The 288358-nt window shown below is 46.4% G+C and overlaps 1 protein-coding gene and 1 long non-coding RNA gene across 2 annotated transcripts; one reads left to right on the top strand and one right to left on the bottom strand.

Moving 5' to 3' along the window:
* Positions 1–48652: 48652 nt before the first annotated feature.
* On the bottom strand, positions 48653–258939 carry LOC141055625 (V-type proton ATPase catalytic subunit A-like). The gene is made up of 15 exons (XM_073552273.1): positions 258866–258939; positions 188774–188865; positions 144481–144609; positions 142884–143098; positions 140835–140972; positions 140602–140753; positions 139599–139761; positions 129172–129280; positions 117310–117432; positions 98537–98651; positions 92799–92862; positions 90343–90546; positions 89261–89355; positions 56536–56707; positions 48653–49014 (listed from the first exon to the last, which is right to left on the bottom strand). The coding sequence occupies exons 2-15, from the start codon at positions 188853–188855 to the stop codon at positions 48922–48924; spliced, it is 1854 nt and encodes a 617-aa protein (XP_073408374.1). The 5' UTR covers positions 188856–188865; positions 258866–258939; the 3' UTR covers positions 48653–48921.
* LOC141055626 (uncharacterized) lies at positions 57250–59874 on the top strand. The gene is made up of 2 exons (XR_012221502.1): positions 57250–57369; positions 59584–59874. It is a non-coding gene; the product is annotated as an uncharacterized lncRNA (long non-coding RNA).
* Positions 258940–288358: the final 29419 nt, after the last annotated feature.

The raw sequence follows: 288358 nt of genomic DNA, 5'->3' as shown, positions 1-288358 counted from the left end.
TCGCTAAGGGGTTAACTTTATTCTTTCATGAGTTATTTACAAGTTTATGACCACATAAAATGTATTCAAAGTGCTGCCCATTGTGTTGGATTGTCAATGCCACACTCTTCTCCCACTCTTGACACACTGATAGCAACACCACAGAAGAAATGCTAGTGTAAGGGGGTCAGATTCCTTGTAGGAATGCTCGGACCTGACACCTATAATGTGGTAGTGCACCATCTTGCTGGAAAATCTCAGGGAATGTGCCATCTAAAGTGCATAAAGAGGGAAACACATCATCATGTAGCAATTTCAGATATCCAGTGGCATTGAGGTTTCCATTCCTGAAGAATGACCCCACTATCTTTGTACCCCATATACCACACCATACCATCAATTATGGGTGTCAGGTCCGAGCATTTCTACATGAACAGTTTCCTAGAAAGTGGATTGGTCGTCGTGAGCCAGTTTAATGGCCACCAAGGTCTCCCGATCTGACCCCCTTAGACTTTTATCTTTGGGGTCATCTGAAGGCAATTGCCTATGCTGTGAAGATGCGAGATGTGCAGCATCTGAAACAACGGATACTGGAACCCTGTGCTAGCATTTCTTCTGCGGTGTTGCTATCAGTGTGTCAAGAGTGGGAGAAGAGGGTAGCATTGACAATCCATCACAATGGGCAGCACTTGGAGCACATTTTATAAATGGTCATAAACTTGTAAATAACTCTTGAAATAACAAAGTTACGTTAAAACCAAGCACATCATTGTTTTTCTTGTGAAATTCTCAATAAGTTTGATGTGTTACATGACCCTCTTCCCATTGAAAAAAATAAAGTTGGATCCAAAATGGCTAACTCCAAAATGGCTGCCATGGTCACCACCCATTTTGAAAAGTTTCCCCCCTCCAATATACTAATGTGCCACAAGCAGGAAGTTGATATCTTGGCAAAAAATTTAAAAAATACACACCACATATTGAACAGTCTGGTATCTCTGTCAGACGTCTGATCTATGTGTGGACTACAAATTGTGGCATTTCAGGCCTCCATTCTACTGTATTTGCTGTCTGTTACCCTATGTTTATACACTATTTTTGGGTAAAAAATAATTAGATACAGGCCACATATTGAACAGTGTGGTATCTCCCTCAGACGCCTGATCTATCTGTGGGCTACAAATTGTGGCATTTCAGGCCTCCATTCTCCTTGTTTGGCTTTGTCTTACCGTAATTTTATACAGTATTTTTCTGTAAAAAATAAACATACAGGCCACATATTGAACAGTGTGGTATCTCCATCAGATGCCTGATCAATCTGTGGGCAACAAATTGTGGCATTTCAGGCCTACATTTTACTGTTTTTACTGTGCCATACCCTAGTTATTGACACCAGCTTGATAGCCAAAAATACATTTTTACCTACAGTCCAGATGTTTTAAAGTGTGGTTTTCCCCCCACACAGATCACATACAAGTTTGCTACCAATTCAGCCATTTGTAGTGAATGTGGAAAGTATTGTAGTCCATTTAAAATGGGCAAGGTGCGTGGGAAGGGACGGGGAAATGGACGTGATGGTGATTGTGCATGCAGACGCCGACGCAGTGGGCAAGCTGTAATTGTGCCAAAACAAACACCCACATCTTCTCGCCCGACCTTCATGACCCAATTATTAGGGTCCTGCATCAGGACATCACTATTTAAACCAAAGCAGTGTGAAACGTTTGTTTGTTGGTTAGCAGATAATGCTTCCGGTCAGTTTGTCGCTACCACCACTACCACCCTGTCTTCCACACGGTCAAGTCTGAGTAGCTGTTGTGGCGCCCCTGAGGCTCAGTCGCCACAGGGGTACTGCACCTTATCCTTAATTGTGGTGCCCCACCATCCAGGTAAGTTGGAGGCTCCTGACCATGCTCCAACTCTCGCATCCCACACAATAGAGTAGTTCAGCAAAACCACATTGCGGCTCCTTGCTTAGAGAGAAGCGGAGCACCTTTGGTGGTTCCCTGCTTGGAACACTAAATGTGCTGGGAGGTGGGTGGAGTTGAGAATACATATAAAAGAGCGGGAAGGTTTTAGGATTGAGGTTCAGTCAGACGGGGAGTCTGAGAGAGGAAGCCACTCGGAGAGGAGTGGGGATCCCTGGAAGAGGGATGGAGGAAGGAGTGCTGCAGCTGCCTCAGTAATCTGAGCCAGCTGGCATGGGAAAGGAAAGAAGGAGAAAGACATTGAACTGAAGCCTGAGCTTCCATAGAAGGGAAAGACAAGTACGGAACGTAGGAGTGAAAGAGGACACAGAGAACGTGGGTTAGAGGAAGAACCCTGCCTAGAAGTTCTAAGCACAAGGCCGGGGCCCGGTCCCCGAGGTTGTATGGACACTAATGGATCTGCAGCAGACACCGGTGGAGTAGTGGGCTGTAAATGCACTACTCCCATCTAAGACTTGGTGGCACAACAGCAACACGGATAGAGAGCCAGGACTCAGGAGTAGAGAGTCCCCGAAGCAGGCTACAGCTGTCTGCCGTAAAGTAGAGTTCTTGGGAACATCCGTCAGGGACAACAGCCCTGCCTGTGGAGGGCTATAACATCATTGCTGCACCACACCATCTGTCCTGGAGGATCTGTCTGCAGCGTCGGCTTAACACCTCCCTTGCTGAACACCACAGGTGGCGTCACGAACTATTCCATTAACTACATTCCACCATTCACATCTTCCTATTACTTGGGCGCCCAGGGCACGGACCGGGTCACCGCCGCTGTGACACATCCCCCTGACACCGGCCCGGTACCGAGTACCCCACGGCCCTGGGAGGGTGACCCACTGTGAGTCTGGACCGCACATTCCTTACCCTGATTCTCCTTTCTCCCAGCATGCCAAGTGCCCAGAGATAACAGCAGCACACAGTGGGAGGGAGGCGTAGCACCTCAACAGGCAGGAAGGAGCAGTATGGAGGTCGCAGACAGAAGGCGGGCAACTGTTCCTCGTAACATCAGCACAACAGAAGTTGGCAGTGCAACTGTTAGGTCTTCCCAAGTCTGGTTGTTTTTTAAAGACTTTGTCGATAACCCCAAACAGGCGATTTGCACTACCTGCCATGCCCACATTTGCAGGAGTAGCCAAACTAACAGCCTGACCACCACCAGCATGATCAGGCACATGGCAGTAAAGCACCAGACTTTGTGGGCCGAACCCCAGGCTCCAGGAACAGTTTCTGTGGGTGAAAACACTGATTTTTCTACCACTGTTGTGCATGTAAGCGAATCCCCTGTCCACAGTGCATGTGAAGATGCCTCCTTCCCTGCACCTGTGATTGTCCACACTCAACTACCACCATCGTTAAGCACGTCCAAGTCCTTATCCCAGCGCAGCCTTCAGTTGTCCATACCCCAGTCAATGGAACGCAAGTGTAAATACGCAGCCAATGCCCCAGTACTAAATTCACACATTTCTCATCTGCTTGCGGTCAAAATGTTTCCTTTTAGGCTTGTGGAGATGGAAGCTTTCCGCAACCTGATGGCGGTGGCCATCCCAGGGTTCTTGGTCCCCAGCCGCCACTATTTCTCCCAGTGTGCCGTCCCAGCATTACACAAGTACGTGTCCCTCAACATTACCCGTGCCCTGAACAATGCTATTACTGGGAAAGTCCACCTAACCACAGACACATGGACAAGTGCTTGTGGGCAGGAACGCTACATCTCACTGATGGCACACAGGGTTATCATAGTCCAGGACATCTATTCCAAGGGTTATTGGGGGCGTGTAACTTTGGAGCAAAGCAGGCCTTGCATTCAATGCATAGGCAAACACTATGGGAGACCCACTTTCTTATAATGGAACATTTTTTCAGGAGACCCTCCTGTACGTCTCGTGAAAGGGGTATTGGGGGCGACGTAATTTTTGGCAGCCCAGCCACTCACTGCATAGGCAGTAACAGTATAGGAGACCCACTGTTTAATAATAGCCCTTTAAGAATATGAATGCCACCTGATGGCCCTATAAAAATACGCTTTGTGACTTAAAGTCCCTCCTTCATAAATGAAACAAGATGTGTCTAATGATGTGTCACACACCACATGGCCAGTTAAAGTTGTTAAATGTTACAATGATATTTCCCAGTGAATGTGTGGCGCCCCCAGGAGTATGGTCGCCACAGTGGCATTACCTTCCTCCAGGGAGGGTGATGTCATGCTTGGAAGCAATGAAGGGTCTCTCTAGCAGTTAATCATTTTCATGCAACACAGTTCCCAAAATAAATAGTCAGTTAGTGTGAGGAGGGCCACGTGTGTAGATGTGTGGAGAGCTGGAGGTTGAGATGAGGAAAGAGAGCTCCCTCTCAGTGAGAGCGCATGATCTGGAGCCTGGTCTCCACGGTTGTATGGATACTGAAGGTCCTGCAACAGAAACCAGAGGAATAGGAAGCTGTAAATGCTCTGTTCCCAACTAAGACTCGGAGGCACAACAGCAATGGGTGAGCCAAGAGAGATAGAGGGCTACAGCTGTCTGCCATACGAGGTAGTTCTAAGAGAAGATAAGAAGGAGGAACTTCAGTGTAACACTGTACTGCATGTACCTCAAGCCAACACTAGGAAGGAGACTACACAACCCATCTGATAGAGAGATTCCTGAGTTGCTTCCAGACTAGCCTGCTCCTGTGCCATCTGTAATCAGGACCCTGGACTGCGTTTGCCAAGTAAAGGTAAAGAAACTGCACCCTGTTGTGTCCTTGCCTCCTTCCTGCAAGATCCTCAGCACTGCTACATCTCTGTGCCAACCACTGCACCCTCTTCCTAAACATTCAGCTACACTGCCCTGGGACCAACAGCCCTACCTGTGGAGGGCCACAACATCATTGCTGCACTACACCATCTGTCCCAGAGGATCTGTCTGCAGCGTCGGCTTAACACCTCCCTTGCCGAACACCACAGGTGGCGTCACGAATCACTTATAAACTTTATTCCAACTCATCCCTTTTACATGGACGCCCAGGGACACGGACCGGGTCACCGCTGCTGTGACAATCCCCTCTGAGAGACCGGCCCGGTACCGAGTACCCCATAGCCCTGGGAGGACGATCCAAATGCATTTGTATTGGTTCAAAGCAATGCTAAAGTTGAAAAATGCATCAAAAGCGCTATGTGTGAACATAACCCAAGTGATGGAGGAACATTTTTGTTTTGTGTTAACTATTTTGCCTTATATAAAAGTCATTACCCTGGAAAGGATGTTCCTTGATATATTTCCCAGGAAAATCCATTTTGGTTTAGTTTTTATATGTTTTTGGTGCACCTGTAAAAATGGTGTAAGACTTTGACAACATTGTTCACAGCTGTGACCTGGGAGTCAGAAATGCTTCCAGATGCATTCCACATGATGTTCCCATGGCATTTAAGCACTGTATCCATCATTTTCAGATGTTTTTAGTCCCTAAAAGGACCCCCGGGGGAAGTCGCGTAGAAATGCTCTTGTTTCCCATAGACTTACAGTACATTGGACACGTTGTTCTGGTTGAGTACCCGAGTATTCCAATTTGCTCGACCCGAGCTACGAGCACCTGAGCATTTTAGTGCTCGCTCATCAATAGTTGTGTCTGTCAATGGAGAGTGTCAGTGGCCATCGTACTGCGTGTGTGTATTTGTTTCTGTGTGGAGGGTACTATGTTGTATGTGTGCATGGAGAGTGTCAGTGGCCTTCGTACTGCGTGTGTGTATTTGTTTCTATGTCAGGGGTATTACATTGTGTGTGTGTGTGTATGGAGAGTGTCAGTGGCCATCGTACTGCATGTGTGTATTTGTTTCTATGTGGAGGGCATTACATTGTGTGTATGCATAGAGTGTCAGTGGCCATTGTTTTGCGTGTGTGTATTTGTTTCTATGTGGAGGGCATTACATTGTGCGTATGTGTGATTGCATGGAAAGTGCCAGTGGCCATTGTACTGCATGTGCAATGAGAGTGTCAGTGGTCGTCGTACAGTATTAGGCTGGAGTCACACACAACCATTAAAAAATCGGTCCGATTTTAACGGTACGAAATCGTCCAAAGAATTCTTGTCCAGGGATCCGTCTGTCATCCCATTTTCCGGCGATGAACCGATTTTATTCGCATCTAAGCATCAAATTGACATCCAATGCCATTGCCTGATGCTCTTTCCTGTTGACCTGGAGAAGTCTTGCGATTTAATCGCAAGTCACACGTGTGGTGCGTTTTCAATGCGATTTTTAATCGCATCCATAGACTTGCATTGTCGAATCCGATCCGAAAATCGGTGACAATCACAGCATGCTGCGATTGTCTCGGTCCAAGGAACGGATCCGATAAAAAAACGCATGATGGGAGCAGCACCATAGAATACCATTGGGACAAATGCAATGCGATTTTTTATCGCATTGCATTCGTCCAATTTAATCGCTAGTGTGACCCCGGCCTTATGTTCTGTGTGGGACACTAAAGGGCTTCACGAGGGTTAGGATTGGATTATTTCCATGTTTGGGGTGCATAAAGCAGATTAAAGTAGTGACAGCCTAAAGTATACATTGCTGTGGCACGCTGCACGCTTGCCTCTTTTCCCTTTCTTTCAAAGTTGTGAAGTGTGCACTGTCCACATACAAATTCCTGAATAATGTCCCCACTTTAAGACCATAATGACAACATACTGACCCCGCACTGACCATACACTTGTATGCTGACCCCCAGAATGACCACACAACTACTTCTTACTGACTTTCGTGCATTATATATGTCACTGGCCATGGATGATTAACATATATTGTAGTGCTGTCCATGCTGTGTTCTTACCTCACTGTCCGGCTGACATCTTTGGCTCTGCTCCGATATACGACAATGCCTCTATATTACACAGTGGAGCTGTAGGACTTGTTTTATATAGGCCTTTCCCTATGACAATGCTGACAGTCAGTGGAAGCTTCTGGACAGCCCTCGTCCACGGACAGCCTGCTCTCTGTTGATCTCCAGCTCAGGAGACATTGTTCTGGGGATTTCTCTTTTGTTGATTGGTATTGTCCTCTTAGCTGCTGAGTCCATGTGTGCACAGGCTGTGGCATAGTGTCATCCACCCAAAGAAGAGCCATGGTCTCATGGCTGCAAGCAGAGCAGCACCTGGGGACTGTTAGTATCCCAGGGAATGGGAGAAGAAAGGGCAATAAGGCACTGGAGGTCATGTAGGAAAAGCTGTCTTTGGAAACCAAGGACGGGAAGGATGGGGATTGTCCCTTGCCATAATTTAGGTTTGCCATATGAGATGTAAAACAATGCTGCATAAGTTTCTCCTTTTCAACATGCAGTATGGATGACATGGAGCACACATCCTATATGTCATGTATGATAGAAGTACTGCTGTGCCAAGGACAGATAGAGCAGACCCAAGAAGTGAGCCCCATCTACAACTGGTCAGGCAGTGAGAGCACCTTTAGCCTGATCCAGTGTTGGTACCAAAAGTAACATGTAAATTTCTAACAAAAAGTGTGAAAACTACAATATCAAGTAAAGCGGGGCAGTACGAGAAAGCTGGGACAATAGTACTATGTCAAATTTACTGAAACCATTGGAAGTACTCTTGTTGGTGACCTCCCCTTGGTGTTATCCTAGAGGTGTTATTATTGTAGATGAGCTCTCTCAGGTGATCCTCCAGATGTGCACGTTGTCTGCTGTGAGCTTCTTGGAAATGTTACCCCAGTGTCAGTGGTGAGCTTCCTGGTAATGTTACCATAGAGATATGATTGTTGGCAGTGAGTTCCTTGATAATGTTACCCCAACGGTGTTGGCGGTGAGCTAACTGGTAATGATACCACAAATGTGCCAGTGCTGATGGTGAGCTTACCGGTAACATTACACCAAATGTGGCAGGCTTGACATTGAGCTTCCTGGTAATGTTACTCCAGAGGTACCACTGTCAACGGTGAGCTTCCTTCTAATGTTACCTCAGAGGTACGATTGCTGGCAGTCAGCTCCTTGATAATATAACTCCAAAGATGTTGGCGGTGAGCTTGTTGGTAATGTAACCCCACAGGTGCCAGTGTTGGTGGTGAGCTTTCTGGTAATGTTACCCAAGTAGTGCAAATGTCGGCGGTGAGCTCCCTGGTAATGTTACCCCAGAGTTTCCAGTATTGACGGTGAGCTCTTTATTTATTTTATCCCAAAGATACCAGTGATGGTGGTGAGCTCCCTGATAAACTATTTTCAGCTCTTCGGCTATGATAATGGTGGTGTATGGTGAGCGTGGGGCACATGTTTGAGGGTATGGGGTTTGCAGAGCTCAGAGGAGTGGCGTGCTTGTAAACTGTAATTTTTTTTTCTTCCAACTTTATGTATGCACAGTTCAGAAACATCCACAATGTCCTGACACAACGGCTTGTGTCAATGGCTGCTGAACTCACATGTCCGTTTCCATATAAATAGCGGACATCTTGTTTTATCACCATTTTGACTCTGTAAGGCTGGTTTCACATTTGCGTTTTTTAGCGCTGGAAAAAAACGCATATGTGCGCATGCGTTTTTTCCCCTATATTTAACATGGGTGCGCATACCTGCGCGCTTGTAAGCGCATGTATGCGATTTTCATGCGCTGCGTTTTTTTGGGGTGTGCGTTTGTATTTTCCAGACGCAGCATGTTGCATTTTTTGGCCCTGCAAAAAAGCGCATGCGCACATATGCGCACGTTTTGCGCTAAAAATGGCCATTATAGCCTATGGATGCGCATATGTGCGCACTGGCATGCTCATGTATGTGTTTTTTTGCATATGCGTTTTTTTTTTTAACCATGGAATTTAGGGGTTTGGGTTAGAGTTAGGGTTAGTTAAGGGGTTTTAGGGTTAGGGTCAGGGTCAGGGTTAGGGTTGGGGTTTGGGTCAGGGTTAGGGTTAAGTATGGTTTGGTTAAGGGTTAGGGTCAGGGTTAGGGTCAGGATTAGGGTTAAGTATGGTTTGGTTAAGGGTTAGGGTCAGGGTTAGGGTTAGGGTCAGGGTTAGGGTTAGGGTTAGGGTTAGGGTTAGGGTCAGGGTTAGGGTTAAGTATGGTTTTGTTAAGGGTTAGGGTCAGGGTTAGGGTCAGGATTAGGGTTAAGTATGGTTTGGTTAAGGGTTAGGGTCAGGGTTAGGGTTAGGGTTAGGGTTAGGGTCAGGGTTAGGGTTAGGGTTAGGGTCAGGGTTAGGGTTAAGTATGGTTTTGTTAAGGGTTAGGGTCAGGGTTAGGGTCAGGATTAGGGTTAAGTATGGTTTGGTTAAGGGTTAGGGTCAGGGTTAGGGTTAGGGTTAAGTATGATTTGGTTAAGGGTTAGGGTCAGGGTTAGGGTTAGGGTTAGGGTCAGGGTTAGGGTTAGGGTCAGGGTTAGGGTTAGTAAAGTCATGGTTTGGGTTAGTGTGAGGGGCCACCTAATGTTGGAAAAAAACGCAAACGCGGTAAAAACGCACTAAAAACGCATACAAACGCATAAAAACGCTGCGTTTTTTTCATGCATGCTCATAAAAATGCTTGAAAAAAACGCAGCAGTTGTATGCTTTTGTATGCGTTTTTTCAATGCGTTTTTTTGCGGGAAAAACGCGCTGCAAAAAAAGCAAGTGTGAAACTAGCCTAACAGGGCAGAAAGGCTGCTCCTGATGCTGGAACTATTTGCTGCTAGATTTTAGGTAGTTAGCTAGGAGGTCGTTTATTAGTCAGATAGTTTAGCTACCTAGTGTCCTGTGTGGCTGTTAAATTGACCTTCCAGAAGATTTTTCTTTTTTTTTGTGTCATGAGGTCCACAGACAAAGCCAGCAGAGCACATTTCATACTAGTGTGTTGTATTGTGCTCTATTGTGCTCCATGCGAGTAGACCGTTCTGAATCTTACTTTGCTAAATGTGAAACAGCATGCCATATCCTACCTTGTCATTTAGTAGTGTGGTGACATTGTTCTGCAATTTGAGCTGTTCTGCATGGAAATTTTTTTTAGGGCAGTTGATACCATGATTCACCATACCAAATCTCACCTTGTTAGTTAGTGGCGGTGAAATTCCAGTCTGCATAGCTCATGCACATTAAAAACCCCAGAAGTGCCACTTTTTCCGGACTCAAATTGAGTATCTAGGTCATGTCGTCTCAGAGGATGGAGTGGCGCCATCCTGGGAAAAGATCAGAGTGATTCAGGACTGGCCAACACCTGAGACTGTAAAAGACGTCCGAGCATTCCTAGGATTGACGGGTACAATCGAAGGTTTGTAAAGAACTTTGACCGTGTGGCGCAGCCCTTGCTGGAGCTCTTGAAAGGGCTGCCCCCAAATGCAAACGGCCGGCCCATCCACTAGGAAGAGAAACAAGAAAAAGCTTTTTCGGGACCTGAAGAGGGCACTGACTGAGGCACCTTTGCTGGCCTACGCTGACTTTTCTGTGCCGTTCATTCTCCACACTGACAGAAGCTTACAGGGCTTGGGGGCCGTGTTGTCACAGGTTCAGGACGGGAAAGAGAGGGTGATCGCTTATGCTAGTTGGTCCCTTCATGATTTCCAATGCAACACGGACAACTACAGTTCCTTCAAGCTGCAACTGCTGGCGTTAGTGTGGGCTATGACGGAGAGGTTCGCAGAATATCTGTCCGGGTCGGAAGTGTTGGTACGCACCGATAACAATCCGCTGGCGCATCTGGAGAACACTAAGTTAAGGGCCCTCGAACAATGCTGGGTAGCCCGGATGGCGAAGTTCCGGTATAAGATCGCGTACAGGAGGGGGGCCGAAAACACCCACACTGACACCTTGTCCAGGGCTAGGCATGCAACACCTGGACAGAATCCTGAAGAGATGCTAGAGGACGAGGAAGTCCCCCAGTTCCAAAAGACTGCTGGGATAGTGGCAGCTACGATGGACCAAATTCGGAACTCCTCGCACAAGGGAGTGTTGGGAAGGTCCAGGGATGAGTAGGTCCGCTTACAGCAGGAGGACAGTGAACATGTGCTGTTCCGACAATGGGTGACGGTGAAACATTTGCCCAGGCAGGATCAAAGAGAACACTCTGACTCCCGAGGCCCTGAGAATACTTCGACAGTGGGAGCGACTCCAAATGAGAAATGGTCTGTTGTACCGTAAAGTCCAGCTACAGAAAGAATTAGGAGCCTCTTGGCAGGTGGTCATCCCCAAGACGGTGCTGTACAAACTCGCTGCGGAAGCTCACGAGAAAGGAGCCCATTTTGGCGCTGAGAAAACTTTCCAATGGTTATAACGTTTTGTCTACCACCCTCGTTTGAAAGCAGAGGTTGAGGAAGCTTGTAAACTCTGCCGGGCATGTGAGTTGGCCAAATCTCCAGAACAAAGAGCTCCGACACAGACTGTTGTGACATCAGCACCCTGGAACTATTGACCGTTGACTACTTGACCATCGGACCGACGCACCAGGAATATGACCACTGTCTGGTAATGATTGATCATTTCTAAAAGTTTGCTGTGGTAACCCCCACTGGAGATCAAATGGCAGAATCAGCGGCCCACACCATCTGCAGGGGATTCACTCTAATCAGGGAGCCTGCTTCTTAGGGAGAGTCATGGATGAACTACAACAGATCTATCAGTTCGACCGGTCTCGCACCACACCGTATCATCCCCAAGGAAATGGAGACTGCGAATGATTCAACCGGACCCTTATACAAATGCTGAGAACCTTGGAGGAAGATCGGAAGGCCCAGTGGCCCAAGTATGTATCCGAGCTGGTATGGATTTATAACAATTGAGTACATCAGACCACCGGTTTTACGCAATACTTTGTGTTGTTCGGCCGTGAGGGGAAAGAAGTCACGGAGCTGGAATTGGACCCAGGGGAAGACTACCCATGGACGGGGGGTCTACCTGGGTTCAAGAACATCGCCATTGCCTGCAGACTCTACATCAGCTGCTTCAAACTCGCCTCCAAAAGCTAGAACACCCTGAGAGACTCCCTCTGCGAGGGACATATATTTCGGTCGGGGACCGGGTGTTGGTAAGGGACAAACGCCCATGGGACAAACGAGAACCGATGGGAGAGGTGGTCGTACCGAGTGAAGCGTCGGGTCAGCGAAAAAGGACCTGTCTATGAAATTCAACCAGAAGGAGAGGGGGATGCCCCCACTCGGGTAGTATACAGAATTATGATCCAGCCATGCTTCTCCAAGGACCCCATGTTAGAGGAAGAAACGCCAAAGGTTACTGAGTTGGTCTCTCCCGCAGTGGAGGAGGATGAAGAGGAGGAAGACACAGAACAACAGCCTGAAAATGTGTCCAAAAGTCAGGGCCCTGGGGTCTCAGAAGAGGATGTCACGGCGGGCACTGATCTGGCTTCCCCAACATCGGAACACCGAGCACAACTACACTTGAGGACTCCACTACTTCTTCCAATCTACGTCGCTCCATAAGTGCAATGGCTGGACAGCCCCCCAACTGATATAGCCAGGACCAATTCATTTGGCAACAGGTTGCTGAAAAAGGCCCACACAAACATAATAAGCTCCCGGATGTCTCGCCCGTGGCATGGCGAGTGAAAAGAAAAGGGGGAGTGTAAGGGGGTGAACAGGAATAGCATTATCGGACAGAAATACACTCTGGAGCCGGAACTATCGGGGCCGTCACCGCTGTTTCAGGGGGATGACTTGTCTGACATGCCTGACTTGACTGGGTGGGGAGAGCTCAAGCACCTGACTGAAGGAGGCGTGGGAGATTTAACACTAGAACTACAGCATGTTTCATAATAGCTATAACTACTCAAGTTGAGCGAAACGGGTTGAACAAATTCAAAAGTCGCCGACTTTCGCCAAAGTCGGGTTTCATGAAACGAAACCCGACCTTAGCATGATGTCGGCCACTAGGTCGGCGACTTTATCGCCAAAGTCGCGTTTCAAAAGATGCTTTAGTGCCCTTTTTCAGCCAATCTGGAAGAATGGACACTGTGGGCAATGTGATGACATAGGCAGCGGTCACCACCATCTTGGAGAAGGGCATGCAAGTGATTGGCTTGCTTTGTGGGGCGTCACAGGGGGTATAAAAGGGCGTGCACGCCGACCACCATGTTACTCATGCTGATCTCAGAATAGGGAGAGCTGCTGATGATGATGATTCTGTAGGGAGAGCGTTAGGGAGGCAAAAAGAAAAAAAAACTGCTTCTGCTGATAGCGCTTTTCACTGTAGTTACTGTGCAGTGAAAGGTGAAGATTTTTGCTTTTGTACAGCAGCGCTGTTGGTGATTAGCCTGCCTTTTAAGGCTAGCTGCATTGCTGTGTGCACACTGGTGTTCAATCTGCTTTTTTAAAAGCAATCCAAATTGTATTGTTTTGTCCTGGTGAGGTAGTGAGCATTCATTTTTTCACACACCGTACAGCGGTGTACGCTCCTCACACAGTACAGTGTAATGGCTGTTATCACGGCCAAATTGAAGCTATATACGTGTGTGACTCTGTAAGGAAAAGTCAAGGAGTTTGTCCATTCTTACAGACCTACACCTTATAGTTTTGTCCATTTTTCAAACAGTTTAGTATATTTGCTGTTTGATTACATTCAAAACTAGAGAGAGACAGGGTGCGTCAGTCCGTATACAAAAACACGGAGCTTGACAATTTTACATACACCGTACTGCGGTGCACGTGTACGCTCCTCTCTCAGTACCGTGTAACGGCTGTTATCACGGCCAAATTGAAGCTATATACGTGTGTGACTCTGTAAGGAAAAGTCAAGGAGTTTGTCCGTTCTTACAGACCTACACCTTATAGTTTTGTTCGTTTTTCAAACAGTTTAGTATATTTGCTGTTTGATTACATTCAAAACTAGAAAGAGACAGCGTGCGTCAGTCCGTATACAAAAACATGGAGCTTCACAATTTTACATACACCGTACAGCGGTGCACGTGTACGCTCCTCTCTCAGTACCGTGTAACAGCTGTTATCATGGCCAAATTGAAGCTATATACGTGTGTGACTCTGTAAGGAAAAGTCGAGGAGTTTGTCCATTCTTACAGACCTACACCTTATAGTTTTGTCCGTTTTTCAAACAGTTTAGTATATTTGCTGTTTGATTACATTCAAAACTAGAGAGAGACAGCGTACGTCAGTCCGTATACAAAAACACGGAGCTTGACAATTTTACATACACCGTACAGTGGTGTACGTGTACGCTCCTCTCTCAGTACCGTGTAATGGCTGTTATCACGGCCAAATTGAAGCTATATACGTGTGTGACTCTGTAAGGAAAAGCCGAGGAGTTTGTCCGTTCTTACAGACCTACACTCTAGGGAGATTCCAATTCTGCCCAATTCTATATACACCTTGTAGTTTGTCATACACTAGGCAATTTCTGCCTGTCACATTGCGGTGTAATATACACAGGGCCTGACAGAATCCAACTGTGTCCTGAAGTCTAGAGAGACTCCAATTCTCACCTGTCCTCTATACACCTTTCTTACACCTTTCAGAATCTGCCTGTCACATTGCGGTGTAATATAAACAGGGCCTGACAGTATCCAACTGTGTCCTGAAGTCTAGAGAGATTCCAATTCTCACCAGTCCTCTATACACCTTTCTAAGACCATCCAGAATCTGCCTGTCACATTGCAGTGTAATATAAACAGGGCCTGACAGTATCCAACTGTGTCCTGAAGTCTAGAGAGATTCCAATTCTCAACAGTCCTCTATACACTTTTCTAAGACCATCCAGAATCTGACTGTCACTTGCGGTGTAATATAAACAGGGCCTGACAGTATCCAACTGTGTCCTGAAGTCTAGAGATTCCAATTCTCACCTGTCCTCTATACACCTTTCTAAGACCAGCCAGAATCTGACTGTCACATTGCGGTGTAATATAAACAGGACCTGACAGTATCCAACTGTGTCCTGAAGTCTAGAGAGATTCCAATTCTCAACAGTCCTCTATACACTTTTCGAAGACCAGCCAGAATCTGACTGTCACATTGCGGTGTAATATAAACAGGGCCTGACAGTATCCAACTGTGTCCTGAAGTCTAGAGAGATTCCAGTTCTCACCTGTCCTCTATACACCTTTCTAAGACCATCCAAAATCTGCCAGTCACATTGCGGTGTAATATAAACAGGGCCTGACAGTATCCAACTGTGTCCTGAAGTCTAGAGAGATTCCAATTCTCACCTGTCCTCTATACACCTTTCTAAGACCATCCAGAATCTGCCTGTCACATTGCGGTGTAATATAAACAGGGCCTGACAGTATCCAACTGTATCCTGAAGTCTAGAGAGAGTCCAATTGTCAACAGTCCTCTATACACCTTTCTTAGACCATCCAGAATCTGCCTGTCACATTTCGGTGTAATATAAACAGGCCCTGACAGTATCCAACTATGTCCTGAAGTCTACAGAGATTCCAATTCTCCCCACTACTATATACACCTTGTACCTTGCTTTACAGGACCATAGAGTTGTTGGTTTTTTGGGGACATTTTCCCCAAAAATGAGGAAGTGTGGTGGAAGAGTCTGTGGAAGTGGGTGGGGGTTGGCAGCTGGTAATGATGGTGTTGGTGGTGGATCTGCTGGTAGTGGAAAAGCAAAATAGCACCTAATGCAGGAGGTGTTGAGCCTGCGTCATCGTCTGCCTCCACAAGGCCTCGAAGGCTCCCTTTTCTGGGAGTAGGTAAACCGCTTGTAAAGCCGGAGCTTCAAGAACAAGTTTTGGCTTACATTGCTGACTCAGCCTCCAGCTCTATTGCCTCCTCTTCTGAAATTTTAAAAAATAAAAGCAAAGAGAAGGCTGGTAGTGCAATAAGAGACATGCCCTGATGAAGTGAGCTGGGACTGGCTCAGGAAACGCGTTGGCAATAAAGATATCTTGAATTCTACCACAGCAGCGCAGTCTCTTATTGCACTACCAGCCTTCTCTTTGTACCAAGTCCTTGGAGCTCGTGCAGACTGCTGCAGCTGTTTTATGCGATTATAGGTGTTGTGACTCTCACAACCCTATCAGGTGAGCCTAACATTTGCTGTGCACTCATCTACTTTCCATACAGACCTACGCATTGGAAGCGCCCTGTCTCCCCCTTTTTCTTTCCACAAAAAATAAAAGCACTGAGTTGTCATTGGAGGCTCATGGTCATGAACCACATCTTTCCTTGTGTCCTTCACCCCAACCAAAATCGAAGAATGCGGCAGGCCACACTACAGATTACTCCATGGAGCTGTTTTCACATACCATGTCTGGGTTATCAAGTCAAATCGTGAATTACCCAGGCCAAGATGAATCTGACATGGAGTGCACTGATGCACAGCCACTGATAGATGATTCTGCTGGTACATTCACTCAGAGTACTACATTGTCCTCGCAGTGTACTGAGCCAGAATCTGACCCTGATGAAACTCAGGTGCCCCTTCCCGCATACTATACCACTGTACACGGTGACAGAGGAAGGTGCGCATGACATTGAAGAGGAGGTGATGGATGACCCAGTTGTTGACCCAAATTGGCATCCATTGGGGGAAGAGGGTGCCGCTGCCAATAGCTCAGAAGAGGAGGAGGAGCATCCGCAGCGGGCATCGACATCGCAACAGCTGTTATCTGGCAGGCCCGGAGCAGTCCAAAAACAGGTTACAATAGCCAAAAGACTTGCAGGACAGCTTGGCCAGACGGTCAAAATAGCACAGCGTGCAAGGCCTCAAAATGTCTTCCCTAGTAGGAAGAGTGCAGTGTGGCACTTTTTTGAACAAAATCCTAATGATCAGGCAAAGGTTATCTGTAAGAAGTGCGCAAAGACCTTTAGCCGAGGGAAACATCTGAGAAATTTGAATACCAGTTGCATGCTAAGACATTTAACCACCATGCACTTGCAAGTGTGGACGGACTACCAAAACTCACGTACCACATGTGCAACTGCTTCCAAAGAAGGTAGTCAGCAACACTACATTGTTTCCCCCACTGTAAGCCCACCGGTTAGCACACCCCAAGCAGCAAATGTTGAGTTGTTGTCGCAAGGGCAAATCAGTCAGGGAATCACACTGTTATTGCAATGAAAGACTGAATCTAGGCCATCAGAAAGAACACCAACTCCATCACCATCATCAACCCTCTCTCCGTCCACCATGTCCACTGCTAGTTCCACCATATGCAGCTCTCAAGTCCAGCTCACCCTACCAGAGACTATGAGTAGGACAAGAAATTACTCATCCTCTCATCCGCGTACACTGGGTTTGAACACCCACATTGACAAACTAATCTCGTTAGAGATGATGCCCTATTGCTTGGTTGAAAGCGCAGCTTTCCGCGAACTCATGGCATACGCAGTACCACGCTATGACCTACCCAGTCGCCACTTCATTTCTCGCAAAGCCATCCCAGCCCTCCACCTTCATGTGAAAGACCGCATTGTCCATGCACTCAAGCAATCAGTGAGTGGAAAGATGCACCTCACAACTGATGCATGGTCCAGTAGGCATGGCCAGGGCCGTTACGTGTCCATCACTGCGCACTGGGTTAATGTGGTGGATGCAGGGTCCACAGGGGACAGCGGTGATGGGACAGTGCTGCCTAGCCTATGGTATAGGAAACAGTTGGCTGTAGGCGTTCGACTCTCCTCCTCCTCCAGAAGCGAAAGCTCGTCCACAGAGCGCAGTCGCACGAGCACTCCATCCGCAGCTGCTAGTGTTGCACACGAGGTGTCCCCTATGGATCAGCTAGTGGAAAGCGTCAGCAGGCTGTGTTGAAGATAATGAGTTTGGGCGACAGTCACTCCGCGGAGGTACTGGCCAACTACTTTCAGCGACAAACTGAGTCATGGCTGGGCAGTCTACATCTTGAGGCAGGCAAGGTAGTTAGTGATAACGGCCGGAATTTTGTGGCAGCCATAGCCCTTTCAAAACTCAAACACATACCTTGCTTGGCTCACACCTTGAACCTGGTGGTGCAGTGCTTCCTCAATAATTATCCGGAGTTAACAGGCCTGCTCCAGAAGGTCCGAAGACTGTGCTCGCACATCCGCCGGTCGCCGGTACACTCCAGTCGTATGCAGAAGCTGCAGCGATTGCTCCACCTTCCCAAGCACCGCCTAATTATCGACTTTGCAACAAGGTGGAACTCCACCTTGCACATGGTTGAGCGAACAGAGGCAGGCCGTAATGCATTTGTGGGAGGATAAACGGGCAGGCACTTTGAGGGCAGACATGGAGTTGACAGGTGTGCAGTGGTCGAAGCTGAAAGACCTCTGTAAAGTCCTTCAGTGTTTTGAGGAATGCACACGGCTGGTAAGCGCAGACGACGCCATCCTAAGCATGAGCATCCCACTTATGTGTCTGCTCATGCAAACTTTGACGCACATTAAGGAGCAGGCGTCTGCAGCCGAGGTTGATGAAGAGGAAGAGGAGGAGGGAAGCCTTGATGACAGTCAGCCATTGTCTGCTCCGGGACCTCTCCTGGATGAGGTGGAGGAAGAAGAGGAAGAGGAGGATGATGATGGGGATGATTATTTAGGGGAGGAGGATGCTTCTCGTGGGGCAAGAGAAAATTTTGGCGTGGCAAGGTCTGGTACAGGCTTTGTGCGTGACTGGAGGGATGTGGATTTGCCAGAAAGTGCTCCTCCACCCAGCACTCGCAGTGCATCATTGACAGCGGGAACATTAGCCCACATGTCAGATTATGCCTTGCAGATCCTAAAAAGGGACCCCCGCATTGCCAAAATGATGAACGATGACGACTACTGGTTGGCCAGCATCCTGGATCCACGCTATAAAGGCAAATTCCAAAACATCATGCCACAGGAGAACCTTGACCTAATATTGGCTAACAAACAAGCAACTCTGGTAAACCGGTTGGTTGAGTCATTCCCAGCACACAGCAGCGGTGATGGTTCTCACACGAGCCGTAGGGGCCGGGGCCAACTTGGAAGAGGTGTTGGTGGTGCACACATCAGAAGTGGCATTGGAGACAGGGGTTTCATGACCATGTTGTGGACTGATTTTTCAAGTCCCTCTCACACGACTGGTAATAATGCATCGATTGAAAGTGACAGGAGACAGCACTTGTCAACTATGGTTACAAACTACTTCTCGTCCCATATCGATGTTCTCCCTCACAGGTCATTCCCATTTGACTATTGGGTCGCTAAACTGGAAGCCTGGCCTGAATTGGCACAATATGCCTTACAGGAGCTCGCTTTCTCAGCTGCAAGTGTGCTATCGGAAAGAGTCTTCAGTGCTGCTGGATCAATCCTCACAGAAAAAAGGACCTGTCTCTCCACCCAAAATGTGGATGATCTAACCTTCATTAAAATGAACCATGCATGGGTTTCCAAGGATTTTGTCACACCTTACCCTGATGACACATAGGTTGCCAGGAAAATGGCTTTCTTTGGTACTCCTCTTCCTGGGACTTGACCAATTTCGCCTTTAGCAGCAGGTGAATGTCCCACATCAACATATGCCATTTTGTAAACCTCCCTAAATGGGCTGCCTCCTCCCCTCATGGTCGGGGTCACCACCTAGCGCACGAAACCGTGCGAGTGCCGTTGCCCTAGATAGGTGGGTGGGCCGACTCTTGGGCGCGGGCACTGGCACAGGGTCCCTCATAGTGCAATCAAGTGTGTCTGATGGTGGGGGTGCACACCCGCTGTCAGACACACCGCCATACTATGAGGGGCCCAGTGCCAGTACCGACACCCACGAGTGTGCCCCCCTTGCTTGGGCAGGGCCCCAGCATTTGCAATGTTTACCTCTCCCTGCTCCTCCACTGTGTAGTCTGGGCTGTCAAATCCTTCACTGGGACTGCCACTACAAATTTGGTGAACTGATAGAAGATGATGGTTAAGACGTAGCTATGCCCTGTCCCACTGGACGGGATCTAGCTTCAGATGATCAACGGCTTCCATTTCTTATGGACGTCGACTCGCAATGAGATACAGTGGTGGTTTGTCATCAGCTTTCACAGTTTTTCTACCCACAGACGTGTGACATTCCAGCGCACATTTTTAAATGTGCCCTCTCATGCCAATCCAATTGAATCGCCTACGGCCTGTGGCTTCTGTGTTTTGCACTCCAAAGTTACGTGACAGATCATGATAGACAGTGAGCACCATGTTTACATCTCTCCCTGTGATCAAAATTGGATGGATATGAGTAACGGTGATGGGATCAACGGTACTGCGATACAGCAACATTTTCTTCACAAAGAAAGGTTTTTGCTGTCTCCACACACTAATTAATTGAGGGTCAGCATCGCCTCTGAGAATTGTGACGGAAGTTTTTCCCGTCAACAGTAATTCCTAGATTTCTGCAATCACTAGACTTTATGTCAGTAATTGTATGCATCTCATTTCCTATTGCGGAGAGTCTGGACTGTCTTACTGAGACAGAAATATAAATGAAGATTAAATAATACCACCAAAAGTGTATACTGGTCTACGCTTCAAATACATTTCCTTTTTCGACTTTTTAGATTGTTGTCTAATCCATACTGAGAACACGGAGATTTTAAATGTTTAAACTATGCTATATATACCTGGTATCCAGTGATAATGTACCCTTTCTCAACTTTGTGCAATCTGGTCAAATCCATACTGGGCCTGAGAACGTCTGAGCCTGCCTCCTGATCTATACACATAGGTTTTTAATGTGTAAACTATGCTATACATACCTGTTATCCAGTGATACGGTACCCTTTCTCACCTTTGTCCAATCACGTCTAATCCATACTGGGCCTGAGGCCGTCTGAGCCTGCCTCCTGATCTATACACATAGGTTTTTAATGTGCAAACTATGCTACATATATACGTGTTATCCGGTGAAACTGTACCCTTTATCAACTTTCTAGAATCTTGTCGAATCCATACTGGGCCTGAGAACGGCTGCCGAGCTGTTAAGCAAGCTACAGCACCTGTGGTTTGGACACGTAATGTTTTGCTTTTTTCTGCAATGCCGGTTAGGCCTAATTCAGGAATTGCTGTTGACCTGCACTTACTGGGAAATCATCGTTCGCGGGGAATAATTGGAATCACAGATCCCCATCACTAACGGTGTTCAGCGGGTTATCAGCACCTGTAAGCGACAAAAGCTGGTCCTTTCAGTGTAGCACGCATGCAGCCCCGGACATGTAAGGCCATGATAGACCTGATATTGCTCGATCTCGCATGCCAGAGCCTCGCGTATCAATCTAGTAAGCTTGACGCATACCGCGGGGGCATGCCGGAGTCTCGTTCGTTAACGGAATAAACCTGACAAATCGCTAGCACAACTACAAACGGACATACCACACCACACACAGAATCGACAAAGCTTTCAATGTGTGCATCTTTTCTTGAGGTGGCATGGTAGTGGTTTCCTGGGTGGAGTCCAATGAAACTGCAGTCTCCACTCCTGGTGGTGCCCTTTTGGACATTTCTTTAAGGTTCAGCTTTGCAATAATACTGCCCCCAGAAAGCAAACACTTTGCCTTCATGGACGCTGTTTGGATGTTCGTGGGAATAACGCCGCCCGATCACCAGTTGGCATAATTTATTGGTGGGAAGTCCGACGATATATGATCGTGTTCGATTTCATTTTATTTTTTTGGTTTGTTTTTTACATTTTTACTCCAGCCTTTCTTAACTTCATAAGGGCATGACAAGCCTATATCTGTGTCTCCTCCACCTCCTCCTTTTTTTCCTCCACCTCTTTTCTAAATGTAGTTGCCCTTTTCCATATGTTATTTTTGTCTTCTGAGCATTTTGTAGGCTTTGGGACACCGTTTAAGGTGTTTTGTAATTGTTTTCTATGTGTTTGTATGTGTTTGTGTTTCCCTGCCATTGTTTTCAATGTGGTTCGACGAACATTCGACGAACTTGCCTCCTGTGCGACGAACCAAAACACTAGTGGCGTGGCTCAACACTACTCCTGATATATAGACATACATTGTTAAGGTTTAAATTATGCTATATATACCTGCTATCTGCTGATACTGTACACTTTGTCTACTTTTTATATTCTTGTGTAATCCATACTGAGCCTGTGAGCGTCTCTGTGTGACTGATGGAATATATATGGAGATTGACAATTATCCTTTGACTTCATAGAGCTGTACGCTTCTGATACAGTGCCATATATCTGATGTTATTTTGTGTCTATTTTGTGCTAAATTTGGACGTTTGATGGAAGAGGCCGCGAACGTGGGCGTGGGGGGGCCAGCTGGTGCTGATGGTGGTGGTGCATCTGCTGGTAGTGGCAAAAGCACAATAGCAGCTAAGGCAGGAGGTGTTGAGCCTGCATCATGGTCTGGCTCCGGAACGCCTGCAAGGCTACCTTTTCTGGGAGTAGGTTAACCGCTTTTAAAGTCGGAGCATGAGGAACTGGTTTGGGCTTACATTGCCGAAACAGATTCCAGCAAATATGCCCTCCTCTTCTGAAGTTTCAAAAAATGCAAGCACTGAATCGTCAAGTGATGGCTCCTGGTCAGGAAGAACCCCTTTCCTTTCGTCCTGCACCCCCACCCAAAGTGAATGATGCAGCACGCCACACTTCACATTAGTCCATGTAGCTCTTTCTATCATACCATGCCTGGATTATCAAGTCAAATCGTGAATTCCCCAGTCCAAGATGAATCTGACATGGAGTGTGGGTGGCCAGCCAGGGCAGTGGGGTTAATCGGTACCGGGCCGATGTTTCACAGGGATGTGTCACGGTAGTGGTGACCCGTTCCGTGGCCCTGGGCGTCCATGCAAAGGGGTGAATTACGTTTATAGGTGAATGATACGTGACGCCACCTGTGGTTTTTGATTAGATTGACCAGCGCTGCAGTGGCGCTTCTCTGGGACAGATGTTGTGGTGCAGGTAAGATGTAGAAGCCCTGCACAGGTAGGGCCGTTGTCGCAGGGCAGATGAAAGAGTTGGTAGATGTGTGCAGTGCAGGACGTAGCAGAGCTGTGCGCCAGGCGCAGGAGAAAGAGGACAGACACAGTCGTGCAGTTCCTTTACCTGGACTTGGTAAATGCCGTCCAGGACCCAGAGTAGAGATGGAGAAGGAATTGGTCAGCCTGGAAGCCAATTTGGAATTCTCTCTCTGCAGATAGGTAGTGTTGCCTATGTTCTAGCGCTTATCTGAGGTACTCACAGTGCTGAGTTCAATGAAGTTCCCCCTGTTGACTCTCTCTTGGAACTTTCTCGTATGGCAGGCAGCCGCAGCCTTTTCCTTCTGGCTCCCACACGTCGCTGCTGTGGCCTCCGAGCCTTAGTTGGGTACAGAGCATTTACAGCTGCTACTTCCTCCGGTTTCTGCTGCAGGAACGTCAGTGTCCCTACAAACTCGGAGACCGGAATCCGGACCATGCGCTCCAGCTAGGAGTGAGCCTTAACTCTGCTCATCCTCCGGCTCCCCTTCTCACATCCACACACTTTCCCTTCCCTTCACAGACTGCCCTAACTTACCTCCTCCCGACCACAGAGAGCTGCTCCTCAGCAGTCAGGTTCAGAGGTCTCCCTGCTGGCCTGGAGTGGGAAATGTGTTGTGTGTTGGTTTAACTGCTAGAGAGATCCTTCGTTGCTCCCAAGCATGACATCACACTCCCTAGGAGGAAGGTAATGCCACTGTGGCGACCATACTCCTGGGGGCGCCACAAGTACACTGATGCCCAGCCACTGCTAGATGATTCTGCTGGTAAATTGACCCAGACCACTACATTCCCCTCGCACTCTACACAGCCAGAATCTGACCCTGATGAAACTCAGGTTACCCTTCCCATATACTGTACCACCTTACACGGTGACAAAGAGGAAGGTGCAGATGAAAGTGCAGGTTCGGCCCACCCACCGTCAGACACACCGCCGTACTATGAGGGGCCCTGTGCCAGTGCCGTCGCCAACGAGTGGGCCCCCTCTGCTTGCTCAGGATCACAGCACTTGCAAAGTTGAAATACTTACCTCTCCCTGCTCCACCACCATGAAGTCTTCCGCGATTCCTGACAGTGGTATTCTGATCAGAGAGCGCAATGACATCACGTCTGTACGCCCAGACTAGTACAGGGATTCCCTAGCGAGGAGACTTATTTGAGGAGACTTATTTAATTGTTTTCAATGTTGGGACAGCAATTTTTGGGGAGCACTATACTCTGGAGAATGATATATGGGGCCCACCATACACTGGAGCATTCCAAAGGTGGACATCAGACACTGGAGCAGCATTTACAGGGCCCATTATACACTAGAGCATTAGAAATGGGGCCCATTATATATGGAGCATTATTTGGGCCCATAAGACAGTGGAGCTTCATCCATGGTGACCAACATATACTGTAGCATTGTGTGGAGCTCATCATATACTGTTTCAAACATTATATGGGACCAATGATTCTGTATGGATAAATATATGGGCCTCATTACTCTGTATAGCGCACTATGCGGTGGCCATAATACTGCATGGAGTAATATACTGTCCGTTTTTGGAGCTATTGGAGAATTTAAAATGGATATCAGTCATGAGATGTAAAAAGTGAAGTATTTTTCATTGTACTATACCGCTATTTCTCTACCGTATCGGAGCATCATGAGTTGTGCTATGTGTTAAAGGGGCGCTCTTTGGCCCAGGGCACATGAAAACCTGGAGCCAGCCCTACCCCCCCACAAATTTAGCCAAATAACCACCATTTTTCAGTGCGTAACAAGTATTATGAAGTAAATTAAGGATGAAATGCTTCAGTAATAAGAATTGATGTTTTTGGCATTCAAAAGGGCACTATAGGTGTGTTTCCTGTCCTCCACTCCCTGCCGACTTTGCTTCCCCATTGACTTGCATTGGGTTTCGTGTTTCAGTCGGCCTTCGACTTTTCACAATAATCGGCCGATTTCGTTCGACCCGACTTTTGCGAAAGTCGGGTTTCATGAAACCCGACTCGACCCGAAGAAAGGCAAAGTCGCTCATCTCTAATAGCTACCATTAGGGGTCATTTTGACCCCCATTCAAAAGTACTGACTCTGGAGTAAAAATAACTTTTTTGTTGCCAACAAATTAAAGAACATTTATTTTAACTTAGTAGGAACAGTGCTAAGATCAAGTACAGCACGCATTTTCCTTTTACATCGTCATAGCATGCGGTGTCCAACAGTTAACACAAACAGTACTTTCTTCCACTTTCCCAGTGCATTTTCCAAAAACTGGTTTATTACAGCTTGTGCAATGTTTTTGTTGTTTTGTTTTCGTTGCATCTTCCAACTCCACATTTTCGACGCTTGCGGATTTCTTGTCCTTTTGTTTGTGGTTCAGACATTGCGGATGATGGGCCACTTCTTCTGACTCATTTTCAGATAAATTCTGAAGACATTTCAAAATTTCATCACTTGTCAGACCCCTCTGCTTACTCATGCTTCAAATATACGTCGCAAAAAGGGATTTGTAAGATCGCAGAAGTAATAAAACGACACTGCACAAACATGCAGAGTTGTAGCTTCAACTGTAATGTTTGCTACTGAGGTGCAGACAGAAATCGCTACAAGAGACATGGATCAAACATGTTCAGACAAGTTTATACAAAACAAAATGCTGAATCATCCCTGATATGCAAAGATACAATTACACTCTACAACTAGGGAGAAACACTGTGATTTTCTGTACTCTGTATTATTAGGTAACTTGCCTACTACTACTTTTATGTATGGGGTCAAATTGACCCCTTCAGTACTTATAGGTATGAATTGTAAAATCTGGGCCCCTGAAAAAGTTACAATTCATTTTTGTGTCCTAAAATATACACTACCATGAATAAATAAAAGTCACTAAAAATTCAGAACTCATTTGTTAAAATTTTAGAAATTATAGGAAAAAGAAATAGCAAAAGGGATAAAATGACCCCTCTGGTAGTTCTAGTGTTAAAAGAAGCAGAGCACGGGAAGGGGAGAGACTTGGCGGGAAGGAGACTACAGAGCAGGACGAAGGTTGACTCCCGCTCCTTTTTTTCATGCTTATGCATGATTTGAGAGACCCCACCCCTCTCTTGTGTGACATGCACATAAGGAGCTGTCTTGCATCACGTGCCCATACCAGAAAGCGCCTGTCTTAATCCTGCTCATTTAGACACAGTTCATATGTTCAGGTATTAAATACATTAGATAGGGACTGCTTCAATACGGGTTACCTTGACGTTGGTGAGGCAGCTTGGTATACATTTTTTTTGCAAAAAAACGTATAGACTAAATACCCTGTGTTTGTTATTACCTTTTATCAGCACTTGCTGACTACTGTTATGTGTCTTATTGCAAGGTATTTTTGCACATTTGTCATTCTGTGCTTTTTGTTTGTGTTTCAGTCAGGGTGGAGTGAACATGGTCCAACAGACTTGTTCACATTGTGCATGTCACATGTGTGTTTTTAATCCAGTTTTTTTCATGCTTATGCATGATTTGAGAGACCCCACCCCTCTCTTGTGTGACATGCACATAAGGAGCTGTCTTGCATCACGTGCCCATACCAGAAAGTGCCTGTCTTAATCCTGCTCATTTAGACACAGTTCATATGTTCAGGTATTAAATACATTAGATAGGGACTGCTTCAATACGGGTTACCTTGACGTTGGTGAGGCAGCTTGGTATACATTTTTTTTGCAAAAAAACGTATAGACTAAATACCCTGTGTTTGTTATTACCTTTTATCAGCACTTGCTGACTACTGTTATGTGTCTTATTGCAAGGTATTTTTGCACATTTGTCATTCTGTGCTTTTTGTTTGTGTTTCAGTCAGGGTGGAGTGAACATGGTCCAACAGACTTGTTCACATTGTGCATGTCACATGTGTGTTTTTAATCCAGTTTTTTTCATGCTTATGCATGATTTGAGAGACCCCACCCCTCTCTTGTGTGACATGCACATAAGGAGCTGTCTTGCATCACGTGCCCATACCAGAAAGCGCCTGTCTTAATCCTGCTCATTTAGACACAGTTCATATGTTCAGGTATTAAATACATTAGATAGGGACTGCTTCAATACGGGTTACCTTGACGTTGGTGAGGCAGCTTGGTATACATTTTTTTTGCAAAAAAACGTATAGACTAAATACCCTGTGTTTGTTATTACCTTTTATCAGCACTTGCTGACTACTGTTATGTGTCTTATTGCAAGGTATTTTTGCACATTTGTCATTCTGTGCTTTTTGTTTGTGTTTCAGTCAGGGTGGAGTGAACATGGTCCAACAGACTTGTTCACATTGTGCATGTCACATGTGTGTTTTTAATCCAGTTTTTTTCATGCTTATGCATGATTTGAGAGACCCCACCCCTCTCTTGTGTGACATGCACATAAGGAGCTGTCTTGCATCACGTGCCCATACCAGAAAGCGCCTGTCTTAATCCTGCTCATTTAGACACAGTTCATATGTTCAGGTATTAAATACATTAGATAGGGACTGCTTCAATACGGGTTACCTTGACGTTGGTGAGGCAGCTTGGTATACATTTTTTTTGCAAAAAAACGTATAGACTAAATACCCTGTGTTTGTTATTACCTTTTATCAGCACTTGCTGACTACTGTTATGTGTCTTATTGCAAGGTATTTTTGCACATTTGTCATTCTGTGCTTTTTGTTTGTGTTTCAGTCAGGGTGGAGTGAACATGGTCCAACAGACTTGTTCACATTGTGCATGTCACATGTGTGTTTTTAATCCAGTTTTTTTCATGCTTATGCATGATTTGAGAGACCCCACCCCTCTCTTGTGTGACATGCACATAAGGAGCTGTCTTGCATCACGTGCCCATACCAGAAAGCGCCTGTCTTAATCCTGCTCATTTAGACACAGTTCATATGTTCAGGTATTAAATACATTAGATAGGGACTGCTTCAATACGGGTTACCTTGACGTTGGTGAGGCAGCTTGGTATACATTTTTTTTGCAAAAAAACGTATAGACTAAATACCCTGTGTTTGTTATTACCTTTTATCAGCACTTGCTGACTACTGTTATGTGTCTTATTGCAAGGTATTTTTGCACATTTGTCATTCTGTGCTTTTTGTTTGTGTTTCAGTCAGGGTGGAGTGAACATGGTCCAACAGACTTGTTCACATTGTGCATGTCACATGTGTGTTTTTAATCCAGTTTTTTTCATGCTTATGCATGATTTGAGAGACCCCACCCCTCTCTTGTGTGACATGCACATAAGGAGCTGTCTTGCATCACGTGCCCATACCAGAAAGCGCCTGTCTTAATCCTGCTCATTTAGACACAGTTCATATGTTCAGGTATTAAATACATTAGATAGGGACTGCTTCAATACGGGTTACCTTGACGTTGGTGAGGCAGCTTGGTATACATTTTTTTTGCAAAAAAACGTATAGACTAAATACCCTGTGTTTGTTATTACCTTTTATCAGCACTTGCTGACTACTGTTATGTGTCTTATTGCAAGGTATTTTTGCACATTTGTCATTCTGTGCTTTTTGTTTGTGTTTCAGTCAGGGTGGAGTGAACATGGTCCAACAGACTTGTTCACATTGTGCATGTCACATGTGTGTTTTTAAACATGCAGAGTTGTAGCTTCAACTGTAATGTTTGCTACTGAGGTGCAGACAGAAATCGCTACAAGAGACATGGATCAAACATGTTCAGACAAGTTTATACAAAACAAAATGCTGAATCATCCCTGATATGCAAAGATACAATTACACTCTACAACTAGGGAGAAACACTGTGATTTTCTGTACTCTGTATTATTAGGTAACTTGCCTACTACTACTTTTATGTATGGGGTCAAATTGACCCCTTCAGTACTTATAGGTATGAATTGTAAAATCTGGGCCCCTGAAAAAGTTACAATTCATTTTTGTGTCCTAAAATATACACTACCATGAATAAATAAAAGTCACTAAAAATTCAGAACTCATTTGTTAAAATTTTAGAAATTATAGGAAAAAGAAATAGCAAAAGGGACAAAATGACCCCTCTGGTAGTTCTAGTGTTAAAAGAAGCAGAGCACGGGAAGGGGAGAGACTTGGCGGGAAGGAGACTACAGAGCAGGACGAAGGTTGACTCCCGCTCCTCAACTACCGCCACTGACCCCAGCCTTTTTCAGACTGTTCTCCCCACGAGCACTCTATCCAGTGCCTCCTCACGTATAAAATCCATAACGGGTAGTGCAGCAGACTCTGTGACTCTGCAGGAGGCCTTGTCATACCTGCTGCCTGTACGACATTGTGGCTCAGCGAGTCGCATCACGCTTCAACAACCCACAGCAGGAACTTTATTCCAAGTTCAACGGACCCAAGTTCAATGGACTCAAGTTCAACAGACTCAAGTTCAACGGACCCAAGCTCAGCGACCCCAGGACCAACGGATCGGGATACTTTGGCACAGTCAGGAGACAGTGCATCTTGTTCTTACGCTACAGAGCCAAGGACTTTGTTCACGGACTGCGACGCCGTCGGGAACAGTTCCAACCGTTCTCCAATGAGATCTTCAATCGATAAGTCCTTATCTTCATTTTTTACTTCTTGTGTTTTCTTGTATATTTCACTGCCTGTCTCAACACCTCCCTGCGCGAAAGGTTTCCTTGAATACATATTCAATAATTGTTTTAGTAAACTCTTTCTCTGCCTCCTGCTGTTCATTGCATCTGACGAACCTTTACACTAGTATCTGTCGTGCCCGTCTGTACTTGTCCACTCTTCACTTAGTGTTCTGTCCCCAGTGGGATCAGCAGCCACAGCCATACACTGCCCTGGAGTGGCACCTGGCAGTTACCTGCCGCACAAGCCTGACCTCACCATCAGAGGCTCCAGTGAACACCAAGGTAGCTGCTTAGTCATGCCCCTTCCAGGGTAGTCTGGTTTGTGGCACAGTGGGGCCACACTCCCCATGCTCGCGCCAACCAGTCTGTGTGTGAGCATTACAGGCACACAGCTGAGTAGATCATCTGAGGAGGAGGAAGACGAAAAAGTTACGTTGTACTGTACATTGCAGACACATGGTGATGCAGCCACAACGAGCAATGCATCCTCAGCCACAACTGTGGCCAGCAGCTTTCATGGGTCTTCAGCTTGGAGGGGTGGCACTGGCAACTGTTGACTAGCCGGGTCCTTTTTGACAACTCACATAGTCTGCCAATTTTGCAAAAAGAATGATGGAAAAAGTGCAATAATTTGACTACTACATGTATGAACCTTCACATGTGCAATCAACATGTTACTCTGGGAAACCCACTACGCTAAAATGCGTACCAGCGGACCTCAACAACCATTAGCCACCCCATCAATCAAATCTGCTGCTTCTTCCTCCTCCTCTGCTACCATGCTAAATATTGTGACGCAAGTCTCTGACCGCAGAACCTCGGGTTCTTTACCTGCTCCAGTCACTGACTGTGAACCTGCTGTCAGCTGTAATGGAAGCAGACGTGCCTGCTGTTTTTGACCGATGTCAGAGAATGAACACACGACAACTTTCTCAATCCACCATAACATCTCCGCCTGCACCTTCCTCACGGTCCAGCAGTTTGTCCAGTTCACTGTATTCTGCCCTTTCTCAGCACTGCAGCCATCCCATTGTCCCGTAGTTGTGGTCACGTAAAAGATTGATTCCTCCTACACATGACAAAGCTAAGAGGTTGAAGCCCACCATCTCCAATTGGTTGGCCACGGAAATGCTGCCTTTCTGCCTGGTAGATACCGATGGTTTCCGAAAGCTGATGGCCATCACTGTCTTCCAGTACCAGTTGCCCAGCCACTAATACTTTACTAAGAAAGCTGTGCCTGCGCTACACCAGCATGTCACAGACAATATCACCCATTCCTTGACTGGGTTCACACGTAGCGGAACTCTCACGGAAATTACCATGAGAGTTCCGGAATTCCATTCCGCGGGAAAATTGCATTTTAAATTCCTGCAATTTTCCGCGGAAAAACTAGCATTTTGCAAGCGTAATTAGCTTGCAGAATTGCTAGCGTTTTCCATGCGATCTGTAGCATCACTTGGAGAATTGATTGTCAGGTTGGTCACACTCGTCAAACATAGTGTTTGACGAGTGTGACCAACTTTTTACTATTGAGGCCGCCTATGCGGCATCAATAGTAAAAGATAGAATGTAAATAATAGTAATAAAAAAAAATATTGTTATTCTCACCATCCGACGTCCCGCGCAGCCTTCCCACCTCTCTCCACGCTCTCGGTCCCAGTAATCCTTTGCGACAATTACCGCGATGACGTCCGTTCTCTTTGGATTGTGACGTCTCGCCGTCATTCGCGATGACGTCGCGCGAATGACCGCGAGATGTCGCGATCCCGTGAGAACGGACGTCATCACTCGCAAGGGCTTACTGGGACCAGGAGCGTGGAGAGAGGCGGGAAGGCTGCGCAGGACGTCGGAAGGTGAGAATAACAATATTTTTCATTTTAAATTCTATTTTTTACAGGGATATGGTACCCAAAGCCCGGAGGACAGTCTCCTCTCCTCCGGACCGTGGGTACCATCCACAAATGTTCTGCTTACTTTTCGCATGGTGTGCACAGCCACATGCGGAAAGTAAGCAGAACAATGCATCCCTATGGGTGCGGGATCGCCACGATTCCGCAAAATTAATGAGCATGCTTCATTTTTTACCGTGAAGCAATTCCGCCGCGGTAAAAATCACAGCATTAGCACAGCATTGCAGAATCCCATAGGAATGCATGGTATGCTTATTTTTCGCGTTTTCGCGGCAAAATCGCGCGGTAAAAACCGCCGCGGAAACGCGAAAAAAACACGTGTGAACCCAGCCTAAATCTATGTCGGCCAGGGTGCATTTCACCACAGACACTTGGACGAGTAACCATGACCAGAGGCGTTACATCTCGCTGACTGGGCACTGAGTGACTCTAGTAGCTGTGATGGCAGGTGCTGCTCCACAAGTCATGGAATCCCCAAGGCTTGCAGGACAAACCTCTATATTTCACACTTCCTCCACGTTCACTAGGACCTCCACCTTCACTAGGACCTCCACCTTCACTAGGACCTCCACCTGCGCCCTCAACCTCTGCCTTAATGAGACATGCGTTCCAACAATGCAGAGCAAATCCACACCAACTCTGTGCTGTGCAGCCAGGGATCACCACAATCAGGCAGTGTTAAAATTGATATGTATTGGAGATGGTAGTCATGAAGCTGAAGAGTTGTGGACAGCTGTCCAGGCCGAGTTTGAGCAATGGCTGTCTCCGCTGAACTTGCATTCAGGGAAGGCCGTGTCCGATAGCAGTGCAAACTTGGTGGGGATCCTATGGTGAGGCAAGCTCACACACGTGCCTTGCATGCTTCACGTCCTCAACCTGATGGTACAGCGTTTTCTTTGCCACTATCCTGGCCTGGGTGAGCTGCTGCAGAAAGCACGGAAGCTGTGTGCTCACTTTCGCTGTTCGCACCTCTCAGGTCATCTACTTGCATCGATACAGAGGTCTTTTTCCATGCCATTTAACAGGTTGATATGCGATGTGCCGACACGGTGGAATTCCACATTGCACATGTTGCAGTGACTGTGGTAGCAGCAACGAGCCCTGATGCAGTATGTCATGTCGTATAGTCTGAGCCAATGCAGTACGGACGTGGCGCATATCACGTTCATGGAGTGGGTACAGATTAAGGACCACTGCACTCTTTTGCACAGTTTCAAAATGGCTATTAAGATGGCTAGCGCTGATGATGCTGTCATCAGCATCACTATTCCGGTCATCTATATGCTCGAGCAAATAGGCTGCGGGAGGAGATGGTGGTCCCAGTGTATTAATGGCCTGGATTGTGGGGTGGTCCACTGCTTACCGTGAGCAGAAGACACAGACACCAGACGGAGGCAGATTTTGGTTGCAACAGGTCCGAGTTTATTGGCTGTCCTCCTGACGACCGTAGCCATACACCGCAGCACCTTTACAGCTCTCCGTATTCAGGCCCGGGTACCTTCACCTTCCTTCAGTTGTAGTGACGTTCCTCGCGGATCTTTCGCTGGGGCTGCCCTAGGCCTATCTACCGCCAGCGCTTCACCAGTCCGAGGTCATCGTCCAATCGGTACCCCCGGGGCCTCGTCTGTCCTGCGGTTCTTTGTGTCAGGGCCACCCCCCTGACTGTCTCTTCCTATCAGTCCCCTGGTCGAGCTCTCCACCGTCGTCAGCCCTCTGTACTGAGTCTTCTCCTCCTGAGCTCCTCCCAGGACTGGAACCCTCTGGAATCCTCTCCTGTCCTATTTATCCCCTTCCTTGGGAATTTCCCTCCTGGGTTCCTATCTCCCCGTCCCCCATGACTAAGCGGTTTCGTAGCCCTAAGCTACTGTCAAGTCCTGTTCTACGTTCCCCCCTGCCATCTTGTGGTCAAATCTAGGTACTGCACTCCTTTTCCACCTACCCCAGCTGTTTCCCTTCTGTCATTACCAATATCCGTCTATAGTGCACAAACAGTCCCTTCTTCCTTCAGTCAAGTCTGTCCGTCAAGTCACCTTCCCCACACTTCCCCTTTCTTTGTCTATTGTCGTCCGTGACAATCGTACTCCCTACCTACGTCGTCCTGAAGTTTGTCCACCGTCTGTTGTCAGACCGGTTGTTGGGCCAAACCCGCCACATGCGGGGGGCCGAACCAAACCAGGAGCACCATGCTCCGAGCAGCCTACTGCTACCCGCCGGCGCGCATGCCACGTGACAACTTCTTTCAGGTTGGCAAGGTCCACCCGGACTACTCTACGTCGTGTACCTCCCACTGCTCTCCCCTTCTGTCACCCTTTACTGTCCGGAACGCCATGACCGAGGCCTTTCGCCTACCAGGTCATCGCTAGCGCCCGCCCATCTTTTTGGGGTGTCCGTGGTGTCGGGGACCTGACTGACGGACCACTGTCTGGCTCAATATCTTCTCTTTGTCCACCTAATAAGAAAGTCATGGTCAGCATTTTTATCATACCCTGTTGCATATTCTTATACATACTACACATTAAATCAACTTTTGGTATACTGCATATATGGTTACCTCTGCTTTAATAACACTAAGGGTAACTCAAAAGAAGTAACCCCCTTTTCCTTTTTTTTTTCTTTTTCCTTTTTTCTTTAACTCCTTCTTTTAGCACAATATTCCAAACACAACATGATAGTACTCCCCCTTCCTTTAACATGAGCACTTCCTCCCCTGTATCCCCGCTGTGTCAGGAGAAAAACAATAAACAACAAAAAACATTTTTCTTAACTTGGACGTGAAACTGTCCTTTAGGCTGCCCAATGGTGCAATGAAATCCCGGTAGTCCGGGCCATCTCCTGACAGCCGATGTTGCGCCAGTCCAGCAGGGGAACCCCACAGCCGTGAGATCCCCGGGGTGCTTGAAGTGTCTCTGGGAGTCCTACTACGGGGGCTCGGGGTCTTCGGGCTCGACAATCACGGCTACTGCGTAGTAGCCGCGTAGACAGTACTGCTTATAGTATGAAACCAAGTTCCCTTCCTGCAAAGCCCGGCCGTGACGGATGGATGTCACGTTAATGTATACCTTTTGGCCGGTTGCGAGGTCCCGAATGAACCCGTATCCCTTCTCCTGGTTAGTGTATACGAGCCGCCCGGTGGACCGTGGAGCCGCCATACCAGCCTCTCCTTTCTCGTGGAGCAGGCCCCAGATCTTCCGCTCTCTGGCCTTCTTCTTCTCTATGACCTCCGCAACCCAAATGGAGGATCCGGTGTAGGCCGCAGAGTCTGGTGGGCGGGACGCGGCCGGGGTCGAGAGCAGGGCAGAGGCGGCCACAGATTCCGGCGGCCCAGCAGCCGCTGGGGCCAGGCGAGGGGCAGGGGCAGCCACGATTCCCGGTGGGTAGGCTGCAGCCGGCTCCAGGAGTGAAGCAGACGCGGCCATGGGGCAGGCCGCAACCGGAGTCGCAGATGGGGCCGGAGCAGCCGCGGGTTCCGGCAAACAGGCCGCAGCCGAAGATGGAGCAGCGGTGGCCGCGGCTGCCGATGAATAGGCCGTGGGGCTGGTGGCCTGGCCTCCCCGAGGACCTGGAGTGGGGTCGGAGTGGCGGTAGGCTTCGGTGGGTAGGCCGCCCCTCAAGGTGGAGCGTGGCAGGGACGGCCACGGGTGGGTTCCGCACCGGCGACCCAGGATGCCGCAAAGCCCTCCGCAGCCAGGCCCATAGGAAAGCAGGAGGCCACGCGGGAAGGCAGCGTGGCGGGGGCCGATTGCAGAGCCGCCGACTGGGCCGGGGGACCTCTCACCTTCCCCAGCGCCACGGCCTCCGGCAGGCCACCCCACAGCTCCTCCCGCAGCCTCCAATCTTCACCCCGCCATCCGGCAGGGCTAGCCTCCAGGCTCATTAGTCCCGCAGGGAGGCTCCCAGGAGATTTCTTCGGCAGCTGCTCCAGCAGGGCCCGCAGTCGCTCCTCTTCTTCAACCGATGTCTGGGGTGCTGTCAGTGGCTCCCAGGGGCGGATTTGAGACGGCCCCAGATCGTCCAGTACAGCTGCAAACGCCTGTGCTTCTCCCCGACGCTGGAATATCACAGCCATTTTGTCCGGTTTTTGTACCGCCCTGGATCCTCTGATGACAGCCAATGATCCGGAACAAAGTCTCAACTTTGTAATCCACAGGTAAAGCAATCCAAGTCCTTTTGATCTCTTCTGTCGCAGGCTTGCCGCTGAAGTTGTAGTATTGGCGACGGCGATCCTGCCGACTACGCCAAATGTAGTAATGGCCCGGATTGGGGGGTGGTCCACTGCTTACCGCGACCTGAAGACACAGACAACAGACGGAGGCAGATTTTGGTTGCAACAGGTCCGAGTTTATTGGCCGTCCTCCTGACAACCTTAGCCATACACCGCAGCACCTTTACAGCTCTCCGTATTCAGGCCCGGGTACCTTCACCTTCCTTCAGTCGCAGTGACATTCCTCGCTGATCTTTCGCTGGGGCTGCCCTATGTCACACCACCCGCTGCCACGCGCCCCGCTGCTTCTGTCGCGCCGCCCGCAGCTGCGTCCTCTGCCCCTCCTCCCGAGCACCGGCACGCTCACCTCACCCGGCGCGCTCCCGAGGTGCGCACGCGCCGTCCTGCTCCTTCTCTGCCGCCGCTGCAGCCGGCCTTCCATGCCCGTCGGGTGCGCCTGCGCACTGCACGTCAGTGATCCTGCCACTCATCTCCCCTGTTGCTGCTGCTGCTCCACCTCCTGGCCGACCCTGACCCGGAAGCGCTGCCTGCAGTCCTATATAAGGTAGCCTCGCCTCCTGCCCAGTGCCTGACTATCAATTGTGTCTAGCACTGCTGATTCAGGTCCACGCGTCCCTGCGCTTTCCCAGCCTAGCACTCTGTCCTGCGATCTGTGTCCCTGTGTCTGCTTGTAATCTCTCCCTGTGTTCTCTCCTAGTGCCTGCCTCGCCCGTCCCCGGCCTCAAGTCCTCTCCTGCAGTATCTTCCTTCGTCAGCCTAATCCGTTCCTGTCTACAAACCCTCCCCTGCTGGTCTTTCCGCAACCCTTGTGGTCACCTCTGGTTTTCCTCCTGCTGTTGTCCCCGGGTATCAGCTTCCGCGGCGATAGTCTCCCCGAGGCTTGCCCCAGACGCTCCCTGTATAGGGGGTGGTCCACTTGGCCAGCTCGCCCCGAGGAGGTTCGTCGTCGCGGTCCTGCGGGTTCACTTCTGGTTTTCCTTAGCCCTACAGTATAGTCAGGCCATGGACCCCGCTGGTACCCCGACCCCAACCCAAAAGGAGCTCCTATTCCTACGGGAGACTCAAGCAAGGATAATGTCCTTCCTTAAGTCCATGGAGTCCCGCTTGTCGACTCTACAGGCCTCTGATCCTGGGACTGCCTCCCAGCTGGGCAGCCTCCAACAGGAGCTGGCTCAGCAGCGAGACACCCAGGCCCATATATTGAACTATATGGCATCTATAGATAACCGTCTCCTTGCCCTGCAATCTGTGGCCTCGACCCCGGTCCAGGCTGCTGTATCCCACCCGTCGCCCCGTTTGGCAAAACCCCCGCGTTATGGTGGCGACCCTAAGTCATGCAGGGGTTTTTTAAATCAGTGCCAGCTCCATTTTGAGCTATTGCCTCAACAGTACCCCACCGACAGAGCCAAGGTGGCCTTTGTCGTTTCCCATTTGGAGGGTGAGGCTTTGGCCTGGGTAAACCCTCTCTGGGAGCGTGATGACCCCTTGGTCTCCCAACTCTCCATCTTCCTTGACTCCTTCCGTAAAGTGTTTGACGAGCCGGGTCGCGTATCCTCTGCCACCGAGTCACTTTTTAACCTGCAACAGGGCACGCTCTCCGTGGGTCAGTACGCCATTCGCTTCCGTACCCTGGCCTCCGAGGTAGGATGGAACAATGAGGCCTTGGTAGGAGCTTTTTGGAGGGAACTCTCAGGCCGAATTAAGGACAAGCTGGCGGGACGGGATACTCCAACCTCTTTGGAGGATCTAATTTCCCTGGCTACCCGCATCGACTTGCGCTTCCAGGAGCATTCTCGAGAGGCCGCCAGGGATAGGAGGTTTCCTCGCGTCCCATCCGTTGCCCGCAGCCCACCTCGCTCATGCCCTGCTCTGGCGTCGGCACCTTCCGCACCTGAGCCCATGCAAGTAGATCGCCTCAAGCCGGTGGAGCAACGCCGAAAGGAGAGGTTCACTCAGGGTCTTTGTTTGTATTGTGGGAGTGCTTCACACTTTCTGCGTTCCTGCCCTGAACGCCCGGGAAACGCCTCCACCTAGGACAGGTAAGAGAGGCCTCCCTAGGTACCTATGACTCCTTTCTACCCTTGACTCTTTCTGTTCTCTTGCATCTGGGTCCCAAGCGTTCCTCCGAGTGGGCTTACATAGATTCTGGTGCGGCTGGAAATTTTATTCAGCTTGAGGCAGTCAGGAGGCTTCGTATTCCGGTCAGGTCCCTGGAGACTCTTCGGCAGATTGTGTCGGTCGACGGCCAACCCCTGCGGCTGTTCGTTACGCAGGTCACCGAAGAGTTGGACCTTCAGGTCGGAGCCTTGCATCTGGAGAAGATAGCCTTCTATGTGCTGCCGACCTTATCACACACTATCCTGTTGGGCCTTCCTTGGCTAAGAAAACACGAGCCTACCTTAGACTGGCGGTCTGGTGACATCGTGCAGTGGGGACAGTTCTGTCAGAGGGGGTGTTTGCTTTCCGTCCAGCCAAGAAACTCTCCTCATCCAACATCGGTATCCCCAGATTTACCTTCAGCCTATTGGGCCTATGTGGATGTCTTCAGCAAGAAAGAAGCAGAGAGTCTGCCTCCTCACCGTCCCTACGATTGCCCAATCTAGCTCGTTCCCGGCTCCACTCCACCCCGAGGTCGGATTTACCCGCTGTCGCCTTCAGAGACCCAAGCCATGTCCGAATATGTTCAAGAAAACTTGGCCAAAGGCTTTATTCGTAAGTCTTCTTCGCCCGCGGGTGCGGGTTTCTTTTTCGTCAAGAAGAAGGACGGGACCCTTCGTCCCTGCATTGACTATCGGGGCCTCAACGATATTACAATTAAAAATAAATATCCGCTTCCTCTCATCCCGGAGTTATTCGACCGCCTCCGAGGGGCGCAAATCTTTACCAAATTGGATCTGCGTGGAGCCTACAACCTAATCCGCATTCGCCCTGGAGATGAGTGGAAGACGGCTTTCAACACTCACGATGGCCACTATGAATATCTGGTTATGCCCTTCGGCTTGTGCAACGCACCTGCCGTGTTTCAAGAATTTGTCAATGATGTCTTCCGAGACCGTCTCTATTCTTGCGTGGTGGTGTACCTGGATGATATTCTGGTGTTTTCCCCGGACCTGTCTACTCACAGAAAGGACGTCCGTCAAGTGTTGTTGCGCCTGAGAGAGCATCGTCTCTATGCCAAACTCGAGAAATGCGTCTTTGAACAGTCTTCTCTACCGTTTTTGGGCTACATCATTTCTAATACTGGTCTACGAATGGACCCGGGAAAACTGTCGGCCGTACTCAACTGGCCGCGTCCCCAGGGAGTGAAAGCTATCCAACGATTCCTAGGGTTCGCCAATTATTACCGGCAGTTTATCCCACACTTTTCCACCCTGACCAGCCCTATCTCCGCTCTGATCCGTAAGGGGGCCAATCCCCACTTCTGGTCACCTGAGGCCGAAGACGCGTTCCGCTCAGTGAAACAAGCCTTTGCTGCGGCTCCCATACTCCATCGCCCAGAGGCCAATAAACCCTTCACTTTGGAAGTAGACACCTCTGCCATCGGAGCTGGTGCAGTACTTTCCCAGACGTCACCCTCTGGTCGACTGGTCACCTGTGGCTTCTTCTCGAAGTTATTCTCCACCCAGGATAGAAACTATACCATTGGTGACAGAGAGCTGCTCGCTATCAAGTTGGCCTTGGAGGAATGGCGGTACCTCCTCAAGGGAGCGGTGCATCCCGTCAGGATCTACACTGACCACAAGAACCTGGCATACATCCGGACAGCGCAAAGACTTAATCCTCGACAAGCCAGGTGGTCTCTGTTCTTCGCCCGGTTCGATTTCGAACTCCATTTCCGCCCCGGCGATAAGAACCTCAAGGCGGATGCTCTATCCAGATCCTTTTTGGTTACCGACTGTGAGGAAGAGCCTTCACACATCGTGGATCCTAACAAGGTCATTGTGGTTGCTCCTGTAAACCTGACTTCCTTGCCCCCGGGTAAGACGTTTGTTCAAGAGGACAATAGGAAGCGAGTCTTACATTGGGGTCATGCCTCCAAGCTGGCAGGTCACGTCGGCCTCAAGAAAACTCTCTCCTTCATCTCTCGTTACTATTGGTGGCCCTCACTTGCTCGAGATGTTCAAAGTTTTGTCGCCTCTTGTCCGTCTTGTGCCAAAAATAAAGTTCCCCGACACCTACCCGCTGGTCTTCTCCACCCGCTCCCAGTTCCTTCTGCTCCCTGGCAACACATTGCTTTGGACTTTATTACCGATTTTCCTCGGTCTTCGGGTCACACAGTCATCCTCGTGGTCGTAGATCGATTTTCCAAGATGGCCCATTTCATCTCCCTGCCTGGATTACCCTCCGCTCCTGAACTAGCAAGAATATTCATTACCCATGTTTTCCGGATTCACGGCTTTCCTCAGCATATCGTTTCGGATAGAGGAGTTCAGTTTACCTCACACTTCTGGCGAGCTCTGTGTAAACTGATGGATGTCACTTTGGACTTCTCCTCTGCCTACCACCCCCAAACTAATGGTCAGGCTGAGCGCACGAATCAAATTTTGATAACCTATCTTCGCCACTTCTCCAACGTTCACCACAACGACTGGTCCCACCTGCTCCCGTGGGCTGAATTTGCCTACAACAACCACACCAACGAGTCTTCGTCTAAATCACCTTTCTTCATCGTCTACGGGCAACATCCTAGTGTAACTCTGCCGGTACCCCCTGTCTCTGGTGTGCCGGCGGCTGACCTTCTGACCGAGGAGTTCTCCAGGGTCTGGCAGGAGACCAAGTCCGCGCTTGATCTAGCACGGCACAGAATAAAAAGACACGCAGACAAAAGGCGCCTGGATTCTCCGTTGTACCATCCCGGGGATAAAGTGTGGCTGTCCTCCAAGTTTGTTCGTCTTAAAGTCCCCTCGTATAAGCTAGGCCCTCGGTATATCGGACCTTTTGAGGTCTTAGCCCGCATCAATGACGTTGCCTACAAGTTAAAACTCCCCGCCTCGCTACGAATTCCCAATTCTTTTCACGTGTCCCTCCTGAAACCTGTCATATTCAACCAGTTCCATGCCCCTGTGGGTCACTCTCCCCAGCCAGTTTCTGCCCAAGATGTCTTTGAGGTCCAAGACATTCTTGCCGTAAAAAGATCTAGAGGAAAGACCCTCTTCTTAGTTGATTGTAAGGGTTTTGGTCCCGAAGAAAGGTCTTGGGAACCCCGGCAGAACATCCAGGCCCCCCGGATTCTAGCTAGGTTCCTTGCCAGTCTCAAGAAGAGGGGGCGTAAGGAGGGGGGTACTGTCACGCCACCCGCTGCCACGCGACCCGCTACTTCTGTCGCGCCTCCCGCAGCTGCGTCCTCTGCCCCTCCTCCCGAGCACCGGCACGCTCACCTCACCTGGCGCGCTCCCGAGGTGCGCACGCGCCGTCCTGCTCCTTCTCTGCCGCCGCTGCAGCCGGCCTTCCATGCCCGTCGGGTGCGCCTGCGCACTGCACGCCAGTGATCCTGCCACTCATCTCCCCTGTTGCTGCTGCTGCTCCACCTCCTGGCCGACCCTGACCCGGAAGCGCTGCCTGCAGTCCATATAAGGTAGCCTCGCCTCCTGCCCAGTGCCTGACTATCAATTGTGTCTAGCACTGCTGATTCAGGTCCACGCATCCCTGCGCTTTCCCAGCCTAGCACTCTGTCCTGCGCTCTGTGTCCCTGTGTCTGCTTGTAATCTCTCCCTGTGTTCTCTCCTAGTGCCTGCCTCGCCCGTCCCCGGCCTCAAGTCCTCTCCTGCAGTATCTTCCTTCGTCAGCCTAATCCGTTCCTGTCTACAAACCCTCCCCTGCTGGTCTTTCTGCAACCCTTGTGGTCACCTCTGGTTTTCCTCCTGCTGTTGTCCCCGGGTATCAGCTTCCGCGGCGATAGTCTCCCCGAGGCTTGCCCCAGACGCTCCCTGTATAGGGGGTGGTCCACTTGGCCAGCTCGCCCCGAGGAGGTTTGTCGTCGTGGTCCTGCGGGTTCACTTATGGTTTTCCTTAGCCCTACACCCTAGGCCTATCTACCGCCAGCGCTTCACCAGTCCGAGGTCGTCGTCCAATCGGTACCCCCGGGGCCTCGTCTGTCCTGCGGTTCTTTGTGTCAGGGCCACCCCCCTGACTGTCTCTTCCTATCAGTCCCCTGGTCGAGCTCTCCACCGTTGTCAGTCCTCTGTACTGAGTCTTCTCTTCCTGAGCTCCTCCCAGGACTAGAACCCTCTGGAACACTCTCCTGTCCTATTTATCCCCTTCCTCGGGAATTTCCCTCCTGGGTTCCTATCTCCCCGCCCCCCATGACTAAGCGGTTTCGTAGCCCTAAGCTACTGTCAAGTCCTGTTCTACGTTCCCCCCTGCCATCATGTGGTCAAATCTAGGTACTGCACTCCTTTTCCACCTACCCCAGCTGTTTCCCTTCTGTCATTGCCAATATCCGTCTATAGTGCACAAACCGTCCCTTCTACCTTCAGTCAAGTCTGTCCGTCAAGTCACCTTCCCCACACCAGAAGAAAAGGATGTGGAAGGGATAGCATTGTCTCAATGTTCAAAACTGTTGTCACACAGGTGGGTGCAAAGGGAGGGTGGATTACTGCGATCGAGGGGGGCTGGTGATAACAGACAAGCTGTTAGTGAAAGTGCGAGTTCAGAGGAACAAATGGAGGAGGAAGAGGTGATGAGCGAGCAACTGTCAGGAGATGAAGAGGATAATCATCCCCTCTCTGTTGTTCATGGATGGCGGGAGAGGATAGAAGAAACAAGCATCAGTGTTACCCAGCCACCAACACAGCATGGGCTTGGATCTCATGGAAGAGCCCGACATAAGAGTGCCTTCTTGCTGCCCTATCTGCAACACGATCCCTGTATAGTTATGATTTGAAATAGTGCTGACTACTGGGTTGACACTCTGTTAGATCAACATTATAAGACCAAATTTTGCCAGATGCATCACGCCCCGGAAAGGGACACAAGTCTGACATGTTGTGAATGACTGGAGAGGATGATGCAGGAGTATCTAGTGCTCAATAACATTACCGTCAGGGAGGGTTTGGACTCTTTTACATTTTGGTCTTCAAAAATGGATGAGTGGCCTGAGCTCTCTGTCATGCCTTGGAGGTTTTATCATTCCCGGCAGCCAGCTTTCTCTCGGAATGTGTCATCAGCACTGCTTGTGGTGACCTGACAGACAAGTGCAGCCAGCTGTCCCCTGAAAGTGTAGACCACCGAAGTTTCATCAAGATGAACAAGTCATGGATCTCCAAGGACATATGCACCCCAGTCGCAGACAGTACAGGCGATATTGCATTTTTTTAGTGCGCTGCTTTAATATTGCGTAATTGGATTTTGTGGTATCTTTAATGTTCCTGCTGTTGCTGGTGCTACAGATGTTAATACAAATTTGTGGAAATGTGAACAGTCATGGTTGGTCTCCATCTGCTGGGTAGGCTGTAGTGGAATGCTTGTCGGTCCCTATTATACTATTTCTACTCTTGTGAAATTGATGCCACTCCAGTGGTGTTAGGCGCTAATTTTTGGAAATGTGAACCCTTCTGGTTGGGTGTCCATCTGCTGGGTTTGCTGTAGGGAAAGAGATATTGTTCTCGACTATACAATTTCTACTCTGGTGAAATTTGATGCCACTTCAGTGGTGTCAGGATCTAGTTTTTGGAAATGTGAACACTCCTGGTTGGGTGTCCATATGATTGGTTGGCTGTAGTGGAAGAAGTGTCAATCCCTATTATACTATTTCTACTCTTGTGAAATTGATGCCACTTTGGTCGTGTCTGCCAATATTTTTTTGAAATGTGGAGAGTCCTGATTGGGTCTCACTATCTGCTGGGTTGGCTATAGTGAAAGAGATATCATTCTCCATTATACTGTTTCTACTCTGGTGAAATTCATGCCACTTCAGTGGTGTCAGGCCATAATTTTTGGAAATGTCAACACTCCTGGTTGGGTGTCCATCTGTTGGGTTTGCTGTAGGGAAAGAGATATTGTTCTTGACTATACAGTTTCTACTCTGGTGAAATTTGATGCCACTTCAGTGGTGTCAGGATCTAGTTTTTCGAAATGTGAACACTCCTGGTTGGACATCCATATGATGGGTTAGCTTCAGTGGAAGACATGTCGATCCCTATTATACTATTTCTACTCTTGTGAAATTGATGCCACTTTGGTGGTGTCTGCCAATAATTTTTGGAAATGTGGAAAGTCCAAATTGGGTTTCTCCATCTGCTGGGTTGGCTGTAGTGAAAGAGATACCGTTCTCCTTTACACTATTTTTACTCTGCTGAAATTGATGCCGCTTCAGTGGTGTCAGTCCCTAATTTTTGGAAATGTGAACAGTCTTGGTTGGGCGTCCTTGTCCATGTGATGGCATGGCTGTAGTAAAAGACATGTCGATCCCTATTATACTATTTCTAGTCATGTGAAATTGATGCCATTTTGGTGATGTATACCAATAATTTTTGGAAATGTGAACACTCCTGGTTGGATGTCCACGTGATGGTTTGGCTGTAGTGAAAGACATGTTGATCCCTAGTATACCATTTCTACTCTTGTAAAATTGATGGCACTTTGTTGGTGTCTGCCATTAATTTTTGTGAACACTCCTGGTTGGGTCTCCACCGTCGGGCCTCCACTTCCTTGGAGTAAACTACTCATTTTACTACTATCCTTGGATTTTTCTGACAATAGTGGTCTACAAAACTGATATTTGTGCCACCTGAGTGTGGCTCAGCATGGAAGCAGGTTGAGCTGTTGCATGTGGTATCAAGGCTCCCAGCACAACAGGACTACACCAATCTCTCACCCACTTTGCTTTACTTACAATTCAAAACTGTAAATGCTGGCATAGTCCCTGATACCTCATGCATCGCTGATTACTGACGTTCTATGCTCCAATTTGTACTGTGGATGAATTGATGCCATTTTCCTGGTTGTCTCTCATTTGATGTGTTTTGGCAGCTTTTAGGCCTGTTTGAAGGTGTTGTGCATGTGCTTGTTTTTGCATTCCATTGACTTGAATGACGTTCGACTATGTTTGGCAAACATTCGACAAATAAATCAGTGAATACTGAAAATTCGGCAATCCTAATCCAAACTGAAGATTAAAATATTTGCTCATCTCTAGTAATGTTACCCCCAAAGGTGCCAGTGTCGGTGGTGAGTTCCCTGGTGATGTTACCCTAGAGGTGTCAGTGTTGGCAGTGAGCTTTATGGTATTGTTACTCCAGATGTTCCAGTTCCGGTGGTGAGCTTACTGAAAATGTTACCCCAGGAGAGCCAGTGTTGGCAATGAGCTTCCTGATAATACTATCCAGAGGTACCAGTGTCTTCGGTGAGCTTTCTGGTAATGTTACCCCAGAAGTGCCAATGTTGGCAATGAGCTCTCTGGTGATGTTACCCCAGAGATGCCAGTGTCAGCGGTGACCTTTCTTGTGATGTTCTTACAGTAGTTCCATGAGCTCCCTGTTAATGTTATCCCGTTATTCCAGAGGTGCCGGTGCCAAAGTTCAGCTCCCTGATAATGTTACCCCAGAGGTGCCAGTGATGGTTGTGAACTCCCTGGTTATGTTACTCCAGAGATACCAGTGTCAAAGATGAGCTTGATGGTAATATAATCCAAGAGGTGCCAATGTTGATAGAAACCTGTCTGGTAATGCTACTCCAGATATGACAGTGTCGGCTGTGAGCTTTCTGGTAATATTACCCACAGAGGTGCCAGTGTCGACGGTGAGCTCCCTGGAAATGTTACCCTAGAGGTGCCAGTATCGTTGCTGAGTTCCCTGGTTATATCAGAAATACCAGTGTCGGTGGTGAGCTCCCTGGTAGTGTTACCCCAGAGGTGCCAGTGTTGGCGATGAGCTTCCTGGTTATGGTACTTCAGAGATACCAGTGTCAGCAGTGATCTTCTTGGTAACGTTAACCCAAAGGTGCCAGTGTCGGCGGTGACCTTTCTTGTAATGTTATCACAGTAGTGTGGTGAGCTCCCTTTTAATGTATTTCCACTATTCCAGAAGTGCCAGTGCCGAAGTTCAGCTCTCTGGTAAACCCTAGAGGTTTCATTGTCATTGGTGAGTTCCCTGGTGATATTACCCCAGAGGTACCAGTGTTGGCGGAGATCTTTCTGGTAATGTTACCCTAGAGGTGCCTTTGTCGGCAGTGAGCTTTTTGGTGTTGTTACTGCAGAAGTGTCAGTGTCTGAGGTGAACTTCATGGTGATGTTAACCCAGAGGTGCCAGTGTTGGTGGTGAGCTTTTTGGTAATGTTACCCCAGAGGTGCCATTGCTTATGTTACTGCCAGAGGTTCCATTGTTGATGATGAGCTTTCTAGCAATGCTACTCAAGATGTGCCAGTATCGGTAGTGAGTTTCTAGAAATGTTACCACAGAGGTGCTGCTGATGGCAGTGAGTTACCTGGTAATGTTATCCATCCAGCGGTGCCATTGTCTGCTGCGAGGTTTTTGGTAATTTTACCCCAAAAGTGTCAATGTTGGCAGTGAAATCCCTGGTAATGTTACCCCAGACATACAAGTGTCGGCAGTGACCTTTCTGGTAATGTTACCCTAGAGGTGCGAGTGTCAGTGGCGAGCTTTCTGGTAATGATACTGCAGAAGTGCCAGTATCTGTGTTGAGCGTCCTGGTGATGTTAGCCCAGAGGTGCAAGTGTCGGCGTTGAGCTTTCTGGTAATGTACCCCAGAGGTGCCATTGTTGGTAGTGAGCTCCCTGGTTATGTTACTCTCAGAGATATCACTGTTGGCTATGAGCTTCCTAGTAATGTTACCACCAGAGGTACCAGTGTCGGCGGTGACCTTTCTAGTAAGGTTACTTCGAATGTGCCAGAGTCTGTGGTGAGTTTCCTGGAAATGTTACCCCAGAGATGCCAGTGTTGGTGATGGGCTTCATGGTAATGTTACCCCAGAACTGCCAATTTCGGCAATAAGTTTACTGCTAATGTTAGCCCAGAGTTGTCAGTGTCGGCGGTAACCTTCCTAGTAATGTTACTCCAGATGTGCCAGTGTCGGCCGTGAGCTTCCTGGTAATGTTACCCTAGAGGTGTGAGTGTCGGCAGTGAGCTTTCTGGCAAAGTTACCCCAGAGATGCCAGTTCCAGTAGTGACCTTTCTTGTAATGTTACTGCAGATGTGCCAGTGTCAGATGTGAGATTCCTGGTAATATTATCTTACAGGTACCAGTGTTGGCGGGGAGCTCCCTGATAATTTTACCAAAGAGGTGCTAGTTTTGGTGATGAACTCCATGGTTATGTTACCTAGAGATACCAGTGTCTGCGGTGAGGTTGCTGGTAATGTTAACCGACAGGTGCCAATGTCGGTGGTAACCTTAATGGTAATGTTACTCCATTTGTCCCAGTGTCGGCGGTGAGCGTTCTGATAATGTTATCCCGTAGGTGCCAGTGTTGGCTTTTACCTTTCTTTTAATGTTACCCTAGTAGTGCCAGTGTTGGAGGTGAGCCCCCTTGTAATGTTACCCCCAGAGGTGTCAGTGTGGACGGTGAGCTCCCTGGTAATATTACCACAGAGTTGCCTGTGTCGGCAGTGAGCTCCCCGGTAATGTTACCACAAGAGATGCCAGTGTCGGCTGTGAACTTTCAGGTATTACCCCAGAGGTGCCAGTGTTGGCGGTGAGCTCCCTGGTAACGTTACCCCAGAGGTGCCATTGTCGGTGAGGATCTACCAGTTAATACTACCTTAGAGGCGCTTATAGCGAAGAACCTGTCCACAGTTCAGTTCCCATCATAGATATAATTTTGCCCAGATGAGCAAAATGTAGTGACGACTGGAAAGGTCTTCTGCCAAAAGTGCAAGGGGCACCAAATTTCCTCAGGGTGGCAGGGTAACTGCATACCTTAAATAGAGTAGTTTGGGGCTTGGGTAAAAGAGTTATCCCATCTCTTGCTATTACATAACTTAGATCATAACTCCAGTGGATAAGTTGGAGACCATCACAAAAGTGAGCAATTTTAGGAATAGTTGGTTAATATCTCAGGTTTATACCAAATTTTTCACTCATAGCTGTGCCCTTGGAAGACTTTACTAAGGGAAATAAAATGTCATGGTGCTGAGGGCTGCAGAGTCTGTCCTCACTGCCAACCCATCTTGCTTATACCTGATTTCATGAAGGGGATACTGGTCTAGGCTGACACTTTTGATATGGGATTGGATGGAGTCCTTCCGCAGAATGTTGGGGGAGAATGCTCTCTCCTGCATTTCAGCAGGAAACGTACTAATGATATCATCATGGCAATCAGGTGTTCCTAGAATCAGTTGGGAAAATTTGTTGGCAACATCTCAGGGGCGCTAAAGCCCATTCCCAAGGAGATGTGTGCAGGGGTCCTGATTTTTCTCTAAGTGGCCTGTGGACATGACTTCTGCTCAATTGAACACTTGGTTAAAGTTTGCCATTCAAATGTCCATTTTTCATGTGCTTATTTTATCTGTGTTTTTCACAGAACATGTAGTCATTATCATACAGCTCTGGTAAAAATGAAGAGACCACCACATCAAAACCCTGTCATAAGCAGCCCATTCTCCAGACCTGAACCCCATTGAAATCCTCTGGAATGTAATCAAGAGGATGATGGATAGTCACAAGCCATCAAACAAAGAAGAACTGCTTACATTTTTGCGTCAGAAGCAGTGTGAAAGGCTGGTGGCAAGCATGCCAAGACGTATGAAAGCTATTTTTAAAAATCATGGTTATTCCACAATATATTGATTTCAGAACTCTTCCTGAGTTAAAACATTAGTATTGTTGTTTCTAAATGATTATAAACTTGTTTTCTTAGCATTATTTTAGGTCTGAAAGCACTGGGTTTTTTTTTAATTTTGACCATTTTTCTTTGTCAGAAAAAGAATACAAAATGTATTGCTTGGAAATTCAGAGACATGTTGCCAGAAGTTTATAGATTAAAAGAACAATTTACATTTTACTCAAACATATATCTATAAATTCAGACAAACTGAACATTTGAAAGTGGTCTCTTAATTTTTTGCCAGAGCTGTATATGTGGCTGTTCACATTTCATAGTCTCCGATTGTGTTTCATCCCATTTTGCCTACCGGTACGCTGCTAATATCCCAGTGTATACATGTGTGATATATATGTGCACATAGGGAACTCAAAGGATATCTGCTATTTTTATTTTGCTAGTAATTTCCATGACTCAGTCCTTTTTTTGCTGTAGGGGGACATGGTGTTCCTCGGATATTACCATATTGGTAGGGATGTCCTGGATTGGGCCCATAAATGCCTTCCTGTGGTCACAGCTGCTTCTTTAGAGTTAGTGTCCTCCGGTGGTCTCTACTGTTGTGTGTTTCCTGTATGTACGGAATAGACTTGTTTTAATGTCACTTGGAATCAGTTGTTAAGTTTTCAGCAGTGCCAAGCTCAGTCCTCTAGGCTGCGGAACGCTGTCTGCATCTCTTCGTACAGCTGGGCATAGTCGGCTTTGATCTTGGTCTCTCCATCTTTCACTGGATCCTAAGAAGATATAACGAAGATACTGATTAGGAAGGCATTAGACAAAAGTTCACACCCCAGGGGCCACCTCCTAGTGGTGCTACCATGCCCTCCACACATTGTAATTAGAGATGAGCAAACCTTCCATGGTTCGGTTAGGATTCAGCGTGCAGTTCGTTGAACGTATCCGAACCTCATTGAATTCAATGGGAGGCAAAATCAAACGCATATACAACACATTCAGGGTGGCAAAAAGCTGCCCAAAAAGCTCAAATTAGGAGCAGACACCAAGAAAAGTAGCATCTAATGACCCACAGTAAAAATTTTATAATAGTGCAGCAGTCAGGCATGGGCCATGCATGAGACAGGCTCTGAGCTAGCATTTACAGCTTGGAATTGACCTGTTACCTCATGCAACACATCCAATTTTTTTCTTTTTTATTCCAGCCACACTCAGACGGCAGAAACATCAATTTCATACAGTAATAGTGGCCGAAAATGTAAGGAAAGTAACACAGTTAGTTGACAGAAAGTGAGTGCAGGCCTGCCTGTCTGGGAGCCCTACTTACACAGACAACCAACCAGATGGAAACCCATCTTGTAGTCTCCAAATTTCAAAAAATAATGGTCACACATCACTAAAGTGTTATCAATTTCCACAGAGTAGAAACAGTATAATAGGCCTCTGACACACCTTCCACTACAGGCAACCCACCAAATGGAGACCCAACTTGGAGTCTCTGCAATTAAAAAAAAAAATTGTTTGTAACATCAGCAGCAGTAGCAACAGCAGGCAAAGAGATGGCACTAAAAAGATGGCACAGACTGCAATAACGCGACTGGAGTGAAAAAATATTTGGAGATCCATGACTTGTTTATTTTGATGAAAGTTAGGAGGTCTACACTTTCAGAGGACAGCCGGATGCGCTCATCTGTCAGGACACCACTAGCAAACCTGATGACACGTTCTGAGAGAACGCTGGCTCCCAGGAAAGAGAACACCTCAAAGGTGTGACAAGTGAGCTCAGGCCACACTTCTATTTTTGAAGACGAAAATGCAAAAGGGTCCAACCCCCCTGATGGCATTGATATTGAGCTCCAGACACTCCTGCACCATCCTCTCCAGTCTTTCAGAATGTGTCAGACTTGTACTCTGTTTTGCTGATGCACGGTTTAAAAAATGTGTTAAATGACTCACACAAATTGCTTACGCCAGTTACACTGCTGCTGCTGCTAATTTTTTGCGATGATGCCTTGACGCTCCCAGGGTTGGACTTCTAGAACTGGGATGCACACTGTGTGCCTCAATGCTGTCTTGAGGAAACCCACTCTTAAGATTGTCTACAAGCGTGGTTGGATACTCCATGCATGCATCCCTTTTAAGGGGGAGAAGCATCTGGCTAAATTTAGTCTTGTACCATGGGTCTAACAGAGTGGTAACCCAGTAGTCAGCACTATTTCTAACCCTAAAGATACGGGCATCGTGTTGAACGTAGTGCAGCAAGAAGGCGCTCAAGTGTCGGGCGCTTTCATAAGGTCCACGTCCATGCTGTGTTGGTGGCGGGGTAACATTTAAGGTTCCTTCTTCAGTCCTTCCAACCATGGACAACAGAGAATGGAATCATTATCCTCTTCATCTCCTGACTGTTGTGAATCCATCACCTCATCCTCCTGCATTTGTTCCTCGGCTCCTACTTCTTCACTAACAGTTTATATGGTACCAGAAGCTCCAATTGATCATTGTAAGCCACCCTCCCATGGCATCCTTCTTCAGTCCGGAAATTTGAGATATTGTTATTAATGATGGGTGAGCACTAAAATGATCGGGTGCTCGTTGCTCGGGTCGAGCGAATTGGAATGCTCAGCTGCTCGACACGAGCAACGAGCCCAATATAAGTCTATGGGAAAACCGAGCATTTTTGCCGCAATCCCCCCGGGGGTCCTTTTAGGGTCTAAAAACGTCTGAAATTGATGGGAACAGTGCTCAAATGCCATGGGAACCCCATGGGGAATACCACTGGAAGCATTTCTAACTTCCAGGGCAACAATGTTGTCAGAGCATTACACCACTTTAACAGGTGCACACTAAAACATACAAAAACGAAACCAAAATTGATTTTTCTGTGAAATATGTTAAGGAACGTCCTTTCCAGGGTAATGACTTGTATGTAAGGCAAAATAAATAACCCAATACAAAAATGTTCCTTCACCACTTGGGCTATGTTCACATGTAGCACTTTTGATGCGTTTTTCCACCGTAACATTGCTTTCTACCAATACAAATGAATTCACTGGGAAATGTCATTTTAACATTATCAACCTTAGCTGGCTATGTGGAGTGTGACCCGAGCGCCAAAGTCGGATTTCCCAGAATGCTTGCCCGTGACTTTTTTCAGCCACTGAGCAAGGACGTACACTGTGGGCAACGAGATGACATGTGCAGCGTCGAGAGAGAGTTTTCGCGCACTTACTTTTAAGAAAGTCGGGTTTCATGAAACCCGACTCGACCCTAAAAAAGGCAAAGTCGCTCATCTCTACTAAACACCTTTTTAAGTGGACTAATGTGGACAGCAGAAGCCAGGCTCTGACCCCAAAAACAGTGGGAAAAATAGACCGGTGCTTTAAAAAAAAAAAGGCAGCACACAATGCTAGTACTCGTTGTGCTGGAAAAATATAGCTTTGCCTCTAACAAGAGCTGTTTTAAGATGGACACTGGAAGAACACGTTAACCTCTCCCTACCTAATACACAATCTCTCCCTCTGTGTACTCTGAATTACTCTATAAAGAGCTATTTTGTTGGTGGTATTATGGAGCTAGTGACCAGCTCTTTAAAACTGTCCATGCTCGAGTATCTCTCGCTCCCTGCTCTACACTGACCTAGTAAACACTGCAGGTAGCCCTGAAAAGGGCTTTTGTGTTATCAAGAGGCCTAAAGATTCTCCCTAGCAGTTGAGAGATCTCTCCCTATATTTGTAGGCTCTGGATGCAATGTGCGCAAAATGGCGGCGGCAGGGCTTAAATAGACCCTATGATGCTGGGCAGCCAGCCAATCACAGTAATGCCACAACCAAGATGTCTGTGGCATTACTGTGATTGGTTAAGAAGCCCAGCATACTTAATTGCTGCAAAGGATGTGCAAAAACTGCAGGGGGGGACATCCGAACATAGCGAGGCAAGTACACCAATACCCACAATGCAACAAGTAAACCGAATACCGTACTATCCGTGCAAATAGCGAATAGTAATGTGGCGCCCCTGAGGGTCCAGTCACAACAGAGATGCTACACCTCACCCAGAGGTGTGGTATCCCACAACCAGGCAAAGGTGGAGACACCTGACCACATTACATCCCACACACACAAGAAGTGTAGCAGAGAACCCTTTATGGCCCCTGCTTGGAACACGAAGAGTGCTTGGAGGTGGGCGGAGCATAGATGGAGATAGGGAAGATTGTAGGAAGTAAGAAGAGATTCCCTCAGAGGGAGGGAAGGAGAAGGACGTGTCTGAAGCAGCTCTTATGATTAGAGGCTGCTGGATGGATTGGATTATAAAGAAAGCTCCCAAAAGGAAATAAGGTTCTTCTGGGACACGGCTGGAGCATACTCCCTGTGGGTCCCTTATCCATGCTGACTGATGTCAGGTGGAGGAAGAAACTGATCGCAAAGGGTCACAGCCCCTAGCCTAGTGAGCGTACTTCAGGGCGCTACTAGCAAGCCGATAGCTTTGGTTACTTTATGGACCAGAGCCCCTACCACATTTATTCCGACTGGAAAGGCAGCTACATAGGATCACAGAAATGGCAGGGCGTTGTCTGACAGGATTCGCAGCTACTGGCCTGGAACGATAATTGTGAAGTGCTAGGAAGGAAGGAGTAAAGCAGCATATTGTGTGGAGATGGCCAAGAAAGATACATACTGACAGGGAAGGCTGGAAGGGTGTACTTCATCTTATCTGGAAGTTGTCTGGACTTCTCACCTGGAGAACACAGCACTGAAGTGGGCCTCTGTGCGCACCAGAATTTTAAGTAAAGTATTGGAACTGCACTCCACAGTGTCTCTGCCTGTTTCCTGCGACTTCAGCCTAGCACTGCTACATCCTTCACTCCACACTATCTCACCATCTATAAACTCATCTCTACTGCCCTGGGACTGCAGCTCTGCCTGTGGGGAACTTCACCAACTCTGCTGCATCATAACATCTGTCCCAGAGAAGCAACACTGCAGTGCTGGTCACTCTGACCAGAATACCACAGGTGGCGTCACAAATTTCTACTTTCAACCTCTATTCCTTTTTAACTTCACCCACTTTTACATGACCACCTGGGGCCACGGACCGGGTCACTGCCACTGTGACACATCCCTTTAAGACGACCGGCCCAGTACCGAGTATCCCACGGCCCCTGGGGTGCGTCAGTAACGAATACACTTGCTCATCACTAATCTCTAATTTTATGTCATCTTTTCCATCTACACATCAACTGTTCCAAATGCCCTAAAAATATTTGCAGAGAAGTGGCTACAAATAATTGTCCCTATCATCTGTGGATTGTGCCTTAAGGAGAGAATAGACCTCTAGTGTCACCTACGGGAAGTAGTAATCCTAAAAGTCAGTGCTTAATGAGTATTTCCATATGATTCAGGATAAATGCCAAACCAGAATCTCAATTTGCTGACATATGTTTCGGAGTGTTGCCAATCCTCAGTGCAAAGCAGGAGGTCTGAGTTGGCTGTATGAGAGCCTTCTGACTGGGGTCTAAGTGGTAAGAGTTCAAGTCCTCTTCCTCCATGAAGAGGCAATTTGCATATTTAATTTCCAAGAAGAGCATTGCATGGCTATTTACATGGCCCGTTTAGGCATGTCACTCAACAAGGAGAAGCAGTACTGCTGAACTGTGTGGAAGATTGAGACCTCCAGTAGTGAATGGTCTGCACTTTTGTCTTCTTTCATTTTATAGTGATTTTTATCTCTTCAGAGGTTTCCTAGCAGGACGTGCAATTGTCAATCAACAGTGGATCATGGACCTTGCTAAGTCATTGTCCAACCTTCAAGGACTTCCTTAGCTGCTGACTATTTGTCCAGTAAAAGAAATCCAGAGTAGGTGACTTCAAGTGCACTGCTGATTCATAGAATAAATTAATTAAAAGTGGTTTATTTGTCAAAGCGTTTCAGAGTCAAATCTGACTCCTTTGGATCGCCCTCACCCAGGGCCGTTGGGTACTCGGAGCCAGGCCCGGTGGATTTCAATGGGAGATGTCACGGTAGCTGTGACCCGGTCCGTGGCCCTGGGCGTCCATTGTAAAAGGGGGGTTAAGTGAGGTCGGAATAAAGTTTATGAGTGAATGATTTGTGACGCCACCTGTGGTGTTCGGCAATGAAGATGTTAAGCCGACGCTGCAGACAGATCCTCTGGGACAGATGGTGTGGTGCAGCAATGATGGTATAACCCTCCACAGGTAGGGCTGTAGTCCCAGGGCAGAGTAGTTGAAATAGATAGGTGTTAAGGGAGAAAGTGTAGTGTCCGGCACTGAGATGTAGCAGTGCTGAGTGGGTTGGCGCAGTAATAAGCGGAGGACACCAGGGCATGTAGTTCCAAAGCTTTACTCACAGTCTGAGCATACAGGTGCCCGCATCGGTGCCGTGTCCTCCAGGTCCGGGGCTCAGCCAACTTCCAGGCAAGATAAAGTACTCCCTTCCAACACTCCGCCAACATACAGTCATATGTAAAAGTTTGGGCACCCCTATTAATGTTAACCTTTTTTCTTTATAACAATTTTGATTTTTGCAACAGCTATCATCTTGCTGCAGATGGTGTCACTGTGCATCGGTCAACAATACAGCGCATGCATAACGCCTTTTTGTATGACCAAACAACTCAATCTTTGTTTCATCAGTCCACAGGACCTTCTTCCAAAATGTAACTGGCTTGTCCAAATGTGCTTTTGCATACCTCAGGCGACTCTGTTTGTGGCGTGCTTGCAGAAACGGCTTCTTTCGCATCACTCTCCCATACAGCTTCTCCTTGTGCAAAGTGCGCTGTATTGTTGACCGATGCACAGTGACACCATCTGCAGCAAGATGATGCTGCAGGTCTTTGGAGGTGGTCTGTGGATTGTCCTTGACTGTTCTCACCATTCTTCTTCTCTGCCTTTCTGATATTTTTCTTGGCCTGCCACTTCTGGGCTTAACAAGAACTGTACCTGTGTTCTTCCATTTCCTTACTATGTTCCTCACAGTGGAAACTGACAGGTTAAATCTCTGAGACAACTTTTTGTATCCTTCCCCTGAAAAGCTATGTTGAATAATCTTTGGTTTCAGATCATTTGAGAGTTGTTTTGAGGAGCCCATGATGCCACTCTTCATAGGAGAATCAAATAGGAGAACTACTTGCAAGTGGCCACCTTAAATACCTTTTCTCATGATTTGATACACCTGGCTATGAAGTTCAAAGCTCAATGAGGTTACAAAAGCAATTTAGTGCTTCAGGAAGTCAGTAAAAAGTAGTTAGGAGTGTTCAAATCAAGAAAATGATAAGGGTGCCCATACTTTTGCACCGGTCAAATTTTGTTTAAATGCAGATTGCACATTTTCTGTTAGTACAATAAAGCTCATTTGAATCCAGAAATATAACTGAGTCCATCAGTTATTAGATATATGAAACTGAAATAGCTGTTGCAAAAACCAAAATTGTTATAAAGAAAAAAGGTTAACATTAATAGGGGTGCCCAAACTTTTACATATGACTGTATGTGCCTTTTCTGAACGTCTCCCTTTTGCGCCTATAGTGAAGTACTCTCAGTACTGAGTTACACTGGAGTTCCTCCTGTCAGATGTTCCTATGAACTCTACTTGTACGGCAGACAGCTGTAGCCTGCTTCGGGGACTCCTTGCTACCAAGTCCCGGCTCACTATCGCTGCTGTTGTGCCCCCAAGTCTTGTGTGGGAATAAAGTGGTGACAACTTCTATTCCTCCGGTGTCTGCTGCAGGACCATTAGTATCCATACAACCTCGGGGACCGGACCCTGGCCTTGCGCTGTGAACTTGGGAAGGGTTCTGCTCTAACCCTAATCCTTAGTCCTCCTCTCCTTATGTTCCGTACTAATCCTTCCTTCTTAGGGAGAGAGTCAGGCTTTCCATCAATGTCTCTTTCCTGTGCCAGCGGAACCAGGTCACTGAGGTCGGCTGCAGCACTTCCTTCATCCATCCCACTCAGGGGATCTTCACTCCTCCACTGACTCTGTCAGACTGACTAAATCCTAAACTCTTCCCGCTCTTTTGGTGCCAACTAACTCCACCCACCTCCCAGCACGCTTCGTGTTCCAAGCAGGGAGCCACCAAAGGGTGCTTTGCTACACTACTATGTTGTGTGGGATGCAGGTGTTGGAGTGTGGTCAGGTGTCTCCACCTTACCTGAATGGTGGGGCACCACACCTCAGGAGGAGGTGCAGTACCTCTGTGGCGACTGAACCCTCAGGGGTGCCACACCTTCCTCAGGACAACCAGATGTAAAAACTATTGGACTATTTGTCCAGCACTTACATACCTTGAACTTCATGGAGCTGAGCTTGTACAGAATATCTCCTAGGTTCTCTCGAATTAGGGCCCACGTGATTTTATTTTCCGCCTGGGCTGTGGCTTCTACAGCATGTCGGGCCATGTCATAGAAGGCAATCATATTCTGTAACATTCCTACCGTCTTGTAGAAGGGGCAAAACCTGCGGAAAACGGACATTTCAAACATTATTAAATGGATAGCTTGCTTGGGTTTCTACAGCTGGTCCCCAACATTGCTAAGGTTCTAACTCCATAGCCCTTTCCCTAAAGCAGGAGATGCATGCATTCTTGGTCTCCACTCAATTCATCATCCATAGGACTGCCGAGAACTGTACTCAACGAATTCCAGCAGTCCCAAAGACAATGGAGCGTGACCTGATAATGCACCCTCTGCTGTATTCAGGATCACTGGGAGTACCAGCAGTCAGATTGCCCTGTGATCAGAATGTTACCTCCTATCTGGGGCAAGGTACACATTTAATTGTTGGGGAATACTTCCTTAACATTGTGTTGAGGCACTATTACCACCATGCTGGGGGGCATAGAGGTGTAAGATTACTGTGTGGAGGCACAGGGGGCTCTACAGTGTGGTGCTTCAGGATGGGGGGGAAGAGCGGCTGCATTTTTCTGCCTTGGCAATTTGCATGGGTGTAGCTCTATGTGGTGTGTTCTGGAAAAGCAATAAACAGGTTTGTGTGATCTACAGACATGGGGTGAAGATTGAAGATGTAGTCATGGCGGTCTGGCTCGCATGAAGAAGGAAAGGAAAAGGAATAACCGCAATATGAGAGAATGTCACCAATGGATTTATCTGGGACTGCAGGTAAAATCTACATTATAATAATGCAAACAATCAGTGGCGCTCAAGTATACACACAGACTCCAGCAGCATATGTAAACTACACCAGTCACCGTCGGTGTCGGAATAAAATCAATAGAAGCAAAAAATATTACTATTGCGCTTGGAGTAACAGTAACATAAATAAAATGGAAAAACAAATATATGAGCCAGTAATGAATAACCAAATTAGGACAAACAGTATAGTTAGCACAAAACTAGTCATATAAATCACTTTGGATCTTGTCTCTTATTGCAGTAGTGGTTAAACTACCACACACAAAAAAAAAAAGAAAAAAAAAAGGAATGAACTCAGTCTGGAATCAAGGTGCCCAGTAAGGGCAGTTTCACACGTCCAGAGCTATCTGTGTCCGTGTGCATCCGTATGCCATCCGTGTGCTATCCGTATGTCCGTGTGTACCATCCGTGTTTTGTCCGTGTGCTGTCCGTGTTTTTGAAAAATTATTTTCAATGTTAACCCTTTGACTTTTAAAAACGCACACGGATGGCACACGGACAGCATCTGTGTGCGGTACGTGTTTTACACGGACCCATTGACTTGTATGGGTCCGTGTGATCCGTGCTGTTGCACAAAAACGGACATGTCAGCGTGTTTTGCACACGGACACACGGTCCGTGAAAACACGCTGACATCTGCATAGACACATTCATTAGAATGTGTCTACGTGTGTCAGTGCCTCCGGTACGTGAGAAAATTGTCACTACACGTACCGGAGACACTGACGTGTGAAACTGGCCTAACAGATATTGCACATAGATCCTGTCTCCTATTGCAGTAGGGGTTAAACTACCACAAAAAAAAGGAATGAACTCAGCCTGAAATCAAGGTGCCTAGGATAGCTTTTTTGGTCTATACCGTGATACATAGCGGCTGCAGCCCAGCACATCACGTGCCTCTGACGTCACGCAGGTCCTGTGCTGATGAGCACAGCGTGACGGTCGGGCACAGCGTTCAGCACGCACAACTTTTTTTCAGCCTGCATATAGCGCTTGCTGTCGCCGGCCGGGGCAGCACCGCTACCGTGACTATTGCAAGCGATAAGGAGAAAAGAATCATTTGGTCATTTAATAGAGGAGCGATATCGATTCTAAAAGGACCTGTGGAACTTGTAACTTGGAATCAGGGGCGGCTTCATTCAAGTCTATAGCCGCCTACTTCACTTGTGGCAGCCTCAACCCTTACTACTGGAGGAGGTAACTTTGATCCATGTGCAATATCTGTTACTGGGCACCTTTATTTCTGACTGAGTTCATTCCTTTTTTTTGTGGTAGTTTAACCCCTACTGCAATAGGAGACAGGATCTATGTGCAATATCGGTTACTGGGCACCTTGATTCCAGACTGAGTTCATTCCTTTTTTTCTTTTTTTTTTTTGTGTGTGGTAGTTTAACCCCTACTGCAATAGGAGACAAGATCCAAAGGGATTTATATGACTAGTTTTGTGCTAACAATACTGTTTGTCCTAATTTGGTTATTCATTACTGGCTCGTATTTGTTTTTGCATTTTATTTATGTTACGGTGACTCCAAGCGCAATAGTAATATTTTTTAGTTCTATTAACATCTACATTATTTGTACTCAGTTATTACTTTATTAACTGTGTGTCAGAATCACCGGGATCCATGGAAGCGTTCCAGAGTTATGAACTCATAAAGGGACAGTGGTCAGAATTGTAAAAATTGACCCGGTCATTAACGTGCAAACCACCCTTGGAGGTAAAGGGATTAAAAAGCATTAAAAACTTTGCTTCATATGTGCACCAAAATTGCATCAAATAAGGGGGAAAATGCATAAAAGAAACACTGCAACCCCGTAATAATCAGAGGAGATTGTTATTGCGTCATCTGGTGCGGACACATGCAGAACAAAAACAGTAGAATAAAATGCAACATTTACTCTACGTGTGAACACAGCCTCAGCATTACATTTTTTTATATGTTTAGTAGAGAAATATCAATCCTCCATTTTTTTACAGAATTTATTGATCCACATAAATAATCTGATCTCTGTGTTGTGCGGGTTGTCACGATTACACGGACAATAAATATGTCCTTGTTATTTACTGATTTATGATGATCATTATATTTTTAAAACCCATTAATAATGACTTTAAGAGTTTTTCATTACATTTTAGTAATTTTATTGGAAGAAAAATAATCTCTTTTATTCTCCATCTAGAATCAAGGGACACCGAAATACTACAATCTGCCTGTGGAGTCAGAGCCTGCAGTACAGATCAAGTACACACAATTCTCCCCACAACATCATGAGAGCCTGTGGCTCAGTAGCTTTAGCTCCTTCCTGTGTTGCTGAAGGTTGTGAGTTTGAGACATGGGGAGACTCACAAAAAAATCTGAAAAAAATGTTTTTATAATCAATTGACATTTATATTACTTTTATAGGAATGAAAAATCTTACTTTATATTTACCTCACTATATAATTACAAAGAAATACACTGCTGTATACAATGTACATGTATAATCTGCTTCTGGGTTCACTGCCTGCAGTACAGGTCATGATTACCAAAATCTCCTATGCTTATCATTATGAGTTGTAGCTCATAGATAAAGCTGCCACCTGCAAACATAGAAAAGTGAGTTGGAGTCCTGATGACAGGAGAAGTGAATAAATAAAATTAAGAGAGAAGTGGCCCCACCCCAGAGGAGGAGCAATGGAGACGTTAGTATAGAAGTCGGGATAAAGCAATGATGTGGTGGGACAGTCCCACTGAATCGTGGAAGAAAGGCGATTCCGACAGCTAAATGGGAAAGGTTTCTTTACAGTTAGAGTAGTCAGACTGCAGAATGCCCTACCACAAGAGGTAGTAATGGAAGACACTATAACAGCTTTTATACAAGGGCTGGATGATTTCCTCAATATACAGAACATTGCGGGTTAGGCCACATGCACACATTGAGTATTTGGTGAGTTTTTCACCCCAGTATTTGTAAGCCAGGAGTGGAAAGGTCAGAGGGAAAGCATAATAGAAACATTTGCACCACTTCTGCATTTTTCACCCACTCCTGGTTTTGGCTTACAAATACTGGGGTAAAACACTTACCACATACTGGATGTGAGCATGTGGCCTAATAGATAATTTAGTGACAAAATGTGTATAATTGGTGGTGAAAGGAGTCTTTATTTCAACCTATGGAAGATTTTAGGATGTAAATAAGAGATAAAATCCTGAGATCACAATGTATTATTGCCTCCACTGAAAGGAGGCCTCTCCTATCGTCAGGAACTGGGGGTGTGAGGTAGCCCCACTTGTCAGGGATTTATTATATCCCACCAATTGTCACAAATTTACAATTTATTAGTGGTCGTGGGTCATATAACCACCCACAACTTTTGTTTCCACCTTCAGTTCCAGTTTTGGGACTTGCAGCTCTCTGGCGCCCCCTTAGGTCAGTCAGGGAACAACACCTAGGATACAGTCATGGCCAAAAGTATTGACACCCCTGCAATTCTGTCAGATAATACTCAGTTTCTTCCTGAAAATGATTGCAAACACAAATTCTTTGGTATTATTATCTTCATTTAATTTGTCTTAAATGAAAAAACACAAAAAGAATTGTCCTAAAGCCAAATTGGATATAATTCCACACCAAATATAACAAAGAGGGTGGACAAAAGTATTGGCACTGTTCGAAAAATCATGTGATGCTTCTCTAATTTGTGTAATTAACAGCACCTATAACTTACCTGTGGCACCTAACAGGTGTTGGCAATAACTAAATCACACTTGCAGCCAGTTAACATGGATTAAAGTTGACTCAACCTCTGTCCTGTGTCCTTGTGTGTACCACATTGAGCATGGAGAAAAGAAAGAAGACCAAAGAACTGTCTGAGGACTTGAGAAACCAAATTGTGAGGAAGCATGAGCAATCTCAAGGCTACAAGTCCATCTACAAAGACCTGAATGTTCCTGTGTCTACCGTGCGCAGTGTCATCAAGAAGTTTAAAGCCCATGGCACTGAGGCTAACCTCCCTAGATGTGGCCGGAAAAGAAAAATTGACAAGAGATTTCAACGCAAGATTGTGTGGATGTTGGATAAAGAACCTCCACTAACATCCAAACAAGTTCAAGCTGCCCTGCAGTCCGAGGGTACAACGGTGTCAACCCGTACTATCCGTCGGCATCTGAATGAAAAGGGACTGTATGGTAGGAGACCCAGGAAGACTCCACTTCTTACCCCGAGACATAAAAAAGCCAGGCTGGAGTTTGCCAAAACTTACCTGAAAAAGCCTAAAACATTTTGGAAGAATGTTCTCTGGTCAGATGAGACAAAAGTAGAGCTTTTAGGGCAAAAGCATCAACATAGAGTTTACAGGAGAAAAAAAGAGGCATTCAAAGAAAAGAACACGGTCCCTACAGTCAAACATGGCGGAGGTTCCCTGATGTTTTGGGGTTGCTTTGCTGCCTCTGGCACTGGACTGCTTGACCGTGTGAATGGCATTATGAAGTCAGAAGACTACCAACAAATTTTGCAGCATAATTTAGAGCCCAGTGTGAGAAAGCTGGGTCTACCTCAGAGGTCATTGGTCTTCCAGCAGGACAATAACCCAAAACACACTTCAAAAAGCACTAGAAAATGGTTTGAGAGAAAGCACTGGATACTTCTAAGGTGGCCAGCAATGAGTCCAGACCTGAATCCCATAGAACACCTGTGGAGAGATCTAAAAATGGCAGTTTGGAGAAGGCACCCTTCAAATATCAGGGACCTGGAGTAGTTTGCCAAAGAAGAATGGTCTAAAATTCCAGCAGAGCATTGTAAGAAACTCATTGATGGTTACCGGAAGCGGTTGGTCGCAGTTATTTTGGCTAAAGGTTGCGCAATCAAGTATTAGGCTGAGGGTGCCAATACTTTTGTCCGGCCCATTTTTGGAGTTTTGTGTGAAATGATCAATGTTTTGCTTTTTGCTTCATTCTCTTTTGTGTTTTTTCATTTAAGACAAATTAAATGAAGATAATAATACCAAAGAATTTGTGTTTACAATCATTTTCAGGAAGAAACTGAATATTATCTGACAGAATTGCAGGGGTGTCAATACTTTTGGCCATGACTGTAAGTAGTTGTCAGAAAGGCTGCCTTGCCGTGTACTGGCTATTGGGCACTCTGCAGTCAGGGCAGGAATGTCTGTTCCCAGACCCAGGGGGGTAATACACACATAAAACCTCCGTTCCATCACTGCCAGAGTCTCCCAAATCAGCAGAACACTGTGCTGCCACCAGTTCCTCGTTTTACATTAAAATCAATATCGGGTCAGGAGCCAGCCCCCCCTTAGCCTCTCCTATATTACAATGGATAGAAATCTCTCCTATATTGCAGCGGATAGAGGCATCTCCTATATTACATGGGATGGAGACCTCTCTTATATTACACAGTATGGAGACTTCTATATTACATAGGATGGAGGCCTCTTCTTGGCAGGCATGGTACTGTATAAGGAACGTGCATCTGACTGCAGAGCCCCCATGTAATCAAGTTAGTAAAGAACTCTTTGCAGTGCCTCCCCTCCCACTACTCCCCCCAGGTGAAGCCATAATTAGGACGCCCAACTGACCAACAGGAAGAGAGAGGAAGGGGCGTCCGGCCACGCCCTCAGGGGTTAAATTCAGGTGCTAGGGTCGGGGACTTCCTTTCTCTCCTCGGCTGACCCTTAGAAGCTTTTGTTCCTGAGGACCCCGGAGTCCCCTGCAGCCATGTCAGATGCCACCTTCGAGGCCCTCCAGAGAGCAGCACAGGGAGGTGAGCCATGGCTACAAGCCCTTATGTCTGGCCTTGGTGCTCGCCTCCCTGTGCCCTCTTAAGACCCCTGGCTTCTTCCTAACCCCTTAGGCCACCGTCCTTTGCCTCCACCTTCGCTGGCCTCTGGCATGGCATCCTCCAGGTCGCCTACTGCTACCCCCTCCTTTGCCGGCGCTCCAGATCCCGGACATCGTGCTGTTCCCCTTCCTCCGGTGGCTCTTCCGGTGCTGCGGAGCGGACGGGGATGCACTCCGCTCGGTTCACCCGCCCGAATGGCTCCATATTGGCGGGCACTGGCCGCCGCACCCGCGCCTCTGCCCCATCGGGTCCCGGGCTGAATTTCAAATTTAGTCATCATCGGAAAATAATATAAAATCTGTACACGGCAAATAATCTAAAATCGGAACACGAATTCACCAAGATTTAACATCAAGCAGAACACGCGAATTCCCCGAAATTTTACATTAAAAAAAAAAATCATAAGAGGTAGAACTGGGCAGGATGGCGGGCCCATTTAAATCATTGCCATTCAAAAATTTCAGAGTCTCACCTTTAGGTATTGTTCCCAAAAAAGAACCCAGAAAATATCGGTTAATACATCACCTTTCCTACCCAAAAGGCGATTCGGTTAACGACGCAATAACCGATGCCCTGCTGGAAAAATCCGACATACAGTCAGCTTTCCGTCTGTTACCAGTGCACCCTGAATGCTTCCATTTGTTGGTCTGTAGGGTGGACCAGCTGTTTTATTTTGACATGTGCCTACCAATGGGCTGCTCCATTTCATGTCACTATTACAAGCTTTTCAGTACCTTCCTAGACTGGATAGTACGATACGAAACAGGCAGCAATTCAACAATTCACTACTTCGATGAGTTTTTGTTCGTCGAATCTAGTGAATCTAAACTCTGTTCCTTCCTTCTCCAAAAGTTTAAGTTTATATCTTGGCGTTTCGGTGTTCCACCATCGCTGGAAAAAATTATCGGGCCATGTAACGTTTTCCCTTCCTCGGCATTGAAATTGATACCAATGTATTGATTTTTTGTTTACCAGCGGATAAATTACAAAAAACACTGCAAATGGTTAAAAAAGTTTCCTCGATGCAAAAAAAGTAATCCTCCAGCAAATGCAGTCCTTGCTAGGTTTGCTTAACTTTACTTGTCGAGTTATGCCAGTGGGCAGGGTTTTTTGGCGCCGATGGTCATTGGCAGCAAAGGGCATCGCCCAGCCGGGCCACAGAATTAGACTTAACCGCTCCCTGAAGGCGGATTTGCTGGTCTGGAAGACATTCTTGGAATCCTACAATGGCCATACATGTGTCATGTCACAGGAAACCCTAAGCAAGGATATAGGTCTAGCAGTGGGTGGAGATTTCACAAGTGGTTTTGTCGCAATCTACAAGGACCAATAGTGGAAAAGCAGCTGGCCGGACCTATGGACCTCATCCACCTAGGGCCGCAACCGTTTTGTTGGAGATTTTTTCTATAGTAACATCAGTTGAACTTTGGGGCAAAAAAATTAAGAAATACAAACATCATATTTTTAACCAAGAACACTGGCACCGCAAAAGGTTTGAACAGCATGTCCTCTTCTTTCCCACCGGTTCTCACACCGTTGCACCGCCTTGCACTATTATGCCTTAGACACAACATCTGGTGCCACGCCAGAGTTACATCTATTGTGGATGATAAGATGGTTAACTTTGTTGCCTTCCGATTGGCAGGCCTTCAAAGTCTACCTTCCCAGCACACAGCCATCGGGCCTATTGTGTCCTCCCTCCCTTTGGGACATGGTGGTCAATCACTGATGCCCTTGATCCGCACCTCAGTAACACCGGCTACCTGGCAGGTTTATGGTAAGGCATGGGAAGAATGGTGCTCGTTAATTAAGGGGAGACCAGTTGATACATGTGATTGGGCTAGATGCTACGTGGTAATAGAACTCTTGAATCAGCTCACGTGTAGAGTCACTTCAGGTACATTAGTTCAATGGCATTTATCAGGAATAGCCTTTTTCTTTCAGCTAATTGGATGGGCAGACGTAACTAAGTATTTTTTCATCAAGCAAGCCGTAAGAGGTTTTAAAAGGCTTCAACCTAGTCAGGAATGTCGTCGCCCCGCTTCTTTAAATCTGTTGCATGATATCACAATCTCTAAAATGGTATGCAGGTCAGAATACGAGTCAATCCTAATATCTACTGCATTTGCTATAGCATTATTCGGGGCACTACACATTAGCGAACTAGTGCCGAAGTAAAAAACAGCATCAGTAGGTGGGTTAATCAATGATGATCTCATAATATGTAGTGACACTTTGCGTATTAGGGTGCGTAAATCCAAATGTGACCCTACCGGTAGAGGGTCGTGGGCTCTGGTCAAAGCTTTAGACGGCCCCATATGCCCTGTTAAAATAGTCAGACGCTATACGGTTATAAGACACGAAAGTAGATTCTCTCTCACACACACACCAATGGGTCCCCGCTTACCAAATATCAATTTCAAGCAATTTTTAAACAATGTCTAGAAGCTGTCGGCGTTACCCCAAAAGAATACGGAACGCATTAGTTCAGAATAGGTGCGGCCACTGAAGCAGCAATGGCCGGTGTAGCAGATGTTGAAGTACAGAGATTGGGCCATTGGAAATCCGCATGCTTTGCAAGATACATAAGACCAGACCTGCTCTAACACATCTTGTCTCTTACAGGCGGCTGTAAGCCCACAGTTTGGGTATTGGGACATTCTTTTATCTATCAGGCGTGCAAACTAGCCGAATTACACCCCGGTGGAAGAAGTTTTTACTTTCCACAACTAGAGGTCAACTGGAGAGGCATCAGAGGGCTCCAGTGGCGTCAGATCTTCCTGGAGGTGGTAAAAATTGCTAAGATGGCCAAAGGGCCACTGATATTGGTGTTACATGCGGGTGGTAACGATTTGTGCAAGAAAAAGGTGCCGAGCGCTACACAATAATGTCAACGGACATAGAGCACTTTGTTTGTTTTATACCGGATATGGTGGTGGTGTGGTCGGACATAATACCACGAGTGGTCTGATATGGAGCTAAAGATCCTAAAGCCATCGACAAATCAAGGAGAAAGACCAACTCGAAGATGACCAAATTCGTCAAAGAGAACTACGGCATCGTAGTTCACAACCACAATCTGGAAAAAGACATCTCATTCTTCCTGAGACCGGACAGAGTTCATCTCACGGATATCGGGCTAGATGTATTTTTATCTAATTTGCAGGATGGCATTGAACAGGCCTTAATGTTGTTGTGTGGGGGTCGGTGTCCTGTGTAGGTTATACACATGATCCTCCGTGGTGGTAGTGTAGAGGGGAGCAAGGTTCATAACCTCTCATCAGCTTCCTTGGGGATAGTAACGGGGCTTCCAGCTATGAGTCCATTGCGAATTGTACTTGCCTCTCTCTGCTTATTAATAAACTGTGACCGACCTGTTCAACCCATCTATGCTTGTCGGTGTTTTGTTATTACGGGATTTGTGGGAGGCGGGAAGGCACTGTGTTGTGAATTCACTTTCTGGTCTACCTCTGGTTGCTGGTGAGGGTGGTGGAGCTGGTTGTATTGACAGAGGAGTCGTGAGTTCTCTTTCCGGGCTCCCTCTGGTGGTTGCAGGAGGTAATGAAGCTGATCTAATTAACAGAGACCTGCCACCAGATGATGAGGACAACAATTGGACATCTGGAGTCTCTGACTGGATTTAAGACAGCCGACTCCCTCTATCCCTGCTGGTGATTTTTCCTGCCTCCTGAGGTCTTAGTTTCCAGTTCAGTCCCTGCATTCTCAAGCTAAGGGTTCTTAGCTATTGTTCACATTTGATTTGGTTTTGTATATTCAGTTTTGTGTGCTCAGCCAGCCCCGGCTGGGGCTGTGCTGAATTTCCATCCTTATGTTACTGTTTGTGCCAGTTTGCTTTTTGTCCCTTATTAGATTGGCCTCTTTTTGCTCTGTTTTCAGAATATGCCAGAGTGCTGATATAGTGGGTGAAGTCTAGTGACTTCAGGGTTTTTTTTGCTATCAGAAGTGTTGGACATTTTTGCAGGGTTTTTTGGCGTGATTGCAGACAGTATCTTTCCTTTCCTGTCCTTTCTAGTTAGTGTGGGCCCCATCATTTGCTCAGCCTATTTTCCTGCCTGTGTTTGTGTTTTCATCTTGTCTCACCGACAATATATGTTTGGGGGCTGTCTATTTATTTGGGGTCTGCTCTGGGGCAGTTTTGATTTCCCATTTTCTTGCTTTAGGCTTATTTAGTCCTCCGGCTGTGTCAAGGCGTCTAGAATCATCATAGGTACGCTCCACGGCTACTGCTAGTTGTGTGGATAAGATCAGGGGTCTGCAATCTGCTTAGTTACCAACCTCTCTGGTTTTCTGTGGCTTAGCTTGGTCTTGTTTTCCTCCTCGGTGACCCAATCATAACAGCACTGCTTACGACACACAGGTCTCTGCAGTCTGGCAGGCATAGTACTGTATAAGGAACGTGCATCTGACTGCAGAGCTCCCATGTAATCAAGTTAGTAAGGAACTCTTTGCAGTGCTGCCTCCCCCTCCCACTACTCCCCCCGGGTGATGCCATAATTAGGACGCCCAACTGACCAACGGGAAGAAAGAGGAAGTGGCATCCGGCCACACCTTCAGGGGTTAAATTTAGGTGCTAGGGTCGGGGACTTCCTCTTTCTCCTCAGCTGACCCTTGGAAGTTTTTGTCCCACCCTCCCTTCCATATAGAATTTTGGATATGCGGGCGCATCTATTGTTTAAAGTTTAAATGTAAAAAAACCTTTTTTGTTTTATGCAAAGTTTTATTCGCGTTGTCATGTTATTATGTCACAGCGGTAGTATAGAGGGGGGCAAGGTTCGTAACCTCTCATCAGCTTCCTTGCCCAGCGGTCAGTTACGGGGCTTCCAGCTATGAGTTCGTTGCGAATTGTACTTGCCTCTCTCTGCTTATTAATAAACTGTGACCGACCTGTTCAATCCATCCATGCTTGTCGGTGTTTCGTTATTACGGGATTGGTGGGAGGCGGGAAGGCACTGCTTATGACACACAGGACTGCAGTCATATTACACAGTATGGAGCCTTCTATATTACACAGGATGGAGACTTCTATATTATATAGTATGGGGACTTCTCCTATATTACACAGGATGGAGACTTCTATATTACACAGGATGGAAGCTTCTCCTATATTACACAGGATGGAAGCTTCTCCTATATTACACAGGATGGAAGCTTCTCCTATATTACACATGATGAAGACCTCTCCTATATTGCATGGGATGGAGGCTTCTCCTATATTACTTGGGATGGAGGCCTTGCATATATTAAACAGGATGGAGATCTCTAGCATATTATAATGGATGGAGGCTTCTCCTATATTACATGGAGATGGGCTTCTCTGCAAAGTCCCTTAATGTTTCTAGACTGGCATCTGGCCGCAGAGCCACCTGGAACCCCTGGCTCAAGGGAGCCAGAAGCTATAATAAATCTCCAACCTCACTGGAACCGTCTGAGACCTGCTCTGTGTCTGCATCCGGTTCTGTTATCCCGCTGGATGATGAGGGCCTAGAAGGAAGCAGGTCACCCGTGTTCTGGGCACTCAGATTGGCGGGTGACAGCAGCTATGTAGACTGTCTCCCCTGGGTGTAATAACCCTTCCCCATCAGCCTGACCGACTGTGGGTACCACTTTCCCATCCTCCCCCAATACCTTAGGAGCTGTGTTAGTCATGGGGCATCTTCAAGATCTCCGTGCCTGTTCCTATCTCCCTTAGCATTTATGCTGGCTCCTTTCAAGGGATCCTCAGCAACATCACCCCGCAGCGTTACGTGGCTGAGTTCTCCTTTATCACAAGACATATTACCACTAGAGATGAGCAAATATTTCAATGTTCGGTTCGGATTACGATCGCCGAGTTTGCAATATTCGCCGATTGATTCGGCGAATATTCGCCGAACATCATTCACGTCAATGGGAAGCAAAAACAAACGCATGCACGACACCTTATATTGGCCCCCAATGCTGCCAAAACACATCAAATGAGGGACAGACACCAGGAAAGTGGCCTCAATTCACCCACAGTACAGATTTTAGCATGGCACTGCAGCAATCAGCCAGGCATGAGGTATCGGGGTCTGGGACAGTATTTACAGCTTTCAATTGAACGTCACAGTAAGACGAGGTGGGTGAGGGATCGGTGTAGGGCCCCATTGCTGGGAGCCCTGATAACACACCTCTACCTGCTTTCATGCTGAGTGTCAGGAAATATGACGAATTGTTATCTGCGCTGGTCACACATATCGAGCTCTGCTACATCTCCTTTTGTGAATGACATGCCCAGCCATGATCTCCCCTTGCAGCTTCCCCCCTGCAAACCAAGGCTTCTTTGTTCTTGCCAACTTAAATATCATAGCACCAATTAATGATAGAGTGGGAAGCTTACAGTTTTGGCATCTACATTGGTACTGTGATGAATCCTGGAGTGGACCCTCTGGGTCGTGGCACCAACCCTCCCAGGGCGAGCTGACCTAGTGAAGACCACCCCCTATACAGGGAGTGTCAGGGGCAAGCCCCAGGGGGTGAGGCACCAAGACTGCTGGCACCAGGCGGCCGGCTCACAGGAGACGAGTGAGTGAGTGTGTCTGCAAGAACGTGTAAAGCGTGGACACGGGAACACGTGGTATACAGAGACTTCGTACGTCCGGGTGTGAGTGAAGCAGGATGCGTGCAAGGAGCACGTCAGAGCACTGAGTCAGGCAGCAGGTGTGCCAGGAGATGTCAAAATAGAGAAGGAAGCCAGCTCTCCAGTAACAAGTAGCAGATTCACGGAGCTCCGTGCAGTCCAACGTCAGGAAAATCAGAAAAAAGGGGGTTTTGCTCCAGCTGCATAAAATTCTTCTTTATTTGATAGAGTTAAAATTAACACATCATTGGACTCTCCATATAACTGCACCAGGACAGGACAAAGTGAGGGCTACGCGTTTCGACCTACTGGATCTTTATCAAAGCCCTACTCAGTCTCAAACTCGGACTAGCTATATATGTGAGACTAGCCAATAAAATTACATGCAAAAATCACATGACACTTTAAACAAATCCTTTGTACAAAAAAGACATAACACGTAACAATACATATGACAATGTTAAAATCATTAACAGTAGTGCAACATCAAATCATGTCTCTTGTTGAGGCCACTTGGGTGTCTAGTGTTTAAATGATAGATCCAAAATGCCTCTCGGGTGAGAAGACACATTCTGGTGTCTCCCCCCCCCCCCGAGATGACAGGTTTACACGTTCAATCCCCTGTATTTTAAAATGAGACGTACTTCTAGCATGACATTCAATGAAATGCCTAGAAGCCGCTGAAATATTTCTTTCAAAATTATTGGTATTGGTTATGTCATGCAGATGTTCCCTAATTCGTATTTTTTAATTGTCTGGATGTACATCCAACGTAAGATAAATTGCACTCATCACAATTCATTTTGTACACTATATTTTTGGAATTGCAATTAATATAATTTTTAATTTTAAACCTTAGAGTGTGGTCACTATTATTAAACTCTTTTGATACCTGCGCGTGCTTACATGTTTTGCAACTATTAGCACCGCATTTGTAAAAACCTTTAGTCAATTTTCTTTGGGTTTTTTGCAATTTGACGAAAACATGCTTGGTGATAGTATATTCCCCAGGGAAGGAGCTCTCCTAGATACTACATTTACACCAGACATTAAAATCCGCACTAGTTTATTATCCTCATATAAAATGGGTAAATATTTATGGACAATTTTTTTAAAGCACGAAAATTGTGGGCTATATTGAAAACAAATGTATGGTTTATGTCACGTGCGCCGTCCTGAGTGACACGGCCAGCAGGCCGGTAACTGATACAACAAGACAAAGGGAATAGGGAAAACCTGGGTAACAATAACAATGGTGGCCCTGCGATAGGGAATGGGGACATGGAGACCTCCTGCACTCCCCTGAGCCAGTGTCTCTACACTCCTAACATTCCCTAGGCCGGTTCCGCACCAGGCGCCGATCAGTAACCTCAAAACCCTGACTCGCCCTGCACCTAAACCCTCACTAGGGAATTGGCCGGTGCGGAAACTAATCCCACCACTGCACTAAACACACATAAGGAAAAATGACAAAACAGGGGAACACCAATTAGCTTTGCTCTGTTGCTTACGCTCCCAGCAACAGAGCCCACCACCTGCGTGCATCTTTTCCTCCACCGTGTCCATCATCTGGGTGCACTGTCCAGAAACGGATCTTCTCAGCACCATAGTGCAGCCTTGGAGCAAACTGAGTCCTGCTAATGAGTCCAGCTTTTCTGCCAAAGAGTCCAGCATGCTTGAGTCCAGCTCTCAGCAACAACGTCCAGCATTTTGAGTGCAGCTCTACACCATAGCTGCCACTCCACCAATCCATGCACGAACTCCTTGCTGACACCATAACTGCGACTCCACCATGCCATGCCGGCCCTCCTTGCAGACACCATAGCTGACACTCCCGGACTCTCACTGAGCTGCCCGTGTGTTATGAGTGGGTCACCGAGGAGAAAAAAACAAAACAAGCTAAGTCATAGAAAACCAGAGAGGTTGGTAACTATGCAGATTGCAGATCCCTGATCCTAACCACAACAACTAGCAGCAGCCGAGGAGTGTACCTACGATGATCCTAGATGCTTCGTCACAGCCGGAGAACTACACAAGCCTGAAGCAAGAAAAGGGGAAAACTAACTGCCCCAGAGCAGACCCCAAAGGAAAGAAAGCCCCCACACATGTATTGATGGTGAAACAAGATGAAAGCACAAACACAGGCAGGAAAATAGACTGAGCAAACTGCATTTAACCCCCATGCCTGAAAGGAAAAAAGTTTTAATGTGAGAAGCCAGATCTGCCACAGATCCAAAAATGGATCGTGACAGACGTTAATAACAGAAGCATTTTTCGTGGCCTATGGATCAGGCCTCTATAACACACTAGATGCTACAAACTATTTTTAAACCCAAACAGACGGAAGGTATCAGACAAAAATAAAATATAGTTTATCAAAATTTATTTAAAATTACACCAAAAATAGGCAAAATTGTGCAGAACAAGGCAGAGTGAGCTCCAAGCAACAATAAATAAAATCAAGTGAGCCAGGTATATATATTGCAGTATATAGTTAGGAGACCAGAAACAGATACCACGCTCTTAAATTATAATACCCATGTGGCTTGTAAGGCTAATAAGGGTGAGAGACTGGACCGAAAACCAAACAACAATAGCAGCAGTATAGCAAAATGACAAGATAGTACATAGGGAAAAGTGCAATGTGCCAAAGTGATATATATATATATATACACACACACACACACACACACACACACACACAACCCCTGTAGCTGAAGTAATGTCCAGAAGCTGAATCAAGTACAAAAAGTGCAAAGTGCTGCAGTCTGCTGGCAGAAGAATTAATCTCAATGGGCTGTGCAAACCCCTTGGAAGAAGCAGTTTAAGCGAAACGTGCGTTGGGGTTTCCCTCCCTGCAACAACACCAGGTATTATTTATTATTTAGCAGAATTTTGTACAGCCCATTGAGACTAATTCTTCTGACAGCAGACTGCAGCACTTTGCACTTTTTGTACTTGATTAAGCTTGTGGACATTACTTCAGCTACAGGGGTTATATATATATATATATATATATATATATATACACATATATATATATATATATATATATATTATATACACACACACACACACACAACACTTTGGCACATTGCACTTTTCCCCCTCCCTGCACCCCAGTTCTAGGAAAACCCGGGCCATTGGTAAAGGTTGATGAACACCCCCAATCCTGGTGACAGTCAGGGTTTTCCTAGGGATAAAGTCTTCAGGGGACACAAACTCAGGGCGGATAAGGGTTTGTTCGGCTCTGGTGTCCTTGAGCCCCATAGTGATGGTACCACCCACCACATATAGCAGCCACAACACCTTATCCCTATTTAATATACCTTATTGCCAATCAACTGATTATACAATAACTATTGTCTAGTAAGGTATTGAGCATATTGCATATAAACTTATCCAAGGGGCAAAAGTGTGCCATATAGATATATTACCTTTGCGTCTAGTTCAAAAATGTGAGGTGCCTCTGTCAAGAAACGCGCAAGGAAGTTGCGGCTGCTATATGTATAATGTGAGATATTAAATTACATTTTGCCCAGTTGCTCACCAGTGAATTTCACTTTTGGATGCTTTAATCTATTTGTGGAGTAATACTGCCATCTTGTGGCCGAATAGCAAAATGTTGAAATATTGATTTAAAATAATGTCTTTTAGAATCTCTTTTCGGTGAGATATTTAGCACTAGGCACTTTATTTTGATTAATTTTGAGATATTGTTTTACTAATATTCACAGCACATTTGGACTTTGTAGGTTATATTTGGCTATTTCCCAATATGATTGTAAAAGAAATCTATTGTGTGATTCTAATAGGTCAGTTGAGAATTCCTAATAACTTCTATTTTTTCAGTACCTTTTCCTGCAAAAAAATCTTTTTAAAAAATAATTTGTTTTAATGATTGATTAATAAACTTATTATTTTTATGAATCTTTTGTGTCACTTGTTTCTCAGTTAATGAAATATTTCTACAAAAAACATAGGTGGTAAAACTGTTATAAGAAGTAAGTGCAGCCTGTGATTTATAGGCATCTGTGATAACAAAGGACCCTGTATGTATATCCAATATAAATATATAGTATATACACACACATACATATTATATATAATATATATAATATATCTAAGCGGATTTTATATATATATATATATATATATATTATGTTGATATATATATTATCTATACATATAATATATTATACGCCATTTTGTTCCTTGAAATAATCATTTATTAACACTCTACTAATTGTATTTGTCACTAACATTATATATATATATATATAATAAATACATATATAATATTTTCATTATATTTATATGATATGTATATGTTTATAATATATATAATGTATTGTATGTATGTATGTGTATATATATATATATATATATATATATATATACACAATATATAATCGTCTAATTCTGTCTGCCTGTCTGTAATGGAAATCCTGCGTCGCTGGTTGGTCACCCCCGGCCGGCCACGACCAATCAGCGACAGGCGCAGTCCGGCCGCGGCATTCGAACGACGCACGCCACTGCCACGGGTCATCTCCTGCCGTACGGAGGTCAGCGGCGACGCAGGCGGGAGATGACCGACGCAGCGCTCAGTGTGCGGATGGTACCTAGGGTCCGGAGGGAGGAGACTCTCCTCCAGGCCCTGGATACCATAAACCTGTAAAAAATAGAATTAAAATAAAAAATAGTGATATACTCACCCTCCGACGGCCCCCCGGACTCTTTCCGGCAGCATCAATAGTAGAAAGTTGATTACAATTGTCTAACACTATGCTTGACAAGTGTGACCAACCTGCCAATCACATTCCAAGCGATGCTTCAAATCGCTTGGAATGCTCTTGAATTCCGCATGCGAAAATCGCGTGAAAAACGCATGTGTTTTTCTCGCGGCGGGAGTTCTGCAACGTGGGTACTTAGCCTCAGTGTGACACGCAGCAGCGACCAGGCCCCCGCTGTGAGATCGCCGATCGTCGTGGATCATCCTGGACCATCTTTTGAACGTCCGTCTCCTGCTGGCCATATTCTAGAATACCCAATGCGTTAGAATCGGGCCACCATCTAGTATATATATATATATATATATATATATATATATACACAGTATATATATATATATTAGATGTATATTACATATATATCATGTATATATAATATATATTACATATATATATAATATAATATATTAGATATAGATATATGTTGTGTGTGTGTCACTGACGTATATATATATATGTATTCTATGTGTATATATATATATATATATAATGTTTTGTGAGCTGTCAGTGTGATTTTACAGTAGTCAGACATGAATTGCCGGCTTTTCTAAGGACACTGGTGAGTATAAATCGGACAGAACTTGCATGGTGGGAGTGCTGTGCGATTTTTTTTTCTCGCACCCATTGACTTGCATTGGAGAGTCTCGTCTGAGATAGGCAGCAATACGCAGCATGCTGTGATTTTTTTTCTCAGTCCTTTTTTGCCTGAGAAAAAAATTGCAAATGAGATGTCACCCATTGAATAACATTGGTCAGAGTGCAATCCGATTTTTTTATCGGATTGCACTCGTCTGTATTTGTCACAAGTGAGTATGAGTCCTTAGGGCAACAAACGTTCCCAGCTGCTGGAGAAGAAGGGAGGGGAGAGTGGACATTGCAACATGGAGAGAGAGGGAAAGAAGAGGGGGGCTGCAGCTTCATCAGGGGGATGTCAGTGAGCTGTGCCTGCACAGGGGACTTCGCGTGTACACTGCCAAACCTAATGGGGAAGGGCAACATGTCATTCAAAAACCAAGGAGCTGCAGCCGATGGCACTGTATGTGTAAGTAGAACAATAAGAAATATTCATATTTCCTGACACTGGTCTTTCACCATCAGGTCCTTCAGGTCCTTGAAGGTGGTGACTGACAGTCCTTGGACCCACTGTTCAAAGTTAGTTCGTAGCCCGCTGGAGGACCCGGAACATATTGCGGTGCACCTCTGGAGTCAGCTGGTACTTTTTTTTTTATCAAGTCCTGTTTGATGGCCTCATAGTTTCCATCTTAGTATTGAAAGAGCAGCAAACACCTCCAGAGCTTTTCCTCTGAGCCCCCTGGGGTTAAATAGCAGACCCACCGGTCATAAAGCAACTGGTACTGCCTGCAGGCTTTTTTAAACCCTCGCAGAAAGATGCCCAAGTCCTGACAATCAGTTTGAGCCTGTCACTCTCACTTAGCTCGTTCTCTGAATTTCAGAATCAGCTGCAGTCGTGATCATCTGAGTGGAGTTGTTGCAGGTTAGGGTCCACAATACCCTGGTTGCGGGTATGGCTGGCAATCACAAGTGTGACCTCTGCAGCAGCACCACCTACACCTTGGCTAGCCTGCCATTCATCAGGGTTTGGGTTACTGACTGGATCTGCATCACCTTGCAACAGTTCAGCAATCATTTGGTGCTTGGTTTTGTCCACAGGGTCAATGTGTCTCATTGTATCCATTATTGCCAAACAAAAGATTGGACAGAAAAACAAGAGAAGTGGATGGGTGTCACTGCCACACTGAGTCTGATTCTTAAAAATCTGCACGGAATTCTTGCAGGAAAAGTACAAGTTTTCAGTGCAGTGAGAGGAATGATTTCTCAATCCAGATCACTGATGTTCTGTAAGATCTCATCGCTGCCACCAATTTGTCAAAGATCGCAGCCTGAGAGGTCACACAGATACACCAGCTGTTATGTTTGGAGCCAACAGCTCTCTGCTGCCCCCTATTGTCCAGACAGAGACCTCTCCTATATTACACAGGATGGAGGCCTCTCCTAAATTACATGGGAATGGAGGCCTCTTTTATATTACACGGTATGCAAGCCTTTTCTATATTACATGGTGTCAAAAATCGCAACCTGGGAGGTCATGCAGATCCTCCCACTGTTATCTTTGAAGCGAACAGTTCTCTGCTGCCCCCTATCAGCTGTACAATATTGCAATTGGGTGACGCTTATCAGCTGTTTCCACTAACAGACCGGTTATCTAACAGTGAGCGCATGGTACATATAAATCTGATTCCAACACTGCCACCATCACTCGTGTTTTATTACAGGCTGGATAGAGGAGTGGTTCTGGTAGCGTATGGCTTCAGGGTATGGGTTACAGAACATATGGAACTGAACTATTACAATTTATATTTAATCCAAAACGATAGGCAGGGTTTATAAAAAAAAAAAACAAAAAACAAAATACATAAAATAAAATAGGATTAATAAAAGAACTTACTAGGCCGCATACAGAGTTGATTTAGTTTAGAGATGGAAGCAATCCGATTGAAGACCTTCTGGTAAACGGGATCAAGCCTACACTGGTATGTATCTTCCTCATCTTTGAACACAGATCGTAATTTGTCTTGACCTTTTGTCAGCACCTGAGTTACACCCACACACCTCCCCATGATGACCTCATGTGGGCCAGGTTCTAGGATGTCCTCAGCCGCCATGATTTTCTGAAATTCCAAACTTAAGCAATATATTCACTCCTGATGATCGCAAAAGTCCGACATCTCGCCACATTTTTTATTGAGATTTTACCTTCCGCAGAGACCCAACATGACATGGCTGTTGTCAGTCATCTGCCCACTATTGATTTGTGGCTTATAGGCAGGAGTTACAGTTATGACAAAAAATGCATCTTCTTCCCTGAATCTGAAAATGTATGTCCCATCACAATCTATACAATCCCCAACATTCATAATTTTCTTTTGGAGACCCCGAGTCTGGGCAGGCTATTGTAGATATAACATTTCCCCTGATCGACAAACCTTTGCAGGATGTACATTCTGGAGAGACACTAAATATCCTGCCTTAATTACCTGTCCAATCATCATTGGCAGTGCCGGAGTCTGTTTCTTCAAAAAGAAGGTGACTGCATTTTATTTAGGATTGTCACTATCCAACTATACTCAATTTCCTTCTATTTTATGTCCACTGTACCAGCCTATTTCTTGGAAACTCAAACTGTCAGCTATTTTTTTCCACTTACTGGAAATCTATGTGAGAGGGGAGGCGGGTCAATGCCTCCCTCACGATTGGCTTCAGAGATCTTAGTATTTTCTATGATATACAGGATGAAGGCCTCTCCTATATATTATAGAAGATGGAGGCCTCTCTTATATTAGACGGGACGGAGGCATCTCCTACATTACACGGGACCGAGACCTCTCCTATATTACACACAATGGAGGCCTCTCCTATATTACACAGGATGGCATTCTCTCCTATATTAGACTGGTCTGAGGCCTTTCCTATATTACACAGGATGGAGGCTTCTCCTATTTTAGTCATCATTGAATCGTCTCCTATATTAAATGGAATGGAGGCCTCTCCTATATTACATGGGATGGAGGCCTCTCCTTTATTACACAGGATGGAGACCTCTCCTATATTACACAGGATGGGGTCTCTGCTACATTACATGAGTTGGATGCCTTTCCTACATTACACGGGGTGGAGTCCTCCCTTGAGGGGATAGAGGCCTCTCCTATATTAGACGGGATGGAGGCCTCTCACATGTTACTTATGTATATATTACATGGGTTGGAGACCTCTCCTATATTACGGAAGATGGAGGCCTCCCCTATATTACACGGGATTATGGCCTCTACTATTTTACAGGGGATTGAGACCTCTCCTATATTACACAGAATGGCGACCTCTCTTATATTACACTAGCTAGTAACCCGTTCTACGCCCGGGTGGCGAGCATTTTTATTGGTATATGGTCTCATATCCTGCTATGTGCTGCCAACCTCCTATCCTGGTACGCATGGCACCCCTCATTCCTATCCTGGTATGCAAGGTACACTCCCCTCCCAATCTTGGTATGCATGTGGGTCGCCCTCCCAGGGCCGTGGGGTACTCGGCACCGGGCCGGTGTCGGCGGGATGTGTCACAGCAGCGGCGACCCGGTCCGTGGCCCTCGGCGCCCAATTAATAGGGGAAGTTTGAATGGTGGAATGTAGTTAATGGAATAGTTCGTGACGCCACCTGTGGTATTTGGCAAGTGAGATGTTAAGCCGACGCTGCATGCAGATCCTCTGGGACTGGTGGTGTGTTGCAGCCAAGATGGTGAAGCTCCCCACAGGTGGAGCTGTAGTCCCAGGGCAGTGTAGATGTAGGGGTAGAGGAGAAGCACAGGCGGTGTAGAAGCTGGTGCCCTGATGTAGTGGCACCGGGTGTGTTAGCGCAGGAATAACTGGAGGACACCAGGGCATGTAGTTCCAAAGCTTTACTCACAGTCTGTAGTACACACAGGTGCCTGCCTCTGTGCTGTGTCCTCCGGGTCAGGGACTCAGTCAACCTCCAGGTCAGATGGAATGCTCCCTTCCAACACTCCGCCAACATGTGCCTTTCTGAACGTCTCCTCTTTGGTGTGAAGTACTCCTAGTACCGAGTTACACTGGAGTTCCTCCTGACAGATGTTCCCAAGAATCATACTTGTACGGCAGACAGCTGTAGCCTGCTTCGGGGACTCCTTACTCCTGAGTCCCGGCTCACTATCCAAGTTGCTGTTGTGCCCCCCAAGACTTAGATGGGAGTAGTGCATTTACAGCTCACTACTCCACCGGTGTCTGCTGTAGGACCATTAGTATCCATACAACCTCGGGGACCGGGCCCCGGCCTTGCGCTTAGAACTTCTAGGCAGGGTTCTCTCCTAACCCACGTCTTCTGTTCCCTTTTACTACTTCGTTCCATACTAATCTCTCCTTCTTATGGAAGATCAGGTTTCTGTTCAATGTCTTTCTCCTTCTTTCCTTTCCCGTGCCAGCAGACCCAGGTCTGCTGCAGCACCTCCTTCCTCCATCCCTCTCTCAGATATCTTCTCTCCTCACTCTCTTTTACTGACTGACCGACTGACCTGAAATCCTAAACCTTCCTGCTCTTTTATGTATTCTAACTCCACCCGCCTCCCAGCACGTTTCGTGATCCAAGAAGGTGTAGGGTCGGACAGGTATCAGGATGCAGTGACGAGACACTAAACAAATGGTGGTTTTCGAAATTACTTTTATATAACTCTAGCCGATGGGCTAGGCTGAACAAAACAAGGATAAAGAACAACACCAACAGTCCACGCAGGGACTCAACAATCTTAGCCAAATATTGTTTCACTTAGCCTTCCAGGGACTGCTGGGTTCGGTAGCGTGGCCGCGTTGAGGTCGCTGAGGCGACTGTCCTGGGGAAAGTGATGTCGATGGGGGCAACAGGCCCTGAAGAAAATGATAACGTTGGGGCGCAACAAGCCCAGAAGAAAACTAGGACGTTGGGGCGCAACAGGCCCTGAAGGAAACGAGGACGTTGGGGCGCAACAGGCCCTGAAGGTAACGCTGCCGCTGGGGCGCAACAGGCCCTGAAGGTAACGCTGCCGCTGGGGCGCAACAGGCCCTGAAGGAAACGCTGCCGCTGGGGCGCAACAGGCCCTGAAGGAAACGAGGACGATGGGGCGCAACAGGCCCTGAAGGTAACGCTGCCACTGGGGCGCAACAGGCCCTGAAGGAAATGCTGCCGCTGGGGCGCAACAGGCCCTGAAGAAAACAATGCCGTTGGGGCGCAACAGGCCCTGAGAAAGCAATGCCGTTGGGGCTCAACAGGCCCTGAAGTAAATGATGGAGGTGGCGCGCGGTGATGACGCAGTTCCCCAGAAAGGCCTGTAGCCGTCCTTTACCAAGGAGTCTCTTCCTAAGCCAGGGTAGCAAGCCTTTAATCCCGCCTGTGACAAGGTGGCGTATCTTGAGGCCGATGATGGCCGGGTCGGCGTGATGGGGGAAGGCTGGGGGGAAGGGCCCAGGTCTCTGAGGCCTGGTTACCGGTACTCACGGCCACAACCGGAGGTATAGTTCCTCTCTCTCCAAGGCGGGGGTTAGCGGGGATAATTCTCTCAGAATGGGAGCGGGGAGCAGTCTCTGGGCACAGTCTCTCACGTCTCTCTTGTCGGCAAATCGGCTGCTTTCTCCTCGCACGCTCCTCTCGGTGCCCCTGCAAGTCACCCTGCGTCCTGCCTTCACTCCCTCTCTTCCCCCAACTGCCACTTCAGCGCGTCCCCTGCTCCTTTTACCCTAGCCCCTCCCCCTGTTGCCCTGACAACCTCAGTCGCATGTCTCCCTTTGTAATTCCCCTGTTGTGCTTCCTTCAATAACTCTGATGGCGGTCCCCTTGGTTCCGGCCCAAACACTATATGGAGGTCCTCCTCCCCACATTCCCCCACCCTGTAAGCTCGCCAGTCCTCAGGCGAGGGAGTTAGTCTATTAAGATTGGCCTGTAAAGGTGTTAATATTCGTTGCCATACGAACTGATCTTGTTCATACCGTTCGGGGGGTTTGCCGGCTGTTGACCGCTCGGAGCGTCTAAGTTCGACTGGGGTGGAATCTTCTGGGGTGGTGAACGTCGGTGGGCTGCATGGTGCTGGTGGGTTAATTGTGTCAACTGGCTCATTATTGGGTGGAGGGCCCTTGGGAACTGGAGGGAAATCCTCTTCTTCCGAGTCCCAGCATATGGACTCCGGTTCGGATGTCTTCGGGACAGGTTCCAGTTGCTTTCGGTCGGTGGAAATACACGGGCGTAACATATTACGATGCACAATGCGGGTGGGCAGTGTTTCATCCTGCTCCGGCCGTATTTCATACACAGGTCCTTCTGGATGGATACGGCGTAGTACCCGATAAGGACTCTCTTCCCAACGTGACTCCAGTTTATTCTGGGGGCGTTGATCTAGTACAAGCACACGGTCCCCGCTTTGGAGATGGGGAGGGGAGGTTGTATTCTTCCCTGGGTGTTCCCAGTCTTGAAGTTTAGTATGTACAATTCGGTGAAGAGTTTGCAGCCTGTTGCGATGATTTCGGACCCAAGATGACACTCCGGTCCAGGGCCGAGGCTCTTCGGGGTCCAACTCTACCTCCGTGATCCCTTTACCCTCTCGTCCGAACAGCAGGAAATAAGGAGTATAGCCCGTAACTCGATGTACCCGATTATTATAAACCCATACTAATTCAGAAACATATTCAGGCCAACGAGCTTTCTTGTCACTCTCCAAAGTGCGTAGCATTTGAATCAATGTCCGATTAAATCGCTCACAAGCCCCATTCCCTTGCGGGTGATATGGTGTGGTCCGGGATTTATCAATCCCATAAAGATGATGTAGTTCCTCCATAACTTTCCCCAAAAAACATGCTCCCTGGTCGGAATGTATACGTTGAGGACAGCCGTACACTTGAATAAAGTTTCTGCAAATTGCGGAGGCGGCTGACTCCGCGGTCTGGTCTCGAGTAGGGGTGACTACAGCGAACTTGGTGAAATGATCCACCATGACGAGGCAGTGTTCGTATCCCTGGAATGCGGGACCAATGTGCAGATAATCCACCGTCAGGAGCTCAAAGGGTGCTGAAGTCACAATCGTCTGTGTTGCGGCCCTCTGAGCAGGCGGTTTGGCCAATTCACATAAGCAGCAGGTATGGCAAACTTCTTCCACAACAGCCGACAAGCGTGGGTGATAAACTTTCTGTTGTAACCATTGCAAAGTCTTTTTGACTCTAAAGTGGGCCCCTTTTTCGTGAGCCTCTTGAGCCAGCTCGTGTAGTTGAGCTCCGGGTGTAACCACCTGCCAAACAGTCGTTGAGGTTGTTTGCGAAGTGATTTTACGGTACAGTAGTCCCTTTCGGATAATCAGTCTCTCCCATTGTCGCAGCATCAGCGACAGGTCTTGGGTCAAAGTTTGTCGTTGAGTATCAGTGGGTAATTGACCAGCGGCGACCCATGTCCGGAGAAGTCCAACTTCTTCATCTTCTTGTTGCTGTTGTATCCACTTATCCCGAGATTGTTCCAGGATGCCCCTGTGGGCCTCTGGGGAAGATACTTTTGCATCAACATTGGTGAGCACGGCAGCGGTAAGAGCGAACGGTATTTCCTCTCCTTCTAATTCTTCATCTCGATTCTGTCCGGGAGTTGTATGTCGAATCCTGGAGAACATCTGCATGAACATTCTCGGCCCCTCTTTTGTAAATAATCTTGTAATTGTACTTCGCCATTCGGGCCACCCATCGCTGCTCCAAAGCCCCCAACTTGGCGTTTTCCAAATGAGCCAGTGGGTTGTTGTCAGTTCGCACTACCACCTCGGAGCCCGCTAGGTACTCTGCGAATCGCTCCGTCATAGCCCACACCACTGCGAGGAGCTCGAGCTTAAAAGAGCTGTAATTGTCAGGGTTACGCTCGGAGTCATGGAGTGAACGGCTTCCATAAGCGATCACCCTCTCCCGGCCATCCTGAACCTGTGACAACACAGCCCCTAGCCCGTGAAGCCTCCCGTCAGTGTGCAAGATGAATGGCTGAGAGAAATCCGCATAAGCCAACACTGGGGCATCCGAGAGTGCAGCCTTAAGATCTCGGAAGGCCTCTTCCTGAGGGTGTTGCCACTGGATTTTTCGCCCATTGGCCCCAGCGGGAGCACCCTTCAGCAGGTCATGCAGGGCTCGAGCTTGACATGCAAAATTCTTTACGAAACGACGGTAATATCCAGCTAACCCCAGAAAAGCCCGCACGTCTTTCACCGTCTCGGGGGTAGGCCATTCCTGGATAGCAGCAACCTTCTCTCGGGACGGCCTCACACCCTCTGCCGAAACAACATGACCCAGATACTCAATCTGAGAGCGAAATAGGTGGCATTTCTGAGGCTTCACCTTCAACCCGTACTTTTGCAGCCGGCTGAGTACCTGTCCCAACCGCTTCAGGTGGTCCTCGAAGGAGGCAGCATAGACAATGATGTCGTCCAGGTAGATCAACGTGGCCTCAAAATTGAGATCTCCTAAACATCGCTCCATCAATCGCTGAAATGTCCCGGGGGCGTTGGCCAGCCCGAATGGCATTCGATTAAACTCAAACAGTCCCATGGGCATTATGAACGCCGTCTTAGCTCTGTCCTCTTCTGACATGGGCACCTGCCAGCACCCACTGGCCAAGTCCAGGGTCGAAAAATATGTTGCTTTGCCCAATGCAGACAGAGATTCTTCTATGCGGGGCAGTGGGTATGAGTCTTTAATAGTGCAAGCATTCAATTTACGATAATCCACACAGAATCGTAGTGTACCATCTTTCTTCTGGACCAACACGATGGGGGCCGCCCAAGGGCTTTGACTTTCCCGTATCACCCATTTTTGCAGCATCTGAGCCAGCAAAGTTTTCACCTCTTGATAGAGTTGTGGCGGGATCTGTCGATATCGTTCTCTGATAGGGGCGGCTCCTGCTGTGGGGATCTCATGAGTGATGGCGGTGGTACACCCAAAGTCGTCCTCATGGCTAGCAAATACTTCGTGGTACTGTCCCAGCAATGCTTTTACTTGTGAAAGTTGGGCCGCAGTTAGTCCAGAAAGCTCGGCCCGCATCTGCTCCAAAATATTTCGGCCCTTCTCTTGTGTCGAGACTTCGTGGGCCTGTAAAGTTCGTATTGTTACCTCCCAAGGATCCTCGGGGTGTACTCGTAATTGAACCGCAGGAGCGGGCAGCACTTCTTCTAAAGGCTTTACTAGTTTGGCCAGTACAGTCCGTGCTTTCAGAATGGTATCTCGGTCTTCAAGGTTAACGCAGCGGACCAGGACGGTTCCTTTTCGCACCGTAGCGAGGGAACGAGCCACCAGTATGCCAGGAGGTAAGTGCTCTGAGTGACACGGCTCCACCTGCACCTCTACGCCCTCCAAAGGTATCGGGGCCCGAATTGGCAGGGCCACCACTGTCTGTCCAGGAGGCAGCACAAGCAGGGGTGCCGCTGACGCGATGACCTTACCCAGAGCCTCACCCTCCTGGCAGTCCCGATGCACCCGCGCACCTCGCACCGCTGCTGGAATACCTGTCCCTGAGCTGTGCGAGAACCCCACTGCTTCAGTGTCCTTTGTGTGGGATCATTAAGCAACAGGTTACCAAACTCTTTTAAAATATTCATGCCTAGGGTGACGGGGTGTCGTTGATCAGCTTCTCCTTGAGTCAGCACCACCCCTCTACGGCCGAGGGGTTTACCGCACAACGTCATCTGCACCCACACTACCCCAGCAACCGGGACCGGCAGTTGGTTAGCGGCTACTAGTCTAATCATGGGTCCCCACTGGGGCCTTGCTGCCTCTTGAAAGTTTCGTTGAAAGTACGCTGCGGGCATAGTGGTTACTTGGGACCCTGTGTCCACCAGACACCGGACGGCCCGGCCCTCTACTTCTGCCCAAACTACCGGACACTTTGCTATCAAATCTTCGGGACTTCCACCACCCCAAGTTGTGGTTTTCGGCTCCGAGCGGCGTCCCCCCAGCCCGGAGCCCTTTAGTTTAATGGCCGCCGGGGTGGGTATCTCCCACGCCGCGGACACTCTCGGGCGAAGTGGCCTGGTTCTCCACACTCATAACACCGGGCCGGTATAAGTTGACCACCCCGCGGAGAACGTGACCCCCAGGGACCGGGATTAACACTGGGTCGTCCAGTCTCTGGTTCGGTTCTTCTCTTTACTTCAGCCAACTCGCTCTTAATATTTTTCAATTCTCGCTTCATCTCCTCCACCCACTGGGGTTCCTCAACTGTGTTCGAGGAGGCCTCCACACCTCGGACCTTCCCCACGGGGACCGCCATCCCCTGCTCTTGCTCCCGAACCCGTGCCTGACTTCCCACTTCTGAAAAGTCTATTTGGGGATTCATTCTGATCTGTTCTCGTAATGCCTGTTTTATCAGTGGATCTCGCAGTCCAGTCACCAGTAGGTCACGTAGGGTAATGTCAACAGGTCCCACCCCTACCCCGTCTTTTCTTTCAATAGCCGTATGCAATTCTTGGAGCACATTCATATACTGAGTAATCGTCTCCCCCTCTGCCTGCATCCGACTAAACAGACGGGTCCTTAACTCTCCCACATCAGTGGGATCTCTGTGGGTCTGTTCCACTATCTGCAACAACTTTTCAAAAGTGTTGCGGTGCCCCGGAGGTTTCAACATCACTGACCTCCGCACCTCCCCGTCTAGGGCCATGAGTGCCACTTCAGCTTCCAGGTCAGGGGTCATTGGGTGCATCCGAAAGAGCCCCCGCATTCGCTCTGTCCAGCTCCATAGCATAGTATTGGAGCCGGAAAATCTAGGCAGGTTGTTCAGCATGGTCCCCAATGAAATGCTAGTACGGGGACCCTCATTATTTACAGATTCTACAGCTTTCCCCTGACCTGCGCCACCACCGTCTATGCTCGGAGACTGCATCCTGCCGACTACGCCAAGTGTAGGGTCGGACAGGTATCAGGATGCAGTGATGAGACACTAAACGAATGGTGGTTTTCAAAATTACTTTTATATAACTCTAGCCGATGGGCTAGGCTGAACAAAACAAGGATAAAGAACAACACCAACAGTCCACGCAGGGACTCAACAATCTTAGCCAAATATTGTTTCACTTAGCCTTCCAGGGACTGCTGGGTTCGGTAGCGTGGCCGCGTTGAGGTTGCTGAGGCGGCTGTCCTGGGGAAAGTGATGTCGATGGGGGCAACAGGCCCTGAAGAAAATGATAACGTTGGGGCGCAACAAGCCCAGAAGAAAACTAGGACGTTGGGGTGCAACAGGCCCTGAAGGAAACGAGGACGTTGGGGCGCAACAGGCCCTGAAGGTAACGCTGCCGCTGGGGCGCAACAGGCCCTGAAGGAAACGCTGCCGCTGGGGCGCAACAGGCCCTGAAGGAAACGAGGACGATGGGGCGCAACAGGCCCTGAAGGTAACGCTGCCGCTGGGGCGCAACAGGCCCTGAAGGAAACGCTGCCGCTGGGGCGCAACAGGCCCTGAAGAAAACAATGCCGTTGGGGTGCAACATGCCCTGAAGAAAGCAATGCCGTTGGGGCTCAACAGGCCCTGAAGTAAATGATGGAGGTGGCGCGCGGTGATGACCCAGTTCCCCAGAAAGGCCTGTAGCCGTCCTTTACCAAGGAGTCTCTTCCTAAGCCAGGGTAGCAAGCCTTTAATCCTGCCTGTGACAAGGTGGCATATCTTGAGGCCGATGATGGCCGAGTCGGCGTGATGGGGGAAGGCTGGGGGGAAGGGCCCAGGTCTCTGAGGCCTGGTTACCGGTACTCACGGCCACAACCGGAGGTATAGTTCCTCTCTCTCCAAGGCGGGGGTTAGCGGGGATAATTCTCTCAGAACGGGAGCGGGGAGCAGTCTCTGGGCACAGTCTCTCACGTCTCTCTTGTCTCTCTTGTCGGTATATCGGCTGCTTTCTCCTCGCACGCTCCTCTCGGTGCCCCTGCAAGTCACCCTGCGTCCTGCCTTCACTCCCTCTCTTCCCCAACTGCCACTTCAGCTCGTCCCCTGCTCCTTTTACCCTAGCCCCTCCCCCTGTTGCCCTGACAACCTCAGTCGCATGTCTCCCTTTGTAATTCCCCTGTTGTGCTTCCTTCAATAACTCTGATGGCGGTCCCCTTGGTTCTGGCTCAAACACTATATGGTGGTCCTCCTCCCCACACAGGGAGCCACCAAAGTTGCTCTGCTACACTCCAAGCAGGGAGCCGCAATGTGGCTTTGCTGAACTACTGTGTTGTGTGGGATACAGGTGTTGGAGCGTGGTCAGGAGCCTCCAACCTACCTGGATGGTGGGGTACCACACCTCAGGAGGAGGTGCAGTAACTCTGTGGCAACTGAATCCTCAGGGGCACCACACATGGCACCCTATTCTTCATCCTGGTATGCATGGTCCCCTCACCCCCCCTATCCTGGTATGCATGGTCCCCTCACTCCTATTAAAAGTAAAAAAAAAAAAAACAAAACATTTATACTCACCCTTCTTTCCTGTGCTCCAGCGCTGTTCTGCTGGAGGCCGGGGCAGGAGTGCGGCCGGAATCGCGCATGCCCATAGCGCTGTCCGGTGCCATATTGCTGAAGACACACTGCAAGTGTGTCTTCAGTAAAATGGCGCCGGATCGCGCATGCACAGCACGATTCCGGCCGCACTCCAGCCCCGGTCTCCAGGCGAAGAGAAGCACCGCGGCAACGCTCCTCCCGGACAGGTAAGTATGTATGTATGGCGTCGGACATGGCAGTATGTAGTGTGTACGGTACCGCCATCTCCGGCGCCATACACACTCCTCACCGCTGCCTGCCTCACTCTGTCTGGAGCCAGACTGCGCAGGCGCGTCGCGCTTGCGCAGTCTATAGAGGCTTCACACAGAGGGATGCTCCCCCGGTTATATTATAGATAGGATGGGGTCCTCTGCTTCACTACATGGGTTGGAGGTCTTTCCTACCATTACATGGGGTGCAGGACTCTCCTATACTACAGGGGATGGAGGCCTCTCTTATATTATACAGAATGGAAACCTCTCCTATATCACAGAGAATGGATGCCTCCCCTATATTAAACAGGTTGGAGGCCTTTCCTACATTACATGGGATGGATGGAGACCTCTCCTATATTTCACGGGAAGGAGACCTGTCCTATATTACACACAGAATATTAAGATGTTCTATTGTATTGAATAGCTATTTCATGCAATAAAATGTAATTTAATTATGTAAAAAACTAGCTTGGTCCGTGTGAAATTTTCGCACATTGGTCGTCGGGGGCACAGGCAATTTCAGAAAAAGCAAGCTGGTCAAATGTAAATGTATTTCATGAGCTGATGAACACAGACAGGTATTTATATATGTAGACTGGTAATACAATAAATCGTTTTGATAAGTAGAGGCCAAAAAATGTCTTCAGGGTGAGGTGCCACCTGCAGGTCATTGTGTCTTTCTGCAGGTTTATGAAAATGAATGTTTAAACTGTATTTAGTGACAAAATCGTGAATGTGTGGTTTGTTTGGCTCTTTTCTTGCTGAAGGTAGCAAGTTTACCTTTCAAATGGTGTATCGTGTGTGTGGGGCAAAGTAATCAGCGAAAAACCAGTGCATGTATAGAAATGTGTTAGTAGTGTGCTTTGTGGTACTGTGGTGCCACCTGCAGGTCATTTTTCCTTACTGCAGATCTATGAAAATTAATGTTTAAACTGTATTTTGTGTTCAAATCATGGATATGTGGTTTGTTTTGCTCTTTTCTTGCTGAAGGGGGCAAGTTTACCTTTCAAATGGTGTATCATTTGTGTGTGTGGGTGCAGTATGAACGGGGATACAAAGGAATCACCGAAAAACAGTGTTTAGAAATAATAGAATAGATCATACATTGTGACTATCTGGATTTTATGTTTAGATTATGCCTCTGACAGGTGAAGTGTATCTATGATAAAAATTACAGATCTCTTTATTCTCTGTAGGTGAAAAAACTTGCACAATCGGCAGTGTATCAAATACTTATTTTCCCCACTGTATGTAACTCTGGTACCATAATCAGACAGAAAATGACTAGCAGAAGGTGGTGAATCAGAAATCAAGGACACATTCATTACCTGTCGTAGGCAGAGTATCCATTCTGCTGGAGAAAGTCGTCCTTTATCAATTTGGCAACTTCCAATGTGATTTTATCGGCTTCTGCCAGGGAACCCTATGGGTGGGAATGAGGACAGACGACATCAGTGACTTATCACATTGTACAGCCTTCACATTTATGGGGGAGGGTTAGAGTGAGCTGCTGGGTCTCTGTCACTTGTGGTAGTGGCAGCACTAAATCTTATCATGTGTCATAGTCATGTTTTACTCCAGATCATAGATGCGTTCTAAGAAATGACACCCTGAAATCAAGACATTGGGCCTTATCCTAAAACCCCTGAGATTCAACAACAGAAAAATCTGGATTCAGATAAATGCAAAACAATTAAAGCATAGAAAAAGTCCAATATCTAGAAGTATCTGCCATGAGCAACAACCTGCAAGACCAATATATTTCTATATTGAGGTCCATTATCAGGCCAGTCTGAACTTGAACACAATGTATGGCTTAGGACAATGTCTATACGGCCTTCATATGGCCGTCATGAAAGGGTCATACAGCAATCACATGATAGCATACCCCTTTATATAATAGCTAAATATCTGTGGAGAACTTGGGCTCCATCTATAACTAACCCACCACAATCCTGTAGTCTGCTCACCTTTCCCTTTACTGGTTTGAAGACCTCAATTGGGCTTCAGCCGCCACTAAGATGCCATGAATCAGTGGTCTGCTCACTTTTTTCACCAGTGGTGTGTACATCTCACCTGGGTTCAATCCATCACTAACCCACCACGAATCAGTGGCCTGATCACCTTTCCCACCAGTGGTGTATAGACATCACCTAAGCTAAATCCAAAATCAACCTACTACAAAAAAGCAGTCTTCTCACCTTTCCCACCAGTGGTATATAGACCTCACCTGGGCCCCATCCATCACTAACCCACCACAAACCAGTAGTCTGCTCAATTTTCCCACCAGTGTTGTGTAGATCTCAAATGGGCTACATATGCATCACTAATGTAAAACGAGCCAGTTATCTGCTTACCTTTACCATCAGTGATGTGTAGACCTCACCTGGGGGGTTCATCCATCACTAACCTTTCCCACCAGCTGGACAATCTCTGCCAGGTCCTCTTCTTCTTGAAGAATTTCCTTGGCCTTTGTCCTGAGAGGTACAAGTTCAGCAAAGTTCCTCTCGTAGTATTCGTCCAGTGCCCTCATGTATTTGCTGTAACTGATGAGCCAGTTCACCGAGGGAAAATGCTTCCGCTGTGCCAGCTTTTTGTCTAAACCCCAGAAAACCTATGAGAATACAAAACTAAATGAGACTGACATTACCTGAAATCTCCTGTGCCTGCCATGTACTCTTCCTAAGAAGTTTACAATAAACCATATTCATCACAGTGACCAGTGAATACCCCAAGAGACATGAGGGCCACACAGGAGATGGCAGTCTCCTGATACCCACTGGTTATCATTCTGATGTAACACCGTTGTCTAGGGATTCTGATGATGCCATTGGTTTTGCCTGGTGAACTTCCATTACCCTGAGTAATAAAAAAAATTCTGGAGTGCTTTAACCCCTTCATGACCGGAGCGTTTCCCGATTTTGCATTTTCTTTTTCCGCTCCCCTTCTTTTCAGAGCCACAACTTTTTTTTCTGTCAATATGGCCATATGAGGGCTTATTTTTTACAGGACGAGTTGTACTTTTGAATGACATCATTGGTTTTAGCATGTCGTGTACTCAAAAGCGGGAAAAAATTCCAAGTGCATTGAAATTGCAAAAAAAGTTTTTTGTTTGGCTTTTTTGCTAGGTTCACTAAATGCTATAACTGACCTGCCATTTTGATTCTCCAGGTCATTATGAGTTCATAGACATCAAACATGCCTAGGTTCTTTTTTATCTAAGTGGTAAAAAAAAATTCCAAAGTTTACTAAAAAAAAAGAAAAAAAATGCACAATTTTCCGACACCCGTAGCGTCTCCATTTTTCGTGATCTCAGGTTGGGTGAGGGCGCCGATCTGACGTTTTTAATGATACCACTTTTATGCAGATATGTTCTTTTGATTGCCCATTATTGCACTAAAGTTGCAATAATTGCAATGTTGTGGCGACCAAAAAAAAGTAATTCTGACGTTTCGTTTTTTTCTCGCTACGCGTTTATCAATCAGGTTAATCCTTTTTTTATCAATAGATCGGGCAATTCTGAACGCGGCGATACCAAATATGTGTATGTTTGATTTTTTTTTTATTGTTTTATCTTGAATGGGGCGAAAGGGGGGTGATTTAAACTTTTATATATTTTTTTTATTTATATTTAAAACTATTTTTCATTAACTTTTGGCATGCATCAATAGCCTCCATGGGAGGCTAGAAGCTGCCACAACTTGATTGGCTTTGCTACATAGAGACGATGCTCAGATCGCCTCTATGTAGCAGAATTACTACATTGCTATGAGCGTCGACCACAGGGTGGCGCTCATAGCAATCCGGCATCAACAACCCTAGAGGTCTCAAGAAGACCTCTGGTTGTTATACCGACGAACCCATGACCCCCGATCACGTGACATGTCCCAGCTTTGATGCGGGCTCACCACCAGAGCCCACATCTAAGAGGGGGTACTGCCATTGGACGTACTATCCTGTCCGATGGCAGTAAGGGTTTAAGTTGATTAGGGACTTCTGAAGAAGATTGTTAGGGTCAAGGTTTTGTACAATTTGGATTTCTATCGCCTTGGATTACACATATACAGTTCTGGGGTTTGGTTTAGCAGGATTAGTTACTCATGATTTGGAGGTGAAGTGATGACTGTAAACCAGGGAACACGACCATGTAGAAGTATTGAGGAACACACCGCATATAGAATGGAGTTTAGCTGGTGGTTCCCATCAGAGGTCTAAAAGTAGTCATCTCTAGGCCACTTTGAGGGGTTCAGCAAGACCCCTTGCTATGACCTCGGATCACTGTGCAGCTTCTATCTGCCACCCCAATTTCTTGATTTTTTTTTGGCCAATTTATTCTACTGTCAGATATTGGTGGTCATATCTGTCTTGGCAGTCCTGTGACATGATGGTCACTGTTGACTTTCACTCCAGAGACCATACCCAAACTTGCTTTCATTGACTAAGGCTATGTGCACACGCTGCGGATTCACCTGCGGGTTTTTCCGCGCGGATCCGCAGGTAAAACCGCAGGTAAAGTGACCTGCGGTTTTCCTGCGGATTAGCCTGAGGTTTTGCCCTGCGGTTTCACACCTCTACTATGTTAAAGGTGTGAAACCGCTGCGGAATTCGCACAAACAATTGACATGCTGCGGTTTGTAAACCGCAGCAAAACCGTGCGGAAAAAAACGCAGCGTGAGCACAGTGGATTTGAAATGCCATAGGCTAACATGGTACTGTACCATGTCTGCGGAACTGCTGCGTTTCCGCAGGGCCAAAAATGCTGCGGAAATGCAGCAGAATACGCAACATGTGCACATAGCCTAAGGGCCTCTCTCTTAGCTGCAAAATACAGTTACAATGACTGACAGAGCGATGCACGATCCTCACCTGTACTATTCCCAGAGTGGCCGATGTGACAGGGTCAGAGAAGTCACCTCCAGGTGGAGATACTCTGAAACAGCAGACATAAGAGTAAAACACTGACCATTGTAATAAAAAAAATCTCTAATTTGATAAAAGACAGGAGTGGACAAACATGATACACAGGCAGAAGTGACTCTTATGATGCTTAATATGGAGCTCTTTCTGTTGTTTTACAGTTTAATATTGTAACTTTTTGCTTTTTTTATATTACATAGCACTATAGCAGAGCCTAAATGTCTGAGTTTGGTTAGGGTTAGTTTAGTTTGTCATTGTGGTGTTCCTGATGAAGAAGTCATGTACTTTGAATCGCATTGAATAAATCCACAACTGAATGGCTACATTTTTTGGACCTTGAATCATTCAGCAGCACAGATTAACTCCACAATCTTCCCATTGTAATAAGGTGGCACGGGCAAGTCCACCAGGTCACAGTCAGTGAACAAATCACATACCATAGAAGAGAAAAACCAGGACAAAGGCACAGCTGCATGACCTCGGGTTAATGAAGCTGCACACACATCAGGGAACACGGGTGCCACTTCAAAATGAAAATAGTCTGTATATCCACAGAGAAGAAAGTTCATAGGCACATACCATCCCGTCCCTTGACCTGTTGAAGCGCAATGTATGTGCAAAATGATCGTCGTCTGTACTTGCTCCATGGTTTTATCTGCCTGCTGTTGGTAACTTGATGCCACAATAAAGGATTATTTTGCACGGGACGGTATGTGCCTATCCACTTTATTCTCTATGGATACACAGTCAGTGAACACCCCGGCCCTTTGTACATGAAAGGGCAGGTCTAGTCCCAGCCCCAGGTCACAGTGGGTTACCTCAGAATCATGGCTGCTCTCCACATTGGAATGGTATGCTTTGGATGCACAACACGTCACACTCTTTAGGGCCCATCAATGACAACTTGTTTAATGAAGATGAAGAATAGAAGAGGGCAACAATTCATCAACTGTCCCTATTCACAGCAACAGCTTCAGCAACAGAGGTAATGACTTCCAGTCAGCTTCCAGGGGCAAAAAGTCTCTTGAGGGGCACACACAGTCCCTGTGCCTATTGCCTGATAGTCCAGTGGCAGCTCTTTTCTCTTCCAGTGGTATGGCCAGCTTCCAGCAGGGGAGCACACCCTGCCACTGGCCAGCCTGCTCCTGCACTGAACTGCAGACAGGGACTTCCTGTCTGCTTGGAGGCTGCTGACCCAGCCCCCTAAATTAACCCTCTGCTATCCCTAAACTACAGGGTTATTTTCACTAGAAGGTTGAAACAAAAGCGCAATAGGGTCTTATCCGGGTAAAATGTTCAATTACTGAATGTATTAAACTCACCTTCTCAAAGATAAAATAAAGCTTGTATAGTAAGTCAGCCTGCTGCACGTCCAACGGTCCACAGCGGAACCGTACCACAGTTCAATAAGGAATAAATTCTTGGACTTTGAGTGCGCTGCCAGACGGATTCAATAACCACACAAGGTTAAAAAAGTTAACCCTTTAATCCCTACGCGTTTCAAAGCATAACGCTTCTTCTTCAGGGGTTGATACATGACTACAGAGAGCTGTCATCACATTTATACATACAGGATTCAAATTTGGCGCCCTCAGAGACACGAGGAGCGCCGCAAAGGTCAAAGATCAAAGTGATTCAAGCGTCAAGAGTTCATAAAGGTTAAACAATCCCTAATTAAAAATAAATCTTTATTATGTTTTACAGATAAAAGAAAAAGAAGAAAAGAAAAAGGATGATAAAAAATAAATAAAGAAAAACGAGAAAAAAATATATATATATGTAAAATGAACCCACGACGTGATGAAAAAGAAAAAAAGGGATCAAAGTCCAGCGAACACACCGCTACACCAGGGAGAGTGTTTGAATTTAAAAGAGAATTTATAATCCGACCATTGGTATGAGTCTCCAAAATAGATATTTATAAAAGTGATAATTAAATACTGAATGTGTATGTATGATTAAAAATACGCTAATGAAATTGATGTGAAAAAAATGAATAAAGATAAAAATAAAAAATATATATAAAAATAAAATGTGTCACTAGTTATTTTATTTCAAATTCCATGAGGAATCCGTGGCGTGAGTTGGTAGACAAAAGGAAAAAAGGAAAAAAGAAAAAAGAAAAAACCACAAATGGAAGAAACCAAGATCGCATACCGCTGAAGAAATGTTAAAAAAATATTATATATATTAAAAAAAGTCACCCAAAACAAGAACTGATTATTATAAAAAAACTGTATGCATGAAAAAAATTTTTTTGAACAGAAAAACGCATAATTAATTTCATTTCAGCAGTCTATTCGAGATGCGAGGTTCCAATAACACGAACCAGACAAACAGAAAAAAATTGTAGGAAACGAAAAAATGCAAAATAATGACCAAAAAACCAAGGGAAAATTAACACCTTAGTTTCCAGAACAATGTCACATTATATGGAATATGAACGAAAACAATACATAAAAAGTAAAAATTACGTCAAAACGCATGCATGAATGGATAAAAATATTATTAGATAAAAATATTATTATTATTAATATGAAAAAACGTGTAATAGATAAAATTATTTGAAGGATATATACACCCGTATTAGCCATGATAAATGAAAGACTATAGTATGTATAGGTAAGATTAACCCACTAAGTGGGTGTAAAAAATGTGCAAGAAAAAAAAAAATATATATATATATATACATAATATATATATATACATAAAAAAGAGAAATTATTTATTATTATAAACATATGAAAAAAACATATCATTTTTCTTTTCCCCTTTTTTTCATTTGGGGGTGAAGGGTTAATTTCCGTTGTTTTTTCTTTCTTCACATAGATTTTTTTCATATGTTTATAATAATAAATAATTTCTCTTTTTTATGTATATATATATATTATATATATATATATATTTTTTTTTTTCTTGCACATTTTTTACACCCACTTAGTGGGTTAATCTTACCTATACATACTATAGTCTTTCATTTATCATGGCTAATACGGGTGTATATATCCTTCAAATAATTTTATCTATTACACGTTTTTTCATATTAATAATAATAATATTTTTATCTAATAATATTTTTATCCATTCATGCATGCGTTTTGACGTAATTTTTACTTTTTATGTATTGTTTTCGTTCATATTTCATATAATGTGACATTGTTCTGGAAACTAAGGTGTTAATTTTCCCTTGGTTTTTTGGTCATTATTTTGCATTTTTTCGTTTCCTACAATTTTTTTCTGTTTGTCTGGTTCGTGTTATTGGAACCTCGCATCTCGAATAGACTGCTGAAATGAAATTAATTATGCGTTTTTCTGTTCAAAAAAATTTTTTTCATGCATACAGTTTTTTTATAATAATCAGTTCTTGTTTTGGGTGACTTTTTTTAATATATATAATATTTTTTTAACATTTCTTCAGCGGTATGCGATCTTGGTTTCTTCCATTTGTGGTTTTTTCTTTTTTCTTTTTTCCTTTTTTCCTTTTGTCTACCAACTCACGCCACGGATTCCTCATGGAATTTGAAATAAAATAACTAGTGACACATTTTATTTTTATATATATTTTTTATTTTTATCTTTATTCATTTTTTTCACATCAATTTCATTAGCGTATTTTTAATCATACATACACATTCAGTATTTAATTATCACTTTTATAAATATCTATTTTGGAGACTCATACCAATGGTCGGATTATAAATTCTCTTTTAAATTCAAACACTCTCCCTGGTGTAGCGGTGTGTTCACTGGACTTTGATCCCTTTTTTTCTTTTTCATCACGTCGTGGGTTCATTTTACATATATATATATTTTTTTCTCGTTTTTCTTTATTTATTTTTTATCATCCTTTTTCTATTCTTCTTTTTATTTTATCTGTAAAACATAATAAAGATTTATTTTTAATTAGGGATTGTTTAACCTTTATGAACTCTTGACGCTTGAATCACTTTGATCTTTGACCTTTGCGGCGCTCCTCGTGTCTCTGAGGGCGCCAAATTTGAATCCTGTATGTATAAATGTGATGACAGCTCTCTGTAGTCATGTATCAACCCCTGAAGAAGAAGAGTTATGCTTCGAAACGCGTAGGGATTAAAGGGTTAACTTTTTTAACCTTGTGTGGTTATTGAATCCGTCTGGCAGCGCACTCAAAGTCCAAGAATTTATTCCTTATCCCTAAACTACATACATTGCAATAGACAATGGTGATACAGTAAGACAAGGCAAACACAGCACATACCTTAATACATACAGTAAACATTACAGGACAATACACATTAATGATCAAATACAGGGAAGGAGAGAGGGAGCAGCCGAGGGTCTCCGCCACCTCCTTTACTATATATCGGTGTATGATCCAGTGGCCTAGATTTTCATAGGTGGAGACAGTAAGGTGTGAGGTGTTACATGTTACAGAACCACTCAGCACCCAGAATATGTTGTGCAGTTATATGTATGTATAATAGGTTCTATGTGAGATGCATGTCCCTAATGCATCAGCCCACAGGCTGCGCCCCTGGGCAGAGGGGACACGATATTCTCCTTTTGTCTGCCCTCCCCCCACCTTTGTAATTCCCACAGTAAACATCGGCAGGCTCCGGCCACCTGCGGCTTTTGTAATGCATGTCTGGCCTGCCGCTTTTCTATTGGCCTGCCCTCTGTATCTGTGTGATATATTCTGAGTCCTGTGAGTAAAGTGTTGTCAGACTGGAAATACGTGGAGAAGCAGTGATCTTTTATATGCGCCCATGTAACCAAGGAATTCCAGCCAGCGTCATTCATTCAGACTCCAGCCAACGCAGAGCGGACCTCCGGAAACACGGGGTGGTACTGAAAGAGGTACTCCAGCTTGTGAGACCCTGTTACATGAGGCATGTAAGGGGTCTGTGTTGTACATCGGTGTATGACACACTGGTCCAGATCTCCATAGGTGGAGGCTGTAAGGTGTGAAGGCATGTAGATGGTCTGTGTTATACATCAATGTATGACCCACTGGTCCAGATGCCCATAGCTAGAGGCAGTGAGATGTGGGGGGTATTTAGGGGATCTGTGCTGTATAACAGTGTATGACCCACTAATCCAGATCATCATAATTGGGGGCAGTGAGGTGTGAGGCATGTACGGGGTCTGTGTTGAACATTGGTGTGTGACCCATTGGTCCAGATGTCCATAGGTGGAGGCAGTGAGGTGTGAGGCATGTAGGCGGTCTGTGTTGTACATCGATGTATGACCCACTAGTCCAGATTTTCATAGGTGGAGGCAGTGAATTGTGGGGGAAATTAGGGGATCTGTGCTGTATATCAGTGCATCACATTGGTCTAGATCTCCATAGGTGGAGGAAGTGAGGTGTGTGGCATTTAGGGGGTCTGTGTTGAACATCGGTGTATGACCCACTGGTCCAGATATCTATAGGTAGAGACAGTGAGGTGTCAGGCATGTAGGGAGTCTGTGTTGTACATGGGTGTATGACTCCCTGGTCCAGTTGTCCATAGGTGGTGGTAGTGAGGTGTGGGGGCAGATCTCCATAGGTGGAGGAAGTGGGACCTGTGGTGGTTTACTATTGACATGATGTCTTCTGGATTATCACTTTAAAATGAAAAGAGATGGTGTTTGTGTATCGATAGCGGGTGATGAACACAACCAATATCTAGTCATAGAAAATAGGCATTCGATAAAACAGCAGAACTCACGCTCCAACAATGCTGACACTTCCTTCTCTGTCAGGGCTCCCAAGACATCGTACTCTTCCAGCACGCTCATAGAAGGATGCCAGACGAGCACCAAGGTAGGCAGGATAGCCGCTGTCTGTAGAACATAAACAAGTCAGAATCATGCCTGTTGTAGGGGGTCAGCCACTTCTAAGAGCTGAATTACGCTGTGACTTTAAGAGACAATGCTCCTATCTGATTTGTGTGCACTTTGACTAGTCCTTTATCCCCTGCAGCTTGCTGTGTATTGGTTTTGAGCAAGGAGCAGAAAGTGTCAGTTCAGGAAGTGGAGAGGGAGCCTTGTGTCTGTGAGAGACAGGCAGGACTATAAATGCGTCCTAACAATGAGAGACTGGTAAGTGAACTAACTGCTTCAAGCGAGAAGATAGCGCCCAGTTACCGAAGGATTGATCACCAGGACCGTGTCAGAAGGAAAGAGGCTCTTAGCACAGCCAAGTAGTTCTCCCTGAGCAACTGTAACCTTAGAGAGGAAACAACGCTGTGGTACCAGTAACCTCTCAACATTAGAAGTGGGAACGAGACTTGCCAGGATCCAGAAGAAGACGGATCAGTTAACCTGAAGGAAAAGCTCAACCAAATCAACAAACTTGGCTCCACTACATCAGGACCAGGCAGCAGCTAACAAGCTTTCTCCTAAGCTCTACAAAACTGTGAATGAGACACCGGTGTTCAACTATGTAGGCTTCTTTAGGTAGGATGCTGCAGCAGCATGGCCTGATTATTGAAAGCCAGCTGGGAAGTTAGAAGAGAATATTCTGAAAGTACTAGAAATTGTTTATACTGTTTATATTGAACTTTGCATTGCCATAGCTGGAGTGCAGCTTGTGTGACACGCTCCAGCTATCTCTGCTTGTATATATTATTAAAGTTGTCATTACAAAACATGTTATTCTTAATTTCTGGCATATAATCCTCCATCTTTCAATAAAGCCAATGTCTTGTTTCTGCCTCTTCATCTACTGTACCATATTTGAGTCCTGCCAGTGGTGTCATTCAGGCACTGCTACACCATCACAGTGTAGATTGCAGCTCAGTCTTCTAGACATGGACAATAGAGTAAGACTCACTAGATTCACTATCGTCCATACAAGTCCATAATGAAATGTCCTATGGGGCCTTAGGAAGCAGCAACCATACATCAAGGGTCATCAGAGGACATCAAAGGACCTAGCTTTGCAGGGGCCATGTCCATTATCTTTGGGCAATCAGTTCTGGGCTTCACAGCCTCATTGCAAAACGGTCTGATGGGTCGATTACAGCTGGAGTCATCTGTGTAGTAGTCATCCACATTAATAGGAATTTAGACACTGCTTGATGTCTGTAATGCTCAGGTACTTTGGATTAAATTTGGCATTGCACTCTCTTCCTTATGAGATTATTGAGCTACTAGCCTCTAGTCAAGCTTCCTTTCACCTGCTGCTTATCCTCAAGATTCTACTGAAGCTCCGTGGACCGATCCCTAGCTAGCCCTGACTACGCTACCTGCAGCTACTGCCCCTAGTCGGTGCTATTCCAGCCCAGGTCAGTCCATAACACTTATTGCGGAGCTTCGAAACTTGCCTGCGGTCACTTATTGCGGACTGTTGGCTCTTGCCTGCAGTCACTTATTGCGGTGCTTCAGCTCTTGCTTGAGGTCATTTATTGCGGACTGTCAGCTAATAAGGGTCATTACTACCTCTATTTTGCACAGTATTGTGATAGATTAATATTATACACAATATTCAAGAAATGCAGCAGCGTGGTAATAAACTGTGACAGACATGGATGTCACGCAGTGTGGTGGCACTGTCACAAACACAGATATCAAAAGACTGACCATCACTTTCAAAAAGAAAGACTAATGTGAACAGGTGCAAGCTTTGAGAGCCACTCTATATGTAACTAAGCAAATTGTCTCTTCAGAGAGGAAGAGTACTAGAACTCTAGAACTACTTATTTGAAGTAGTAATCCTAAAAGTCAATATCTACCCTCAAACGAGCCTTGTCACATGACTTAGGATAAAAGCCAAAACCAAAATCTCCATTTGCAGACATTGTATTTCAGGGTTCTGCCCCTAGTCAGTGCAAAGTGTGAGATCTGGTTTGGCCTGCTGAGAGGCGCCTGACCGGGATCCAAGGGGTAAATTTTCTCCTTCAAAATTGATATTTTGGTTCTGGCTTTTGTCATGTGCAAGGCTCGTTAGATTGTTGATGGTTGATATTGACTTTTAGAATTGCTACTTCCAATAGTCGGAACAAAAGTTTTAGTCCTCTTTCTCTCTGAAGAGACAATTTGCGTATTTGTCTTGGCATGTCAGGCTTGACATGTCACTCACCGCAAGGAGAAATGATAGCCCTTGGATATATGTAAGTAACAAATTAAAGCTGCACACTGAAACACTATAGTCTGCAGATGTAGAACATATGGAATGGGAACTGCATTACTATTAAAATAAATAAAAAAAAAAGGGAAGGTAATTGGTGCATAAACTGGCCAATTCATGTGAGCAGAGCAGCCAGTGACAAGAAGACATCTTTGTTGGGACATTGCTCTAACAAGGCATACCCATCTGTTGGGACCCTAACCTAACAAGGCACACCCCTCTGTTGGGACCCTGACCTGACAAGGTAACCCCTTATATAGTGATTACCCCCTCCCCTTCTCGTATTTTTTCTGTCTTATCTTTTATTTGGTAATTATGGCTGCCAGGGGAGAATCCTGGTACACTCAGCAGAAAAAGGATGCTCTTGCTGGAATATGCATGTATAAAGGCATCGATCCCCAGGGCAAAACCAAAGGCCAAATGTGTCATGATTCAGATTGGGTTTTGAGTCCTGTCTGCCCCTTTTCCCAGTCTGGTCATGCAGGGGTTAACTTTGCCTTGCCTCGTTTTGGTTTCAGGTCAGCTATTTCTCCCCGCTGCATAATGCAGGCGATGTGTAACAACAACCCTTAAACCAAAAAAGAAAAAAGCCTCTAGACCAAAGACATGAAACCGAAAAAAACTAGAAAAATCAGGGACTGCAATAGAATTTGTTTCAATGGGACTGGAAATAGTGAACATAAAATAAAAAGTGACTCATATATCAAATATCCAAAGGTCAAATGGTCAGTCACCAAGATATAATCGACAATATACTGTAGGTCAGTACCCAGAGTAGTCCCTGAAAAAATAGAGGTTCAAAAAAATATCATAAATATAGTAATATTTTATTGATGATAATACACACATAAAGTGACAATATGCAAAGCATAATCCAAAGTATAGCAAGAGGCGGCAGTTAAAATATATAGGGTGTCACATGGTACATAATAGAGCATAAGGAGATATACCAGTCCTCATAAGGAATCAATAATTATGTGTTGAGGGATCCACAACTACAAATTGATTAATGCGTACTGTTGGCAGAGTTATATATGAAAGTAGTGCGGCCCAATATAAATGACATACGAGGCATGTATCTTCCTAGTATGAAGCAAGGTAAATGTGTACACCATACAGAGAGCGGGTAGTCTCACTGAATGCAGTTGCACATGTCCAGCTGCTCAGAAGCAAATGAAAAAGATCCCATCTCAGTCCAGCATACAGTTATTCGCTTCTATAATATGTCAACAAGATAATGGCCATAAGATCGCTGAACAGAAAGTAGCGGTAAGTTAGATATGGAGGGAGCTCAAAGCTGGTTACCTTCAGTCATGGTGCCGCTGGATCTCAGTGCAAGCAGCATCGGTGGGACACAAGGAGGCTCCTTGTTTTATACTCCTTTTTTCCACCTGACCATGTGGATTTTTTCTTTTTTGGTTTAGGGGTTGACACACATCGCCTGCATTATGCAGCATATTGTCACTTTATGGATGTATAACAACCCTGCTGGCATCACTGCATGGCCTCCCATCCTCCGCACACCAACTTACTCAATGCTCTGGGTCATGCTGTGAATTCTGTTTGCTGCCTGTCCTATGTTCTATGCTCTGTTCCTCTGCTCTCCTGCATGCTTCTTGGCTGTGTGTGTATAGGGGGGCGGCGCCAGAACTCTCTGGTTCTTATGCAGCCAGGGTGCACCCGTCTAATCTGTCCCTGACCAATTACCTAGAGCCCTCGACTATTTAGGTCCACCACACCCACTGGAACATTGCCTGTGCAATGTCTAAACTCAGTATCTTGCTGCTGAGGAAGCCAGGCCCTGTCCTGTGTATCTCCTTCTCTGTAGAAATACTCTTAGCCTTGCTTTGTGTTCTTTTTCTGCCCTCCAGGAGGCTGCATATCCTGGTCTCTGTGTCTTGGTCCTAGCTTTGTGTTTACTTGTCCTTCCGCCTGCCAGGAGGCAGAATATCCTGGTCCTTGAGTCTTTGTCCCTGTACCTTGTCTGAACTCTGTCCTTCCTCTGCCTCCTTGTCTTTTGCTACCTTCCCTGCTGTGCCTTTCCCTGTGTCCTCCCCGTCCTTGCTCTGCACCCTTGCAGCTTTGCCTGCTCTGCACCCTTGCAGCTCTGCCTGCTCTGCACCCTTGCAGCTCTGCTCCTGCTGCTGCTGCAGAACCTCTTGCTGCAGCTTCTTTCCACATACCTTGTGGTTCAGTTTGCTCTGCTGCTGCAGAACCTCTTGCTGTAGCTTCTTTCCACAGACCTTGTGGTAAAGCTTTGCTCTGTGTCATGATCCATGCTGGATCATGACAGATAAAATGCACTAGTAACCTTTTTTTTTTCCTTAAGCTGTGGTGATTAAGTTTGGTTTTGCCCCCGGTGGCCATTAGGATTATTACACATTGGTGTCTTTTGTTCTAGTTTGCCCCCGGTGGTGGTGAGCGTTATTGCACATGATTATAAAGCAGGTGTGATTGCTCTGGCTCTGCTATAAAAGAGTGTCAGGTGTTGCATCATGGTTGGTGATAGTGTTCATTTCAACCATCCTTGTTGGAGGAAGGATCTAGAGAGAGGTCCTGGCAGCTCAGTCAGAGCCCTGTTGTGGAAGGAGTCAGAGGGGATTTCCTTGCAGCTCTGTCAGAGCTTGGTGGCTGCTATTCAGGAGGAAAGCTGCATTCTGGTGGTGGACTCTGTTGCTGGGAGCAAGAGCAACAGAGCAAAGCTAAGTGGTGTTTCCCTGTTTGTATTTTTCCATGGTGTGTATTAGTACAGCGGTGGGGCCAGTGCCTGCATCACCCAGCTCCCTAGCAAGGGATAGGTGTAGGGTGTGCTAGAGTGACAGGTATCCTGATCGGCGCTCGGTGCGGAACCGACCTAGGGAACGTTAGGAGTGTGCAGAAGGTCTCCACGTCCCCGTTCCCTATCACAGGGCCCACCGTTGTAACTGTTTCCCCTTCCCCCCGTGTCTTGTTGTTTTAGTTACCGGCCAGTGGGCTGTTTCACACAGGACAGTTTCACGTGCCGTGTCTTGTTGTTTCAGTTACCGGCCTGCTGGTCGCGTCACACAGGACGGGTCCACGTGACACTCTGCTGCTGCAGAACCTCTTGCTGCAGCTTCTTTCCACAGACCATGTGGTTCAGCTTTGCTCCACTCCTGCTGCCGCTGCAGAACCTCTTGCTGCAGCTTCTCTCCGCAGACCTTGTGGTTCAGCTTTACTCTGCAGTCCTGTGGCTCCGCCTACTCTGCGCTCCTGCGGCTCTGCCTACTCCACACTCCTACGGCTCTGCCTACTCCACACTCCTATGGCTCTGCCTACTCTGCACTCCTACGGCTCTGCCTACTCTGCACTCCTGCGGCTCCACCTACTCCACACTCCTGCCTGTATCCATACCTACACCTCCTGTGTCCTGTCCCTGAGTGGGATCAGCAGTCACAGCCAGACACCACCCTGGAGTGGCACCTGGCAGCTGTCTGCTGCACAACCCTGACCTCACCATTGGAGGCTCCAGAGAAGACCAAGGCAGCTGTCTTAGTCAAGCCCCTTTCAGGGTAGTCTGGTCTGTGGCACAGTGGGGCCACAACCCCCCAGCTCGCACCAACCAGCTAAGGTGCGAGCGTGACACGATGTCAGTTATATTTTCTGTCTACGGCGTGAGTATATGACTCTGGTAGTACCCTGATTTGCCCTGCTGCGCTTACTGACTTTGCCCGTGTCTGTTCCTTCCTCTCTTCCTGTCCCATCTTAGTGTTTCCCTTTATTTTGGGATTTCCCAGTGTTTGATTCGGTTTTGGCTCTGACCTGACTTTGTCTCTTGCTTCGGGTACTTCTGCTTTGGACTGGTACTGACCCTCTGGCGCTCTGCTGACTCTGTGCTTGGTTTTTCCCTTTATACTGTGTGACGTTCTAGGTTTTGACTTGACTTATTTGACTTCTCTGCTGCCACCTGGTGGTAGCCTAACTGCAGGTCTGCTATTGCAGATGTGCTGTCCTCCTTCCACTTTATTGCCATCTAGTGGAGCTTGCAGCTACCTTGCATAGCTGCAGCGTGACAAAATGGTCGCAGAACTGGTGCAACTTGAAGCAGATCAAGACCATGCCCAGAGCCCAGCGGAGGCAGGGGTCAGCCAAATTATGGACGTTACCGAACTAGAGGTCCAACCAGTGGAGGCCGGCCCTATTCGCAGCCAGGGTAGCATGGACCGGTATCTGCAAATGGCCCTACAACAATGCCCCGCAGAGGATTTTGCGAGATGCCTGCAGCTGGTCCAGCAATACCAAGAGAGAGCCGAGCAAGAGGGCCAATCCGAGCGGGCGGCCCATGTGAAGGTAGCCCGAATCCAGGGGCAGAGGTCTTCCCAGCCCAGAAGTGAGTCCAGAATGGACAGCCAGCCAGAGCATTTTCCTGTGATGTAAAAGGATGGGAACTTGGACACTTTAGGGGATTGGAAAAAACCTGTAGACAGTACCGGTTGCCTGTGACCGAATGGGCCCGATATTTTACCCCAGAGCTCAAAGGAAAAGCTCTGGAGGCATTTGTTTCTCTCCCTCCAGACCAAGATGGAGACTATGAGGCCATCAAGCAGTCCCTGATAAAGAAGTACCAACTGACTCCTGAGGTTTACAGTAAAAAGGTTTACCAGTTCCTACATATTTGTCCAGCTAAGGTGCGACAGTTCGTGATAGACCTTATAAAGCAGCGCAGGTCGTCCACACCTACGAGGCTGACTGTAAACCGGACGTGTGGAAGCCAGCTGGAAAGGGGGTAAGCCAACAACCTACCCTAGTACCCCTGCCAGCTGACTCAATGGAGGCCCTGTCCCCTTTGCGAACACCAGGCCTACACCCTACACTGGAAATCTCAGCTTCGCCTGTCCTAAGAAGCAGAAGAGGAACCCCCCCAGCCAAGGCCTCAGGGCATAATACAGCAGTTCTTTTTGTGGGTAGGGCAGTGGGGAGGGTATGTGACAATTTGCAGCACGTCACCGTGGGGAGCAAGGGCGCTATAGGCCTCAAGGACACCAGTGCCGAACGAACCCTCATCCAACCCAGACTGTCGGCTCCTGAAGAGTTTATTCCGTTGAAAACCCTGACTGTCACCTGGATTGGGGTCGTCCGCTGTCCCTTGCCGATTGCCTGGGTTTTTATAGATTGGGGTGTCGGGAGAGGGGTGAAGGAAGTGGGGGTGTCTGAATACTTGCCCACCGATGTTTTGTTGGTGACTTGATTTGGGGAGGATGTTTGTGTATGATTTCCCTGACCCCCCTCCCCAATCTGATACTGAGGGTAATGATAATGATGTGAACATGTATGCTACCTGACAGTGATTTACCTGATAATTCTTTATCTGACAATGATTTATCTGATAATGATTATGTATCTGAAGGTACGGGAACACTCAGACACGTCACGCTGAGGGGTGAGATGGCTGAGGAATCACTAACAGGAGCAAACAACAGTGCTAAGGGTAATGGGGATAGGAATGGGAACCATGAGGAAGGTGATGCTGTGCAACTGACCAGTGCCACAGAGGAAGGTAACTGCTCCATATATAGCACTGCTCCTGAGGTAATGGGGGTGGATGGGGAGGTAGTACCCATAGCAGCGCCAGCTGATGGGTCTGTGGAAATCCCCAGGGAGAAGGCCTAAGTGGCTGTTGTCACCCGCAGTCAGAGTGCCCAGATTGCAGATAACGCCCTGCCTTCTGGAGAGGGATGACTGAACCCGAGATGGACCCAGAGCAGGTCCCAGAGGGTTCTCATTAGGAAGGGACCTTGATGTCACTTCTAGCTGCCTCCAGCCAGAAGTTCCAGGCTGCTCTGCACTCAGATGCGAGCCTGGAGACCTTGAGACACGTTGCTGAGATGCCCACCTCCGAGACTGATAAGGAGAGGATGTTCTGGGAATGAGGGAGGGTGTAATGGGAGACAGTTGTCAGTAAATCCCAAAAGGACTGGTTGAGGGAAAGACAGCTGGTCATCCCCTACCAATTTAGGGGTGAGTTGTTAAGGATTTCCTACAAGATTCCACTCGCTGAACACTTGGGGATCAGCAAAATTAGGGCCCGGCTGTCTCAACACTTCTATTGGCCCAAATTGGGGACAGATGTGACAAACTACTGTCATTCCTGTATCACCTGTCAAAGAGTGGGGAAGTCAGGGCCTGCTCTTAAGGCTCCCCTGATCTCTTTGCCAGTGATAGAGGAGCCTTTCCACAGGATCGCTGTGGACATTCTGGGACCTCTGGCCATACTCAGCAGCTCTGGAAAGCAGTACATCCTTATTTGTGGTAGACTATGTTACCTGGTACCTGGAGGCAGTGGCTCTGTCCTCAACTAGGGCAGATAAGGTGGCGGATGTCCTCTTGGCCATCTTTTCACGAGTAGGATTTCCCAGGGAGATTCTTACCGACCAAGGGACTCAATTCATGTCTCCCCTTATGGAGGCTCTCTGCAAAAAAGTGAAGTGTCTGGTATCGAGCACGTATCACCCCCAAACCAAAGGTTTGTGTGAGCGCTTCAACTGTACCCTCAAACAGATGTTAAGAATGCTAGCTGAGACCCAAAGATGCGACTGGGAGCGGTATCTCCTACATCTGCTATTTGCTTACCGAAAGGTTCCGCAGGCCTTGACTGGGTTTCCCCCCCTTCGAGCTTCTGTACGGCAGGCGAGTCCAGGGACCCCTTGGGTTAGTAAGGGAATCCTGAGAAGATGAGTTGAGCCCTTTGGAAGTGTCCATCATGGAGTATGTCATGCGTTTCCATGACAAGATGCAGACCTTAGCGCAGTTTGGTGCATGACAACACGGTGCAGGTTCAAGATGACCAGAAGCACTGGTACGATCAGAACGCTCGGGAGCGGACCTACCAGGTGGGTCAGAAGGTGTGGGTGCTGGTCCCCATACCAAGGATATGCTTCAGGCGGCTAGGGAAGGCTCATACGTCGTACACCAACAGCTCACCCCAGTCACCTCCGTGTTCACACTTGAACACGCTCGGGGTACGCGCAAGGTTTTTCACGTCAATATGTTGAAAGCTCATCAAACGTGAGCATGCGTGCTACCAGTCTGCAACCAGACCGAGTACGGGAAGGAAGATCCCCTCCTGGACATGCTGGCCCAAGCTAAGGCAAAAAGAGTTTAGGAGTGATAAGGTTAGAATTTTTTTGTTTATCATTTAAACTCATTGATGGTGATGTGTGTCAGGGCTCTTTATATCACAGAAAGCAATTGCAGATACCTGTGCAAATTAGTTTGACAGGTGTGTCCAAATAAAGGCAAGACTACTTAAGAAGGCTGTTCCACATTATTAAGCAGCCTACATTTTTTGCCAAAATGGGAAAGAAAAAGGATGTGTCGGCTGCTGAGAAGCAGCAAATTGTGGAGTATTTAGGTCAAGGCATGACTACAATCAACATTGCCAAGACACTTCATCGTGATCATCGCACAATCAAGAAGTATGTAGCTGATTCCCAGCACACACGTGTGCGTGCTGATAAGGAAAAATTGAGGACACTTTCCAACAGGCAATTGCGTCAGGTTAAAAGAGCAGCTGCAAAAATGCCTTGTCATAGCAGCAGACAAGTTTTTGAAGCTGCTGGTGCCTCCAACGTCCCCCGAACAACAAGGTGCAGGGTCCTTCAGAGGTTTGCAGCTGTGCGTAAGCCATCCTGTCGACCATCTCTATCCACTGCACACAAGCAGAAACGGCTCCAGTGGGCCAAACGAGACATGAAGACTGACTTCCAAACTGTTTTGTTCACCGATGAGTGCCGTGCAACGCTCGATGGTCCAGATGGATGGAGTGGAGGATGGCTGGTTGATGGACACCCCATGAAAACACGGCTAAGGCGCCAACAAGGAGGAGGTGGAGTAATGTTTTTGGCTGGAATCATGGGGAGAGAGATTGACGGCCCCTATAGGATCCCTGAAGGGGTAAAGATGAACTCCATAATCTATGTGGAGTTTCTAAAACAGCACTTCCTGCCATGGTTCAAGAGGAAGAACCGTGCTTTCCGCAGCAAGATCATTGTCATGCATGATAATGCACCGTCTCATGCAGCAAATAACACATCTGCATCTCTGGCTGCTATGGGCATAAAAGAGGACAAACTTATGGTGTGGCCACCAACTTACCCTGACCTCAATCCCATTGAGAACCTCTGGAGCATCATCAAAAGGAGTGTCTATGATGGCGGGAGGCAGTTCACATCTAAGCAACAGCTCTGGGAGGGTATTCTGTCCACATGCAAAACAATTGAAGCACAAACCATCCAAAAACTGACAAATTCAATGGACGAGAGAGTTCAGAAGCTTCTTTCGAACAAGGGGTCCTATGCGCAATTGTAACATCACCTAGAATAAAGTTTTGACTTGAAAACTGTTTGATTTCATTTTCTAAAAAGCTGATAATGCTTATAATTTCACAATTGATCATTTTTTTGTTCAAAATAAAAATAAAAAGGTTGAAAACTCTGCTGTGCATAATAATTTGGAACATGCATTTTGAGTGCTTCTTATTTTTAAAAATACACTGTTTTCATAGGCAGTTTGTTCAAAAACATTGCAATTATACTAGAATATTAGATGACTGGAAAACAACAATGACTGCAATTCATATAGGTAATTTAGAGAAAATATGAGGAAATATTTTTTGCATAATAATTTGGAACACAGTGTATAGAGGATGTGGAGGCAAGTGCCTTGCTATCCGCACACCAGCGGTCGCAGCTGCGAGCCACATTGGCATCCTTCCGGGCCGTGTTTACCAACTGACCCGGAAGGACTGAGGTAGTTGTCCATGAAGTGGACACCGGGAATCATGCCCCCTATGCCGGACACTCTATTGGATCTCTCACGAGGTGCAGCACATCATGCGCCAGTAGATCGATGAGATTTTGCAGCTGGGGATGATTCAACAGTCCAAGAGCATGTGGGCTCAACGCCATCACAGCCTCCGATGCGCACCCAATGCCACGCATTGAGGAGCTGCTTGAGCGGTTAGCTGATGCGCACTATCCATTATGGATCTGAGTCGGGGATATTGGCAGATCCCCCTGAGCCCCAAGGCACAGGAGAAGTCCACCTTTATCACACCCTTTGGACTACATGAGTCTATGGTCATTCCTTTTGGCATGAAGAATGCCCCTTCCACATTCCAGCGGATGGTCGACCACCTGCTTCAGGGACTGGAGATGTGCGCGGTGGTGTACAAGGATGACAATGCCGTCTTCAATTCCACCTGAGAGGAACACCTTCAGCATCTCCAGGAGGTGCTCGGGTGCATCCACCAAGCAGGCCTGACCATCAAGCTAGGAAAGTGCCAGATGGGCATGAGAGAGGTCCACTACCTGGGGCAGTGCTGAGATCTCATCTCCCGATATTTTGGTGCTGAGATCTCCGTCTGCGCATGCGCCGCCCCCGGCGGCCATTTTCTCGGAGTCCACTGCATAGGAAACCATAGAACTGCGGGGGGCTCTGGCCTTTCAAAAAATGTCAGCAGAGTCCTCGCAGCACTGGAGACCCCCACAGCAGCACCGGACACCCCCAAAGCACCACCGGACACCTGCAGCAGCACTGGACACCTGAAGCGGCGCGCCGCACATCGGAACACCCCCTCAGCCCAGCCTATGGCCTGCAGCCTCACCCCACTCCTGCCTCCTCCAGCAGTGATCCTGGGACCCTGCTTCACTGCTGCCACCACCCCCGGCAAGCAATAAGACGCATAGATTATAAGAAGCACCACCATTTTATTAAAGAAAAAAATTAAGTGATTTAGATGAAGGAATTGAGGGTAAACTGATTAAATTTGCTGATGATGCAAATCTAGTAGGGATAGCTAATACTAGAGAAGAGAGAGAAAGGATTCAAAAAGATATAAATAAACTGGAGCAGTGGGCAGCAACTAACAGAATGGTTTTTAACAGGGAAAAATGCAAAGTACTACATCTGGGCAAAAAAAAATACAGAATGGGAGGAATACAGCTAAGAAACAGCACATGTGAAAAAGACTTGGGTATACTAATAGATCACAGACTGAACGTGAGTCAACAGTGTGACAGTCATTATTGCCCTCTACTCCTCTTTGGTCAGACTCATCTGGAATACTGTGTCCAGTTTGGAGCACCACATTTTAAAAAAGACATCAACAAACTGGAGCAAATTCAGAGAAGAGCGACCAGAATAATGACCGGTTTGCAAACCATGTCCTATGAGGAACGGTCACAGGATTTGGAAATGTTTAGCTTGCAAAAAAGAAGACTGAGAGGAGACTTAACCCCTTCCTGACATGAGACGTACTATCCCGTCCATGGGACCCGGGCCCCTATGCCCATGGACGGGATAGTACGTCTACCGCGATCAGCGGCGCCCACGTGGTGAGCACCGCTGATCGCGGCCGGGTGTCAGCTGATTATCACAGCTGACACCCGGCACAATGTGTCAGGGGCGGTCACGGACCGCCCCCGACACGTTAACCCCTTGCACACCGCGATCAAACATGATCGCGGTGTACCGGGGGTTATAGGGAAGCATCGGCAGGGAGGGGGCTCCCTAAGTGCTTCCCTGAGCCCCCCACGGCAGCGCAATGTGCAGTGCTGCTGCCGGGGGCTCCTTTCCTGCAGGCCCCCGAATCCAAGATGGCGACGGGGGCCTTCGGGGGCCTGCAGGAAGCTGGCTTCCTCAGTGCCTGCAAAGCGCAGGCATGAGGAAGCCTGTGCAGTGCCTGTGACAGATCGCTGATGTGACAGATCAGCGATCTGTCACAGGACAGTGATGTCCCACCTGGGACTATTTAATAAAGTAAAAATAAAAATAAAAAAAGTGTTAAAATAAATTTAAAAAAATCGCCAAATAAATTAGAAAAAAAAATAAATATTCCCCCCAAAAAATCCATTTTTTAGAAATAAAAAAAAAAAAACAATAAAAGTACACATATTAGGTATCGCCGCGTCCGTAACGACCCGCCCTATAAAACTGTCCCATTAGTTAACCCCTTTTTAGCGAACCCCTTAAAAAATAAAAATAAAAAACGAAGCAAAAAATAATGATTTATTATCATATCGCCAAACAAAAAGTGTAATAACGCGCGATCAAAAAGACGCATATAAATATCCATGGTACCGCTGAAAACGTCATCTTGTCCTGCAAAAAACAAGCTGCCATACAGCATCATCCGCAAAAAATTAAAAAAGTTATAGCTCGCAGAATAAAGCGATGCAAAAATAATTATTTTTTATATAAAATAGTTTTCATTGCATAAAAGCGCCAAAACATAAAAAAAGACCTAAATGAGGTATCGCTGTAACCGTACTGACCCGAAGAATAAAACCGCTTTATCAATTTTATCGCACGCGGAACGGTGTAAACGCACCCCCCCAAAAGAAATTCATGAAACGCTGGTTTTTGTTCATTCTGCGTCCCAAAAATCGGAATAAAAAGCGATCAAAAAAGTCACGTGCCAGAAAATGGTACCAATAAAAACGTCAAATCGTCCCGCAAAAAATAAGACCTCACATGACTCGGTGGGTCAAAATACAGAAAAATTAGAGCTCTCAATATGTGGTGATGCAAAAACTATTTTTACAATAAAAAGCGTCTTTTAGCGTGTGACAGCCGCCAAACATAAAAACTGCCATAAATAGTAAATCAAACCCCCCGTTATCACCCCCTTAGTTAGGGAAAAATAATAAAATAAAAAAAATGTATTTATTTCCATTTTTCCGTTAGGGTTAGGGTTAGGGATAGGGTTAGGGTTAGGGTAGGGTTAGGGCTAGGGTTAGGGTTAGGGATAGGGTTAGGGCTAGGGTTAGGGCTAGGGTTAGGGTTAGGGCTGAGATTAGGGTTAGGGGTGTGTTGGGGTTCGGGTTAGAATTGGGGGTTTCCACTGTTTGGGCACATCAGGGGCTTTCCAAATGCAACATGGCGTCTGATCTCAATTCCAGCCAATTCTGAGTTGAAAAAGTCAAATGGTGCTCCTTCCCTTCCAAGCTCTGCCATGCGCCCAAACAGTGTTTTACCCCCACATGTAGGGTATCAGCCTACTCAGGTCAAATTGCAAAACAATTTTTGGGGTCCAATTTATCCTGTTACCCTTAGGAAAATAAAAAATTGGGGGCAAAAATATCATTTTTGTGGAAAAAAATGATTTTTTTATTTTCACGCCCGAGCGTTATAAACTTCTGTGAAGCACTTGGGGGTTCAAAGTGCTCACCACACATCTAGATAAGTTCCATGGGGGGCCTAGTGTCGAAAACGGGGTCACTTGTGGGGAGTTTCAATAGTTTAGGTACATCAGGGGCTCTCCAAACGCACATGACACCCGTAGACCATTCCATCAAAGTCTGCATTCCAAAATGTCACTGCTTCCCTTCCAAGCCCCGACGTGTGTCCATACAGTAGTTTTCTCCCACATATGGGGTGTCAGCGTACTCATGACAAATTGGACAACAACTTTTGGGGTCCAATTTCTCCTGTTACCCTTGGGAAAATAAAAAAATTGGGGACTAATTGATCATGTTTGTGGAAAAAATACAATTTTTTTATTTTCATGCCCGGGCATTATAAACTTCTTTGAAGCCCTTGGGGGTTCAAAGTGCTCACCACACATCTAGATAAGTTCCTTAGGGGGTCTCTTTTCCAAAATGGGGTCATTTGTGGGGGTTTCCACTGTTTAGGTACATTAGGGGCTCTCCAAAGGCAACATGACACCCGCAGACCATTCCATCAAAGTCTGCATTCCAAAACGTCACTACTTCCCTTCCGAGCCCTGACGTGTGTCCATACAGTAGTTTTCTCCCACATATGGGGTGTCAGCGTACTCATGACAAATTGGACAACAACTTTTGGGGTCCAATTTCTCCTGTTACCCTTGGGAAAATGAAAAAATTGGGGACTAATTGATCATGTTTGCGGAAAAAATACAATTTTTTTATTTTCATGCCCGGGCATTATAAACTTCTGTGAAGCCCTTGGGGGTTGAAAGTGCTCACCACACATCTAGATAAGTTCCTTAGGGGGTCTCGTTTCCAAAATGGGGTCATTTGTGGGGGTTTCCACTGTTTAGGTACATTAGGGGCTCTCCAAAGGCAACATGACACCCGCAGACCATTCCATCAAAGTCTGCATTCCAAAACGTCACTACTTCCCTTCCGAGCCCTGACGTGTGTCCATACAGTAGTTTTCTCCCACATATGGGGTGTCAGCGTACTCAGGACAAATTGGACAACAACTTTTGGGGTCCAATTTCTCCTGTTACCCTTGGGAAAATGAAAAAATTGGGGACTAATTGATCATGTTTGTGGAAAAAATACGATTTTTTTATTTTCATGCCCGGGCATTATAAACTTCTGTGAAGCCCTTGGGGGTTCAAAGTGCTCACCACACATCTAGATAAGTTCCTTAGGGGGTCTTGTTTCCAAAATGGGGTCATTTGTGGGGGGTTTCCACTGTTTAGGTACATTAGGGGCTCTCCAAAGGCAACATGACACCCGCAGAACATTCCCTCAAAGTCTGCATTCCAAAACGTCACTACTTCCCTTCCGAGCCCCGACGTGTGCCCATACAGTAGTTTTCTCCCACATATGGGGTGTCAGCGTACTCAGGACAAATTGGACAACAACTTTTGGGGTTCAATTTCTCCTGTTACCCTTGGGAAAATAAAAAAATTGGCGACTAATTGATCATGTTTGTGGAAAAAATACGATTTTTTTATTTTCATGCCATGGCATTATAAACTTCTGTGAAGCCTTTGAGGGTTCAAAGTGCTCACCTCACATCTAGATAAGTTCCTTAGGGGGTCTAGTTTTCAAAATGGGGTCATTTGTGGGGGGTTTCCACTGTTTAGGTACATTAGGGGCTCTCCAAAGGCAACATGACACCCGCAGACCATTCCATCAAAGTCTGCATTCCAAAACGTCCCTACTTCCCTTCCGAGCCCCGACGTGTGCCCATACAGTAGTTTTCTCCCACATATGGGGTATCAGCATACTCAGGACAAATTGGACAACAACTTTTGGGGTCCAATTTCTCCTGGTACCCTTGGGAAAATAAAAAAATGGTGACTAAAAGATCATGTTTGTGGAAAAAATACAAATTTTTTATTTTCACGCCCGGGCGTTATAAACTTCTGTGAAGCACTGGGGGGTTCAAAGTGCTCACCACACATCTAGATAAGTTCCTTGGGGGGTCTAGTTTACAAAATGGTGTCATTTGTGGGGGGTTTCCACTGTTTAGGTACATCAGGGGTTTTCCAATCGTGACATGGTGTCCGATCTCAATTCCAGCCAAAAACGTCAAATGGTGCTGCTTCCCTTCCGAGCTCTGCCATGCGCCCAAATAGTGGTTTACCCCCACATGTGGGGTATCAGCGTACTCAGGACAAATTGCACAATAACTTTTAGGGTCCTGTTACCCTTGGAAAAATAAGAATTGAGGGTGAAAAGATCATTTTCGTGGAAAAAAAATATGATTTTTTAATTGTACAGCTTTATGTTATAAACTTCTGTGAAGCCCTTGGGGGTTCAACGTTCTCACCACACATCTAGATAAGTTCCTTAGGGGGTCTAGTTTCCAAAATGGTGTCATTTGTGGGGGGTTTCCACTGTTTTGGTACATCAGGGGTTTTCCAATCGCGACATGATGTCCGATCTCAATTCCAGCCAAAAACGTCAAATGGCGCTGCTTCCCTTCCAAGCTCTGCCATGCGCCCAAATAGTGGTTTACCCCCACATGTGGGGCATCAGCGTACTCAGGACAAATTGCACAATAACTTTTAGGGTCCTGTTACCCTTGAGAAAATAAAAATTGGGGTGAAAAGATCATTTTTGTGGAAAAAATATGATTTTTTAATTGTACTGCTGTACGTTATAAACTTCTGTAAAGCCCTTGTGGGTTCAAAGTTCTCACCACATATCTAGATAAGTTCCTTGGGGGGCCTAGTTTCCAAAATGGGGTCACTTTTAGGGGGTTTCCACTGTTTAGGTACATCAGGGACTCTCCAAACGTGACATGGTGTCCGATCTGAATTCCAGCCAATTTTGCATTGAAAAAGTCAAACGGCGCTCCTTCCATTCTGAGCTCTGCCATGCGCCGAAACAGTCGTTCCCCCCACATAACAGGTATCAGCGTACTCAGGACAAATTGCACAATAACTTTTGCAGTCCAATTTCTCCTGTTACCCTTGGTAAAATAAAAAAAATTGAACCTGAAGTATTTTTTTTGTGAAAAAAAGTTAGATGTTCATTTTTTTTTTTAAATATTCAAAAAAATTCCTGTGACGCACCTAAAGGGTTAATAAACTTCTTGAATGTGGTTTTGAGCACCTTAAGGGGTGCAGTTTTTAGAATGGTGTCACTTTTGGGTATTTTCTATCATATAGACCCCTCAAAGTGACCTCAAATGTGATGTGGTCCTAAAAATAAAATGGTGTTGTAAAAATGAGAAATCGCTAGTCAACTTTTAACCCTTATAACTTCCTAACAAAAAAAAATTTTGGTTCCAAAATTGTGCTGATGTAAAGTAAACATGTGGGAAATGTTAGTTATCAAGTTTTTTTTGTGCTGTATCTCTGTGATTTAAGGGCATAAAAATTCAAAGTTGGAAAATTGCAAAATTTTCAAAATTTTCGCCAAATTTCCGTTTTTCTCACAAATAAACGCAAGTTATTTGAATGAAATTTTACCACTAACATGAAGTACAATATGTCATGAGAAAACAATGTCAGAATCACCGGGATCCATGGAAGCGTTCCAGAGTTATGACCTCATAAAGGTACAGTTTGATTTTGGCGCGCACGGCGCACCGTCAAAAGTGCGCAGCGCAGGTCAAAGCGCAACTAGCGCACGGCCTGCGCACGATCTGCGCACCCTATGCTAAAGATAGGGTGCGCCGATCGCAGGCGCCGCTGTGCGCTAGGAGGCGGCGCTACAAGCAAGGGGCGGGCACGCCGGCCAGAGAGCCGGCTCGGGGGCGGAGCTACCCCCGGCCGTGCGTGCGCTTAAAAAGAGCTAATGTGAAACCGGCCTTAATGTTAAAATTTTCCTACCCTTAAAATTATAGACTGTTCATGTCTTTGTCAGTGGGCAAACTTACAAAATCAGCAAGGGATCAAATACTTATTACCCCCACTGAATCTTGACCTAATGAAAAACACATCTAGCATAATTAAGAATAAATGCTGAATCTTCAGAGATGCCTCTCCTGGGATGAAAGCCTACAGTTATATAGGCACAAACATGGGTGCCAGAACATGGCAACAGACCATCATGGGCCACCAACTTTCTGTTCCTTGTCTCTACTGCTACTTTAGTTGATACAAGTGTGAAAGACCAATGAGCATCATAGAAGTGTAATCATCTTTGTGCAAAGTCTGGATCTTCTGCAATGAAAGAATCTTACCAGCGGGCATTTCTGCCAGACGACCCGATATTTCCCTTAAAGCTTCAGCCCACCGAGATGTGGAGTCGGCCATCATACTGACATTGTACCCCATGTCTCGAAAGTACTCGGAAAGGGTGATACCTAAGGACAAAAAAAGCTGTGGAGCTTGAATTTAAAAGCAATGCATGCAAGCCTTCACGGACATCATGGTGTGGAGTCACATCCTGGTATATTTTCTGTATTACTCTTTTGTATGAAAAAACATGAACAAATCATGGCTGACCACGTTTATAATCCTGCTGAAATGGAAAGAAGCTGGTCCTGAATGTGGAGCGCCCTGTAACTTGCAGATCATCAGTTGTATTCGTTGACAAAGTAGAGAAAACTGGACTTCCCAATTCCTTGTATAAAAACATCCAAATTATATTCCATCTTGATTTTTTAGAAAAGCATGTCATAGTATTGTGCATATTCCATAGAAAACATAGAAAATAATAAAAAAGCAAAACTAAACACAATTTAAACCCTTAGTAGCCAATAAACGACGAGTAAATCATAACATGCTGTTTTTTTTACAATCAAGATGGAATATAATCTGGATATGTCGCTGACGAGCTACATTACAGGAGGCAATGTTTCAGCCAAAATTTTAATTTTTCAAGCCCCCCCCCCCCAAATTCTTAAAATCGGGCTTCAAAAAGACCAATTTTGGGGAAAACGTTGCCTGCTGTGTCTTCCTGTGATGATGACGTGGAATAAAAAACACATCTTTTTTAACCAAGAACCTCCTGGTTGGTGCCTCTATTTCTATATTGCCTTTCAACCTGGTGGGAGGCCTCGCCGAGTTTATCACAAATTGGCCAATGCTGCATATGAATTTACTATTGAATTACGTCTGTGGTTTGGGTCAGATTTTTGTTTTCTGTTTGTGTGCTGAGGCCGTGAATGTCTCCAGGACACAAAGCACTCTATCTCTGTGGGTTTCACTCCTGGTTCTGACATGCAAACACTGATCCAGATTGCTGGTCGGTTGCTGATGTGTCAATGAGGCCTTAGGCTATGTGCACATGGTGCGTTTTTTCTGAGCGGAATTGGGCCAAAAATGTTAGAGAATCATTATGCCAGCTAATTCACTAAGAATCCTGAAGTGCTGTGCACACGATTAGTAATTTTCCGTTAAGTATTTGAATTTGTAGTATGTTATATTCTGCAGCATGTCAATTCTTTGTGTGAATTTTTAGCATTTTTCAACCATTGACTTCAATTGAGTTAGTCAAATCCACAGTAAAAATGCAGGTATAAAAATGTTTGCAAATTTGCTGAGGATCTGCTTGTGTTTTTACGAACTTCCTAAGGTGTTTCCTATGCTCGTCAATTAGCTAATGAACTCGTGTGCCCTCTATCACGGCAGCTCAGCACTATAGACTGCGGGACTGATGACGCTCCTGTCACTGTTTAGCCGGCGGCTGGTTAGAGCAATCACATCTCCCGTTATGAATGTCCTTCAACTGAGGTCGCCGTGGGACACTCTGGATTATGTGGTTATTTTTGATTGTTTAGAGGGGACATGGGCATTGAGGATTAGGCATTCGGTGAGAACGGTAGATTTAGATTTAACCCTCTCTGATATTAGACATACTATTCTGTCTATGTGACCTGGACTTTACTTCCCATGGACGAACACGATCGCAGCATACCGGGAGCAGGTAGAGGGCTGCCTTTGGATCGCTTCCTTGGTAACCCAATGTCGTCATGACGACATCCGGGTTGCCAAAGCTGAGAAACTTCCTGTCATGTGCAGTGCATGTCAGGAAGTCTCTCAGGTCAGTGTGCACAGAATGCAGTGCTGACAACTTCTGTAGCATGCAGATGCTGCTTCATCTGCACGCTATAGAAGCGATCAGACAGCAAAAACTGAGTGTCCCATAGTGGAACTAAGGCCGGAGTCACACCAGCTAGAAAAACGGACGAGTGCTATGCGATGAAAAATCGCATTGCACTCGTCCCAAATGTTAATATATGGGGCAGCTCCCATCATCCGGTTTTGCTGCGATTGTCACCGATTCTCTGCCGAGACTCGCCAAAGCAAGTCTATGGGTGCGAGAGAAAAATGGATTACACACGAACCACAAGTGTGACTTGCGAGAAATACGCACCCCTGTCCTTTGACACCTCTCCGTTATTAACTCAGCTTAATGTCACCCTTCAATAGCAAGGTGACATTAACCCATTATTAACCCATGAGCCTCTGCTAAAGGCAATGGGAATAGAGAGTCTAAGTGACTGGGGGCAGATTTTTTTAGCTGGGGAGGGGGCAAAAACAATGGCCCCTCTCTAGGCTATTAAAATCTGCCCTCGCTCACTGGCTTTCCCTCTCTGGTGGAGAAATTACCGCAGGAGCCCACGCAATTTAACACCTACATGTCCAAAATTTTACACACATACACTAATTTAATTATTAGTCAAAGACATATAAAATACTAAATGAAATGGTTTACTGTATGTAAACCATGTGTCATTTCATGTCGAGTTTTGTAATGATTTTACAGAAGCCGGCAATTGATTTAGCGGCTATTGTGTTATGTAGAACTCTATGAACTATAAATATATATATATATATATATATATGTGTGTGTCTCAATGACATGTGTATATATATATATACAGTATATATATGTATTCTATGTGTATATATCTATTCTTTCATTTGTGTTTTAATCTGTCATTGGGCTCCATTATATGAACTACTAGTTAACCCCTTTAGTGAACACCATAAAGTAAAAACAAGGCAAAAAACAATGCTTTATCATCTGTGGTGCAGTGACCGCTGTGTCCGCTAGGGGGCGCTGTGTGGGTGTCCCAGGACAACCGTATAAGCATTTCCATTACCCTGATAGGTGTAGGATACTGAAAGATCATAATGATCAGCAGAGGTACTGCTGAGTAGTACGTTCCGTTACAATGTGTCAGGAAAGCCTGTGTGTGGCTGTGTGCAATAGGACCTTGGGTGAGGTCATAGTCATGTGATCACCTGTGGGTGTGGTTATGGACCATATAAGGTACCTGAGGTCTGGTCACATGGGGTGAATGTCCCGTGAGGAGAAGGATTTCCTCACTAACAGCACGTGTGGACGCTGTGACTAATGGCGATGTGTGCCTGACCGTTCCCAGGGAGAAGGAAGGAACGTTAGCAGTGTAAAGCAGCATGCAAGGTAACCCGGAGACGGGACTGCTACTGAGAGACTGTATAGCCTGCTGGCTAGATGAAGCACAGCCTGTGTGACTAGGAGGGCTATAGGGGAGCAGAGCTCCAGTGTGAAGATACCCTGCTGTCTGCTATAAGACTGATGCATATTACTGCTGGAGGTTTATGAAGGATGAATAAACCTCTTGGACTATGATTTGTTGAAAATCCGGTGCCGGATGTGTTTTTTTGATCGCTGCAAGCGAGAACCCCCTACTTACATGACAGCGCTACCTCACAAATGGTGGAGAGTTGCTAAGGGCAATATAGTAGCCTTGTTGCTGGGGGCAACAGAAAAGGACTGCCAAGAAAAAAAAAAAAACGTTGTTGCTAAGGGCTGCGGTTCCAACAGCACATGTTGCAGTGCTGGCAACGCTGAGCCAGGAGGACTGACTGTTGTGGAAGCCGTATACTGACAGCAGCTCAGTGAAAGAGACTGGTGATTGCTAGGGTGCCTCTGCGGATAAGAGGTACCCGACGACCTGTGTGGCCGACACAGGTAACGGACAGGTGTTCGTTGTTGTACTGACCTGGGTCAGTGAGCAAGGTCCTGGAGGGTCAGTGTTGGGAGGTTCTGGGAGAGGAATCGGATCCCTGGAACACGTGATACGACCTTGGACCTGGTGAAGCCGGTGTGTTGGGAGACCCTGGGAGGAGGGTCGGCTCCCTGAATAGCACCCGGTGTGCCCTGTGTGTTGGACGGTCTCAGGCGGAGACGGTACATCCTGAATAGCGCACAGACAGTATACGTGAGTTTTTTGGAGTTTTTTCGTGCATGTGTTTTTTCTTTTTCCTCTGCAAAAAAACCTGAAGGTGCTTGCTGTGGCTCAGTGGGGTCACGAACGTCTCACAGCACAGGGACCTGGTGTTTTTCCTTTTTTGGGATCTCCTCTTTGACCATTGGTAGCAGACGCTGTCTGTCTACACCATCTTGCTGCAGCTTTATTGCATGTGACTAAGCGGATACAGTAGTTGTGGCTTTACACAACTATTAAGGGTGAGTACCCTGTATTATTTCTTTATACCCATTATACCTGCGCACTGGAAAGGCCCTATGGGCGAGCTTTTGTGGTTTCTTTTATCTTCGAGGTTGACAAGCGGCTTCCGGTAACCCGGCGGGGTTACGAAGGAGACAAGCGGCTTCGGGTGGATCGGCGCGTCCACGAAGACGGCGCAGCAGGAGCTGCAGTGACACCAGCCGCTGTGTGTGCGTGAACAGCAGCCGGTGATCGGTGACAGCAGGAGCTGTGGTGGTGCCAACAAAGACTTGTGTGGTATCGTAAAAAAAAAAAATACATAAACTGTAGTGTGTGAACTGTGGCATAAGAAGTTCTGCAGAACGGACATGGGGAAATCCAGAAAGGGGGCGGTGACCCAAATTGGGGTGGTAGCCCAAAAGCGGGTGGAGTCCCAAAAGGGCGCGGTAACCCAAAAAGGGGTGGAGTCCTGGGAGGGGCCGGCAACCCATAGTGGGGTGGTGGTCCAGAAAGGGGCCAAGTTTGAAGAAATGACAGCACTGGATGGCTCAGTGGGTATGTCTGGAGTACCGCAGTGTGTGTGTATGACTTGGTCAGAATGTGGGATATCCTTTCCGGATAGTGATGATGGGCCGCAGGTGTGTACTGTGATGCTGCATCGGGAAGGAGTCCCTGGTTGGCTGGACTCAAAGAGTCAGGTGACTCTGACAGGAACTCCGCTCGGTTTAGCTCTGACCGAGAAAAACGTCAGAGTTCGCTGCCTCCACAGGGTCATCGTGAATTATAAGGTGGACAGAGTCCTAAATGAGAAGACGAAGGGGGAGTGCCAAGGTGGTAGTACGCCACCAAACCTAGTGCATACCTTTGAGAGGCGCCGTGTCATATTTAAAGATGTGGGGCAGGACGATAGAGACGTTTCTACGGTAGTGCTAGCAGACACTGAGACGCTGACACCTCCTAACGTGGACAGGCTAGACGTAAGGGTGACCGGAGAAAGAATTGCGTCAGACGAATTTACTGACCTGACGTCACCTGAAGGGTACCACAGTGTGAATGAGAATGGTGTGGTAAACGAAAAGAGCGGAGCTGTCACACGGATAGAGAGTGTCTTGGGGGTTCACCGTACGATGTGGTGTGACTGTGATGTGTTGTTGCCAGTAGCCACCACAAGGACAGAATCTAATGCTGTGCTGACTGAAACTCGTGACAGGACTGGTGGTAACCTGATCGAGAGGATAACGGGAATAGAAGCACAGTCAGAGGGTAATCGGGGGTTCACTCGACTGATAGGACTGACTCAGTGGTACCCTTTGACGATATAGTTAAAGAATTAGTGGTGCGACATGTGCTGGCCAAAAGAGAACAAGATCAGGAGATACAACTAATAAAAGAGACAGTGGAAGAACATGTCAAACAAGAGAGAATCTTGAGACAATTGGCCGAGCACAAGGTGGAGGGGCTCAAGAAAGATGTCTTGGAGCTCAGAGGTCACCTGTCCACCTGGCAAAGTGTGAACAAGAGCCTTAAGGAAGAGATGGAGGAACTCAGAGGAGTAGTAGAAGGTCTTCTGCGGGAGAAGATCTTGGACGGAGATGTGCAGCAGCTGGGTCCGAGTGATAACAAGACGGACCTGCCGGTACCTATCTTGGCAAAGGCTCGCGAAGAGATAAAATCTCCTGAAGTTGGTGAGCAAAGAGCCGAAGAAGACAGTCACCCAGTCGGGTCAACTGTAGTGAGGGAAGTGTCCGTGGTAAAGCCAGAGTCTTCTGTCCAGGAAGAGAGCAAGACCACGACCTTCAAATCTGTGATCGAGGTACCCCAAGACATGCAAGAAGCCTGCGCGGATGAAGGGGTACATGAGGCTTTCAAAGAGGCGGTCAAAGCGTGTGAGGTGCACTGGGCACCTGAGACTCGGCAGTTGGTGATAGTATCAGCCAGGGAAGATACATCAAACAGAGTAGCTGTCCTGAAGGAGATGCATTTGCAGTGTCTACGTGTCAAACAATTGGTTAGGCAGAGTAATATGAAGGCTGCTCGACGCCTAGAGATAGCAAGAGAGGCTATGGATCGGTTGGGTTTGAGGAAAGATGTGGTTCTGGTACCCAAAACTCTGATTGGGAGAATCATTGGAAGGTCCGGGAAGGTAATGCAAGACCTTGTGAATATCTCCGGTGTGGTGAGGGTGAGGATCCCTCCTGATGATGAAGACCATGTATCCAGGGAAGTGGATAGGATTTCCATCATGGTGGTTGGCTCCGTGGAAAGCCTGAGAGACTTTCGGATGCTCGTGGAGTATCGAGTGGAGTACCTGCAAGAAATTGAGCAGTTGAGGCTGGACCGTCGGCGAATTAATAAAGAAATGCAGAATACCAGGTGGCGGCCGCCTCCAACCCAAAATGTAAGGACCCGAACGGTTCCTCCAAGAAGTGACATGGCAGGTGGCAGAAGAGTGTCAGCAAGGGGTAGTTCGACTGGCAGGATGACGTTGAAAGACCATAGTTCCTGTGAGTCGCTGACTGAGTCAGACTCAGACCAGACAGCAGGCTCTACTAAGACTTATGACCGCACCAACCGAGAGAGACGGTCAGTGAGAGAAAGATCAGGTGACGAAGCGTACTGCAGACAGGTGGAGACTAGAGAGTGTCTGATGACGCAGACAAACCGTGACTGGAGGGTCAAAGACAATGACCGGTATTATGACCGCTGGGAGCGGGGGAGGCCTAACGTAGAGATGAGGCCGTTTGACAAATGGAGACGGTTCTCTCGACCTGGTGGGCAAGGTGTAGTGAGTGCCCAGTCTCGAGAGCTGGGGGTTATGCTGTGTGTTCAACCCCACAGGTTTGAACATAGGGGGGAGGTATGTGGTGCAGTGATCGCTGTGTCCGCTAGGGGGCGCTGTGTGGGTGTCCCAGGACAACCGTATAAGCATTTCCATTACCCTGATAGGTGTAGGATACTGAACGATCATAATGATCAGCAGAGGTACTGCTGAGTAGTACGTTCCGTTACAATGTGTCAGGGAAGCCTGTGTGCAATAGGACCTTGGGTGAGGTCATAGTCATGTGATCACTTGTGGGTGTGGTTATAGACCATAAAAGGTACCTGAGGTCTGGTCACATGGGGGTGAATGCTGGGACCTGATTGGTCCAGTTTGGAAGGTCCCGTGAGGAGAAGGATCTCCTCACTAACAGCACGTGTGGACGCTGTGACTAATGGCGATGTGTGCCTGACCGTTCCCAGGGAGAGGGAAGGAACGTTAGCAGTGTAAAGCAGCATGCAAGGTAACCCGGAGACAGGACTACAACTGAGAGACTGTATAGCCTGCTGGCTAGATGAAGCACAGCCTGTGTGACTAGAGGGCTATAGGGGAGCAAAGCTCCAGTGTGAAGATACCCTGCTGTCTGCTATAAGACTGTTGCATATTACTGCTGGAGGTTTATGAAGGATGAATAAACCTCTTGGACTATGATTTGTTGAAAATCCGGTGCCGGATGTGTTTTTTTGATCGCTGCAAGCGAGAACCCCCTACTTACATGACAGCGCTACCTCACACATCATACCACCAAACAAAAAGTGGAATAACACCCGGTAAAAAATACGGATATAAATAAACATGGTACCGCTGATAACATCTTGTCCCGCAAAAAAACGATCCGTCATTCAGCATCATCAGCGAAAAAATATAAAAGCTATAGCTGTCAGAGTAAATTGATGCAAAAACAATTATTTTTTCTATAAAATAGTTTTTATTATACAAAAGCGCCAAAACATTAAAAAAATATATAAATGAGGTATCGCTGTAATCGAACTGATGCGAAGAATAAAACTGCCTTATCAATTTTACCACACGTGGAACGGTGTAAACGCCCCCCCCAAAATATAAGAAATTCATCAATTGTTGGTTTTTGCTCATTTTGTCTCCCAAAAATTGGAATAGAAAGCGATCAAAAAATGTCATGTGCCTGAAAATTATACCAATAAAAATGTCAGCTCGTCCCACAAGAAACAAGACCTCACATGACTCTGTGGGCCAAAATATGGAAAAATTATAGCTCTCAAAATATGGTGATGCAAAAACTATTTTTTGCAATAAAAAGCATCTTTTAGCATCTGACAGCTGCCAAACATAAAAACCCGCTGTAATGCCTCTTTCACATGTCCTGATATATATTTCTGGTATCGGAGATGTCAGTGTCCGTGTGTGTAATGCTTGTGGCACACATGTGGCATGTGTGTGCCGCATCATGTACGGCACCAGTGAAGAAGCGTTGCAGTAAGCACTGTTCCCCAGCGCCAGGTGCTGAACACGGCTCTCGTCATTCTCCTCTGCTCTGCCGGCGATTGGCGCGAGCAGGGGAGAATGATGAGAGTTACATTTTAACCTCTTTATGACCGTCGATATGCCTTTTAGCAGTGGCAATTAAGGGTACTTAAACCACAGCGCTGCTTTTTAATGGCGCTGAGGTTTAAGGTTATAGCGCCCCCCAGCGTCGGAATTTCTCCAGGGTCTCGGTTGCCAGGCATAGCCGAGACCCCAGAGAACATGATTCAAGTTGGTTTTTACCAACCCCGTTGTTGCGATCGCCATTGTTAATGGTATAACAGTGACCACAAAAAAAAAGTCTGATTTTCCATTTAATTTCTCTCTCCTCTGATGTGATTGCACATCAGGGGAGAGAGAAATAGGGTCCTCCGATCACCCCCCCCAGTACCTCCGTTGTCCCTGCAAGCCCCCCTGAAGTCCCCTGGGTCGCTGGGATAAAATGGCGGGCGCCCGCCGAGATCTGCCAGCCGGCACCCAGCAACAATAGATTTTTTCCGATTGGTTTACTTTGGTCACTGTGATAGGCCCTATCACAGTGATCAAAATAAAAAAATAATAAATCAAAACCCCTTTATCACCCCATTAGTTAGGGAAAAATAAAAAAATGTATTTATTTCCATTTTCCCATTAGGGTTAGATTGGGCTAAAGTTAGGGTTAGGGTTGGGGCTAAAATTAGGGTTAGGATTGGGGCTAAAGTTAGGGTTAGGGTTGGGACTAAAGTTAGCGTTAGGGTTGGGACTAGAGTTGGTTAGGGGTGTGTTAGGATTAGGTTTGTGGTTAGGGTTGGGATTAGGGTTAGGGGTGTGTTGGAGTTAGGGTTGGAGTTAGAATTGGGGGGTATGCAATGTTTAGGCACATGGCGTCTGATCTCAATTCCAGCCAATTCTGCATTGAAAAAGTCAAATGTGCTCCTTGGGGGCGAAAAGATCATTTTTGTGAAAAAAATATGATTTTTTATTTTTACGGCTCAACGTTATAAACTTCTGTGAATCACTTTGGGGTTCAAAGTGGTCACCACACATTTAGATAAGTTCCTTAGGGGGTCTAGTTTCCAACAGTGGGTCAATTGTGGGGGGTGTCCACTGTTTAGGCACATCAGGGGCTCTCCAAATGCGACATTGCATCTGATCTCAATTCCAGCCAATTTTGGTTTAAAAAAGTCATACGGTGCTCCTTCCCTTCCGAGCTCTTCCGTGTGCCCAAACAGTGGTTATCTCCCACATATAGGGTATTGGCGTACTCAGGACAAATTGGGCAAAAACTTTTGGCATCCAATTTCCCCTATTACCCTTGGGAAAATAAAATATTGGGGACTAAAAATCATGTTTGTGGAAAAAATATGATTTTTTATTTTCACACCCAGGCGTTATAAACTTTAGTGAAAAACCTAGGGGTTCAAAGTGCTCACCACACATCTATACAAGTTCCTTAGGGGGTCTAGTTTCCAAAATGGTGTCACTTGTGGGGGGTTTCCACTGTTTAGGCACATCGGGGGGCTCTCTAAATGCGACATGGTGTCCAATCTCAATTTCAGCCAATTTTGCATTGAAAAGGCGCTCCTTCCCTTCCGAGCTCTGCCATGCCCCCAAACAGTGGTTTACCTGCATATATGGGGTATCAGCATACTCAGAACAAATTGTATAACAACTTTTGGGGTCCAATTTCTCCTGTTACCCTTGGTAAAATAAAAAAAATTGGATCTGAATTAAATTTTTTGTGAAAAAAGTTAAATGTTCATTTTTTCTAAAACATTCCAAAAATTCCTGTGAAGCACCTAAAGGGTTAATAAACTTTTTTAATGTGGTTTTAAGTGCATTCAGGGGTTCAGTTTTTAGACTGGTGTCACTTTTGGGTGTTTTCTATCATATAGACTCCTCAAAGTGACTTCAAATGTGATGTAGTCCCAAAATAAAAATGGTGTTGTAAAAATGAGAAATCGCTGTTTAAATTTTAACCCTTATATCTTTCTAACGAAAAAAAATTTTGGTTCCAAAATTGTGCTGATGTAAATTAACCATGTGGGAAATGTTAATTATTAAGTATTTTTTGTGACATATCTCTGTGATTTAAGGGCACGAAAATTCAAAGTTGGAAAATTGCAAAATTTTCAACATTTTCTCCAAATTTCCATTTTTTTCACAAATAAACACAAGTCATATCAAAGAAATTTTACCACTATCATGAAGTACAATATGTAGTAAGAAAACATTTTCAGAATCACCGGGATCCATGGAAGCATTCCAGAGTTATTAATTCATAAAGGGACAGTGGTCAGAATTGTAAATTGGCCTGATCATTAAAGGGGTTATCCACTACTTTAAATTAACCCCCCAATGTATCCCCCGGGGCCCCTAATGAAGTTTGTAAATACCTTATATCGCCTATAGTGCCGCTCACAGGCAGTATCTATGGCCACTCACAGGCAGCACGTGACCCAGCACTGATGTCACGACAAGTGAGGCGTGACTCAGTGCTGGGTCCCCGCGGTGGCTGCTGGGTTGTGGGCGGGGTTACCCCCACATCACACCCAGCATCCACCGTGCGCTTTCTCAATGAATGGGCACACGGTGGATGCTGGGTGTGACATGGGGGGATAACCCCACCTACAGCCTGGTAGAACGCGCAGAAGGAGGAAGAGGGACCTCCGGCTGCTGCCAGCACTTGACGGTACGTCAGCGGAAGCAAGAGCCGGCTGCAGCCGGGGGTCACGTGCTGCCTGTGAGCGGCCAGTGATAGGCAACATGAGGTATTTACAAAATTCATTAGGGGCCCCGGGGGTATACATTGGGGGGTATTTAAAGTAGTGGACAACCCCTTTAACATGCAAACCACGCTTTGGGTTAAAGGGGTTAATAAAAGAGTCTGTGTCACTTTTTTCAAATAAAGGACTCTGCTCTGGAAGTGTATTTTTGTATACAATATCACTATGGGGTTAGTAGTGGGGGTGTCTTATAGACGTCTAACCATTACTAACCTGGGCTTCGTATCAGCTGCCAATACAAGTCTGACAAGATCTCCAATACTGTCAACCCACTTGCCAACGCAACAGAGCAAGTGGGAAGTGTGAAGCTAAGTGCCAGATTTGGAGCATCTTATTGATGCGCCTTTTCTGGAGTAGCTGAGAGATGATGTTTTTAGTCTGGGAGGAGGCCAATATCCATGACCCCTTCCTAGGCTATTAATATCAACCCACAGCTGTCTGTCTAGCAAAATGGAATAAAGTTTGGAAGTTCTTATACAAGGAATTTGGGATGTGAAGTTTTCTCTACTTTTTTCACAGATCACTTTTCTCATGAAAGAAGCCAAAGTTGCACTAATAGACACAAAAACTCACCTGTGTAAATCGATGCCTCACGTGCGGCCACTGGCATGTTTGATGTATTAGCCACTAGTGTTGTCCTCTTCATAATTGATTCCGTTTTTCCATCTACCTCCATGGTAAGCTGAAGCAAAGATGCAGACAATAACTTCATCACTTCAGTGCATACATTATTCGGAAGTCCTGTCTTCTGAGCTTTGTATCTAAATGAAGATACACAACTGCCAAGCTCTGTGGTTCTGCCCTGATGTGCAACTGCCAAACTCTGTGCCTTACCCCTCATGTGTAACTGCCTAGTTCTGTGCCTCACCACTGATTTGTAACTGCACTTCACCCCTGATGTGTAACTGCTGAGCTCTGCACCTCACCCCTGATGTGTAACTGCTGAGCTCTGTACCTCACCCTTGATGTGTAACTGCTGAGCTATGCACCTCACCCCTGATGTGTAACTGCTGAGCTCTCCATATTTTGTCGGCATCACCTATGGCCCATGTTATGGAGGGTGCTGGACCCCCAGCCTTGTTTCCGCGCCTTCATGGGCGCAGTAACCGCACTGAAGGGTCCTCATCTCCATCCTCATCTTAAAGTCCTGATCGGCGCCGTCGCTCTGCACGCTCTCATAGCAGGCGAAGCAGGCATTTGTCATACCGCTAAAAATCTTCTAGACATAGTCGCTGATCCAGATCATCTTGCTGGCGATCACCTTCCTTGTCTGACGGATCGAGAGGGAATTTGCATCATAGTTCGTCGCTCCCCTGGAATCTCTATGGTTCCTGATCATTCTCAGGACGTGGCTATTCCTGCTCAGGTTGCTCAGGCTCCTCCCATTCAGTCATTTCAGCAACATAGTAACACAGTAACATAGTTTTGAAGGCTGAAGGAAGACCTTATGTCCATCTAGTTCAGCCTATTTTTAGTGCAGCTGTTCTGCATTGTTGATCCTAGGGAAGGCAAAAAACCCACAGAGTAGATGCCAATTTTCTCCATAGGGAAAAAAATTCCTTTCCCTAAGCTGGGTCAAACATCTACTATCTATCTATATTATGTTATACGTAACCTTCTATACTGTTACTCACAAGAAAAGCATCCATTCCTTTCTTAAATTCAATCGGTGAGTACCAGTATGCAGGGGCTAGGGGGGAGGGTTCAGGTTTGCTTCCAGCCTTAAAAGCGATATTGAATCAATTTCCCACCGGGTCCAAAGATCCTAGTTAACCCCCGTGCGTTAGACAAAACTCCTAGAATAGATTCCCCTGCTCGGTCCAGCGTACATAAAGATGCGTTTTTCTGCGGCATATGCCCCCTTGGGACTCAATTAGACGATTAGATTTGGGCTAATGATTATGTTGCTATTTGGACCCTTGTGTCCCCTGACACGCAATCAATAAAGAACGGTGCCCCGCGGAAAGCCCATTTGAACGTAAACCAATAGTCGCAAAAATGATTAATAATTGGTTACAGGTGATGTTCATTATGGGCTGTGTCATGAGCCAGAAACACCCAGAGCACTGCTCTGAGATGTTCATATATATGGACACCATTTATAATTCATAAAAGGCCCACGCGGTAGCGCTACGTTGAAGAATTCAGGAGGAGTTTAGCCCTACAACCTTATCTGCATTGGGGAGAAAGAGCGACGAATACATGGATTCGACTTATGTTGGCCCCAAAAGTTTCACCCCCCTTTCACATGGTAGCATCTGCCCATACTTCTGGAGCAGGGTCAGTGGCCATCCACAGACCCGGCTCCTGTTGGTTGTTCAATGAAGGGCACTGTCATTTTTTCGGATTATGCAAATACAAACATGAGTGTTTGACTTCTGGAGGCCTCCATGTGTCAATCAAATGCCCTCGTCCCTCCTTGAAATTGCCCACAAAATCCAACAACCATTCAGATCCTAAGGACCCCAGTGAGCATAACCACGATGGGGCCTTAGCTCGACATCTACCCCAATAAGGAAGTGGGAGCTCAGTTGTGCTTCGGTTTCAGTTAGGGTTTTTTTGTAAGGAGGTCGACGAGATCATAGTACCTGCGTGCCAGGTCTGGAACTAAAAGGGCTGCATCCACTTTTTCCGGGGGGAAGCTTGAGAGAGCTGGACCTTCTCCTGCAGCCTGGGGGAAGCCCTAGTGAGACCGAGCTTCCTGCTGTCCCAGGAGGGCGGGAGAACCTGAAAAGGGTATGCAGCATCGGAGGCATAAAAAGAGAAAGCGCACGAAGCAGTGGAGTCTGGCACTGGCAGAGAACAGTGCAGAGGGCAGCACAGAGAGCAGCATGCAGAGCGGTGAGCGGCACGCCCTGCTTCTCCCACCAGAAGGTACCGATGTGGCGACGGGCCATATAGAAGGAGCCCCGGTCGCCTGCAGAGAGAGTCGTGCAGAGCAGAGCTGTGCCAGTGGAGCAGAGCCGTGCCAGCAGAGTGAGCCATGCAGAGGAAAGCCGTGCCAGTGGAGTGGAGCCGTGCCAGCAGAGAGAGTCGTGCAGAGCCGTGCCAGTGGAGCAGAGCCGTGCCAGCAGAGAGCGCCGATCCAGCAGAGCAGAGCTGTGCCAGTGGTGCAGAGCCATGCCAGCAGAGAGAGCCATGCAAAGCAGAGTCATGCCCATGTAGCAGAGCCGAGCCAGCAGAGCTGTGCCAGCAGAGCAGAGCCGTGCAGAGCCAACAAAGCAGAGCCGAGCCGAGTTTTGTAGCAGCCAAAGAGAGGAGTGCTCTGTCCCGAGAGTACCAGCGGCACGCATTCGAATGTCCACCGTCGCCCACCGTCAACAACGGAGACCATGGAGAGCGGGACGTGCAGTGTGGGTCCGGTGTCTGCCATAGAATCAGGTACCGTATACTACTTTACTGTGAGTACCGCACACACGCTGCCTAAGAGGGACCGCATACGAGACTGACAATTGCACCCTGACATTGCCAGCTGTTAGTTGCCCTGACCTTTGTGACCTGACTTCACCAGCTAAGATAGTTAAGGAGCCACGTTGGACTCATACAGGACTTTGGCCCTCACCGTTGTTTAGCCACTACAGTATATGGACTAGGGACAGTGGAAGATACCGGAGACCGACCACTGTCACCGGAAGACAGGGTATTGTCATTTGCCGGACCCCACTAGAAAAGATACCGCACCCGCCGTTGCTGGCGCTATTGAGTATGTAGCAGGAGCTGCAGTGTTGGGACTTCTTGATATGCTTGTTACCGAATTATCGTTATTTCAACTGTTGTACTTCACTTTGCCCTTTATACGGTTTAACCCTTCACCTCCCCATGAGGAGTATTCCCCTCTAAATAAACCTTAATTCTTACAGATAAGGTTCAGAAAGAGGTCTCCCTAGGCAAAATAAATGTCCATTCTCCACCCCATCATTTTACAATTTGCACATTTCGCCGTTAGAAGTTGTTCCTAAAAAAGAGCCTGGCAAGTTTCAGCTCGTTCAACCCCCTTTTTACCCGAAAGGATTGTCGGTAAACGTCGATATTACAGAAAGCAATGCGCCGGTCACATACGTTTCCTTTGATCGGGCTGTCATGTTGATCAAGGATGCTGGCCCAGGGGCTTTAATGTCGGAATCAGATATTGAGTCTTCTTTCAGTCTTTTGCCAACTCATCTGGATTGTCATCACCTGCTGGGTTACTTTTGTAGACGGTTCTTACTATTACGACACATGCTTGTCTATGGGTTGCTCTATTTCTTGCTTTTATTTCAAATAATTTGGTACTTTCCTAGAGTGGGTACTCAAATATGAGACTGTTCCCAAGCGATTACCCATTATCTCAATGATTTTTTGTTTGTAGATCCAAAGGACTCCGGTTCCTGCCAGATTTTGTTGGACACTTTCAGTAGTTTTATGTCACGCTTCGATGTTCCTGTATCCGAAGAAAAAACTTTTGGTTGTTCCACCATACTATCTTTTTTAGAGATTGAGATCGATTCCACGGCAATGGTTTTTCATCTTCCATCTGAAAAAAATTCAAAACTGCTGCCATTGATTGAAGGTTTTTGCTCTGTCTGAAAAGTTACTCTACGACAGATGCAGTCATTGTTGAGGCTTCTCACATTTGCATGTCGTGTAATGCCCATGGGAAACCTTTTTTTATATGGCTGTCTCTGTCAATCAGAGGTATCAAGCTTCCCCATCACAAAATTCATATAAAACCACGTTTGCAAGCTGATTTGCTGGTCTGGAAAGAGTTTCTCTTGTCCTACAAAGGTCACACATGTTTTCAGTCCCCGGAAGTCACTAATGAGGATCTCTCTCTTTTTCTCATCCAGCAGGGTCCTCAGGTTTTGGTGTTATTTTGGGAATCATTGGTGTACAGAACGTTGGCTGGAGTCCTGGATCTCCTCAGGCTGGGTAAAAAATCTCACTTTGTTAAGAGTTCTTCCCCATTGTCATGGCTATTGCCATCTGGGGATAGGCAAATTTGTTTTTGGGCAGATAATATGAGCATGGTACACTGCATAAATCACCTGGCATCGTATTCCCCCATGTCATCAAACTGCTTAGGTTTTTGATTTTACAATGTTTGAATTTTAACATCTGGTTCAGAACTCAACATATCCCAGGTACTAACAATGTAATCGCTGACTCTCTTTCTCACTTTGATTGGCAGAAATTTGAGGACTGTCTGCTCACAGTCAATCTGGAGGGGCACCCATGCCCGTCCCTCTTGTGGCAAGTGGTGGAGGACATTTAATAGACCTGGTGAGATCCTCTACATGGCATTCTTACGGTAAGGCGTGGAGGGAATGGTATGATTTAGTTGGGGACAGACCGATTTTTTTCCTCCCAGGACATTCATTTGGAAGTCAGTATTGATTACCTACTTCATCTTCAATCCATGGGGGCATCTGGGCCTGTTGCTCAGAACATCATATCTGGTTTGGTTTTTTATTTCCGCCTTTTTGGTTGGATGGATGTTACCAACTTTTGTGTCATTTGTCAGGCTACCATAGGTCAGAAGAGAGGGTAGATTCATCAGGAGAACAGATGGCCGACTTCTTTCAATTTGCTTACCTGTTTGGGTAACGTCACCTCCGTCATCTGTTCCTCTAATTTTGTCTCTGCTTTTTTATCTGCCACTTTTGGTAATGCATTTTCCAGTGCTTTACGTATCAGTGAGTTAATTCCTGCGTCAAAGCATACTTTGGGTGTATTCGTCATGATGGCATCTCCGACTGCGATGGGGATCTTCGTATTCGTATTCGTAAATCCAAGACTGACCTATCAGGTCTGGGCTCCTGGGTGTCTCTTTTTGCATTTTCTGGTCCTATGTGTCCTTTAAATTTAGTTCACAATCATTTAGCAGTTTGCCGTTCTGGTGATGCTTTTTCTCCCATGAGGATGGTTCCCCCTGATGGTATTTCAGTTTCAATCTCTCTTTTGTAAATCCTTATGTGGCACCCCTGAGGGTCCAGTCGCCACAGAGGTATTGCACCTCAACCAGAGGTGTGGTATCCCACCTTGCAGGTAAGATGGAGACACCTAACCAGGCTCTTACACAACACTGCATCCACCACAGACTAAAGCAGCAGGTGCTCCTTTATCCCTGCTGGCTAGGAAAGAGTGTTAGAAGGTGGGTGGAGCTTGGGTTCAGAGCAGGAGAATAGAGGGAAGTGAGGACTGTCTCCCCTTTGGGATGGAAGTAAGAGGATGTGTGAAGCAGCTCTCTGTCAGTAGGGGCTGCTGGAAGAAGTTCTGGTACAGACTGAAAGACTGAAGGAAGCTCCTTGGAGTGGGAAAGGGATTCCCAGAGGCACGAGTGGAGAGTGCACCCCGTGGGGCTCGTTCCACACTGACGGACGTCGCAGAAGGGTCTCGGCCCCTTAGCCTTGTGGAGTGTACAACAGGGCTCAGCTAGCAAGCTGACAGCTGTGGCAACTTTAGGGGCCACAGCCAACTACCACAGTTATCTTTTCTGGAAAGGCAGCCAGAAAGGATCAAGGAAACGATTTGGGCACGTTATCCGACAGGATCCGCAGCTGCTGGCCGGGGACAATGACTGTGAGGTGCTGGGAAGGAAGAGGAATGGAAATCAGCACAGTGAGATAGCCAGGGAAGACATATACTGACAGGGAGTTCTGGAAAGGTGTTCTCTATGTGCCTGGAAGTTGGCTGGATCCCTCACCTGGAGGACGTAGTACCAAGTGGGCATCGCCGGCTCTTGAGAACTGTGAGTAAAGCTTTGGAATTGCATTCATCTGTGTCTTCTGTCTTCTTCCTGTGTCACCTACTCAGCACTGCTACATCTCTTGCTTCTCATTACTTCACCATCTCTCAAAATCTCTCATCTGCCCTTGGACTCAGCTCTGCCTGTGGAGAGCTATTCGAACTCTGCTGCATCACACCATCGGTCCCAGAGGATCTGCACTGCAGCGCTGGTCGCTTCTGGTCAGATACAACAGGTGGCGTCACAGACACTTAATACAAAACTCTTTATTTTTCATCCCTTGTAAATATACCCCGTTTATTGGACGCCCAGGGCCACGGACCGGGTCACCGCCGCTGTGACACTGACCCTTTAAGAAGCGGCCCAATATCGAGTATTCCCCACTGCCCTGGTGGGCGCTCCACTTACTTCACCTGGGCCTCCCCATAGTGAGTTTGGTACCCACTCTTTCAGTATTGGAGTGGTGACAGAGGCGGCCCAGTTGGTTTGTCTGACCCTGAAATTCAGTGTATTGGTAGAGGGCGTTCCTCTTGTTTTTCAAGGTATATCAAACTGGATTTATTCTCCATTAACTTCAGTGTTTGTTTTTGAGGAGGTGCGAAACCCGTTGTGTGGATTCTTGGGCATTCATACATTTTATGGCAATCACAAAGGGCAGAGTGTCGGCCAGGTGGAAGAGGCCTTGATTTCCACGGCATTGATGTCTTTTGGAGATGAACCAGGGGATTGACCTGGTCTCAGGTTCCCCCGAAGTTGTTCGCAAAGCTTGCGCCGCTTCATCTCCCATAATTTTGGTTGTCCATGCGGCCAGAAATGATCTTTCCACTGTAAGGGGGTGAAGCACAAGAGAACTCAGAAGGGGGGTTACCTTCTCTGCTCCTGATCTGGAACCACTTGGCCAGACAGCAGGCTTACTAGGGGGAAGACTTTCTGCCCTGGACGTGCTGGGTCATGTGACTGCTGGGAGGAGATAGGAACAGGAAGGAGGGCAGCCTGAGAGCGCATGAAGCTCAGAACAGCGTGTACAGGGGACAGGGCAGGTTGCAGCTGCACACAGGGGAGAAGAGAGAACTCCCGTTCAGAGGACAAATCCAGGGTGACTGTGCAGAGAGACTGCATCTTGTGAGTACATGAGACCAGAGCCTGTAGTGACTGGAGAGGTGTGCTTTGACCCCATGCAGAGACAATGACCCCCGTGGGTAGCCCTGGTACCTGTGTTGTTGGTGCAGAGCCCCTGACTCCTGTTGAGAGACTTATAGAGACACAGAGCACCATACCTGCGGAGAGACTGCTAGTTTTGAAGCATAGACTCATAGCAGGGGGACCCGGAATGCCTTGTGTTCCCCCTGCTTTCTTTATTAACCCCCGAGACCCCTGTTGTGGGTCCTTAGAGACTGCAGAGCCTACAGCGACTAGAGAGACGACAAGTGCCGCTGCTGACGGCACCGACGCGGGAGAAGACGACCCTACAAGCAAGTACTCAGCAGACTGATAAGTTCCAAGAACACCCGTTTCTAACTGTTATTCTTTTTGAGTATTTGATATACTGGTTTAAAACCAGTTTAACCCCGACTGCGCTCTCCCTGCGAGGAGTATCATATCCCTGAAAACAAAACCCTTTAACTTTTGATCTGTCTCGGTTCTGTGGTGACATACCCACCACCTAGCCAAACTACTCACTATGATGCATTCGGATGTTGATAAATTTCATGGCTTCTTCCCAGAACTAACTTTAGTCTGGTTGGAGGTTATTTCCCATGTTGCATGGCAAAGTGTGAGAGATGTGGTGGCTGTAGAGTGCTCGAGGCACACGCTAGACGCGCGCATGTCCTGCTTTAAACACTTTAAAGCCAGAGTGGTTATCAAGCATCATCAGCTGGAGGGAGGCAATTCTAGTCTGATTTTGCCTGATGGTGTTCATATCACAGAAATAGGATTGGATATTTTTCTCCCTGGTCTACAGGACAGTATTGAACAGGCCTTGTACCAAATGGATGGGGGTCGGAGCGCAGTATAAATACTTTGTTCCTCCTTGGTGGTCAAATTGTTGCACCATAAGATTTTTGTATGTACGAAGTCAGACTTGGGCTGGGAGTCCAGCTGGGCATATCGATTCGTACCTGTTCTTATGGCCAATTGTGCCTTATCGGTGATTTTGATACTTACGTGCTGTGCACGCCCCATTCGCTGTAACTGACCATTAAAAGAAAAAAGTATTTGGCTAATTATGTTTGTTGTCTTTTATTACATGGGACACTCCAGGGGGAAAAAAACATGGTTTTGTGGGTCTCACCAGTCTCAGTATTTCTCTGCAACTGTTACCAAAGTTCTTCACAATCACTTCATCTCTTCATTGCACACATTATTTGGAAGTTATATCTTCCCATCTCTGTGCATCAATGCTGATGCCTAATCTATTAAACTCTGTGCTTCAGTTTAATCTGTCATTTCAAAGGTTTGACCTCAGTCCTGAAGTGTAGCAGCTAAGCTCTGAGCATTAGTTTTGATGTGTAACGTTGCAGAACTGGCCTCAGTTTTGAAACGTAACTACTAAGCCCTGTGTCTCGAATTTAATGTACAACTACATGATACCTCAGTTTTGATTTGTTTTCAAATAATTTTATTGGTTTTTTAGAAATAAACAGGGTAGGGAAAGGAAGGTAGGAAGGGAGGGAAGGGAGTGGGGAATAAACAACCTTGTACAGGTACGGAAAAATTTTTTAAAAACTAGAGAACCCACAAATAGGCATAGAATAACATATATCGAACAACATAAAAGAAAAAAAAAATCGACAATCCTTATTATGGGGTAACATTCTTGGAAGGAGATACAGCATCCCTGTACTAAAGCGCCCAGGTTTAAACTTCAAAATATAGTGCCTCTTGTTAAGTCTATTTGATATGAAATTTGTTGTTCCAGGTCTTCCATTTTTTTGAGTATTTGTGAATGTGATTGTTGTTAATCGCAAATCTGCGTTCTAAATCACTGTGTTGGCCTATCTTGTCAAGTATGACCGAAAACTTGGGAACCTCTGCTTTCTTCCACCATTGTGCTAACATGGTCTTGGTCACTAAGAGGATGTGTATGATAATGTGTCTTACCGAATCATCAAATTGTTCCATGTCTAATGAAAGAAGTGCTCTTTCGGGTGTAATTGTGAAGTCCTTAGCAATGAGGTTAATGTGCTGTGTGACTTGAAGCCAGAGGTTTTTGATTTTTGAACAACCCCAGAAAATATGGTAGAGGTTCCCTTGGTGTCCACAATCTCTCCAGCACAAGGAAGATAGCTCTGTGTTAAAATGCGATAACCTCGTCGGGGTATAGTACCATCTATTTAATAATTTGAAATAACTCTCATGAAGACCCATTGATATGTTGGAATTGTAAGTGTTTTTGATGGCATCGTTCCAGTTCTAGAGACGGATATCAGCACCAAAATCGGACTCCCATCTCTTCATGTATATGTTTTTGTGGCTCGTTAGGTCTTTGACGACAGATCTATACAAATTACGCAGACTCCAGAGGTTTTTATTTTTAAGGTTGCACAATAGTGAAGATAGCATTTCATAATTCAAAGTCTTCCCTTTTATGAATTTCCAAATTCTATCTTTCAACATGGTGTAAAAGACTAGCTCAGATGACGGTAAATTATATTTAACCCTGATCTCACCGAATTTCAGGAACTCCACTCCACTAAAAACATCCCCCACCCTTTTAATTCCAGATTTCCCCCAAACCTCCGGTATCGGGAGATCCTTTTGATTTGTAACCTCCTAGATCTGGCCTTAATTTTGAGTAAATACTAAGCTCTGTGCCTCAGTTTTGATGTTTATCCTCCTTGTTAAGGTCTGAGTCCCAATTCATAACTGCAAAGCTCTGTGCCTCAGTTTTGATGTGTAACCTCCTTGTTCAGGCCTCAGTAGTAATGCGTAACTGCTAAGCTCTGCCCCTCAGTTTTAATGTGTAACCTCCTAGCTCAAGTCTCATTTAAAGATGGCAACTGATACATATCACATTAAAGGGAATCTGTCACCCCATTTTTCGTGTATCAGCTGACGGCATCGCCATCGGGGGCTTATCTACAGCATTCTGTAATGCTGTAGATAAGCCCCTGATGGCGGTGCCGGCAGCTTATAGGCAAAACAATTGGTGACAGATTCCCTTTAAGTAAAAGCTGTTTGTGGCCAGGTGCCACACACAAGTGACCCTCTTACAGATTGATGGCAGGCATTTGTGGTCTTTCAGTATACTCAGATGGGTTATTTATGGCCTTACCTCAGGGAAATCTCTCAGCACCTCAGACATTTCATTGCCACGCTCTCCACAGCCCACATAGACAATCACATCACTATTTGAGTATTTGGAGAGGGCTTGAGAGATGACTGTTTTCCCACAACCAAAAGCTCCAGGAATTGCTGTTGTTCCACCTAAGACACATCTGGAAAATACAAATATGATCTGTATTATAGTGAAAAGTGCCATCAATGCCTCAATTGTTTCACAAAATGCTCTGGAATAAATCCGCCTATACTTGCAGATCTATAGATTAACGCCCTCTGTTTGCAGGTGTCCTCACCTTAGACACAGGTGACTGTGCTTGGAAAAGGAGCAGATACTGCAGCCCAGCTTAAAATATGGTTCTCCTCTAGAGCCATAGCTCTAGCAAGCAGTTCCCTGTGTAACACTACTCCCAGATACTAAAGAAAGGATTTGGAGTCAATGAGATGGCACAAGAGGTGCCCACGGTCATCAATATGGTCACCATCTATAGCTCTAGGAGACTACTGTAGGTTAATAGGTTAAAGGAAGTCTGTCAGCAGAAACTGACTGGTCAAACTAAGCACAGCACCTTGAAGGGGAATTAAGCCTAATAAAACCGTAATGCCTAAATCGTTGCTGTCAGAATTTTATCTTCATTCAGTTGTGCTAATTAAGTGCTCAATGCACCTTTGGCAAGGGCGGACAATTCACGTCCCTTCCCAGCTTCTCGTTTGGCATGCTTGATGGTTCTAGATCAACAGGAGATGGAGGAAGGGGGAGAAAGAAGAAAAATCAGTAGCTGAAAAGTTGTTCTGAAAAGCTTGGCCAAACCCAGGTTGTACCCAGCAGGTTTATCAATAAAGAAGAAAGTCTGGCAAATGGATCAGTGGCTGGGCATGAAGGCACAATTTATAGTCAGACAATGTTCCTCATACAAAGTGCTGTGCTTGGTTTGAAGTGAACAGTGATTTTTTTTCCTGACAGACCCTGAAATACAAATAAAGCATGAAAGACATACGGAAAGAGGGCATCCAGGACTCTCTGCCCAGTCAGCAGGGGGTTGTTTGCTGGGAGTTTTTCTGTGGTTGGACGAATCTGTCGGACGGGCCATACTTGGATCATGGTCAGCTTCTCCTTGATGCCTTCAAAGTCTAATTCCATGACCACATCCTGACAAGAGAATTACAGGGTTTGCTTGGCCATTGTGTGTATGTCTACTCATCACGCTACTGAATGGCTTGGGTATCATACCGACACATCGTAGTTCCCCGGCGGTGCAATGTATGTGACTGTGCCGCAGCTGCGTGGAGGAACCATGATCTTCTGTTTGATGAGTGAGTTTTCATTGACTATTCCATAAATATCTCCTCCAGTGACGTGACTCCCGGCCTGCGAGAGAAGACAAACTGTAGGATTAGGGCTTCTACCTGGAAAGTCTTGCTCTAAATTACTAAAATTCAGACGAGAGTCAATAATAAAACTTTCCCCTCTGGGAATTCCTATAAAGCATGAAGTGATATGTGGTCATGACTAGCCAAAGTCTGGCTCCTAGAGTATGCTTATTTTTTACAGTTTGATATACAGTTGTGTGAAAAAGTATTTGCTCCTTCCTGATCTATTCTTTTGCATGTTTGTCACATTTAAATGTTTCAGATCACCAAACAAAGGTAAATATTTGACAGAGAAAACACAAATAATCACAAAATTTAGTTTATAAATGAAGGTCTTTATTATTAAAGGAAAAAGAAATCCAAACCTACAGGGCCCTATGTGAAAAAGTGATCACCCCCTAAACATGATAACTGGTTGGGCCACCTTTGGCAGCAACAACTTCAATCAAGCGTTAGTGATAACTGGCAATGAGACTTTTACAGCGCTCTGTAGAATTTTGGTCACTCATCTCTGCAGAATTGCTGTAATTCTGCCACATTGGGGGTTTCCAAGCATGAACCGTCTTTTTAAGGTCATGCCACAGCATCTCAAGGGTAGGACTTTAACTAAGTCACTCCAAAGTCATAATTTTTTTAAGCCATTCAGTGGTGGACTTACTTGGACTTACTGTTGTGTTTTGGATCATTGTCCTGCTGCATAACCCAAGTGTGCTTCAGCTTGAAGTCATGAACAGATGACCAGACATTCTCCTTCAGGATTTTTTGGCAGACAGCAAGTCTTTCAGGTCCTGAAGCAGCAAAACAGCCCCAAACCATCACATTACCACCACCATATTTTACTGTTAGTTTGATGTTCCTTTTCTGAAATGCTCTGTTACGTCTACACCAGATGTAATGGGACATACACCTTTCAAAAAGTTTAAGTTTTGTCTCATCAGTCCACAGAGTATTCTCCCAAAAGTCTTGGGGATTATCAAGATGTTTTCTGGCAAAACTGAGACGAGCCTTTATGTTCTTATTGCTCAGCAGTGGTTTTAGTCTTGGAACTCTAACATGCAGGCCATTTTTTGCCCAGTCTCTTTCTTAAGGTGGAGTCATGAACACTGACCTTAACTGAGGCAAGTGAGGCCTGTAGTTCTTTGGATGTTGTTGTGAGGTTTTATTGTTCCTTTTTAGATGCGTAGTCGCTGTGCTCTAGAGGTAATTTTGGTCAGCTGACCAATCCTGGGAAGATTCAACACTGTTCCGTGTCTTCAACATTTGTGGACAATGGCTTTCATTGTGGTTCGCTAGAGTCCCAAAGCTTTAGAAATGGCTTTATAACCTTTCCCAGACTGATAGATCTCTATTATTTTGTTTCTCATTTGTTCCATAATTTCTTTGGATCGCTGCATGATGCCTAGCTTTTGAGGATCTTTTGGTCTACTTCACTTTGTCAGGCAGGTCCTATTTAAGCGTTTTCTTGATTGAGAACAGGTGTGGCAGTAATCAGACCTGGGTGTGGTTAGGGAATTTGATCTCAGCTTCGTAAAGATGTGATAAACGACAGTTTACTTTATGATTTAAGGGATGGGGCAATCACTTTTTCACACAGGGCCCTGTAGGTTTGGATTCTTTTTCCCTTAATAATAAAGACCTTCATTTATAAACTGCATTTTGTGATTACTTGTGTTATCTTTGTCTAAGATTAAAGTTTGTTTGGTGATCAAAACATTTAAGTGTGACAAACATGCAAAATAATAGGAAATCAGGAAGGGGGCAATCACTTTTTCACACAACTGTAATTTATGAAGAGTGTAAAAAATGAAATAATGACCGTGTCTCTGCTGGTGGATATTACCAAAGGAGTAATCATTCTTTTGAAGATGTAAGTAAATGTACGCTCATCGCCTATTATGCGGTTACTTACCCTGATGTTCTTATCTGGAATAAATTCCCATTTAATATCGCGTGATAAAGCAGTCACATTGATTCCGCGAGGGATGTAGATGCTTTTCGTCAGTTCTGCAATATCTTTCAATGGTCGTTGGATCCCATCAAAGATGTTCCCCATAATTCCAGGGCCGAGCTCTACGGACAGAGGCTTTCCAGTCCTCAGGACTGGGTCACCAACAGACACTCCAGCTGAAGGACTCAGATTAAGGAAAGATTTTGGTATGCATGGGGAATTTGATAGGCAAGTCAAATAAATTGGCATTGAGTAGAGATGGGCCAACCCAAACAGTAAAGTTTGGCGTCCATACTAAACAACTACTGTTCAGGCACGGACAACAAACACGGACTTCTCCAGGAAGTCCGTGTTACTGTTCAGGTTCGGCCCCCCGAACACCGGGTGCTTGTCGCGCTGTCATGCACATGACAGCGCGACAAACACTGCTTCTGATCAGTGGTAAAACCATCACCGCCAGTTAGACAGCCGCAGATCCCATGCTGTCAAATGACAGTGTGAGCCCGCAGCAGTGATCAGAGGTATAAAGTTTAACTCCAGTGTGGGTTCCTCTGTTTTTTTGACAACCAGCCAGTCAAAACTCTCAGCTGGAGGCAGCAACCCTCAGTTGTCAGTTTCAGCAAGGCTGGTTATCAAAAATAGTGGGGTCCCCATGCCATATTTTTTAATTATTTAAATAAATAATTTTAAAAACCGGCATGGGGTCCCCACCATTTTTGACAACCAGCCAGGCTAAAACAGACAGCTGGGGGCTGGAATTCTCAGGATGGATAAGGGCCATGGATATTGCCCCCAGCTTAAAAATAGCAGCCTGCAGTCACCCAGCTTAAGGTTGCAGCCTGCAGCTGTCAGATTTGCCTGGCTGGTTATTAAAAACACAGGGGAATAAATGCCATTTTTTAAAATTATTTATTTACAGTGCAAGAGTAGGCTTATGAATATTTCCATCAGCCACCACCTACTCTCGCTGTTATTAGCGGCAGCAGGCGTAGTGTGATGGGTGCAGTAGTCCCATCAGCTGACACCAGTGACCAGAGGTAAACTTTATACCTTCGATTACAGCTGCACACTCACTCTCTTTGACAGCATGGGAACCGCGGCTGTCTTGCCGGCGGTGATAATTTTATCGCCGTCAAAAGTGGTGTTTGCCACGCTTTCATGCACATGACAGCATGGCAAACACTGGATTTTTGGGCCCCCCATTAAAGTGAATGAGGTCCAGGATTGGATCTGGGTACACTTCTGGGTAAACTTTTTGTAACTGTTCGTCCGAACCGGCCGTACCCGAACATCCAGGTGTCCGCCCATCTCTACCATTGAGATTTCAGGAAATCCATGGATCCACATTTTATACCTGAAGATTTTTATTATCTTCAGAAATTTCCATAGAATAAGACAATGTCCCCATAAATTGCCCCTTTCTCTTCCTTGCAATAAAGGAAACACAATTTATCAGCCCTGGAAGCTTTCTTGTCTGCAGCGCAGCAGGGCAGGTTTCTTCATTGGCTTGAGAGGGGAGAACAGCACCACCCTAAAGACTGCATTTTGGAAAGGATACAGGTCTCCTCATAAACCTGAATTGTAGCCAAGTCGCCTTCTAGTCGGATGATCTCACCCACCAGCTCAGAGTGACCCACACGCACCAGCTCGTACATAGCTGCCCCTGCCATCTGCGCTGCTGTCACCACTGTGGGAGATGGAACACAAGGTGTGAGACAGACCATGGAGACCATGGAGATAGCACAGTAAATACCACTCTGGAAAAAAATGGCAGCCAAAGGAAGGTGTCACAATAATCAGGCAGATGGTGGAGTTAGGAGGAGAAACTGAGGGGTCTGGAGGTGACAAGGGCTATGGGTATGTACACACGATCAGTAAATTCTGCGAGTTGACCGCTGAATACCTGTACAGCATCCAGCCAGCAGCGTCCAGCTGTTACAGCATATTGGGTGGGATTTCAAGAAATCTCATGTCCACTATGCGTCCAGAGACGCCCGCGGCTCCCCCGCACAGACGGATATGAGGCGTGTCTCCCAAGACAGCAGGGTGTCTATTTATCTTGTGGAGACACGAGTCTGTGCTACAGAAATTTCACCCATAGAATGTGTTGGATGCAGTGAATCTGCAAAGTTCAGTGATCACAGAGGAGTAACCTGCATTCATTAGCCAGCAGCGGACATGCACTGTGTCCAAAACGCTGCTAGTCCCAGATCGTGGGCACCCAGCCGACAGAAAGGTCAGAAAATTCTGTAGGTGATAGTGAAGTGTGGAGGTGACAAAGGGTCTACATTTATCTGGAAAGAACAGACTTAAGGTGAAGGTGTAGGGGAAATGGGCCAACTTATGGACCGGTCTGCAGTGGGAAGGTTAATGTGCAGTGTGCAGTGCCGAACATAGACTGCTGGATATGAAGGTGGGAGACAGCTAGGCAGAGGTGAAATACTGGGTTTTGCCACTATGGGGAGACCAAGGACAGCAGAAACAGCAGAAGGTGTAGTACTGCAGTTTGGCCACAAGATGGGAGCAGGGAGCAGTGAGGACAGGGCTTAACAGCAGCTTAAGGCTATGAAACCACAAAGTCATGGGGGGCGGGGTTACAGGTGCTCTAGAGGGGGAATTCCCAGGGAGGGGTTATATACTGTAGTTGGGGAGAGTTCCAGAAGTAGTCAGTCCAGGGAGAGGAGCTTAGGAGTGAAGAAGACGGGAGGGAGAGGCAGGACAAGAAGAAGCTCCGGGAAGGACTGGTGAGGGAGACGGTCAGGGGGGTGGCCCTGACAGGAGAGTCGCAGGACAGAGAGAGCCCGGGGGTACCAGAGACGGATGGACTTGGACAGGTGAAGCGCTGTGGTGGTAGGCCTAGGGCACCCACAGTGAAAGAGCAGCCAGGGACGTCATTCAGGAAGACAGAAGAAAGGGAAAGGTACCCGGGCCTGTGTGTGGAGCTCGTTGTGCAGCAGCTGTGTGGTGCTGCGGGCGTTGAGAGGACGGCCAATAAAGGAGGACCTGTTGGACGCACATCAGTCTCTGTCTCAGTCTGTTCGCGGTGAAGAAAGGGGCCACCCCCGGTCGGCACACGTATCTACATTGGTATGGGCATGGAGAAAGCAAAGTATTGGAGAAGACAGACGTCTGTCAGTTGTGAATATGTCTGGAAGGATCAGAAAGGTATAGAGATATCAAAAATGGCAGGAGCGGTGTAGAAGGTGACCAATGTTTCTTAAGGAGACAGAGTTCTGCAATAATGGGTTTGAAGGGCACAATGTTCTGCATGGTACACTTTGAAGGAAGCGAAAAGGTCTGGAGTAGGGATGAGCAAACCTGAACTGGAAACACAGAGCATGGACATTTTACTATATGCTCAGTTTCCTGTTTGGGTTCACCAGTCTAATAAAGCTTGTTGAAAGACTAGCGCAGCCAATCAACATGCCCTCAGAGTGTGCAAACTTCCAGAGCTATCACATCCATGACAAGTGTTGGCCAGCACAGCATGTGACCAGCCTCCATTATGCTCCCATTAGTGTAGGGATAGGATGCAGCTGGAGTGAGGGACAGAGTCTGACTGTGCACTCTGCAAAAGAAATGCTGTGTGTACCCTGAAACCTCTATATGTGGTAGTAATGTGCTAGTGCTGTGTTGAAAGTGATTCTGTGTGTTCTGAATCCCCCAATCTGTGGGAGTACTGTCCTTTAAGATGCTGTGTGCACTCTGCACCCCCCGCCTGTGGAAGTACTGTCCTTTAAGCCACTCTGTGTACTCTGCATCCCCCGTCTGTGGGAGTACTGTACTTTAAGCATTTGTGAGTGCTCTGCACCCCCCTCACCTGTGGAAGTACTGTCCTTTAAGATGCTGTGTGTACTCTGCACCCCCCGCCTGTACTGTCCTTTAAGCTGCTGTATGTACTTTGCACCACCACCTGTGGGAGTACTGCTCTTTAACCCCTTACCTACAATTGATGTAATATTCCGTCCATGTGACCATGGACCTAATTACCATGGACGGAATATTACGTCATCGCGATCAGCGGCGCCCACGTGGTGAGCGCCGCTGATCGCGGCCGAGTGTCAGCTAATTATCATAGCTGACACCCGGCACAATGTGTCAGGGGCGGTCACGGACCGCCCCCGACACGTTAACCCCTTGCACACCGCGATCAAACGCGATCGCGGTGTACCGGGGGTTAAAGGGAAGCATCGGCAGGGAGGGGGCTCCCTCCGTGCTTCCCTGAGCCCCCCACGGCAGCGCAATGTGCAGCGCTGCTGCGGGGGGCTCTTTCCCTACAGGCCCCCGGATCCAAGATGGCGACGGGGGCCTTCGGGGGCCTGAGGAAGCTGGCTTCCTCAGTGCCTGCAAAGCGCAGGCATGAGGAAGTCTGCAGCAGTGCCTGTGACAGATCGCTGATCTGTCACAGTGATCTGTGATGTGACAGATCAGCGATCTGTCACAGGACAGCGATGTCCCACCTGGGACAAGGTAATAAAGTAAAAAAAAAAAAAAAAAGTGTTAAAAATAATTTAAAAAAAATCGCTAAATAAATCAGTAAAAAAAAAAAAATATTCCCCAATAAATCCATTTTTTCAAAATAAAAAAAAAACAAAAACAATAAAAGTACACATATTTGGTATCGCCGCGTCCGTAATGACCTGCCCTATAAAACTGTCCCATTAGTTAACCCCTTTGGCGAACCCCTTAAAAAATAAAAATAAAAAACGAAGCAAAAAATAATGATTTATTATCATACCACCGAACAAAAAGTGCAATAACGTGCGATCAAAAAGACGCATATAAATATGCATGGTACCGCTGAAAATGTCATCTTGTCCCGCAAAAAACGATCCACCATACAGCATCATCCGCAAAAAAATAAAAAAGTTATAGCTCGCAGAATAAAGCGATACAAAAATAATTATTTTTTATATAAAATAGTTTTCATTGCAAAAAACCGACAAAACATAAAAAAACGACATAAATGAGGCATCGCTGTAATCGTACTGACCCGAAGAATAAAACTGCTTTATCAATTTTACCGCACGCGGAACGGTGTAAACGCACCCCCCCAAAAGAAATTCATGAAACGCTGGTTTTTGTTCATTCTGCGTCCCAAAAATCGGAATAAAAAGCGATCAAAAAATGTCACGTGCCCGAAAATGGTACCAATAAAAACGTCAACTCGTCCCGCAAAAAATAAGACCTCACATGACTCGGTGGGTCAAAATACGGAAAAATTATAGCTCACAATATGTGGTGATGCAAAAACTATTTTTACAATAAAAAGCGTCTTTTAGCGTGCGACAGCCGCCAAACATAAAAACCGCCATAAATCGTAAATCAAACCCCCCGTTATCACCCCCTTAGTTAGGGAAAAATAATAAAACTAAAAGAAAATGTATTTATTTCCATTTTCCCGCTAGGGTTAGGGTTAGGGTAGGGTTAGGGCTAGGGTTAGGGTTAGGGCTAGGGTTAGGGCTAGGGTTAGGGTTAGGGTTAGGGCTAGGGTTAGGGCTAGGGTTAGGGCTAGGGCTCAGATTAGGGTTAGCGGTGTGTTGAGGTTCGGGTTGGAGTTATAATTGGGGGTTTCCACTGTTTGGGCACATCAGGTGCTCTCCAAAGGCAACATGGCGTCTGATCTCAATTCCAGCCAATTCTGCGTTGAAAAAGTCAAATGGTGCTCCTTCCCTTCCAAGCTCTGCCATGTGCCCAAACAGTGTTTTACCCCCACATGTAGGGTATCCGCCTACTCAGGACAAATTACAAAACAACTTTTGGGGTCCAATTTCTCCTGTTACCCTTAGGAAAATAAAAAATTGGGGGCAAAAATATAATTTTGCGGAAAAAAATGTTTTTTTTATTTTCACGCCCAGGCGTTATAAACTTCTGTGAAGCACTTGGGGGTTCAAAGTGCTCTCCACACATCTAGATAAGCTCGGTGGGGGGTCTAGTTTCCAAAATGGGGTCACTTGTGGGGAGTTTCAATAGTTTAGGTACATTAGGGGCTCTCCAAACGCATATGACACCCGCATACCAATCCATCAAAGTCTGCATTCCAAAACGTCACTACTTCCCTTCCGAGCCCCGACGTGTGCCCATACAGTAGTTTTCTCCCACATATGAGGTATCAGCGTACTCAGGACAAATTGGACAACAACTTTTGGGGTCCAATTTCTCCTGTTACCCTTGGGAAAATAAAAAAAATGGGGACTAAAAGATGATGTTTGTTGAAAAAATACGATATTTTTATTTTCACGCCCGGTCGTTATAAACTTCTGTGAAGCACTGGGGGGTTCAAAGTGCTCACCACACATCTAGATAAGTTCATTAGGGGGTCTAGTTTCCAAAATGGGGTCACTTGTGGGGGGTTTCCACTATTTAGGTACATCAGGGGCTCTCCAAACGCAACATGACACCCGCAGACCATTCCATCAAAGTCTGCATTCCAAAACGTCACTACTTCCCTTCCGAGCCCCGACGTGTGCCCATACAGTAGTTTTCTCCCACATATGAGGTAACAGCGTACTCAGGACAAATTGGACAACAACTTTTGGGGTCCAATTTCTCCTGTTACCCTTGGGAAAATAAAAAAATGGGGACTAAAAGATCATGTTTGTGGAAAAAATACGATTTTTTTATTTTCACGCCCGGACGTTATAAACTTCAGTGAAGCACTGGGGGGTTCAAAGTGCTCACCACACATCTAGATAAGTTCCTTGGGGGGTCTAGTTTCCAAAATGGTGTCATATGTGGGGGGTTTCTACTGTTTTGGTACATCAGGGGCTTTCCTAACGCGACATGGTGTCTGATCTCAATTCCAGCCAAAAACGTCAAATGGCGCTGCTTCCCTTCCGAGCTCTGCCATACGCCCAAATAGTGGTTTACCCCCACATGTGGGGTATCAGCGTACTCAGGATAAATTGCACAATATCTTTTAGGGTCCTGTTACTTTTGGAAAAATAAGAATTGAGGGTGAAAAGATCATTTTTGTGGAAAAAATATGATTTTTTAATTGTACTGCTGTACGTTATAAACTTCTGTGAAGCCCTTGGGGGTTCAAAGTTCTCACCACACATCTAGATAAGTTCCTTGGGGGGTCTAGATTCCAAAATGGTGTCATTTGTGGGGGGTTTCCACTGTTTTGGTACATCAGGGGTTTTCCAATCGCGACATGGTGTCCGATCTCAATTCTAGCCAAAAACGTCAAATGGCGCTGCTTCCCTTCCGAGCTCTGCTATGCGCCCAAATAGTCATTTACACCCACATATGGGGTATCAGCGTACGCAGGACAAATTGCACAATAACTTTTAGGGTCCTGTTACCCTTGGAAAAATAAAAATTGGGGGTGAAAAGATCATTTTTGTGGAAAAAATATGATTTTTTAATTGTACCGCTGTACGTTATAAACTTCTGTGAAGCCCTTGTGGGTTCAAAGTTCTCACCACATATCTAGATAAGTTCCTTGGGGGGTCTAGTTTCCAAAATGGGGTCACTTGGGGGGGTTTCCACTGTTTAGGTACATCAGGGGCTCGCCAAACGTGACATGGCGTCCGATCTGAATTCCAGCCAATTTTGCATTGAAAAAGTCAAACGGCGCTCCTTCCATTCTGAGCTTTGCCATGCGCCGAAACAGTGGTTCCCCCCCAAATATCAGGTATCAGCGTACTCAGGACAAATTGCACAATAAGTCTTGCAGTCCAATTTCTCCTGTTACCCTTGGTAAAATAAAGAAAATTGAACCTGAAGTATTTTTTTTGTGAAAAAAAGTTAAATGTTCATTTTTTTTAATATTCAAAAAATTCCTGTGACGCACCTAAAGGGTTAATAAACTTCTTGAATGTGGTTTTAAGCACCTTAAGGGGTGCAGTTTTTAGAATGGTGTCACTTTTGGGTATTTTCTATCATATAGACCCCTCAAAGTGGCTTCAAATGTGAAGTGGTCCCTAAAAATAAAATGGTGTTGCAAAAATGAGAAATCGCTGGTCAATTTTTAACCCTTATAACTTCCTAACAAAAAAAAATTTTGGTTCCAAAACTGTGCTGATGTAAAGTAAACATGTGGGAAATGTTATGTATTAAGTTTTTTGTGTGCCGTATCGCTGTGATTTAAGGGCATAAAAATTCAAAGTTGGAAAATTGCGAAATTTTCAAAATTTTCGCCAAATTTCCGTTTTTTTCACAAATAAACGCAAGTTATTTGAATGCAATTTTACCACTAACATGAAGTACAATATGTCACGAGAAAACAATGTCAGAATCACCGGGATCCATAGAAGCGTTCCAGAGTTATGACCTCATAAAGGTACAGTGGTCAGAATTGTAAAAATTGGCCCGGTAGTTAACGTGCAAACCACCCTTGGTAGTGAAGGGGTTAAGCCGCTGTGTACTCTGCCTCCCCACCTGTGGGAGCACTGTGCCTTTAAGCTGCTGTGTGTACTCTGTGTGGCGCCCCTGAGAGTTCAGTAGCCATAGAGGTACTGCACCTCAACCAGAGGTGTGATACCCTACTCTCAGGTAAGGAGGGAGCACCTCACAGGACTCTAATACCTGCACCCAACACACACCCTATAGCAGCAGGGCATCTGGATGTACCCTATAGGAGGATCTCAACCCTTCCTGGGTGGTAAAGGGTGTTGAGAGGTGAGTGGAGCTAGTGGGATGAGAGCGAGAAAAGAGTTTAGTCAGGAGTCTGTCAGTAGGGGAGGAAGTGGAAACATGTGTGTGAAGCAGCTCCCTGTCAGGAGGCGCTCTAAGGAAGGAAGCTCCCTGAAGAGGGAAGGGATCCTAGAGGCACAGGCAGATGTCTAAGGGGCTGTTCCACACCAGCTAACGTCTGGTGGAGGGATCAAGTCGCAGTATAGGGACTGGTCCTAAAACTAGTGGAGTGAACAAAGGACTCAGCTAGATCAACCAGAGGCTACGAGCATTGCAAGTGCTGCAGTCAAATCCACAATTATTCACTGAAAAGGCAGACACATAGGATCCAGGGTCCTAGAGGTTATTCCCGACAAGAACATGTAAAAATAATCCCAAAATATTCTTTATCTACATAAATAGTAAGAAGCTAAAAAATGATAGTGTTTGTCCCCTTAAAAATAGTCTGGGTGAAATGGTGGATGAGGATGAGGAAAAAGCCAATATGCTAAATTACTTTTTTTCAACAGCATTTACACAATAAAATCCCATTAAATGTCACCTGCCTAACCCAGCAGGAAGTACGGCGGCGTCTAAAAATCACTAAAATTGACAAATACCCGGGCCCGGATGGGATACACCCACGAGTACTGCAGGAATTAAGTACAGTCATAGATAGACCTGTCATGAACTCATTTTCTGCTTCACCAGTTGAGAGTTCCCCTTTCATTCTCCCTCTGGTGGTGACAGGAGGTAGTGCGGTTGGTTTAAGTGGTAGTGATCTGCCACCTGATGAGGAAGATAATGATTGGATCTCTGGAGTATCAGACTGGATATAAGACAGCCGACGCCCTATCCTGTTGCTGGTGATTCAGTCTGCTTCTCAGGTCCTGGGCTTCAGCTCTCTTCCAGTTTTCTCAAGTTAAGTTTGTTTTTTGCTAATGTTCACACTTGCGCTTGTTGGTCAATTCAGTTTTTTGTGTAATCAGTCTGCCCCTGCTGGGGTTATGCTGAATTTCCACTCCTATTAATCAGTATTTGCCATTCTGCTTTTTGTTCCTTATTAGATTGGCCTATTTTTTGCTCTGTCTCAGAATATTTCAGAGTGCTGATATAGGTTCAGAAGTCTAGTGACTTCAGGGATAATTTTGCTATCTGAAGTGTTGGACAATATTTTTGTAGGTTTCTTTTTGGCAGATGGCAGACAGTGTTTTTCCTTTCCTGTCCTTTTTAGTTAGCCAGGCCCCATCGTTTGCTCAGCCTATTTTCCTGCCTTTGTTTGTATTTTCATCTTTTTTCACCGTCAATACATGTGGGGGGCTGTCTTTCCTTTGGGGTCTGCTCTGGGGCAGTTAGTTTTCCTTTTTTCCTGCTTTAGGCTTATGTAGTTCTCCGGTTGTGATGAGACATCTAGAACCATCATAGGAATGCTCCACGACTGCTGCTAGTTGTGCGGTTAAGATCAGGGATCTGCAATCTGCTTAGTTACCAACTTCTCTGGTTTTCTGAGACTTAGCTTGTTGTGTTTTTTTACTCCTCGGTTACACATTCATAACATAGACCATTATTTTTAATCTTTAAAGATTCCATAATAACAGGTTCTGTACCACAGGACTGGCGTATAGCAAATGTGGTGCCAATATTCAAAAAGGGGACAAAAACTGAACTTTGAAATTATAGGCCAGTAAGTTTAACCTCAACTGTGGGTAAAATCCTGGAGGGTTTTCTAAGAGATACTATACTGGAGTATCTGGAGAAGAATAACCTCATGACCCAATATCAACATGGGTTTACAACGGACCGTTCCTGTCAGACTAGTCTGATAAGCTTTTATGAAGAGGTAACTTCTGGACTGGACAAAGGGAATGCAGTGACGTGGTGTACATGGACTTTTCAAAAGCTTTTGATACGGTGCCACACAAAAGGTTGATACATAAAATGAGAACAATGGGGATAGGGGAAAATATGTGTAAGTGGGTTAAGAGCTGGTTCAGGGATAGGAAACAAAGGGTGGTAATTAATGGAGCACACTCGGACTGGGTCACGGCTAGCAGTGGGGTACCACAGTGGTCAGTTTTGGGCCCGCTTCTTTTTAACATATTTATTATTGACCTTGTAGGGGGCATAGAGAGTAGAATTTCAATATTTGCAGATGACACTAAACTCTGCAGGCTAATCAATACAGAGGAAGACAATTTTATATTGCAGGAGGATTTATGTAAACTAGAAGCTTGGGCTGATAAATGGCAAATGAGCTTTAATGGGGATAAATGTAAGGTCATGCACTTGGGTAGAGCGAACAAGATGTATAATTATGTGCTTAATTGTAAAACACTGGGCAAAACTGTCACTGAAAAAGACCTGGGTGTATGGGTGGACGACAAACTCACATTTAGTGGCCAGTGTCAGGCAGCTGCTGCAAAGGCAAATAAAATAATGGGATGCATTAAAAGAGGCATAGATGCTCATGAGGAGAACATAATTTTACCTCTATATAAGTCACTAGTGCGACCACACTTAGAATACTGTGTACAGTTCTGGTCTCCGGTGTATAAGAAAGACATAGCTGAATTGGAGCGGGTGCAGAGAAGAGCGACCAAGGTTATTAGGGAACTGGGGGGTCTGCAATACCAAGACAGGTTATTACACTTGGGGTTATTTAGTTTGGAAAATCAAAGGCTTAGGGGTGATCTTATTACAATGTATAAATATATGCGGGGACAGTACAAAGACCTTTCTAATGATCTTTTTACTCTTAGACCTGTGACGGGGACAAGGGGGCATCCTCTACGTCTGGAGGAAAGAAGGTTTAAGCATTCTCACAGACGCGGATTCTTTACTGTAAGAGCAGTGAGACTATGGAACTCTCTGCCATATGATGTTGTAATGAGTGATTCCCTACTAAAATTTAAGAAGGGACTGGATGCCTTTCTTGAAAAGTATAATATTACAGGGTATATACACTAGTTTCCTTAATATTGCGTTGATCCAGGGAGCTAGTCTGATTGCCGTATGTGGAGTCGGGAAGGAATTTTTTTCCCCAATGTGAATCTTACTGTTTGCCACATGGGTTTTTTTTGCCTTCCTCTGGATCAACATGTTAGGGCAAGTTAGGATAGGATATGGGTTGAACTAGATGGACTTAAAGTCTTCCTTCAACCTTAATAACTATGTTACTATGTGCACAGATTACAAACTGAATTTTGTGGGTTGTACCATGAGAAAGTTAAAAATAAGAATTTCTGATTACATAACTGACATAATTTCTCTTGGCAGCTCCATTCGGAATATATCTGTTGCCTCCAAACATTTTATTTTCCAACATCAAAGAAATATATCTTTGTTTCAAGTGATGGGAATTGAGAAAGTATGTGTTCCGTTGAGAGGCCGTGATCTTAAAAGACGCCTTATGATGAGAGAAGCTTTCTGGATGTTTCAGCTTAAAACCTGTGTCCCAAATGGATTGAATGCACGCAAAGAGATTATGTTTCACTATTGAATGTACATATATTTTTTTTTCTCTGTTGCACATTGGAATTGTTCATGTATATATTTTCCATACCTGGTAATACATCTTATATTAGATTGTTTTTAGCTATTGCTTTTTTTTTTGGTATGTAATTTTATTGTGATTATACACCATGCGTGTTGTAACTTGATTGGTGGGTGGTAGTATATATCTCCCATTATGTTCACCCCAAAGCAGCTTGAAAAAGAACATATTGTTCGATACGCGTTGCTTTGTCTTTCCGCTATGATGGGGCATGTCTGTTTATCCTTGTTCTTATGTCTTGAATAAATTTTTGTATGTTTTTGGAAGCTGGAAACTTTTTCATTACTGAATAAATCTTTGGAACTGCACCCAGCTGTGTCCTCTAATTCTTCCTGGGTCACCTACCAAACTCTGCTACATCTACCACCATCAAACACAACATCTTGACTACACCGCTGCCCTGAGACAAAGCTCTGCCTGTGGAGAGCTATACCAACTCTGCTGCATTACCATCAATCCCAGAGGATCTGCTCTGCAGCACTGGTCACCTCTGATCAGAAACCACAGGTGGCGTCACGAACACTTTATTACAAACTCTTATTTCCTTTGTAAATATTTCCCTTCCATTGGACGCCCAGGGCCACGGACAGGGTCACTGCTGCCGTGACACATCCATTTAAGTCACCGGCCCGGTACCGAGTAACCCGCGACCCTAGGGGCGCTCCATCTGCACCCCTCACCTGTGGGAGTACTGTGCCTATAAGCTGTTGTGTGTACACTGCACCCCTCTACTCGTGGGAGTACTGTCCTTTAAGCTGCTGTGTGTACACTGCGCCACCCCGTCTGTGGGAGTATTGTCCTTTAAGCCGCTATGTGTACTCTGCACCCCTCGCCTGTGGGAGAACTGTATTTTAAGCCGCTATGTGTACTCTTCACCTGTAATGACCAGAGGTCCGAATAAGATGGAGTAGGTTACAAACCGAGACTGAGGCAGAAATCCCAAAAGAGTTTTTACTCAAACAGCAGATAAAGTAGAACTTAGTATATGGAAGAAACAAATTGAATACCCTTATGCAGTACACTCACTCAGCCAGAGCTGAAATTACTATGCCAATCCAAGGTTCCCTGAAAAGTGTATTACACAGGGATTTGAAATAAATCAGAAAGGTCAGTTCAAGTACTTAGAGAACAGGTGTAAATTGAATGTAGTGATATCAAGGGACCCCCTGGAATGGCACACTGAGTATAACCTACACATACAGTACCTATAATAACAATACATATAAGTACAATACAAAGGTCCTCAAGCGCTTCAACTAGGGATACCTGGGTATCTATGACTATGGTACCTTTAACCTGAGGTGAATCTCCTCTCAGGCATATAGATTGCATTAGCCAGTCTCAAATCTTCGGCACCAATCAGTTGCAGCAACACAAAGTTCCTTGTCTTGTCAGCCGTTGTCGAGCCCAAACGCCGGGAACTTATAGTTCTGTAGCCTCAAGATGCGCTCTCTCCTCCTTTAGTCCTCACCAATTCTCCTAGAAGCAATATGCCTGTTTCTGTATAAAATGTCTGTCCAATATTGCTTCTCAGCTCATCACAACAGGGAATCCACAGAGCTCCCCAGTCACACAGCTCTCAGGAGCGCTCAGTATTTGTTCCACAGCAAGGTCTCAAGCTCCCAAGATGAAGTGGTTGCAGTAAATAGTCTCTTACAGCGTTCAATCTCTTTGCTTCTCACAAGCTGCTCCATACACAGTGTCTCTCAGGGCGGTCTCTCTTCTTCTGGAAGCTTCCCTTACAGCTCTAGACAGCTGACACTAGGCCCTACTCCCAGCACACACAGATCCCCAGGCACTTGCAGCACCTGCTCTTAGCTGCAGCAGGCAAACACCACAGGGTCCGAGTGCTCTCCTGGTGTAATCACAGTTCACGCTCTTACATGCCACCCCACTAGAGGATGGCGTCCCCAACATACCTCCCCACATAAAGTCATCCTGAGCATATCGCTGGGGCGGTATTTCTGCCATAGATCGGGTAGTTCACCTGAGGCCTACTCCAACAGGCGCAGCCCCAGAGGGAGCGGAAGCCTCTTCCGTGGAGTTGTCAGAGGGCGCAAGTGAGGTTGCCTCCTCCTGTGGTACGGCGTCCTGTGACACAGCATCAGGACCAAGCAGCTGACTTGATGCTCTCTCCTCAGCAGGATCAACCACATTCTCAACACTCTCATCACAAGGGGACAGATTGGTCAAAGGGGGCAAATAAGCAGGCACAGGAGAAGGCACACCATCATATCAAAGATCACTAAGAGTATCCATTCTTTGGGATGCAGCCTCTGACTCCATGGGAATGGGAATCGCATCTTCAAACCAGCACCGTTGTAGCATGTTACGGTGCAAATTACTGGTTGGCCACAGCTACAGCATACTTGGTAAAGTGATCTTTCATTACCAGGCAATAGGAGTATCCCGACGTAGAGTACTCTATCAGAACGTAGTCAATCATGAGTAGCTCTAGCAGAGCGGAAGTCTTAATAGACTGTGTGGGAGCCCGCTGCTCAGGGCTTTTGCTGAGCCCGCAGACCTGACACTGCTGACACGCGTCTGCCACCATCCCTCCCAACTCAGGGCATTAGAGGACTTTCTGCAACCACTGAAGTGTCTTTTCACTTCCAAAGTGATCGCCCTTCTAATGCGCCTTGCGAGTAACCACTGGACCCATCGACACAGGGATTATCAGTTGGTACTGGTGCTGCAGCTCAGAGGTTAGGTACACCTTACGATACAAAAGGCCCCATTCCACACACAACTTATCCAATTGTCGCAATAATTTCATTCCTTGTGTGGACAGTTGAACCTTGTCCTCTGCACTGGGCCAGACCTCATTTTGTACCCAACGACGCACAAGTGCAATGTCTGGGCACTCATCCTGGACCTTTGCCCAGTCTGAGGTCGTTTTATCCCGGATGCCACCATACTTGAGTGTACCACACTTCGGAAGATAGGCATCTGCCCCAAGGCTGGAATTTCAGTGTCCCCAAGGGGTACCCTTGACAACACATCTGCATTTCCGTTTTCTTGGCCAGAGCGGAATTTAATGCGATAATTGAACTTGGCAAGGCAGGCGACCCACCGCTGCTCCAACATTCCCAGTTTTGTATTCTCTAAGTGAGCCAGCGGGTTGTTATCTGTCATGATTAGCACCTCAGCTCCTGTTAGATACTCGGCAAAGCCTTCTGTCATTGCCCACACCAGAGCCAGCAATTCCAGCTGGAAGGAGCTGTAGTTATCCGAATTTTGCTCGGAGTCTCTTAAAGACCTGCTGCCATAGGCAATCACTCGCTTTCAGCCATCGTGAACCTGTGCTAGTACTTTCCCCAATCCATGAAGAATACCTTCTGTGTACAACAGAAAAGGGGTGTCAAACCGGGTATATGCCAACAACGGGGTACTCGCTTGGGCGGTTTTCACTTCATCAAACGCAATTTCCTGCTGGGGCCCTCATTGAATGGGGCAGTTTCAAGAACCCAGCACTGTCCCTCTTAAAAGTTCTTTTAGGGGATGCACCACTTGTGAGAATTGAGGCACAAACCGTCGATAGTATCCTGCTACACCCAGGAAGGCCTGCACTTCTTGCAGGTCATGGAGGCAGCCACTCTTGCACCGCCTTAACCTTACTGGCCACAGGTAGCACCCCGTCTGGGGTCACCAGGTGCCCCAAATACTCAATCTGATTATGGAACAGTTGACTTTTTTGGGCTTTATTTTCAGGCCGCAGCTACTGAGTCGCCAGAGAGCATGATGCAGCTTTTCAAGATGATTTTCAAATTAGGCAACGAACACCATGATGTCATCTGGATATATCAGGACTGATTCAAAATTTAGATCGCCTAAGCAATGTTTCTGTTGCTTCATCACCATCAAATAAAATAAAAAGTTCACTTTAAGCATATTCCACATGTGCAGTTATTCTATATTGAACTTAAGCAATGTTCCGTCAGACATTGGAAGGTTCCCGGGGGCGGTAGTGAGGCCGAAGGGCATCCGGTTGAACTCATAGAGCCCCATTGGCAAGACAAATACTGTCTTGGCCCGATCTTTTTCGGCCATTGGGACCTGCCAGTAACCACTTACCAAATCCAACGTCGAGAAATACTTGGCCCGACCCAATGCCGACAGGAATTCTTCAATACGAGGAAAAGGATATGCATCCCATACCGTGTGGGCATTCAATTTTTGACTTTTTTTGCACACAAAATCGAAGGGTCCCATCCTTCTTCCGGACCAAGACTACAGGAGCCGACCAGGGACTCTGGCACTCTCGGATCACTTGATTGTCCAGCATACTGGCCACCACGATCTTCACCTCTTGATAGAGCGCCGGCGGGATTTGACGATATCTTTCCCTAATGGGAGGAGTATGCCCCATGGGGATCTCATGCTCAATCGCCTGGGCACATCCAAAGTCCTCCCCATGTCGTGAAAAGGTCTCTTGATGCTCCCACAAAACACTTTCCAACTGCTCTAACTCCAAGGAGGTCAGTATTTCCCGATCCACTCCCGTCTGTTCTTCGGTAGGGGTTCAGTCCGGCCTACCTCAACCACCAATGTCCAGGATGACTGTTGGTATTGGCAGAGTTCGAATCCTACCTTGTCAGGCACCTTCTCCGCTGGCACCCTCACCCCGCCTGTGGGAGTACTGTCCTTTAAGCTACTGTATGTACTCTGCACCCCCCTCCTGTGGGAGTAGTATCCTTGAAGCCGCTGTGTGTACTGTGCACCCCCCACCTGTGGAAGTACTGTCCTTGAAGCCGCTGTGTGTACTTTGCACACCCACCTGTGGGAGTAGTGTCTTGGAAGCTGCTATGTGTACTGTGCACCCTTCACCTGTAGGAGTACTGTCCTGGGAGCTGCTGTGTGTATGTAAGGTTCTAGCAGGAAAGCAGGATGCAGTGACGAGCAGGAAGCAGAACAAGAGTTAACGGGTATTTTATGCAGAGATAATTCGGCAATCAGTACTCCATGCAGGGAGAACACAAAAGCAAATTAGTAAAATTACAGGAAAGATGAGCAGTGTAGGTCTAACGCTAACAACAATTGGTAAAGGAATGGATCAAACTTATCAGCCTGTAGCTCCCGGCCGGTCAGGGTTACATGATTCCACTGTGTCGGCGCAGGTGACAGGAGAAGTCTCGGAAGTGATCCTGGATGACGTGGAAGCAATGTCTCTTGACTAAACGAAGGTTCTTGGCTTTACCTGATGCGGGGTTCGGGTGTAAGATAGAAGAACACATGGGCAACAAAGGAGGCCGAAGTGGAGACCTGGTTATCAGCGCGTTGTGCGTGGTCCGTTTGATAATGACTGTCCGGCACTGTGAGGGGTGCAGTCCAATCAGAGCTCACAAGTGTGGAAGTCTGTTGTGAGCTCAGCTCTGGTCGCAGGCTGAGTGCATAGAGGGAGGTAAGCCATGGCGTCGACCTGCTGATTGGCGAGGAACAGTGGAGACGGAGTCAAACTTCTTGCGTGTTCTCAGTCTTCCCGCCAGAAGTTCCCCTTTCGCGTGCTCAGCCCTTTTTATCCCAAACCCGCCCCCTGCAGTCAGGTGCAAAGGTCTGCTCTGGTCAGAAAGTACTTCCCCCCCCCGCAACAATGGTGACAGCTCTGATGGTTCCAGTCCAGACGCACAAGAAGCTTCCCTAGCCCAGTCTATCTCTGTACATGTACTCTGCACCCCCCACCTGTGGGAGTACTGTTCTGGAAGCCGCTGTGTGCACTATGCACACCCCACCTTTGGGAGTAGTGTCTTGGAATCCGCTGTGTGTAAACTGCCCCCCCCACCTGTGAGAATAGTGTCGTGGAAGAATCTGTGTGTACAGGGCCGCCATCAGGGCATGACAGCCCTTACTGCTGGATGGGGCCCGGTGAACAGTACAGAAGGGGGCCCACAGATCAGGGGCCCCACTCCTGTGCTGCCAGTCGTCAGGCCCCAAGTGCTGTGCGTCATAGGGGCGTCGGGCGGGCCCCAAGTGTGCGCTGCGGCCGGGCCTGCAGTGCACACATCAGCAGAGCCGCCATAGCGCCTGACATACGAAAGTTAGAAAAGTGCTGAAGGACCTGTGGTGACGTCATCATTATCACAGGCCTTCAGGATTGATAAGCTCCGCCCCCTGATCACATGACAGTGACGTCACCACAGGTCCTTTCAACTCACACAGCAGCAGCTCCATCTTCAGCGCAGGAGCGAGGTCAGGTAAGAAGAAAGTTTTTATTTTATTTTATTATTCAAAAGGGCAATATGTTTCCCTGGCAGAATGGAGACATGGGGGCAGGATTTGAGACACACAAGGGCAAATATGGAGATAGGGCACAAGATTGGAGACACACAGGGGCAGATATGGAGACAGGGGGCAGGATTGGAGACACATAGGGGCAAATATGTAGACACGGGGGCAAAATGCAAGACATGGGGTAGAATGCAAGACATGGGACAGAATGCAGACATGGGGGCAGAATACAAGACATGGTGGCAGAATACAAGACATGGAGGCAGATTGCAAGACATGAGGCAGAATGCGATACATGGGGGCAGAATGCGAGACATGGGGGCAGAATGCAGACATGGGGCAGAATACGAATCATGGGGGCAGAATGCGAGACATGGGGGCAGAATGCAGACATGATGGGGGCAGAATGCGAGACATGGGGGCAGAATGCAAGACATGGGGGCATAATGCAGACATGATGTTGATGGCAGACTGCAAGACATGGGGGCAGAATACAAGACATGGGGGCAGAATGCAAGACATGGGGGCAAAATGCAAGACATGGGGCTGAATGCAGGACATGGAGGCAGAATGCAAGATATGGGGGCAGAATGTGACAGTGATACACAGGAAGGGGCAGAATGTGAGACATGGGGGCATAATGCAAGACATGGGGCATAATGTGAGACATGAGGGCAGAATGCAGGACGTGGGGGCAGAATGCAAGACATGGGGGCAGAATGTGACAGTAAAACAGGAGGGGGCAAAATGTGACACTGAGACAAAGGAGGGGGCAGAATGTGAGACATGGGGGCAGAATGTGACCGTGAGACAGAGGAGGGGGCAGAATGTGACAATGAGACACAGGAGGGGGCAGAATGTGAGACATGGGGCAGAATGTGACAGTGAGACACAGGAGGGGGCAGAATGTGACAGTGAGACACAGGAGGGGGAAGAATGTGACAGTGAGACACAGGAGGGGCCAAATGCGAGACACGGGGGCAGAATGACCATGGGGGCAGAATGTGAGAAATGGGGTCAGAATGGACATTGGGGCATAATGTGACAGTAAGACACAAGAGGGGGCAGAATGTGACAGTGAGACACAGGAGGGTGCAGAATTTGACAGTGAGACACAGGACAGAATGTGACAGTGAAACACAGGAGGGGGCAGAATGTGAGGCACGGGGCAGAATGTGACAGTGAGACACAGGAGGGGGCAGAATGTGACAGTGAGACACAGCAGGGGGCAGAATTTGAGACACAGGGGGCAGGATGGGAGACACATGGTGCAGGATCATGGGGCAGGATGGATACGATGTAGACAGATGGGGCAGGATCTGGAGATCATGTGGGGGAAAAATGGATACTCATGAGGGCAGGATGAGAGAAAATATGGCTGGAGCCAGGATGGGGGATATTATTACCATAGGGGCTAATTAAGGGATATTATTACTGCAGTGATGTATTTATTTTATTTTTTTGAGGATACTGTTTTAAATGTGGGAGGTTCTGTTACTGTGCAGAGTGACACTATGTCACCTTTTTTCTTCATCTGGTGTAGTGTAGAAGTTGGGAAAAAAATTAAGTAATGTGTTCTGCAAGTGGAGCTCTAGATAACTGTGTTATTTCCTGCAGAGACGAGCCCTGGCTGGAAGACGTGATGGCGATCTGTGCTGGATGAAAGATGAAAATCAAAGATGAAGGACTTTACCTAGAGACGTCACTGGTGAGTCAGTGTGTTACCTGTACAATGACACTATACACTATATACAGAGTGAATTTGAACAATGTCACCAGTGATCACTGTATTACCTGTACACTGGCACTATATACAGAGGTCCTGTACATAATGTCACCGGTGATCACTGTATTACCTGTACACTGGCACTATATACAGAGGTCCTGTACATAATGTCACCAGTGATCACTGTATTACATGTACACTGACACTATATACAGTGCTTCTGTGTATAATGTCACTGGTGATCACTGTATTACCTGTACACTGACACTATATACAGAGTTCCTGTGTATAATGTCACCGGTGATCACTGTATTACCTGTATACTGACACTATATACAGAGTTCCTGTGTATAATGTCACTGGTGATCACTGTATTACCGGTACACTATACACTATATACAGAGCTCCTGTGTATAATGTCACTGGTGATCAGTGTATTACCTGTACACAGACACTACATACTAAGTGCAGATCTCCTGTGTATAATGGTACTTATGGTGATAGTAATATGTTTTTCTAATGGTCATGGTGCGGTGGGAATTGCCCCTTGTATGTGCTATTATTCTGTCACTGGTGGTAATATGTGGTCTGGTCATGGTGTGGCTGTATTTGTTCCTTGTATGTGGTATTATTGGTCACCATGTGGTGGTAATATGGTGTCTGGACATGGTGTGGTGGTATTTGTCCCTTTGGATGTGATATTATTGGTCATTTAAAAAATTGAAAAATAAATAAAAAATATACCTAAATTGTACTGGATATTTTAGCAAATGTTTAATAGGTTAGAGTAGAGTAGGGCCCAGCCAAAAGGGTCTACCTTGTGGTGGCAGATTTAAAAAATCTTTTGGCCATAACAAGAGCTGCTGGCTATGTGTGTGATCTGGAGATGGGAACTGTTAATGTGTGATTGGTGAGAAGTGGAGTTTTTCCAAGAGAGAGCAGTGGGGCTGTGGACAGTTTGAGGGGTGGAGGGCGGGTCTGGGGGGAGCCAGGGCAGAGTCTCAAGGGGGCCCTGAAAATTTTGCCAGTATGGGGCCCTGAAATTCCTAGTGGCAGCCCTGTGTGTGTACTCTGCACCCCCACCTGTGGGAGTACTGTCTTTTAAGCTGCTATGTGTACTCTACACCCCCACCTGTGGGAGAACTGTCATTGAAGCCACTGTGTATACTCTGCACCACCGGCCTGTGGGAGTAGTGTCCTGCAAGCCGCAGTGTGCACTGTGCACACCCCACCTGTGGGAGTAGTGTCTTGGAAGCTGCTGTGTGTCCTCTACACCCTGTGCCTGTGGAAGTACTGTCCTGGAAGCTGCTGTGTGTATTCTGCACATCCCACCCTGAGAGTACTGTCCTTGAAGCAGCTGTGTGTACTCTGCATCCCCCCCGTTCCAGGGAGTAGTCTCCTTGGAACCGTTGTGTGTCTTCTTCACCCTTCGCCTGTGGGAGTACTGTGCTTTAAGCAGCTGTACGTACTTTTTATCCTCAGCCTGTGGGAGTACTGTGCTTTAAGCAGCTGTACGTACTTTTTTTCCTCAGCCCGTGGGAGTACTGTGCTTTAAGCAGCAGTGTGTACTCTGCATCCCCCTTGCCTGTGGGAGTACTGTCCTTGAAGCTGCTGTGTGTACTCTGCACCCCCGCCTGTGGGAGTACTGTCCTGAAGCTGCTGTGTGTATTCTGCACACTCCGACTGCGGGAGTGCTGTCCTTGAAGCAGCTGTGTATACTCTACATCCCCTCGTTTGTGGGAGTTCTGTCCTTTTATCTGCTGTGTGTACTCTACCCCCCCCATCTGTGGGAGTACTGTCCTTGAAGCCGCTGTGTGTTTTCCATTAGACTTTTTAACCCCTGAAAATCTTCTTAAAATAAGGGGTCATCTTATACGCCGAGTGCATATGGTGGGGAAGTGGTCCCGATGAAGAAGGGAGGGTGTAGGTGGTGTTATCATCCCCCTTTTACCTCATTGGTGGCAGCGGTGCGCAGCTCCTCCTTCAGCAGTGTGGCGGCAGCTCCTCTTTGTCCAGATGCTCAGATTCAGATCTCATCCTGAGATCTCGGGAGACGAGATCTGAATCTGAGCTCGCGCTGGCTCCAGTGTCCATTTTCCCGGAGGCCACCGCATCGCAGCAATAAAGCTGCCTGGGCCTCCGGGCTATGGGGAAATGCCGGAGGAGCCCCGACGCTGGACAGAGAGCCGCCGAAGCCGCCCCCAGCACAGAGCCTCCACGCTGCACAAAGCAGAGCCGCCGTCGACCCCCAGCGCAGAGCTGCCACACTGCAGATGGAGGAGCTGCCGATCCCCAGCACAGAGACCCGCAGATAGCACCGCTGCCACCAATGAGGTAAAAGGAGGATGATAACTCCACTTACACCCTCCCTTCTTCATCAGGACCCCTCCCCCGCCATATGCAGATTGCTCCACACCCGGCATATAAGATGACACATGGCATATAAGAAGACCCCCCCAGACTTTTAAGAAGATTCTCTATTTTAACTGGAAAAGTTGGGGGGTCGTCTTATACGCCCGGTCGTCTTATACAGGGGCTGGCTGGCAAATTTTAGCCTGGGGGGCAAGCACACAGCAGTGGCCTACGAGTAGTTGCCCATCCTTAAAGGGGTTGTCGGATCTTAAGCTACATGTCTACATTCATCATGTGTGAATCCTCACATCAAGCGCACCATGTGCTGTGATGATGGTCTGGTGCCGGCGACGGGAACAGGTGGTCTTGTGACCACAAGCATGCAATATATACAGTGGGTATGGAAAGTATTCAGACCCCTTTACATTTTTCACTCTTTGTTTCATTGCCGCCATTTGGTAAAGTCAAAAAAGTTCATTTTTTTCTCATTAATGTACACTCTGCACCACATCTTCACTGAAAAAAAAACAGAAATGTAGAAATTTTTGCAAATTTAAAAAGAAAAAATGAAATATCACATGATCATAAGTATTCAGACCCTTTGCTCAGACTCTCATATGTAAGTCCCATGCTGTGCATTTCCTTGTGATCCTCCTTGAGATGGTTCTACTCCTTCATTGGAGTCTAGCTGTGTGTAATTAAACTGATAGGACTTGATTTGTAAAGGCATACACCTGTCTATATAAGAGCTCCCAGCTCACAGTGCATGTCAGACCAAATGAGAATCATGAGGTCAAAGGAACAGGCCAAGGAGCTCAGAGACAGAATTGTGGCAAGGTACAGATCTGGCCAAGGTTGCAAAATAATTTCTACTGTACTCAAGGTTTCTAAGTGCAAATTGGCCTCCATAATCCTTAAATGGAAGAAGTTTGGGACCACCAGAAGTCTTCCTAGACCTGGTCGTCCAACCAAACTGAGCAATCGTTGGAGAAGAGCCTTGGTGAGAGAGGTACAGAGGAACCCCAAGATCACTGTGGCTGAGCTCCGCAGATGCAGTCGGGAGATGGGAGAAAGTTCCACAAAGTCAACTAACACTGCTGCCCTCCACCAGTCTGGCCTTTATTTACAGAGTGGCCTGACGGAAGCCTCTCCTCAGTGCCAGACATATGAATGCCCGCATAGAGTTTGCTAAGAAACACATGAAGGACTCCCAGACTATGAGAAATAAGATTCTCTGGTCTGATGAGACAAAGATAGAACTTTTCGGTGATAATTCTAAGCGGTATGTGTGGAGAAAACCAGGCACTGCTCATCACCTGCCCAATACAATCCCAACAGTGAAACATGGTGGTGGCATCATCATGCTTTGCGGTGTTTTTCAGCTGCAGGGGCAGGATGACTGGTTGCAATTGAATGAAACATGAATGCTGCTAAGTACAGAGATATCCTAGATGAAAACCTCTTCCAGAGTGCTCTGGTCCTCAGACTTAGGCCGTCAAACTTGCAACTGGAATGCGAGAAACTTGCGCGAGTCTCTCACCTCAATACCTAGCACTGCCGCCGGCACTCCGGACAGGTGTGTGCAGCTGCAAGTATTCCTATGCAGTGTTCTGTCCCCACATGAGGCGAATGGAGGTGTAGTTGATTGGGGCTGAGAGAGATTCCTACATTCCGTTTCCTCAATGCAGAGCAGACAGGACCATTGTTGCTGTTTTGCTGTTCATGCGTCCGGAGAGATGATACACACCAGATATTGTGAAGTCCAGACTTGTTCATAGGAAATCTGGACATACAGCATATGATTGGTAATGCAGTACTTCTCCAGAAATGTATGTGTAACGACAGAGGTGGTACAGCAATGTGTGTGCAGCAAGGTGTGCAGCACGATGATTCAGCAAATTGTGAGTGATCAAAAAACTGATGCCTTTCACAGCCTGGTAAGCTTGTCTTTCCCAGGTGAAGATGAAACTAGTAATGGCCACCGGCAGGAAGAGAAGGAGTCACTGACCAGGAGGTGAAGGCATGTACTAAAAATAATTAGCTGCAGTCTGCTATACAGAAAAAAGACAGCACGTGGCAGCAGACCAAATGCAAAACTGAACACAAAGAAAGGTAACATAACACAACTATATAAGCATATAATCATAACCTTAGATGGAACAGCACACTCCCTGTCTGAAATTCCGTAAGGGATTTCACTATATTAATGTTTTTTGTTTAAGTAAAGTTCAATAACCTAGAAAGGAAATACAAATATGCATGCAATAATAACAACTTCAAAACGAGGTAGATGACAGTCAGTTCCTGAGACAATCCAATGGTACTCATCTTCGGATCGGAGAAGCCGCACTAAGCCAAATTGTCTCCGACCCAACGGTAATCCAATAGACGAAGCACTAGGGCAGTGTTCTGTTCATGGTTCATCCTACCGGAACATCCTGGGTAGAGAGTGGTTTGTGGCAGACGTGCCAACCGTGACAGTCTTTGTCTCCATGTGAGTTGTGATAAGATCTCACAATGTGGACTAACCTTGCTACAGTCTTAAGAAGTTTCATCCCATTGGAGAAGTATTTGAAGTGCTGGCAACCGAGGCTGGAGGTTGGTTTAGTGTTCGTCGCCAAAGCGCTGACCTCGGAGCGGACTTCTGGATCACCATCCGTATCCTGGATGCTGTAGACTTCCTGGACACGTTCACTTCCCTTCTGTTCCAACAGAAACTTAGGACCTGAAAGCCAAGAAGAGTTAGCAAAGGACCTTATAGACATAGGTCTAGTGGCATGGTCAGCTGGATTAAGTTCAGATGGGATACAGTGCCATTGTTCAGGCTTGGAAGACCTCCTTATTCTCTCGATGTGGTTACTGACGTACACGTAGAAGTGCCTTGTTTGGTTGTAGATGTAACCTAAGACAACCTTACTGTCACTGTAGTATTGCACGTCATCTATGTTGGTGTCCAGCTCGTGCTGTATAAAGTCTGCGAGTTCTACTGCAAGCACGGTTGCACAGAGTTCAAGCCTGGGAATAGTGTGATCGGACTTGGGAGCCAACTTAGCCTTGCCGAAGGCGAATCCAACGTGATCTTGATTGTCGGGTCCCGTCACCTTCAGGTAGGCAACTGCTGCAATGGCCTCCGTGGATGCATCTGAGAACACATGGAGTTCTGTCCTAGTGCTGGCAGCAAGTGAGGTTCTGGCGTAGCATCTTGGTATATGGATTTCATCCAAGGCACACAAAGACTACTTCCAGGTTTCCCATTTTGGTTCCTTATCAGGAGGTAGTGGGGCATCCCAGTCCTTGACGATTTCGGAAAGCTGTCTCAGAAGGGATTTACCTTGTATGGTAACTGGTGCTACGAACCCCAGCGGGTCGTATAAGCTATTCACCACTGACAGGACACCACGTTTAGTGAATGGTTTTTCTGCACAGTTTATTTGGAAACTGAAGGTGTCCTTTCATCTCCGGTTTGTTGCTAAGTGTGCGCTGGAGAGAGTTGAATCTGGACAAGGCTTGGTCACGATTGTTCGGGAGTCTTACCCTGGTAGCTCGGAAGGGTAGGGGAAAAACCCAGTGATTGGTCTCGTCCTTAAGGAACTCATTGTCCATTATCCTGACAAATTCCTTGTCTTCCATTGACGGGGCTACATTGTTGTCATCCTTAGTTGTATGAAACACCGATCTTCCCAAGTCATCTGCATAGGGAGAAGGAATGACATCAGGCAACTGTACTGGATCTGGAGGCTTCTCTTTCACCTCGTAGTGATGAGGTCATGGTTTGCAGAGAGTAGCTCGTCCGTCTCTGCGTACATAGGTCTTAAAGGAATCGACTCTTGTTCGGTCCAAGCACACATTTCCTATGATTACCCACCCCAAGTCGAGTCTCTGTGCGTAGGGGGCGTAGTCAGGACCATTGCACTGTTGGCAGATCTTATGCATCCTTAAATTGTCTCTGCCGAGCAGAAGTAGGATTTCAGCACCTGAGTCCATAGGTGGGATAACGCTGACTAGGTGCCTTAGGTGTGGTTGGTGGAACGCAGCTTCCGGGGTAGGGATCTCATCCCTTTGGCTGGGTATTTGATCGCATTCGATTAGCGTAGGTAGGGGTATTTCTATGCCTCCGTTGACAGGAGAAGCAATGAAACCTTATGCCCTTCTGCCGCTAGTCTCTATGCGGCCTTAGCAAGTGTTCAGAGTATATGGCGTTGCTGGTCCCTTGATTCCAAAGGTTTCAAAGAACTTAGGTCCAGCTAGGGATCGATTGCTCTGATCGTCAATGATGGCATACATTTTTACTGCCTTCTCTGGTTGCCCTTCTGGATAAACTCTGATTAGGCATATCCTGGCACAGCATTTATCACTTTGGCTCTCCCCACATACTTCTGAGCATGAGCAGGAGACAGCCGTGGTAGAATTGGCGTTATTCTGTGGCCCCCGCCATGGAATGTAGCCGGACTAGAGATAACTGCAACTGCTGGATCGCTGGTGGCTGAGGTTGGATGCAAAGCTGAAGGGTGTTTGTCACTATGAGACTCTTCACACTTAATGGCAGATTTACGGTCCTTGGCCATGTGTTCTAATGAGGCACAGCACTTGAAACATACCCCAAGTTCGCTGAGGATTTTCTTGCGCTCCTGCATGGTTTTGGACCTGAAGCCTCTACATTTGTTAAATGAGTGTGTTTTTTTGTGAATGGGACACTCACGATTGAAAGACTTATCTCTCGATGGAATAGTGTACTGTTTATCGGCAGTTATTGCAGGTGGTGGCAGGTTAGTCTTTCTGACACTTATACTGCTCCTCAAGTCTATGTGAGATGCTTTCATACCTTGATGACGGTGTTGCTGGACCTGTAGTGTTAGACTCCAGGAAGTCTAGGCTAGGGTCATTCCTCATTTGGGCCTGTTCATCGACAAACTTGCAGAACTGATTGAACGGAGGAAAGGTGACATCATGTGACTTTTTGTACCTGGAAACGCATACTGCCCACTTCTCTTGCAGACTATGCGGCAGCTTTGAGACGATTGGGTTCACCCAATGGGCGGTGTCCAGGTAGCATAATCCAGACAGACAAGGGTCTTTTTTTGCAAGTTCCAGCTCCATAAGCAGATCACTTAAGTCCGGAAGCTGGTGGGCATTCTTAAGGTTGATCCTTGGAACCTTCTGCAGTCTCTTGAATAGGGACTTTTCTATGGCTTCAGCACTGCCATAGGTTTTTTCGAGTCTCAGCCAGGCAGCAGCGAGACCTGCTTCAGCTGGCCCCACGTAGACGGTCCGAAGACTCTTGATATGATTTGTGGAGTCAGGACCCAACCATTTTACCATGAGGTCGAGCTCGCGTTCTGCAGATAGGTTGAGGTCAGTAGAGTTGAGCGACTTTTGGTTTTTTAGGGTCGCGTTTCGTTTCGTGAAACCCGACTTTTCCAAAAGTCGGGTCGCGCAAGATCGTCCGATTATAGGGAAAAGTCGGGGTCGTCCCGAAACACGAAACCCAATGTAAGTCAATGGGGAATAAAAGTCGGCAGTGAGAGGAGGACAGGAAACACACCAACAGTGCCCATTTGAATGCCAAAAGCATCAATTCTTCTTACTTAAGCTTGTCAACCTTAATTAACTTCATAATACAAGTTACGCACTGAAAAATGGGGGTTATTTGGCTACAGTTGTGGGGGGGGAGGGCTGGCTCCAGGTTTTCATGTGCCCTGGGCGAAAGAGTGCCCCTTTAACACATACCACAACTCATCATGCTCCGATACGGCAGAGAAATAGCGGTATAGTACAATGAAAAATACTTCACTTTTTACATCTCATGACGAGGCCCATCTATTTCTCCATACAGAATCATTGGTCCCATATAATGTTTGAAACAGTATATGATGAGCTCCACTTAATGCTACAGTATATGTTGGTCCCCATGGATGAAGCTCCACTGTCTTATGGGCCCAAATAATGCTCCAAACATAATGGGCCCCATTTCTAATGCTCTAGTGTATAATGGGCCCTGTAAATGCTGCTCCAGTGTATGATGTCCACCTTTGGAATGTTCCAGTGTATGGTGGGCCCCATCTATCATTCTCCAGAGTATAATGCTCCCCAAAAATTGCTGTCCCAACATTGAAAACAATCAAATAAGTCTCCTCGCTAGGGAATCCCTGTACTTGTCTGGACTCCTCGTCGTCCCCATCTTCCATCTCACTGCACAGTACACAGTATTTCAACTTTGCAAGTGCTGTGATCCTGAGCAAGCAGGGGGGGCCCACTCGTTGGTGACGGCACTGGCACAGGGCCCCTGATAGTACGGTGGTGTGTCTGATGGCGGGTGGGCCGAACCTGCACTTTCATTTGCAGCTTCCTCTTTGTCACCGTGTAAGATGGAACTGTATATGGGAAGGGTAACCTGAGTTTCATCAGGGTCAGATTCAGGCCGGGTAGCGTGCGAGGGGAATGTAGTGGTCTGGGTCAATGTACCAGCAGATTCATCGAGCAGTGGCTGGGCATCAGTGCACTTGTGTCGCCCCCAGGAGTACGGTCGCCACAGTGGCATTACCTTCTTCCTAGGGAGTGTGATGTCATGCTTGGGAGCAAAGAACGATCTCTCTAGCAGGTTAACTGATTGGGCGGCGTTATTCCCACGAGTCATGACCCTCCAAACAGCGTTCATGATGGCAAAGTGTTTGTTTTACGTGGGCAGTATGGTTGCAAAGCTGAACCTTAAAGGAATGTCCAGAATGGCACCACCAGGAGTGGAGCCTACGGTTAAATTCGACTCCACCTGGGAAACCTCAACCATGCCAGCTACAGAACAGATGCACACATTGCAAGCTTAATTCCGTTAACGAACGAGACTCCGTCATGCCCCGCGGTCCGAGTCCGGCTTACTAGAGGGACACGTGAGGCTCTGGCACATGAGATTGGCCAATAACTGGTGTGTCATGCCCTTACATGTCCGTGGCTGCATGTGCGCTACACTGAAAAGGCCAGCGTTTGTCGCTTACAGGTGCAGATAACCCGCTGAACAACGTTAGTGATGGGGATCACTGATTACAATTATTACCCGCGAACAATGATTTCCCAGTAAGTGCAGGTCAACCGCAGTTCTGGAATTAGGCCTAACCGTCATTCCTGAAAAAATGAAAAACTTACGTGTGCAAACCACAGGTGCTGTAACTTGCTTAACAGCTCGCCAGCCATTCTCACGCCCAGTATGGATTACACGTGATTGCACAAAGGTGAGAAAGGGTACCGTATCCCCAGATAACATGTATGGATAGCGTACACATTCAAAATATATGTCTATACATCAGGAGGCAGGCTCAGACGGTGTTAGGCCCAGTATGGATTGCACGTGATTGCACAAAGGTTAGAAAGGGTACCGTATGCCCAGATAACATGTATGGATAGCGTACACATTCAAAATATATGTCTATACATCAGGAGGCAGGCTCAGATGGTGTTAGGCCCAGTATGGATTGCACGTGACTGCACAAAGGTTAGAAAGGGTACCGTATCCCCAGATAACATGTATGGATAGCGTACACATTCAAAATATATGTCTATACATCAGGAGGCAGGCTCAGACGGTGTTAGGCCCAGTATGGATTGCACGTGATTGCACAAAGGTTAGAAAGGGTACGTATCCCCAGATAACATGTATGGATAGCGTACACATTCAAAATATATGTCTATACATCAGGAGGCAGGCTCAGACGGTGTTAGGCCCAGTATGGATTGCACGTGATTGCACAAAGGTTAGAAAGGGTACCGTATCCCCAGATAACATGTATGGATAGCGTACACATTCAAAATATATGTCTATACATCAGGAGGCAGGCTCAGACGGTGTTAGGCCCAGTATGGATTGCACGTGATTGCACAAAGGTTAGAAAGGGTACCGTATTCCCAGATAACATGTATGGATAGCGTACACATTCAAAATATATGTCTATACATCAGGAGGCAGGCTCAGACGGTGTTAGGCCCAGTATGGATTGCACGTGATTGCACAAAGGTGAGAAAGGGTACCGTATCCCCAGATAACATGTATGGATAGTGTACACATTCAAAATATATGTCTATACATCAGGAGGCAGGCTCAGACGGTGTTAGGCCCAGTATGGATTGCACGTGATTGCACAAAGGTGAGAAAGGGTACCGTATCCCCAGATAACATGTATGGATAGCGTACACATTCAAAATATATGTCTATACATCAGGAGGCAGGCTCAAACGGTGTCAGGCACAGTATGGATTTGACGGCCCAGACTACACAGCGGAGGAGCAAGGAGAGGTAAAGATTGCAAATGCTGGGGCCCTGCCCAAGCAAGGGGGGCCCACTCGTGGGCGTCGGTACTGGCACTGGGCCCCTCATAGTACGGCGGTGTGTCTGACGGCGGGTGTGCACCACCACCGTCAGAGACACTTGATTGCACGACCAGCTCTACCCTCGCCTACTGTATTATCACCCATCCCTTGAAGATTGTGAGCCCTCGCGGGCAGGGTCCTCTCTCCTCCTGTACCAGTTATGACTTGTATTGTTTAAGATTATTGTACTTGTTTTTATGTATACCCCCCTCACATGTAAAGCGCCATGGAATAAATGGCGCTATAACAATAAATAATAATAATAATAATAATAATTGCACTATGAGGGACCCTGTGCCAGTGCCCGCGCCCAAGAGTCGGCCTACCCACCTGTCCAGGGCAACGGCACTCGCACGGTGTCGTGCGCTAGGTGGTGACCCCGGCCATGGGGGGGGAGGCAGCACAGTTAGGGAGTTTTAGAAAGTGGCATATGTTGATGTTGGACATTCAGCTGATGCAAAAGGTGAAATAGGTCAAGTCCCAGGAAGAGGTGGACCAAAGCAAGCCATTTTTCTGTCACCCTATGTGTCATCAGGGGAAGGTGGGACAAAATCCTTGGAAACCCATGCGTGGTTCATTTTAATGAAGGTTAGATCATCCACATTTTGGGTTGACAGACGGGTCCTTTTTTCTGTCAGGATTGATCCAGCTGCACTGAAGACTCTTTCCGATAGCACACTTGCAGCTGGGCAAGCGAGCTCCTGTAAGGCATATTGTGCCAATTCAGGCCAGGTATCCAGTTTAGCGGCCCAATAGTCAAAGGGGAATGACCTGTGTGGGAGAACATCGATATGGGAGGAAAAGTAGTTTGTAACCATAGTTGACAACTGCTGTCTCCTGTCACTTTCCATCGATGCAGTATTACCAGTTGTGTGAGCGGTACTTGAAAAATCAGTCCACAACATTGTAATGAAACCCCTGTCTCCAACGCCACTTCTGCTGTGTGCACCACGAACACCTCTGCCAAGCTGACCCCGGCCCGTACGGCTCGTGTGAGAACCATCACCGCTGCTGTGTGCTGGGCTATACCGTGGGCTAGGCAGCACTGTCCCACCACCGCTGTCCCCTGTGGACCCTGCATCCACCACATTAACCCAGTGCGCAGTGATGGACACGTAACGGCCCTGGCCATGCCGACTGGACCATGAATCAGTTGTGAGGTGCACCTTTCCACTCACTGACTGCTTGAGTGCATGGACAATGCGGTCTTTTACATGATGGTGGAGGGCTGGGATGGCTTTGCGAGAGAAGAAGTGGCGACTGGGTAGGTCATAGCGTGGTACTGCATAGGCCATGAGTTCGCAGAAAGCTGCGCTTTCCACCAACCGATAGGGCATCATCTCAAACGAGATTAGTTTGGCAATGTGGGCGTTCAAACCCAGTGTACGCGGATGAGAGACTGAGTACTTTCTTGACCTACTCATAGTGTCTGGGAGGGTGAGCTGGACTTGAGAGCAGCATATGGTGGAAGTAGCGGTGGACAGGGCGGACTGAGAGAGGGTTGATGATGGTGATGGAGTTGGTGTTCTTTCTGATGGCCTAGATTCAGTATTTCGTTGATATAACAGTGGGATTCCCTGACTGCTGTGGCCTTGCAACGACACCTCAACATTTGCTGCTGTGCTAACCGGTGGGCTTACAGTGGGGGAAACAATGTAGCGTTGCTGACTACCTTCTTTGTGATCAGTTGCACATGTGGTTTGGTGTTGTGTCCACGCTTGCAAGTGCATGCTGGTTAAATGTCTAAGCATGCAACTGGTATTCAAATTTTTCAGATTTTTCCCTCGGCTAAAGGTCTTTGCGCACTTCTTACAGATAACCTTGGCCTGATCATGAGGATTTTGTTCAAAAAAGTGCCACACTGCACTCTTCCTACTTTGGCAGACATTTTGCGGCTTAGCACGCTGTGATCTTTTGACCGTCTGGACAAGCTGTCCAGCAACTCTTTTGATTTTTGGAACCTGTCTTTGGAGTGCTCCGGGCCTGCCAGATAACAGCTGTTGCGATGTCGATGTCTGCTGTGGATGCTCCTCCTCATCTGAGCTATTGGAAGCAGCACCCTCTTCCCCCAATGGATGCCAATCTGGGTCAACAACTGGGTCATCCATCACCTCCTCTTCAATGTCATGTGCACCTTCCTCTGTGTCACCGTGTATGGTGGTATAGTGTGCGGGAAGGGGCACCTGAGTCTCATCAGGGTCAGAATCTGGCTCTGTACACTGCGAGGACAATGTAGTGCTCTGAGTGAATGTACCAGCAGAATCATCCATCAGCGGCTGTGCATCAGTGCACTCAATGTCAGATTCATCTTGGCCTGGGTAATTCACCATTTCACTTGATAATCCAGGCATGGTATGTGAAAACAGCTCCATGGAGTAATCAGTAGTATGGCCTGCGTCATCCTTCAATCTTGGTTGGGGTGAAGGACACAAGGAAAGGTGTGGTTCATGAACATGAGCCTCCAATGACGACTCAGTGCTTTTACTTTTTACAACTTCAGAAGAGGAGGCGATAGAGCTGGAGGCTGAGTCAGCAATGTAAGACAAAACTTTTTCCTGATGCTCTGGCTTTAAAAGCGGTTTGCCAACTCCTTGAAAACTAAGCCTTCGAGGCCTTATGGAGCCAGACGATGACGCAGGCTCAACACCTCCTGCATTCGGTCCTATTTTGCTCTTGCCACTACCATCAGATCCACCACCAACACCATCATTACCAGCTGCCAACCCCCGCCCAATTCCATGGCCTCTTCCACCAGCCTTCCTCATTTTTTGTAGAAATGTAGGCAAAATCCAACAAACTATATAGTAATGTAAAACAAGGTACAAGGTGTCTATAGGACAGGGGAGATTTTGAATTTCTGCACACACTTGTGGACACTGGACACTTATGGATTGTGTGAGGCCCACTGAATATCAGAGCGCTATGTCACAGGCTCGATGGCACAGGTGTGAAAAAAGTGACTACAGGATAAGGGAGATTTTGAATTTCTGCAGACACTAGTGGACACTGGACACTTTTGGATTGTGTGAGGCCCACTGAATATCAGAGCGCTATGTCACAGGCTCGATGGCACAGGTGTGAAAAAAGTGACTACAGGATAAGGGAGATTTTGAATTTCTGCAGACACTAGTGGACACTGGACACTTTTGGATTGTGTGAGGCCCACTGAATATCAGAGCGCTATGTCACAGGCTCGATGGCACAGGTGTGAAAAAAGTGACTACAGGATAAGGGAGATTTTGAATTTCTGCAGACACTAGTGGACACTGGACACTTTTGGATTGTGTGAGGCCCACTGAATATCAGAGCGCTATGTCACAGGCTCGATGGCACAGGTGTGAAAAAAGTGACTACAGGATAAGGGAGATTTTGAATTTCTGCAGACACTAGTGGACACTGGACACTTTTGGATTGTGTGAGGCCCACTGAATATCAGAGCGCTATGTCACAGGCTCGATGGCACAGGTGTGAAAAAAGTGACTACAGGATAAGGGAGATTTTGAATTTCTGCAGACACTAGTGGACACTGGACACTTTTGGATTGTGTGAGGCCCACTGAATATCAGAGCGCTATGTCACAGGCTCGATGGCACAGTTGTGAAAAAAGTGACTACAGGATAAGGGAGATTTTGAATTTCTGCAGACACTAGTGGACACTGGACACTTTTGGATTGTGTGAGGCCCACTGAATATCAGAGCGCTATGTCACAGGCTCGATGGCACAGGTGTGAAAAAAGTGACTACAGGATAAGGGAGATTTTGAATTTCTGCAGACACTAGTGGACACTGGACACTTTTGGATTGTGTGAGGCCCACTGAATATCAGAGCGCTATGTCACAGGCTCGATGGCACAGGTGTGAAAAAAGTGACTACAGGATAAGGGAGATTTTGAATTTCTGCAGACACTAGTGGACACTGGACACTTTTGGATTGTGTGAGGCCCACTTGATATCAGAGCGCTATGTCACAGGCTCGATGGCACAGGTGTGAAAAAAGTGACTACAGGATAAGGGAGATTTTGAATTTCTGCAGACACTAGTGGACACTGGACACTTTTGGATTGTGTGAGGCCCACTGACGCTGTATGGTGTGAAAAAATGCACGCTCAGTACCTCAGCAGGACAAAAAAAAAAATTGGGATTGCTTTTAAAAAAGCAGTTTGCAGAGCAGTGGGTAAACAGCAATGCAGCTGTCAGGAAGCCTTAGAAGGCAGCCTAACAACCAACACCGCTGATCCACCACAATATAGCCTCCCCTTGCACTGCACACACAGTGACTGGTGTGTTGTACAGGCAAAATCGCTAGCAGCAGAAGCAGTTTTTTGTTCTTCTTCCCTGCCTAACGCTCTCCCTACAGAATCAGCAACCTCTCCCTATGCTAAGATCGGCAGAAGTAAGATGGCGGTCGGCGTGCACGCCCTTTTATAACCCCTGTGACGCCCACCAAAGCAAGCCAATCACTTGTATGCCCTTCTGAAAGATGGTGGTGACCCCTGCCTATGTCATCACGTTGCCCACAGTGTCCGTGGATCCTGATTGGCTGAAAAAGAGCGCAAAACAAACTTTTGAAACGCGACTTTGGCGCGTAAGTCGCCGACCTCGTGGCCGACCTCATCCTAGGGTCGGGTTTTGTTTCATGAAACCCGACTTTGCCAAAAGTCGGCGACTTTTGAAATTTTTCGACCCATTTCGCTCAACTCTAGTAGCGACACGCGTAGGGATGGTACTGGCAGCATTTTACTAAGCACCTGGTGAGTATTGTTCATCTTGACAATATCTATTACTTATTCATATCTCACTCACCATGTGGGACAGCACTAGGTGCACTTACAAGCCTTATGGATAGGCAGGGATTCACAGTTTTCATACTGGGTCATTTATTTATTAAAATCATGCTGGCATTGACACTAGCAGGAATGTAAATATGGTCTATTTCAGTGAGCCTTAGAACATATTTCATAATCGTTGTTTATTATATGACATATATATTATATTCCTATTTATCTGACTTATTTATGTTAATTTTTATTCTGACCTGCTTGGGATTATTCAATGCCAGACAATTTTCTGTATTATTGACTATTGTGTCATATAAGCTTATTATATAAATCCCTGTAATCCATGTGTTTTTCTTGGTGTTTTTAATGTTTTTAACTTTGCTTGTGCACTGGTTTGTTATGAATAAAGTATTTTTCTATATTAATATTTTCCAGATGAGTGCACCATTATTTGCGCCTTCTTTTCTTTTCTCTATTTATGTGTCCCCTCTGCTTGTGGTATCTCCAACATATACTAGAGTCAGCTAGCCGTAGATGATAGCCACCTCTTTTCTGATCTGGCCAAGGTTACAAAATGATTTCTGCAGTACTCAAGGTTCCTAAGAGCACAGTGGCCTCCATAATCCTTAAATGGCAGAAGTTTGGGCCCACCAGAAGTCTTCCTAGATCTGGCTGTCCAGCCAAACTGAACAATCATGGGAGAAGAGCCTTGGTGATGAGAGAAGTAAAGAAGAACCCCAAGATCACTGTGGCTGAGCTCCACAGATGCAGTAGGGAGATGCAAGAAAGTTCCACAAAGTCAACTATCACTGCAGCCCTTCACCAGTCAGGACTTTATGGCAGAGTGGCCCGACGGAAGACTCTCCTCAGTGCCAGACATATGAAAGCCCGCAGAGAGTTTGCTAAAAAACACATGAATCACTCCCAGACTATGAGAAATGTGATTTTCTGGTCTGATGAGACAAAGATAAAACTTTTTAATTCTAAGCGGTATGTTTAGAGAAAACTAGGCACTGCTCATCACCTGCCCAATACAAACCAACAGTGAAACATGGTGGTGGCAGCATCATGCTGTGGGGGTGTTTATTAGCTGTAGGAAGAGCATGACTGGTTGCAATTGAAGGAAACCTGAATGCGGCCAAGTTCAGAGATATCCTGGATGAAAACCTCTTCCAGAGTGCTCTGGAATTCAGACTTGGCCATCGGTTCACCTTCCAACAAGACAATGACCCTAAGCCCACAGCTAAAATAACAAAGGAATATGGCTTCAGAACAACTCTGTGACCATTCTTGACTGGCCCAGCCAGAGCTCTGACTTAAAGGGAATCTGTCACCTCATTTTGGCGTTCTATGTAAATGATTTCCGTCCGGTCCGATGGGCAGTGTTTTTCCGGTGTCCTATGTCCCGGAACACAGCGAAATGCTTCTGGGACATAGTTCACCAGCATACTGCGTGTGCACGAGTCAAGATTGCAATGCGCATGCACGTAATATGGAGGACAACTACAGAAATTCCCAGAAATATTGCGGACAGCGGCCAAAGAGGGGTGGAGGAAAGGAACTAAAACACCGCCCATCTGACTGGACTGAAATCATTTACATAGACTGCCAAAATGAGGTGACAGATTTCATTTAAACCCAATTGAGCATCTCTGGAGACACCTGAAAATGGCTGTTCACCAACGTTCACCATCCAACCTGATGGAACTGGAGAGGATCTGCAAGGAAGAATGGCAGAAGATCCCCAAATCCAGGTGTGAAAAACTTGTTGCATCATTCCCAAGAAGACTCATGGCTGTACTAGCTTAAAAGGGTGGTTCTACTGAATACTGAGCAAAGAGTCTGAATACTTATGACGTGTGATATTTCAGGATTACTTTTTTAATAAATTTGCAAAAATGTCTACATTTCTGTTTTTTTTGTGTCAAGATGGGGTGCAGAGTGTACATTAATGAGAAAAAAAGGAACTTTTTTGAATTTACCAAATGGCTCTAATGAAACAAAGAGTGAAAATTTTAAAGGGTTCTGAATACTTTCTGTACCCACTGTATATTTGCTTTGATGGACATTGGAGGCCCATTTGAAGCAGGAGACGAAAGAAAAGATCTGGAAGGATAGAAAAGATCTGGAAGGATGAGTATGTAGAGGCTTTTTCGCTATTGCCTTTTGGAGAAGTTTAATTTAGAGTAAGAAGTATGAGGAGGAACGGTGGAAGTATAATATGATCCCTCGGACGTTCACCAATTGGTTGCAAGCTTAAATTATGCTGGCCAGTGTAATAGAGGAGAAGGCGCCAGAGAATTGCTCGGGCCTGTTCTGTTACCTGGATGGGATTGGTGAAGCTTATCGTATGTACAGATGTTTAGGTTGGTTATGATATGATGAGCAATTTAGACAGAGAAAGGCGATCAGACCTTCTCTGTGATGGGAGTATATGCAAGTCAGTGTCACGACACAGCTGTTCGGTGACCCGGAACCAGGGTCTCCTTCCTCGTCCCTAACACTAGGGGGCGCCCTAGCTCGCCCCACTCCCTGGGATACTTCTGAAGGTGAAGATGCCGAGGCCTCCGCCCTTGCCTTATCTCCTGAGTTAGCCCTCTGTCTGATCTCTTCCCCCACCAAGGGTAGAGGGGGTGCTACTGTGCACTGCAGTACACCAACCCGACAAACAAGGCAGCATGGATAAGGATTAACAGAAAACTCCTGGCATACAAAATATTCACTCACATATAACAGAGGAATGTACCATGGTGTGAAGGTAGGGGAATAAACCAAAACAGAGAAGGATAAGGAATGACCAGGCATACAAACCAAGCAACAGCCACTAATAACTCCTCTAACTCTCATTCTCATATGAACTCCTCTCCCATCAATAGCCATGCAGCAAATGCTAATTCTGACAAGGATTAGTAACAGAGCTCAGATTATAAAGGGAAATGAAGTGGCTAACTGAGCACAGCTGTGAGCACAGGTATTTCCAACATGGCCAATTAACCCCTGTTCTGCCAGAAGAAATAAACACATTTAAAATGAAGGAGAAGTGCTCCTTCTCAACGCCGCAGTAAAGCAATCAGAGGCTGCGGTCATATGACTCCATATTGTCGCGGTAACCCTGTGACAATCAGTTTACGAATGCGGTTGATGACGGGTCTGAGAGTTGGGTTACAGTCCTTTCCTGGGGATGTCGGAGGTGTCGCTAACAGAGGGATCTTTGACAAATACCCAAAAGGGGATATGTTGGCGTTTTAATGATGAAAGTGTAGTTTTACAATGCTATGTCGGTTTAAGCACAAGTGTTCAGGATGTGGGTGATCCCAGAGTCATGCCAAATGCTTCTAAAAAGGAAGAAACTGCAAGTAAGAGGGACGACGCTCGTGAAAGTAGAGCGGATGGAACCATATCTAAATAGGTATTCGTTACGGTTTCAAGATTCCATCGGTTGTTCAATATGTTTCCACCCTGGCCCGTAATTTAAAATCTGCGTTAGTGCGTCCGGATGTGGTTCGGGAGAAGGTGGCGAAGAAAATAGAATTAGGAAGGGTGGCAGGGCCATTCCCAGATTGCCCATTGTGCAATTTGTGGATTTCTCCATTAGGTCTAGTGCCAAAAAAGGAGTCCAATATGTTCAGCTAAATCCATTGAATTTTTTCTAGAAGATTAGCATGGGCAACCGCTTCAGTTACCCGTCCAATGCATTTTAACTGCTTGAATGTGGGCCAAAAAGATGATTTGCGCAAGTGGGAGCAATTTTTGGCAAATTACAATGGTCGTTAGGTGTATTTGGATGAGGTGCTCTCCAATGTGGACTTGGAATTGGTAACAGATTCGGCGGGATCACATTGTTTTGGAGCACATTTTGGAGGAAAATGGTGCACGGCAGAATGACCTGAGGCTTGTAGACTGAATAGGTTACCTAGAAACGTCACTGTGTTGGAATTGTTTCCGATAGTGGTGGCTGTTGAGATTTGGGAACAATGTCTGAGAAACAAGAAGGTGAGGTTTCTATGTGATAACATGGCGATTGTGCACTGCAGAGTATTAAAAATCAATCAGCTCAATCTCCCCTGTGGTGAGCCTGATGCAGCCTTTGGTGTTGCGCTGCCTGGAGTTGAATCTGTGGTTTGCTTGTGGTTCATGTGCCTGGGGTCACTAATTCCTTTGAACAAAATATGAAGAATGGAGGGCACCACTGAACAATACTAAAGAAAGGAGTTCTCCAGGGGCACGCTGGCAAACACAGTCAGAGAAACAAACTTTTGTTTTGTGCACTTTTGTCACTAATTCCATTGCGGATGCTCTCTCTTGTTTTTCAGTGGGGGTGGTTACGGGAGCTGGCACATGGCATGCAGCAGCATGGAGCCTCCTGGCCTTGGGAATTATTGTATCTGGTCTTGGATCAGCACTGAAATTAGCCACGGAGTCAGTGGCTCTGGGCACATGGGCTAAGTATTCGACAGTGTAGGGATTTTGGCAGCATTTTGAGGCAGAGAATGGTGTATGTTGGTCAGATGAAGTGAAAGTGGCCTTGTTGTTACATATGATAGGTCAGGTGCATGAGGATGGAATAGGTAGTGATGATTGAGTATACTCGTTACTCGAGATTTCCCGAATATGCTCATGCTCAGGTGATCTCCTAGTATTTGGATGTGCTCGGAGATTTAGTTTCTGTCGTCGTAGCTGCATGATTTGCGGCTGCTAGCCAGCCTGCATACATGTGGGGATTGCCTGTTTGATAGGAAATCCTCACATTTATTCAGGCTGTCAGGGGACAGAAACTAAATCTCCGAGCACATCCAAATACTCGGAGATCACCAGAGCATGCTCGGGAAATCTCGAGTAAAGAGTATACTCGCTCATCACGCCCGCCTGATCTAATAGTATAGGCGTCACTAATAGGCTGTAAGGCTGGTTTCACATTTGCGTTTTTTAGCGCTGGAAAAAAACGCTAACCTGCGCATGCGTTTTTTCCCCTATATTTAACATGGGTGCGCATACCTGCGCGCTTGTAAGCGCATGTATGCGATTTTCATGCGCTGCGTTTTTTTGGGGTGTGCGATTGGATTTTCCAGACGCATCATGTTGCATTTTTTGGCCCTGCAAAAAAGCGCATGCGCACATATGCGCACGTTTTGCGCTAAAAATGGCCATTATAGCCTATGGATGCGCATATGTGCGCACTGGCATGCTCATGTAAGCGTTTTTTTGCATATGCGTTTTTTTTTTTTAACCATGGAATTTAGGGGTTTGAGTTAGAGTTAGGGTTAGTTAAGGGGGTTTAGGGTTAGGGTTAGGGTCAGGGTCAGGGTTAGGGTTGGGTTTTGGGTCAGGGTTAGGGTTTAGTATGGTTTGGTTAAGGGTTAGGGTCAGGGTTAGGGTCAGGATTAGGGTTAAGTATGGTTTTGTTAAGGGTTAGGGTCAGGGTTAGGGTTAGGGTTAGGGTCAGGGTTAGGGTTAGGGTTAGGGTCAGGGTTAGGGTTAGGGTCAGGGTTAGGGTTAAGTATGGTTTTGTTAAGGATTAGGGTCAGGGTTAGGGTCAGGATTAGGGTTAAGTATGGTTTGGTTAAGGGTTAGGGTCAGGGTTAGGGTTAGGGTTAGGGTCAGGGTTAGGGTTAGGGTTAGGGTCAGGGTTAGGGTTAGGGTCAGGGTTAGGGTTAAGTATGGTTTTGTTAAGGATTAGGGTCAGGGTTAGGGTCAGGATTAGGGTTAAGTATGGTTTGGTTAAGGGTTAGGGTCAGGGTTAGGGTTAGGGTTAGGGTCAGGGTTAGGGTTAGGGTTAGGGTCAGGGTTAGGGTTAGGGTCAGGGTTAGGGTTAAGTATGGTTTTGTTAAGGATTAGGGTCAGGGTTAGGGTCAGGATTAGGGTTAAGTATGGTTTGGTTAAGGGTTAGGGTCAGGGTTAGGGTTAGGGTTAGGGTTAGGGTCAGGGTTAGGGTTAGGGTTAGGGTCAGGGTTAGGGTTAGTAAAGTCATGGTTTGGGTAGTGTGAGGGGCCACCTAAAAATGTTGGAAAAAAACGCAAACGCGGTAAAAACGCGCTAAAAACGCATACAAACGCATAAAAACGCTGCGTTTTTTTCATGCATGCTCATAAAAATGCTTGAAAAAAACGCAGCAGTTGTATGCTTATGTATGCGTTTTTTCAATGCGTTTTTTTGCGGGAAAAACGCGCTGCAAAAAAAAGCAAGTGTGAAACTAGCCTAAGCCAGATGAACTGCATTACCTGTACGTGAACAGTGCCGCATACACATTTATAATTTTTGTGCAATAATATGCCAAACAACCACCCCCTCCATGGATTGGTAGGCTGAGAGTGGTAGTATTATCTGTATTGCTGCACCTGTGTTGCCGCCATCTTTAATTGGGTCCACTGCACCCTGATTGTGCATTTGTTTGGAGGTCTTGTCAGGTAAGCATCTCTGCCTTTTTTCAGTTTTTTTTTTAAAGTTTTGGAGGATTTCTAAGTCCTCTTTTTGTGGTTTTGCTGTTTAGTGATATGATGCTGTTTAGTGATAGGACTCGCAAATGTGGGGACCCTTAATGTGGGTTGCGAACTTCCATATTTTGGCCATAATATCAAATAATACCTCACATATATTTATATGTGTTTTATCTTTCAGGGTGCAGTTGGGCCCAGATGGTTCTGTAAACTGGGGTGCCTGTTCACACAGGATGCATTTTGTTTAGCACTGGGCAGCCCGCCTGATCTAATAGTATGGGCGTCACTAATAGGCTATAAGCCAGATGCTCTGCATTACCTGTATGTGAACAGCGCTGCATACAGATTAATATTGTTTGTGCACTAATATACCAAACAATCACCCCCTCCATGGATATTTAGGCTGAGAATGGTAGTATCATCGGTATTGCTGCCCCTGTGTTGCCGCCATCTTTAATTGGGTCCACTGCACCCTGATAGTGCATTTGTTTAGAGGCCTTGGCAAGTAAGCATCTCTGCCATTTTTCTGATGTTTTTTTCCAGGAAATACACTACATTTCAAAAGTTTAGGGTCACTTAGAAATGTCCTTATTATTGAAAGAAAATCACATTTTTTTCCAATGAAGCTAACATTAAATGATTCAGAAATACACTCTATAGATTGTTAATGTGGTAAATGACTATTCTAACTGCAAACGTCTGGTTTGTAATGCAATATCTTCATAGGTGTATAGAGGCCCATTTCCAATAACCATCACTCCAGTGTTTTTATGGTACTTTGTGTTTGGATGGTTAGAATAACCTTGAAAACCCTTGTGCAAGTTTGTTAGCACAGCTGAAAATGGTTTGGCTGATTAGAGAAGCAATAAATCTGACCTTCCTTTGAGCTAGTTGAGAATCTGGAGCATTACATTTGTTGGTTCTATTAAACTCTCAAAATGGCCAGAAAAAAGAACTCAACAGTCTATTCTTGTTCCTAGAAATTAAGGCTATTCCATGCGAGAAATTGCCAAGAAAATGAAGATTTCCTACAACGATGTGTACTACTCCCTTCAGAGGAGAGCACAAACAAGCTCTAACCAGAGTAGAAAGAAAAGTGGGAGTGTTGTGAGTTCATTCTCTGTTTCACCAGTTGTGAGTTCTCCTTCCAGACTCCCACTGGTGGTAACAGGAGGTAGTGAGGCTGATTTGATCGGTGGAGATCTGCCACCTGAGAATGAGGATGACGATTGGACCTCAGGAGTCTCAGATTGGATTTAAGACAGCCGACGCCCTATTCAGTTGCTGGTGATTCCTTCTGCTTGTCTGCTCTTGGTTTTCAGCTCTGTTCCAGTCATCTAAAGCTAAGTTTTTCTGCTAATGTTCACACTTGATTTTGTTGGTCTATTCAGTTTTTTGTGTGGTCAGCCAGCCCCGGCTGGGGGCTGTGCTGAATTTCCACTCTTATTTATCAGTATTTTGCCAATTTGCTTTTTGTCCCTTACTAGTTTGGTCTCTTTCTGCTCTTTCTCAGAATATTTCAGAGTGCTGATATAGTGGGAGAAGTCTAGTGACTTCAGAGTTAATTTTGCTATCAGAAGTGTTGGACATTAATTTTTTAGGGTTTTTTGCAGGTTGCAGACAGTGTCTTTCCTTTCCTTTCTAGTTAGTTTGAGCCCCATCGTTTGCTCAGCCTATTTTCCTTCCTGTGTTTGTGCCTTCATCTTGTTTCACTGCCAATACATGTGTGGGGGCTATCTATTCCTTTGGGGTCTGCTCTGGGGCAGTTAGTTTTCCCCTTTTCATGCTTCAGGCTTACTTAGTCCTCCGGCTGTGAAGAAGCGTCTAGGAACATTGTAGGTATGCTCCACGGCTGATGCTAGTTGTGTGGTAGGATCAGGGATCTGCAATCTGCATAGTTACCAACCTCTCTGGTTTTCTGTGACTTAGCTTGTTTTGCTTTTTTCTCCTCGGTAATCCATTCATAACATGGGAGGCCCCGCTGCACAACGGAGCAACAAGACAAGTACATTAGAGTCTGTAGTTTGAGAAATCGACGCCTCACAGGTCCTCAACTGGCAGCTTCATTAAATAGTACACGCAAAACGCCAGTGTCAACGTCTACAGTGAAGAGGCTACTCCGGGATGCTGGCCTTCAGGGCAGAGTGGCAAAGAAAAAGCCATATCTGAGACTGACTAATAAAAGGCTATCACTCCATTTTGCAATGGAGTGGACAGCGCTTGATTGGAGCCAGTTTCATCCTACAACAGGACAATGACACAAAGCACACCTCTATATTATGCAAGAACTATTTACGGAAGAAGTAGGCAGCTCGTATTCTATCTGTAGTGGAGTGGCCAGTGCAGTCACCAGATCTCAACCCCATTGAGCTGCTGTGGGAGCAGCTTGACCATATGGTACTCAAAAAGTGCCCATCAAGCCAAACAAATTTGTGGGAGGGGCTTCTGGAAGAATGGGGTGAAATTTCTCCAGATTTCCTCAGCAAATTAACTGCTAGAATGCCAAAGGTCTGCAATGCTGGAAGTGCTGCAAAGGGAGCATTCTTTGACGAAAGCAAAGTTTGAAGGAGAAAATTATTATTTCAAATAAAAATCTTTTTTTCAAACCTTGTCAATGTCTGGACTAGATTTTAAATTAAGTTGGCAACTCATTGGATTAATAAAAGTATGAGTTTTCATGGAAAACACAAAATTGTCTGTGTGACCCCAAACTTTTGAATGATAGTGTATAGGCAGTGTTTACAAATGTACAAAAGATATTACAAAAGGAGACAAAATACAGCATATACAGACAGCTATAAAATAAAAGGGATTAAAATATGAAACTTTCTACATCTCATTCACTGGTATGACGTGTCGACGAGGGGAGTTCCCAAAAAAAAGATTCAGTCCACAGCATGGATGTTCGCTGTCGTCACCATGTCTGAACAGAAAACTCTACAAAATGGCTGTTTCTGTTTTATAGTTTGCCCATAAACTTAGGGACTCCTCCTTTGGTGACCTCAATTGGTGAGCTGTGTTAGAGGATGTACACCCCTTTTGGAAAGTTATTAAAAACTACTTGCCATATCTCTGGCTGGGGGGGCTCATAGAGTGACAACAAGGGCATTATATTTTCTCTTACAAAATTATCTTTATTTTGAGACCAAATATGCCATGTCTGCGGACTACTGGGGCGCAGAAACTATGTCTCCGGTTTCTGGGAACTCTGAAAGCCACATAACGCTGCCGTGTGTAGCGTTAATTATATTCATTCTGGAAATATATTTTTCCTGTCTCTATCATTATTGTGTGCTATAAATTTGACCTGGAATAAACAAAAGGAATCTAAATCTTGGAGGGAGAAACTGCTCTAGACTGGTCTGGGTAATTAAAAGTGACCATGCTGCTGAAGGGAGAGAAAAGAGGGGATAGAATTTCACAGAAGCAGAGAGAGGTGGGGGATGCTGCTGCTGGGGAGGCTCGCTTGTGAGCTGTGAGAAGTTCAGTGTTACACTGCAGAAACCAAACGGGCGTGGGACAGCAGGATCTCTGTATGTGTACCTTAGGGCAATAGGAAATACTTCATATTTTCCTGACAGAGGTTATAGAGGTGGGGTATTCTGGTCCAGAAGGCAGAGGTCAGCTATTCTTCAGTCATGATAATTTACACTCAGGATGACTATTTTCCTCCTGCGTAGTAAAAGTGCCATCGCTTCATGTCCCACCAAATAAACCACACTGAACCTGGCCAAGTTAATGAATCCCCCCACAGCGCTCATCTTTTCCACTGAAAACTCCAGTGCAAGACAAAAAATGAGCTTCATTACCTGGTCCAGAGACGCCATGGACAAATCCCAGCATGCTCTCCTGTTCCAAGTCACTGAGCTTCGGTAGCTTTGAAAAGTCCATTGTTGTGGAGCTGTAATAGAAATATCAGTTAAATTCACCACAAAGCGCCCATATACATATGACAAGAGCTCAGTATTTGGATACATCTACCCAGTGCACAGTACTGATACCTCTACCCAGTGCACAGTACTGATACCTCTACACAGTGCACAGTACTGATATCTCTACATAGTGTTCAGTACTGATACCTTTACACAGTGCACAGTACTGATATCTCTGCACAGTACTGATACCTCTACACAGACCAAAGTACTGATACCTCTACACAGTGCACAGTACTTTTATCTCTACACAGTGCACAGTACTGATACCTCTACACAGTGACCAGTACTGATACTTCTACACAAAGAACAGTACTGATACCTCTACACAGTGACCAGTACTGATACTTCTACACAAAGAACAGTACTGATACCTCTACCCAGTGCACAGTACTGATACCTCTACACAGTGCACAGTACTGATATCTCTACATAGTGTTCAGTACTGATACCTTTACACAGTGCACAGTACTGATATCTCTGCACAGTACTGATACCTTTACACAGTGCACAGTACTGATATCTCTGCACAGTACTGATACCTCTACACAGACCAAAGTACTGATACCTCTACACAGTGCACAGTACTTTTATCTCTACACAGTGCACAGTACTGATACCTCTACCCAGTGACCAGTACTGATACTTCTACACAAAGAACAGTACTGATACCTCTACACAGTGCATAATACTGATACCTCTACACAGTGCACAGTACTGATACCTCTACACATAGCACAGTATTGATACCTCTACACAGTGCACAGTACTGTTCCTCTACACAGTGCACAGTACTGATACCTCTACACAGTGCATAGTACTGCTATTTGTACACAGAGCACAGTACCGATACCTCTACACAGTGCACAGTACTGATAACTCTACACAGTGCACAGCACTGTTATCTCTACACAGTGCACAGTACTGATACCTTTACACAGTGAACAGTACTGTAGTACTGTTATCTCTACACAGTGTACAGAACTGACACCTCTACACAGAGTATAGTACTGATACCTCTACACAGTGCACAGTACTGATATTTTTACACAGTGCACAGTACTGCTACCTCTACACATTGCACAATACTAATACCTTTACACAGTGCATGATACTGATACCTCTACACAGTGCACAGTACTGATCCCCCTACACAGTGCACAGTACTGATACCTCTACACATTGCAGAATACTGATACCTTTACACAGTGCACAATACTGATACCTTTACACAGTGCACAATACTGATAACTCTACATAGTGCACAGTACTGATACCTCTACACAGAGAACACCACTGATTCCTGTTTTTTCATGTAAAAATCTATCATTTCAGAACTCCTTACATCTTTAACACTAGGACTACTGGACTCGTGACCCCGCCTAGAACTACTGAAAGGAGTCATTTTGACTCCTTGCTTGTTTTCGTTTATTTTTAGAGTTTCATTTGTGGTTATTTATTAATAATTATAGTTTTTGTAATGTATTATTATTGTGAGATCCAACAGTAATGCTTTTGATTGTTTTTTTTCTGCTTTTCTTATTTTTCTACAGAAAATAACAATAATTATAATAGACGTTTTTCTAACTTTTTTTTTATTCAAGTGCACACATATAAACAACAACTGAAGAACAAAAAGCAGAGAAAATGTAGGTGGAGGAGCATAAAAATGAAAATATGGCGCAGAATTCACCTTCTAAACATTTGGTGTTTCGCATTTTAGGCATTGCCTTTGATTTATGGCAGTACATTGCCCACACAAAGACTTACCACAAGTCTTACAATTGCCGACAGATCTATTTTTCTTGCACTTTTCTTTGATCTGGCAAAATTTTGTTTGAACCATCACTTCTGAGCATGTAGAAACTTGGGACGTGGAACCCTTTTCCCTATCTGTGACATAAGGACCACTCAACTCTCTCACAAGCGTTTGCAAAAATGCCTTGCGTGACATTTTTTGGTGGGTAATCTCCTTGAATATTATCCATGCATTTATACCCGCAAAGTCTAAGGCATTTTCAAATGCATGAACAGGCCATCTCCTTGTGCATGTTCGTGTGGTATATTTTCGTGCCATCTGATCCACTACATCTACTCCATATTTTGTTTCATTGTAAAACTTTACCGTTTCTGGAGTTTTTTTAGCGGAATCAGACGCAACAACAACATCTGGATGGACGGAACTCAAAATGACAACATTTTTGTTGGGCTTTCCTTGATATACTGTAAGTGTAAAATTGTCTTCATTTCTAAACACTTTAGTGTTGTACAATTCCTCTTTCATGGATTTTATTTCTTTAGGCACTTCTCGCCTTATCTTGTTCAGTGTTCCCACGATGGTTGTTCCTTTGCTTTTTAGCTGTTTAGCTAATTTTACTGAAGTAAAATAATTATCGGTTGTAACATTGCGACCTTTTTTCAAAAACGGGTCCAATAACTTCATTACCACATGGTCAGCTAAACGGTCCTCAGCACGGCGTGTGTCATCTTTTGCCTAGATAAGGGAAGCCATTTGCCAGATATTTGCTCTCCTTATCAACAGCTAGCCAATATTTGTGGCCATATTTATCTGGTTTGGAAGGCATGTACTGCGTGAATGGACACCTAGTTTTGCTTGGGAAAAGTTGCTCATCCACCGTTATGTATGGGCCAGGTTTGTAACACGCAATACAATTTTCAATAAACCTGTCCCACACAGTAGAAAATAGAGCAAACTTGTCCGTTTGCAGTCTCTCCGATCGAGTAGATTTCTCATCAAATCTGATAAGATAAGAGCCTAGAGTAAACAAGCTATTTTGTTCAGTATTACACAGTAATACAAGCAGGTAAAACACAAGGAAAATGTGAAAAGTTGACATGTAAATTGAACTACATCTATTTGAACATCAGGGTAAATAGGACAGAGTGAAAAAAATTATGCACAAAACTTTATAGCAACATTTAGTGACAAAAGGACCTCAAAATATAGTAGGGAGTCAAAATGACTCCCTTCAGTAGATCTTGGTAAATTTTGAAAAAAACGTGCAAATTTTTCACCAAAATTATTTATTCTCACAAAATCTTTTTTCACATCATATTTGAGGAAAAGTCACCGAGTTTCAAGCCGGAATTCTGAAAAATGTAGTCACAGAAGAGAAATAAAAAACGAAAGGAGTCAAAATGACTCCATCAGTAGTTCTAGTGTTAATGTTACCCATAATCTGTAACAAATCCATTGAGAGACAAACTGAAATCTTTTTGAGGACAGAATAAAAATTACAAAAGTAAAATAATGTTGTTGTATAAATGTGAGCACTAGTGTTGAGCATTCCGATACCGCAAGTATCGGGTATCGGCCGATACTTGCTGTATCGGAATTCCGATACCGACTTCCGATATTTTTTCAATATCGGAATTCGGCATCGGAATCGGAAGTTCAGTTGATTGACGGCCTGACGTCATCATGATGCGCGGTGTGTGCGCATCATGATGCGCCGTCATTTCGGGCCTTCCGGGGGTCTCTGCCGGCCTGCCGGGGGGCTGTGCCGGCCTGCCGGGGGGCTGTGTGGACTGCCCGGGGTCTCTGCCGGCCTGCCGGGGGGCTGTGCCGGCCTGCCGGGGGGCTGTGCACCCTGTGGGGGTCTGTACCGGCCTGCCGGGGGGCTGTGCCGGCCTGCCGGGGGGCTGTGCTGATGTCCGGGGGTCTGTGCAAGCATCGTCCGATGGGACTACAAGTCCCATCGGGCGATGCCTGCTACCATGACAGTGATTGACACATTAGCCAATGATGGGACAGTAGTAGTCCCATCATCCGGCTAATGTGTTAAATGTTAAAAAAAAAAAAAAAAAAAAAAAAAAATACTACATACATACTACATGCTACATACATACTACATATATACTACATACATACTACATACATACTACATACATACTACATGCATGCTACATACATACTACATATATACTACATACATACTACATACATACTGCATGCTACATACATACTACATACATACTACATACATACTACATGCATGCTACATACATACTACATATATACTACATACATACTACATACATACTGCATGCTACATACATACTACATACATACTACATACATACTACATGCATGCTACATACATACTACATATATACTACATACATACTACATACATACTGCATGCTACATACATACTACATACATACTACATGCATGCTACATACATACTACATATATACTACATACATACTACATACATACTGCATGCTACATACATACTACATACATACTACATACATACTACATGCATGCTACATATATACTACATGCTACATACATACCACATACATACTACATGCATGCTACATATATACTACATGCATGCTACATACATACTACATATATACTACATGCATGCTACATACATACTACATGCTACATGCATGCTACATACATACTACATACATGCTACATATATACTACATACATACTACATATATACTACATGCATGCTACATATATACTACATACATACTACATATATACTACATGCATGCTACATATATACTACATACATACTACATATATACTACATACATGCTACATATATACTACATACATACTACATATATACTACATACATGCTACATACATACTACATACATACTACATATATACTACATGCATGCTACATATATACTACATGCTACATACATACCACATACATACTACATACATGCTACATATATACTACATGCATGCTACATACATACTACATATATACTACATGCATGCTACATACATACTACATGCTACATGCATGCTACATACATACTACATACATACTACATGCTACATACATACCACATATATACTACATACATACAATACATTCATACAATACATACATAGACATACAGTACATATAACATAGAGTAACATACTTACCAATACTTGTCACATTGTTCCCCGAAGCCATTGTCTTTCCGGAATAAATATTAACATAACAAACCACAAAAATACTCACCCACGATCCGAAGCAGTCCACGAGTGTGTCCCACGACGATCTTGGGTAGAGAACTGCAGCATCAGATGATGCTGCCGTTCTCTACGGGCTGCAGGAATCCAATGACGGAAGGTAGGTATCCTTCCGCACTGTATTCCTCCGCCACTTAAAAAAAAAAAAGTCCCTAGTCTCACTTTATGCCATTGCTGTGTGGGAAATTCCCACACAGCAATGGCATAAAGTGAGACTAGGGACTTTTTTTTTTTTTAAGTGGCGGAGGAATACAGTGCGGAAGGATACTACCTTCCGTCATTGGATTCCTGCAGCCCGTAGAGAACGGCAGCATCAGCTGATGCTGCAGTTCTCTACCCAAGATCGTCGTGGGACACACTCGTGGACTGCTTCGGATCGTGGGTGAGTATTTTTGTGGTTTGTTATGTTAATATTTATTCCGTAGACGACAATGGCTTCGGGGAACAATGTGACAAGTATTGGTAAGTATGTTACTCTATGTTATATGTACTGTATGTCTATGTATGTATTGTATGAATGTATTGTATGTATGTAGTATATATGTGGTATGTATGTAGCATGTAGTATGTATGTAGCATGCATGTAGCATGTAGTATGTATGTAGCATGCATGTAGTATATATGTAGTATGTATGTAGCATGCATGTAGTATATATGTAGTATGTATGTAGTATATATGTAGCATGTATGTAGTATATATGTAGCATGCATGTAGCATGTAGTATGTATGTAGCATGCATGTAGTATATATGTAGTATGTATGTAGCATGCATGTAGTATATATGTAGCATGCATGTAGTATATATGTAGTATGTATGTAGTATATATGTAGCATGTATGTAGTATGTATGTAGCATGCATGTAGCATGTAGTATGTATGTAGCATGCATGTAGTATATATGTAGTATGTATGTAGCATGCATGTAGTATATATGTAGTATGTATGTAGCATGCATGTAGTATATATGTAGTATGTATGTAGCATGCATGTAGTATATATGTAGTATGTATCATGTAGTATGTATGTAGCATGCATGTAGTATATATGTAGCATGCATGTAGTATATATGTAGTATGTATGTTGCATGTAGTATGAATGTAGCATGTATGTAGTATGTAGTATGAATGTAGCATGTATGTAGTATGTAGTATGAATGTAGCATGTAATTTTTTTTTTTTTTTTTTTTTACATTTAACACATTAGCCGGATGATGGGACTACTACTGTCCCATCATTGGCTAATGTGTCAATCACTGTCATGGTAGCAGGCATCGCCAGATGGGACTTGTAGTCCCATCGGACGATGCCTGCACAGACCCCCGGAGCCTGCACAGACCACCGGCAGGCCGGCACAGCCCCCCGGCAGGCCGGCACAGCCCCCCGGCAGGCCGGCACAGCCCCCCGGCAGGCCGGCACAGCCCCCCGGAGCCTGCACAGACCACCGGCAGGCCGGCACAGACCACCGGAGCCTGCACAGACCCCCTGGCAGGCCGGCACAGCCCCCCGGCAGGCCGGCACAGCCCCCCGGCAGGCCGGCACAGCCCCCCGGAGCCTGCACAGACCACCGGCAGGCCGGCACAGACCACCGGAGCCTGCACAGACCCCCTGGCAGGCCGGCACAGCCCCCCGAAAGGCCCGTACAGACCCCAGAGAGGCTGTACAAGGGCAGGAAAGGGTTTTTCTTATTCCGATACCGGAAGTCCCATAGACTTGAATGGGACTTCCGGTATCGGAATCGGCGATACCGATACTTTTTTTAAAGATCGGCCGATACCATCCGATACGATACTTTGAAGTATCGGATGGTATCGCTCAACTCTAGTGAGCACCCTTTTATAATTGATGGTGTGGTTATGCTTAGCATCAGCCGATCATGTTTCCCCTCATGCTACATAGCAGTCTGTCATTTACAGCGATTCTGATTGACCACAGAGAAAGTTTCACCTTTCTATCAGGATTATCCTGACATTATTTTTTTGCATTTAATAGCTAAATGGTCTGTAAACAGCTGACAACACAGAAAAGGGATCTCATTGGTACAAGTTATCAGTTAGAAGGAAGTATATACACATTTCCAATGCATTAGTTATACTATGGAGCACTGTGAAGACCTTCAACAATTGGTGACAAGAAGGATGTTGGTTCTGCAGGCTGCCAAGAGGCTGACAGCAACATTAAAGGACCTGCAGACAATTCTGGCAAGTACTGGTTGTGTACTGTATGTGACAACAATCTCTCATATTCTTCATATATCCAGCCAATAGACTAAGTTGATATGATGGAAGCATTTTCTTATAAATAAGAACATCTAAGCCTGGATATGATTTACCAAAAGAATGTGGGAAAACGTGCTATGTAGTGATGAGCGAGCATACTCGGTAATGCTCACTACTCGCCCGAAAATCGCTGTACTCGGCAAGTGCCGAGCATTTCCGGGTTTGCTCGGCAGAAGTTTGAGTCCTCGCCCTGCATTTTTGGTGCTCTTTAGAGCACCAATCAACATGCAGGGATTTTCTGCCACGCACTGTAATGCCACAGCCATCTTGGTTGTGGCATTAAAGTGATTTGCTGGCCGCACAGCGTCATCAGGTCTATATGAGACCTGCCGCCGCCCTGCTCGTCACAATCCGCTCCGGAATCAGACTGTGTAGGGAGAGCTGCTGCCGAGATAGGGTCAGATTTGGGGGTTTATAAGTTAGTGTGGGTATACCATAATATACTGCACAAATCCAGCTTAATCAACAGTCCTTCTAAGGACTAATTACAGGGTATATAGAGTAGATAGCAGTGCTAGGTAGGCAGGGAGTGTCTTTGGGTATTTAGATATCAGTAGCAGGCAGGCATTGTGTGTGGCATACTTCACTGCATACATCAAGAGGGTCCATTCCATTGCTGTCTGCTGCTGCTGCCTATTACATATATTGACCATATATACATAGCCCCAGGTATCAGTGGGCAGGAATATTGTTTTTTTGCATCTTAACCCTGATTATTTTATTCCAAAGCAATGCAGAGCCCCTATTTTTTCTCCATTTGCATGTTGACCCTGCAGAATACAGCCATATCCTTTTCATGGTACAGCGTAAAAATCTAGCTATTATAAATGGGTTTCCCCATCCCAGCCATCACATCTGAGTACGCAGAAAATTCTGCCATTTTTGTGATACTGTAAAAAATTTTTGCAGTGTAGTGTCTTATATAATTTCTTGACACCATTTTGCTGCCAACAAATATTTACCTGTCAAAAAAATATTTAGCTACAGGGCAGATACTTTATACTGGGTTTTGTCCGCCACACGGATCGCATATCATTGCGCTCAAAATTGTGCCATTTCAGACCTCCATGGAATTTTTTTGTTGTGTCATAGACTACTTATTGACACAATTTAGCTGGGCAAAAAGAAATAAAAAATACCGGCCAGATATTTGAAAGTGGGCTATCTCCATCAGACGCCTCATCTATCTGTGGGCTAGAGATTGTGGCATTTGAGACCTCCATTTAACTGTTTTTACTGTCTTGACCCTAGTTCTATACACTATTTTGTGGTAAAAAACAAAAAATACAGGCCACATATTGAACAGTGTAGTACCTCCCTAAGACGCTTCATCTATCTGTGGGCCACAAATTGTGGCATTTCAGGCCTCCATTCAACTGTTTTTGCTGTGTTTTACCCTAGTTATTGACACCAGTTTGCTAAAGAAATTTTTTTTAGCTACAGTCCAGATATTTTAAACTGTAGTTTTCCGCACACGGATCACATATAAGTTCACGCCCAATTCAGCCATTTGTAGTGAATGTGGAAAATATTGTAGTCCATTTAAAGGACAGGGAAGTGGACGTGATGGTGATGGTGCATGAAGAGGCCGAGGTCGTGGGCAAGCCAAAATTGTGCCACAACAAACACTCACATGTTCTCGCCCGACCTTGCTGTCCGAATTACTAGGGGACCACAGAACACCACTATTGAACCCAGAGCAGTGTCAAAAGGTTGTTGGTTGGATAGCAGTTAATGTTTCCAGTCATTTTGCCGCCACCACCACCAGCACCATGTCTTCCATACGGTCAAGTCTGAGCAGCCGTGAGTCTGGACCGCATATTCCTCACCGTGATCCTCCTTCCTCCCGCCATGCTGAGTGCCCGGAGACAACTGATCCCACACTTGGACACTCCAAAGAGCTATTCACTTTTACATTTATAGATTCGGGCCTCTAGCCCGGTCCACTTGAAGTGGGGCAAGATGAGATCGCATGTAGCGATGCCCAAATATTTGAGCAGCCATGGTCACATGAAGACGATGGTGGGAACGTGTCACAAGACCTAGGCGAAGATAAGACTGTCATGGTTTACTGGGTTCTTGGATTAGGTAGTTGCATGGTTATCTCTGTGTCATGGTTTACTGGGTTCTTGTATTAGGTAGTTGCAAGGTTAACTCTGATGGCCTCTTTCTGGGTCCTGAGAGTCTTTTTATAGCCTCACTGTGAGACCATTCTTTGTCGTTTATACTCTGACCCTTGGCTGAGTGTGTCTGACCCTGCTGTGCTTTTTGCCTGTGCTATTGTCTGTTTGTCTGGTTTTAATCTGGTTCCGTCCCCGTTGTGATTCCTGCCTGCTGTGCTTGCATCGTTTATTTCCCGTCCTGGTTAACTGATCTCTTGCTACGTTCTGACTATCCTTCTGACTGCTCCTGTATACTACGCCGCTCTCTCTGTGTTTGGACCTTGGCTTGTGTGACTACGTCATCTCTGCTTCCCCTTTAACATCCCTGGGACCTCCGTTCCTTCCTCCAAGTGCCCCCCGGAGCCACAGCAACCCCTCGCTGTCAACTCTTACAGCGGTGCTAGGCTCCGCCCACCTCCTCTGACTCTTTGTCACATGACCGCAGGTCCTGTCTGCCTTCTCCTGTGAGCAACTAGCTGCCTCAGCACTGCTAGTACCGCTCACGTTTGCTGCTCCCCGAAGTCACAGGCTTACCCCCGGCACCAGACGTCCAGGTCAGCCTCCTGCACTGCCGCTAGTGAGTTCCCGTCGAGCAGCGGGTCCTGACAGAGACACAATTGACAGAAAGTCAGGAGGAGGAGCAGGGTGCAGAAGTGGAATACGAGGTGGTGGATGATATAGTAACTGACCCATCCTGGCAGGAGAACATGCAGAGCGAGGACAGCAGCATACAGGGGGAGGGATGTGTAGCACCCCAATAGGCAGTAAAAAGCAGTGTGGTGGGCACAGACAGAAGGCGGGCAAACATTCCTCGTAACACCAACACGACAGAAGTTGGCAGTACAACTGTTAGGTCTTCCCTAGTCTGGTTGTTTTTTAAAGACTCTCCCGATACCCCCAAACAGGCCATTTGCACCACCTGCCATGCCCGTGTAGGAAGAAGGACTGTGCCGCAGGTGCCTGTTCTGTGCCGGTTCCGGAACTGTCAGGGCTGTCTCCTCTGTTGTCCAGGGAAAAGCTTAAGGGACCAGACCAATCCTTGCATACGGAAGCAGGGGGCGTGATTAAGGGGGAACAGCTTCAGCACGCGTGGAAACAGGCAGATTTGGCAGGAACAGACAGTGCGCAGCAGGGACCATTGAGTGCTCCGGCCGTGGAGCATCCGTACAGCGCAGGCCCACACTCGAGCACCATCGCCCCTGTCATGAATGGGTCACCGAGGAGGAGAGCGCAATAGGCTATGCCACCAGAACACCAGAGAGGTTGGTCGCTCAGCGGATTGCAGACCCCTGATCTTAACAACACAACTAGCAGTAGCCGTGGAGCGTTCCTACGTTGCCCTAGACGCCTTGTCACAGCCGGAGGACTAACTAAGCCTAAAGACAGAAAGGTGAAATCTAATCTGCCCCGGAGCAGATCCCAAAGGGAATAGACAGCCTCCAAATATATATTGTCGGTGAGACACAGACAGAAAATACACTGAGCAAATGATGGGACCAACACTGACTAGGTAAGACAGGACAGAAAAGGCACTGTCTGCAATCACGCAAAAACTCTAACAATTCCAACATGACTGATGTACAAAAATACTCAGGTTTGCACAAACCTCGCCCCCACTATATCAGCACTCAGGTGTGAACTGGCGGCTAGCATCAGGCTAATACAGCAGGGGACTGAGCAAACAAACACAAGATACAAAAATACAGGGCAGGAGCCAGCAGCCTCTGGGGGAGCAAGCTAACCCCTGAGAGCAAGGAAAAATCAGATGCAAACGGTTTAGCAAATGACACTTAGCTGAAAAATGCAGGATCAGGCAGGAGACAGAAATCCTCAATAAGGCTGGTTTCACACTAGCGTTTGTTTGCGCTGCGTTTTTGCGCATACATGCGCATGCGTCCTTTTCCCCTATCTTTAACATGGGTGCGCATGGTCTAGCGTTTGCACGCGTTCGTACGCGTTTTACGTGCGCATGCATTTTTTTGTAGTGTGCGCCCAAGCGCGCCGGACGCTACCTGTTGCATTTTTGGTCCGTCCAACCTGTCTCAAAAAAATGCATGCGCATTGCACGGAATGCGCAAAAAAACACATTACAGTCTATGGGAACGCAGATGTGCTCATGGATATGCGCACGTCTGCGTTTAAAAACGCATGCGTTTTAAGAGTAAAAATGGCTAAAAAATGGTTAAAACACATGCGCAAAAAAGCAGCAAACGCATACAAAACGCATGATGCGTTTTTTGTATGCGTTTGCACTGCGCAAAAACGCAGCGCAAAAAAACGCTAGTGTGAAACTAGCCTAAGCAAAGAAAGGAGTATCACCGGCAGCACTGAGAGAAGTCTGCTTGCTTATGTAGTCCCAGTCAATACCCCCACTCCTCCAATTTTCTTCTGCAGCTGTTGGGTTAACATCATGTTGACCAGCTCCACTACCAGCAGTATCCATCAGAGGGAGCCTTGCCGCAAAAGTCGGATTAAGAGAGTTCACAACAGCCGCCACTGGCAGAGACTGTGAGGAGAAACGTGCAGTGTGCCTGTTGGTCGCCATGAAACGAGGTGCCAGATGATCTGGGCCTGTGAGTACTGTGCGCGTGCCACCTAAGAGAGATTGGGTGCAGGACCGTCATTTGCACCTTGATTCCTCAGTGTTTATCCGCCGGACCACGGTGGATGCAGATAGTGTGGTGACTTGCACCCTTCCAGCTACATCAGTATATGGACTAGGGGCAGTGGGAGGTACTGGAGACCAACCGCTGTTGCCAGAAGACGGATCCGCGTCATCTTTAGGACCACCCACCGGACAAGTGCCACGCCAGCCATTGTGGACATCATCTCTTGCTCCGTGATTCTTCCCATCCTGGGGAATATTATTTTGTATTGTACATCCCATCCTGGGGAATGTCTGACAGGATAAGTGACCCAACAAGCACTGTGATACCCTTTCTGCAGTTCTTTAACTCTGCATACCTTTTATACTTTGTACTGCTTACGCCCCTGTTAACTATTTACCTCGCTGCGTGGAGTATTCCCTGTTCAAGTAACGTTATTAACCCTTGCTCTGCCTTCTGTCTGTCACTAAATCCCGCAACCTACTCACACCTGCATCAGCAGGGGTAGCAAAACTACCAGCCTGACCACCACCAGCATGATCAGGCACATGGCAGCAAAGCACCCGACTTTGTGGGCCGCACCCCAGGGTCCAGGAATGTTGTCTGCGACTGACACCACTGCTTCTTCCACTGTTGAGCGTGGAAGCCTGTCCATGGTGCCTGCGAAGATGCCTCCTTCCCTGCACCTGTTGAACACACTCAACTACCACCATCATCAAGCATGTCCATGATCTTGTCCCAGCACAGCCTTCAGTTGTCCATACCCCAGTCATTGGAAAACAAACGGAAATACGCAACCAATGCCCCACAGGCCACAGTACTAAAGTCACACATTTCTCGTCTGCTTGCGCTCAAAATGTTGCCTTTTAGGCTCATGGAGACGGAAGCTTTCCACAACCTGATGGCAGTGGCCATCCCAAGGACCCTGTCCCCAGCCGCCTCTATTTCTCCTGGTGTGAGGTTCCGGTATAACAGGCCAGACTAACCCCACGCCCAGGATATACCCGGGGTTAAAGTGGCCTTGGCCAGAATATACCCCAGCTGATGTAGATCAGGCAGTACATGGGGCCCCAGGCAGCACACGGGGGCAGAGACAGCGAAAGGGTCCTAGGCAGCACACGGGGGCCCCAGGTAGCGCACAGGGCCCCAGGCAGCACACAGGGGCAGAGATAGCAAACGAGTCTCCAGGCAGCACACGGGGGCCCCAGGCAGCACACAGGGGCCTCTGGCAGCACACAGGGGCCCCAGACAGCATACAGGGGCCCCTGGCAGTGAACAGGCGATTCAGGCAGCGCACAGGGGGCAGAGGCAGCGCACAAGGGGGGAACTGTCTCTGCCCACCTGTGCGCTATTTCTGCCCCCCTGTGTGATGTCTTGGGCCCGGTGCGCTGCCTGGGAACCCGTTCGCAGTCTCTGCTCTTGTGTGCTGCCTGGGGCCCCGTGTGCTGCTTGGGGCCCCGTGTGTTGCCTGGGACCCCCGTGTGCTGCCTGGGACCCTGTGTGCTTCCAGTGGCCTCTGTGCTCTGCCTCAGGCCCCGTGTGCTGCTGGGGACCCTGTGCGCTTCCTGGGGCCCCCCGTGTGCTGCTTGGTGCCCCTGTGCTCTGCCTGGGGTCCAGTGTTCTGCTTGGGGCTCCTGTGTGCTGCCTGGGGCCCTGTGTGCTGCCTGTGACCCCTGTGCTGCGCCTGGGGCCCTGTGTGCTGCCAGGGGCCCTGGACACTGCCTGGGGCCCCGTGTGCTGCCTGTGGTCCCTGTGCTGACTGGGACCCCTTTCGTCGTCTCTGCCCCCCGTGTGCTGGCTGTGGCCCATGTGCTCTGTCTGAGACCCCGTGTTCTGCCTGGCACCCCTGTGCATTGCCTGGGGCCCCCCGTGTGCTTCCTGTAGCCCCTGTGCTGTGCCTGGGGCCCCGTGTGCTGCCTAGGACCCCATTCGCTGTCTCTTCTCCGTTTGCTGCCTGGGGCCCCGTGTACTGCCTGATCTAAAGCAGCTGGGGTATATTCTGAACCAGAGGGGTATAATCTGGCCTAGGCTAATTTATACTCCAGGGTATAGTTTGGCCTAGACCAGAATATAACCGAGGTATATTCTGGCCCAGAGGAGTGTAAACTGGCCTAGGCCAATTTATACGCTGGGGTATAGTTTGACCTAAGCCAGAATATACCCGGGATATAATCTGGCCTAGGCCACTTTAACCCTGGATTTATTCTGGGCGGGGGGTTAATCTGGCCTGTTACTCCAGCATAACACAAGCACGTGTCCCTCAATGTTACCCGTGCCCTCAACAATGCTGTTACTAGTCCACCTAACCACAGACACATGGACAAGTGCTTGTGGGCAGGGATGGTACATCTCGCTGACGGCACACTGGGTTAACATAGTGGAAGCTGGGAACCAGTTGGACCTTGGGACGGAACACATCCTCCCAACAGCAAGGATTGTGGGCCCTACGTCAATCAGGGTTGCCCCCACAGTCTACAGCTCCTGCACGTCCTCCTCTTCCTCCTCCTCCTTCTCCTCTTCAGCCTCAATCTCTGAAATGAGCACATCAGTCACAAGCTGGAAGCGCTGCAGCACTGCCTCAGCCAAGCGGCAACAGGCCATGCTGAAGCTAATATGCTTAGGTGACAAACCGCACAATGCCAAGAGTTGTGGACATCTCTGAAAGAGCAGGCAGATCTGTAGCTGACACTGCTGAACCTACAGCCAGGCATGGTCATGTGTGTCAATGGTTGGAACCTGGTGGCAGCTCTGAGGTGAGGAGAGCTCACACACATACTATGCCTGGCCCATGTGCTTAACCTCTTGTTTCAGCTGTTTCTCAAAACCTACCCGAAGCTGCCGGATCTGCTTGTCAAAGTACACCACCTGTGTGCCCATTTTAGAAAGTCAGTTACAGCTTCGGCCGCCCTTGCCGTGCTTCAGCAGCGTTTGCAGCTTCCAGCTCACTGACTGGTGTGTGATGTCCCCATGCGTTGGAACTCTACACTGCATATGTTGGAAAGGATTTGTGAGCAGAAGAGGACAGTTGTTGACTACCAGCATCAACAAGGCCGTCGATATTCAGTTCAGACTCCACACATAAGACCTCAGGAGAGGACATGGATGTCAGACATATGTACCATCCTACAAAACTTTGAGTCCTCCACCAAGATGTTGAGCGGCGATGAAGCCATAATTAGCTTCACCTTCCTGCTTCTCTGCATTCTGAAAAGCTCTCTGTTCACAATGAAAGAGGATGCATTGCAGGCTTAGCACGATGAGATGGAGCAAATAACCATATAGGGTGATTACATACAGCCAGCCTCATGTCATCCCAACGTGGATTGGTTGACAGTGAGGAAGAGGAGATGGAAGAAGAACAGGAGCTACGTTCATGCTCTATAGACGGTACTACAAGCACAACTGTCATACCGTCTGTTCAGCATGGATGGCCTGAGGACAGGGAGGAGGAGGACAGCATGGTCAGTTGTCCTTTTGGTGAGGACATGGAAGTCTTGCCTGTTAGCAGTCTGGCACGCATGGCAGACTTTATGTTGTGCTGTCTTTCCCGTGATTCTCACAATATGAAAATTTTTGGTGACACTCATTACTGGTTGGGGACACTACCAGAGGGCCATTTTTGTGGAATTATTAAAAAACTTCCCATCTGAAAACACTGGCGGCAGAGGTCACAGTTCGTTGGACAACCAAGGAGTACAGGCGAGAGAGACACAACTCCAATCCAGGAGAAGCAGAGGAACACTGGCAAAGTTCTGGGAGAGTTTTCTCAGACCCTCCCATCGTCCTGTCCCAGAGGGGTGGGGTACTCTCACAAGGAGTGCAAAGTTTGGGAAGATGCTGAAGGAGTACCTTGCTGACTGTAACAACGTCCTCTGTGATTCCTCTTTGCCTTTTAATTATTGGGTATCCATGTTGGACAAGTGGCATGAACTGGCTCTCTACACCTTGGAGGTCCTGGCCTGCCCTGCCGCTAGCGTTTTGTCAGAGCGAGTTTTTAGTGCTGCTGGTGGAATTATAACTGATAAGCGCATCTGCCTGTCAACTGAAAATGCTAACAGGCTGACTCTTATAAAAATGAACAAGGGCTGGATTGGGCCTGACTTCTCTACACCACCGAATGATAACAGCAAAACATAAGTTCCAATACAGTGTCTGTGTTTGGGAGGTGTATTTCAATGCACCTCTTCACACCCACACATGGGTATAAGCTTCCTGATTTTGGCTATTTGGTATTATCTTCCTCCTTCTCCCCATCCTCATCACCCACCACCAGTAGATCACCATGGTGATCATGGTCAGTGAGCAACTGCCAAAAGTTTGTTTTTGATGCCCTTTAAAAAAATGTTTACACAGTATGTTGATGTGTACCCCCCAGAAGGAAAAGGTTTTTCAGCCCATACACTTAGTGTATGGGCATTACAAGTATAGGAGGCCTGCTCATTTAAACTGGGAAAAAAAATTTCGGAGGCCATTCTCCACATTTCTTCCTTGGGGGATTGGAGTGCGAGAAAAATTTTGGGCAGGCCTTGTATTCACTTCATGGGCAATCTTTAGGTGACTTAAAAATATCAGAATAATGGGAACTTTGGTGCAGGGCAGGCCTTGCATTCAATGCTTAAGCAAACAGTATGGGAGTACCAAATGAATACTTTGAACTTTGGTTGCATGTGGTCATCCATGACATCTGCTTAATGAGTTGTTGGGGTGCATCCAAATTTTGGACAGCCCTGCCACTCACTGGTTATGCAATAACAGCATAAGGGACCCACTGTTTAATAATGGGAACAACAATGCATAGCCGGCTTATGGCTCTCTAAGAAAAGTGAGGGCGGACTGCTGGCCCTATAAAAATAGACTTTGTGACTTTCAGAGTCCCTCCTTCATAAATGAAACAGGATGCGTCTGATGATGTGTCACACACCACATGGCCAAATAAGGTTGTGAAATGTTAAAATGACATTTCGCATTGAATGCATTTGTCTTGGTTGAAAGCAATGGTAAAGTTGAAAAACGCATCAAAAACGCTACGTAAACATAGCCTAAGTGGTGGAGGAACATTTTTGTTTTGGGTTATTTATTTTGCCTTACAAACAAATCATTATCCTGGAAAGGATATTCCTTAACATATTTCCCAGGAAAATCCATTTTGGTTTCGTTTTTGTATGTTTTTTTGTGCGCCTGTAAAAGTGGCGTAAGACTCTGACAACATTGTTCACAGCTGTGACTTGGGAGTCAGAAATACTTCCAGGGGTCTTCCCCATGATGTTCCCATGTCATTTGAGCACTGTTTTCCTCAATTTTAGATGTTTTTAGACCCTAAAAGGGACCCCCGGGGCGGGGGGGTCGCTGCAAAAAATGCTCAGTTTTCCCATAGACTTACACTGGGCTCGTTGCTCAGGTCGAGCACCCGAGCATTTTTGTGCTCAGTCATCTCTAGTGCTATGGCCTGATGAGATGAGGTAGAACTTTTTAGTTATAATGCTAAAGGTACATAAAGGTATGTTTGGTGCAAAGCCAACACTCAGCATCACCAAAATAACACTATAACCACGGTTAAATATGCTATTGGCAGCATTGTGCTTTTGGGCTTTTATTCAACAACTAGAATAGGGGATTTAGTCAAAGGGGACAGAATTATGAATAGTTCCTAATTTCAGATAATTTTGAAACAAGCCCTTTCGGTCTCTGCTCAAAAGCTGAAGATGAGGAGAAATTTCCCCTTTCAGCAGACAATAGGTGACCTCCAAGTCACCAAAGGAACGGCTTCACCAGAAGAAGATGGAAGTTATAGAACGACCAAATCCAAACCCAAGCCTGAACCCAAGGTAAAATCTGTGGTAACCTGAAGAGGGCGCTGTACACAGGAGATGGTCCCCCAATCTGACAGATGTGGACTTGCTGCAAGGAGGAGAAAAGACTGCAAATTCTAGATGAGTCGCGCTGTGAGACCCCGACCTAAAACACTTGAACGTTGCCAGAAATTCACAGGGAGCCTCACCAAAGTATTAGTGGAACATGTGAACATTTATTCAACCACATTATGTTACTACTTTGAAATCTTTTCTGGTGGAAAAAGAAACATTTTTTTTCAATATATTTGTACAGCAGAAAAAGCTCTAAAGTGAGTCTTCATGGTTAGATCCATTGCATGTGTGTATAGATATATCTAAATATATAAAAAAGAAAATGTATGTATGTGTGTGTGTATCACCAACCAATCACGAAGCATCTTTCATTTCACGAGAACTGTTTAAAAGAAGCTGAGCTGTGTTTGCTTGCTATGAGCAACAGTTTTCTCACTCCATGACACCTCAGCAGACACTGCCATGGTGGGAGAGATCTAATATCCCCGGGAACATAAGCTCCCAGCCATTGTCTGCTCCTAGAAAGGAGCAGAGAGCACATGACAGAAATGAATCCCCCCTCCCTGCACATATCCCCATCACTCATCCTCCATCCCGTAGGCACATCTTCCCTCTTAAATGGATATCCGGTATGGAAGTTAGGATGTGGGATATTAGGTGTAGTAGTCCGATAGCTCTGGCTGACGGGATGATGTGGGATATTAGGGGCAGTAGTCCGGAGGCTCTGACTGATGGGATGATGTGGGATATTAGGTGTAGTAGTCCGATAGCTCTGGCTGACGAGATGATGTGGGATATTAGGGGTAGTAGTCCGGTGGCTCTGGCTGACGGGATGATGTGGGATATTAGGGGTAGTAGTCTGGTGGCCCTGGTTGACGGGATGATGTTGAATATTAGGGGTAGTAGTCCGGTGGCTCTGGCTGACGGGATGATGTGGGATATTAGTGGTAGTAGTCCGGTGGCTCTGGCTAACGGGATGATGTGGGATATTAGGGGTAGTAGTCCTGTGGCTCTGATGGGATGATGTGGGATATTAAGGGTAGAAGTCCGGTGGCTCTGGCTGACGGGATGATGTGGGATATTAGGGGTAGTAGTCTGGTGGCCCTGGTTGACGGGATGATGTTGAATATTAGGGGTAGTAGTCCGGTGGCTGTGGCTAACGGGATGATGTGGGATATTAGGGGTAGTAGTCCTGTAGCTCTGATGGGATGATGTGGGATATTAAGGTTAGAAGTCCGGTGGCTCTGGCTGAAGGGATGATGTTGGATATTAGGGGTAGTAGTCCGGTGGCTCTGATGGGATGAAGTGGGATATTAGTGGTAGTAGTCCGGTGGCTCTGACGGGATGATGTGGAATATTAGGGGTAGTAGTCCCATGGCTCTGGCTGACGGGATGATGTGGGATATTTGGGGTAGTAGTCCGGCGGCTGTGACGGGATGAAGTGGGATATTAGTGGTAGTAGTCCGGTGGCTTTTGGTGAACGGATGATGAGGAATATTAGGGTAGTAGTCCCGTGGCTCTGACGGGATGATGTGGGATATTAGGAGTAGTAGTCCGGTGGCTCTGACGGGATGATGTGGAATATTAGGGGTAGTAGTCCCATGGCTCTGGCTGACGGGATGATGTGGGATATTTGGGGTAGTAGTCCGGCGGCTGTGACGGGATGAAGTGGGATATTAGTGGTAGTAGTCCGGTGGCATTTGGTGAAGGGATGATGAGGAATATTAGGGGTAGTAGTCCAGTGGCTCTGATGGGATGATATGGGATATTAGGGGTAGTAGTCCGGTGGCTCTAACGGGATGATGTGGAATATTAGGGGTAGTAGTCCAGTGGCTCTGGCTGACGGGATGATGTGGGAAATTTGGGGTAGTAGTCCGGCGGCTGTGACGGGATGAAGTGGGATATTAGTGGTAGTAGTCCAGTGACTCTGGCTGAAGGGATGATGTTGGATATTAGGGGTAGTAGTCCGATGGCTTTTGCTGACGGGATGATGTGGAATAATAGGGGTAGTAGTCCGGTGGCTCTGGCTGATGGGATGATATTAGGGGTAGTAGTCCGGCGGCTCTGGCTGAAGGGATGATGTTGGATATTAGGGGTAGTAGTCCGATAGCTCTGGCTGACGGGATGATATCGGATATTTGGGGTAGTAGTCCGGCGGCTGTGACGGGATGATGTGGGACATTAGTGATAGTATTCCGGTGGCTCTGGCTGAAGGGATGATGTTGGATATTATGGGTAGTAGTCCGATGGCTTTGGCTGACGGAATGATTTGGAATAATAGGGGTAGTAGTCTGGTGGCTCTGGCTGATGGGATGATGTGGGATATTAGAGGTAGTAGTCCAGTGGCTCTGGCTGACGGGATGATGTGTGATATTAAGGGTAGTAGTCCGGTGGCTCTGGCTGACGGGATGATGTGGGATATTAAGGGTAGTAGTCCGGTGGCTCTGGCGGGATGATGTGGAATATTTGGGGTAGTAGTCCGGTGGCTCTGGCTGATGGGATGATGTGGGATATTAGGGGTAGTAGTCCAGCGGCTGTGACGGGATGATGTGGGATATTAGTGGTAGTTGTCCAGTGGCTCTGGATGACGGGATGATGTGGGATATTAGGGAGAGTAATCCGATGGCTCTTGCTGAAGGGATGATGTGGGATATTAGGGGTAGTAGTCCGGCGGCTCTGACGGGATGATGTGGGATATTAGGGGTAATAGTCTGGTGGCTCTGGCTGACGGGATGATGTGGGATATTAGTGGTAGTAGTCCGATGGCTCTGGCTGAAGGGATGATGTTGGATATTAGGGGTAGTAGTCCGATGGCTTTGGCTGACGGGATGATGTGGAATTATAGGGGTAATAATAATAATAATCTTTATTTATATAGCGCCAACATATTCCGCAGCGCTTTACAGTTTAACAGTTTCAAAACACAAGTCATAAGTAACAACGCTAACAATACAATAATTAAAGCAAAATAAGACGAAATAAGACGACCCTGCTCGTGAGAGTGTACAATCTACAATGAGGTGAGGGAGATACAGAGTACAGGTGTGTATTTACAATGGTGTATTTACAATGAAGGTCCAGCCATCTTGCAGGAGTGAAGGATGGATGGAGATAGTGAATGGGCTACGCACGCACACTTACACAGAGAATGACTTTGATTAGTGAATGTGATAGGCCGCTCTGAACAGGTGTGTTTTGAGGGAGCGCCTAAAACTATGCAAATTGTGGATAGTCCTGATTTCTTGGGGTAGAGCATTCCAGAGGATAGGAGCAGCACGGGAGAAGTCTTGGAGTCGGGAGTGGGAGGTACGGATTAGTGCAGAGGTTAGTCGAAAGTCGTTTGCTGAGCGCAGCGATCGGCTAGGCCGATAGACAGAAATGAGAGAAGAGATGTAAGGGGGTGCCGCACTGTGGAGAGCTTTGTGGGTGAGAACAAGTACTTTGAATTGGATCCTATAATGAATGGGCAGCCAATGTAAGGACTGGCGAAGAGCGGACGCGTCCGAGTACCGATTACCCAGATGGACGATCCTGGCTGCTGCATTGAGTATGGACTGGAGAGGGGATAGTCGAGTGACGGGGAGGCCAATTAATAGAGCGTTGCAGTAATCCAGGCGAGAGTGGATCAATGCAACAGTGAGGGTTTTTGTTGTTTCCATAGTGAGAAAAGGGCGGATTCTAGAGATGTTCTTTAGGTGTAAGCGGCAAGAGCGGGCAAGGGATTGTATATGGGATGTAAAGGAGAGATTGGTGTCAAACATAACACCCAGACAGAGCACCTGCTGCCGGGGTGTTATTGTGGTACCAGCCACGGAGAAGGAAATGTCAGATTTAGGGAGGTTAGTAGACGGCGGGAGCAGAAGAAGTTCAGTTTTGGAGAGGTTGAGTTTCAGATAGAGAGCGGACATGATATTGGAGACTGCGGACAGACAGTCACTGGCGTTCTGTAGTACAGCGGGGGTAAGGTCGGGGAAAGACGTGTATAGTTGTGTGCCATCAGCATAAAGATGATACTGAAAGCCAAATCTGCTGATGGTCTGTCCAATTGGGGCCGTGTAGAGAGAGAAAAGAAGGGGGCCAAGGACTGAGCCCTGAGGTACCCCGACAGCAAGAGGAAGAGGAGATGACGTGGAGCCAGAGAACAAAACACTGAAGGAGCGGTCAGAGAGATAGGAAGAGAACCAGGAGAGTGCAGTGTCCTTAATGCCTAGTGACTGGAGCCTAGAGAGTAGGAGATGGTGGTCAACAGTATCGAAAGCTGCAGATAGGTCAAGAAGAATGAGCAGAGAGTGGTCACCGTTACGTTTTGCTGTCAGAAGGTCATTGGTCACTTTGATGAGTGCAGTTTCAGTCGAATGTAGGGGGCGGAAGCCGGACTGTGAAGGGTCTAGAAGGGAGTGAATGGAGAGGTAACGGGTAAGGCGGGAGTAAACTAGGCGTTCCAAAAGTTTAGAGATGAAGGGGAGATTGGAGACTGGTCTGTAGTTGTTTGTGCAGGATGGGTTGAGAGCAGGTTTCTTTAGTAGTGGAGTAACGATGGCGTGTTTGAAGGAGGATGGGAAAATGCCCGAGGAGAGGGAGAGATTAAAGATTGTAGTTAGGTGGGTTGTGACGACTGGAGAGAGAGACTGGAGGAGATGTGAGGGAATGGGGTCGGTAGTGCATGTAGTCGGACGAGAAGAAGAGAGGAGTCTGGAGACTTCTTCTTCTGTTATGGGATCAAATGTGGAGAGTGAGCCAGGGGAGATGTAGGAAGGGATGGGAGTCACAGCACTTGGTGGTTGGGAGCAGATTTCTTGACGGATATTATCTATTTTTTCTGTAAAGTGGGAGGCCAGGTCATCAGCACAAATGTCTGTGATAGGGGCTTGTGCTTTTGGCCTGAGGAGGGAGTGAAAAGTGTCAAAAAGTTTCTTGGGGTTGTTGGCTAGTGAGGAGATCAGGGTGGTGAAGTAGGTCTGTTTGGCAAGGTGAAGGGCAGCGTTATAGGTTCTTAACATAAATTTGAAGTGGATGAAGTCTTCTGGTGTGCGGGTTTTTCTCCATAGGCGTTCAGCACTCCTGGAGCATCGCTGGAGAAGTTGAGTTTGCGATGTGAGCCAGGGCTCTTTTACTCTGTGTTTGGAGGTTCTGAGGGTGAGGGGAGCTACTTGGTCAAGGGTGCTTCTAAGAGTGTCATTGTAGTGATGAACAGCCAGATTAGGACAGGAAAGAGAGGAGATTGGGGACAGAGATGAGTGTAGGGAATCTGAAAGTGTCTGAGGGTTAATAGCTTGTAGATTTCTGACTGTGTGGTAGGTAGGAATGAGCTGGGGTGGGCGAGGATTTGTGAGCGTGAAGGAGAGAATGTTGTGGTCAGAGAGTGGAAGCGGTGAGTTGTTTAGGTGGGAGATTGAACAGAGCCGGCAGAAGACCAGATCAAGTGTGTTACCGTCCTTATGTGTCTCAGAGGTTGAAAGCTGTGAGAGGCCTAGAGAGGTGGTTAGTGATAGAAGCTGGGATGCAGATGTGGAATTAGGGCTGTTAATGGGGATGTTGAAGTCTCCCAGGATGAGGGTTGGTAGTTCTGAGGACATGAAGTGTGGCAGCCAGGCTGAAAAGTGGTCAAGGAAGAGGGTGGGTGAGCCTGGGGGCCGGTATATGACCGCTACCCTGAGGGAGAGGGGACGGAAGAGCCTGATGGTGTGGACCTCAAAAGAAGGGAATAAGAGTGATGGGACTGGGGGGATGACCTGGAAAGTGCATTGTGGGGACAGGAGTATGCCAACTCCACCACCAGGTCTGTTTGTGGGTCTCGGGGAGTGAGAAGTCCGGTGGCTCTGACGGGATGATGTGGGATATTAGGGGTAGTAGTCCGGTGGCTCTGGCTGGCGGGATGATGTGGGATATTAGGGGTAGTAGTCCGGTGGCTCTGGCTGACGGGATGATGTGGGATATTAGGGGTAGTAGTCCAGTGGCTCTGGCTGACGGGATGATGTGGGATACTAGGGGTAGTAGTCCGGTGGCTCTGGCTGATGGGACGATGTGAAATATTAGGGGTAGTAGTCCTGTGGCTCTGGCTGATGGGACAATGTGGGATATTAGGGGTAGTAGTCCGGTGGCTGTGGCTGACGGGATGATGTGGGATATTAGGGGTAGTAGTCCGGTGGCTCTGGCTGATGGGACGATGTGAAATATTAGGGGTAGTAGTCCTGTGGCTCTGGCTGATGGGACGATGTGGGATATTAGGGGTAGTAGTCCGGTAGCTCTGGCTGACGGTATGATGTGGGATATTAGGGGTAGTAGTCCGGTGGCTCTGGCTGACGGGATGATGTGGGATATTAGGGGTAGTAGTTCGGTGGCTGTGGCTGACGGGATGATGTGGGATATTATAGTGAATGTGGATATGCGAAGTGGGCAGGGCTATACACTCAGCTTTATACATATAGATATAATCATTATAATTTGTTATAACTAACCATAGTTAGTTACTATGCAACGCCGGGCTCTTCAGCTAGTTATATATATATTCTACATATCCATGTGTGCAATATTTTTTGGTCACATACTGAATTTGTTTTATCTAAGCTGAGTGTCTCCTGGTCATATAACCTCAGGGTGACACTGCACTAAGCACAAGCAGAGCACTGCTGACTGTAAATATGGAGGCGGTTCAACTGTGTGTTTGTTTTGGGTGCAAGCACATTAGACTTGTTCCAGCTGCCTAAAACGCACCTCATGCCGACCAGGTCCAACAGGTGAACAACAGCGAAGGATGCTGTGTACGTTACCTGCAGTGAAGCCAGCAGGACAAGGACTCTGATAGACTTTATCTGTGTTTTACCGTTATGCCAGAAAGGCTCTGTTTATTTTTCTGAACCCTGCTAAAGTTTATGCTGTCTACAATAAACTGTGCAGTGTATATATACAAGACAGGAGAAGAGGTGCAGAAGTCTCATTGACAGTTACAGGAATCGTTTGATTGCAGCGATTGCCTCAAATGGTTGTACAACAAAATATTATTTTAAGGGTGCCATCATTTCTGTCCAGGCCTATTTCATGAGTTTTATTTATTTTTTTTAATTCTGTGGAAGCATGGCTGAAAAGCAATGTCTGACTTTCATTTGTTCATTTTCATAGATTTTCTATTATTAATTTTGTCAGATTCAAGTTATTTCTGTGACCATTGTGGGTTTTTCTGTCATTAAACAAATGGTATCAACAATTTTCACCGTGTGTATATACAGTACTGTAGAAGTGGTAATGTGCAGTGTATACATACAGGATAGGAGAAGTGGTACTGTGCAGTGTATATACACAGGACAGGAGAAGTGGCACTGTGCAGTGTATATATACAGGACAGGAGGAGTGGTACTGTGCAGTGTATATACAGTACTGTAGAAGTGGTACTGTGCAGTGTATACATACAGGATAGGAGAAGTGGTACTGTGCAGTGTATACATACAGGATAGGAGAAGTGGTACTGTGCAGTGTATACATACAGGATAGGAGAAGTGGTACTGTGCAGTGTATACATACAGGATAGGAGAAGTGGTACTGTGCAGTGTATACATACAGGATAGGAGAAGTGGTACTGTGCAGTGTATATATACAGGGCAGGAGGAGTGGAACTGGGCAGTGTATATATACAGAACAGTAGTGGTACAGTTCAGTGTGTATATGCAGGACAGAAATGGTAGTTTCAGTGTATATACACAGGACAGGAGAATTGATACTGTGCAGTGTGTATATAGAGTGAGTGTGGTACTTTGCAATGTATATATACAGGAGAGGAGAAGTGGTACTGTGCAGTGTATATATACAGGATAGGAGAAGTGGTACTGTGCAGTGTATACATACAGGATAGGAGAAGTGGTACTGTGCAGTGTATACATACAGGATATGAGAAGTGGTACTGTGCAGTATATATATACAGTACTGTAGAAGTGGTACTGTGCAGTGTATACATGCAGGATATGAGAAGTGGTACTGTGCAGTATATATATACAGTACTGTAGAAGTGGTACTGAGCAGTGTATATATACAGGACAGGAGAAGTGGTACTGTGCAGTGTATATATACAGGACAGGAGAAGTGGTACTGTGCAGTGTGTATATATATGACAGAAGAAGTGGTACTGTGCAGTGTATATATACAGGACAGGAGAAGTGGTACTGTGCAGTGTATATATACAGTACAGGAGGAGTAGTACTGTGCAGTGTATATACACAGGACAGGAGTGGTACTGTGCCATGTATATATACAGGACAGGAGAAGTGGCACTGTGCAGTGTATATATACAGGACAGGAGAAGTGGTACTGTGTAGTGTATATATATGACAGGAGAAGTGATACTGTGCAGTGTATATATACAGGACAGGAGGAGTAGTACTGTGCAGTGTATATATACAGGACAGGGGAAGTGGTACTGTGCAGTGCATATATACAGGATAGGAGAAGTGGTACAGTGCAGTGTATATATACAGGACAGAAGTGGTACTGTGCAGTGTATATATACAGGATAGGAGAAGTGGTACTGTGCAGTGTATATATATAGGACAGGAGAAGTGGTACTGTGCAGTGTATATATACAGGACAGGAGAAGTGGTACTGTGCAGTGTATATATACAGTACAGGAGTAGTAGTACTGTGCAGTGTATATATATACAGGACAGGGGAAGTTGTACTGTGCAGTGCATATATACAGGATAGGAGAAGTGGTACAGTGCAGTGTATATATACAGGACAGAAGTTGTACTGTGCAGTGTATATACAGGATAGGAGAAGTGGTACTGTGCAGTGTATATATATAGGACAGGAGAAGTGGTACTGTGCAGTGTATACATACAGGATAGGAGAAGTGGTACTGTGCAGTGTATATATACAGGACAGGAGAAGTGGTACTGTGCAGTGTATATATACAGGACAGGAGGAGTGGCACTGTGCAGTGTATATATACAGGTCAGGAGAGGTGGTACTGTGCAGTGTATACATACAGGACAGGAGGAGTGGCACTGTGCAGTGTATATATATACAGGACAGGAGGAGTGGTACTGTGCAGTGTATATATGCAGGACAGGAGAAGTGGTACTGTGCAGTTTATATATACAGGACAGGAGAAGTGGTACTGTGCAGTTTATATATACAGGACAGAAGTGGTACTGTGCAGTGTATATATACAGGACAGGAGGAGTGGTACTGTGCAGTGTATACATACAGGATAGGAGACGTGGTACTGTGCAGTGTATATATGCAGGACTGGAGAGGTGGTACTGTGCAATGTATATATACAGGACAGGAGAAGTGGTACTGTGCAGTGTATATATACAGGACAGGAGAAATGGTACTGTGCAGTGTATATATACAGGACAGGAGAAGTGGTACTGTGCAGTGTATATATACAGGACAGGAGAAATGGTACTGTGCAGTGTATATATACAGGACAGGAGAAGTGGTACTGTGCAGTGTATATATACAGGACAGGAGAAATGGTACTGTGCAGTGTATATATACAGGACAGGAGGAGTGGTACTGTGCAGTGTATATATACAGGACAGGGGAAGTGGTACTGTGCAGTGTATAAGTGGTACTGTGCAGTGTATATATACAGGACAGGAGAAGTGGCACTGTGCAGTGTATATATACAGGACAGGAGGAGTGGTACTGTGCAGTGTATATATACAGGACAGGAGAAGTGGTACTGTGCAGTGTATATATACAGAACAGGAGACGTGGTACTGTGCAGTTTATATATATATAGGGGGAGTGGTACTGTGCAGTGTATATATACAGGACAGGAGAAATGGTACTGTGCAGTTTATATATACAGGACAGGAGGAGTGGTACAGTGCAGTGTATACAGTGGGGAAAAAAAGTATTTAGTCAGTCAGCAATAGTGCAAGTTCCACCACTTAAAAAGATGAGAGGCGTCTGTAATTTACATCATAGGTAGACCTCAACTATGGGAGACAAACTGAGAAAAAAAAATCCAGAAAATCACATTGTCTGTTTTTTTTTCATTTTATTTGCATATTATGGTGGAAAATAAGTATTTGGTCAGAAACAAAATTTCATCTCAATACTTTGTGATATATCCTTTGTTGGCAATGACAGAGGTCAAACGTTTTCTGTAAGTCTTCACAAGGTTGCCACACACTGTTGTTGGTATGTTGGCCCATTCCTCCATGCAGATCTCCTCTAGAGCAGTGATGTTTTTGGCTTTTCGCTTGGCAACACGGACTTTCAACTCCCTCCAAAGGTTTTCTATAGGGTTGAGATCTGGAGACTGGCTAGGCCACTCCAGGACCTTGAAATGCTTCTTACGAAGCCACTCCTTCGTTGCCCTGGCGGTGTGCTTTGGATCATTGTCATGTTGAAAGACCCAGCCACGTTTCATCTTCAATGCCCTTGCTGATGGAAGGAGGTTTGCACTCAAAATCTCACGATACATGGCCCCATTCATTCTTTCATGTATCCGGATCAGTCGTCCTGGCCCCTTTGCAGAGAAACAGCCCCAAAGCATGATGTTTCCACCACCATGCTTTACAGTAGGTATGGTGTTTGATGGATGCAACTCAGTATTCTTTTTCCTCCAAACACGACAAGTTGTGTTTCTACCAAACAGTTCCAGTTTGGTTTCATCAGACCATAGGACATTCTCCCAAAACTCCTCTGGATCATCCAAATGCTCTCTAGCAAACTTCAGACGGGCCCGGACATGTACAGGCTTAAGCAGTGGGACACGTCTGGAACTGCAGGATCTGAGTCCATGGTGGCGTAGTGTGTTACTTATGGTAGGCCTTGTTACATTGGTCCCAGCTCTCTGCAGTTCATTCACTAGGTCCCCCCGCGTGGTTCTGGGATTTTTGCTCACCGTTCTTGTGATCATTCTGACCCCACGGGGTGGGATTTTGCGTGGAGCACCAGATCGAGGGAGATTATCAGTGGTCTTGTATGTCTTCCATTTTCTAATTATTGCTCCCACAGTTGATTTCTTCACTCCAAGCTGGTTGGCTATTGCAGATTCAGTCTTCCCAGCCTGGTGCAGGGCTACAATTTTGTTTCTGGTGTCCTTTGACGCTCTTTGGTCTTCACCATAGTGGAGTTTGGAGTCAGACTGTTTGAGGGTGTGCACAGGTGTCTTTTTATACTGATAACAAGTTTAAACAGGTGCCATTACTACAGGTAATGAGTGGAGGAAAGAGGAGACTCTTAAAGAAGAAGTTACAGGTCTGTGAGAGCCAGAAATCTTGATTGCTTGTTTCTGACCAAATACTTATTTTCCACCATAATATGCAAATAAAATGGAAAAAAAACAGACAATGTGATTTTCTGGATTTTTTTTTCTCAGTTTGTCTCCCATAGTTGAGGTCTACCTATGATGTAAATTACAGACGCCTCTCATCTTTTTAAGTGGTGGAACTTGCACTATTGCTGACTGACTAAATACTTTTTTTCCCCACTGTATATACAGGACAGGAGGAGTGGTACTGTGCAGTGTATATATACAGGACAGAAGTGGTACTGTGCATTGTATGTATTCAGGACAGAAGAAATGGTACTGTGCTGTTTATACAGTGCCTTGCGAAAGCATTCGGCCCCCTGGAACTTTTCAACCTTTTCCCACATATCATGCTTCAAACATAAAGATACCAAATGTTAATTTTTGGTGAAGAATCAACAACAAGTGGGACACAATTGTGAAGTTGAACGAAATTTATTGGTTATTTTTAATTTTTGTGGAAATTCAAAAACTGAAAAGTGGGGCGTGCATTATTATTCTGCCCCTTTACTTTCAGTGCAGCAAACTCACTCCAGAAGTTCATTGTGCATCTCTGAATGATCCAATGTTGTCCATATGACTAATGATGATAAATATAATCCACCTGTGTGTAATCAAGTCTCCGTATAAATGCACCTGCTCTGTGATAGTCTCAGGGTTCTGTTTGATGCACAGAGAGCATCATGAAGACCAAGGAACACAACAGGCAGGTCCATGATACTGTAGTGGAGAAGTTTAAAGCCGGATTTGGATACAAAATGATTTACAAACCTTTAAACATCCCAAGGAGCACTGTGCAAGCGATCATATTGAAATGAAAGGAGTATCATACCACTGCAAATCTACAAAGACCCGGCCGGCCCTCTAAACTTTCATCTCAGACAAGGAGAAGACTGATCAGAGATGCAGCCAAGAGGCCCATGATCACTCTGGATGTACTGCAGAGCTCTACAGCTGAGGTGGTACAGTCTGTTCATAGGACAACAATCAGTCGTACACTGCACAAATCTGGCCTTTATGGAAGAGTGGCAAGAAGAAAGCCTTTTCTCAAAGATATCCATAAAAAGTGTCGTTTAAAGTTTGCAACAAGCCACCTGGGAGACACACCAAACATGTGGAAGAAGGTTCTCTGGTCAGATGAAACCAAAATCGCACTTTTTGGCAACAATGCCAAATGATATGTTTGGCGTAAAGGCAACACAGCTCATCACCCTGAACACACCATCCCCACTGTCAAACATGGTGGCAGCATCATGGTTTGGGCCTGCTTTTCTTCAGCAGCGATAAGGAAGATGGTTAAAATTGATGGGAAGATAGACAGAGCCAAATACAGGACCATTCTTGAAGAAAACCTGTTGGAGTCTACAAAAGACCTGAGACTGAGACGAAGATTTGTCTTCCAACAAGACAATGATCCCAAACATAAAGCCAAATCTACAATGGAATGGTTCACAAATAAACATATCCAGGTGTTAGAATGGCCAAGTCAAAGTCCAGACCTGAATCCAATCGAGAATCTGTGGAAAGAGCTGAAAACTGCTGTTCACAAACGATCTCCATCAAACCTCACTGAGCTCGAGCTGTTTGCCAAGGAAGAATGGGCAAGAATTTCAGTCTCTCGATGTACAAAACTGATAGAGACATACCCCACGCGACTTGCAGCTGTAATCGCCGCAAAAGGTGGCGCAACAAAGTATTAAGTTAAAGGGGCCGAATAATATTGCACGCTCCACTTTTCAGCTTTTGAATTTCCACAAATATTTAAAATAACCAATAAATTTCGTTCCACTTCACAATTGTGTCCCACTTGTTGTTGTTTCTTCACCAAACATTTACATTTGGTATCTTTATGTTTGAAGCATGATATGTGGGAAAAGTTGAGGGGGCAGAATACTTTCGCAAGGCACTGTATACACAGGACAGGAGAAGTGGTACTGTGCAGTGTATAAGTGGTACTATGCAGTGTGTATATATACAGGACAGGAGGAGTGGTACTGTGCAGTGTATATATACAGGACAGAAGTGGTACTGTAGGGAAGGTGACCTGACGGACGGACGGACTAGTCAGAGTGAAGAAAGATAGGTTTGCACAGTGTAGGTAGGAGTCAGTGATTACAGTGGGGAAACAACTAGGAAAGTGTAGTGGACGTGCAGTACCTTGGGATGACCATTAGATGGCAGGGTGGAGTGTGAGCAAAGGACTTTACAGCAGCTTAGGGCTTTAGAAACCGTTGGTCATGGGGGGCGTGGTGACAGTTAGAGTGACAGTTTCAAGGAACCGGGGGAGTTATAAATACTGAGGGAGGGTTCCAGAAAGTTCCAATCCCCAGGGGGAGCTCAAGTGACAGGAGGACTACGACAGTCTGTGCGCTCTGAGGAGAATCCAGACCAGGGGGACTGAGGAGAGAGGACGTCAGGGGGGTGGTCCTGACAGGAAAGGACCGCAGTTGAGACGAGGTACTGGGTGTAAGACACCGTATGTGACACGACGACTGAGCAGTAGAAGCGCTGTTGGTTAATGGGCCTAAGGCGGCCACAGTGACGGAACTGTCAGGAGCGTCGACAGTAAAGGAGGGGACGGTGTGTGCAGACACGTCTCCAGTGTACGGTGTGAGAAGCGGCTCTGGAAATGGAGGGCCGCGAGGTGTGCCGTCAGTCGGACGGCAAGTGAAGAAATAAACTTGGACCTGTTGCACCCAGAATCTGCCTCCATCGTGTCTCTGTTGTCATCTCTGCGCGGTATAAAAGTAGGACCACCCCCCCAGCTCGGCACCCCACCACCGACACTACATTTGGCGTAGTCGGCAGGATCGCCGCCGCTAATACCCCATCTTCTGCGGCAGACCTGCCTCAAAGAATGGAAAAGGACTTGGACTACTCTGTTTGGATTACAATTACCTGTGGATTACAAATGACCTACCTGTGGAATACAAATGGGAAGCGCTGTGGCGGATCTGTGTGGCCAGCAGAGGATCCGGGGCGATACCAGGTACTGTGCAGTATGGCGGTGTTGCTTCAGCGCAGAGGAGAGGTCCGGGTGTTTGCAGTCGTGTTGAATGGACTGGGACCCCCTCCAACGTACCCCAAAAGGAAGCAGTATGTGCCTGGAAATCGACGCTTCCATATATTGGACCCTGACAGGATGGTGGAGAGGCCTGCCGACACCTCACCTCACAAAGGGAGTGGCACAGAAGAAAAACTTGGCTGCGGCTGTCTGATGCCATTCGAGTGCTGCCCAACGGACGGTATGAGACTCTGCAGGTGTCGGGGCATCGGCCGCCTAGAGTGGCAGTGGCGGCAGGGGATGGAGCTGTGCCAGAAGTCGCCCTCAGAGCCACGGGAGAGCAGCGGGATGCTGAGCTGGGGAGCGGAGCCTGAGCGGAGTCAGCGAAAACGGCCGCCACCAATACCAGCAGAGGACTTCTCAGCGGAGCCCCCGAGTTTAGGGGAAAAACCCACGGGACAGTGGAGCGAGGGACGGAGGCTGCGGGTGAAGCCACGTATTGATGTGATGGAGGCCGCAGCGCCGGGGAAGGTGAGAGTACCCCCGGCACCACCAGTGCCTCCGCCAGCGGCCCTCATCATTCCGCCGCAGCACGCTGCCCCCTGCGCACCGGAAGGCCTGGGTACATCGGGCCCAGTGGTGTATGCAGAGTTGTGCGAGGCCCCTGCTCAAGTCCCTGAGGTACCCCGCCTGGAGCCGCCAGTGCGGAAGTCATCCAAAGAAGACGCTGCTGCGTTCCCCCTGCTGATAGCAGCTGCGTCGTTGGAACCGGCCGTTACTCCGGCTCCATTGGAAGTAGTGGATGCGGCCTGTCCTGAGGCCGCGGTTATGCCGCTGCTGAAGTCGACTGCGGCCGACTTAGTGGGCCTTGTGATTCCAGCCTCCAAGGACCCGGTTGTCCCCATTTGCCACCTGGCCCCAGCGGCTGTTGAGCCGCAAAAATCATCGGCCGCCTCTGATCCACGTCCTTCCTCGGTTAAGTCCTGCCCACCGGACTCCAGGGCTCATGCCGGACCCTCTGTTTGGGTCGCAGGAGTTATAGAGAAGAAGAGGGCCAGGGGGCAGGAAGTCTGGAACCTGCTCCATGAGAGGGGAGAGGCTGGCATGGCGGCTGCACGACCCCCGGGACAGCTCGTTTATACTATCTTGCAGAAAGGGACACTTCTTGCATCCTGGGAGCTCCACGGTTGTGGGGTCCCATACTACTGACCACCGAAAGGAGGATTGAACTGTCAGGAGTTCGTTGCACCGTTGTGCAGGTCAAAAGGACAGTTCGCGGTCAGCTTTTAAAAAAAAAAAAAGAAATGTTTATCTGTGATTTTTATGTCTGTTTTTCTATGTTCCTCTTACAGGATAGTTTGTGTTTACTTGTTAGACTGACAGAGCGGGGATACTTAGAAGAGAGGGAGTGTCCATGTCCAAGGAAGGGAGGAGGAAAGGAGACATGCAATGTTATGTTATATTTTGGTTTTAAAAGCAAGAAAAAAAAAAAAATTATAAAAATGGGTACTTGTGCTATTATAAAGTTGTTTAATGTATAATATGCCAAAGTAAATGCAACAGGTCCGGGTAAGGGAAGGTCTGCGGGACCAAAGGAAAGTGTGAGATCCGGTAGGGATCTAAGAGTTGAGGTCTGGGAGACCGGGACGCAGACCATGACATGTTATTGAAAGAAAGGAAAATGAATGGGAAGACGTGAGAAAGACAGCCGTCCTAGGTCAGGTCCCCAACACCACGGACACCCCTGAAGAAGGAAAGGCGGGCGCCGGCAATGATCTGGTAGGTGAGTGGCCTCGATCATGGCGTACCGGATAGTGAAAGGTAACAGTAGGGGAGAGTAGGGGAAAGATACACGCCGTAGAGAGAATACGGGTGTACCTTGCCCAATTTGAAAGACGTTGTCATGTGGCGTGCGCGCTGGTGAGTAGCAGTAGGCTGCTCAGAGCATAGTGCTCCCAGTATGGTTCGGCCCCCGCAGATAGTGGGTTTGGCTCAACTTCTTGTCCGACAACAGAATGTAGGTGTAGATTCAGAACGACGAAGGCAGGGATGACGATTGTCGAGGACGACAATGGACAAAGGAAGGGGGAGTGTAGGGAAGGTGACCTGACGGACGGACGGACTAGTCAGAGTGAAGAAAGATAGGTTTGCACAGTGTAGGTAGGAGTCAGTGATTACAGTGGGGAAACAACTAGGAAAGTGTAGTGGACGTGCAGTACCTTGGGATGACCATTAGATGGCAGGGTGGAGTGTGAGCAAAGGACTTTACAGCAGCTTAGGGCTTTAGAAACCGTTGGTCATGGGGGGCGTGGTGACAGTTAGAGTGACAGTTTCAAGGAACCGGGGGAGTTATAAATACTGAGGGAGGGTTCCAGAAAGTTCCAATCCCCAGGGGGAGCTCAAGTGACAGGAGGACTACGACAGTCTGTGCGCTCTGAGGAGAATCCAGACCAGGGGGACTGAGGAGAGAGGACGTCAGGGGGGTGGTCCTGACAGGAAAGGACCGCAGTTGAGACGAGGTACTGGGTGTAAGACACCGTATGTGACACGACGACTGAGCAGTAGAAGCGCTGTTGGTTAATGGGCCTAAGGCGGCCACAGTGACGGAACTGTCAGGAGCGTCGACAGTAAAGGAGGGGACGGTGTGTGCAGACACGTCTCCAGTGTACGGTGTGAGAAGCGGCTCTGGAAATGGAGGGCCGCGAGGTGTGCCGTCAGTCGGACGGCAAGTGAAGAAATAAACTTGGACCTGTTGCACCCAGAATCTGCCTCCATCGTGTCTCTGTTGTCATCTCTGCGCGGTATAAAAGTAGGACCACCCCCCCAGCTCGGCACCCCACCACCGACACTACAGTACTGTGCATTGTATATGAACAGGACAGGAGAAATGGTACTGTGCAGTTTATATATACAGGACAGGAGGAGTGGTACTGTGCAGCGTATATATACAGGACAGGAGGAGTGGTACTGTACAGTGTATAAGTGGTACTATGCAGTGTATATATACAGGACAGGAGGGGTGGTACTGTGCAATGTATATATACAGGACAGGAGGAGTGGTTCTGTGCAGTGTATATATACAGGACAGAAGTGGTACTGTGCATGGTATATGTACAGGACAGGAGAAATGGTACTGTGCAGTTTATATATACAGGACAGGAGGAGTGGTACTGTGCAGTGTACAGATGGGCATAGAAGCGTATTAAGGCCGCTAGAGTGCATTGAAGTCACAGGTATAGCTGTGGTTGCAATGCAGAATAAAAATATGTGTGGTCTTGGACAAGCTATTTGTCCAAGACAGATTTAAGGAAACTCGACATGGGCTTTTATTTTTGGATCGAACTACAGGATGGTAGTGGGGCTGTTCTCTCTCACCAGCCGGGTCTTACAAGTGGCCCATGGCCACAGATTCCATTTAAAAAACATGCAGTAAAGGGTTTGGGTGTATCAGTGTTTGTTTGCAAGCGGTAAAGCAGGTGGCTCTGCAAAATATGGCTTATGTGCTCAGTCATCACAGAGCCATGGGAAGCGAACGCGTGGTGCCCCTCAGCGTGACACGGTTTTGCAGTCGCCAAGAGTAACTGATCTCGGATATGGCCTGTTTTGACGCCCTGGCTGCAATTCAGAGGATTCCATGTGCTTTTTATTTTGTGAGTTTTTGGACATTAAATAAGTTTTCTTTGCACTTTTCTGGGTCACTGCCTCATTACTGCACGGGGTGAACACTACTGCATGGGGTGAACACCGCTGCACTACATTTGGTTGGAGAATGCAGGCAGTGTTAACTGAGGCATACCCCAATGCCCGCTGAATATCGGTCATTATGCCTGCCACAATGCATCCCAGGCCTGCGGACAAGATGGAGGAAATTCTAAGGCAGCTGGTCCTCACACAGCAACAACAGCAACAGACCAATAACCTGTGGCTTTAGTAAATTGCGGCCCTGCGTGAGGCACCTCTAGCACCAACCCAGGAACAATGTGAGTCCTGGGACAAGGTCTTTCTGCTTTGAGGAAGCTGAGTCTGGAAGACAACATGGAAGCTTTCCACACCCTCTATGAGCGCACTGCAGAGCGGGAGAACCTGCCAACTTACCAATGGGCCGAAGGGGTGTTTTCGTTCCTGAGGGGTGATGAGCTAAGATCTACTTTGACCTCAGTTGGGAGGATGCACAGAACTATGCCAAGCTAAAAGGTGAGATCCTTGCCCGTTTTGGAGATAATACCTATTTGAGAACCCAACGGGTGTTTTCATGGTCTTTTGTGGAGGCCCAGCCCACCTGGTCTCAGGTAAATGATTTACTGCAGCTTGTGAAAAGGTGGCTAAAACCTGAGACTTTGACTCTGACCCAGATGGTTGAGAGGGTGGTGGTCAACCGGCTGGTGAGAGCTCTGCCAGCAGCCATACAGCATTGGGTGGGGCAATGAGACATGGGCACTTTAGTCCAGGTGGTTGGACTGATTCAGCGGTACACAGCCACTCAGGACTTTACACGGGACTCTGCCCCATTGTGGCTGTCACGCCGGACTCTGCCAGCCCAGGAGCCAGGGAAAGTGTCATGTTACCTTGCTGGGTACAGTCAGCCCCGAGTCCATACTGAGGAGGTACACCGGAATGAGAATGGCAGGAGACCAGTTTCCCCCAAAACGGTCTCATAGACTAACAGGGCCTCCACTATCAGGTGCTGGCGATGCCAAGGGCCCGGACATGAGGCTGCCAACTGCACCCTGACGGCTGATCCTATGGACTGCCGGTTTATGTGCTGGGTCGCTATGTACGCCCAGTCAGTCTGCACCGCATCTACAGGCACTGCATGTCAGACGGAAGGTCTCTTGGACTCAGGGAGCTAAGTGACTCTGGTCCATGAGTCACTAGTTGCCGGGGACAACCCCAATGGTCGGAAAGTGGAGTTGGTGTGTGTATACATTGGGAACTCCGAGAGTACCCGACCGCGGAGGTTACATTTTCCACCCTGTGTGGAGAAGTAAAACATGTGTGGTGGTGAAGACCCTTCCATATGGGACTGCTTTGGGAAGAGACTTGCCCCTGTTTTGATCCCTGTGGGACAGGATTAGCCCTCCTAGGGTAAATGTAATTCTGGGCTCGGAACCCGAAGATCCTGAGTCAGGGATACCTGCCTTAGGGTTTGCCAACCAAGGGACAGAGTGTGAACCAAATAGGTTTCCCCTAGAGCTATTGGCAGGAGAAGTCAAGAAGACTCCTATGATCCCCGAACTGGAAGGATTCCACCCTGGCCCATGTACGAGAAAGGGTGGTGGAAATAAATGGGGTGGCTCAGCACCCGGGTGCAGAAACTGTTTTTCCCCGCATGGCTGTCAATAAAGACTTGTATAGGGTGGATAAAATCCTAAATAAAATGGTAGAACAGCTGATGGTGCCCCAGTTGTACTGTCGAGCCGTGCTAGAGATGGCACACACACACACATGCTGGGAGGACACTTAGGGGTAAAGAAAACCCAAGAATGAATACTGCAGTGGGTCTTTTGGCCAGGGATTTATGTTGAGGTCCAGAGGTATTGTGAGTCATGTCCCGAGTGCCAACTTACCATACTCACTGCGAATTTCCGGAGTCCATTGGTGCCTCTATCCATTATAGAGGTACCATTTGAGCTAATAGCAATGGGTCTAGTGGGGCCTATCGTGAAGTCCGCCCATGGCCAGCAACATATTCTGGTCGTAGTGGCCTAGAGGCGATACCCCTTCGTCACACCTCAGCAAAACTAATTGCCCACAAGCTGTTTTGTCGCCTTGGGCTACCAAAGGAGATCCTTACAGATCAGGGGACTCTTTTTATGTCCAAGGTGACCCAGGAGCTATGTATGCTGCTCCAGATTAAACAGCTACATGTGTTGGTGTATCAACTCAAACCAAGATCAATTTTTGTGTTTTTTCTTTGTATTTTTGCATTCTGTGCAAGCTGGGGTGTGGCCTCCCTCTCCTGAGCTGGAAATTGTATATAAAGCTGGAGTCACACATAGCAATCTCGCTAGCGAGATCGCTGCTGAGTCACAATTTTTGTGACACAACAGCGATCTCACCAGCGAGATCGCTGTGTGTGACAGCGATCAGCGACCAGCCCCCCTGCCGGTATCGCTGATCGCTGCAAGAAACCTCTGGACTTTTTATTCATCGCTGGTCTCCTGTTGGCCAGCACGCATCACTGCGTGTGACAGGTGCGAGACCAGCGATCAGCTGTAAAAAATAATTAAAAAAATATTGTTATTCTCACCTTCCAACATCCCGCGCAGTCATCCCGCCTCTCTCCACGCTCCCGGTCCCAGTGATCCTTTGCACGAATGACCGCGAAACGTCGCACTCCCGCGAGACCGTGACATTCTCGCGGTCATTCTCGCAAAGGATCACTGGGACCGGGAGCGTGGAGAGAGGCGGGATGGCTGCACGGGACGTCGGAAGGTGAGAATAACAATATTTTTTATTTTAATCCTATTTTTTTAAAGGGATGGCATCAGCGCTAACGAACACAGCGATGCCGGGCGCTCGGCATCCCTGTGCTAATCGATGGTGAAGCTGTCTGTGTGATAGCTCACCAGCGATCACATAGCGACTTACCAGCGATCCTGACACATTGATATCGTTGTCCGGATCGCTGGTAAGTCGCTATGTGTGACTCCAGCTTATGGCTTCCCCAGACTGGTGTCTACTGTTTGGGACCCAACTCAAACCAAGCTCAATTTTTGTGTTTTTTCTTTGTATTTTTGCATTCTGTGCAAGCTGGGGTGTGGCCTCCCTCTCCTGAGATGGAAATTGTATATAATATAAGGCTTCCCCAGACTGGTGTCTACTGTTTGGGACCCAGTCCTTTTGTCTGCCCTTGTTCACACATTGAGGTCAATTTTGACACAAGGCAAGGTTTTTAATATTAGACAATGTTGGACTATCCCGAACAGAGTTACTGTGTCGTGGTGGGATAGCTTTCATGCTACTTTTGATCAAAAACAGTATTACTAAAAACTCTGTATTATTTAGATGCACTTTTGCTTTTACTTATTTAGTTACAGCAGGGTTTTTGCTCACTTTGTCTTTTGCAGGTTTTATGTTTTATGGCCAATGTCAACATGCATTTATATACTGCATGTGTATCAACTCAAACCAAGCTCAATTTTTGTGTTTTTTATATGTTGGTGTATCACCCACAAACAGACGGGTTGGTGGAAAGGTTTAATAAGACCCTCAAGTCCATGCTCAAAAAGTTGGTATCCAAGGAAGGGAGGGAGATTGGGACATTTTGTCCTATCTGATGTTCACTTTCCGTGAGGTACCACAGACTTCCATGGGGTTCTCCTCTTTTGAGCTATTGTATGGCAGGCATCTGAGGGGGTTGCTAACGAGACCGGAAGAGGAGCCAACTCCGCTTCAGAGTGTGATCAAGTGCGGGGCAAGCATGCAGGACTGAATTGCGGCAGTCAGGCCCATAGTAAAGGAGCATCTGATGGTTGCTCAGACTGCGCAGAGTCGCACTTATAATAAAAGAACCACGGTCAGGACATTTAAAGAAGGGGACTGGGTGTTAGTACTAGTGCCCACCACAGAGAGTCAACTCATGGCCAAGTGGCAAGACAAATGAGATACGGGGGAAGGTCGGAAAAGTGAATTATAAAGTGTACCAGTCCAGAAAGATAAAACCAGAACAACTGTACCATATGAACCTACATAAAGCCTGGAAGGACCGGGAATGTTTGGTCATGGAGGCGACTTCGGGGGTACCAACAGGGAACCCTCTATCACTTGCCAAGGACACGGCCGAGTGTAAAGCCCCTTTTACATTTAGCGATGCACCAGCGATCCGACCCGGTCAGGATCGCTGGCGCATCGCTAAATGATCGCTAGTGAGCTGTCACACAGGCAGACCTCACATCGATGCAGTAGCGACGTAGCGCACGATACTGAACTTTCACACACAGTGATCCTGACGTCCTCCCGCCCGCCTCCACGCGTCGCTCATCGGCGCCAGCAGGAAGCCCAGCAGGAAGCGCCCGACGAGAAATGGAGCCGGACATTTTCGCGCGATCAGTGATGGACAGCAGGGGAGGCGGTCGGAGGTATCACACATAGCGATATCGCTATAACGTCACAAAATGTGTGACGTTATAGCGATATCGCTATGTGTAAAATCCCCTTGAGTGTCAGGAAAATATGAGTTATTTCCTAGTGCCCTAGGTACACATACAAAACTTCCTGCTGCCCCACCCCCATTTGGTTTGGGCATTGTAACACTGAGCTTCACGTGCAGGCACACGGCTGTGACCCTCCCTTTCCTTTCTCTCTGTGAGATCCTGCTCCCTCTCCCCTCTCCCTCTCTCTCCTGTGGAATGTCCACTCGCCCCCTCCCTTCAGGTAAACAATCTTTGTGTAATGTGAGAGCATGGTCTGCCAGCTCTAGTAAGGAATGTAGTTTCCAGCCAAGATTTCCTTTGAACATTCGGGATCGCTGGTGCATCGCTAAATGATCGCTAGTGAGCTGTCACACAGGCAGACCTCACAGCGATGCAGCAGCGACGCAGCGCACGATACTGACCTTTCACACACAGTGATCCTGACGTCCTCCCGCCCGCCTCCACGCGTTGCTCATCGGCGCCAGCAGGAAGCCCAGCAGGAAGCGCCCGACGAGAAATGGAGCCGGACATTCTCGCGCGATCAGCGATGGACAGCGGGGGAGCAGGTCGGAGGTAAGTATCACACATAGCGATATCGCTAGCGATATCGCTATAACATCACAAAATCTGTGACGTTATAGCGATATCGCTATGTGTAAACCCCCTTTGAGTGTCAGGAAAATATGAGCTATTTCCTAGTGCCCTAGGTACACATACAAAACTTCCTGCTGCCCCACCCCCATTTGGTTTGGGCATTGTAACACTGAGCTTCACGTGCAGGCACACGGCTGTGACCCTCCCTTTCCTTTCTCTCTGTGAGATCCTGCTCCCTCTCCCCTCTCCCTCTCTCTCCTGTGGAATGTCCACTCGCCCCCTCCCTTCGGGTAAACAATCTTTGTGTAATGTGGGGGCATGGTCTGCCAGCTCTAGTAAGGAATGTAGTTTCCAGCCAAGATTTCCTTTGTACATTCCAGGTTGAATTTATTAAAACACAATTATCATAGAGACAGGAAAAATATATATTCAGAATCAGTAGAATTAGGGCTACGCACGGCAATATTTTGCAGCCGTTACTCCCATCAGAAACCGAGGAAACAGTTTCTGCCCCCCAGTAACATGCAGACATGTCATGTTTGGTCTCAAAAGAATGGTCACATCACAGGGGAAAAGGTAATGCCCCTGTCATCACTCTGTGAGCCCCCCAGCCAATGATATGGAAAGATAGGAGTTGTAATAACTTTTCAAAAGCGTATGTCCTCCAACACAGCCCACCAAGTGAAGTCAGCAAGGTGGGAGTATCTTAGTTTTTGGCAAAAGCATAAACTTTAGTTGCTCAGTTGGGGAGATGTCAGATGCCCGGAGAACCAGCTAAATAACAGGCTGTGCTGATGAGCCATTTTTCCTTTGGAAGGCTCTCCTCCCCCTTCATTGACACATCATACCAGTGACTGAGATGTGGTAAGTTTCATATTTTAATCCCTTTTATTTCTGACTGTCTGTACATACTATATTTTGTCTCCTTTTGTAATATCTTTTGTATTTTTGTAAACACTGCCTATATTTTCTGGAGTAAACTTATAAATTTACTAGTTTTGTTCTTTTTGCTCTATGATCGAACCAACACGTAGTCTGCACCAAATCACACTACCTGTGGGTTGGTTCCTGACCAGATATAGGCATTAGTATCAAACGAGGAACTGGTGGCAGCATGGCGACCGGATGGTATTGGGGAACCCTGGTAGTGACGGATCAAAGGTTTATATGTGGATTACTTGCCTGGGACTGGTGATATACACACCGCCCTCACTGCAGAGTGCCCAAAAGCCAGTACGCAACAAGGCAGCCTTTCCGGTGACTACTTACCCTATATGCAGTTCCCTGACTGACCTAAGGATAAGGGGGTGCCAGAAAGCTGCAAGTGAAACTGGAACCAAAAGTTGTGGGATGATATATCTCATGACAAATTGTATTATACTCCCCAAAGAAATTTGTGACTAATTATGTGACAGTGAGGTTAAGATAAATGATAATCTCACAAAACAGCAGCGACGGGAGGCTCGTGTTCTAGTGCATCAGAATACAGACGAAATCTCAGAGCTGCCAAGATGGACCTTGGTGATCCAGCATGACATTTTCTCCGAGCCCCGGGTTAAGGGTATGAATGAAACTGTACCAAGTGCAAGAAGCTGGACGCAAGCCATCGCGGCCGAAGTAAAGCAAATGCTTCAGTTATGAGTAGTGTTGAGCTTTCCGATACCGCAAGTATCGGGTATCGGCCGATATTTGCCGTATCGGAATTCCGATACCGAGTACCGATACTTTTTTCGTATTGGATACCGGAATCGGAAGTCCAAAATGCAATGAGCCACTTTTGTGGCTCTGATTGACTGCTGAAATGACGTCATCATGATGCGCTGTCTGTGCGCATCATGATGCGCCGTCAGTTTGGGCCTTCGGGGGGGCTGTGCCGACTGTCCGGGGGTCTGTGCCGGCCTGCCGGTGGTCTGTGCAGGCTCTGGGGGTCTGTGCCGGCCTGCCGGGGGGCTGTGCCGGCCTGCCGGTGGTCTGTGCAGGCTCCGGGGGTCTGTGCCGGCCTGCTGGGGGGGCTGTGCCGGCCTGCCGGTGGTCTGTGCAGGCTCCGGGGGGCTGTGCCGGCCTGCCGGGGGACTGTGCCGGCCTGCCGGTGGTCTGTGCAGGCTCCGGTGGTCTGTGCCGGCCTGCCGGGGGGCTGTGCCGGCCTGCCGGTGGTCTGTGCAGGCTCCGGGGGGCTGTGCCGGCCTGCCGGTGGTCTGTGCAGGCTCCGGGGGTCTGTGCAGGCATCGTCCGATGGGACTACAAGTCCCATCGGGCGATGCCTGCTACCATGACAGTGATTGACACATTAGCCAATAATGGGACAGTTGTAGTCCCATCATCCGGCTAATGTGTTGAATGTAAAAAAAAAAAAAAAAATTTACATGCTACATACATTCTACATACATGCTACATACATACAACATGCATACTACATATATACTACATGTAACATACATACTACATGCAACATGCATACTACATACATGCTACATACTACATGCATGTTACATACATGCTACATACTACATACATGCTACATACTACATACATAATACATATATACTACATGCATGCAACATACATACAACATATATACTACATGCATGCAACATGCATACTACATATATACTATATATACTACATGTAACATACATACTACATATATACTACATGCTACATACATGCTACATACTACATACATGCTACATACTACATACATAATACATATATACTACATGCATGCAACATACAGTCATGGCCAAAAGTATTGACACCCCTGCAATTCTGTCAGATAATACTCAGTTTCTTCCTGAAAATGATTGCAAACACAAATTCTTTGGTATTATTATCATCATTTAATTTGTCTTAAATGAAAAAACACAAAAATAATTGTCCTAAAGCCAAATTGGATATAATTCCACACCAAACATAAAAAAGAGGGTGGACAAAAGTATTGGCACTGTTCGAAAAATCATGTGATGCTTCTCTAATTTGTGTAATTAACAGCACCTGTAACTTACCTGTGGCACCTAACAGTTGTTGGCAATAACTAAATCACACTTGCAGCCAGTTGACATGGATTAAAGTTGACTCAACCTCTGTCCTGTGTCCTTGTGTGTACCACATTGAGCATGGAGAAAAGAAAGAAGACCAAAGAACTGTCTGAGGACTTGAGAAACCAAATTGTGAGGAAGCATGAGCAATCTCAAGGCTACAAGTCCATCTCCAAAGACCTGAATGTTCCTGTGTCTACCGTGCGCAGTGTCATCAAGAAGTTTAAAGCCCATGGCACTGTGGCTAACCTCCCTAGATGTGGATGGAAAAGAAAAATTGACAAGAGATTTCAACGCAAGATTGTGCGGATGTTGGATAAAGAACCTCGACTAACATCCAAACAAGTTCAAGCTGCCCTGCAGTCCGAGGGTACAACAGTGTCAACCCGTACTATCCGTCGGCATCTGAATGAAAAGGGACTGTATGGTAGGAGACCCAGGAAGACCCCACTTCTTACCCCGAGACATAAAAAAGCCAGGCTGGAGTTTGCCAAAACTTACCTGAAAAAGCCTAAAACGTTTTGGAAGAATGTTCTCTGGTCAGATGAGACAAAAGTAGAGCTTTTTGGGCAAAGGCATCAACATAGAGTTTACAGGAGAAAAAAAGAGGCATTCAAAGAAAAGAACACGGTCCCTACAGTCAAACATGGCGGAGGTTCCCTGATGTTTTGGGGTTGCTTTGCTGCCTCTGGCACTTGACTGCTTGACCGTGTGAATGGCAATATGAAGTCAGAAGACTACCAACAAATTTTGCAGCATAATGTAGGGCCCAGTGTGAGAAAGCTGGGTCTCCCTCAGAGGTCATGGGTCTTCCAGCAGGACAATGACCCAAAACACACTTCAAAAAGCACTAGAAAATGGTTTGAGAGAAAGTACTGGAGACTTCTAAGGTGGCCAGCAATGAGTCCAGACCTGAATCCCGTAGAACACCTGTGGAGAGATCTAAAAATGGCAGTTTGGAGAAGGCACCCTTCAAATATCAGGGACCTGGAGCTGTTTGCCAAAGAAGAATGGTCTAAAATTCCAGCAGAGCATTGTAAGAAACTCATTGATGGTTACCGGAAGCGGTTGGTCGCAGTTATTTTGGCTAAAGGTTGTGCAACCAAGTATTAGGCTGAGGGTGCCAATACTTTTGTCCGGCCCATTTTTGGAGTTTTGTGTGAAATGATCAATGTTTTGCTTTTTGCTTCATTCTCTTTTGTGTTTTTTCATTTAAGACATTTAAGACAAATTAAATGAAGATAATAATACCAAAGAATTTGTGTTTGCAATCATTTTCAGGAAGAAACTGAGTATTATCTGACAGAATTGCAGGGGTGTCAATACTTTTGGCCATGACTGTACATACAACATATATACTACATGCATACTACATATATACTATATATACTACATGTAACATACATACTACATATATACTACATGCTACATACATGCAACATACATACTACATACATGCTACATACATACTACATACATAATACATATATACTACATGCATGCAACATACATACAAGATATATACTACATGCATGCAACATGCATACTACATATATACTATATATACTACATGTAACATACATACTACATATATACTACATGCTACATACATGCAACATACACACTACATGCTACATACATGCAACATACATACTACATACATGCTACATACATACACACTACATGCTACATACATGCAACATACATACTACATACATGCTACATACCACATGCATGCAACATGCATACTACATATATACTGCATATAAACTACATGCATGCAACATACATATATACTACATACAATACATACATATAGACATACAGTACATATAACATAGAGTACATACTCACCGTCACTTGTCACTTTGATCCCCAAAGCCATTGTCCCCTTGAGGAATAAATATCAAAATAAAAAAACACCAATATACTTACCCCGATCCGCAGAAGTCCACGAGGGTCCCACGTCCATCTTGCGTGGAGAACAGCAGCATCAGCTGATGCTACCGTTCTCTACCAGCTCCAGGAATACAATGACGGACGGAAGGTAGGTATCCTTCCGCACTGTATTCCTCCACCACTTTAAAAAAAAAAGTCCCTAGTCTCACTTTATGCCATTGCTGCGTGGGAATTTATGTTGCATGCATGTAGTATATATGCAGTATATATGTAGTATGCATGTCGCATGCATGTGGTATGTAGCATGTATGTAGTATGTAGCATGTATGTAGTATGTATGTTGCATGTATGTAGCATGTAGTGTGTATGTTTCATGTATGTAGCATGTAGTATATATGTAGTATGTATGTTACATGTAGTATAAAGAGTATATATGTAGTATGCATGTTGCATGCATGTAGTATATATGTTGTATGTATGTTGCATGCATGTAGTATATATGTTGTATGTATGTAGTATGTATGTAGCATGTATGTAGTATGTATGTTGCATGTATGTAGCATGTAGTATATATGCAGTATGTATGTTACATGTAGTATATATAGTATATATGTAGTATGCATGTAGTATATATGTTGTATGTATGTTGCATGCATGTAGTATATATGTATTATGTATGTAGTATGTAGCATGTATGTAGTATGTAGCATGTATGTAGCATGTAGTATATATGTAGTATGTATGTTACATGTAGTATATATAGTATATATGTAGTATGCATGTTGCATGCATGTAGTATATATGTTGTATGTATGTTGCATGCATATAGTATATATGTATTATGTATGTAGTATGTTGCATGTATGTAGTATGTAGCATGTATGTAGCATGTAGTATATATGTAGTATGTATGTTACATGTAGTATATATAGTATATATGTAGTATGCATGTTGCATGCATGTAGTATATATGTTGTATGTATGTTGCATGCATGTAGTATATATGTATTATGTATGTAGTATGTATGTAGCATGTATGTAGTATGTATGTTGCATGTATGTACCATGTAGTATATATGTAGTATGTATGTTACATGTAGTATATATGTAGTATGCATGTTGCATGCATGTAGTATATATGTTGTATGTATGTTGCATGCATGTAGTATATATGTATTATGTATGTAATATGTATGTAGCATGTATGTAGTATGTATGTTGCATGTATGTAGCATGTAGTATATATGTAGTAAGTATGTTTCATGTAGTATATATGTAGTATGCATGTTGCATGCATGTAGTATATACTGTATGTTGTATGTATGTTGCATGCAGTATATATGTATTATGTATGTAGTATGTATGTAGTATGTAGCATGTATGTAGCATGCATGTAGTATGTAGCATGTATGTAGTATGCATGTTGCATGTAGTATATATGTAGTAAGTATGTTACATGTAGTATATATGTAGTATGCATGTTGCATGCATGTAGTATATATGTTGTATGTATGTTGCATGCATGTAGTATATATGTATTATGTATGTAGTATGTATGTAGTATGTAGCATGTATGTAGCATGCAGGTAGTATGTAGCATGTATGTAGTATGCATGTTGCATGTAGTATATATGTAGTATGTATGTTACATGTAGTATATATGTAGTATGCATGTTGTATGTATGTAGCATGTAAATTTTTTTTTTTTTTTTTTTTTTTTTACATTCAACACATAGGCCGGATGATGGGACTACTATTGTCCCATCATTGGCTAATGTGTCAATCACTGTCATGGTAGCAGGCATCACCCGATGGGACTTGTAGTCCCATCGGACGATGCCTGCACAGACCCCCGGAGCCTGCACAGCCCACCGGCAGGCCGGCACAGACCACCGGCAGGCCGGCACAGCTCCCCGGCAGGCCGGCACAGCTCCCCGGCAGGCCGGCACAGACCCCCGGAGCCTGCACAGACCACCGGCAGGCCGGCACAACCCCCCGGCAGGCCGGCACAGACCACCGGAGCCTGCACAGACCACCGGCAGGCCGGCACAGCCCCCCGGCAGGCCAGCACAGACCCCCGGAGCCTGCACAGACCACCGGCAGGCCGGCACAGCCCCCCGGCAGGCCTGCACAGACCACCGGAGCCTGCACAGACCACCGGCAGGCCTTCACAGACCACCGGAGCCTGCACAGACCCCCCGGCAGGCCGGCACAGCCCCCCGAAAGGCCCGTACAGACCCCAGAGAGGCTGTACAAGGCAAAAATAGGGTTTTTCTTATTCCGATACCAGAAGTCCCATAGACTTGAATGGGACTTCCGGTATCAGAATCGGCGATACCCGATATTTTTTTTAGATCGGCCGATACCATCCGATATGATACTTTTAAGTATCGGACGGTATCGCTCAACACTAGTTATGAGTCATCAGGGAATCCTGGAGTGAGTGGGCTATCCCCATTGTACTGATTCTGAAGCTAGACGAGTCAGACTCATTACCATTCTGTAATGACTTCCGGAAATTGAATGAGGTGTCAAAGTTTAACCTTTATCCATTGCCCCTGGTGGACAAGCTTATTGAGAGACTGAGGGGAGGCTCAGTGCTTCACCATGCTCGATCTTACAAATAGTTACTGGAAGGTACCATTAACAGAATCAGCAAAATATAAGACCACCTTTATCATGCCAGAGGGTCTCTATCACTATGTCATCTTGCCTCCTGGATTACATGGGGCTCCAGTTACATTTCAGAAGCTGATGGACATAGTGTTAGAGCCTTACCAGAAGTACACATCTGTAAGGGGGAAACATGGACGTTATTATTCCCACACTCATCATGGTTCTGAATGTGTTACTCTGTACATAGTGTTTTGTACTCATGTGCTGCTGAATGTAAATTGTTGCTTAGGGAAAGTGCAAGTACCTCAATTAGGACACTAGATGGGGTACATTAGTGTACATTGTTAAGATAAAAGGGGTCAATGTTGGTAAGCTAGGAATATTTCCTGATTGTGAGCAGTAGGACCAGGGAGCCCAAACAGTCCAGAGGGGCTTTAGGGCCCAGGACAGCACAGTGACCCCTCAACATTGAGAAGCTAGTATCCCAATCGTTCAGGGCCTATAGTGGCCAGAAGCTATAGGAGAAGGCTACAGCAGAAGTCATAGGAGAATAGAAATGCAGGTCGCTCCATGATGTGGTAGCTTTCTATGTGTGCAGATGCTCTTATGTCTGGGGCAAAACAGACAGGGTAACTACTAAAAGTAGTTAAGCCGTACAGGGATGACACTACGGTACTGAGCGAGATGGTACTACCCGGAAGTATACCTAGAGACATGAGGAGGAGCACAGGGAGAGTGAAGGTTGTATACTGTGTGGAATCCCATGTCATTGTTGTAACTGATGTGGACGTGCTGCGTATGGAATCAAGTAAAGTTGTTCATTTAAAGATGGAACTGGTCTCTGTCTCTTTATGTTCTAAAAAGAAGAAAAAACTTTCTCTGCGAATCAGTGAGGACCCTGAGAACCAGGCAACTGAGACAGTCGGACTGTGTGTATGTGGTGCGGGTGGCCAGGGCGCGCTAAAGCAGACATCTTTGCGGGCCACAACTACGGCCCTGGCTGCCACCCACACATCAGCCTGTTTAGATGATATTGTCATCTTTAGCACCGACTAGAATTCCCACCTGTCTCAAGTGCAAGCAGTACTGGATTCACTCAGAATTGTGGGGTTAAGAGAGAACCCCCAAAAATATGCGATAGGTCTCACAGAAACATGGTACTTAGGTTACCTGATTGGCCGTGGGGTTATCAAAGCCCAAATAAAATTAAGGTCATCTACAACTGGCTCAATTCTTTAAGTACGAAGCAGGTGAGGGCATTTCTCAGCATCATTGGGTACTACCGCCGGTTTATACTCAATTTTGCTGGGAGATTGGCACCCCTAACCGTTCTGTTGAAGGATAAGAAGTCGGTTATGGTATGGTGTAACCCTCAAGCGGAGGAGGCGCTCCAGTCAATGAAGTCAGCAATGTGTGGACAGCCAGTCCTCATCAACCCCGACTTCAGGAAAACCTTTATAGTACAAACAGATGTCTCAGAGATGAACATTCAGTCACCTACTTGAGCAGGAAACCTACCCCGACAGAGAAAAATTATCACATGGAGAAGGAGTGCTTCTTCTGTGGTGTTGCTATTAGTGTCAAAAGTGGGAGAAGAGGGTTGCATTTGCAATCAACACAATGGGCAGCACTTTGAACCCATTTTATAAGTGGTCATAAACTTGTAAATAACTCATGAAAGAATAAAGTTATGTTAAAACCAAACACACCATTGTTTTTCTTGTGAAATTCTCAAAAAGTTTGATGTGTCACATGACCCTCTTCCCATTGAAAAAAATAAAATTGGATCCAAAATGGCCAACATCAAAATGGCCGCCATGGTCACCACTAGAGTTGAGCGACTTTTGGTTTTTTAGGGTCGCGTTTCGTGAAACCCGACTTTTCCAAAAGTCGGGTCGAGCAAGATCGTCCGATTATAGGGAAAAGTCGGGGTCGTCCCGAAACACGAAACCCAATGTAAGTCAATGGGGAATAAAAGTCGGCAGTGAGAGGAGGACGGGAAACACACCTACAGTGCCCATTTGAATGCCAAAAGCATCAATTCTTCTTACTTAAGCTTGTCAACTTTAATTAACTTCATAATACAAGTTACGCACTGAAAAATGGGGGTTATTTGGCTAAAGTTGTGGGGGGGGGCTGGCTCCAGGTTTTCATGTGCCCTGGGCGAAAGAGCGCCCCTTTAACACATACCAAAACTCATCATGCTCCGATACGGCAGAGAAATAGCGGTATAGTACAATGAAAAATACTTCACTTTTTACATCTCATGACGAGGCCCATCTATTTCTCCATACAGAATCATTGGTACCATATACTGCTTGCAATGTATTACCATCTTTTCAGTTAGCCATTAAAAGGTATCAACTACTGAGGACTCTCAATCCTGAATATTTTTGGTCCCATATAATGTTTGAAACAGTATATGATGAGCTCCACATAATGCTACAGTATATGTTGGTCCCCATGGATGAAGCTCCACTGTCTTATGGGCCCAAATAATGCTCCAAACATAATGGGCCCCATTTCTAATGCTCTAGTGTATAATGGGCCCTGTAAATGCTGCTCCAGTGTCTGATGTCCACCTTTGGAATGTTCCAGTGTATGGTGGGCCCCATCTATCATTCTCCAGAGTAACGTGCTCCCCAAAAATTGCTGTCCCGACATTGAAAACAATCAAATAAGTCTCCTCGCTAGGGAATCCCTGTACTAGTCTGGACTCCTCGTTGTCCCCATCTTCCATCTCACTGCACAGTATTTCAACCTTGCAAGTGCTGTGATCCTGAGCAAGCAGGGGGGGCCCACTCGTTGGCGACGGCACTGGCACAGGGCCCCTGATAGTACGGTGGTGTGTCTGATGGCGGGTGGGCCGAACCTGCACTTTCATCTGCAGCTTCCTCTTTGTCACCGTGTAAGATGGAACTGTATATGGGAAGGGTAACCTGAGTTTCATCAGGGTCAGATTCAGGCCGTGTAGCGTGCGAGGGGATTGTAGTGGTCTGGGTCAATGTACCAGCAGATTCATCGAACAGTGGCTGGGCATCAGTGCACTTGTGTCGCCCCCAGGAGTACGGTCGCCACAGTGGCATTACCTTCCTCCTAGGGAGTGTGATGTCATGCTTGGGAGCAACGAAGGATCTCTCTAGCAGGTTAACTGATTGGGCGGCGTTATTCCCACGAGTCATGACCCTCCAAACAGCGTTCATGAAGGCAAATTGTTTGTTTTATGTGGGCAGTATGGTTGCAAAGCTGAACCTTAAAGGAATGTCCAGAAGGGCACCACCAGGAGTGGAGCCTACGGTTAAATTCGACTCCACCTGGGAAACCTCAACCATGCCAGCTACAGAACAGATGCACACATTGCAAGCTTAATTCCGTTAACGAACGAGACTCCGTCATGCCCCGCGGTCCGAGTCCGGCTTACTAGAGGGACATGTGAGGCTCTGGAACATGAGATTGGCCAATAACTGTCCGTGGCTTACATGTCCGTGGCTGCATGTGCGCTACACTGAAAAGGCCAGCGTTTGTCGCTTACAGGTGCAGATAACCCGCTGAAAAACGTTAGTGATGGGGATCACTGATTACAATTATTACCCGCGAACAATGATTTCCCAGTAAGTGCAGGTCAACTGCAGTTCCGGAATTAGGCCTAACCGTCATTCCTGAAAAAATGAAAAACTTACGTGTGCAAACCACAGGTGCTGTAGCTTGCTTAACAGCTCGCCAGCCGTTCTCACGCCCAGTATGGATTACACGTGATTGCACAAAGGTTAGAAAGGGTACCGTATCCCCAGATAACATGTATGGATAGCGTACACATTCAAAATATATGTCTCAGGAGGCAGGCTCAGACGGTGTTAGGCCCAGTATGGATTGCACGTGATTGCACAAAGGTTAGAAAGGGTACCGTATCCCCGGATAACATGTTTGGATAGCGTACACATTCAAAATATATGTCTCAGGAGGCAGGCTCAGACGGTGTTAGGCCCAGTATGGATTGCACGTGATTGCACAAAGGTTAGAAAGGGTACCGTATCCCCGGATAACATGTATGGATAGCGTACACATTCAAAATATATGTCTCAGGAGGCAGGCTCAGACGGTGTTAGGCCCAGTATGGATTGCACGTGATTGCACAAAGGTTAGAAAGGGTACCGTATCCCCGGATAACATGTATGGATAGCGTACACATTCAAAATATATGTCTCAGGAGGCAGGCTCAGACGGTGTTAGGCCCAGTATGGATTGCACGTGATTGCACAAAGGTTAGAAAGGGTACTGTATCCCCGGATAACATGTATGGATAGCGTACACATTCAAAATATATGTCTCAGGAGGCAGGCTCAGACGGTGTTAGGCCCAGTATGGATTGCATGTGATTGCACAAAGGTTAGAAAGGGTACCGTATCCCCGGATAACATGTATGGATAGCGTACACATTCAAAATATATGTCTCAGGAGGCAGGCTCAGACGGTGTTAGGCCCAGTATGGATTGCACGTGATTGCACAAAGGTTAGAAAGGGTACCGTATCCCCGGATAACATGTATGGATAGCGTACACATTCAAAATATATGTCTCAGGAGGCAGGCTCAGACGGTGTTAGGCCCAGTATGGATTGCACGTGATTGCACAAAGGTTAGAAAGGGTACCGTATCCCCGGATAACATGTATGGATAGCGTACACATTCAAAATATATGTCTCAGGAGGCAGGCTCAGACGGTGTTAGGCCCAGTATGGATTGCACGTGATTGCACAAAGGTTAGAAAGGGTACCGTATCCCCGGATAACATGTATGGATAGCGTACACATTCAAAATATATGTCTCAGGAGGCAGGCTCATATGGTGTTAGGCCCAGTATGGATTGCACGTGATTGCACAAAGGTTAGAAAGGGTACCGTATCCCCGGATAACATGTATGGATAGCGTACACATTCAAAATATATGTCTCAGGAGGCAGGCTCAGACGGTGTTAGGCCCAGTATGGATTGCACGTGATTGCACAAAGGTTAGAAAGGGTACCGTATCCCCTGATAACATGTATGGATAGCGTACACATTCAAAATATATGTCTCAGGAGGCAGGCTCAGACGGTGTTAGGCCCAGTATGGATTGCACGTGATTGCACAAAGGTTAGAAAGGGTACCGTATCCCCGGGTAACATGTATGGATAGCGCACACATTCAAAATATATGTCTCAGGAGGCAGGCTCAGACGGTGTTAGGCCCAGTATGGATTGCACGTGACTGCACAAAGGTTAGAAAGGGTACCGTATCCCCGGATAACATGTATGGATAGCGTACACATTCAAAATATATGTCTCAGGAGGCAGGCTCAGACGGTGTTAGGCCCAGTATGGATTGCACGTGATTGCACAAAGGTTAGAAAGGGTACCGTATCCCCGGATAACATGTATGGATAGCGTACACATTCAAAATATATGTCTCAGGAGGCAGGCTCAGACGGTGTTAGGCCCAGTATGGATTGCACGTGATTGCACAAAGGTTAGAAAGGGTACCGTATCCCCGGATAACATGTATGGATAGCGTACACATTCAAAATATATGTCTCAGGAGGCAGGCTCAGACGGTGTTAGGCCCAGTATGGATTGCACGTGATTGCACAAAGGTTAGAAAGGGTACCGTATCCCCGGGTAACATGTATGGATAGCGCACACATTCAAAATATATGTCTCAGGAGGCAGGCTCAGACGGTGTTAGGCCCAGTATGGATTGCACGTGATTGCACAAAGGTTAGAAAGGGTACCGTATCCCCGGATAACATGTATGGATAGCGTACACATTCAAAATATATGTCTCAGGAGGCAGGCTCAGACGGTGTCAGGCACAGTATGGATTTGACGGCCCAGATTACACAGCGGAGGAGCAGGGAGAGGTAAAGATTGCAAATGCTGGGGCCCTGCCCAAGCAAGGGGGGCCCATTCGTGGGCGTCGGTACTGGCACTGGGCCCCTCATAGTACAGCGGTGTGTCTGACGGCGGGTGTGCACCACCACCGTCAGAGACACTTGATTGCACTATGAGGGACCCTGTGCCAGTGTCCGCGCCCAAGAGTTGGCCTACCCACCTGTCCAGGGCAACGGCACTCGCACGGTGTCGTGCGCTAGGTGGTGACCCCAGCCATGGGAGGGGAGGCAGCACAGTTAGGGAGTTTTAGAAAGTGGCATATGTTGATGTTGGACATTCAGCTGATGCAAAAGGCGAAATAGGTCAAGTCCCAGGAAGAGGTGGACCAAAGCAAGCCATTTTTATGTCACCCTATGTGTCATCAGGGGAAGGTGGGACAAAATCCTTGGAAACCCATGCATGGTTCATTTTAATGAAGGTTAGATCATCCACATTTTGGGTTGACAGACGGGTCCTTTTTTCTGTCAGGATTGATCCAGCTGCACTGAAGACTCTTTCCGATAGCACACTTGCAGCTGGGCAAGCGAGCTCCTGTAAGGCATATTGGGCCAATTCAGGCCAGGTGTCCAGTTTAGCGGCCCAATAGTCAAAGGGGAATGACCTGTGTGGGAGAACATCGATATGGGAGGAAAAGTAGTTTGTAACCATGGTTGACAACTGCTGTCTCCTGTCACTTTCCATCGATGCAGTATTACCAGTTGTGTGAGCGGTATTTGAAAAATCAGTCCACAACATTGTCATGAAACCCCTGTCTCCAACGCCACTTCTGCTGTGTGCACCACGAACACCTCTGCCAAGCTGCCCCAGGCCCGTACGGCTCGTGTGAGAACCATCACCGCTGCTGTGTGCGGGGAATGCCTCAAGCAACCGATTTACCATAGTTGCTTGTTTATTAGCCAATATTAGGTCAAGGTTCTCCTGTGGCATGATGTTTTGTAATTTGCCTTTATAGCGTGGATCCAGGATGCTGGCCAACCAGTAGTCGTCATCGTTCATCATTTTGGCAATGCGGGGGTCCCTTTTTAGGATCCGCAAGGCATAATCTGACATGTGGGCCAATGTTTCCGGTGTCAATGATGCACTGCGAGTGCTGGTTGGAGGAGCACTTTCTGGCAAATCCACATCCCTCCAGTCACGCACAAACCCTGTACCAGACCTTGCCACGCCAACATTTTCACTTGCCCCACGAGATGCATCCTCCTCCCCTAAGTAATCATCCCCATCATCATCCTCCTCCTCCTCTTCTTCCTCCACCTCGTCCAGGAGAGGTCCCTGAGCAGACAATGGCTGAATGTCATCAAGGATTCCCTCCTCCTCTTCCTCCTCATCAACATTGGCTGCAGACGCCTGCTCCTTAAGGTGCGTCAAAGTTTGCATGAGCAGACGCATAAGTGGGATGCTCATGCTTAGGATGGCGTCGTCTGCGCTTACCAGCCGTGTACATTCCTTAAAACACTGAAGGACTTTACAGAGGTCTTTCAGCTTCGACCACTGCACACCTGTCAACTCCATGTCTGCTCTCAAAGTGCCTGGCCGTGTATCCTCCCACAAATGCATTATGGCCTGCCTCTGCTCGCACAGCCGCTCCACCATGTGCAGGGTGGAGTTCCACCTTGTTGCAATGTCGATAATGAGGCGGTGGTTGGGAAGGTGGAGCAATCGCTGCAGCTTCTGCATACGAACGGAGTGTACAGGCGACCGGCGGATGTGCGCGCACAGTCTTCGCACCTTCTGGAGCAGGGCTGTTAACTCCGGATAATTTTTGAGGAAGCACTGCACCACCAGGTTCAAGGTGTGAGCCAAGCAAGGTATGTGGCTGAGTTTTGAAAGGGCTATGGCTGCCACAAAATTACGGCCGTTATCACTAACTACCTTGCCTGCCTCAAGATGTACACTGCCCAGCCATGACTCAGTTTGTCGCTTCAAGTACTCGGCCAGCACCTCGGCGGTATGTCTGTCGCCCAAACACATCATCTGCAACACAGCCTGCTGACGCTTTCCACTAGCTGCTCGATAGGGGGACACATCGTGTGCAACAGTGGCAGCTGCAGATGGAGTGCTCGTACGACTGCGCTCTGTGGACGAGCTTTCGCTTCTGGAGGAGGAGGAGGAGGAGGAGGAGGGTGGAACGCCTGCAGCCAACTGTTTCCTATACCGTGGGCTAGGCAGCACTGTCCCACCACCGCTGTCCCCTGTGGACCCTGCATCCACCACATTAACCCAGTGCGCAGTGATGGACACGTAACGGCCCTGGCCATGCCGACTGGACCATGCATCAGTAGTGAGGTGCACCTTTCCGCTCACTGACTGCTTGAGTGCATGGACAATACTACGGTCTTTCACATGATGGTGGAGGGCTGGGATGGCTTTGCGAGAGAAGAAGTGGCGACTGGGTAGGTCATAGCGTGGTACTGCATAGGCCATGAGTTCGCGGAAAGCTGTGCTTTCCACCAACCGAAAGGGCATCATCTCTAACGAGATTAGTTTGGCAATGTGGGCGTTCAAACCCAGTGTACGCGGATGAGAGACTGAGTACTTTCTTGACCTACTCATAGTGTCTGGGAGGGTGAGCTGGACTTGAGAGCTGCATATGGTGGAAGTAGCGGTGGACAGGGCGGACTGAGAGAGGGTTGATGATGGTGATGGAGTTGGTGTTCTTTCTGATGGCCTAGAATCAGTCTTTCATTGATATAACAGTGGGATTCCCTGACTGCTGTGGCCTTGCAACGACACCTCAACATTTGCTGCTGTGCTATCCGGTGGGCTTACAGTGGGGGAAACAATGTAGCGTTGCTGACTACCTTCGTTGTGATCAGTTGCACATGTGGCACTTGAGGTTTGGTGTTGTGTCCACGCTTGCAAGTGCATGCTGGTTAAATGTCTAAGCATGCAACTGGTATTCAAATTTTTCAGATTTTTCCCTCGGCTAAAGGTCTTTGCGCACTTCTTACAGATAACCTTGGCCTGATCATGAGGATTTTGTTCAAAAAAGTGCCACACTGCACTCTTCCTACTTTGGCAGACATTTTGCGGCCTAGCACGCTGTGATCTTTTGACCCTCTGGACAAGCTGTCCAGCAACTCTTTTGATGTTTGGAACCTGTCTTTGGAGTGCTCCGGGCCTGCCAGATAGCTGTTGCGATGTCGATGTCTGCTGTGGATGCTCCTCATCTGAGCTATTGGAAGCAGCACCCTCTTCCCCCAATGGATGCCAATCTGGGTCAACAACTGGGTCATCCATCACCTCCTCTTCTATGTCATGTGCACCTTCCTCTGTGTCACCGTGTATGGTGGTATAGTGTGCGGGAAGGGGCACCTGAGTCTCATCAGGGTCAGAATCTGGCTCTGTACACTGCGAGGACAATGTAGTGCTCTGAGTGAATGTACCAGCAGAATCATCCATCAGCGGCTGTGCATCAGTGCACTCCATGTCAGATTCATCTTGGCCTGGGTAATTCACCATTTCACTTGATAATCCAGGCATGGTATGTGAAAACAGCTCCATGGAGTAATCAGTAGTATGGCCTGCGTCATCCTTCAATCTTGGTTGGGGTGAAGGACACAAGGAAAGGTGTGGTTCATGAACATGAGCCTCCAATGACGACTCAGTGCTTTTACTTTTTACAACTGAAGAAGAGGAGGCGATAGAGCTGGAGGCTGAGTCAGCAATGTAAGACAAAACTTTTTCCTGATGCTCTGGCTTTAAAAGCGGTTTGTCAACTCCTAGAAAACTAAGCGTTCGAGGCCTTATGTAGCCAGACGATGACGCAGGCTCAACACCTCCTGCATTCGGTCCTATTTTGCTCTTGCCACTACCATCAGATCCACCACCAACACCATCATTACCAGCTGCCAACCCCCGCCCAATTCCACGGCCTCTTCCACCAGCCTTCTTCATTTTTGGTAGAAATGTAGACAAAATCCAACAAACTATATAGTATGTAAAACAAGGTACAAGGTGTCTATAGGACAGGGGAGATTTTGAATTTCTGCACACACTTTTGGACACTGGACACTTTTGGATTGTGTGAGGCCCAATGAATATCTGAGCACTATGAGACAGGCTCGATGGCACAGCTGTGACCTAAGTGACTAGAGGATAAGTGAGATTTTGAATCTCTGCACACACTTTTGGACACTGGACACTTTTGGATTGTGTGAGGCCCAATGAATATCTGAGCGCTATGTGACAGGCTCGATGGCACAGCTGTGACCTAAGTGACTAGAGGATAAGTGAGATTTTGAATCTCTGCACACACTTTTGGACACTGGACACTTTTGGATTGTGTGAGGCCCATTGATATCTGAGCGCTATGTGACAGGCTCGATGGCACAGCTGTGACTTAAATGACTAGAGGATAAGTGAGATTTTGAATCTCTGCACACACTTTTGGACACTGGACACTTTTGGATTGTGTGAGGCCCACTGATATCTGAGCGCTATGTGACAGGCTCGATGGCACAGCTGTGACCTAAGTGACTAGAGGATAAGTGAGATTTTGAATCTCTGCACACACTTTTGGACACTGGACACTTTTGGATTGTGTGAGGCCCACTGATATCTGAGCGCTATGTGACAGGCTCGATGGCACAGCTGTGACCTAAGTGACTAGAGGATAAGTGAGATTTTGAATCTCTGCACACACTTTTGTACACTGGACACTTTTGGATTGTGTGAGGCCCACTGATATCTGAGCGCTATGTGACAGGCTCGATGGCACAGCTGTGACCTAAGTGACTAGAGGATAAATGAGATTTTGAATCTCTGCACACACTTTTGGACACTGGACACTTTTGGATTGTGTGAGGCCCAATGAATATCTGAGCGCTATGTCACAGGCTCGATGGCACAGCTGTGACCTAAGTGACTAGAGGATAAGTGAGATTTTGAATCTCTGCACACACTTTTGGACACTGGACACTTTTGGATTGTGTGAGGCCCAATGAATATCTGAGCACTATGAGACAGGCTCGATGGCACAGCTGTGACCTAAGTGACTAGAGGATAAGTGAGATTTTGAATCTCTGCACACACTTTTGGACACTGGACACTTTTGGATTGTGTGAGGCCCAATGAATATCTGAGCGCTATGTGACAGGCTCGATGGCACAGCTGTGACCTAAGTGACTAGAGGATAAGGGAGATTTTGAATCTCTGCACACACTTTTGGACACTGGACACTTTTGGATTGTGTGAGGCCCAATGAATATCTGAGCGCTATGTGACAGGCTCGATGGCACAGCTGTGACCAAAGTGACTAGAGGATAAGGGAGATTGGATTGCTTTTAAAAAAGCAGTTTGCGGAGCAGTGGGTAAACAGCAATGCCAGCCTGTCAGGAAGCCTTAAAAGGCAGCCCAACAACCAACACTACTGATACACCACAATATAGCCTCCCCTTGCACTGCACACACAGTGACTGGTGTGTTGTGCAGGCCAAATTGCTATCAGCAGCAGAAGCAGTTTTTTTTTCTTCTCAGCAGGACAAAAAAAAAAAATTGGGCTTGCTTTTAAAAAAGCAGTTTGAGGCCCAATGAATATCTGAGCGCTATGTGACAGGCTCGATGGCGCAGCTGTGACCAAAGTGACTAGAGGATAAGGGAGATTGGATTGCTTTTAAAAAAGCAGTTTGTGGAGCAGTGGGTAAACAGCAATGCCAGCCTGTCAGGAAGCCTTAGAAGGCAGCCCAACAACCAACACCACTGATACACCACTATATAGCCTCCCCTTGCACTGCACACACAGTGACTGGTGTGTTGTGCAGGCCAAATCGCTAGCAGCAGAAGCAGTTTTTCTGTCTTCTTCCCTGCCTAACGCTTTCCCTACAGAATCAGCAGCAACCTCTCCCTATGCTAAGATCGGCAGAAGTAAGATGACGGTCGGTGTGCACGCCCTTTTATACCCCCTGTGACGCCCACCAAAGCAAGCCAATCACTTGCATGCCCTTCTGAAAGATGGTCGTGACCCGTGCCTATGTCATCACGTTGCCCACAGTGTCCGTGGATCCTGATTGGCTGAAAAAGAGCGCAAAACAAACTTTTGAAACGCGACTTTGGCGCGTAAGTCGCCGACCTCATGGCCGACCTCATCCTAGGGTCGGGTTTCGTTTCATGAAACCCAACTTTGCCAAAAGTCGGCGACTTTTGAATTTTTTTGACCCGTTTCGCTCAACTCTAGTCACCACCCATCTTGAAAAGTTTCCCCCCTCCCATATACTAATGTGCCACAAACAGGAAGTTGATATCACTAACCATTGCCATTTTATTTAGGTGTATCCATATAAATGGCTCACCCTGTATATCCAGGACAGATGGCGTCTTATTGTGCAGTCTATATAGAGTTGTGCATAAGTTTACATACCTCAGCAGAATTTTTGCTTTCTTGGTCTTTTTTTCCGAGAATATGAATGATGACACCAAAACTTTTTCTCCACTTATGTTTAGTGTTTGGGTGAAGCCATTTATTGTCAAACTACTGTGTTTTCTCTATTTAAATCATGATGAAAACCCAAAACATCCAAATGACCAAAAGTTCACATACCCCATTTCGTAATACCGTCTATTGCCCCCTCTAACATCAAGGACAGCTTAAAGTCTTTTGCGCTAGTTTTGGATGAGGCTCTTTATTTTCTCAGATGATAAAGCTGCCCACTCTTCTTGGCAAAAAGCCTCCAGTTCCTGTAAATTCCTGGGCTGATTAGCATGAACTGCGCACTTGAGATCTCCCCAGAGTGGCTCAATGATATTGAGGTCAGGAGACTGAGATGGCCACTCCAGAACCTTCACTTTGTTCTGCTGTAGCCAATGACAGGTCGACTTGTTCTTGTGTTTTGGATTGTTGTCATGTTGGAACGTCCAAGTACGTCCCATGCACAGCGTCCAGGCTGATGAATGCAAATCCAGTATTTGCTGATAACGTACTGCATTCATCTTTCCTTCAACTTTGACCAAGTTTCCTGTGCCTTTTTTAGCTCACACATGCCCAAAACATCAGTGATCTACCTCCGTGCTTTACAGTAGGAATGGTGTTCCTTTCATCACTGGCCTTGTTGACCTCTCTCCAAATGTAATGTTTATGGTTGTGGCCAAAAAGTTCAATTTTGGTCTCATCACTCCAAATTACCTTGTTCCAGAAGTTTTGAGGTTAATCTCTGTGCTGTTTTGCGCATTGTAGGCGACATACTTTGTGGCATTTGCGCAGTAATGGCTTTCTTCTGGCGACTCGACCATGCAGCCCATTTTTCTTCAAGGGCCTCTTTATTGTGCATCTTGAAACAGCCACAACACTAGTTTTCAGAGAGTCCAGTATTTCAAATGATGTTATTTGTGGGTTTTTCTTTGCATCCCAAACAATTTTCCTAGCAGTTGTGGATGACATTTTTGTTAGTATACCTGACCGTGGTTTTGTTTTTACAGAGCTCCTGATTTTCCATTTGCTAATCACAGTTTGAATGCTGCTGACTGCATTATCAATTCCTTGGATATCTTTTTGTATCCTGTATGCATCCCTTTCCTGTTTTATATAGTTCAACTACCTTTTCCCTTAGATCCATTGACAATTCTTTTGCTTTCCTCATGACTCACAATCCAGAAAGGTCAGTGGCTGGATGAAAGATGCAAGAGTCTGTGTGGATCTCAGAAACTCACTCAGCTTTTATGCACACACACTGATTACAAGCAAACAAGTCACAGGTGAGGATGTTACCTTTAGTAGCCAGTCAAACCCATTTGTGTCAACTTCTGTGCATGTTTATCAGGCTAAAATCACCAGGGTATGTGAACTTTTGATCAGGGTCATTTGGATGTTTTGGGTTGTGATTATGATTTTAAAAGAGAAAACACAGTAGTTTGACAAGAAATGGCTTCACCCAACCATTAACCATGAGTGGAGAAAAAGTTTTGGTGTTATCATTCATATTATCTGAAAAAAGGCCAAGAAAGCAAAAATTCTGCCGGGGTATATAAACTTTTGAGCACAACTGTATACAGGACAGAATTGGTACTATATACAGTACAGGAGGACTGTTACTGTGCAGTGTATATATACAGAACAGGTGAAGTGTAACTATGCAGTGTATATATACAGAGCAGGAGAAGTGGTATTGTGAAGTGTATATATACAGGACAGGAGGAGTGGTATTGTGCAGTCTATATATACAGGACAGGACAGGTGTACTGATTGTGTGCAGTGTATATGGTATATACTGTATAGAAGTGGTACGGTGCAAAGTATATATACGGAACAGTAGGAGTGGTATTGTGAAGTGTATTTATACAGGGCAGGAGTACTGATTGTGTGCAGTGTATACAGTATATACTGTATAGAAGTGGTACTGTGCAAAGTATATATATGGGACAGGAGAAATGGTACTGTGCAGAGTATATATATACAGGACAGGAGGAGTGGTACTGTGCAGTATGAGAGGGGCTGCTGATAAGTCTTTGGCTTTGTGATCTTTTTGTTTCTATGGTAACGAATGTTATATCACATGAAAGCCTTATGTGTCTAACATATGTTTTCAAAATTTAGTGTTTTTAGCTTATAGCAGCAGTGATCTACGCACGCGGGAAAGCGAAATGGCGTAGTCTAATGCGATATTCACAGCAAATGAGAGCAGAGGAGTGATAAAATTCTTGTTTCTGCACGGAAAGTCCGCGAAGGATATTCATGGTGATATGTCGCAGACATTGAGGAATTAATGCCCTTCATATTCTACAGTTAAGAACTGGGTTGCCAAATTTAAAATGGGCCACTTCAGCACCAATGATGATGAACATCCTGGACGACTGAGAGTGGTTGCTGTTCAGGAGATCGTCGATGCTGTGCACAACTTCATACTGGGGAATCGGCGAATTTCAGCTAAAGCAATAGCAGACATCATGGGGATTTCCCGTGAACGTAATTGTGTAATTATCCATGAACATTTGGACATGGAGAAGCTATCTGCAAAGAGGCTCCCCAAATGTTTGACAACAGATCAGAAAAGCATGCGAGTAAAAACTTCCCGATCCATTTGTCACCATTTCCAGATGATAAGAACTTCTTGGATGGACTGGTCACTATGGACAAGACCTGGATTTATTTGTATGACCATGGAATCAAGGAGCAGTAAAAAGAGTGGAGGCACAGTGGTTCACCTTGCCCAAAGAAGTTCATGGTGCAAAAATCAGCCACTAAGGTGATGGCGTCTGTGTTCTTGGATAAGGAAGATGTGCTGCTAGTGGACTACCTTCAAAAGGTTTCCACCATCAATGCAAGATATAACATTGAACATGTGGACCAATTGAAGGCAGCTCTGAAGGCCAAAAGGTGCAGCAAGCTGTCCAAAGGAATCTTGTTCCTGCAAGACTACGCCTCAGCTCACACTGCACAAGCGACCAAGGCAAAACTGGAGGAGCTGGGCTTCCAGCTGGTTGACAACCCACCTTATTCACCAGATCTAGCTCCTTCCGACTATCATTTGTTTGTAAACCTGAAGAAGCACCCATACCTCCCAACTTTTGAAGGGAAAGAGGGACAAAGGCTGCGGCAAATTTTAGGCCATGCCCCCGACCATACCCATTTCACAACTAGTCACATCCAACCGCACCCATTTAGCACTGCTGATCACACTGACTGATACTGAGGGCACAGTGGCTGGCATTATGGGCACAGTGGCTGGCACTGTGGGCACACTGACAGGTACTGAGGGAAAGAAAGAAAACAGAGAGAGAGAAAAAAGAAACCAGAGAGAGAGAAAGAAAGGAGAGCGAGAGAGAAAGAAGGAACAGAGAGAGAAGAAAGGACAGAGAGATAAAAAAGAAAGAACAGAAAGAGAAAGAGGGTAAAGAGAAAGAGCAGAGAGTGAAAGAAAGAACAGAGAGAGAAAAAAGGGGAAAGAGCGGAGAGAAAGAAAGAGGGGAAAGAAAGAACAGCGAAAGAGAAAGAAAGAACACAGAGAGAAAGAAAGAGGGGACATAAAAAAAGAACAGAGAGAGAAAGAAAACAGAGAGAAAGAAAGAGGTGAAAGAAAGAAAGAGGGGAAGAAAGTACAGAGAAAGAAAGCAGAAAGAAAGAACAGAGAGAAATAAAGAAAGAAAGAGGGGAAAGAAAAAAGAACAGAGAGAGAAAGAAAGAACACAGAGAAAGAAAAAGGGGACAGATAAAAAGAACAGAGGGAGAGCGAAAGAAAGAAAGAGGGGAAAGAAAGAAAGAAAGAAGAGAGAGAAAGAAGTAAAGAAAGAGAAAGAACAGAGAGAAAGAAATAGAAAGAAAGAACAGAAAGAGAGAAAGAAAGAACAAATAAAGAAAGAACAGAGAGAGAATGAAAAAAGAAAAGATTAGAGAGAAAGAAAGAAAGAGAGGGAAAGAAAGAACAGAGAGAGGGATGGAAAGAAAGAAAGAACAGAGAGAGAAAGAAAGAGGGGACGAAAAAAAGAACAGAGAGAGAAAGAAAGAAAGAAAGAAAGAGAGGGGAAAGAAAGAACAGAGAGAGAAAGAACAGAGAGAGAGAAAGAGAGGGGAGAGAAAGAACAGAGAGAAAGAACAGAGAAAAAGAAAGAGGGGACTGAAAAAAAGAACAGAATGAGAGCAAAATAAAGAGGGGAAAGAAAGAACAGAGAGAGAAAGAAAGGGGAAAGAAAGAAAGAATAGAGAGAGAAAGAGAGAGAGAAAGAAAGAAAAAAAGAAAAAACAGAGAGAAAGAAAGAGGGGAAAGAAAGAACAGAGCAATAGGGAGAAAGAAAGAGGGGAAAGAAAGAACAGAGAGAGAAAGAAAGAGGGAAAAAAAGAAAGAACAGAGAGAGAAAGAAATAAAGAGGGGAAAGAAAGAAGGAACAGAGAAAGAACAGAGAGAGAGAAAGAAAGAAGTGAAGAAAGAAATAAAGAGAAAGAAAGAGGGGAAAGAACAGAGAGAAAGAAAAAAGAAAGAGAGAGAAAGAAAAAGAGAGGGAAAGAGGAAAGAAAGAACAGAGAGAGAAAGAAACAGAGAGAGAAAGAACAGAGAAAGAAAGAAACAGAGAGAGAAAGAAAGAACAGAGAAAGAAACAGAGAGAGAAAGAAATAAAGATTCTATAAAGATACTATAGCAGCCCGGCTCCCATTGTAATGCCCACCTGAGCCTCCCGGTGCAGGACATATCATGATCTGCTCACGTGGCCAGCATTCCCGATTCCAAGGCGATCACGCTGTCTGCGCTGTCGGACGAGGACATAGCGATGGATCTGAAGCATTCCCTGAAGTGCCTCCATGGTTCCGTCACAATTTCCTCATGAAATTACCTCATTTCCGGTCAGCTTCCAGCACATCACTTCTGGAGGAACGTCAAGTGCGAGTTTTAAAGTGCTCCTCAGGGCTCCGCCGTGCGCTCCTGTGTCCGTGGGAAAAGCCCGCTTTGTATGCCTCGTACATACTTGGCTCCACTCCGTACATCCTGTACACACATGGCTCCACTTCGTACACAAACGGCTCCGCTCCACACATCCCATACACACACGTCTCCGCTCCGTACATCACATACACACACGGCTCATCTCCGTACACCTCGTACACGCGCGGCTCCGCTCCGTACACCTTGTGCACGCGTGTCTTTGCTCCGTACACCTTGTGCACGCGTGTCTTTGCTCCGTACACCTCGTACACGCGCGGCTCAGCTCCGTACACTTTGTACATGCGCGGCTCCGCTCCTTACACCTTGTACATGCGCAGCTCTGCTACATCCACACCTGTAAACCCCTCCTGACCCCACACAAAAACTTTAACTCATCCAGCAGCATGACAACCAGCACAGCAGAGTCCTGCAGAGTGCAAACACAGAGGCCCCTGATCAAGTGACCCCTGAATCCTCCCCTCCTGTGACCTCATCACAGGTCCTGTGCACACAGCCACAGAACAGCCTAGGATGTCATTGCAGGCTGCGGTGGCTCTCTGGGAGGGTGAAGATGGTGGTCGGTGCATGGGGGGGCGTGGCGGCTCAGTGCAGTGCGGGAAAAATAGAGTCCCGGGCGGTACGTGGGTGGGGGGTAAAAATCGGGACTGTCCCGTGAGAATCGGGACGGTTGGGAGCTATCAACACCTCAAGGGTACCAAATTTCACACCATTTCTGATGCCATGGCTGTTATGGATGCCTGGTTTGAGGCACAACCGAAATCCTTCTTTTTTCAAGGCTTACAGAACTTGTAAAACCGATGTAAGAAGTGTGTTGACATCAGTGGAGAGTATGTGGAATAAATGTAACGTTTCCTCTTCCTCTTTCTTTCTGGGTAAAGCAAAACACTTCTAAGCAGCCCCTTATATACAGAACAGGAGGAGTGGTATTTTGCATTGTATATACAAAGGAGAGGAGGAGTGTTACTGTGCAGTGTATATACACAGGACATGAGAAGTGGTACTGTGCAGTGTATATACACAGAACAGGAGAAGTGGTACTATGCAGCGTATATGTACTGGACAGGAGGATTGGTACTGTACAGTGTATATATACAGGACAGGAGAAGTGGTACTGTGCAGTGTATATACACAGGACAGGAGAAGTGGTACTGTGCAGTGTATATACACAGGACAGGAGTGGTACTGTGCCATGTATATATACAGGACAGGAGAAGTGGTACTGTGCAGTGTATATACACAGGACAGAAGGAGTGGTACTGTGCCATGTATATATACAGGACAGAAGTGGTACTGTGCAGTGTATATACACAGGACATAAGTGGTACTGTGCAGTGTATATACAGTACATAGGACAGGAGTGGTACTGTGCCACGTATATATACAGGACAGGAGAAGTGGTACTGTATAGTGTGTACATACAGGACAGGAGACTAGGTACTGCACAGTGTATATATACAGGACAGAAGTGGTATTCTGCAGTGTGCATACACAGGACAGAGGTGGTACTGTGCAGTGTATATGCAGGATAGGGGAAGTGGTACTGTGCAGTGTGTATATGCAGGACAGAAGTGGTACTGTGCAGTATATATAAAGGATAGGAGAAGTGATACTGTGCAGTATATATACAGGAGTAGTACTGTGCATTGTATATACAGGACAGAAGATTACTGTGCAGTGTATATATACAGGACAGGATGAGTGGTACTGTTCAGTGTATTTATACAGGACAGGAGAAGTGGTACTGTGCAGTGGATATATAGGACAGAAGGCGTGGTTCTGTGCAGTTTATATACACGGGAGTGGTACTGAGCAGTGTATATATACAGGAAAGAAGAATATGTACTGTACAGTGTATATATACAGGACTGGTGGGAATTGTACTGTGCAGTGTATATATACAGGACAGGATAGGTGGTACTGTTCAGTGTGTATTTACAGGACAGAAGTGGTACTGTTCATTGTATATACACAGGACAGGAGAAGTGCTACTGTGCATTGTGTATATACAGCAGGAGTGGTACTGTGCAGTGTATATATACAGGACAGGAGGAATAGTACTGTGCAGTGTATATATACAGAAGAGGAGAAGTGATACTGTGCAGTGTATATATACAAGGCAGGAGGAGTGGAACTGTGCAGTGTGTGTATATATACACTCACTGGCCACTTTATTAGGTACACCTGTCCAACTGTGTGTTAAGACTTAATTTCTAATCAGCCAATCACATGGCGGCAACTCAGTGCATTTAGGCATGTAGACATGGTCAAGACAATCTCCTGCAGTTCAAACCGAGCATCAGTATGGGGAAGAAAGGTGATTTGAGTGCCTTTGAACGTGGCATGATTGTTGGTGCCAGAAGGGCTGGTCTGAGTATTTCAGAAACTGCTGATCTACTGGGATTTTCACGCACAACCATCTCTAGGGTTTACAGAGAATGGTCCGAAAAAGAAAAAAAATCCAGTGAGCGGCAGTTCTGTGGCCGGAAATGCCTTGTTGATGCCAGAGGTCAGAGGAGAATGGGCAGACTGGTTCGAGCTGATAGAAAGGCAACAGTGACTCAAATTGCCACCCGTTACAACCAAGGTAGGCAGAAGAGCATCTCTGAACGCACAGTGCGTCGAACTTTGAGGCAGATGGGCTACAGCAGCAGAAGACCACACTGGGTACCACTCCTCTCAGCTAAGAACAGGAAACTGAGGCTACAATTTGCACAAGCTCATCGAAATTGGACAGTAGAAGATTGGAAAAACTTTGCCTGGTCTGATGAGTCTCGATTTCTGCTGCGACATTCGGATGGTAGGGTCAGAATTTGGCGTAAACAACATGAAAGCATGGATCCATCCTGCCTTGTATCAACGGTTCAGGCTGGTGGTGGTGGTGTCATGGTGTGGGGAATTTTTTCTTGGCACTCTTTGGGCCCCTTGGTACCAATTGAGCATCGTTGCAACGCCACAGCCTACCTGAGTATTGTTGCTGACCATGTCCATCCCTTTATGACCACAATGTACCCAACATCTGATGGCTACTTTCAGCAGGATAATGCGCCATGTCATAAAGCTCGAATCATCTCAGATTGGTTTCTTGAACATGACAATGAGTTCACTGTACTCAAATGGCCTCCTCAGTCACCAGATCTCAATCCAATAGAGCATCTTTGGGATGTGGTGGAACGGGAGATTCGCATCAGGGATGTGCAGCCGACAAATCTGCGCCAACTGTGTGATGCCATCATGTCAATATGGTCCAAAATCTCTGAGGAATGCTTCCAGCACCTTGTTGAATCTCTGCCATGAAGAATTGAGGCAGTTCTGAAGGCAAAAGGGGGTCCAACCCCTTACTAGCATGGTGTACCTAATAAAGTGGCCAGTGAGTGTATATATATATATATAGCACAGGAGAAGTGGTAATGTACAGTGTATATATACAGGACAGAAGTGGTACGGTTCAGTGTGTATATGCAGGACAGAAGTGGTACTGTACAGTGTATATATACAGGACAGGAGAAGTGGTACTGTGCAGTGTATATATACAGGGCAGGATGAGTGGTACTGGGCGGTGTATATATACAGGACAGAAGTGGTATGGTTCAGTGTGTATATGCAGGACAGAAGTGGTACTGTACAGTGTACATATACACAGGACAGGAGAAGTGTTACTGTGCAGTGTATACATACAGGATAGGAGAAGTGTTACTGTGCAGTGTATATATACAGGTCAGGAGAGGTGGTACTGTGCAGTGTATACATACAGGACAGGAGGAGTGGCACTGTGCAGTGTATATATACAGGACAGGAGGAGTGGTACTGTGCAGTGTATATATACAAGACAGGAGAAGTGGTACTGTGCAGTGTATACATACAGGATAGGAGAAGTGGTACTGTGCAGTGTATATATACAGGGCAGGAGGAGTGGAACTGGGCAGTGTATATATACAGAACAGTAGTGGTACAGTACAGTGTGTATATGCAGGACAGAAATGGTAGTTTCAGTGTATATACACAGGACAGGAGAATTGATACTGTGCAGTGTGTATATAGAGTGAGTGTGGTACTTTGCAATGTATATATACAGGAGAGGAGAAGTGGTACTGTGCAGTGTATATAGAGGACATGAGAAGTGGTACTGTGCAGTATATATATACAGGAAAGGAGAAGATGTACTGTACATTGTATATATACATTACAGAAGTAGTAGCGTGAGGACGTACCTTTGTGTTTCTTCGTTGTCACTGTGCAGGGTTTGGTCTCATGTTGGCATTTTTATAGGATATGTGGAGGCAGTGATGGTACAGACTGGTTGTATCTGACAACTTTTGCTCTCTACTGAATGTGAACACAACAATGTGGTGTTGACTGTAAACAGGTTTATTTGTGTTCTGAGAGTCTCAGTAAATTTGGTGCATCCAGCTGAAGACAGTATGGGTCCCACCTTCTCTTACTATTTCTCTTTGCTTACCTAGGCCACATACAGCAGATGTAATCTGTATACCTTGTGGCCACCAATAATCTCATTTGTATGGTATTGTCCAATCTTACCCCAAACATCACTCATTAGAAGAATGACAGGTTTGCCTTTCCCTGACTTACCTGACAGACCCTTAACTCTTTTTGTTCTGTACTGGGCCGAATGTGCATATTGACATGGATCGTGTTTGGCCACCATTGCACATAAAAGACTTAGAAGTAGTGATGGACAAGCGTGCTTGGCATTGCTCGATAGTCGATTGAGTATCACTGGGGCTTATGGACATGCTCGAGTCCCTGCCCCACATATGTCTTTGCTGTTTTTCAGCCACTAAACATTCTGGGATTGCTTTCAAATCATGGTAATGCTATTTTTACGGGCTTGCGGAACGCACCAAATAATAAAGATGGAATAAGGTGCGTTCGTAGCCTGGGGTCCAGCGTGCAGAGCTGTAGAACTGCTGCTCGGTAATGGCGGAGGTTATACGGCAGACAATAAATGAACACATGCAGGTTAACATCACCCGGTGTGTACAGAAGTGAGTTCTGTTACTTCACAGAACCGCGGTGCCGCACAAAGTAAATGCCAAAGCCTGTTAAGCTCACAGCACTCGGCCAGATGAGCGCTTGAGTACGGACACAGGATTCTGTCCCAAGGACACGAGATTAGAGTCCTTCTAGTCCACTAGCGCTTGGCACCGCTGCAGCGGTGCCAGCACAGGATAATAATCCCAGATAAGTGTGCAGGTATGCACAGAGCTGCTCAGGCAGATGCCTCTAGTCGCCCAGGGTTGGGCCAGATAAGCGCACAGGTTGTGCAAGGTGCTGCACAGGTGATAGCTGCCACTTGCCGCAGTACAATAGTACCCTGCAGAGGGCGACACTATCGGACGTTAGTGTGTGCAGAGTACTAGGAGCGCAGTGGCGTGAGCATAGCCACTAGAGTTGAGCGAAACGGGTCGAAAAATTTCAAAAGTCGCTGACTTTTGGTAAAGTCGGGTTTCATAAACGAAACCCGACCCTAGGGTGAGGTCTGCCACGAGCTCGGCGACTTTAGCGCCAAAGTCGCATTTCAAAAGTTTGTTTTCCGCCCTTTTTCAGCCAATCAGGATCCACGGACACTGGGGCAACGTGATGACATAGGCAGGGGTCACCACCATCTTTGAGAAGGGCATGCAAGTGATTGGCTTGCTTTGGGGGGCGTCACAGGGGGTATAAAAGGGCGTGCACGCCGACCGCCATGTTACTCATGCTGATCTCAGAATAGGGAGAGCTGCTGCTGCTGCTGATTCTGTAGGGAGAGCGTTAGGCAGGGAAGAAGACACCAAAAACAGCTTCTGCTGCTAGCGATTTTGCCTGTACAACACACCAGTCACTGTGTGTGCAGTGCAAGTGGATGCTATATTTTGCTGGATCAGCTGTGTTGGTTGTTAGGCTGCCTTATAAGGCTTCCTGATAGCTGCATTGCTGTTTTCCCACTGCTCTGCAAACTGCTTTCTTAAAAGCAATCCAAATTTTTTTTTTTGTCCTGGTGAGGTACTGAGCGTGCATTTTTTCACACCATACAGCGGTGTACGCTCCTCACACAGTACCGTGTAACGGCTGTTATCACGGCCACAGTGAAGCTATCTGTGTGTGACTCTGTAAGCATAAGTCGAGGACATGTTCCGTTCTTACAGACCTCCACCTTCTAGTTTTGTCTGGTTTTCAAACAGTTAAGTATATTTGCTGTTAGATCACATTCAAAACTATAGAGAGACAGCGTGTGTCAGTCCGTATACTTAAAAAACACGGAGCTTGACAATTTTACGGACACCGGACAGCGGTGTACATGCACGCTCCTCTCTCAGTACCGTGTAACGGCTGTTATCACGGCCACAGTGAAGCTATCTGTGTGTGACTCTGTAAGGATAAGTCGAGGACCTGTTCCATTCTTACAGACCTCCACCTTCTAGTTTTGTCTGGTTTTCAAACAGTTAAGTATATTTGCTGTTTGATCACATTCAAAACTATAGAGAGACAGCGTGTGTCAGTCCGTATACTTAAAAAACATGGAGCTTGACAATTTTACGGACACCGGACAGCGGTGTATGTGCACGCTCCTCTCTCAGTACCGTGTAATGGCTGTTATCACGGCCACAGTGAAGATATCTGTGTGTGATTCTCTAAGGATAAGTCGAGGATATGTTCCGTTCTTACAGACCTCCACCTTCTAGTTTTGTCTGGTTTTCAAACAGTTAAGTATATTTGCTGTTTGATCACATTCAAAACTATAGAGAGACAGCGTGTGTCAGTCCGTATACTTAAAAAACACGGAGCTTGACAATTTTATGGACACCGGACAGCGGTGTACGTGTACACTCCTCTCTCAGTACCGTGTAACGGCTGTTATCACGGCCACAGTGAAGCCATCTGTGTGTGACTCTGTAAGGATAAGTCAAGGACTTGTTCCGTTCTTACAGACCTACACTCTAGGGAGATTCCTATTCTGCCCAATTCTACATACACCTTGTAGTTTGTCATACACTAGCCAATTTCTGCCTGTGACATAGCGGTGTGATATTCACTGGGCCTCACACAATCCAACAGTGTCCACAAGTGTGTTCAGAAATTCTACATCTCCCCTGTCCTATAGTGACATTTTTCACACCTACGACATTGAGCCTGTAACATAGCGGTGTGATATTCACTGGGCCTCACACAATCCAACAGTGTCCACAAGTGTGTTCAAAAATTCTACATCTCCCCTGTCCTATAGTGACATTTTTCAGACCTGCGACATAGAGTCTGTGACATAGCGGTGTGATATTCACTGGGCCTCACACAATCCAACAGTGTCCAGTGTCCACTAGTGTCTGCAGAAATTCTACATCTCCCCTGTCCTATAGTGACATTTTTCACACCTGCGACATTGAGACTGTGACATAGCGGTGTGATATTCACTGGGCGTCACACAATCCAACAGTGTCCCCAAGTGTGTTCAGAAATTCTACATCTCCCCTGTCCTATAGTGACATTTTTCACACCTACGACATTGAGCCTGTGACATAGCAGTGTGATATTCACTGGGCCTCACACAATCCAACAGTGTCCACAAGAGTGTTCAGAAATTCTACATCTCCCCTGTCCTATAGTGACATTTTTCACACCTACGACATTGAGCCTGTGACATAGCGGTGTAATATTCACTGGGCCTCACACAATCCAACAGTGTCCACAAGTGTGTTCAGAAATTCTACATCTCCCCTGTCCTATAGTGACATTTTTCACACCTACGACATTGAGCCTGTAACATAGCGGTGTGATATTCACTGGGCCTCACACAATCCAACAGTGTTCACAAGTGTGTTCAGAAATTCTACATCTCCCCTGTCCTATAGTGACATTTTTCACACCTACGACATTGAGCCTGTGACATAGCGGTGTGATATTCACTGGGCCTCACACAATCCAACAGTGTCCACAAGTGTGTTCAGAAATTCTACATCTCCCCTGTCCTATAGTGACATTTTTCACACCTGCGACATTGAGCCTGTGACATAGCGGTGTGATATTCACTGGGCCTCACACAATCCAACAGTGTCCACAAGTGTGTTCAGAAATTCTACATCTCCCCTGTCCTATAGTGACATTTTTCACACCTATGACATTGAGCCTGTGACATAGCGGTGTGATATTCACTGGGCCTCACACAATCCAACAGTGTCCACAAGTGTGTTCAGAAATTCTACATCTCCCCTGTCCTACAGTGACATTTTTCACACCTGCAACATTGAGACTGTGACATAGCGGTGTGATATTCACTGGGCCTCACACAATCCAACAGTGTCCACAAGTGTGTTCAGAAATTCTACATCTCCCCTGTCCTATATACACCTTGTACCTTGTTTTATATTACTATATAGTTTGTGGGATTTTGTGTACATTTTTACCAAAAATGAGGAAGGCTGGTGGAAGAGGCCGTGGAATTGGGTGGGGGTTGCCAGCTGGTAATGAAGGTGTTGGTGGTGGATCTGATGGTAGTGGCAAAAGCAAAATAGGACCGAATGCAGGAAGTGTTGAGCCTGTGTCATCGTCTGGTTCCACAAGGCCTCGAAGGCTTAGTTTTCTAGGAGTTGGCAAACCGCTTTTAAAGCCAGAGCTTCAGGAAAAAGTTTTGGCTTACATTGCTGACTCAGCCTCCAGCTCTATCGCCTCCTCTTCTGAAGTTCTAAAAAATAAAAGCACTGAGTCGTCATTGGAGGCTCATGTTCATGAACCACACCTTTCCTTGTGTCCTTCACCCCAACCAAGATTGAAGGATGATGCAGGCCATACAACTGATTACTCCATGGAGCTGTTTTCACATACCATGCCTGGGTTATCAAGTGAAATGGTGAATTACCCAGGCCAAGATGAATCTGACATGGAGTGCACTGATGCACAGCCACTGATAGATGATTCTGCTGGTACATTCACTCAGAGCACTACATTGTCCTCGCAGTGTAATGAGCCAGATTCTGACCCTGATGAGACTCAGGTGCCCCTTCCCGCATACTATACCACCATACACGGTGACACAGAGGAAGGTGCACATGACATTGAAGAGGAGGTGATGGATGACCCAGTTGTTGACCCAGATTGGCATCCATTGGGGAAGAGGGTGCTGCTTCCAATAGCTCAGATGAGGAGGAGGAGCTTCCACAGCAGACATTGACATCGCAACAGCTGTTATCTGGCAGGCCCGGAGCACTCCAAAGACAGGTTCCAAAAATCAAAAGAGTTGCTGGACAGCTTGTCCAGACGGTCAAAGTAGCACAGCGTGCTAGGCCGCAAAATGTCTTCCAAAGTAGGAAGAGTGCAGTGTGGCACTTTTTTGAACAAAATCCTCATGATCAGGCCAAGGTTATCTGTAAGAAGTGCGCAAAGACCTTTAGCCGAGGGAAAAATCTGAAAAATTTGAATACCAGTTGCATGCTTAGACATTTAACCAGCATGCACTTGCAAGCGTGGACACAACACCAAACCTCAAGTACCACATGTGCAACTGATCACAAAGAAGGTAGTCAGCAACGCTACATTGTTTCCCCCACTGTAAGCCCACTGGTTAGCACAGCAGTAAATGTTGAGGTGTCGTTGCAAGGCCAAAGCAGTCAGGGAATCCCACTGTTATATCAACGAAAGACTGAATATAGGCCATCAGAAAGAACACCAACTCCACAACTCCATCACCATCATCAACCCTCTCTCAGTCCACCTGTCCACCACTAGTTCCACCATATGCAGCTCTCAAGTCCAGCTCACCCTCCCAGAGACTATGAGTAGGTCAAGAAAGTACTCAGTCTCTCATCCGCGTACACTGGGTTTGAACGCCCACATTGCCAAACTAATCTCGTTAGAGATGATGCCCTATCGGTTGGTGGAAAGCGCAGCTATGATCTACCCAGTCGCCACTTCTTCTCTCGCAAAGCCATCCCAGCCCTCCTCCATTATGTGAAAGACCACATTGTCCATCCACTCAAGCAGTCAGTGAGTGGAAAGGTACACCTCACAACAGATGCATGGTCCAGTCGGCATGGCCAGGGCCGTTACGTGTCCATCACTGTGCACTGGGTTAATGTGGTGGATACAGGGTCCATAGGGGACAGCGGTGGTGGGACAGTGCTGCCTAGCCCACGGTATAGGAAACAGTTGGCTGTAGGCATTCGACCCTTCTCCTCCTCCTCCTCCAGAAGCGAAAGCTCGTTCACAGAGCGCAGTCGTACGAGCACTCCATCTGCTGCTGCCACTGTTGCACACGAGGTGTCCCCCTATCGAGCAGCTAGTGGAAAGCGTCAGCAGGCTGTGTTGCAGATGATGTGTTTGGGCGACAGACACACCGCGGAGGTGCTGGCCGAGTACTTTCAGCGACAAACTGAGTCATGGCTGGGCAGTATACATCTTGAGGCAGGCAAGGTAGTTAATGATAACGGCCGTAATTTTGTGGCAGCCATAGCCCTTTCAAAACTCAGCCACATACCTTGCTTGGCTCACACCTTGAACCTGGTGGTGCAGTGCTTCCTCAACAATTATCCGGAGTTAACAGCCCTGCTCCAGAAGGTGCGAAGACTGTGCGCGCACATCCGCCGGTCGCCTGTACACTCCATTCGTATGCAGAAGCTGCTCCACCTTCCCAACCACCGCCATAATGCATTTGTGGGAGGATACACGGCCAGGCACTTTGAGAGCAGACATGGAGTTGACAGGTGTGCAGTGGTTGAAGCTGAAAGACCTCTGTAAAGTCCTTCAGTGTTTTGAGGAATGCACACGGCTGGTATGCGCAGATGACGCCATCCTAAGCATGAGCATCCCACTTATGCGTCTGCTCATGCAAACTTTGACGCACCTTAAGGAGTAGGCATCTGCAGCCAATGTTGACGAGGAGGAAGAGGAGGAGGGAATCCTTGATGACATTCAGCCATTGTCTGCTCAGGGACCTCTCCTGGACGAGGTGGAGGAAGAAGAGGAGGAGGAGGATGATGGGGATGATTACTTAGGGGAGGAGGATGCATCTCGTGGGGCAAGTGAAAATGTTGGCTTGGCAAGGTCTGGTACAGGGTTTGTGCGTGACTGGAGGGATGTGGATTTGCCAGAAAGTGCTCCTCCAACCAGCACTCGCAGTGCATCATTGACACCGGGAACATTGGCCCACATGTCAGATTATGCCTTTCAGAACCTAAAAAGGGACCCCCGCATTGCCAAAATAATGAACGATGACGACTACTGGTTGGCCAGCATCCTGGATCCACGCTATAAAGGCAAATTACAAAACATCATGCCACAGGAGAACCTTGACCTAATATTGGCTAATAAACAAGCAACTCTGGTAAACCGGTTGGTTGAGGCATTCCCAGCACACAGCAGCGGTGATGGTTCTCACACGTGCCGTACGGGCCGGGGGCAGCTTGGCAAAGGTGTTCGTGGTGCACACAACAGAAGTGGTGTTGGAGGCAGGGGTTTCATGACAATGTTGTGGACTGATTTTTCAAGTACCGCTCACACAACTGGTAATACTGCATCGATGGAAAGTGACAGGAGACAGCAGTTGTCAACTATGGTTACAAACTACTTTTCCTCCCATATCGATGTTCTCCTGTACAGGTCATTCCCCTTTGACTATTGGGCCGCTAAACTGGATACCTGGCCTGAATTGGCACAATATGCCTTACAGGAGCTCGCTTGCCCAGCTGCAAGTGTGCTATCGGAAAGAGTCTTCAGTGCAGCTGGATCAATCCTGACAGAAGAAAGGACCCGTCTGTCAACCCAAAATGTGGATGATCTAACCTTCATTAAAATGAACCATGCATGGGTTTCCAAGGATTTTGTCCCACCTTCCCTTGATGACACATAGGTTGCCAGAAAAATGGCTTGCTTTGGTCCTCCTCCTATTTCGCCTTTTGCAGCAGCTGAATGTCCCACATCAACATATGCCACTTTGTAAACCACCCTAACTGAGCTGCCCCTCCCCCCCATGGCCGGGGTCACCACCTAGCGCACGAAACCGTGCGAGTGCCGTTGCCCTGGACAGGTGGGTAGGCCGACTCTTGGGCGCGAGCACTGGCACAGGGTCCCTCATAGTGCAATCAAGTGTCTCTGACAGTGATGGTGCACACCTGCCGTCAGACACACCGCCGTACTATGAGGGGCCCAGTGCCAGTAACGACGCCCACGAGTGTGCCCCCCTTGCTTGGGCAGGGCCCCAGCATTTGCAATGTTTACCTCTCCCTGCTCCTCCGCTGTCAAATCCTTCACTGGGAGTGCCACTACAAATTGATTGAACTGAAAGATGATGGTTAAGATGTAGCTATGCCCTGTCCTGCTGGCCGGGCTCTAGCTCCAGATGATCAATGGCTTCCATTTCTTATGGACGTCGACTCACAATGACATGCAGTGGTGGTTAATCATCAGCTTTCACAGTTTTCCTACTCACAAACGTGTGACATTCCGGCGCACATTTTAAAATGTGCCCTCTCATGCCAATCAAATAGAATCGCCTACAGCCTGTGGCTTCTGTCTTTTGCACTCCAAAGTTACGTGACAGATCATGATAGCCAGTAAGCACCATGTTTACATCGCTCCCTGTGATAAAAATTTGATTGAGATGAGTAACAGTGATGGAATCAACGGAAGTGCGATACAGCAAGACTTTATTCACAAAAAATTTTCTTTCACTGTCTCAACACACAAATTAATTGAGGGTCAGCATCGCCTATGAGAATTGTGACGGAAGTTTTTCCCGTGAATAGTAATTCCTAGATTTCTGCAATCACTAGCCTTTATGTCAGTAATTGTATGCATCTCATTTCCTATTGTGGAGAGGCTGGACTGTATTACTGAGACAGAAATATATATGAAGATTTAAAAATAACACCAAAAGTACATAGTTGTGTACGCCTCAAATGCATTTCCTTTTTTCCACTTTTTAGATTGCTGTGTAATCCATACTGAGAACACAGAGATTTTACATGTTTAAACTATGCTATATATACCTGCTATCCAGTGATAAAGTACCCTTTCTCAACTTTGTACAATCTGGTCAAATCCATACTGGGCCTGAGAACATCTGAGTCTGCCTCCTGATCTATAGACATATATTTTTAATGTGTAAACTAGGCTACATATATACGTGTTATCCGGTGAAACTGTACCCTTTATCAACTTTCTACAGTGTTGTTGAATCCATACTGGGCCTGAGAACGGCTGCCGAGCTGTTAAGCTACAGCACCTGTGGTTTGGACACCTAATTTTTTCAGGAATGACGGTTAGGCCTAACTCCGGAATTGCAGTTGACCTGAACTTACTGGGAAATCATCGTTCGCGGGGAATAATCTGAATCCCAGATCCCCATCACTAACGGAGTTCAGCAGGTTATCTGAACCTGTAAGCGACAAAAGCTGGTTCTTTCAGTGTAGCGTGCATGCAGCCCTGGACATGTACTGGAATGCTAGACCTGTTATTGCTCGATCTCACGTGCCAGAGCCTCGCTTATCCCTCTAGTAAGCTTGACGCGTACTGCGGGAGTCTCGGTTGTTAACGGAATAAAGCTGAGAAATCGCTAGCACAACTACAAACACACATACCACACCACACACAGAATGGACAAAGCTTTCAAAGTGTGCATCTTTTCTTTAGGTGGCATGGTTGTGGATTCCCGGGTGGAGTCCAATTAAGCCACAGGCTCCGCTCCTGGTGGTGCCCTTTTGGACATTCCTTTAAGGTTCAGCTTTGCAATCATACTGCCCCCGGAAACCAAAAACTTTGCCTTCATGGATGCTGTTTGGAGGTTCGTGGGAATAACGCCGCCCGATCAGCAGTCGGCATATGGGTCGCCCTCCCAGGGCTGCGGGGTACTCGGTACCGGGCCGGTGTCAGTGGGATGTGTCACAGCAGCGGTGACCCGGATGGTGGCCCTGGGCGCCCATGTAAATGGCGTGGTATAATGGTAAAGAGTTTATATAGATAGTTTGACGCCACCTGTGGTGTTCGGCAGCATAGATGTTAGGCCGACGCTGCATGCAGATCCTCTGGGACTGATGGTGTTGTGCAGCAAAGATGGTGAAGCTCCCCACAGGTGGAGCTGGAGTCCCAGGGAAGTGTAGATGTAGTGATGGGGGAAAGGCACAGGCGGTGTAGGTGCTGGTACCCAGATGTAGCGGCGCTGGAATAACTGTAGGACACCAGAGCGTGCAGTTCCAAAGCTTTACTCACAGTCTGCAGGTTACACAGATGCCTGCCTCCGTGCTGTGTCCTCCGGGTCAGGACCTCAGCCAACCTCCGGGACCAAAATGGAAAGCTCCCTTCCAACACTCCGCCAATATGTACCTTCCTGAACGTCTCCTTTCTAGCGCTTGTGGGGGAAGCACTCACAGGACCGTGGTTCACTGAAGTGCCTCCTGTCTAAAAGATGTTCCTCAGACTTTACTTGTATGGCAGACAGCTGTAGCCTTTTCCTTCTGGCTCCCACACGTCGATGCTGGGGCCTCCGAGCCTTAGTTGGGTACAGAGCACTTATAGCTGCTACTTCCCCTGGTTTCTGCTGCAGGAATGTCAGTGTCCCTACAAACTCGGAGACCGGAATCGGGACCATGCGCTCCAGCTAGGAGTGAGCCTTAACTCTGCTCATCCTTCAGCTCCCCTTCTCACGTCCACACACTTCCCCTTCCCTGCACAGAGTGCCCTAACTTACCTCCTCCCGACCACAGAGAGCAGCTCTCCAGCAGTCAGGTTCAGAGGTCTCCCTGCTAGCCTGGAGTGGGAAATTTGTTGTGTGTTGGTTTCACTGCTAGAGAGATCCTTTGTTGTTCCCAAGCTTGACAACACACTCCCTAGGAGGAAGGTAATGCCACAGTGGCGACCGTACTCTTGGGGACGCCACAAGTGCACTGAGGCCCGCCACTGCTGGATGCTGCTGCTTGTACATTGACCCAGATCACTACATTCCCCTCGCACTCTACACTGCCAGAATCTGACCCAGAGGAAACAGGTTCCCCTTCTCACATACTATACCACCTTACACGGTGACAAAGAGGAAGGTGCAGATGAAAGTGCAGGTTCCTTGAGCAGGTGGGGGGGCATACTCATGGGCGATGGCACTGGCACAGGGCACCGCATAGTACGCAAAAGTGTTTCTGCCGGTGGGAGGGCCTAAACAGCCAAGTGCAGTGAGATGGAAGATGGGGACGACAAGGAGTTCAGAGTAGTGCAGGGATTCCCTAGCAAGGAGACTTATGTAATTGTTTTCAATGTTGGGACAGCAATTTTTGGGGAGCACTATACTCTGGTGAATGATATATGGGGCCCACCATACACTGGAGCATTCCAAAGGTGGACATCAGACACTGGAGCAGCATTTACAGGGCCCATTATACACTAGAGCAGTGTCACGTGGGGCTTAGTCCCACTAAGGCTGTAATACCCGGGGGCCCTGTGATGTCCCTATAACTAGGGGAAACCCTGTCTGACCCTCAACCCAGGGTTTTTGCTGATGGTGCAAATGCCTGAGCCTCCAACCTTTCCTTGTCTCCTGCTCAGCCCTGCACTTAACCCTCCACCCTCCACCCAGTGAGGAGACACACCACCAAAGCCCCCACACAAATAAAGACAGACAGGGAGAACTTAAACTGCACTGCGCCGCACACACACAGGAATATACAGTAATGTGAACAGGGCACAACTAAACACAAATATGGGAAGGAGAAAGGATAACAACGGATCATACGACACCAGATACGAATCTCTCTCTCTGCAACACCTCCACTCCAGACCGGAACCACTTGGTATGAAACACAAGCTATAATCGGCGACGCCCATAGGCCAGCATGACTATTTAAAGACCGTGGGCGTGACTAACCATCCAACCGGGTCTCCAGCAGGATTAACCCCTGAGAGCCTGAAGATCAGGCCGGCGCCACTGAGGCTATAGTGGCTGGAGGTGGAACTACCTCTGCCTGCCGGACGCTGTGGTGTGAACAGCGTCCGACATGACATTACCCAGTCTTCTACGAGGGACCCCCGGACCCTCAAGACTCATAGGACCCGGCTTGTCCGGATGACGACGGTGAAAAGAACTGACCAGCCGATCCGCATGTATGTCTGAGGCTGGAACCCAAGACCTCTCCTCCGGACCATACCCCCGCCAGTGCACCAAATACTGAAGAGTACGGCGTACTACTCGAGAGTCCACTACCTTGGCGACCTCAAATTCTAAATCGCCATCCACCATGACTGGAGGTGGCATCGGCATCACGTCCACAGAGCCTACCACCTTTTTCAATAAAGCTCTGTGAAACACGTTGTGTATCTTGTACACCGCAGGAAGTTCCAACCGATACGCCACTGGGTTAATGATGGCAGAAATCCTAAAAGGCCCAATAAACCTTGGACCCAGTTTTAAAGATGGAATTTTGAGTCTTATGTTCTTCGTAGCTAACCACACCCATTCACCCACACACAGGTCCGGACCTGGCACACGTCTACTGTCAGCCACCCGTGTACCTGGCACTCATGCTCAACAAACGCTGTTTCACCCGCCTCCAGACTGATGACAATTGGGCTCCTAGCTGATCCTCCTCCGGGACACCCCCCGAGTCACCCTGACGTAAGGTACAAAACTGAGGATGTTGACCGTACACACAAAAGAATGGAGACTCTCCCGATGACTCTTGGCGGTAATTATTTAACGCGAATTCGGCCAGAGGAAGGAAAGTAGACCACTCCTCCTGGTTGTCGGACACAAAGCATCGTAAATATTGTTCTAGATTTTGGTTCATGCGCTCAGTTTGTCCATTAGACTGTGGATGAAACGAAGATGAATGTGACAACTTGATCCCCAAACGTGAGCAAAAAGCTTTCCAAAACCTCGCCACAAATTGCGTACCCCTATCAGATACTATGTCCGACGGTACTCCGTGGAGTCTGACCACCTCCTTCACAAATACCTGAGCCAACGTCTTAGCATTGGGCAAAGAAGACAACGCCACAAAATGCGCCATCTTTGAAAAACGGTCAACCACCACCAGGATGACCGTGTTCCCCGCCGAGGCTGGCAAGTCAGTGATGAAATCCATGGAGATTTCTGTCCATGGCCTGTTGGGTACCCCCAGAGGCTGTAGCGTGCCAGCAGGACGGGTACGGGGTGACTTAGCCCTAGCGCACGTGATGCAAGCTGCCACGTATGAGACCATGTCCTGCCGGATTTTGGGCCACCAGAAACGACGCGATACCAGCTCTAAGGTGCCCCTCACCCCTGGATGACCAGCCAGTACCGAGTCGTGGTGTTCCTTCAACACCTTAAGCCGAAGATGCAGGGGTACAAATGATTTGTTGGCGGGAAGTCCTGGTGGTACCTCCTCTTGGGCCTCGGTAATCTCCGCCTCTACCTCCGTCGTGAGAGCCGAGACCACTACCCCTTTCTGGAGGATGGGTACCGGCTCTTCCCGAGGTTCTCCCCCCGGAAAACACCTAGACAAAGCATCCGCCTTGGTGTTTTTAGCCCCGGGACGGTAAGTCACCAGAAAATTGAAACGAGTAAAAAACAATGCCCAGCGAGCCTGCCTAGGAGACAGACGCTTGGCCGACTCCAGATAGAGCAGATTCTTATGGTCGGTGAGCCGCCCCCTCCAAGAAGTGTCGCCATTCCTCAAAAGCCAGTTTGATGGCCAACAACTCCCTGTTGCCGATATCATAATTCCGTTCGGCCGGCGACAACTTCTTGGAGAAGTAGGCGCATGGATGCATCTCGCTCAAGGACGAGCCTTGAGACAGTACTGCCCCCACTCCCACCTCCGACGCATCAACCTCCACCACAAAAGGTTTAGACACGTCTGGTTGCACCAGAATGGGGGCTGAAGCAAAACTATTCTTCAGACGCTCAAAGGCACGTATAGCCACCTCAGGCTAGTTCGCTAGATCGGCACCCTTTTTTGTCATGTCCGTGAGCGGTTTGGCGATAGTCGAAAAGTGTTTTATAAACTTCCTATAATAATTCGCAAACCCAAGGAACCGCTGGAGTGCTTTCAGACTCTCCGGCCTCTCCCACTGCAGCACCGCTTGCACCTTAGCGGTGTCCATTTTAAACCCGGCTGCGGACACAATATATCCCAAAAAGGGCAACTCCTGGACAAAAAATAAACATTTTTCCAGCTTAGCATAGAGCTGGTTCTCCCGGAGCAACTGTAACACCTGCCTGACATGCTCCAAATGAGTGTCCCGATCGCTAGAATAAATGAGGATATCATCCAGGTATACAATCACAAATCTCCCCAGGACATGAGCAAATACATCATTAATAAAATGTTGGAAAACGGCAGGCGCGGTGGTCAACCCAAACGGCATAACCAGACTCTCAAAATGACCTTCAGGAGTGTTAAACGCCGTCTTCCACTCATCCCCCTGACGGACCCTTATGAGGTTATACGCCCCCCTGAGGTCCAGCTTGGAAAACCATTTCGCCCCCGCTACCTGGTTGAACAAATCCGGGATTAACGGCATAGGGTAAGGATCACGGATAGTAATCTGGTTTAACTCTCGGAAATCCAGACACGGGCGTAACCCCCCATCTTTCTTCTTAATGAAGAAAAACCCCGCGGCTACAGGCGAGGACGAAGGCCGGATGTGTCCTTTGCTCAGACTCTCCGCGATGTAGTCTTTCAGAGCTTGTCTCTCAGGACCAGAAATATTAAACATCCTGGCCTTAGGTAATTTGGCCCCGGGTTTTAACCTGATCGCAGTCATAGGCTCTATGTGGAGGCAGATCTGAGCAACCCTTCTCAGAGAAAACATCTGCGAAATCCTGCAAAGCCTCCGGCAGGCTGGGCGTCACGGCGGACACACATGTGGCCAAGCAATTGTCTTGGCAAAAACCACTCCATTGTACTATGTCCTGAGTTTTCCAATCAATTACCCGGTTGTGTCTGGACAACCATGGAAAACCCAGGACCATTTGTGCTGGGAGATTACGGAGGACCCTACATGTAACCGACTCAGAATGTAGGACCCCAATGTGGAGTTTCACCTCTGCCACAAACTCCGTAATCTCCCCTTGAGGGAGGGGAACAGCATTAATGGTCACCACCTGTATGGGGTGAGGAAGTTTTTCAATCTTAAACCCGGCGGTGTGTGCAAACTCCTCATCTATGAGATTGGTGGCGGAACCGCTATCCACAAACACTGATATTGGTAGCTCTCTGCCCGCGATAATAACCTTGGCAGGGAGCATACATTGAGATACCATCATGGAGGATATGCATACGCTCAGTTGGGTCTCCTCCATACCCTCTGAGCTTAACAGTTTTCCGCCGATGTGACCCTCTTAGGTAGTGCCGGGCAAACGTTAATATAATGACCTCTTTTACCACAGTAGAAACATGCTCCGGGCTTCCGGAATCCCGGAGCGCGACGCTTAACCTGTGCCACGCCAGCAATCTGCATAGGTTCAGGGGACTCATCTACTTCAACCACACTTGCACCTCTGCTTTCCCCCAGAGGTAGCGTCTCCTGTGCCCCCTGACGAAAACGGCGATCAATACGTATCACCAAACTCATGGCAGACTCCAACGATGCCGGAGACTCATACATCAGGAGGGCTTGTTTAACCCTCCCTGACACCCCATGCATAAACTGGCTCCGCAGCGCTGGGTCATTCCACTGTGTGTCTACGGCCCAGCGGTGAAATTCCGAACAATAGTCCTCTGCCAAGCGCTCCCCCTGGCGGACGGCGCGGATTTTAGATTCTGCTAGAGCCAGTCGGTCAGGATCATCGTAAATGAGTCCGAGGGCAGAAAAAACATTATCAACAGAAAGAAATGTAGCAGAGTCAGCTGGTAAGGAAAATGCCCATGCTTGGGGGTCACCACTCAGTAATGACAACACCAGCCCTACCCGCTGGGCCTCATTACCTGAGGAGATTGGCCGCATGCGGAAGTATAACTTGCAGGCCTCCCGAAATACGACAAATTTGCTGCGATCCCCTGAAAAACGTTCTGGCAGCGGAAACTTCGGCTCTGCACCGATACCTGCAGATGCCGTTTGCACCTTCGCTACTACCAGGCCCTGCTGCTGAACTGCCCCTTTCAACTCGGAGACCTGTAAGGACAGCGCCGCCAACTGGCGGGTTATGGAATCTAATGGATCCATGGACTCCTGAAAAAATGTGGGCCGATTATAATGTCACGTGGGGCATAGTCCCACTAAGGCTGTAATACCCGGGGGCCCTGTGATGTCCCTATAACTAGGGGAAACCCTGTCTGACCCTCAACCCAGGGTTTTTGCTGATGGTGCAAATGCCTGAGCCTCCAACCTTTCCTTGTCTCCTGCTCAGCCCTGCACTTAACCCTCCACCCTCCACCCAGTGAGGAGACACACCACCAAAGCCCCCACACAAATAAAGACAGACAGGGAGAACTTAAACTGCACTGCGCCGCACACATACAGGAATATACAGTAATGTGAACAGGGCACAACTAAACACAAATATGGGAAGGAGAAAGGATAACAACGGATCATACGACACCAGATACGAATCTCTCTCTCTGCAACACCTCCACTCCAGACCGGAACCACTTGGTATGAAACACAAGCTATAATCGGCGACGCCCATAGGCCAGCATGACTATTTAAAGACCGTGGGCGTGACTAACCATCCAACCTGGTCTCCAGCAGGATTAACCCCCGAGAGCCTGAAGATCAGGCTGGCGCCACTGAGGCTATAGTGGCTGGAGGTGGAACTACCTCTGCCTGCCGGACGCTGTGGTGTGAACAGCGTCCGACATGACAAGCAGTAGAAATGGGGCCCATTATATATGGAGCATTATTTGGGCCCATAAGACAGTGGAGCTTCATCCATTGGGACCAACATATACTATAGCATTATGTGGAGCTCATCATATACGGTTTGAAACATTATATGGGATCAATGATTCCATATGGAGAAATATATGGGCCTCATTACTCTGTATAGCGCACTAAGCGCTGGCCATAATACTGTATGGAGTTATATATTGTCCGTTTTTGGAGGTATTGGAGAATTTAAAATGGATATCAGTCATGAGATGTAAGAAGTGAAGTATTTTTCATTGTACTATACTGCTATTTCTCTGCCGTATCGGAGCATCATGAGTTGTGGTATGTGTTAAAGGAGAGCTCTTTGGCCCTGGGCCCACGAAAACCTGGAGCCAGCCCTACCCCCCCACAACTGTAGCCAAATAACCCCCATTTTTCAGTGCGTAACTAGTATTATGAAGTAAATTAAGGTTGACAAGCTTAAGTAATAAGAATTGATGCTTTTGGCATTCAAATGGGCACTGTAGGTGTGTTTCCTGTCCTCCTCTCACTGCCGACTTTAATTCCCCATTGACTTACATTGGGTTTCGTGTTTCGGTTGGACCCCCGACTTTTCCCTATAGTCGGACGATTTTGCTCGACCCGACTTTTGGAAAAGTCGGGTTTCATGAAACGAAACTCGACCCTAAAAAACCAAAAGTCGCTCAACTCTAATAGCCACCAATTGGCACTGACTCTAACTCTGAATCCCTAGCCAACATGCGTATCCAAGGGAGGGGAGTTTTAATGAGTCCATCACCAGATACATGCATCCATCATCATACACACAAATAAGCATAAGAGTCTATGCTAGCGCATGACCGTGCGGCCATGCGACTCTTTTACCTTTGCCAATCTCAAATTCTCATTTTCCTGAGCATTTTTACTCAAAGTTGGCAAAATTCGGTCACAGTTCGGTAAATGATTGAGTTTCCACTAATGCTTTGGCTGGATAGTGGTTCTGTATGATGAGCAGGGGAGATGTGTTTTATGAGGTGAGGTGGTGTGTCTAGGTCAGAGGAGCAGCGGAGTGTATATACAGTGGGGCAAAAAAGTATTTAGTCAGTCAGCAATAGTGCAAGTTCCACCACTTAAAAAGATGAGAGGCGTCTGTAATTTACATCATAGGTAGACCTCAACTATGGGAGACAAACTGAGAAAAAAAAATCCAGAAAATCACATTGTCTGTTTTTTTTTCATTTTATTTGCATATTATGGTGGAAAATAAGTATTTGGTCAGAAGCAAGCAATCAAGATTTCTGGCTCTCACAGACCTGTAACTTCTTTTTTAAGAGTCTCCTCTTTCCTCCACTCATTACCTGTAGTAATGGCACCTGTTTAAACTTGTTATCAGTATAAAAAGACAGTCGTGTTTGGAGGAAAAAGAATACTGAGTTGCATCCATCAAACACCATACCTACTGTAAAGCATGGTGGTGGAAACATCATGCTTTGGGGCTGTTTCTCTGCAAAGGGGCCAGGACGACTGATCCGGGTACATGAAAGAATGAATGGGGCCATGTATCGTGAGATTTTGAGTGCAAACCTCCTTCCATCAGCAAGGGCATTGAAGATGAAACGTGGCTGGGTCTTTCAACATGACAATGATCCAAAGCACACCGCCAGGGCAACGAAGGAGTGGCTTCGTAAGAAGCATTTCAAGATCCTGGAGTGGCCTAGCCAGTCTCCAGATCTCAACCCTATAGAAAACCTTTGGAGGGAGTTGAAAGTCCATGTTGCCAAGCGAAAAGCCAAAAACATCACTGCTCTAGAGGAGATCTGCATGGAGGAATGGGCCAACATACCAACAACAGTGTGTGGCAACCTTGTGAAGACTTACAGAAAACGTTTGACCTCTGTCATTGCCAACAAAGGATATATCACAAAGTATTGAGATGAAATTTTGTTTCTGACCAAATACTTATTTTCCACCATAATATGCAAATAAAATGAAAAAAAAACAGACAATGTGATTTTCTGGATTTTTTTTTCTCAGTTTGTCTCCCATAGTTGAGGTCTACCTATGATGTAAATTACAGACGCCTCACATCTTTTTAAGTGGTGGAACTTGCACTATTGCTGACTGACTAAATACTTTTTTGCCCCACTGTATATATTTTTTAATAACTTAATGTGTGTACCTTCCGGCAGTCAGAGTGCAGAAACCATCCACAATGTTAGGACACAAGGACTTCTGTCATTGACTGCCGAAGTTACATGTCTCTCTTTGAATAAAAAGCAGACTTGTTGATTTGCTCGCGCCATTTTGTGCTGCTGCACATTGTCATATAGTTAGATAGGATCCTGTCCCGTGTGAAATCGACCTTCCAGCATCTAACTAGTTTGTGTTAATAGTGTTACGCAGGCAAGAGTCCAGATTTCCTACTCAAAATTGTTTGGGCTAACACTGTATTGTAGTCAGGACTCAGGAGGTCCCATTTGCTTATCAAAATCATTAGGGCTATGTAAGGACATAGCATTGTATCTTAATTAACCAGAACTATATTTAAAGCAAGCCAAGAAGAATGGACTGTTATCTATATGTTGACTTTTTGTTTAATGTATGTGATTCTTTCTGATTGGTCAAGAAAACATCTAATATTGGAGTGCAACCAGGAGGCCCCATTTGCTAATCAAAATTGTAAGGACTAATAGTGTTGTGCAGGCAGGAGTCCACATTTCCTACTCAAAATCATTTGGGCTAAAACTGTGTTGCAGTCAGGACTTAGGAGGCCCCATTTACTAATCAAAATTGTTAGGGCTGATATTGGGGTTCAGCCAGAAGTCCCCCTTTGCGAATCAAAATCATTATGGTTAATATTGGGATTCAGCCATTAGGTCCAATTTGCTAATCAAAATTGTTAGGGTTAATAGTGTTGTGCAAGCAGGAGTCCACATTTCCTTCTCAAAATTGTTTGGTCTAATACTGTGTTGCCATCAGGACTCAGGAGGCCCTATTTGCTTATCAAAAGTGTTAGGGCTAATATTGGGGTGTAAGTACTAGGGCCCCATTTGCTAATCAAGATCATTGGGGTTGTGAGGCAGTGACCGTGATCATATGCGAAGGGTCGCTACGTGTCCCCTAGGATGCACAATTATTAAGGCTGCGGGAGTGCAATGTAGTCAAAAGTGTAGCTGTGGTTGCAATCTATATATACACTACCGTTCAAAAGTTTAAGTTCACTTAGAAATGCCCTTATTTTTGAAAGAAAAGCAGTTTTTTTCCAATGAAGCTAACATTAAATGATTCAGAAATACACTCTATACATTGCTAATGTGGTAAATGACTATTCTAGCTGCAAACCTCTGGTTTGTAATGCAATATCGTCATATGTGTATAGAGGCCCATTTCCAACAACCATCACTCCAATGTTCTTATGGTACTTTGTGTTTGCTAGCTGTGTAAGAAGGCTAATGGATGGTTAGAATACCCTTGAAAACCCTTGTGCAAGTACAGTGGGGAAAAAAAGTATTTAGTCAGTCAGCAATAGTGCAAGTTCCACCACTTAAAAAGATGAGAGGCGTCTGTAATTTACATCATAGGTAGACCTCAACAATGGGAGACAAACTGAGAAAAAAAAATCCAGAAAATCACATTGTCTGTTTTTTTTTCATTTTATTTGCATATTATGGTGGAAAATAAGTATTTGGTCAGAAACAAAATTTCATCTCAATACTTTGTGATATATCCTTTGTTGGCAATGACAGAGGTCAAACGTTTTCTGTAAGTCTTCACAAGGTTGCCACACACTGTTGTTGGTATGTTGGCCCATTCCTCCATGCAGATCTCCTCTAGAGCAGTGATGTTTTTGGCTTTTCGCTTGGCAACACGGACTTTCAACTCCCTCCAAAGGTTTTCTATAGGGTTGAGATGTGGAGACTGGCTAGGCCACTCCAGGACCTTGAAATGCTTCTTACGAAGCCACTCCTTCGTTGCCCTGGTGGTGTGCTTTCGATCATTGTCATGTTGAAAGACCCAACCACGTTTCATCTTCAATGCCCTTGCTGATGGAAGGAGGTTTGCACTCAAAATCTCACGATACATGGCCCCCATTCATTCTTTCATGTACCCGGATCAGTCGTCCTGGCCCCTTTGCAGAGAAACAGCCCCAAAGCATGATGTTTCCACCACCATGCTTTACAGTAGGTATGGTGTTTGATGAATGCAACTCAGTATTCTTTTTCCTCCAAACACGACAAGTTGTGTTTCTACCAAACAGTTCCAGTTTGGTTTCATCAGACCATAGGACATTCTCCCAAAACTCCTCTGGATCATCCAAATGCTCTCTAGCAAACTTCAGACGGGCCCGGACATGTACAGGCTTAAGCAGTGGGACACGTCTGGCACTGCAGGATCTGAGTCCATGGTGGCGTAGTGTGTTACTTATGGTAGGCCTTGTTACATTGGTCCCAGCTCTCTGCAGTTCATTCACTAGGTCCCCCCGCGTGGTTCTGGGATTTTTGCTCACCGTTCTTGTGATCATTCTGACCCCACGGGGTGGGATTTTGCGTGGAGCACCAGATCGAGGGAGATTATCAGTGGTCTTGTATGTCTTCCATTTTCTAATTATTGCTCCCACAGTTGATTTCTTCACTCCAAGCTGGTTGGCTATTGCAGATTCAGTCTTCCCAGCCTGGTGCAGGGCTACAATTTTGTTTCTGGTGTCCTTTGACAGCTCTTTGGTCTTCACCATAGTGGAGTTTGGAGTCAGACTGTTTGAGGGTGTGCACAGGTGTCTTTTTATACTGATAACAAGTTTAAACAGGTGCCATTACTACAGGTAATGAGTGGAGGAAAGAGGAGACTCTTAAAGAAGAAGTTACAGGTCTGTGAGAGCCAGAAATCTTGATTGCTTGTTTCTGACCAAATACTTATTTTCCACCATAATATGCAAATAAAATGAAAAAAAAACAGACAATGTGATTTTCTGGATTTTTTTTTCTCAGTTTGTCTCCCATAGTTGAGGTCTACCTATGATGTAAATTACAGACGCCTCTCATCTTTTTAAGTGGTGGAACTTGCACTATTGCTGACTGACTAAATACTTTTTTTCCCCACTGTATGTTAGCACAGCTTAAAGCAGTTTGGCTGATTAGAGAAGCTATAAACCTGACCTTCCTTTGAGCTAGTTGAGAATCTGGATCATTACATTTGTTGGTTCCATTAAACTCTCAAAATGTCCAGAAAAAAAGAACTTTCATGTGAAAGTCGACAGTCTGTTCTTATTCTTAGAAATGAAGGCTATTTCATGCGAGAAATTGCCAAGAAATTGAAGATTTCCTACAACGGTGTGTACTACTCCCTTCAGAGGAGAGCACAAACAGGCTCTAACCAGAGTAGAAAGAGAAGTGGGAGGCCCCGCTGCACAACTGAGCAACAAGACAAGTACATTAGAGTCTGTAGTTTGAGAAATCAATGCCTCACAGGTCCTCAACTGGCGGCTTCATTAAATACTACACGCAAAACGCCAGTGTCAATGTCTACATCGAAGAGGTGACTCCGGGATGCTGGCCATCAGGGCAGAGTGGCAAAGAAAAAGCCATATCTGAGACTGACTAATAAAAGGAAAAGATTAATATGGGCAAAAGAACACATACATTGGACAGAGGAAGACTGGAAAAAAGTGTTATGGACAGACGAATCCAAGTTTGAGATGTTTGGATCACACAGAAGAACATTTGTGAGACGCAGAACAACTGAAAAGATGCTGGAAGAGTGCCTGATGGCATCTGTCATGGTGGAGGTAATGTGATGGGGTTGCTTTGGTGCTGGTAAAGTGGGATATTTGTACAAGGTAAAAGGGATTTTGAATAAGGAAGGTTATCACTCCATTTTGCAACGCCATGCCATACCTTGTGGACAACGCTTGATTGGAGCCAATTTCATCCTACAACAGGACAACGACCCAAAGCACACCTCCAAATTAAGCAAGAACTATTTAGGGAAGAAGCAGGCAGCTGGTATTCTATCATAAAGGAGTGGCCAGCGCAGTCACCAGATCTCAACCGCATTGAGCTGTTGTTGGAGCAGTTTGACCGTATGGTATGCAAAAAGTGGCCATCAGATCAAACCAACTTGTGGGAGAGGCTTCTGGAAGCATGGGTGAAGTTTCTCCAGATTACCTCAGCAAATTAACTGCTAGAATGCAAAAGGTCTGCAATTCTATAATTGCTGCTGTAGGGATTCAACTCACTCAGGAGCAACGGGAGACTATCAGGAGGCACGTTCCATTAAAAGTTCATAGGGTTTATTGCTCCATAACCCATAAACCAGCACATAACATAAGGAATAGCCTTTAGCTCAGGTGAAAGTAAGTATAAGTGTCCATTGTTTCAGGCTCAGTCCTGGAGGCTCAGCAAACACAGGAGGCTTATCCCTCCTCACATACAGCCAATATACATAGGCATCACCGGGTCAGCAGCCTCAGCACGTGGTCTTCAGGAAGGTAGCACACCTTCCTCCATTTAGGCCTACCGGGACCTTCCACATGGCCCAATCAGATCCATGTGCTCTCTCTCATGTGACCAGACCTCAGGTACCTTATATGGTCCATAACCACACCCACAGGTGATCACATGGCTATGACCTCTCTAAAGGTCATATTACACACAGCCACACATATACTTTATTACGACACTTTTAAACACACCCCTGGGTGGGTTTGTAGGTAACCAGGCCCACCCATCTCTCTAGTTACCTGGAGACTTCTCCCTGACACATTGAAACAACACATCAGCAATATCATTGCTGATCAACACATAAGTCTCCATCTCAAGGCCACCCACCTGAGATATATAACGATCCTTCAGCATGCCATACCCATTACCACAATGGATATGCCTGTAGGCCCGTCCTGGGACACCCACACAGCACCCCCTAGCGGACACAGTGGTCATTACACCACACTGCAAAGGGAGCATTCATTGACAAAAGCAAAGATTGAAGGTGAAAATTATTATTTCAAATAAAAATCTTTTTTTTGAAGCTTGTCAATGTCTGGACTAGATTTTAAATTCATTTGGCAACTCATTTGATTAATAAAAGTATGAGTTTTCATGGAAAGCACAAAATTGCCTGGGTGACCCCAAACTTTTGAACGGTAGTGTATGAGCACAAAACAAAGCTTACTACAGAGATATGAGAGCAGAACCGAGATTACTACAGTGGTATGGGAGCAGAACCGAGCTTACTCCAGAGATATGGGAGCAGAACAGAGATTACTTCAGAGATATGGGAGCAGAACAGAACTTACTCCAAAGATTTGGGAGCAGGATGGAGCTTACGCCAGGGATTTGGGAGCAGAACGGAGCTTACTCCAGAGATATTGGAGCAGAACGGAGCTTAGGACAAAGAGATGGGAGCAGAACCGCGCTTACTCCAGAGATATGGATCAGAACGGAGAATACTCCAGAGATATGGGAGCAGAACGGAGCTTACTACAGAGATATGGGCACAAAACCGAGCTTACTACAAAGATATGAGAGTAGAACCAAGCTTACTAACGTGGTATGGGAGCAGAACCGAGCTTACTACAAAGATAAGGGAGCATAATCGAGCTTACTACAGAGATTTGGAGCAGAACTGAGATTACTCCAGAAATATGGGAGCAGACAAAGGCTTCCACTAGAAATTTCAGGGCCCCATACTGGCAAAATTTTTGGGTACCCTTGAGACTCCACCCAGATTCCACACCAACTCCGCCTCCACGTCCCACCGCCCACTCTTGGAAAAACTCAACTTCACCACCACATCCTCATCGATCACATATTAACAGTTCCCATCAAACACCATATCACATTCATAACCAGCAGCTTTTGTTCTGGCCAAAATCATTTTTAAGCTGATACCATGACACGTTTGACTCTTTCGGCCGGGCCCTACTCTACTCTAAACTATTAAAAATAAATATATATTTATGTATTTTTCTTTAAGGGAATGAGTCAAATACATTTACATTTTTTTTTAAACAACCATTAATACCACATACAAGGGACAAATATCGTCACACCATGACCAGACCACATATTACCACCACATAGTGACCGAATAATGCCACATATAAGGAACAAATACTGCCGCACCATGGCCAGACCAAATATTACCACCACGTAGTGACTGAATGCTACAGTACTAATCATTAATTTAAAAAAAAAACAATACTAAGTGCCATTGTATAAAGAAATTCTGTATTTACTGTCAGTGTACAGGTAATACAGTGATCACTGGTGACATTATACACAGGAGCTCTGTATATAGTGTCAGTATACAGGTAATACAGGGATCACCAGTGACTTTATACACAGGAGCTCTGTATATAGTGACAGTGTACAGGTAATACAGTGATCACCAGTGACATTATGCACAGGACTGCTGTATAGTATACAGTGTATAGTGTAACAATATCAAACAATGTAGAATTGATCTTCAGCTCACCTGGTTCAGCCTGCCCAGTCCTCCTTTCCATAATCTCGGTTTATGGTGCACGGAGTGGATCCATCCCCATCTGGGAGAAATGCTTAATGAAAAAAAGTTTTTTATGGTTCCAGCACACGATGTGAAAAAATTAAGAAAAGCCTTTATTTAATCCATAATTAAAAAATGCAATTCCAGTGATGATAAAAGCATGTGTAGGCTTACGCGTTTCGGATCATATTTGACCCTTAATCATAGCATAAAATACTGAATAAATGTTGCACTTATCAAGGAAAAGCAACCAGAGAAGGCAGCCTTCTCTGGTTGCTTTTCCTTGATAAGTGCAACATTTATTCAGTATTTTATGCTATGATTAAGGGTCAAATATGATCCGAAACGCGTAAGCCTACACATGCTTTTATCATCACTGGAATTGCATTTTTTAATTATGGATTAAATAAAGGCTTTTCTTAATTTTTTCACATCGTGTGCTGGAACCATAAAAAACTTTTTTTCAGTGTATAGTGTAAGTGTACAGGTAATTCAGTGATCATCGATGATAATGTACAGAGGAGCTTTGTATATAGTGTCAGTGTACAGGTAATAATGTGATCGCCAGTGACATTATACACAAGAGCTCTGTATATAGTATATAGTATACAGTGTATAGTGTCAGTGTACAGGTAACACATTGACTCACCAGTGACGTCGCTAGCTGAAGTCCTTCATCTTTGCTTTTCTTTTTCATCCAGCACAGACCGCCATCACTTCTTCCAGCCAGGACTCGTCTCTGCATAAAATAACAGTTACGTAGAGCGCCACTTCCAGAGCACATTCCCTACTTTTTCCCTTTCTTCTACACTACATATCTGAATACAGAGATGCACCCACAATAAATATATAATTGGTTATTATGTAACCCACCATTTCAAATATAAATTATAATCCACCACTGTGCACCCACTAACTATAAATAGCCACTTTCCCCATCTCTATATATAAAAATGAATGCGTGCGTGTGTGTATCACCAACCAATCACAAATCATCTTTCATTTCACCAGAGCTGTTCAAAAGAAGCTGAACTGTGATCTGTTGGTCATAGCAACCATTTTCCTTGCAAACAATCACTAAGCATCTCTCATTTCACCAGAGCTGGATAAAAGAAGCTGAGCTGTGATTGGTTGCTATGACCAACTTCGTTTTCCCACTTGACAACACCTCAGCAGACACTGACATGGTGGGAGAAATATAGCATCCCTGGGAACATAAGCTCCCAGCTATTGTCTGACCCCCAGAAAGGAACAGTGAGTACATGACAGAAATGAATCCCCCCCTCCCGTGCCTATATACACATCACACATCCTCCATCCTGTAGGCACATCTTCCCTCTTTAAGGGATCATTGGTATGGAAGTCAGAGCAAATCCATCCAGCGCTTTGGTTTTGACCCCGGGCCTCTATTAAAGGGATCCCCGGTATGGAAGTTAGGATAGTTCCACTCAGCTCTGTGGTTCTGATCCCAGGGTCTCTTAAAGGGATCATTGGTATGGAATTTAGGGCAAATCCACTCTTGCGCTTTGATACTTAAAGGGATCAGCGGTATGGAAGTTAGGGCAAATCCCTCTGATTCTGACCCCAGGCTTCTATTAAAGGGATCATTGGTATGCAAGTCAGGAAAAATCCACTCAGCGCTCAGGTTCTGATCCCAGGCTCTCTTAAAGGGATCACTGGTATGGAAGTTAGGGCAAATCCACTCAGCGCTCTGGTTCTGACCCAAGTCCCCTCTTAAAGGGATCCTCGGTACGGAACTGAGGGAAAATTCACTCTGCGCTTTGGTACTGACCCCAGGCCTTAAAGGGATCTCCGGTATGGAAGTTAGGGTAAATCCCTTAGCGCTCTGATTCTCACCTCAGGCTTCTATTAAAGGAATCATTGGTATGGAAGTCAGGGCAAATCCACTCAGCGCTCTGGTTCTGATGCCAGGCCTCTCAAAGGGATCCCCAGAATGGAAGTTAGGACCGTTCCACTCAGCGCTCTGGTTCTGACTCCAGGCTGACTGGATGATGTGGATTATTAGTGGTAGTTGTCTGGTGACTCTGGCCGATGGGATGATGTGGGATTTTATGGGTAGTTGTCCGGTAGCTCTGGCTGATGGGATGATATGGGATATTATGGGTAGTAGTCCTGTGGCACCCTGCGTATTTATCACCACAAAAGGGGTTAAATATGTACTGTTTTGTTTGTGTTTTGTGAGCAATGGGAGTTATGCTTTCTCTGCTAGAGACCACAACACACACACACACAATTCACCTCACTCCCTTGTTTGTCTGAAGCTTAGAGCTTTGTAGACATACCCTAACTGGGAGGGGGAGGAGTCGTGAGTTGTTGCTTCAGTGAAGAACGAGGAAGGACGCTCTGGGAAGCCATGTTAAGACATGTGCTCGATCCAGGAGTACAGCTAAAGAAGCAACAGGGGACCAGCCCCTTGACCATCCATGCTTTCAGAGCAGGGTGGTAAGCTGAGAGACTGCGTGGGATTATACAACCAGCAGAAAAGTGTTTTCCCTCAGAAATACTGCAATAACCTAGGATCAGTGAAGGATAGTGCAAGTGGGAACTTGAGCTGCTTCACAAAGGATTCAAACTGCAAGTTGCTGAAGGTGAAATACACAGTGAGTAGAGGCAATACTGGGAAGTTCCAAACTCTGGGAAGCCTTGATCCCAGAAGGGATTAGAATAGCAGGAAGTTACACTGAGTCACAGCAGGGAAAGATAACTCCCATTCTCCAGAGCAGACTGTAACATGGTGAGAGTTGTAATATCTCCTTTGAACTTCACCTGAACTACAGTAAACGATAAAGTGACTTTCCTTGTCTCCTGCCTGATTACTCTGTGCCTTCTACTTCCATCACAATCTCTGGGGGACAGCCCTGGTTGGAGAGGGTTTAACATCTGCGCTGCCAGCACCATTTACTCCCCCAGGGATCATCTGCAGTGAACACTCCAACTGGCATCACAAATCAATACATAAACTTTTTCCACATTCAATTCAACCCCTTGTAGGGATGTGACTCGCTTAGGTGCAGCGGGAGACAAATATGATACAGGTTCTTCCAAAGTTCATGTGGTTTATTCATGTCATAAACACACAAGGCAGCGTAACACCAAAAAGGAACCTTTAGCTCAGGCAAAAACACAAATGTCCGTGGTTGTAGACTCAGACCAGGAGTCTCAGCACACATGGGAGGCTTAGTCCTCCCCACACACAGCTCCCTGGTTCAGGAGCAGGCCACATTATAAGGCTGTAGCCACACCCACGAACCCAGCAGCTGACTGGTCACCTGACTGTGACCTCACCACAGGTCCTGCAAACAACAACAATAATATCTGGTATGCTTTACTTATGCCTTACATTATAGAGGCAAGCCATTTATGAGGCACATATCTCCCATCGATTACAAGACCCTTAGCCCTGCCACATACCTCCCCCCTCTGCCTAAAGCCGTGGGGCTTGGCACTTTCACCTACCAGGCAAGGGATTCTGGAGAGGGCATCGGCATTCCAATGTAGCTTCCCGGCCCTATGCTCTACATGGAAGCTGAAGTCTTGTAGGGCTAAGAACCAGCGGGTGACCCTAGCATTCTTGCCCTTTGTTTCCCTCATCCACCTGAGTGGGGCATGGTCGGATATTAACCTAAACTTCCGTCCCACCAGGTAGTACTGTAATGTGTCCACTGCCCATTTTATGGCCAAACACTCCTTCTCTACAACTGAGTAATTTCTCTCACAAGAAGTCAACTTCCTACTCAAGTAGAGAACAGGATGCTCCTCCCCACGTATCTCTTGGGAGAGGACTGCTCCTACCCCAACATCTGAGGCATCTGTCTGGAGGACAAATTCACGTTTAAAGTCTGGGGCCACCAAAACGGGTTGCTTACAAAGAGCTCCCTTCATTTCTTGGAAGGCTGACTCTGCTTCTTCGGACCAGCTGACCATCACTGACTTTGTCCCCTTAAGCAGATCAGTTAGAGGTGCAGCCATTGTGGTGAAGTTTGGGATGAACCTCCTGTAATATCCCACAATCCCCAGGAAGGCTTTAACTTGCTTCTTTGACAGAGGTCTCGGCCATGTTTGAATTGCCTCCACTTTATTGATTTGGGGTTTGATCTCGCCACGCCCCACTACATATCCAAGGTACTTGGCTTCTTCTCTCCCCAAGGCACACTTATTCGGGTTTATTGTAAACCCCGCCTCTCTTAGAGCGTCAAACACTGCTTGGACCTTTTCCAGGTGAGTCTCCCAGTCCGGGGTAAAGATGACAATATCATCTAGATATGCGGCAGCATATAGCCACATTATAAGGCTGTAGCCACACCCACGAACCCAGCAGCTGACTGGTCACCTGACTGTGACCTCACCACAGGTCCTTCAAACAACAACAATAATAATATCTGGTATGCTTTACTTATGCCTTACATTATAGAGACAAG

The sequence above is a fragment of the Dendrobates tinctorius genome, unplaced genomic scaffold, assembly GCF_039654945.1.
Source record: "Dendrobates tinctorius isolate UK_male_01 unplaced genomic scaffold, ASM3965494v1 ptg000189l, whole genome shotgun sequence".
Taxonomy (NCBI): Eukaryota; Metazoa; Chordata; class Amphibia; order Anura; family Dendrobatidae; genus Dendrobates; species Dendrobates tinctorius.
This window is presented reverse-complemented; position numbering and strand designations above follow the sequence as displayed.

Bases quoted from the DNA above. Each gene is read 5' to 3' on its own strand.
- LOC141055625 (XM_073552273.1), bottom strand. From the start codon at position 188,855: ATGGACTTTTCAAAGCTACCGAAGCTCAGTGACTTGGAACAGGAGAGC. The intron at 143,099-144,480 runs GTATCCTTTCCA...TGAGTCCTTCAG, and splicing joins TCAGGTTTATGAGGAGACCT to CTGGAGTGTCTGTTGGTGAC. The intron at 92,863-98,536 runs GTGAGTTCTGCT...CTGCTGTTTCAG, and splicing joins AGTGTCAGCATTGTTGGAGC to AGTATCTCCACCTGGAGGTG.